Raw genomic sequence first — 288,358 nt, 5'->3', positions numbered from 1 at the left:
GCAGCAAAGGGAGCAGCGGCAGGGGCTCAGGGCCAGGATGAAGAAATTAATAATCCACTTATTATTCAGAACAGCGAATGGCTGCAGGCTATTGGCAAGCGGTTCAGCAATTATCTGATTAACTGCTAATGTTACACCAAGAAACCTCTTCGAGACTGTACTTTTTTTGTGAAGTGACAAAGAATGGCAAGAAGCTGCTATTTTGTGCAAAAAGCTGAGAGCTGCAGCTAGGTGGGCTGTACCGAGACCCTGGTGGGCCGTCACTCTTTCAAAGTTGGAAGCAAATGGCCCTTTTTGCTGCTGTTACAACTCTTCCTGGAAATATCAGCTTCTCTATAGCACCATAACTCAAATTTAATATGAGAGCTGAAGTTGTTTTCCTTTTCAGTTTGAGCTCTTGCTTAGAACAGGAGAGCCAGGTATCTATCTTTTCAGTGAGAACTTAGAAAACAGCCTTGCATATTTCTCCTGATGACACCCACGCCATGCCAGGGCAGGAAGATATCTCCCCTTGCTTTGTAACGTAGGTTCAGAGCTCACCAGCCTCTGCATTCTGGTTGTGGTCACTCTTAAGAAATGCCCTCATTTTAAAGTCAGATGCCACCACTGCAGCATACAGATCCTTTATTCGCCCCCATTCCTGCCTTTCTTTAGGACAATGACTCTTGCAGTAGTCACCAAAAGACTTGGAAAGCCCACACTGTCTTGAGAGAAGAACTTGATTAAGATTCATCAAGACTAGACTGTGTGGGTTGATTGTAAGACACCTTTTCCAAAATTTAAAAATAAACTCTATTCTCAGTTGTATAAAAAGAAATGTGAAAGTACTTATTTCTAACTGGCAGTGATAACCAGAATCATAATCACAACTGACAGCCCCCCCCACTTAGTTTGTGTTCCTGATGATTCAAGAATCTGCAGGAAGTCTGTAATAATGTTCAAAAGCAATTTCCTATTTCTACTGATAATATCCTGAGTATTCTCAGTGAGTCCTACTCTATCCTTCAATTCCCAGCTGCAAATTCCTCCCACTCTCCCCTAGAATCTGTGGGGGAAAAGTGACTTCTCAAATGCAAACATTTGATGTAATTTTTCAGCAGGATAATCATTGAAGCCAGTGTCAGGCAAAAGTTAACCAAGAGAATGTTCACATAAAAACCTTTGGCTTTGTCACAGTTCATGAAACAGAGGTGCTTTGAAAGCAAAGGCGTTTTTGCAGCTGAAAAGGCCTTTAAGTAAGAAAAGTCAAATCTTGTATAGAAGTATTGCAGTACCTTTATTTCCAAAATTGGTTAATGGAAAGTCTTTTATGTGGATATCAATTATACCATGGCTAAAAAGTCAATTATGTAGTAATTGGAGGATAAAATAATGGATTTACCTTAGGTAAATTCAAAGTCATGTTTGAAATGTAGCTCTTCATTATTGCATCCTTGATGTATGAAATTAATTTTATCTATATAATGGTATTCATTAAATGTAAAGGTTTAATGATGAATGTCTTATACAAATGTGAAAACCACAGTATAAAAACAGAGAGGGGGCCGAATTTTTAACTGATTGTTTTTCCAATTATGAACCTCACTGGCTAAGCTACTTCTTCTTGTCAATTACCTAAAATGAGTATGGTTAACAAGTTCTGAATTTATATTTTCTTAACAGAATGCATTAAGGGTGAACTCTTGATTCCCACTGTGTTATTACTCAAGCTTTGTTTCAGTCTTGGTGAGTCTTTGGTAAGAACAACAAGAAGTGATCTTTAGCTGAGAACTCATGTTGTTCTATGCACATCATTTCTGCAGTCTTGCCCTGACACTCCCTTCCCTTCCCTGTGTAAGCACACTGCCTCGTTACAAAGCAGCAATGATCTTGTCAGAAGAATGCAAGGCTCAGTATGGGCTGTGTCCTGCAACATTCCAGAGGGAGGAGAGCCCTGTGGGTCTTCTGAATAACAGATATTTCCAGGAAATCAGGAAGCGATACCATGAATTCTCCAGCATTTTGCACAAACTAAACTGATAGCCAAGCACATCTTCCTCTGAAATGTAATCAACTTGTGTTCCGTCCCTAGTACCTCCTTTCTGTTAATCCCTGAAACCTAGAACTTATTAAAGCTATCCATTCATTGATTATCCTTAAAGTTAAAATCAACTTCCAGGTTTGGAGTTATAATCCCAAATGCTGTTTCATAGTCTACCTAACATGTTTCAGACACGATTACCTTTGGGAAAATAACTTCTTTTTTTTTTTTTTTAAGTTCCCTGACCAGGTATTGAACCTGGGCCCTTGGCAGTGAGAGTGTGGAGTCCTAACCAATGGACCACCAAGGAATGCCCCAATCTCTGCTTTTCTTTTTTTTCTTTTTTTTTTGCGGTACACGGGCCTCTCACTGTTGTGGCTTCTCCCGTTGCGGAGCACAGGCTCCGGATGCGCAGGCTCAGTGGCCATGGCTCACGGGCCCAGCCGCTCCGCGGCATGTGGGATCTTCCAGGACCGGGGTACGAACCCGTGTCCCCTGCATCGGCAGGCGGACTCTCAACCACTGCGCCACCAGGGAAGCCCCCAATCTCTGCTTTTTAATTGAGAGTGTCTTAACCATTTACAGTCAATGTGACTGTTAACATATGGTTGGGATTGAGTGTATCATCTTGTTATTTTTTTTTTCAGTTTTTCCCATCTGTTCTTTATTTCCTTTCCCTCTTCTTGTACCTTCTTTTGGATTAAAACTTCAGTCCATATTTATTATTAGCCCATTCTATCTCCTCTGTTGGCTTATTAGTTGTGGTTATTTGTTTGTTAAAATGGTTTTTTCAGGGTTTACAGTATACAGCTTCAACTTATCACAGTCTACCTCCAAATGGTATCCTCACATAAATTTCACAATACTGTAGTATACTTCCATTTCTCCCCTCAGAGCCTTTTATGTTATTATTGCCAGACATTTTACTTTTATATATGTTTAAAACTTCATAATCAATTGTTGTTATTTTTGTTTAAACAGTCAATTTTCCTTTAAAACTGATTAATAAGAAAAAATTATTGTATTTTTATCCATTTAGTTAACATTTCCAATGATCCTCAACCCTCTGTGTAGATGCAGATTTCCATCTAGTATCATCTTTCTTCTGCCTGAAGAATGTCCTTTAACATTTCCTATAGTATGGATCTGCAGGTGATGAGTCCTTTCAGCTTTTGTATCTCTAAAATTTTATTTCACCCTCATTTTTTTTTGAATTTTTGAATTTTATTTTATTTATTTTTTCATACATCAGGTTCTTATTAGTCATCAATTTTATACACATCAGTGTATACATGTCAATCCCAATCGCCCAATTCAGCACACCACCATGCACATCCCCCCACGGCTTTCCCCCCTTGGTGTCCATACGTTTGTTCTCTACATCTGTGTCTCAACTTCTGCCCTGCAAACTGGTTCATCTGTACTATTTTTCTAGGTTCCGCATACATGCGTTAATATACGATATTTGTTTTCCTCTTTCTGACTTACTTCACTCTGTGTGACACTCTCTAGATCCATCCACGTCTCAACAAATGACTCAATTTCGTTCCTTTTTATGGCTGAGTAATATTCCATTGTATATATGTACCACAATTTCTTCATCCATTCATCTGTTGACGGGCACTTAGGTTGCTTCCGTGACCTGGCTATTGTAAATAGTGCTGCAGTGAACATTGGGGTGCATGTGTCTTTTTGAATTATGGTTTTCTCTGGGTATATGCCCAGTATTGGGATTGCTGGATCATATGGTAATTCTGTTTTTAGTTTTTAAGGAACCTCCATACTGTTCTCCATAGTGACTGTATCAATTTACATTCCCACCAACAGTGCAAGAGGGTTCCCTTTTCTCCACACTCTCTCCAGCATTTGTCGTTTGTAGATTTTTCTGATGATGTCCATTCTAACTGGTGTGAGGTGATACTTCATTGTAGTTTTGATTTGCATTTCTCTAATAATTAGTGACGTTGAGCAGCTTTTCATGTGCTTCTTGGCCATCTGTATGTCTTTGGAGAAATGTCTATTTAGGTTTTCTGCCCATTTTTGGATTGGGTTGTTTGTTTCTTTAATATTGAGCTGCATGAGCTGTTTATATATTTTGGAGATTAATCCTTTGTCCATTGATTCATTTGCAAATCTTTTCTCCCTTTCTGAGGGTTGTCTTTTTGTCTTGTTTATGGTTTCCTTTGCTGTGCAAAAGCTTTTAAGTTTCATTAGGTCCCATTTGGGTTTTTTTTTGTTTTTATTTCCATTACTCTAGGAGGTGGATTAAAAAAGATCTTGCTGTGATATATGTCAAAGAGCATTCTTCCTATGTTTTCCTCTATGAGTTCTATAGTATCTGGCCTTACATTTAGGTCTTTAATCCATTTTGAGTTTATTTTTGTGTATGGTTTTAGGGAGTGTTCTAATTTCATTCTTTCACATGTAGCTGTGCAGTTTTCCCAGCACCACTTATTGAAGAGACTGTCTTTTCTCCATTGTATATCCTTGCCTCCTTTGTCGTAGATTAGTTGACCATAAGTGCGTGGGTTTATCTCTGTGCTTTCTATCTTGTTCCATTGATCTGTGCTTCTGTTTTTTGCCAGTACCATATTGTCTTGATGACTGTAGCTTTGTAGTATAGTCTGAAGTCAGGGAGTCTGATTCCTCCACTCCGTTTTACTCCCTCAAGACTGCTTTGGCTATTCGGGGTCTTTTGTGTCCCATACAAATTTTAAGATTTTTTGTTCTAGTTCTGTAAAAAATGTCATTGGTAATTTGATAGGGATTGCATTGAATCTGTAGATTGCTTTGGGTAGTAGAGTCATTTTCACAATATTGATTCTTGCAGTCCAAGAACATGGTATATCTCTCCATCTGTTGGTATCATCTTTAATTTCTTTCATCAGTGTCTTATAGTTTTCTGCATACAGGTATTTTGTCTCCCTAGGTAGATTTATTCCTAGGTATTTTATTCCTTTTGTTGCAGTGGTAAATAGGAGTGTTTCCTTAATTTCTCTTTCATATTTTTCATCATTATTGTATAGGAATGCAAGAGATTTCTGTGCATTAATTTTGTATCCTGCAACTTTACCAAATTCATTGATTAGCTCTAGTAGTTTTCTGGTGGCATTTTTAGGATCCTCTATGTATAGTATCATGTCATCTGCAAACAGTGACAGTTTTAATTCTTTTTTTCCATTTTGTATTTCTTTTTCTTCTCTGACTGCCATGGCTAGGACTTCCAAAACTATGTTGAATAATAGTGGTAAGAGTGGACATCCTTGTCTCATTTCTGATCTTAGAGGAAATGCTTTCAGTTTTTCACCATTGAGAATGATGTTTGCTGTGGGTTTGTCATACATGGCCTTGATGATGTTGAGGTAGGTTCCCTCTATGCCCACCTTCTGGAGAGTTTTTATCATAAATGTGTGTTGAATTTTGTCAAAATCTTTTTCTGCATCTATTGAGATGATCATATGGTTTTTATTCTTCAATTTGTTAATATGGTGTGTCACATTGATTGATTTGCATATATTGAAGAATCCTTGCATCTCTGGGATAAATCCCACTTGATAATAGTGTATGATCCTTTCAATGTGTTGTTGGATTCTGTTTGCTAGTATTTTGTTGAGGATTTTTGCATCTATATTCATCAGTGATATTGGTCTGTAATTTTCTTTTTTTGTAGGATCAGGATGATAGTTGGCCTCATAGAATGAGTTTGGGAGTGTTCCTTTCTCTGCAGTTTTTTGAAAGAGTTTGAGAAGGATGGGTTTTAGCTCTTTTTAACTGTTTGATAGAATTCACCTGTGAAGCTGTCTGGTCCTTGACTTTTGTTTGTTGGAAGATTTTTAATCACAGTTTCAATTTCATTACTTGTGATTGGTCTGTTCATATTTTCTGTATCTTCCTGGTTCAGTCTTGGAAGGTTATACCTTTCTAAGAATATGTCTATATTGCTTCCAGCTTGTCCATTTTATTGACATAGATTTGCTTGTAGTAGTCTCTTAGGATGCTTTGTATTTCTGCGGTGTCTGTTGTAACTTCTCTTTTTTAATTTCTAATTTTCTTGATTTGATTCCTCTCCCTCTTGATGCGTCTGGCTAATGGTTTATCAATTTTGTTTATCTTCTCAAAGAACCAGCTTTTAGTTTTATTGATCTTTGCTATTGTTTTCTTTGTTACTATTTCATTTATTTCTGCTCTGATTTTTATGATTTCTTTCCTTCTGCTAACTTTGGGTTTTCTTTGTTCTTCTTTCTCTAGTTCCTTTAAGTGTAAGGTTAGATTATTTACTTGAGGTTTTTCTTGTTTCTTTAGGTAGGCTTGTACAGCTATAAACTTCCCTCTTAGAACTGCTTTTGCTGCATCCCATAGGTTTCGGATGGTCGTGTTTTCATTTTCATTTGTCTCTAGATATTTTTTGATTTCCTCTTTGATTTCTTCAGTTATCTCTTGGTTATTTAATAACATATTGTTTAGCCTCCATGTATTTGTTGTTTTTACATTTCTTTCCCTGTAATTCATTTCTAATCTCATAGCATGTTCAGAAAAGATGCTTGATATGATTTCAGTTTTCTTAAATTTACTGAGGCTTGATTTGTGATGCAAGATCTGATCTATCCTGGAGAATGTTCTGTGCACACTTGAGAAGAAAGTGTAATCTGCTCGTTTTGGATGGAATGTCCTGTAAATATGAATTAAATCTATCTGGTCTATTGTGTCATATAAAGCTTCTGTTTCCTTTTTTATCTTCATTTTGGATGATCTGTCCATTGGTGTAAGTGAGGTGTTAAAATCCCCCACTATTATTGTGTTACTGTTGATTTCTTCTTTTATAGCTGTTAGCAGTTGCCTTAGGTATTGTGGTGCTCCTATGTTGGGTGCATATATGTTTATAATTGTTATATCTTCTTCTTGGATTGATTCCTTTATCATTATGTAGTGTTCTTCCGTGTCTCTTGTAACATTCTTTATTTTAAAGTCTATTTTATCTGATATGAATATTGCTACTCCAGCTTTCTTTTGATTTCCATTTGCATGGAATATCTTTTTCCATCCCCTCACTTTCAGTCTGTATGTGTCCCTAGGTCTGAAGTGGGTCTCTTTAGACAGCATATATATAGGTCTTATTTTTGCATCCTTTCAGCAAGCCTGTGTCTTTTGGTTAGAGCATTTAATCCATTCACTTTTAAGGTAATTATCGATATGTATGTTACTATGACCATTTTCTTAATTGTTTTGGGATTGTTTTTGTAGGTCCTTTTCTCCTCTTCTGTTTCCCACTTAGAGAAGTTCCTTTAGCAATTGTTGTAGAGCTGGTTTGGTGGTGGTGAATTGTCTTAGCTTTTGCTTGTCTGTAAAGCTTTTGATTTCTCCATCGAATCTGAATGCGATCCTTGCTGGGTAGAGTAATCTTGGTTGTAGGTTCTTCCCTTTCATCACTTCAAGCATATCATGCCACTCCCTTCTGGCTTGTAGAGTTTCTGCTGAGAAATTAGCTGTTAACCTTATGGGAGTTCCCTTGTATGTTATTTGTCATTTTTCCCTTGCTGCTTTCAATAATTTTTCTTTTCTTTAATTTTTGCCAATTTGATTACTATGTGTCTCAGTGTGTTTCTCCTTGGGTTTATCCTGTACGGGACTTGCTGCGCTTCCTGGACTTGCGTGGCTATTTCCTTTCCCATGTTAGGGAAGTTTTCCACTCTAATCTCTTCAAATATTTTCTCGGGTCCTTTCTGTCTCTCTTCTCCTTCTGGGACCCCTATAATGCGAATGTTGTTGTGTTTAATGTTGTTCCAGAGGTCTCCTAGGCTGTCTTCATTTCTTGTCATTCTTTTTTCTTTATTCTGTTCCACAGCAGTGAATTCCACCATTCTGTCTTCCAGGTCACTTAGCCGTTCTTCTGCCTCAGTCATTCTGCTCTTGATTCCTTCTAGTGTATTTTTCATTTCAGTTATTGTATTGTTCATCTCTGTTTGTTTGTTCTTTAATTCTTCTATGTCTTTGTTAAACATTTCTTGCATCTTCTCCATCTTTGCCTCCATTCTTTTTCCGAGTCCTGGATCATCTTCACTATCATTATTCTGAATTCTTTTTCTGGAAGGTTGCCTATCTCCATTTCATTTAGTTTTTTTTCTGCGGTTTTATCTTGTTCCTTCATCTATTACATAGCCCTCTGCCTTTTCATCTTATCTGTCTTTCTGTGAATGTGGTTTTTGTTCCATAGGCAGGATTGTAGTTCTTCTTGCTTCTGCTGTCTGCCTTCTGGTGGCTGAGGCTATCTAAGAGGCTTGTGTAAGTTTCCTCAGGAAAATAACGTCTTAATGTAGAAGATTAAGATGTAAATATTTGAAATCTTCTCTATTATAGGTATCTGATATCACTTACCAGTCTTAAAAAGAGATTACAAATAGGGAGAAGAAATCCACACTAAACATTTTTAGATATTAACTAGATCCAATTTATAACATCTGAGCTGCAATTCCAGTTACAACACATATTGCAGCCAGTGTCATATTAGAGTTCTTTTCGTCTGTTTCCCCTTCTAGGCTGTAGGTGCCTTCATTCATGTCTGAGACCTTGTTAATTTTTATCGTCATAAGCTTTTCTGTACCTGTGGAAGTACTTTGCACATGGTAGGAAGAATATAATTCTTAGTGAGTTGAGTGGTAAAGATTTTACAGATCTGCCACTGGGCTTTAGTTCCCTTCAGGATGTCCTTTTGTGAGCTTATATGCCAAGAGCCTGCTCAGTGTATCTGTTAAAGAAAAAAAGAGGCAGTAGGAAAGGCTCTATGCATGGGAAATGTGAGCTGGGGTCAATGGGACAAGACACACGGCATGGAATAATTAAAGACACATACTGGTCAACTTGTGAGTAAATGGAGAGAATAGAATGATATCCTGTAATGTTGCCCAAACTTGAAATTTTGTGGATCCTGAGAAGGGTTCTTTGATTGCTTTACATCTGTCAGTTGCCCTGATGTTGCATTATTTTACCAGTTATGAAGACAAAACTTTTTTGTGGTTATTCTAAATGCATAATTTTTAAACACTGTAATATAATAAAACTTCAGATTCTCAAGAGCAAATTTTTAATAATGGAAAACTCACAGACTTGGAGAATATGATTGAGAAATGCTGGGGTGTGGAAAGACTTTACTGGACTGTGTTTTCACTCATTTCTGCTTTTGATTGGCTTCAGAATCTATTGGCCAGATCCCTAACACCTCTGCAGTTTCTCCACCTGTAAAATGAATGTCCCAAATCTGGAGCAAGTCAATCTGTTTTAAATGGACTGCTTCTTCTCACTTGTGTTTTTGGATTGATGATTTATTGAGGCACGCTGAGGCCAATATGGGAAATCATTTATCTATTCTCCAGAATACTCTTCCAAATAATCAATAAAGGATGATATTCCACGCAGGGATAGTGGGTTACCTAAACTGAATATTTAAGGACAGCCAAATACCAAAAGTGTTTTATATGCCTGTGCGAATAATTTGAACTTTTCTTTCCTATGTTATCCTGCCAAACAGAATCAATACCAGATTCAGGGGTGTGTCCCTAAGTGTCTCTGTGTGTATAAATTTACTTGTTTAAAAAAGTGTAAGGAACTCTTTAATGCTGAATGCTAAAGAGCTAAAATGTAGCAAAGTGGCCATGTGAGGTACCCCCAGTTGTGTTATGTAGATCTAAAAAGATCATTGCTTTGTAATCATAGAAGTCATATTTGGTACTGAACAGAATATACTTATCTTCCTTGTCAAGAAATCCCTCCAGTTTTTCAAAATGATATGCATTTGGCTAAAAAGTTGTTGATAGAAAATCAGGAGTTTATTATTACTAATTTTGTGAGCCAGTATTTCAGTAATTGATGACTTATTACATAATTGTTTAATTCAATAAAAATTGGATATATGCTTGAAATTTAAATGTCCAGTACAATTTATCTAATTGGAATACTGAGTTAAAGATAAAATACTCAAACACGAAATACTCGCACAAATACACATAATGTACTTCAATAATAAGAATGCCCAGCTACTATAGAAAATATAGTTGCACATTTGACCTGATTATTTGGTTGGAGACTTAGATATCTCAAAGTATCTTTAATATTCATTCATTTATTCAGCAAATAATGCCTGAGAATCCACTTTATGTCAGACACTGTTCCAGGTGCTGAAGACAGAGTGGTAAAAAACAACACAAAACAACAACAAAACCAGTTAAAATCATAAAACTCATAGAGGGAGGAGAAGAAAAGTAGAAGATATAAAAAGAAATATAGAATGCACCAAAGGGTATTAAGTACTATGGTTTAAAATAAATCAATATAACAGGGGATACTGTAGGGCCATCAGGGAAGGTCTCATGGATGCGATAACATTAGAGACATAAAGACATATGATCCTTGACTTAGAATACAATCTAAATTCTTCATAAACTTTTCAAGTTCTACCTCTGTCTCTTCAATCTAAGTTGTTTCACTCCTCCCCTCGCTATTTTCTCTAGCGGAGTTTTAGTTTAAGTTCTTTGAACATGCCAAGCTACTTGCTGCCTCAGGCCTTCTCTGCCTGGAGAACTCTTCCCATCCCCCTCCTGCCCAGACACACCCCAATTGCCACTATTCCAATGGTGGCACTGGGTGTACCATGTAAAATCAGTGCCCACCACCATGACTATCACCACTTGCCCCCATTGTGCTTAGTATATGGCTTGTTTTCTTTATAGGCTTTTCACTTGTGATTATTTTTATTTATCATTGTGTTCCCTTCACTACAGGATAAGCCTCAGGAAGACAGTGGCTGTTCTGTCACCATGCTTAGTACAGTACCAGGTACACAGCTGACAATAAATGGTTTGCAGATGAAGTGAGTTGATGTCTGGGTGGATTGGTTGTTGGCTGTTGTTGCCTTGTCCTTAGCATAGCTAAATAGGAAGATTACTTCCTGTTAGATATTCTTGATATGCCTTCCTCTTTTCTGGTATTGCCCGAGTCTGAGTTTAAATCCTGATGCCTTCTAGAGGTGCAAAACCCTCTAAACCTAAGCCTACCAGTCACTGTGATCTTTGTATAACTGGTCATAAAGTGAAAAGGCTGTAGATGTTTGAGGATTTTGCTACATTTTATCTTTGTGTTAAGTATCAGTATTTTGTTACTACTCAATGGACAATATTTGTAGTTGTTACAATAAACTAGTCAGTTATTCGTTTGCATATATGCTTTTGAATATTAATAGTTTTTTATGGTATGTTTGTTACTATTATACAAATGATTTAAGTGCCGGGAATTTTGAAGTACAACCACTACCCTTGTAATCTGAGCTCATGAACAGATGCTTAGAGAGAATTCCTTGAAGACCAAATCACAATTTACTCATACTCATTTAGATGGATTCCTCTAGATGATAGCCTAACAATGGAAATAGACAAAGTTGTTTTAAAATATAAGTTAAAATAATTAGAAGTATTATGTATATTAAAAAAATGTCAAGTCTTAGGTGGAACTTCCAAATCTCATCTCTAGTACTGAATGAATTGTATCTATTCTTTCACATGAAATATATATAGTTACCAGTGGCTAAAGTATAGACCATTCTTAAAGAATGTTTTTATTTTAAATACCTAGAGGGAAACATTGATCCCACATTTGTCACTTTATACTCATGAAGCCGATTGATTTCTAAATTGCTTGTCTACAATGATCCAACTTAGGTTTAAAATCCCACAAAGATGAGATTTTCAGGTTATGAGGAAATTGTAATGCTCAGTACCCAAGTCACTTTTTATTATTAAGGTGGCACTTGGGGAGCCCATCAGCTCTCTTCACTGCCGGAAAACCAGTGGTGCATTACAGCTGCACTCAATCTAACTTTGGTCTGACCTCGCTTGAAATTTCAAGAATCCTGGCTTTTGTTATGGAAGCAATATGTTTGTTTATGACTCTGTGAACAAGGCATAGGCCCAGAGGGCCTGTTCTCTCCTATTTTGAACTGTTCAAGGCTTCAGCAGTATTAACACCTACAAGAAGCTGACATCAAAGAAAAAACCCAAATTCCACTGAGCAAGCAGGTTTTTTAAAACTTTTATTGAGGCATAATTTACATATCATAAAATTCACTCAGTTTAAGTGCACAATTCAGTGATTTTTAGTAAATTTACTGAGTTATGTAACATTTTTTTAGCACTCCTGTAAGATCCCTCATGCCCATTTATAGTTAATCCCCATTCCCACCCCAGCCCACGCAGCCGCTAGTCTACTTTATATCTCTATAGGTTTGGCTTTTCTGAACATTTAATATAAATGGGATCATACAGTGTGTCATCTTCTGTGGGTCTGGGTTCCTTTACTCAGCATAACGTTTGTGAGGTTCATCTGTGTTGTACATATCAGAACATATATCAGTGCTTTGTTTCTTTTTATTGTTGAATAGCATTTTATTGCATGGATATGCCACACTTTGGCTGTCTGTTCATTCACAAGCTGATGAGCATTTGGGTTGTTTCCAGTTTTTGGCTCTTAAGAATAATGTTGCTCTGAATACTCACGTGCAACTTTTGTGCACACATATGTCTTCATTTCTCTAGGAGTGAAATTGTGGGATCTAATGCTAGGTCTTACAGTAGTTGAACTCTTTAGAAACTAAAAAAAAAAAGGTTTCGAGTACCTGGCTTAGTGAACTGCGGGATTTACAAAGATAAATGTGAAGAAACAGTTTTTTTTCTTCAAGAAGCTTATGATTCATAAGAAGATAAAACAACTTCATAAATCGATAGATTCCGAGAAGACACTGGACTCTGAGGGAGAGTATGAATACCACAGAAACGGTGTAGGAGTTTCTGAAAAAGAGCTCTCCTCAATTTGTTAGGAGAGAGAGAATGTGGTCTGAAAAGCCCTTTTGAGATATATCTTTGGGAAAGAGTTTAAAGAGTTTAAGTTGATGAGAAAATAATCAAAGAAAGAAGAAAGGAAAATCAAGAATGTGCTGAGCAACCTCCAGGTGGCCTAGTACAGCAGGATATTCAAATGGGACTCTTTGATCTCTTTTGTTGAGACTCAAAAGCCTAGACCACTTCAATAGGGACCAAGTCACCAGCATTCTAAGTGGAGTTGCCATGGACATATACAGGAGGTGCTAAGAAATTAAGAAAGCTATTCTGTCAGGAACCAGTTCTCAAAGAGTGTGATCAGACTTGGAGAAAAAAAATAGTTGAGCGAGGAAGAGTTTTCTCCCTTGTAATTGTCTTTGAGCTTTGCATTTCTCACACCTACTCTATCAGAGAGAAAAGGGGAAATGATCTTTTTCAGATCCAGGTAAGTTAGAGGTGCTTCAGGGAGGCCACGTGATTGCCCTGATGTATGTCTCCCATGGTTTCAGCTTGAGGGAGCAGAGCAAAAATAAAGAGGCCACTTTGGGTGCCAACTGGACTTGTGCTGCCTGTGAATGAGTAATATGGGTGAGATTTCCATGGGCTAAGTAGGTAGGTGAGATGGCCAGTGGTTATTTTAGAAAGGACCTTGGCTAAGAGAATTGTCTGTTGGAGCAAAGGACTATGATAGAGATTCCGGATGGAATGGACTGCCTGAATCCCAGAGTCTGAGGGTTGGGGTCTTAGATAGCCAGCAAGAGAAGGCCTTCTGTCATGGGTTCTCCTCAAATGCCTGTAGAGCTCCTGCAAGGGAAAGAACCAGTCCCTGCGCTTTCATCACCTTCAAAGGGAGCCTGATCAACACCACCCATGTAAGACTGAGCTGAGTTCTCTTCTGTGAACACCTTACCTACTCTCTCAGCCCAGGATAGTAAGAAGCCATGGGTACTTAGCAATGGGAGAAGATAGAGAGGACAGAATGGTCCACACTGCCCTTCCCTCGCTATAGGTTCTGAGCCTGAAGCCCACATGGCCTGGAGAGGGAAGAGAAACTTTAGGTTGAATGGAGGGGCTGGATGGAAGTTTTTATCACTGTGGATGACACTTTTAATTATAAAATACACCTGTTCTTGAGACTGAAGGAAGCTAGAGAATCCTTTATTATCCACAAATGACTAAGTGAGCTATGAGACCTGCCTGAGATTTTTCAACAAGAGTAGAGAAAGAACTGTTGGCTGAATATTTAACGGTGGAGTGGTGGGAAAAAAGTGATGTTCTCTTCTAGCACTATGTCCCTACCACTTCCAGCTCATTCAAGACAATGATATAGGACTTGTGTAGAGTGTTAATGGGAGTTGAGCGCCCGAAGATAAGTTGGGATCAAACTTTGAAAGGTCTTTGGAGGAATTTACATGGACAGAGAGCAGATATATGACAGCAGTTCCGTGTTAACAAGATAAATCTGGAAGTTGTCTGTAGGGTTTTTTGATAAGATAAAATTTAAAATCCCCCAAATTCTGAAGACTGTGTTCTAGTTAGAAACACATGATGAGATTATGGGGGTGGTAATAAAAAAAAGTTTTCTTCTTCTAAAAGAGATATTTACAAGAAAACATTGCCTTTCAAAGTAAGCAGAAAGTTTCACAACCTTTTTTTTCCTCATTGTATTTAACATCTTAGTTCTCCAGAGTATCCCCTGGAGACCTGAAAGAGTTAACGTTCCATCCTAAGCACCTCAGCACAAGGGACTTCTTAAAATGGGTGACAAGGAAGAGAGGATTTGGTCCATTTAATCGCGGAGCTCCCACAGGGCTGTGAATAAACTAAGTGGAAAAAATCCAAGGAGGGGAGAAAGATCAGTGTATATCACCTCACTGCCAAAATTTTAAACCAAACAGCATGTTTCTACACCTGTCTACTCCCCCGAAGACCAAGAGGAAATGGGAAAGTTCAGACTGTAAATGTCAGTGAACTGCTAGATTATAGAGTTAGTAGGAAAATATATTTGCAACCCTTAATGCAGTTAAGCAGAGCTTCTGGGAGAAGCTGGAATTTTCTAATAGAAGTTCTGATTTGCAATCAGTGTGCTCAGGCTATTTTTAGAATAGGCTTGATGTAGCGTGGGGTGGGGCAAGGAGAGTTCAGGTTCCCATTTAAATACAGTGTTCACTTTCATTTTTTAAGGAACATTCAGACCTATTCAGTACCTATTCCACTTTTTGGGAGGGACATTTGGATATTCTGAATGACCAGGCTCATGTGATTTATAGGTCTATGTCTTCTGGGATCCTTTCATTTCACAAATCAACAAACCTCAAACACAGCTATCTCTCCGCTCAGGTTCTTCATTTGAAAAATTAAGTTGTTGTAGTTCCAACATGAGGCTGTTAATAGTAATAGCTACTGTTTATTGAGCACATGACAAAACGACATACACTATCTCATTTAATTGTGGTAGAACCCAGGTTGAGGACTCTGAGACTTGCCTGAAAACACACAAATTAAAGAAATGATGGATTAGGATTAAAACTAGGTCTGTCTTACTCCAAAGTCAGACAGTAAGTCACTGTCAGAAACAAAACCATGAGAACCTCAGGGATGCAGAAGTGGTGCTCACTGCTGGAGAAGGTCATCGCCACACTAGCCTAATACCTGAAGGCTTTATGTCGTGGAGAATAGCCCTCCCATTTGTATAAGCACATTTTATAGACTTTTTCAGGAAACAATCTACATGTCACTTGTTTACATCCTACCTCTGTTTCCAAGAATACGTAATAATATATCAATTTTCTCTCCTTTTTCTAAAATGCTTATCTTTAATTCCCAAGGAATTACTTTGGTCTTCCATGTCCTGAAGTTACTGTCGTATGTACTTATTTCAGGGATGTTTAACTCATGCATATTGAGGTTAAATTTCCCCCTTTTGGTCTTTCCTCATTTATAAATCTTTTTCCGCCTCTTCTACCCCTAGTCCTTTATTTCTGCTTCTTGTGGTTTTGCTTAATTGCCTCCTATGCTATGTTTGTTGAAGCCCTTTACTTTCCCTTCATCTACTTTAATGGCATAACGTCTTCCCTCCTCCCTTCATTTTTCCTTTAAGGACTTCCCATAACCTCACTTTCTTTGAAAGGAGCTCATCCTGTCTCCTTTCTCTTTTCAACTTCTTTGGCTTTCAGAATAAATCAAGCCTGGAGTTAACTAATTACCACTAGAATTGAAATCCTAGTAACTGTAGGATATTGGACAGTTACCTAACATGTTTTGCCAAAGTTGTTCCATGACAAAAATAAGAATATTCACTTCATAATGTTACTGAGAATAATAAAACACATCATATATGTAATGCTTCTGGTTTATAGTAAGTTTTCCTCTTTTCTTCTTTATGCTTTCTTTTTCTCATCCTTATTTTACATTCTTATACCAATATTTTAACTTCTTTCTCTTTCTCCAGGGATAGCTGGCCCTGACCATGGTCTAAGAAATAGTTCTAAGTGTTGGGTTGATGCTCTGAGCCTGACCTGTCTATTATCTCCTATTGCTTTAAAACTAATTTAATATAAAGGTTTAAAACTAATTAAACTAGTTTTTGTTGATTTTTGAAATATGTGACAGGCACTGGGCATACAACTGTGAATAAAACAGGCAAAAATCCTTGTCCTCTTGAAGCTTACATTCTATTGGGATTAGGCGAGGAAAGATGGACAATTTAAAAAGAGTAAAAAAAAAAATGTAGAATGAACTTCTGGATTGAGCACACTGAGGTGCTGAGAAGGTGGTATACGTTAAAGAGGTCCTGGAAGCTCCATACCACATTCCATCCCCATAACTTGTCCTATGCATCTTTTCCATTTGCCTTTGCCTGAGTTACATCCACATGCAAAAAAAATGAATCTCGACAGAGTTTACACCCTTCACAAAAATTAACTCAAAATGGATCATAGACCTAAATGTAAAATGCAATAATATATTAAACTCCTAGAAAATAACATTGGAGAACATCTAGATGACTTTGGGTTTATTGATGGCTTTTTGGATAGAACATCAAAGGCACAATCCATGGAAGAAATAATAATTTGGACTTCATTATAATTAAAAACTTCTGTTATATGAAAGATACTGTCAAGAAATTAATAAGAGAGTCACAGACTGGAAGAAAATACTTGCAAAATCATAACTGGTAAAGAGCTGTTATCTAAAATTTACAAGAACACTTAAAACTCAACAATAAGAGAAGAAATCACCTGATTAAAAAATGGGCAAAGGATCTAAGCAGACACCTCAGCAAAAGAGATGTACAGATGATAAATAAGCATTGGAGAAGCTGCTCAACACCATATGCCTCAGGAAACTGCAAATTAAAGCAGCAATAAGATACCACTACACATCTGTTTGAATGGCAAAATCCAAAACCCTGACAACACCAACTGTTGGTGAACATGTGGAACAGCAAGAACTCTCATTCATTTCTGGTGGGAATACAAAATGGTACAGCCACTTTGGAAGACAGTTTAGCAGTTTCTTACAAAACTAAACGTATTCTTACTATATGATCCGGTGATCTCACTCCTTGGTATTTGCTCAAATGAGTTGAAAACATGTCCACAAAAAAAAGAAAAAAAACCTGCACACAGATGTTTAGAGCAGCTTTATTCATAATGGCCAAAACTTGGAATCAACCAAATGTCCTTCAGTGGATAAATGAACTGAATAAACTGTGTTATATTCATTCAATGGAATATTATTCAGTGCTAAAAAGAAATGAGCTACCCAGGAAGGAAGAGATATAGAGGGAACAATGCATATTGCTTTAGTGAAAGAAGCCAATGAAAAGGCTACGTATTATATAATTCCAGCTATAAGACATTTTTGAAAAGGCAAAACTATGGAGACGGTAAGAAGATCAGTGGTTGCCAGGAGTTATGGGGGAGGGAGAGATGAATAGGCTGAGCACAGAGGATTTTTAGGGCAGCGAAACTACTCTGATGCTTTAATGGTAGATACATGTCTTTATGCATTTGTCCAAACACACAGACTGTACAACACCAAGAATGAACCCTAATGTAAACTGTGGACTGTCAGTGATAATGATGTGTCAATGTAGGCTTATTACTTGTAATAAACATACCACTCTGTTGTGAAATGTTGATGGTGGGGGAGGTTAGGCATCTCGGGGTTGGAGGTGGAGGAGGTGTGGGCGAGTGGTACATGGTGACTTTCTGTATTATCCACTCAATTTTGCTGTGAACCTAAAACTGCTCTAAAAATAAAGTCCAAAACACAGAATGCGTGTTCTTCTGACCATATTCTAATTTCACCTATTTTCTGACCTGTTGTCTTGAGTGATTATGGAGTGTCCACACCCTACTGCGTTTGTTGCAAATAACAGAAATGGCGAACTGTTTTTCTTCTTGGGAAAAATTATTCTCTCAACTAACTCAGTGAGTAAAACGTATTTAGGTTCATGATAAGTCTACAAGGCAGGAAGAACATCTAATATATTTTTGTTTAATAAAAGAGAGAACTGGTTTGCTGGGAAGTTAAGTGACTTGTTACAGGCAACACAGATTATTAATAGCAGAGTCAAATTAGAGCTCTGATCCTTTTATCCCAGTCCTGCATTCTTTCTCTAATTACTACATCTCTATAGCTTGTGATATAATTTATAAATAGTACTTTTACTGCACACCAGAGAGTTGGAATGTTTGAAAACTGCATTCAGAGGGACTGGTTGATAGTAGTATTAAAACCCTTGTGACTTTTATGCAGGAGGTGAGTCTTCTCAGGTCAGATCCAATATGTGTACTGCATTTCTTTGAAAAGCTACTAAAATTTCCCGTTCCTAAAGGGCAACGGAAGTTCTCAGAGTACTGAGAACAGAAAACACAGCAGAAACATATAGAGGACATTCCCATATAACCCTCCATAAGGACACAGATAGCAATTTAAAGACTGAATTTTGGGTATTTGCTGACAAAAGGGTATTTTATGCAACCATCAAATGAAGAAATATTAGGAAGCGGCATTTTAATGCCCAGCTTTTAAACCAATGGCACAACAGAACTACGATTCGATCAAACCAGAAACCAATTCGCTTAGCAATACCTGCTAAGGATCTTCATTTTTTTTCCGTTGGAGCAGAACAGCCATTCTCCCTTAGTAATAGGATATTAGCTGGGCATAGAGTCATCTGATTAAAGACTGCATTTCCCAGCCTTCTTGGAAGGTTTATGTGACCATGTGACTAAGGTCTGGCCAATGGGTTATTATTGGAAGTGATATGTGCTAGTTTCCTGTTGTGTTTGAAAAGGAAGGGGTTTGACTTCCCCTCCCAGACCAGAATGGGTATGTGATAATGGGAGCTGGAGCAGCCATGCTGGACCACGAGATGGAGCCAGGGGCTGAGGATGGCAGAGCAGCAAGATAGAAGTCCAGCTACCTACATTTTAGTGAGAGAGAAATGAACTTCTGTCTTCTTTAAGCCAGTATCATTTTGGTCTTTCCATTCCAGCAGCTGAAGTAGTTCGTAACTAACACAGAAGTCAATGTAAAGGCTGTATTAGATTCAATTTATAATTTGTCACATATTACTGTTCTGAAACTAACAACGGTAACCATGTACATTGTTCTCTCTCCAGAGTATTATTTCATGCATTCTCATTCTTTTTGATGTCCTTGTGAATGTTAGAGTTAATAAAGCCTTCTCTGTGTTAGTATAGGTCATTATTTGATTTGAACGGACGTCCAAATGAGAAAGAGAGTGAGAGTGAATGAGAGAGCATGTTCAAATGATAATAGTAAAAATCTGGTGCCTCAGGTGGGCACATCACTTCCAGTGCTCAATACAGCATGTGATATTACCAAGGCCTCTTTTAGCTAAGTGATCCAAGTGCACCAATTTTGTAAATTTCCTGATTTAATTAAGTCCTTGCTGTGTTAGGCCCATAGTTTCAATCGAAATAACATGTCTAAGACTTTCTTTCCTTATGTTTAAAATGCAGATGATACCTTTCCAAGTTCCCTCAAGCACTGTTTGGTCTATATTTGGTGGTCCAATAATGTTAGTGTCTTGTCATAAGCATACAAAAATTCAGCACCCAGTGATAATCACACACACACACACACACACACACACACACACACACACACACACACACACACACACACACACACACACACACACACACACACACACACACACACACACACACACGGTTTTTTCTTCTATTAAGGAAGAGGTTGATTTACAGAAAAGAAAATGGCAGGAGGAAGGAGAGAGATGCTGGCTGCTAGTGCACAGGTGCATTCACTTTCACACTTCGGTGCTAGAACACTGAGTCAGGCATCCTTACTACAACAGGCTTTAACTTAGGCTGCCAGTTCCATAAAAAGGAACTGTGGAAAGACTTTTCCATTTAACCTGCGTGTATTTTGCATGTGCCAGTTAGAGCTGAAAGGAGCAAGTACTTAAGCTGAGAATCTATTGATTCAAGCAGTACCGTTCTCATACGTTCTCCTTCTTCCCACTGCTTTCGCATTATTCTTGCCTTTTTATATGCTCTTCAGTCCTCTGTTACTTAATGAGTTCACATCTTCATTGAATTCTCCACCAGGGTGCTTATTTTCTGATCCAGGAAAGTTCATTAACATGTACAAATAATAGAGTAGGGTAGAAATGTGCAAAGCAATGGATTGGCTCCTTGTCACAATTTTTTAGCCTTTCCTGTTCCTTGACCTATGGACTTCTTTTGTCTATAGGGAAAGTTCAAGAACTAGGCTGGAAAGAAAAAAGCAGGAAAGAGCTGGAAGGTATTATGTGAAGGTATAGGATTCATTTGAATTTAAGAATAGAATTAACATTGCAGCTTGAAAAACTTGGTATGTGCAACAGTTTTTAAGAAGTATGTTTCCCACACTTTGAGATTTCATGCATTAGTCAAATTTAAAAAGAAATTTGAGGACTGGCACTAATCATAAACTCTTTTTCTCTTTCCCTGAATGACCATAAACTGTGATGAGACTGCAGAATAAACTTTTATCATCTTAAGCACAGAAATTTCAGGTTAGTTATAGTAGAAAGGAGAGAATATTAGAATATACTTACCCTAATATAACCAACCAAAAAAATAAGAAAGATATAATTGTAACATAAGATACAACAGTCCTTTGAAATGAATAAACTCATCTCTATTAAAAACTCCATACGTGGGTCTAATTTTTTCTGAATTTTCACTAGGGACTGGTGAAGCATCCCTACTAACCTATAACCAGATTATGGACACACATGATGGACTGCATATAAAAACAACTCCTTTTATTGAGAGTTATCTGAACCTGCTTTTTGTGGGGGACCTTTTTGCCCAACTACCCACAGTTGCGTTCTTTCTGAGGCCCCATGCTGCTTCTTGATCTGGACCGGATCTTCAATTCGCCCATTTTGCCTTCTTACTTTCCAGGCTCCTTCGCTGTCCTTGGGATATTAATAACGATATTGAACACCATCACACTGTAGTTCAAGTGATCCATCAGTTTAACCTTACATCTCCCGAGAACCTTTCCTGAGATACAGCCCCACTGAGCTGGAGCTTAAAGTCAGTTTTTACAAATCACCGTGATCAGTTACTTGCTAAGGTAGGGGAACCTTCACTGCTGTGACAGAATGCTTCTGTGGATAAAGTGCAGTGAGGGAAATGGCTGAAGCCATCCTTTTAAATAGAATCAATGTTTGTCAGCTGTCTCAACATCCTGTACCAACATTACATTGGTAGCTAGAATATAGGTAACTTATGATAAATACCTCTCCTAGGACCCCCTCCTCAAACAAAATTCGTAAAGTAACATAACAGTACTCCCAAAGAACAATGTTAACCAACAATAAAAATATCATTTTAAAACTCCTTTTTCAATGTTTATCCCTATTAGTTAACTGAAATTCCTTATTGGGGAGCTATAATAAGCAAAATGTAAGAAAATATTTATCAGAATTCTGTTGCTCAATAACTTATGGTCACAGGCTTATAGTTATTATATGATTTCTATACATTTTATGTACAATGCATCTTTTTAAAATTTAAACGAATGGCATTGCACTGTACTCCCTTTCCTTGGGATCCCTTTCTTGATATTAACCATGTGAATACTGTAAAGCCAGAGTATTGGGGGCTTTGTTTCTTTCCATTATAAGAGTTCTGATAATTAAAACAGAAGGATAATTGTGATCATGGCAGACAAGCACAGCAAGAAAAATCTCAAAATGAATTCCAGAAATATTAGGGAACAGCTATATTGTCATACCTGGAAAATTAATTCAGAAATAAGTCCTCCTTCAGTCTCTCCTCTTGAAAGGAAAAGGTGATGAGAATTATGGCTTGGGAAAACCCAGACAAAATTTCCCTTATGTGCCCAACTTAGAATTTTCTCATGCTTTTGCTTGCTGTTTCACATCTAATGGCAAGGAAGTAGTTAACTATCTTATTTCAAAGAAAGGACTTCAAACATTTTTCTTTCCAAACTACTGGCTTACAAAATTGAAGTAGCAATGGCAGCAATGCAGCAAAGGTATTATTTAAGCAGAAGGAGATAGAAGTTAAAACATTTTATATTAATTTAGTTGATAATTATTTATTGAGCAACTCACATGGTAGTTATTTTCATGGTTAATGGAGAGACAGATATGCAAAAAATGCTACCACTGCCCTCAATGAACTCAAATTCTTTAGAGTGAATGATATTTGCTTTATATATGTCAGTTGACACATATTTATTAAATATAGTACCTAAATTCTTTTAGATTTTACAGGAGTAACTGAGCTTGGGTTTTCTTGAAAGCAAAGCTTTAAACAAAAGCTTTTATGCAGGTAGTTTAGCTGGGGGATGATCTCAAAGATCAAGAGTGCATGGAAAAGGGGAGAAGAGAACAGTATAAGGGTGGCTACTGCTACAGGCAACCACTATGGTAGTCAGCATAAAAGATGTAGAGAAAAGAAATGTGGCATTTATAACCCAGTACTGAAGACATAAGATTACCAGTCTAAAACTACATGGGCAACATATAACTGAGGACAAAATTGTTTCCTATAGATCAGTGGCTCTCAACTGAGCTTGACTTATAACCCCTGCAGGTGATATTTGGCAATGTCTGGAGATACTTTTTGTTGTCAAGATGGTGGCAAGGGTGGGTGTAGAGAGATGGGGGATGGCAGTGGGGTGGGATTAGAGGGGAGCTACTGGTAAATAGTGGGTAGAGGCCAGGGATGCTTCTAAACACCCTATAATGCACAGGATAGCCCTCTCCCTCCCAACACAAAAAAATATCTGGCAAAAATGCCAATTATACTGCTGTTGAGAAACCTCCCTCAAACATCACCGGGGCATCTAGTTGAAATGTAGACTCTATTCAGTAGGTCCAAGGTGGACCCTGACATCTTGCTTCTTCTAACATCTCCTAGGACTCTCCTAGATTGATTGCTCTTTACCTGGATTTTTCACAGAATAAGGAAGTAGTAATAGGTATCTACAATCTGTCCTCAATATTTCAAAATGCCTAATGTACACCATATATTTATCCCATGGTAATATGACACTGGTCTACAAAAATATCAAAGTGGTCTTTTTTGTTTGTTTGCTTTTGTTTGTTTGTTTTTTGCATTATGCGGGCCTCTCACTGTTGTGGCCTCTCCCGCTGCGGAGCACAGGCTCCGGACACGCAGGCCCAGCGGCATAGCTCACGGGCCCAGCCGCTCCGCGGCATGCGGGATCTTCCCGGACCGGGGCACGAACCCGTGTCCCCTGCATCGGCAGGCGGACTGTCAACCACTGTGCCACCAGGGAAGCCCAAAGTGGTGTTTTTTAATGGAATTATACAACTCATCATCTTACAATATATATCTCTTACTAATCATAAAGTAATAATAATAAAAATTTCTTATAGAAAGTTTGGGAATCATTGATCTATAATACTGTCCATCCTTGTCAGGACAAGGTGAATCCAATTTACATATAAAATTTTGCTCTATGAAAATCCATACTCTCATCAAACAGAATCTCCAATTTCCTTCCACTTAGGGCCATTTTTGACCCATCTGAGGAAGCCACCTATGTTGACAACCTCTTTGACTCAGATCATTTCAGACTATGTCACACACTCCACGTGCCTTTACCTCCCTTCCTTGGAAATGAGGAGTACATTGGTTTCTTTCAGCAGCAGAGCTTATGCTTGGGCAGAATGTGTCATTGCTGGTTTTCCATTCTTGATATTCTCTGGGGGGGGATGTAGGTGGGAAAAGAACATACCAGGGATTTCTTTTAAATAAAAGTGTCATAAAATCTATTGTGACAGATTTTAAACAAGTCCCTGTAAATGGGCAAAATGAAATGACAGCACTGGGAGACTGGACAGAAACACATCAGCCCCCCAAATTTCTTTATTTCTCTTGCTTTTTCTCTCCTGCTGAGTTGAAACGTTCCTTCCACAGAATCTATGATGCTTGTGGAGTGGAAGGTCTCTGGCACTCCAAAGCAAAAACCCTCCAACAGCCTCCAGTTCCTAAATAAGAGGCAATTACAGCCCCTCTTTCCTGGGAGGTGTCAGTCATAAAGGCAAAGGAGCCTTTGCAGATGGGTTGGAGTGTGTCAGTCATTCAAAGAGTAAACTCTGGCATTGAACAAATGGTGCGTTGCTGAATGCAGTGCCAGCAGGCAGCTTCTGGCTACAAACTCTTTTGCAGGGATAAAAGCCTTCCTAGTGGAGTTCGAGCAGTTCTAAATATTTCATGCCTGTGCTCGAACAAAAAGTTGCCATGGGAAGGCTGGCTTGAAGAAATATTATCAGCTTGGTATTTTCTAAGTTAGTTTCTCATTAGCTCGTCCTTCTCTGCCCCATTCCCACCCAAGTCAGAAACTCCGATTGCAAGCATTCTTTAGAAATTACAATTCCTGTCTTAGGTATCTTCTCTATTGAAACCTGTCACCTCTGCCTTGTGAGTCCTGCTAATGATGTCACACATGCTGATAGGAAAGGAAGCAGAAGCGGTTGTATCTTATGATGTGTTTAGAAGTATTTGCGGTAATCAAGTTGTATTAGTGATCTATTGTGTAATGACCCCCAAACTGGGTAGCTTAAAAAATATTTATTATCTCTCTTGCTTCCTGAGGGTTGGGATTTCAGATAGCGCTCCATGGGGATATCTCTGTTCCACAGTGTTCTAGCCTCAGATGGAATATTTGAAGACTGGGGCTGAAATCACCTGAAAGCCCATTTGATCACATGTCCAGTAGCTGATGTTGGCTTTTGGCTGAGAGACTAGGTAGGCTGAACATGTGAAGTTGGTAAGTCAAGAACTCTTCACCTCCACATTATGAATAAAGGTGCTGAGGCTCAGAGAAGTTTAGATATCTTTAAATCACCCAGGTATTTAATGGTGGATTTGGGACTAGAACACAGCTTCTCTAACTCCTGCACCATTTTTCTTTTCATCAGAATTTATAACATCTGCAAGTTGTAACATCCTCAGCAAATTAACACTTGCTGAGTACTTTCCATAATGGAGGCACCGCGGTAGACATCGAGCTTATATGCTGCTTAATATGACACATTTTCTCCCTTGGAGAACTCATGGTCAAATGGAGAAGGTGAACACATAAACTCAGATATTCAAAAGAGAGGCACAAGTGTAGAGATGAGAGTAGGCAAAGATGCTGTTTGAACATAGAGAGCCACTTAGTTCATTTTGGGACTCAGTAGTGACTTTCGGAGGGGGAATAAAATATTTGAGCTTAAATTTTCATTGCTCAGCTCACTGAACTAAATAGCAGTCTGAAAAAGGGCACACTGGGTACTTAAATTTCAATATACTGTACATATTTTTAAATAATATGTCTTACTTGTTATAAGGCAATTCCCTTTTCCTTTTGTCCTTCAATAAATTTGTACTTTCAGATATCTCGATTGTATGTCTTACTTTTTCTTGCTATTCTGAATAATATTTTTAAATATTGTACTTTGTAATTGGTTGTTGCTGGTATATAAATTTCCAGTGTTTTACTTGTAGGGACCCTGTTGACTTCTTCTACCTATCTGAGTAGGATGCTTAGCTTATTAATGTTCAACTTTCCTTCCTTCCTAATGTATGCATTTAATGCTATGTAGCTCCCTTTTATTATAACTTTATCTCCTTTCTGCAAGAGAGATATTTAGTGATTTTGGTTTTGATCAGTTCTGTATAAGTTTCATTATAAACTCTTCCTGAAACCAGTGTATTTTTTTTTTTTTGGACTAGGCTCTTTTGTAGAATCATTTTTTATTTATTTATATTATTATTATCTTTTTAAGATTAGTGTTTTTTTAACATCTTTATTAGAGTATAATTGCTTTACATTTGTGTATTAGTTTCTGCTGTATAACAGAGTGAATCAGCTATACATATACATATATTCCCATATCTCTTCCCTCTTGCATCTCCCTCCCAGCCTCCCTATCCCACTCCTCTAGGAGGTCACAAAGCACCAAGCTGATCTCCTTGTGCTATGTGGCTGGTTCCCACTAGCTATCTATTTTACTTATGGTAGTATATATATGTCCATGCCACTCTCTCACTTCAGCCCAGCTTACCCTTCCCCTCCACTGTGTCCTCAAGTCCATTCTCTATGTCTGCATCTTTATTCCTGTCCTGCCCCTAGGTTCTTCAGAACTGTTTTTTTTTCTTTTTTTTTAGATTCCATATATATGTGTTAGCATATGGTATTTGTTTTTCTCTTTCTGACTTATTTCACTCTGTATGACAGACTCTATGTCCATCCACCTCACTACAAATAACTCAATTTCGTTTCTTTTTATGGCTGAATAATATTCCATTGTATACATGTGCCACATCTTCTTTATCCATTCATCCGATGATGGACACCTAGGTTGCTTCCATGTCCTGGCTATTGTAAATACAGCTGCAGTGAATATTGTGGTACATGACTCTTTTTGAATTACAGTTTCCTCAGGGTATATGCCCGGTAGTGGGATTGCTAGGTCATATGGTAGTTCTATTTTTAGTTCTTTAAGGAAACTCCATACTATTTTTAGTTTAGTTTTGTTTTGTTTTGCGGTACACGGGCCTCTTACTGTTGTGGCCTCTCCCGTTGCGGAGCACAGGCTCCGGACGCGCAGGCTCAGTGGCCATGGCTCACGGGCCTAGCTGCTCCGCGGCATGTGGGATCTTCCCGGACCAGGGCACGAACCCGTGTCCCCTGCATCGGCAGGCGGACTCTCAACCACTGCGCCACCAGGGAAGCTCTATATTTAGTTTTTTAAGGAGAACCTCTAGTTCTCCATAGTGGCTGTATCAATTTACATTCCCACTAACAGTGCTAGAGGGTTCCCTTTTCTCCACACCCTCTCCAGCATTTATTGTTTCTAGATTTTTTGATGATGGCCATTCTGACTGGTGAGGTGATACCTCATAGTAGTTTTGATTTGCATTTCTCTAATGATTAGTGATGTTGAGTATCCTTTCATGTGTTTGTTGGCAATCTGTATATCTTCTTTGGAGAAATGTCTGTTTATGTCTTCTGCTTATTTTTGGATTGGGTTGTTTGTTTTTTTGATATTGAGCTGCATGAGCTGCTTGTAAATTTTGGAGGTTAATCCTTTGTCATTTGCTTCATTTGCAAATATTTTCTCCCGTTCTGAGGGTTGTCTTTTGGTCTTGTTTATGGTTTCCTTTGCTGTGCAAAGGCTTTGAAGTTTCATTAGGTCCCATTTGTTTATTTTTGTTTTTATTTCCATTTCTCTAGGAGGGGGGGTCAGAAAGGATCTTGCTGTGATTTATGTCAAGGATTGCTCTGCCTATGTTTTCCTCTAAGAGTTTTATAGTATTGGGCCATATATTTAGTTCTTTAATCCATTTTGAGTTTATTTTTGTGTATGGTGTTAGGGAGTGTTCTAATTTCATTCTTTTACATGTAGCTGTCTAGTTTTCCCAGCACCACTTATTGAAGAGGCTGTCTTTTCTCCATTGTATATTCTTGCCTCCTTTATGAAAGATAAGGTGACCATATGTGTGTGGGTGTATCTCTGGGCTTTCTGTCCTGTTCCATTGATCTATATTTCTGTTTTTGTGCCAGTACCATACTGTCTTGATTACTGTAGCTTTTTAGTACAGTCTGAAGTCAGGGATCCTGATTCCTCCAGCTCCGTTTTTCTTTTTCAAGATTGCTTTGGCTATTCAGGGTCTTTTGTGTTCCCTACAAACTGTAAAATTTTTGCTCTAGGTCTGTGAAAAATGCCATTGGTAGTTTGATAGGGATTGCGTTGAATCTGTAGATTGCTTTGGGTAGTATAGTCATTTTCACAATGTTGATTCTTCCAATCCAAGAACGTGAAACCAGTGTATTTTTAAGAACAGTTTCTTTTAATAGATATTCAATAAATCTTAAATATATATTTACATACACACACACTGTTTTACTGTTCGTCCTGTTTATCTGGAGAACCCTGATTAATACACTTGGCGATCATGTTTTATCTTTTTCTATAGCGCTGGATCCAAATTTCTAATATTTTGGTGACAATTATTATGTTTGTGCTCTTGTGGGTTAGTGGTCTGTACATTTTTGTTCTTTTAATATTTTTGTTAGGTTTTGGTATCGAGGTTATACTGGTCTCATAAAATGAATTGGGAAATTTTTCTTCCTTTAGTATTGCCTGAAAATTTTTGTATAAGACTAGTAATTCTTAAAATATTTGATAGCACTCACCAGTAAAGCCACCTGGACATGGAGATTCTCTTGTGAGTGGTTTCTTACCAAGTCTTTGTTTTTTAAAAGCAAGTATAGTGACTGTTAGATTTTTTATTTATTCTTGTGTCAGTTTTGGTAAGTTTAATTTTTCAAGGAGATATTTCCATTTTATCTAAATTCTTCCATACAGGTGTCATAAAGTTGTTCATATTATCCTCTTATTTTCCTTTTAGTGACTGTAGGGTCAGTGCTAATTTATTCTTCATATTGATGATTTGTGTTTTCTCCACCTTCCCCTTGATTATTCTTTCTTAGGGTTTACCAGATTTATTAATCATTTTCAGAGGACCAACTTGTATGATCCTGTTATATCTATTACCCCCTCTTTCTTTTTTCTTTGAGTCAACATTGCACTTCTTTCTCTGCTTGAGATATAAATTTAGATAATCTCCAACTTTTTTCATTTCTAATATAAGCATTTAAAGGCATAAACTTTCCTCTAATAGCTCTAGCTGTATTCCCCAAATTTTGATACATTGTGTTTTCATTATGATTCAGATTGAAATATTTTCTAATTTCCTTTATACATTCTTCTTTCACCTATGGGTATTGCTTACTTTCTAAACACTTGGGGATTTTTAGGCGTTTTATTGTTTTTGGCTTATAATCGAATTAGTGTGATTGAACAATATATTCTGGATGATTTTAATTCTTTGGAAATTTTGGGGTGATTTGTTCTATGGCTACAAATATGGTCTCAGTGAACATTTTTGTTTGCTTGAAAACAGTATATATTCTTCAGTTTCTTGGATGTAATGTTTTATAATTCTCAATTACATCTGATTGGTTAAACAAACATGTTTAAATACTTTATATTATTCTGATTTTTGTCTGTTTGTTTTTTCAGTTACTGAGAGAAGAGTGTTAAAATCTCTAACTATGATTATGAGTCTCTCTGTTTCTCCCTTCCATTCTCTCAATTTTCCTAGTCTAAGTTCCTGTTAGTGTTTTGTCACTGTATAATATGGGCTGCTATGTTTCTTGCCTCTGAAATGAATTTCATTCCTACAACCACCCCGTAGCTAAACACCACATAATCTGTTTCGTTATAAAATTACTACATGTCAATGTGCTGATTTCTCTGTTAGCCTAAGTAGGCGAAACGTTTAAATAGTCCAAAAATTGCAGTGATTTAAGGTTTACTTCATGCTCACGTGATGGTCCAATGTGTGTTGCCAAGAAAAGGGCTCTTGTTCACACAATCACTCCGGATACCAAATCCTTCTTTGAGTGGCTACACACTTCCTTATGACCCCAGAGTCACCACTGGATTCCTTGAATCTGACTAACAAATGAGAGAAAAGTGTGAGTAGTATTGTTTACAAGGTGTTTGGGGACTGGGCCTGGAAAGGAGGTATTTCCCTTTTGCCTATATTCCATTGTCTGGAACGTAGTTTTCCAGCCATTCCTACTAAAGGAGAAAGCTGAGAAATGTAGATTGGCTGTGTGAATAGCAGAAGGGAATGCATTTTGGTGCTGTATTACATTCTGTCTAAAACATACTCCATTTCCATCAAGATCAGCTCAACATTGTGCTTAAGTTATATAACATTTCATTTCATTCTAAGCACTGAAGCAAAAATAAAGTTTAGTGTAGTGGGTTGCATGTAATATATTGAATTCCTGCTCACATAAAATGCCAGTCTTCCATTACCTGGGCTGAAATTAATTATTCTGGCTTCTGTCATTTTATGGCTTTTGCTTTGAAACTTGGTTCAAATATTTACCACAGTCCTTCTTGCATTAAAGGCATTTGTAGATTCATTTTTCTTTTTCCCTCTAGTTCGTGAGCCCCTTGAGGTAAAGAAACTCTGAATTATTAATCTTTGTATCCCTCATGTGCCTAGCACAGGGTTTCAACATTTGGTTCATGGGCAATCAATAGATGTTGGTTGCATTGAGGGAGGACTACAATTCAAGGAGCTGTCAAGCAGTTTTTAGACTTTCCATTTTTACCATTTCATTGTTCCAGAAACTGAGGATCAGAGAAATTACATGCCGTACCCATGCTTATATAGCTAGTTAAATGTTCAAACTGGAACTAAAACCCTGGTGTTCTCATTGGTATTTGGAGTTGTTTTTAACTAACCAATTTGACCATGATTATTGCTTCTCAGTTGAGGTATAACAATAAAAATGACATGTTTAAAAAATTAAAGGTTTGGTTGAAAATACCTCTGTTCAGAGCTATTACAGCATTTTCAGGATAATGTTCATTAATATCACTTGTGTGTCTCCAAAGTATGTTTCCCTACAGCCTTTTGAAGACTGTTTTCATTTTGGCACACTGGCAAATCAGAATGATCTATGTCAAAAAGGAGCAGCATGATATCATCTTGGAAACGAAGCATAAATTGTGTCCATCAGACATAAACCAATGCTTAATTTTTATACTTGAAAAAAACATATTATCATGAATCATTAAAGTAATTTCCTTATCTGGTTATCAGAGTTAGAACTGAATCTCATGTTCTTTTTAAGACAACGAACAATGGAAAGAAATTGTTGAAATAATTTAGCCACTTCACTCTCACTTGATGTGATAGTTGATTTTATGTGTCAACTTGACTGGGCCACAAGGTGCCCAGACATTTGATCAGATATTATTCTGGGTATGTCTGCTGTGAGGGTGTTTCTGGATGACATTAACATGTGAACCAGTAGACCTAGTGAAGCAAATTGCCCTTTCAAGTGTGGGTAGGCTGCATGAAATCAGTTGAAGGCCTGGAAAGAAAGAAGAAAAAGGTTGACCCTCCTGTGAGGAAAAGGGAATTCCTCCTGCCTGACTGTCTTCAAAGTGAGACATCACTTTTTTCCCATTTTGGATTTGAAGTGAAGCATTGGCTCTTCCCGGGTCTTAAGCCTACTGACCTTTGGACTAGCTCTGTACCTTTGGCCCTCCTGTTTCTCAGGCCGTTGGACTTGGACTACACAGACACCGTCAGCTCTCCTGGGTCTCCAGAAGGCCTTGCTAACTGCAGATCATGGGACTTGTCAGCCTCCATAATCACGTGAACCAATTCCTTATAATAAACAAACAAACAAACAAATAAATAACGTATTTTCCTTTATTCTTCAGCATTCTCCAGAGAAACAGAACCAATAGGGTATGTGTGCGTGTGTGTGTACACTTGACAATTACAGCTTTGAACAGTGTGTTCGATAACATTTCTATCCAGCAAACAGTGCTACAAGAGGGACAACATATCTAGGTTTGCCCAGATAACAAAGAGTTAATTGAACCTCTTCAGATAAATACATGAGAAAAAATGATGATTGGGGTGCTTCCAAAAATAGCAAAGCTTACGTTTAAAATTCTAAATAAAAATATAATTACGGAGTAATTCCTTTTGATTAGCACCCCTGTTCTCATGATGAGCTAGGAGTCTGTAATAATGTTAGAAGAATGACACTTAGTCAAAAGTTCAAGTGATATGCCACAGTATAAGCAGTACAATGCAGATCTCTTCAGTTAAGTATGTTTAACAGCAGGTGGGAGGCTATTTTTCTCCACAGAAATAGAATGAAGGCCTTTTCTGATGGTAAAACTGATTTTTTTGTTAACAGTCTATCTAAAACAAAAACGCTGCCTTGAAGGCCCAATGCCCAGTATTTTATTCTTCCATGTATCATCTTGAGGAAGTTATTGACAAATAACCCCTGTCCAACAAGAATACTGGATTGTTCTTGCATATTATGGCAAGGAGTTATGCAATTACTCATGAGCAGCAAATACCCTCCCGCTATTGAGAGGAAATGACCTGGGTTGTTGAGTTTCTGTGTATGCGTGTGTGTGCGTGTGTGTGTGTGTGTGTGTGTGTGTGTGTGTGTGTGTGTTTCTTTCCAACTTCCAGTAACTGTGACTTGGGTTAACACCGACATTTTCATTTGAGCATAGATAGACCTGGCCTTCAAGGAGAGTCTATTGATTAGTACACTGAGGGTATAGCTGGAATTTTCTTCAACGGCTTGTTCAGCCCCAGGTTTATTGTATCATGTTATAGGCAGAATGAGGGTGCTGTTTGAAGGTCAAGGCTCATCTGATTTTGGTACATCTTTACCTCTGACAGATAATAGAATCTTAATACAAGAGAGCTTTTTCTTTTTTTCTCCTTTGCTTGGAAAGATGTGCCTTAGAAAATTTCCTGCTGCAAAATGTGTACCTCCCAAGTTATTAACTACCTTCGGAGACCCAAATTCTGTCGACTCTTCTGAGCTCTCCTGAGACTCAAACACAGTGTTATTTTTCTTATTTCTTCTTGAAAATCTCAAACAATGCGTGTGTAATTATTTATAAATGGCTTATTACACGTTTGAACAAATAACTCTGAACCTAGAAGTAAAAACGAAATATTCAGTCCAACAAACCCTCATTGATCAGCTGCTTTATGGCAGGAAACATCTTTGGCCCTGGAAATACCAAGCTGAATAAGACTCATTTCTTGATTTCAAAAAGATGACAGTGTTTTGGTGGAATATCTGTTGATTACTGCTTTATATAATGGTGGAGTAATTTGGTTAGAAAATCTCTCTCACAGATAAGAATTATAAAATCCATAATAATGCATGTCTATGTCTGTATCTATCTAATTATCTGTCTATCTATCTGTCTATCTAATCTACCAAAGAGCTTGAAGACAGCAGATAATGACCAAAAGCAGGTAAAGATTGCAGGGGATGTTACCCTTGAAAGATGAAGTGTAACAGGTGAGATTTGCTGTTTTGAAGCTCTTTGCTTGAGTGCATACCCAAGTCTACCCAAGGCTCTGAAGGCAGAAAGCCGCTGTCTTACTGGCTTGAGGCATCAGAGAACAGTTTGGGACTAGAAAAATAGCCACAAGGTTAGGGAGAAATCCTAGAAGGAAGAGACACAAAGTGGTTCAGTCCTAAAACCTACATATAAAATTCACTCAAATCCTTAGCCGGGTGCTAAACTGGCCAAACTGGCTGTCATGCTTGGGGAAAATCCTATGGGGCCCAGCAAAAAAACAGTATCTAATCTGGAAGTTGAAAGAACCATGCAGAAGTATCAGACAAATGGTCTCTGCACGGGGAGAAATTTGGAGTTTGAATCCAGCCAAGTTATCTGGTTTTAGAAGAAAAATGTCTCTCATCGCAGTAACATAGCAATATCTAGTTTCTACAACTTGTTATCCATAATATCCAGTATATGAAAACAATTAATATGAAGGAGCAGAAAAACGTGACCCATATTCAAGAAAAAAAGCAACATGTATAAATTTATCTTGCAGTGACCCAGATGTTGAAATTAGCTGAAAAGGACTTTAAAGCAGCTATTATCAACATTTTTAAGGACATAAAGGAAGATATATGCATAATGAATAAAATGATGAAGAATCTCAGCAGAGAAATAGAAACTAAATAAAAAGAGACTAAATATACAATAACTGAAATATACAGTAACTGCACGTTGAAGGTGACAAGAAAAAGACTGTGTCTGAAGATGAATTCGTAGAAATTAGCAGTGTGAAGAACAGAGAGAAAAAGAATTGAGGTAAAACGAAAAGCGCCTTATAGATATGTGAGCAATATTAAGTGTTTTTTAAAAAAATTTATTTATTTTTGACCACGTTGGGTCTTGGTTGCTGTGCGTGGGCTTTCTCTAGTTGCGGCGAGCGGGGGCTATTCTTCGTTGAGGTGCACGGGCTTCTCATTGTGGTGGCTTCTCTTGTTGTGGAGCACGGGCTCTAAGCACGCAGGCTCAGTAGTTGTGGCTCATGGGCTCTAGAGCGCAGGCTCAGTAGCTGTGGCGCACGGGCTTAGTTGCTCTGCGGCATGTGGGATCCTCCAGGACCGGGGTTCAAACCCGTGTCCCCTGCATTGGCAGGCAGATTCCCAACCACTGTGCCACCAGGGAAGTCCCTAAGTGGTTTTAATATACAAAAAATTAGAGTCCCAGAAGGAGAGGAGACAGAGGATGGTGTAGAAAAAATTGAAATCTAAGTTCCACAGCAGACAGCCTGAGTCATCCTTGTTCTCGGTTGTATCCCCAGCACCTAGGATAATATAAATATTGTGCAAGTACATATTTGATGATTATTAAAACTTTGATGAATAAATATTTAGCTTCAAAGACTGAGAAATACATTGTCTTAAGTATTTGCTTTATAAAGTCATGGTGAATATTTGGGTGAGTATATGTAGGGATGCTGGTAAATTGAGGTGGTAGGTGAGGTCCAGGACTGTCTGACTCTTTAGAATATAAAAAGGAAATACTGGGTGCTGTGGAGAATTCTTTCTGTTAATGTCACGGTTTCACAAAATTGCCTTCTCTTATTTTTTTCCTGGTGTTCTAGTGACTAGCTTTATTTTTCTCTCATGTTCTGTTTTTGAGGCCTAAAGTGGGTGCCAAAATAGAAGTGTACCATTCATTATTGAGTAGCATTAGCTCTCTGGTAAATAGAGTGTTGACATACTTGACACTTGGGTGAAAGGCTTACAAAACAAAATGAGTTAAATATGGAGTAGGGACACTATGTCAGAACAGAGGCTGGTAGGAAAAGGGACCAAGTATGATAGCTCACTGCCCCCACAGTGAACACCCAGTATCCTTTCTTGGGTTGATTTCAAGAGTTATTGTTAAGCTCTGGACATTTCAGGGTACATGCATGGGATCCCTGGAAAGATATGGTGAATCTAAGATCTTGGTTCTTCCACTTCCAATTTTGGGTTGAAATAAAGCCACATATTTTGTGGTACATTTTATATGCAGGAAAGAAAATGAGGAAAAGAAAAATTTCACTCATGGTACAATGAAAATAACATTTTACCTAAAACCAAGTGACATAGCCACATACCTGTTTTGCCCCTATCAGTTGTATGATTTGGGTAACCATGTCTTTTCTCTGAACTTAAATTCCTCTTATATAACATATGAGTTTCTTAGTCCCTTTTGGTATTGTGAAAGAGACAAAAGAAGAATGTTTTATAAGTGTTTGTAATTATTTTCCATAATGAAAATCACATAATTGCTCCAAGGACTGCTTCTGCTGTTATGTGCCCACAAGTACCACTATTATTATATTTAAGCAAAAGCATACGAGGCTAAGGTATAGACTTCTTTGGGTAATCTTGTGATTATTTGGTAAACTGAATATTTGAGGGAAGAAGTATAAATAAGTAACAAAAAGCTTTATGAGTTTGAGGAAATACTGGGGAATCTCTTTTCATCTTCACTCTACTGCTGTGGTGTTTCTTTGGAGGAATAAATTCGTATTTATTTATTCAACATATATTCAGTGAGGGTAGGAAGGAGGGTGCTTTTTAGGCACTGTTTTAGGAGCTATAAATAAAACAGAAATCCCTGCCCTCGTGGCACATGTTGTTTGGGGGCTTATTCCTTTTTGTGGCCTGTCCTTGTATATGTCACTTACTTTCTTTAAACAAAAATAAATTTCAGTGTTAACACAAACTGGGGAAAATGTTCAGCATCGAATGAAGAAATGTTCTTCCTGGAAAATAAAATGGCAGCAGACAAATTTGCCTGCAAGGAATCTGAGGGGAAATAATTCTGAAAGCCCTGACTCACATTTTGTGCTTATAGATGGAAGGAACCAACACATTCAAAGCCAGACCCATCCAAAGTCACCTATCTTTACATAAAGCCATCTAGCACAAACGCAGCCATCATATGTTACAGTTTTCCCTGCCAAAAAAGTTAATTGGCTCAGGCTGACTTTGAATTCAACCCAGATTTGCACAAAACTTGCTGAAAGGTTTGTCTACCTCAAGAAAACTTTTGATAAACCCAGTTCCAAGTTTCAGAGTTTTACAGAAACCTGAAACCAAACAAGATTTTCTTGGTTTCCTGTTTGGTGTGGAGGTATTGCACACTCTAATTATGAGGCCTCGAGGGAACACAAGGAAAGGCAGACACACAAAAATCTCAGAAACAGATAATTAAGTAGGAAAAACACATCAGGAAAACAGATAAGAATCAGAAGTTTAGCTGAAATTGTAAAATTATTAATAATATATTTATGTTGAAAAAGTTTATATGACATAATGCCACTTATCAGGTGTGCATTTCTAGATGTATTTTGCTGTTAAAAGTTAGGAATTTTCAGAGTGAATGCCAAACCTGTACAGAGGGTGATCCATAAATAGAAAATGCAGATCAAAGCACTCTCTTTCTTACCCTTGACATTGTAAAGTTTCACATTTTTCCCTCTTATTTGCCTCCATTCAAAGATGAGTTAGCATAAAATAGAAAAATAATTCAATTGGAAATGATATTTGAGTCATATGCAGGGCATACCACACAGTTGGGATTTAAATTATCAAATTAATTTGCCTTTGAAATGACTTAATCAACAAAATCAGTCCCAATATTTCATTTCAATATTTTTATTCAAAATGCTGCCAGATAATGAAATTGCGTTATTGCATTTCCCCATCCATCCTTAGTTTTAGGTCAAGATGTATCAAGAGAGTCAACTCAGATTGCTTTCTTGACTCTGATTTCATAAGAAACTTTAAATTTGGAGACTCTAACTGTTTTAATTTTTGAGTCAGGGAATGTTATTTCCTGTAAGTGTTGTTTGATATGGAAGCTGCTTTGGGGTTCTCACTGAAATGGAAACATCTGTGAATGTGTTGTTATTTCATTAATGGAATAGATTTTTGAACACCTACGATACACTCAATCTTAGGAAGTCTAGAAACTCAAGGATTTGCTCACCTAACACAATAGAGCTGTGCTAGAATATAAAACCAGACGACAAATTATGTTGGACATATACATGGTTTAAACAAATATTAGAGTGGAAAAAAAAGGGTAGCAAAACTGAGGGTATAATTTAGTGGGATAGTTAAGGACACAGAAGTCTTGAAAAGAAGTAATTAAAATATTAAGTCAAGAAAATGGTAGGATTAAAGGTAAGAAATAAGGAGGAAGACTGATTGACTGATAAGGACATATTTACTAAAGTTACTTTTCTTGCTTAGGAAGTGTCTGAATTGCCCAATAGATGACACTTGATGCATCTGGCAAGATACAGGGAGTCATTGTGGGTCTGGAATTCTTTTCTTTACTAGATTTTTGTTTTTGGCTTGTGATTAACTCTCTGTCCTCTTGGATAACGGGATTATTTGTAGCACCCTCACCTCACATCCCATCTTGAAGACAAATCTCATTAGTTTACTCTAGTCAAAGCTGCAAACGGCTGTTGTTGGCGTTGTTGCTGCTATTGTTGTGTTGTTTTTACTTGGCTTTTATTTTCCATGTATAACAATAATACTATAAAATGTTCACATTGTGCTTACTGTGTGTCTGCCACAGTTCTAAGCACCTACATTTACTCATTTACACTTCATAACAACCTTATCATAAAGATACTCTTACTATCCCCAGTTTTCAGCTAAGGGAGGATAATTTGCCTAAGATCACATAGTAATTGGTGGAGCTCAGCTCAGAACCCAGGTAGCCCTGCTGTAGAATCTGTGTTCTTCCTCATTATGGGAATCTGAAGTTTCAGAATCCCAAATCAAGAAGGATGAATCATCATGTATTAATTTACTTACAGGTGCAGTTGGGTAGTATATATGCAGTCAGGACTGTCCTGCCAAATTAGAAATACAGGGTCACTCTAAGTAGGAAGTCTCTTCTTCCTCAAAGCCAAGGCTGGCCAAGTTATGGGTTTCCTCATTCGGCAGAGAGAAATGGTAAAAGATAGATGAAGAGAGTCATTGCTTAGATTTAGCAAAAATTGCTTCAACTTTCTGACCATATTTGGTACACAGAGATTTTGAAAGATAGAACATTTATTTCAAATAAAAGAGATTATCGAGAGATTTTTGAAAGACAGCCAAGAGCACAGGTACTGTTGCTATATGAGAATGATAGGTTTTAGATATGAGGTACTCTCATTTGGAGACTAAGTAATTCAAAGAACTTCCCTCTCTGGTGTTTAATACATGTTTATGCCAATTTGCTAAGCAGAGATGAGCAAATCTTCATTTACATATGATTTGGAGGAGTTAAAATGTCAACAAAATGAAGTATTAAAATTTGGTTCATCCATGATGACACCCTGGAGCTAGGTTTTTATTATCAAAATGCCTACCAGAAAGCCTCAGAGAATTGAAAAGAATGTCTAATATTTACATTTTCTAGTAAACCTATGCAGTATTTTTTTCCTTTTACCAGCAAATAACTTTCTTTCCTCAATACAATTCATGAAAAAAAATTGAGTGATAACCTAGTAAGAGTGTATTGAGGGCATGAGCATTCAAGACAGAGTAAATAGCATAGAAAGAGAGTTGGCTCAGTGTAAGGTGAATATAAGTGAAAGAATAAGCCCATTAGAAGTCACACTTGTTTTCCAAACTAAACTGACTTTTAAGGGATGTTGGTTTGTTTCCTCTCTTCAATGCATGTACAGGCTTAGCGTTATGGACTGAAGGATGTGAAAGCTTTCCAGGTTGTGCCCTTTTTACAATGCTTTGGTCTTCCTTCTTTGCTGGCTCATTTCTACTTGTCCTTTAAATGTTTTCTTCAAGCATCATCTCCAACAAGGCATTCTAGATTCTATTACCTGTTTTGTCACTTTCCTCCAAGCTACGAAGCACCTTGACATCTCTATCTTTGTATTTATCTCATTGACTTGGAATTGTCCATTTATGCATATTGCTTATACTTGACCCTCACTCTTCAAGGACAAAGGTTATGTCTTATTAATCTTTGTAGCACAATGTTTAGTATGACATAGACATTCCATAAGTGTTGAAACAAGTTGAAAAGCTACATTGACATTATTAGTGATGCAGCAATGGTCAAAAGCAAGTTCTACTACTTCTTTTTAGACTTCTTTTTCTTCAACAAATAGTTATTATCAATCAAACTTTTTAGAACATAATTGAACATGTTTAGCCCAGTTCCCTAGTGTGAAGTTCAGAGCTTGTACAATTTAAGCATATCTTTGCAAATACAAGCTTATTTGCATAAGTTTGTAAAACAAATGACAAATGGCCTTGGATGATAAAAGGGACTCACTTCATCTATTTATTTTTAACCCCATCTAGGCATTAAACAAAAGAGTTTAAAAATAAAGATGTATACAAGTATCATCGTACGTGTATTATATGAGTCTATGTGTGTAATATATGTAAATAAGTATTTGTAAAATGTATAGATACATAATTTTAACATAGTGAGGTGAGGAAGTCATTAATTTAGCCAAGAGTAATATGATAGACCCATTTTTTTTTTCTTTTTTAATGCACAGGATTTACATTTAGACAGACATGTATTTGAATTCTGAGCCTGTAACTTATGAATTCTGTGATTTTGGACAAGTTATTTAAGCTGTTTCATTCTCAATATTCCTCACACGTAATGTGGGACCAATAATATGTATCTCGCAGAGTTCGGATTAGGATTAAATGAGGTATTATTTAAAGTGCTTACTATAATTCTTGCCATCTAGCAGATAGTCAATAAATGGTAGACTTGTTTTTGTGGTTATTGTCTCACATAAGAACAAGTAATTTTATACCTTTATTTTCTTCCCCGACTTTCGTTTTCTCATCTGCCCAGTGGCAATCATACTCTTTACCTCATTGATGGTTGCGAAGGTCAAATGGGATAATGTCTCTGAAGGTACTTTCTAAAATGTAAAGTGTTGTTACACAAAATAAAGTAACAGTTAAAACTCTTTGGTTTTTATTTTAAAGGGTGGAATACTGGCTAGAGACAACATACTCTTTTAAAATGTTACTGAACAGTAGTTCTATAAGTTACAAAACAATCTCTCTAAATTTCCTGCTTCGCTTCATTTTCATTTTCTAGTATTTGGTCACCAGGACTTTTTTGGTTTCCTTCACTTCTCAGTGTATGGGAGACCTAATCAGTACTGAAGCAGACTCCACCAATTAACTGGAGGAAGCACTTGTCTCTCTTTCTGACTGTGTACAAACCCCTAGGCTCTGTTTTATCAGTTTAAACAGGTTTGCTACATGACTGCATCTTCAGAAATGTCAATAAGTACATTTAGATTTTGGAAAAAAGGGAGGTTCAAGTGAAAGTTTATTTCTTCCTGTTAAACATTTTTGCCAAGACTACATGTATTACTTTTTTGTCATATTTCTAATGTTTCAGTCAAACTTGGTTTGGTCCTTTAAACCTTTTTCAACTTTATTCTTATTTCTAGTATTGGTATTTATGTAATGACACTAAGTCTGGGCATTTCAACCTGACAAAATTCGGCCCTGAAAAACTACAGCGCTAGTTATTTTTGAGAGCTGTTTTTTTGTTGTTTTATTTTCCTCTTGGAATTCAATAGCACAGTTCAAAACTTTAAAGTTTTGAAAACATTGTATAGCAAAAAGCCAATAGTTGTTATACTTGCTTCTGAGCAAGAATATTATCGGAAACTTGATAGAAGCTTTACAATTATTATTTGTTAGAAATGCCCTTCCAGAAGGCTCAAGATACAGCACCATAGTTTTTATTTTCCAGTTTTCATATGCTTCCCTTTGCCATATGTTTATAAGTGAGGCATAAAATCAACAAGATCTTGACTTTACTTGCTTGACTATTATTGAATACTCCTCTTTAGAATTACCAGGCTGTGTTCTTATGCCCTCACTGTTCAATACCAGGTCTTCCATTGGTCAAAATTTCACACCTTCCCAGAGTACTAAGTCCAAATATGTGGACCATGGAGACTACCAAGTGTGAATTCCAAGCTGTTCAGCAGAAAGTTCAAGAAATATATTTTAATTTTAGGGAGGCCATGGTTAAGAGCATGGACTTTCTAGTTAGATAAAAGTAGGTTCAATGAATACTACTCAGCCATAAAAAAGAAAAAAAAATGCCATTTGCAGCAACATGGATGGACCTAGAGATTATCATACTAAGTGAGTAAGTCAGAAAGACAAATACCATATGATATCACTTATATGTGGAATCTAAAATATGACTTAGATGAACCTATCTATGAAACAGAAACAGACTCATGGACATAGAGAACAGACTTGTGGTTGCCAAGGGGGAGAGGTTTTGGGGAGGGAAGGCGGGGAGGTTGAAGTTAGCAGATGTAAGCTATTATATATAGAATGGACAAATAATAAGGCCCTATTGTATAGCACAGAAAACTATATCCAGTATCCTATGATAAACCATAATGGAAAAGAATATTAAAAAAAGAATGTATATCTATGTATAGCTGAATCACTTTGCTGCACAGCAGAAATTTATACAACACTGTAAATCAACTATACTTCAATTAAAAAAAGCTAGGTTCAAAATCTAGTGTTAGGTTTTAAAATCTGGGTGATCTTGTACAAATTGCTTAACTTCTCTGAGTTTCAGTTTCACTTTCTGTAAAATAAGAATAGTAGTGCCCATTTTATGAGGTAAATTTATTCTGAAATTAAATAAGACAGTGTAGCACTATTACTATAATAATTGTTTGTTCATAACATATACAAATATCAAATCACCATGTTATATACCTGAAGCCAATATAATTTAAAAAACAAACAACAAATAAATAATGCAAAAAAAAAATGTTGACATGAAATGCCCCTACGTTCTTGAGTACTAAAATACACCATTCCCCACATGACATTTGAATCAGTTAGGGATGCTTTTAACTCCAGGTGAAAGGAATCCCAACTGTTCTGGCTTATACAAACGGGTTTATTTATTTCTTTCTTTCACAAAACAGTCCAGAGATAGACAGTTGTTGGCCTTGGTTTCAAAGCTTAATGATGTCAGAATGAGTTATCTCTGAAAACCTCTTGTACTTTACTTCATAATTGCAAGAATGTTGCTGTAGCCCCAGCTATGACATAGGTGCAAAAATCCTTAGCAGAATATTACTAGGATGAATCATGTAATATATAAGAAGGAGAGAACATCATGAGTAAGTGATATTTTTCCCAGCAAGACTTTGATATGATGTATAATAATAATCAATGCAAGTAACCTTATTAAATGTTTTTTAAAACAGTGAAAAACTATGGGATCATCATAATAGGTGCAGGAAAAGCATTTGATAAAATTAAACATTCACCACCCAGGAAATAAAAGGGAACTTCCTTAACCAAATAAATGACATTCATGGAAATCTACAACTGGTATCAGACTTAATGGTAAAACATTTAGTGTTCTTCCCCTAATACTGAGAATGAGGCAAGGATGTTGATTCTTACAGTTCATTATACGTTGTAATGGAAGTCTTAGCCCGTGGAATGATGGAGGAAAAATAAAAAAGCATAATGATTGGAAAGAAGAAATAAACTGTCCCTCTTCACAGTTGATACCATTCTTTATGTAGATAGTCCTAAGAAATTAACCAAAAAGCTGCTAGAATAAGTGAATTTACAAAGATCACAAGATACAGTCATATAAAACAATTAGTTGGATTTCTGTATACTGGTGATGAACAGTTAGAAAAACAGCACCATCTACAATAGCATCAAAACATAAAATACTCAGAGATAAATTTAACAAAACATATGAAATGAAAATATATATCCACACAAAGGCTAGCATATTCATAATAGTCCCAGACTAGAAACACCCCAAATGTTCATCCACAGATGAATAGGTAAACAAATTGTGATATATCCAAATGACGTAATGCTACTTGGCAATTAAAAAAAAATGGACTACTGATATACTCAACATCATGATAAATTTCACAGGTATTATGCTAAGTGAAAGAAGTCATATACAACAGAGCACATATTGTATGGATCCTTGTTTACACAAGGCAGACCAGTAACTGTTCTTTATTTTTTAATTTTAAAATTAATATTTATTAGAGTATAGTTGATCTACAATGTTGTGTTAGTTTCAGGTATACAGCAAAATGAATCAGTTATACATATACATATATCCACTCTTTTTAAGATTCTTTTCCCATATAGATCGTTACAGAGTATTGAGTAGAGTTTCCTGTGCTATACACTGGGTTCTTATTAGTTATCTATTTTATATATAGTAGTGTGACTATGTCAATCCCAATCCCCCAAATGTATCCCTCCCCCCACCCCCCTTTCCCCCTTGGTAACCGTAAGTTTGTTTTCTCCATCTGTGACTCTCTTTCTGTTTTGTAACCAAGTTCATTTGTTTTAGATGAGGGGTATGAAGAGTACTGACTATAACGTGGTATAAGAAAACTTTGGGGGGGCGGTGCTAGAAATGTTCTATATTTTGACTGTGGTTATATTTTGTCAAAATTCACTCAAGAGTTGATTTTGGACACATTTTTTCTGTGTGCAAACCATAACGTCAATAAGATTGATTTATTAAAAAAAGAAATGTTAACCTTTCTAGTCACAGTTATTCTTAGAAAATGTTCTAGGTAGAAAGGGCAGGGACGGTGCTGCATCATTGACTAGAAATGATACCACTGTCCTCAAAAGGTGGGGAGTTAACACTGATGCTTGTATGCTAATCAGAGCCTGTTGAACCTCTTAAGGGGGGAAAAAGCCACTGAGTAGCAAAATTCGAAAGTGAATGAAAATACGTCCAATTTACAATCAAATAAAAATGCTGTGGGCATAGAGCCAAAGAATATTCTTAGATTGGACTTTGTTTAGCAGTCTAAATTTAACCAGCTAGAATTCTTGAAGGACATTTTTTATTCAACATTTTGAAGTGTTTACTTTTCATTTGAAGAAACTATAATTCCTCTGAAAGAAGAAAGTACTTGTTTCTTTGTAATAAAGAATGGGATAGTTTATAGGTTTAGTATACAGTGAGCACAGATTGTAAGCGTTTGCTCCCCTGTACCCCCAACCTTGGGACAAATTTGAGGCAAAGATGGTGAAAAGGTAGAGAATATAAGTTGAGTTGCTCTACTTGTGGAAGTGACATTGTTAACCTGCACCTTGTGAATAGAGGTATATGTAGATCAAATGGACAGAACAAAGAAAGAGCTTTATGATATGTGATATAATATTATAATTGCTGATAATGAACAAATATATATGATGTGGGAAATTCCCCAACATTATAATATTCTACAGTACCTTCACATATTAATAATTAATAAGACCGAAAGGTTCTTTTATTATTTTTTCTATTTTTCAAAAATAAAGCTTTTTTCCAAATGAATGAAATATATATTTTAAAAGTATGAACTTCCTTATTTACTATCTCAACACTCATTCTCTTGTGTGCATTGGTTCATAGATTATCTATGACAATGAAAATGCTTTTCACAGTTGCAGTTGACATAACAAAGCAGAATATTGAAGTAGTTTTAACAAATTTGGGGAAGCATTTTAGTTCCTTTATCAAGAGATGCTGTTTCCTTTAGGGAATTGAAAATTATATCCAAGATACTAATTTCCTCATAAAGAGATTTGGAGGGATTATTTTTCCCATAGAGCCAATATTCCAATTAATTCATCCAAAGAAGGAGATTTCTCATGTTGAGCCAAACTCAAAGCACCAGAGTATGATGTCATGAATTTTAAAAAGGAAACCACCCTGCCAGATACTTGAGTTGCCAGTGCACACACTCAGTGATTCACAATTAGGCTGATTGACTACGTGATTTGTCAAATAGTCTTTCTGCTAGGTAAACATCTTCCAACGCTGAAACCTTATTGTTTTTCTTTTCTTAAAAAAATGTTTACGACAACATTGAATGAAATTCTCATTCTTTAATACATGCAGCCTTTTTGAAAAGTCTTCTAAATATTCTTTGCCTCGAAGGAGTGAAGAGAAATATAAGACAAAATAAAAGCTAGATAATACAGAAGACTCACCTGATTCATATACTTATAAACACTTGCACTAACGTGGATCTGATATTTGGTTGTGTATAGTTCCCATCAATTCAGGCAAACTGATTATTGGTCTGAGTATGGCTCTGTGGTGTAGAAGCCTCCATATAGAGAACCATGAAGCAACAGGGCGTCACATGTCACTGGGTGAAATGGAGCAAGTATCTCTGCGTCTAAATCAGAGGGATAGAAATTAATTAAAAAATGAAGACAATGATATTCCCACTTGATAGGTTGAATATTTTTCCACTTCGTTTTCCAGATAGAAGTTGAAATATGAAACTATCTGGCTCAAAATTTGATGTCTGGGGATACTAAGTGACATCACGTGCCTGGCTGAAAATCTGCTCCATAACTCAAGTGATATTAAACACAAAGAAGTCAAATAATTTATTTCTAAAACAAGAATGAACCGTTCTAATAAGTTTGTGAGCTATGTTTTCAAGAAGCTTTCATGTGACAAGACAAAAGCAGAACCTATGTTTATTTACGAATACTCAGAAGTGTAAGATTTTCCATACTAGAATGCACTGAAGTGAGAAATACATATTGCTGTTGTAGGTGGTTCTCAAAACATATTTCATGGAAAAATTGTAAAGCAACCAACCAACAGAGCTTCCAGCCTAAAGGGAGGTTTGCGTGGCTGTATAGCCTGCCTAAATATTACTATGCTTATAGATGGTGTGTATTGACTTGTTTTGAAGTTAATTAATATACAGTAGGGGTAACAGAGGGCATCTCCCTTTTTTTTTTTGGTGGTACGCGGGCCTCTCACTGCTGTGGCCTCTCCGGTTGCGGAGCACAGGCTCCGGACGCGCAGGCGCAGCAGCCATGGCTCACGGGCCCAGCCGCTCCGCTGTATGTGGGATCCTCCCGGACCGGGGCACGAACCCGTGTCCCCTGCATCGGCAGGCGGACTCCCAACCACTGCGCCACCAGGGAAGCCCCAGAAGGCATCTCTTTAGTGATATATTTGAACGTTAAGGTAATATGCTGAATTTTTAAGAAATTGTGTGGGTGAAAGGAAATGTTATTAGGAACTGAGTATGTAAAATTATTGGTCTGGGTATGTTACGTCGTTGGTCTCATTTAACAGACTCAAAAAACAATGTATAGATATTTAATGATAGTTGCATTTAGGGTATAAACTTGATCCACACTCTTTCATTAAGACAGGCTGTAACTGGAAGAAGTGATTTTTGAGCCAACTGCATGCTTTAAAGAATCATTTCATTTAAATCTGATGATAATTAAACTTGGACATGTTTAATTTGGAACACAAGTATAAGGCTACAGTGCTCATAAAAACTTTTTTAGAAATTTTTGAACTCATTGGGACCTTTGGGTGTTCAATGTAATGGACAAATGGTAGCCCAAACACCAAGAACACTAATAGAATTCTAAGAATTTATCAACCAGAACTGTATCCATGACTGCACAATTTAGTGAGTGAAATAATTAATCAATAATACATTCCTGGTTTCCTCTATCTAGGGGGCATTATTTAATAGTATTAAACAGAAAATATATTTGACTGAAATGACTTGCATAAAGGTTGGGAGAGGGGTACTTTTTATATCAGACTTAACCAAGAAAGTGATCTCTCCTAACAAAATCCAGGGTGGTATAAAATCTCTCTCATAAGAGTGAAATACTTCATAGGACATTCAGAACAGAAAAAGAATGGAAAGTTAGAGAAACACACAGGTAGAGAGATACCCTGAGCAATAAAGTCTGGAATTTTACAAAGTTGATTAGAAGCATAGGGGACTTCCTAAATTATTTACAATTAAGAATAGCTTCAGTTACAGAAAGTGCTATCGAGGATTTGCTTCCTGGTATTTAAATGTGAATTAGTTTCATATGGAGAGAATGAGCATTCTCTCAGTGTTAATGGAATTTACCTGAGAAAGTATGCCTGTACACACACACACACACACACACACACACACACAATATTAACTAACTTGGTTGTGGTAACACATAGCCTCTAAATTTTGCTGGCTTAAAACAGTAAATATTTTTTTGTTGACAAGTCTGCAGATTGGCTGCAATCCTGTTTGGTCATGATCATCTCTATTCTATATGTCTTCTCATTCTTGAACCTAGGGTGACAGAGTAGTTTCTGTCTGGACTGTATTGTTATTGTTCTCACAGCCTAGGGCAGGAATGCAAGAGATCACACACACACACGCAAAAAAAAAAAAACAAGCTCATATGAAGTTTCTGATTGGATATGACATGCATAACGTCTGTCCATTTTCCAACCCAAAGAAAGTTGCAGGAAGGACCAGGCCTAAAAAATGAGGTAGAGGGCTTCCCTGGTGGTGCAGTGGTTAAGAATCCACCTGCCAATGCAAGGGACACGGGTTCGATCCCTGGTCCGGGAAGATCCCACATGCCGTGGAGCAACTAAGCCTGTGCACCACAACTACTGAGCCTGCTCTCTAGAGCCCGCGAGCCACAACTACTGAGCCCGCATGCCACAACTACTGAAGCCCGCATGTCTAGAGCCCATGTTCTGCAACAAGAGAAGCCACCGTAATGAGAAGGCTGCTCACTGCAACGAAGAGCAGCCCCCGCTTGCCGCAACTAGAGAAAGCCCGCGCATAGCCACGAAGGCCCAATGCAGCCAAAATAAATAAATAAATAAAAACTTTAAAATTTACAATGATTAAAAAAAAAAATGAGGTAGAAAAGTATCCTCCACCTACTTTGGAACATAGCAACACGTGGCAAACAACGTGCATATCTCATCCTTAAGGATTAATCAGAGAGTTGGAGAATTTTAACACAATCTACCATAGATACATATGTTATATGTACGTTAACTCTCCAGTAAAGTATATACTTCCCATTATAACATATGATTTTAGTTATTCAAAATAATTTTTTTTGTATAATTCCTCAATTAAAAAACCTGTCATATATTTAGCTATCTGCACTAGGACTTTGGTGAATACAATAAATTTTTTTGCTCAGACTGGGTAGGTTGGACCCCTCTGAGAAAATTGCCTTAAGAAATTCTGGGTATGACAGACCACTCAGAGATTTTTTTTTAAAGGGGAAGTAAAAATGTGTTTACTGAACTATGATACCAAGTTGAAATTTCAGAATCCTGCTGAAAATTTGTTTTAATATAAACAACATATTATAGAATTCATCCATCTAAATTCTAGACATTTTCCACAAATAAATTTCCATAGGCCTGATAATATTTTACTAACCTTTTTAACCTAGAGAATAAGCAGAATGTGAAAGCCCACTGGAAAATTTGGATGTCAAGGACATTATTAAGGCAACAGATATATACTGAAAAGGAAGGAAACAAATAGTAAAACATGAGTTCAATTTTTTTACCCTATTGTTGAAACCACCAACCAACAACTCCAAGGGCAGTCTCTTTAAGGATTTCTATACTGAGAAGGACAATTGTATTCCTATGAAATTTCTATTTTCCCAGGTCAGGCATGTGCCCTTTGGTGGAGATATCAGTCCTTTCATGGCTGGGTGGTATGAATCTCCTTTGCACTCTCTGACCCTTCCTGATGCTTTCACGGTACCTTGGAAGAATGCTGGAGCAGTGTTCATGGAGCTGACCGGCATCGGTGGAAAGAGCAGAGGAAGCACATGGGGGATTACCAGCTTTATAGAGAATCCAGTTGATGTGTGAAATACGCTGTGATGGAGAACATAAAGTGCTGAGATTCACAAATTATATATTGGTTGTAAAGTGTGAAGACAAATAGTGCATATTTGCCCAAAAAGCTGTTTATACATCTTCCATCTGGGTTGCATTTGAAAAATGTTACATCAAAAATATATGTTTAAGAATGTAAGCCAATCAAAGCATACATGTATGAGGTGACTGTTTTTCCTGCAGATTTGGGCTTACATCTGGTATCTTTTCCCCACATCCTGAATAAATTCTCTTATCGCTTTTTGTCTTGTAGGTCTGCTAGAGATGTATTATCTCCATTTTTATCTCTCTGAAAAAATATTCTTTATTTTTTGCCTTCACTTTGAAAGATATTTTTGCCAAAAAACATTTGGTCAGTTTTTTTCTTTCTGTGCTATAAGTTTGTTCTTTCATTGTCTTTTGGCTTCAACTGTTGTGATGAGAAGTCAGCCAGCTATCATTCTTATTGTTGCCATTCTACATAGTATATCTTATTTCCATTTTAGCTTTAAGTTTTCCTCCTTATTTTGATTTTAGCATTTTGGCTATGATGTGACTATGTGTGATTTTAGCTTTAGCCTCTTTATCTTCCTTGGGGTTCATGACATTTTCGGTCTGTGGTTTTGATTTTTTTTTTTGGTAATTTTGGAACTTAGCCATTATCTCTTCAAATATTTCTTCTGCTTTATTCTCTTTCTCTTCTTCTTTGGGGACTATAATAACTAGACCTATGTTTAGACCATTAGATATTGTCTTCCTGCTCTCAGATGTGGTGTTTATTTTCCCACTCTGTCACTTTTTTTTTTAGTTTGTATAATTTTTGTTGAAATGAATTAATGAATTAGTGTTTACTGACCCTTCCTAGTCTTCTCTGAAGTCTATTGAGTGCATTTTTTTCATTCGTGTCATACTTTTCATTTCTAACATTTCCACATGGTTTTATTCTTGGTGCCTCAGTTTTCCTCCTTTGTAAAATTAGGTTGAATTAGATGATTATTTTTAACTTTCTCAACTCATAGTACACTATGATTTAAACTCAACTTTTCATCCAGGCATTTTGGAAGGAGGCACAGTGGGCACAGGCCTAAGTAATTAGCCCCTTCCCTGAAAAGGTGAGTGTACATTTTTCCTGGTTGCCAATCAAAGATTGGATAGTGAAGAGAGCTTCTTTGGATAAACTGATGGAGGGACAGCCTCAGAATTTAAACTAAATTTAAACTAAATTTAAAAAATTTAATTTTTTTTTTTTTTTTTTTTTGCAGTACGCGGGCCTCTCACTGTTGTGGCCTCTCCCCTTGCGGAGCACAGGCTCCGGACGTGCAGGCTCAGCAGCCATGGCTCACGGGCCCAGCCGCTCCGCGGCATAGTGGGATCTTCCCGGACCGGGGCACGAACCCGTGTCCCCTGTGTCGGCAGGCGGACTCTCAACCACTGCGCCACCAGGGAAGCCCGCCATTTACCTTTTGAATGCAAATATTAGGTAAAATTAGTTAGCCTAGGGAAGGAAGAAGTGAAGAATAGTTTAAAGCACAGGAGCAGATTGACAAACTTACTCATGGATACTCTGTGAAATGGATAATTAACCCTTAGACTTTGGGAAGCAGTTTATAAATGGGCAGCTGCCTACATTCCAAAGACTGGAGAGAGAAAACCATATGTGAGCTTTAAAAACTCTTGTTGCTTAACAGAGTGAGTACATATAGACAAAACCACGAATGAATTGTGCATCCGAAATAGAGTAAAAATCATGGAAAGAACCTAAAAAGCTATAGTTGTTTTGCTTTCATCTACTCCTTGGCTGAATTGACTGGTAGGCACGGCCGAATCTCTATAGTTGCTGAATAGTTTTTATGGTAAACAGCCTCTAAGATGGCCCCAGTGGTCCACTTCCTGGCATTCACACTTTTGTGTAACCTGTCTTGAGTGTGGGCTAGACTGAATGACTTGCTTCTAACAAAGGAATGCAGCCAAAGTGCATTCAGAAGGGATGTCCCTTCTGAAATTAGATTATAAGAAAGGTTGTGGTTTTCCCTTGGGTATTCTTTCTTGCTTTCTCTTGGGTACCTCAATCTGGGAGAAGCTAATTGCCATGTAGTGACGCAGCCCTGTAGGGAGGCCCATGCAAATGAACGTGGAAACAAGTCTTCTGAGGCCTGCAGATAGCCACATGAGTGAGGGTGGAAGTGGATCTTCTGCCAACTTCCACGCGAGTGAGCTTGGAAATAGACCCTGCCCTAGTTGAGCCTTGCGATGACTCCCGTTAATACCTTGATTGCAGTCTCCTTGAGGGTTCCAGAGCCAGAGCCATCCAATTAGGCCACTCCCAGATTCCTGATCCCTAGAAAGTGTGAGACAATACATGTTTGTTGTTTCCAGCTGCTAGATTTTAGAATACTTTGTTACATAGCAATAGATAGTGAATAGTTCTTAATATTTCTCTGTATTACTTGTCTTTTTATAGTTTACCCATGCTGGCATCAAGTAATTTGCACAATGGCTCTGTGTTATTGTCACACTTTATGATTAAAGAACTGAGGTTTGGAATCTTGTTTAAGATTTTATAGCTAAAATAAATTGAATCAGTATGTGAATTTATACCTTCTGACTAGATATAATGCTTTTTTTCATCTATGACCCGGTTCTTCACTCCTCTATTCACTAAATTCTGACCAAAAAAGGACAGCCCTGATTCTAATTGATGACTTTCCTGAATATACTAATGGGTTGTGATTTTCTATCCTCAGCATCCAGTGGTTATTATGTTATAAGATCAAATAGTGGCACATATATCATACTAAGCAGTTAAATTCTGGGTTTAGGGGTTACTGTCATGTATGGTGGTGAAATATAGAGTAGAATCCCTAAGTTCCTTGGGAAATATGTGAGCCCCTTGATTTTGTTAACTTAGTATTTTCTTCTCCATTTCAACAAGTTATGTGGCCCCATTTAAAGGACTGTAGTTTGCCTTATTAATATTAAAATAGTGTCTGCATGAAGGTGATACTTTGTGTTGCCTCCGTGGGTTCCTCAGCCATTGACTTCCATCATAACGTCCCCAGTGCTTTTTATCTCTTCATTCTAATTACTATACTTTTGGATGCTGGCCCTGATTGGGACAGGCAGTTGAAATGGCATGCACTGGGTGATTGACACAGCCTGTATAAATACCTATTCTCTTAAGCCCACACCAAGTCATAAGCTGTCAGAGCTGGTCTACTGCTAAGGTCTTTTCAAAATCATGATTAAAGCATGATGCCCACTAGTCAATTATAAGTTCATAAATTAGGCTCTATGAAGAAACTCCACAGAGAAGAGTTGAACACTCTTTACTTCTTCCTCTACTTTTGAATAGACTTGGTATTTGAGTCCATGGTTTCTGGGTAAAATTGTTATTTGAATTCATCATATTTGAGTAGCTGTAAAATCTGCTAGAGTGTCAAGTACTCTGCTCTGTCCCCAGTAAAGATTGTTGATGGATGGACAGGTGTTTTATATAAAGAGGAGGAAGCTTATGTGGCTTAGAAGAGAGTTTTCCTGGGTATGGGGGAGGAGCAAGGATCAGGCGTGACAGATAAATGTGTGAACAATCCTGAAATGATTCTCAGCATTAATCATGATTATTAGATTCCAGGAAGTCAGTGGTAAAAGGAAAGAGAATTTTTTTTTTTTTTTTTTGCGGTACGCGGGCCTCTCACTGTTGTGGCCTCTCCCCTTGCGGAGCACAGGCTCCGGACGCGCAGGCTCAGCAGCCATGGCTCACGGGCCCAGCCGCTCCGCGGCATGTGGGATCCTCCCGGACCGGGGCACGAACCCGCATCCCCTGCATCGGCAGGCGGACTCTCAACCACTGCGCCACCAGGGAAGCCCCGAAAGAGCATATTTCTAAATGCAAAGCAGTCATACACAAGTTAAATTAATTTTTAGATGACTTAATTTTCAGGATCCTTACTCAAAGAGAAATTTCTAGAAAGTCTCGTTACAATTTTATTTTCCTCCTCCCTATTACTTCTTACAGTCTTTCTCCCTTTGCTTTATGGTCTAGCATTAACTAACGAGTCTCAATTTCCTTTTTTTGTGACATTGGTAGTCTCACTACTTTAAGGTTATGATAATTAAAAGAGTTACATGAGTAATACACCTGCCACAGAACCACAGAAAGAGCTTAATAAGTGAGAGTTACAAACACCAGTCCTTTTTCAGAACCTCTATTCTAGCTATGGTTCTTGACATACGTCTGTAAAAAACTGTGGTAGAATTCATGTGCAGCTGTTCACATGAGATCCCTGCCTGCCCCTCCCTTGAGGATGATGAGGGTGCCTCTCACGTGGAAGAAGTAGATTAGGAGTTTCTACTTGCACACTTTGTTTCCTCTATATAGTGTCCTCATGTCTCCCCCAGCAGCACACCTGTGTGGTCCTGGCCCACCTGGTTCCCTCTGCTGATGTCTAGTGGCTTTATTTCTCCATCTTTCTGTCTAAGGCAGGATACAAGGGCCTCAAGTCCTATTCCTTCCCACATTTGATATAGGGTTTAGGTAGTACTGTGGTGTATTTTTGTTTATTTTGTTCTGAAATTAAAGTACAAAAAATGCGGTTTTAAACAAAAAAATTAAAAATGTAACTACCGTACGATCCAACAATCTCATGTCTGGGTATTTATCCAAAAGAACTGAAATCAGGATTTTGAAGAGATATTAAGACTACCATGTTTGTTGCAACATTATTCATAAGAGCCAAGATGTGAAAGCAACCTAAATGTCCATCCACAGATTAATGGATAAAGAAAATGTGGTATATACACACAATGGAATATTATTTAGTCTTAAAAAAAGAAAAGGAGATCTTACCATATGTGACAACCTGGATGAACCTGGGGGACCTTATGCTAAGTGAAATAAGTCAGTCACAGAAGGACAAATACAGCATGATTCCATTTATATGAAGGATCTAAAATAGTTAAACTCATAGAAACAGAGAGTAGAATGGCAGTTGCCAGGGGGAGTGGGAAATGGGTGATTGTTGTTCAACTCGTGTAAATTTCTGGTTATATCGATGAATAAGTTCTAGAGATCTGCTGGACAACTTTGTGGTGTCATAGTTAACAATATTGTATTGAGCATTTAGCAATTTGTTGAGGGTAGATCTCATGTTGTATTCTTACCACACACACACACAAAAACTATTATAGTAACATAGTAATAATTATTTTAATATATATCTTCAAAATTGACCTTCCCAGTAGCCCCCAAGTATATGATAACTCTAAAATAAAAATAATGATTATATTCAAGATAGATACATCATGTATATTAAAAATCTAAGAGTAACTCCTAAAAGCAAATTTCAGAGTTAAGAGAATCTTGATTAGATCAGAATTGTTCTGTAGTTTGGTGAAATTTTTTATTCACATCCGTATCTGAAATTAAGACTTGGATTTTTTTCAGGAAGTGCTTTTCAGATTGATCATCACAATAGAATGTCTATCGAGGATGGGTAAGTTAATGCAAGTAATATTTATGAAGTGCTCACTCAACTAAGCACTCACTTTAGATAACTGCTGAAGATTTTCACAAAAGGTACTATTTACTTTGTACTCACTCTATGCCCAAAATTTACCCATTTTTAAATAATCACAAAATCTTGCAAGAAGGATTTAATTATCACCATTTAACAGTTGAGGAACCGAAGAAGAGTTTTAGTAACTTGCCTAAGGTCACATATCTTGTGAACAAAAAAGGTTTTACCACAAAACCCACACACTTCCCACTATATTTTGCTGACCTCCTAGAGCTCATTTCCTAGTACTGAAAGACTTTCTGTCTTTGGCGGGTAGGATTCGTGAGCCTGAGACAAGGGTTTGGGTGCCCATGATTTATGGAAGGCGTGCTCTAAGGAAAAAGAGAATGAGGGATGCAGGGGAGGAAAGGGGAGGGAGCTAAGGAATGAGGCCATCTGAGCTGGAGTCTAGCTTCAGCTTGCTTCCACCTGGAGCTCAGTAGCAGGAATTGCACCACAGTGTTGACTGTGCCTCAAAGTCACCCTTACGGGGACTCCCTGTATGAGTTAGTCACAAGGGGATGTGGAACTGGGAAAGACCAACGATTCCAGTATGCTGGGGGCTGAGAGATTTTCTGGGAGGCAGAGCTTTCAGTGGTACAACTGGGACAGTCCCAGAAAACCAGGATGGTTATCCCTTGCATGTGGTGGCCCAATTAAGGCTAAGAGAAATTCTCCAGAGAAAGGGCAAGCTGTGAGCCGTTAGCAGCCAACACTCACAGCAGTTGGGGGATGAGTTTGCAGCCTGAGAAAAGGGATCTGGCTTGGGCAGGATCAACAACCCCTACAGTTGCCTTGCTTAACTCGCTGTGATAAGTCAGTGGAGCAAAGAGACTGAAGAAAGCGGTATGGCATGAGTGCATGTACTCTTCAGAGTGGACTAATGAGCTTTGGAATAACTGCCCTTTAAGAGTCTAAGAATTTATTCAGACAGATTTCAGACACTGTAGCACCCAGCAACGAACCATTCAGCTATGGAATGGGTTCTGTAATGAAAAGAACCCTTTTCCCTCAACAAAACCATGGTGTTGTAGGATGAAATAGACCCGGTCAGACTGACAGCATCCTTTCTGCTGCTTCCTTCAGCAACTCTCCCACTCATTCCTTGAGGTATGTCACGCAACAGTGAGGAAGGTAGTTGGGAGCTGGAAGGTGAAATCAGGAATAATAAGTCCCGATGGCCAACAGATGATGATGTAAATGAAATCAGTTGTTTTCTCTGATATGAATCATCAACATCCCTGTTTACGGTTTTTATTTGGGATTGGATTTACAAAATAACCTTGCTGGGCAGAGAGAATCTAATGTAGGGTTGGATGTGATACATATTAAATAATACTCATTATCATCATAATAAACTTGTTATTAGGGTCTTTTAATACAAGATGAGAAGGCCAAAACACTGTATGTTGAAATGATGCAGGCAATAATTTCTAATTGTTTTGCACTGGAACAAAACTATTGTCTCCATGAATCATAATCCAAAATGTGTAAGCATCTGCCTGAGCAACTAAGTGATTTTTTTCCTCCAAAAATCTCAAAGAAAATGATATTTGATTGAAAATTATTCTCTAGGCTACTATAGTTACTGTACTGAATAATAAAAGGTTTAAATCACAGATTAAAATACATGAGTGGAGAAAACAGCATCATTCATAGGAGGGATGCCTTCAAAGTTCAGTCACAGGGATGTCCTGCCCTCTAGTTAATGAGTTTGTTTCCAAAGAATAATCCTCAGGAAAGAATTTCAGGGTACGATCCTCCCCAAATCTCCTGTCCTTCCCAGAGTTCCCCTTGTGGACTTGCTGCTCTCAGTTTCTTGAAGGTACCTGTGTAGAGGTGATTAGCTAGTAGATGGAGAGCCTGTTGTCAAGGGGTCTGTACTTTTCCTCACATGAGCTCTGAGCTTGTTTTGAGAGACCTATCTCTTCAAGTGTGTTCTGCAGTCATGCAGCAGAGCAAAATGTGAGTTAAGTATCACTTTGCTGACTGTCTCAGGAATCCTTTCTATTCTGTTCACATATGGAATAGAAGAAACCGGTTAGAAATATGTTAGAAAGCAGCATTCCCTAGAGTGTGTTCTGTAGGTGACCCACCCCCCAAGTTCCCTGGTCAAAATATTTGAGTAGCACTATTTGATCTTTTAAAGACATCACAATGCACAGAAGCATGTTGAATCCTTTATCTAATCTAGTGTCATCCTAATATATTTAACAACAAAGTCCTTTTTACCTTGAGACTCTCATTCACCCTTGATAGGACACATGAATTTCCTAGAAAAATGTTTTCAGAAATGGGGAAATGGGGAGCAACAGCAAAGAGTCTTTGTCAAAAGGACAAACAGGTAGGATCACCTTTTGGATACCCTGTGATTCTTCCCAAATCACTTGTCTATCCCCTCTGATCCCTATTGCCCCTTGCCCTTGTAGCAACTCCATCCTTTTGAATAAAGAAATAATGTAGGAAAAATTACGGCCTTTTCAGAAATACACTGGGATCCTGTTTTGAGATCCAAATAAAGAGGACGTCTATGTTTCCTATATCTGAGACCCTATTTGTACATCTTCCTTTGCTTTTCACAAGTGAAAAATCTTAGGTACCAACAAGGATAGAGGAAAAGAAAGAAAAATCAGATTTAGCATATTTTCTTTCCTATGGTACCTAAGCATTTAAACAATATACATGCATATATATATATATATATATATATATGAAGCCAAACAACGCTAGCAGAGATGAAGTAGTATATTTAAACATTTGAACATCAAAATCTATTAAATGAAGGCTGCAATGGAGACATACCCAAAACATTCAATAAAGCTTTTCAACCTGAATATAGGGTTACCATGACAACGAAACTCAAAAATCCCTCTTCTTCATATAAAGTTGCTGACAAAATGCCCATGATGGAAGCAGCATGGAGTCCTCGAATTTATAACTACTGAACGGAGGTACGAAGGATCTCCAAAACATTTGATAAAGCTTCAGGGTGAACATTTTAATATCCTCCTTAAAAAAAAAAAATTCAAAAGACCCAAGCCATTTCCACACTACCTCATTTTTCTTTCATCTGAACCATTTTGAGGATTTCATGCTCTTTTAAAATCATTTTCTGTGAAAGAAAACAGTGTCGATTACAGTGGGCTAATGAGGAATATTAATAGCATTGATCTTAAGTAGGTTTGGAGAATACCAAGCATGGCATAGAAGGAGTTTCTGCACAAACCAAGCAGCAATTGGCAGATTGATGCTGACTCAGCACAGTCAACGTAACCTTCTATGTCCTGCATGTTCCCGGGGAAGCCTTCAGATATGCAAAAGACACACTCTGCTAGAGGCAATAGAAGCAAGACACTTGGTTATCTTATTTTCAACCCTCAAAGAGTTTCTTACAAGGACAATATGTAGGCATGTATGTGTGCATTTTCATCTCATGTACTTAACCTACTTGTTTGTATAAATTTTATGTATGCATCTGTGTGCATTCTTTGTGACTATATTCTATTCCGCAGGTCAACACAAAGGAATGGTTGTACACAGGAATGGTGGACTTATTGGTACTTCAAATTTCCTCTCAATGACAGGTGCTGTGAAGGAAATTAAGGTAATGCATTTGCCAATATCTAATAATATATAGTTTCCCCCATTTTTTCCTCTACATGAGAAAAGGTAAAATGTAGAGAGAAAAAATTTCATCTTAATGTTCTCACCAGGAAAGCTTTAGAGTCAGGTAACTGGTGTCTAGATGGTCTGAATGATACACATCAAGGAGAAATGTGTCAGAACTTAGATATCATTTCTCATTTCCTGGAAGTATTTATGACTAAATAGTGTGAGAAGTGTTTTTAAAGTTAATCTGTAGTGCTGTTGGATTGATTTTGTTTATATGTTAGTCTGATTGCTTATGGTTTCCTCAGCTCAAGCCTGTTTTGCAGTGAGTTCATCAAATTGAGGGAAATGGTGCTTCTTTTCAGCCTGCTTTTATTTGGAGTAAGGGAGCAATCCTATAATCTCTTCTTAGAGTTGGTACCAAATTGCATGCCAGGAATGGCAAGCAACGATCCTTTCCTCCAGGTGCCTTGATCTACAAGGTAGGTCAGGCAGAGTTTTCTAAAAAGGCACATGTAAAAACTCCTTAATATCCCTTAGGCAATGTACTTTTGGAGTTAAGTGCCCATTTTTTTTTGCACGCCATGCTAGTATAGTATTCTGATTTTGCTTATGTGAATCCTCTGAGCAGTAGTTTGCCAGGTGTGGGCTAGATCACCATCATCATCATCACCACCTGGGAATTTGTTAGAAATGTAAATTCTCAGGCCTGACACCAGACCTACTGTACCAGACACGCAGGGGATGGGGCTCAGAATCTGGGATTCAGTAAGCCCTGCTGATTGTTTTGATACATACTGAAGTTCGAGAACCATTGTTCTACAGGAGGGATTTTGAGAGGATGACAATGTTGAGGAAATGGATAAGGATAATGAGAATTAGGAGAAGGGGAGGAAGAAAAGAAGGAGAGAAATTTAAATCTTGAAAATTAAAAGAGATGTGGGGAGCATCTGACGGCAACCTTTTATTTCCTTTGTGATCCATGAAGAGATTAAGTGGCTTGCCCAAGGTCAGAAGCACAGCAAGAAAAAGAAATAACATTTGCTGACTCCTGACTCCAAGATGAGTAAAAGTTGAATATTAAATAAGAAATACAGAAAGGACTTTTCCTATCTGTGATGCACATGTCTTCTTTGACAACTCGGTCCTTTCACGTAGTGTGGGTTCAGCTTCCAATCAACATCCAGTGACTCACTGAGATTTTACTCCAAAGGAGCCATTTTCAACCTGCAGCTGTGAGTGATGATGATGCTTTCCTATTTCTGGAGAACTCAAAAGCGATCACTATGGGAGAAACATACACATCTTTAGGTCCGTACTACAAAGGCTGATGTCTCACCATCACAAAGAACATCAAAATTATGTGAGTACCGCCTACAAAACGGATGCTACATATATAAAAATAGGATTAGACCTTTTGGAACGCAGACCTGCAGCAGTGCTTCTCAACATTGGAGGCACATTAGTATCACCGGAGGAGTTTTAAAAATCCTGAGACCCAGCCCAGGCTAATTAAAGTGGAACCTCTGGCAGTGGGACTCATGCATGTGTGTTTTTAAAAACTCTCCAAATGATTTTAAGGTGCAGCCACGTTGGAGAGCAAGCGTCCTATGCCCTTGAGACCCTAAAGTGGGGTCCTTGAATTGGCAACACTGGTAACATTGCCAGTTTGGCAACATCGCCAAAAACCTGGGTTTTTTTTTTAGAAATTCAGAGTCTCAGGTCCCACTCCAGACTAGTAAATCAGATTCTGCATTTTAACAGGATCACAAGTTGATTTATAAGCACATTAAACTTTGAGAAGTACCATCTTCTCCAAAGAAAATGGACTCTCTACTGATACAGATAATTGTTTAATAAACTGAAATTAAGAGTGGAGAATCAAAATTATCTGGAATCTCACCATTGTTATTTTTTACATCTCTCTATAAATATACCATTTATATTATACTTTCATACTTTGTATTTTATATGCATTATTCATACACTTTATACAGTTCATATCTTACATTTTAGCTGTTGCTGCATATGGAACATTACTTTGGGAGAATTTTTCCACAACAAATTGAAAAACTATTTATAGAAAGTCCTATAATGTGTTTATTATTTACACGTAATAAAATTCAATCAGGACTTGAAATTCACTTTTGAAATCACCAATATTAATTTAAAAAAGTCCCCCTCATGTCTGATCGTAGGGGTTCATACTACTGGTCTAAACCTCTTGCCTAAGTGGACAAAAAGTGAGGAAAAGTCTTTTATGATGAATCACGACAAAGTAACCTCAACCTACAAGTAACAGTCATGGAGAAATAATTTCCCTTTCTTATATTTTGTTATTCCCAGGTATCTTCATGTTTCCAAAAATTCTTAAAACAAATCCATGCATTAAATTTGCTTTAAAAATCACTCTTACACTTGTATGGAATGAAAGTGAAGGGGGGTTAATATTGAACGGTTGTGGTAAAAAGAGAGTTTTATAAAACGAAGCTATTTTTATGGGCTGTTGAATTTTATGGGCTTATAATATGCATCCAGCGAATTATGAAATGAAAGAAAATTGTTTGAATAACACTTTAGACTAACTCTCACTGCTTTGCTGTGCTAAGTAGAATGTGGACCCCTGGGCAGTGTGATATAGTGTTAGTGCTGATTAACAGAATAGGGGTCAGACCATGGTAGGACTGGGGGATTTGTAAGGACCGCTAAATCCTGGTTTCCTAAGGACAGTCCAGGCTGTTGCTTGTTGTCATGGAATAATCTTAACAGTGCTCTCTTTCACCTTTAAAAATGTCCTGATTTACATATATTAACACATATATATGGAATCTAGAAAAATGGTACTGATGAACCTATCTGCAGGGCAGGAAAAGAGATGTAGATGTAAAGAATGGACATGTAGACACAGCAGGGGAAGGGGAGGGTAGGATGAACTGAGAGAGTAACATTGACATACATACACTACCACGTGTAAAATAGATAGCTAGTGGGAAGCTGCTGTATAGCACAGGGAGCTCGGCCCAGTGCTCTGTGATGACCTAGATGGGTGTGGTGGGGGGCATGGGTGGGAGGGAGGTCCAAGAGTGGGGGATATGGAGATATATGTATCCATATAGCTGATTCACTTTGTTGTACAGCAGAAACGAATACAACATTGTAAAGCAATTATACTCCAATTAAAAAAAAAAAGCGTCCTGATTTAGAAATAAAATACACAGAGAACACCAAATCCAATTCCATTAATTTATAGGAGAGGAATTTCTGAAGTGCTTGACTGTACTATTTCTTGCTTAAAATCAGCTGCAGCAACCACAAACAAAACTTTTAATGAAAAAAGGAAAATAAAAAAAAAAAAAAAAAAACTTTTAATGGCTCTCTATTGTCCTCTGGATGGAGCCCAAACTCCTTAGCATGATACAGAAGCCTGCATGATTTGAGCCCTGTTTACCTCTCTTCCTCTCTTTCCATCTCTCTCCGTCTTCCCCGTATTCCTCTCTCACTTTTGCTCTTGTCCACCTGTCATTCTTATTTTATGTCATATATTTGTGCATACACACCGAGGTAGTGCTGTTTTCTCTATATTTTCAGCTATGCTCTTTTTATAGATATCTGATAAAGTTGGACCGGCAGGCTTCCAGGTGATACCAGTTGATCACACAGAGTAGCAAGAGGGCAGGTGTTTTCTTTTTGAGTCAGGTGTCAGAAGCTCAGAATAATTACATTTTGGAGGTCATCCATTTTTTTATACACTGTATTTGCTGTAGGTCTAATTTTCTTATTCCCATTTTCCTTTAATTTCAACTGTCTTTATGACTTGCTTTTCAAAACTTAAATTTTCCTTAAATCTTTTTAAAGATGAGGCATAAATAAACATTTGAATGCCAGACATGGTGCTGAACACTGAAGATCCAAGAATCAATAAGACAGGGACCCTGCCCTGAGACACTTCATCATCAGGAGGGAGAGTCATACCAGTCCCGCATACCAGTCCCGACAGTTTTACCACATTGTCGTAGGCATTATAAGGTACTTCCTTCTCCCACTTCTGTAATTTTCATGAGAATGGATTTTCTCTAAACAGGTTCTAACCTTTCTCTTCCCCTTTACTCACTTTGCCTCTGGAGAGATGATTCAACTTATATGATTCATAAATGTGGGAAGAAAACATTGATTATGCTTGGAGGCAGGGGAAACCAGCACTTCTGTACCCAGATGGATAAACCTCTCTAAACTGGGATTCAACAGTAGGAAAACCATCAGGTACTCATGCTAAGCTATATTTTCCATCTTGGCCTTTATCAATAATAAAGGTCATAGCTATTTTGCTCCCCCCCCTTTCATCATTCCTCGGTTTTATTTCCCAATTTGTTCAGAATCTGAGCAAGGAGGACGTGTGCTATTTATCGGAGACCCCTTGGAGACACCAGCATTTGGTGCATGGACTAGAATAGTAAAAACTAAAAATAAAAGACTTGAAATTAGGGGAAGCAAAACACACTCTGGAAAGGCTTTTGGTGAGGCAGGCTGTTGTGACCTTGGCAGTTTGCGGAGGCTTATATTTGGCTAGGGGGAGTTTTATAGTTGTGCTGTTTGCTTTTAACTGCTGTGGCCTGGGCAAGAGGCTTTAAACCAGTCAAGTATTTGGCGGTGGTAAAAGTGTATAGGGGCCCACATGAGTGCTGTGAGAACAGACTGGGCCGAGCCAGACAGCCTCATTGGGGGATGGTGGGCCATGGAGGTCTTAGTGAATACACACAGTGAAGGCAAGGATCCAGTCAAAGTATGCATGTCTTTTTCTTTTTTTTTTTAATTTGCATTTCTGATCACCACGTGCAGGCAAACAAGCAGAGGCATGGGCCTCTGAGCCTCAGTAAGAAAGGATTTCAGGCTGGAGCTACAGCTGGGGCTGAGGCAAAATGTTATTAGAGGAGAAGAGAGCCTCCCAGCCTTCTAGCCATGAGTGAACAGAACAATATTTGCTGCTTTGAGACCATAAGGCACCTGGCTTCTGGAGGGACCTCTGAACACTAAGGTGTTTGTGGATTTCAGTAGTCAGTGGAAGGGCCTAGGGAGGCAGGGCCTTGATGGGCTGCCCCAAATTCCATTCTGTATTTGGGGCCAAAGGTAAAAACGGAGGGACTGCAGTTAGATTGAAGTGGTTTCACCTGGCAAGAGGCCCCGCCCCTACGTGGTATCAAGTTCGCTCTGGGTTGGCTCTTATTTAGAACGCGAGGACTCTTCCTCACATGGCCTGTTTCTGAGGCAGAGAGAGCCACTGCGGAAGAGGTGCTGCAAATGCCCCCTCACACGGGAGCGAGGGTGCTGTATCATGAGGAAGAACCTACGTTCAACTTGAAACTGTGGAGGACGGAAACTGAGAGGTTTTACTAAACTCCATGGGAGAGGAAAACAAGACGAGACCTGGTGAGTAAGACTGCTACAATTGTAGGTTTCTCCATTTTTCTAGCTAACGCGTCTCTCTTTGAGAAGTGATAGGATGCATACATATAGACCCCCTTCCTCAATATTATAAGGGGAATAGTGCCAAAATGAATCTCTAAAAGAGATTTCTGGAGTTAAGTTCACAGGCTAAGAATTCTGAAAAAATTGACGTTGGCTGACTGACAACCAGATGAGGCTGAAGCCAGAACGTTCTCCATTTCTCCTCTTCCCTCTAGATATCATTGAGTCTCCGCTGTGGTCTTTGCAAATAGTACTGAATTCTGGGAACATAATTTTGAAATGATTCATTGAGTTTCTACTGTGGTCTTTGAAAATAGTACTGAAAAATTTTGAAGTTGTTTGGATTCGGTCATAAGATGAATTATCAGATTATATATATAATGTTTAATGTAAATTCTAAATTCTGGTTGTTAACTAAGACTTGTGTGTGGCCTTATTTCGTTTGGAATGACTGAAAGGTACTATAAGTCAGTGGCTAGGAATGCATCACGTCGTCAAAGGCTCTTCTCTTATTTGGAAGTCTGGCTTGCTCTTCTTGAAGTCAAAGCAGTTGAACAAACTGAGAAGACATCCACATTACCATTACAGATACGATATAATAAAAAGCATGCTGTGAGTTTATTTTAAAATTGAGTCTATGACTGCAGTCAGATTGCTCGCTGAGGATTTTAACACAGCTGAAATCCATTCTCTAGGGATATTCCTTTGTGTTTCCCTTGAAGATTCTACAACCGCTTCTTTGAGTATTGGAATAATATCTGTGTGTATTCTATTTTGTTTATGTCTTGCGTTGTGTACCAAATGCCTTCACTCATTAACCTATGCATTAATATTGTCTCTTTACTAGTTGGTTAAATGTTTTTCCATTTGTTTCTGTGTATTTGAAAACATGTGTTTCCACTTGCCCCTGGCGTCGATAACAGGCTGGGGCTGAGACTAAAACTTTCTGGGTCTATGTAGTCTTGCTTGAAAGTAGTAATAGGAATTAAGTGCTTACTGTGATTTTAAAATTGTAATATTTAAGGCACTAGAGTGGCAGAACTAGACAACATTGTGGCAAATATACTGTTCTTTGCTTCTTCTCTTTAATCAGAGGTATTTTAGTCTTTAAAAGCCAACAGCTGAGCAGGATATTTTCAGCGCCTTTGCAAGAAGGAAGTGACGCTTTTCAGTCTTACAGGCAGTGAAGTCCGTGAGCTGCTTCAGCTGCTTTTGGCAATGACAGTAAGCGTTAAAACTACAAACGAAAACGTTTTAAACGAAAGCTTTTTTGGTTTTAACAAAACGTGCTACTTGTTTTTGTTCCCTTAAAAAAAAAAGTTCTCTCCAAAGGATTGCATGTGGGATAGACTTTGTGTAAGACTCTTGTTACTTATTTCTTTTCTTTTGTTCTGATGAGGAGGGATGGGTCCCTGTAAATTTTAGACAGGAAACCTACATTTGCACCTCAGTTAATCCTTAGGTCGTTCTTGTTAGCAGAGCAGAAGTGCACCACTTTTCCAACAGAGGGCAGTGTGTATTTGCTAAACAACAGAGCTTTCAAGGTGTGGAAAACTGTCCTCTGCAAAGAACAGAAAGGACACCAGGAAACAATTTCTTTCTTTCAATTCTGCTTCTTCTGTAGTTTTGACTGCAGATGCCATTTTTTTTTTTTTTTTTGGTGAAAATTGTTAAAAAAAAAAAACAAAAAACAAAAAAAAACAAACCTTTTTCCTCTCACGTGTCCCTGACACCCAAGGAGGAAACGGAGAAAAGAAAGGCAAAATGCATAGAGTCCTCGGTACCATGCCCAACATATTACACATATTTGCCCATTGCTGTACCAGCCCCTCTTGATTCCTTTACCTGAACTTCCAGCCTTGAGATAAGAAAAGAGTCCATGACAGGCTCTATCAATGCTGGGATTCCTTTTGTACATTTCTGTGCATTTTGAATATTTCCTTGACAGAAAAGCAGCTTTGGAATAACTTGTGAAATAAAATTTGTATGTAAGCTTAAGTGTTAGTCACTTAAAAGATGCTCAGTTTGTCCACATAAGATGAGTTGTGAAACTACCTTCTTGGCCGGGAATTCTCATGAAATTGCAGTTGATGAATGTAAGGAAATGGATATTTATTGAATGTTTGTTTTGTGGCCGGAATTACAAACCTTGTACAGTTTATCCCATTTATTTTTTATTTTATTTTATTTTTTTAACATCTTTATTGGAGTATAATTGCTTTACAGTGGTGTGTTAGTTTCTGCTTTATAACAAAATGAATCAGTTATATATATACATATATCCCCACATCTCTTCCCTCTTGCGTCTCCCTCCCTCCCACCCTCCCTATCCCACCCCTCCAGGCGATCACAAAGCACCAAGCTGATCTCCCTGTGCTATGCGGCTGCTTCCCACTAGCTATCTACCTTACGTTTGGTAGTGTATATATGTCCATGCCTCTCTCTCGCTTTGTTACAGCTTACCCTTCCCCCTCCCCATATCCTCAAGTCCATTCTCTAGTAGGTCTGTGTCTATTCCTGTCTTACCCCTAGGTTCTTCATGACATTTTTTTCTCTTAAATTCCATATATATGTGTTAGCATACGGTATTTGATTTTCATGACATCTTTAAGAGGTGGACATTATGAATATTGTTTTATTGGGAAAGAGAGAGAGAGAGAGGTCAGGTGACCTCCTTAAACCACTTGGCCAGCAAATGGCAGAGCTAGGAATTTAACTTGGGGCTCTTTGATGTCAAAGGCGGGGTTCATTCTGAATTCCCCACTTTCTCGTCTTTATTAACCCTCTGCTAAAGGGCTGGTTCTGGGAATTCTTGAGTACTTGTGCTATCGCAATTTGGAATCATAGAAAACCTTGACTCAACATGTTAAACCTACCATACACATGTAGGGTAGTCAATCATTCTCTTCTCAGTGTATTTTTTTAGTTTGCCCTTAAGAAATATGTTCTTTTCATGGCCTCTTTTCTGGTATGCCTGGATGAAAAGGCCATATAGGCAAAAGAAAAAGTTAATATGAGGAAATTGATGTTCAGCACATGGACCGAGAGGTGCTCTGTTCATATACAGGTCTTCCTCGAGTTTTGTAAGCTGACAATATCCAAAATGGAAAATACATTTAAAACACCTAACCTGTTGAATATCAGAGCTTAGCCTAGCCCACCTTAAATGTGCTCATCAGAGCACTTACGTTAGCCTACAGTTGGGCAAAATCGTCTCACACAAAGCCTATTTTGTAATGAAGTGTTGAATATCTCATGTAGTTGACTGAGTACTGTATTGAAAATGAAAAACAGAATGGTCATCTGGGTACAGAATGTTTGTAAAGGTATCAGTCGTTACCCTCATGATCGTGTGGCTGGCTGGGAGCTGCGACTGCCACTGACAAGCATCACGAGAGAGGACCACGGCATAGTCCCTAGCCTGGGAAAAATCTTAAGCTTTTTCTATCCTTTATGGTTCCTGTGTGGTTAGAGAAGCAATGGTATACTAGAGGGAAGGGAAGATATGTCCTGAAGGACTGCTTCTAAAGGAATAGTATCTCGACCACTTGGAAGAAAGAAGCAGCGAAAGAGGAGGCCAGTGGCAGAACCACTGAAAATTCTTGAGCAGGAAGCTGGTGAGCAAGTGAGCACAGACCAGGAGGACTCAAGCTTCAGAAAGAAATCAGTAGGACCTCAGACATCCTCATCAGACGCCAGCCCATCAGACAGAGTGGGTGCAGATTGCATTAGCCTCTCCATGATTTGAATTTCTTTCCCCTAAGCACAGCAGTCTGCCTCTTGAAGGGTATTCCTATTGGCATAGAGAGCCTCTTGCCTTTTCCTTTCCATTTTCCTTTCATAATGAGTAAACACAGAGGTCCAGGCAGTCAGAGGTGGAAGCCAAACACAAGTGTTTTCAGAAAGCCTCTGGAATAAACACTGAAGTGCTGTATTTCATAACCCTACGCAAAACTGACAGTAGCCAGCTGTTGTCTGAGCTAAACACCATCCTACAGAGCCAAGAGCCAAGAGCCACGAGGCAAAAGGGAGAAAGTGAAAATAACTCCTCTTCTACTGAACCACAGATGACAGATTAGCCAAAAAGGACCCTGGAGGAAGCAAAAGTCAATGAGGCAAAAGTCCTTGCAAATGACCCCTGCTTGCTCCCCTTTACCTCTCCAGAAATCAACCACCCAAATGGCCTTTTACTGGTGCAGCATCTGAATGCAGTCTCTTCCATCATGATTCTGCGTAGTTATTTGGAATCTTGCAATAATTGGATCTCATATCACTAAACTTCTCCAAATGTTGGGCTTTTACTTATGGTTTTTTTGTTTTTTTTTTTATGGTTTTTCCCTTACCCGATTTTCTGTATTTCCATCTCTTCACCCCTTTTACTCCCTCACAATATGATAAGTAAGAAGGACTTAACGACCCTTGTCCTCACTCTTATGTAGTCTGCTGTCAGAAAAAAATTTCTCAGGCTCTGGAAGGCTTTCTAGACTAACCCTGTGAGCAGCTCTTCCCAGAAAATAGAAATTGACCATTTTTTAAAATGGGAGTCCTGGTTGGTAATAGAGGGAACTCTGAATGAGAATGTTGTTTGGCCCAAGGTAAAGAACGATGAATTTCAAGGCTCTTTTTTGATCTTAGTTGTAGTAAGAGTAGACGTGTGTCCTAGGCAAGCATTTTATTAAAACACCATAAAGTTTATTTTCTGGGTGTGTGTGTGAGGTGTACGTAAAGGTACATCTGGGAGCTGATGTAGGAAAAAGTTTGAAAGCTAGATTGTCATGTGTAGTAAGGTAGCATCATTTTGAATCCATTCCTGCGAAGAGGAGACAGAGGCTTGTGAGGCCTTGAAATGTAGAGGAGGGACTTCCCTGGTGGCGCAGTGGTTAAGAATCGGCCTGCCAATTCAGGGGACATGGATTCGAATCCTGGTCCGGGAAGATCCCACATGCCACGGAGCAACTAAGCTCATGTGCCACAACTACTGAGCCTGCACTCTAGAGCCTGCGAGCCACAGCTACTGAGCCTGCGTGCCACAACTACTGAAGCACACACACTAGAGCCTGTGCTCCACAATAAGAGAAGCCACCGCAATGAGAAGCCTGCGCACCGCAACAGAGTAGACCCTGCTTGCCGCAACTAGAGAAAGCCTGTGCGCAGCAACAAAGACCCAATGTAGCCAAAGAATAAATACAAACAAACAAACAGAAATGTAAAGGAGAAGGAGCTGTGTCTTTAAAGATGGGGTCTACAATATGGTAAGAGACTGGGACTTAGTAAAAAGTATGTCTCTTAAGCCATAATCCTGTGTTGACTCCGGCCAAGGAATATTCGGAGAGTGTTATCTGATGTTGACTTTCAAGTTGGTTACTATTCTGTGCTCTGGACCAGTCACCCTATGATGTCTTTGAAACCTTCAATACAAGTTCACTGTGTACATCTGCCTTAGAGGGGTGATGCTTTGATGGATGCAAAGAGGGACAATAGACAAGTGTAAGTTACCATGGGTCAGAAAGAGGAAAACAGGCACAGGAGCAGGGACAATGGGAAAGTGCTGAGAAATCATTGAGTGCAGAAATTCATAAAGAGAAGTGATGAGAACAAAGAACCCCACTCTCACCCCAAATCCACAGATACTCCAAGAGAGTATAGACCATACCATAGTACCTGGAATGGGGAGACCAATTCATTTTGTTTAGTTATTAAGGATAAAAAGGACCTCTGAGGGCTGTGGATATCTGATTATATTCGTTTGCCCTTTTATGTTGAATTCAATTGAGTTTTGTGTGATGACATTTTTTTTTTTAGCTTGACATGTAGTTGTTTATCAGCTCCATATTTGCTCTGCTGAATGTTGATCTAAATTAAGTTGGAGCTTAAACTTAAGGTGATTTTTAGTTTGATTATCATTTAATTTTCAGGCAGACATTTAGCCCTTGCTTTGCATTTTAATGGAGAAATGTTGAGATTTTTTTAAAGTCAGGAATATCCACTTAAAATTTTTAATATGCTTCAGTTTATCTTTTAACACCTGGTAGTACAGGAAGTGTGCACATCCTAGAAAAGAAGTGGGTGAGAGGACAAGGATGGAAGTTTATAAATCATCAATATATGACACTTGACAACTCAGTTTTTTTATAAATTTATTTATTGATTTATTTTTGGCTGCGTTGGGTCTTTGATTTATGCGGGCTTTCTCTAGTTGTGGCGAGCGGGGGCTACTCTTCGTTGCGGTGCTCGGGCTTCTTATTGCAGTGGCTTCTTTTGTTGCGGAGCACAGGTTCTAGGTGCGTGGGCTTCAGTAGTTGTGGCACGTGGGCTCAGTAGCTGTGGCTCGTGGGCTCTAGAGCACCGGCTCACTAGCTGAGGTGCACGGGCTTAGTTGCTCCGCGGCATGTGGGATCTTCCTGGACCAGGGCTTGAACCCCCTTTCCTGCATTGGCAGGCAGATTCTTAACCACTGCACCACCAGGGAAGTCCTGACGACTCGTATTTTTTAATTCAGAAAGTATGTAAAAGTAAATTTAAGAGTTAATTTGAGCAAACATTGGTTCAAATTGGGCAGCATCCAATCTAGCAGATAGAAAGGAGTACCATGGAGCTGTACAAAATGAAAGGCCTTTATAGGCAGAAAGGAGCGAGAACAAGGGAGTTACACTAGGAAAGTCAGGTTGGTTATTACAAGATTGCTTTAGGGGGTAGCAGGGGTCCCTCTGGCAGATTACCTAACTAATGCTGGCCAGGCGATTCCTAACTGACTGGTTTAAGATTCCATTTCTGGGGGCCCCAAAACTGTAACTAAATCTCAATTTGGCTATGTGGGGCTTAGCATAAGCAACTCCATTTTAGGCCCATGGTGGTGTTTTTTTCTGTGAATTCATGTGCACACATACGTCATATCCTTTGTAGACATGGGCACTTCCAGGTAAAGGAAGGCTGCTCGAAGGTTTCTCCCCATTCTCCTCCTCTTCCCTCCTCTCTGCTTGAAGGGAATCAGGTTGTCAAGTCAGAGCATCCTAAAATTCAAATTTCTGTTTTACACCTTACTTGCTATGTGACCTTTGGCATATTTCTTCAGTTTTCTCATCTCACAGTTTACTCACTTGTGGAATCAAAGTAAAAACACTGTGCAAAGTTTTTGTAAAGAGTAAATTAGGGAGGAGTTGTGGGTTGTTGAAAAGAATAAATCAAATGAAATATTATATACCATTACTAGAATAATGGCAGAAGCCATATGTTCCCATATCTCCTTTTTGTCTTAATCAGTTTCCTTTTTTTCCTCTGCTTATTACTATTATATTAAGAATGGATCACTTTCTCCTTGAGAAAGCCTTTGGGTCTGTAAGTACTAAAAATTCTCAGGGCAAAGTGGAAAGGGGAGGCTCTAGTCTTTTAACTCATCGAAATTTAAAATTGGACAGATGGGAATAGAAGATCATCTCATCCAAACTCTCTCTCTCTCTCTCTCTTTCTCCTTCCTCTTCTGAGCAGTGAGTTGTTTAAATGAGATCTGACTGGAGCAACTGGTGGGATGTGTGGGGTGCGGACAGAGTAGAGTCTCACTGCTCAGCTTCCACTTTATTTGCTGAAGGGTCTAAGGTAACCCCACCCCCCAAACCTTATATTAATCTGAAAAATGACCCATCTCATCCAAACTCTCTGATTTTTCAGATGAGGCACGTATTGTAGATTTTTCGTTTCCAATTTCGATGATTTCCAGTCCTCAAAATTTAGGGCGTCCAGCCTGATTGGAAATTGTCAACTTTGACCTTTCAACTTGAACATACCACACCTTGAAAAACCTCATCAATAATGGCTGGATCTGCAGGTGTTCGCAATCTCTGGGACTGCAGTCCAGATTCTAGGGCAGCAGAGAGGAGCCAGTGACCTCACCAGTGGTTTATCAAACCACCTCAGTTTTATTCTGGCATTTAATCTGCTACAGAAGCCATTTATTATTTCATCTTCCTGAGTAACGTGGACACTGCCACTTAATTAACTCACCATTTGACTGCATGTTTAAAACTGTCAGGTGGGAAGTAAATTTAGTGCTGTCTTATGATTAATAAAACGCTAAAGTCTCATTTTGTGAGAGCCAAGTAGCTGGCACCTGAACAAAAGCTGCCAGGTTTGTTGATTGATATTTGCCTTATATAATTATATGGACTGGCAGGAAAAATGCTGCATTTATTCTTTTTATATATTTGTTTTTAAAGCAAGTCATTGTGTGTGTGTCAGGGGCTTCGTGTGGTTGGTTAAGCTTAGGAGTATATCTTACCTTAACAGATGAAATGAATGATTGTGCCCTTTAGCAGGTATACTTTGTTGAAAAGAAATATTTCGGGGTCCTGGAATCGATCACTGCGTGTTTATCGAGTGATTATTCATGCTAGGTGCAGACCTAGGCTCATTTACTTATGTTGTTCCAACTAAACTTCCAAGAAATCTGAGAAATAAGCATTGTTCTTCCCATATTACAGATCAGGAAACAAAGCTCTGAGATGTTTAGTTGTTTGCGCAAGGTCACATACCTAATATTGACAAAGAGGAGATTGAAATACAGAGATATTTATGTCTAAAATCAGTACTTCTGTTTATTCCAGTGGGAGAGTTGTTTTGATTAAACCCAGTGAAATTGTTATGCTTTTGCAGCAAATACACTTTGCTTTGTCATTGTTTTTTTCTCCTGCTTCATGGCCCCCCCACAAAGGGATTTGTGTTGGGGATCCCCAAGACCACTTCTATGTTGGGTGATTTGCTAGAAAGACACATAGGACTCGGCATGTAGTTGCACACATGGCTAAGATTTATCACGATGCAAGGATACAAAGCAAGATAAGCGAAGGATTGAAGGATAATGGCGCATGGGCAGAGTCTGGAGAAAACCCGACAGAAGCTTCCAAGAGTCCTCTCCCAGTGGAGGCACTGGGATGCATTCAATTCCTCCAGCAATGAGTTGTGACAGTGTGTGAAGTGTTGTCCACCAGGAAAGCTCATTAAAGACTCAGCACCCAGTGTTTTTTGGGGACTAGTTACAAAGGTGCTCTGACATGTATCAAAATTCCAGGAGAGTGAGTGTTCAGCATAAACCACATTGTTTGCACAACTTAGGCACAGTGAGCTGCTCTTAGTGTTTAAAGAAAGTTTTATATCCGAGTAGGGAACTGTTTGCCAATCAAGTTCCCAATGCGGGTTAAGGGCCAAGTTTATAAGCAGGCCATTCTAAGGACAGCAGTCTCAGGGTTACTATGTTAACTCTTATTTACACAGGATTCAAATAATCTCATTGAATGACCCCCAGTTAAACTATTATGTCATTTGTAATTCTTGAAATTTAATCAGAAAAGGAGTAAGGCTTATGCCTTGGAGTACTGAAAGGGACATGATGTATGTCAGAAATATGCCAAAACAGCATTCATTTAGGGATTTTTTTCCCTTCCTTTATGTATTTACTCTTGAAGTATTTACTGAATACTTAACTGTGTTAGGAAATGGCAGAGCATAGTGATGAGGGCCATAGGCTCTGAATCCAAATTACTGGGTTTAAATTCTAGTTCTGCCATTCAAGAGTTACATGACCTTAGGCAAGGTTCTTAACTTTTCTGTGGTCAGGTTTTCTTATCTGTATAATGGGTGCCTGCCTTGTAAGATTAGGGAAGATAAGTTAATAGGCTGTCTGGTACATGGTAGCTGCTATAATAGAACATGGATGATACAGGCAAACAAGCATGAAATTACCTTACAGAGTGATAGCTGCTTCAGTGGGTAAAATTTTAGATGCTATGAGAGCACACGGGAGAAACTGTATACAGTCTGGAGGAAGATAAGTGGAGATCTGAGAGAAGGGAGACAGATGTTGGAAGTGGAGGGAGATGATACCAGGCCAAAGGAACATCACAGGCAAAAGGCATTGAAATGAGAGTGGAACGAGGAGAGGGAGAATTGTGTATCTGAATAAATGAAGGAATAAATGGTATGTCTGGAAGAGAGATGAACTTGTAGAGATAAGCAGGGACCATATAATGAAGAGCCTTGCAAGTCCCATTAGGGAATTTTTACTTGCTTGAGGGAATTTTTACTTGGCCTGTGACTAACGAGGAGTCCTGGGGGGGACTGAACTTGGGGACAGCACCCTTTGGAAACACAAGTCAGCATGATCTTGCTGGAAATTTCTTCTATATATGTGACTCCCTTACTGAAGATTGCATTGGCAGCTTCCCTCATCAAAAGACAGTGATGACTCCTCTCCCTTGGCACTTCCTCTCTGGATAGAGATCAGGAACATTCTGGGCTGGGTTGAGACAGTTTTAGGGCCTGCCAACAATAGATCAGATCTGTTTTAATCTGCCTTACCCTATGAGAATTCTGGACGTGAGAATTATAAAAGGACAGAATGGGGACATTTGATTTTAGTCACGTCTAGCAAAAGTAGCAAAGGAAACCACCTCTAAACACTAATACTTACGTCAGTGCACACCTAACTGCAGCACAGTCCAGCCTTAGACTGGAGTCTAGTGAAAGGTTATAACCATGATTTAGGGGGATGTTTTGATTCTGTGTTTTCTTGGCCTCCTAAATTTTTTGACTGATGGTTTATTCCATTTTCTTTCCATATGCTTCTCCTTTTACTGGTCATCTCTTTATACTTTGCTATTTGCTTTTAAAGTTTTGCTCACACACAGACACATACAGGAAATGATTTATAATGAGAACACCAGCCATAATAATGGATATGCCATTATTTGTGCAGTAAAGGGAAGTGGAAATAAGTAATTTCCTGCTGCTTTTGCTGATTTTTACTTAGGTAATATTGCCACTTGTCTGTAAGATACATTCTTCCATTTGGTGCTAAGTAAAAATGTCATCTTAAGCTAACTTTATACAACATATAACCGTTAAACTAAAATTTCTAATTGCTTTTTTTTTAACATCTTTATTGGAGTATGATTGCTTTACACTAATTGCTTTTTATGTGAGGCCACTGCAGTACTTCTTAGGCAAAAGTGTTCTCACCCAAGGCTCCACACTTTAGAAGGGTCCTTTATGTTTGTCTCTGTCTCTCTGTCTGTCTGTCTGTCTGTCTGTCTGTCTGTCTCTCTGTCTGTCTCTCTGTCTGTCTCTCTGTCTGTCTCTCTGTCTGTCTCTCTGTCTGTCTCTCTGTCTGTCTCTCTCTCTGTCTCTCTCTCTGTCTCTCTCTCTCTCTGTCTCTCTCTCTCTCTCTCTCTCTCTCACACACACACATTTATTGAGGGATACACAAGTAACTCGGTCAGTTGGCATAGAGAAGCCTACAGTGCCAAGCATTTGATCTCATGTTTAGCACTGGCCAGCCAGGGTAAATCTTCTCCCCATCTTTTGTCCTATGTCTTTGAAATAAAAGGTAACTGAGTAAATACAGTGAATGTGGGTTGGTCTGCTGCTGATGGTGCAGATGGAACTTGCTGCAAAGATTGAAGCAATGGAAGCACTTTAATAGATAAAAGACGAATCAGTATAAGTGTCAGCTTTTCCTCTGTTAGCATGAACATGAAAGATCTTGCATAATGAAGTAACTTTCCCATATAAATGTCCATATTCTTGTTTCTTACTCCAGTGCATGTTTCTCATGACTTAGCACAGTATTGGCAACCATTGCATATGGTGGCTGAAGAACATTTTTGTAAGTCTAGACCTCGCTGTCTGATGTGGTAGCCAATGGCCACGGGTGGCTATTAAAATTAAATAACCTTAAAATTTAGTTCCTCAGTTGTACTAGCCACATTCGAGTGCTCATTCACCACACTTGGCTAGAGGCTAGTGTACTGGATGACACAGATAGGGAGCGTTTCCATCATGGCAGTAAGTTCTGTTGGACCGCACTTGTCTAGATGTAACATGTGATATTTCCATTCTTTATCAGTGCTGTATACTGACTACTAGAATAATGAATAGTTATAATAAATATTTAATTTTAACTTACGTTTTAAATATTTAGACATGTGTTAATATTGGTCTCCGTTTGTGCTTTTTCCCTGAGCCCCACAATAGAAGCTGAGGTTTATGAGGCCCTTGTCCTTTCTTAAGGTGACTGGTGTATTAGGAATACTGATTTTTGTGGGTCTTGCCCTAATTGCGCTATTCTGAAATCCTTGGCTATACGTGAACCAGATCCATGATGATGATGTGTGGAAGCATTTCATAACCACTTGAGAAACTGTAATTTTGTAGTACAGTTCACCTAATATATACTTTCAATGATACAGATAAACTTTCATGAAATGTATCTTAGTAATCGGCATGCGAAGACATTCTGGCATGGCTTAGTAAGGTAGATGTTATGGTAGCGCCTTTTGGGTGTGCGAATCACATTCCATACTATGGCCATCGGAGACAGCAAAACACAATCTCTGCTTGACTTTGATTTTAGGGGCAGTGAGTATTCCATGAACTTAGAAGTGGATTCCGTTTCATTTCATGATTTAGTTCTCTCACTTCCTCTCCAACGCCAAACACACACTGAATTACACCTTTTTCTGTAACGGAAGAAAAGATACTTGGCTTTAGGAACGGCTGACTGACAATGTCATGCTCACTTCTGTGTGTCTGGCACATAATCTTTGCTTGCTTTAACTGATGCTATATGATTTTTACCCTAAGAGAACATCTCTGCATGTGAAATTTATGGAGGGGTTTGTTTAGGGGAAGTATTAATACCAACAGGTATGAAATCTTTACATCAAGTAACGAAACTTTTTCCCTCCCACTGAGACCGTGAGGACCTATAAAACAGGAAAACTTCTGTTGTTGCTGTTGTTATTGTTAGAGCCCTAAACACCCTCCATGTATCTAAGGAAACCTGTAGTATGTGATTCTTCTGTAGATTTTTAAATATTCCTCTGCAAGTATACTTCTAAAATTGGTTTTCTTCCAAAGTGAAAGAGAAGAATGAAAACTCTCCCAATTTTTGGTAAAAAGAGGTCCAGCTCTTTCAGTAGAACCATGGAAAGAACTGGAAGCTGGCAAAAGTGGTCACTATTTTAGGGAAATTGCATTATAGTTTTTACATCTACTGCTCAGATAAGTGGTCTTGTTTACAGAACATTTCCACACAAGGCTCAGTGATTCTCAGACTGCTGAATCGCAAAGGGGCTGCTTCTCTTAGAAGAACTTACTACTTAACTTACTACTGATTGCCTCCTAAGTACATAATTTCTCAGTCTCTGGCATTTCGTTCTTGCTCTTGAGGTCATCTTTAACGGGGCAGAAAAGCTCTTCCCATAACTTGCCCATCCATGTGACAATATTTTGATGTCACTTGTCCCTGTTTATCATCTCTATTAGGAGACTGGTTTTTTAAGAGGGAAGAGATATTTGGTGTGCTAGTTCAAATCATCTCTGGGCCAACATTCTCTTAATGTTTAGAATGGGGAACAACAGAATCAGAACTGCCATAGAATTTGTTTTGATGGTGAAGTGGGGATGGGTTAGGAAACTACTAACAAATTGCTTTGTAAGTGCTTAATGATAACCCTAATGAAAATTTTAACAATATCGCAGACACTCATTAACTAGACAGGGCAACGCTTTTGTAAAGCTATGATTCAGCTCCCTGTTCTGAAGTGATTCACGATGACAATGATTTTGAGTTAATTGTGCATTATGATACAAATTTTGGATCTATGGCTTCATTAATTGTAAGCGTCTGTCTATGTTAGATTGTCTGGCATCATTGTACTAATTTGCATAGACTGCAGAACACCCTCAAAAGGTTTGCTTGCATTTTCTCTAACGTGGCATGTGGGTCATTCCCTATCCCTAAGGAAAGGATGAATGCAAGTGGCACTGCAGTGGCAGAAAACCCTAGAGTGGCTAAGGCACCGTCTGGGGAAGACGGGAGATCTTTGGATAAGAAGGATAGGCTCTGAACAATGAGGGGCTTGAGATGTTAAAACTCATCTACTTTCAGAGAAAATTAAGTGTTACGGAGAACATCAGCTTTGAAACCAGAGTAATCTAGGTTTCAGTCTCAGCTCTGCCATTGAAGAGGCTGTGGATTAGTAGAGTATACAGCATGTGTAAGAAAGCAGTTGGTAGTGGTGTGGTTTTTATTGTTAATTACAGTACTAGCATTTAAATCCTGGAACCATATTTTCTTCCATAATATGCTGTATTCCTTGTGACTTAATCTTTTAAACCTTTTACTTTCTTACTGAAGGACAGTAACACCCACCCAATAGGGTCAAATTAAATGAGAACTGTAATTTGGAGCCTAGTAAGTAACAGTTACTGACTGGACAGCATCGCCTAGATTCAACTGTGTGCTTCTGCGCATTGTCAGTTCTTGACTCCAGCCTGTACTTGTGAGCATTTCATCCCCTAAACTCCTTGATGTATATACATATATAGCCATATGTTGTTCAGCTACAACCTATGGAAACACTGTGAAAAGGTCATTCTTCCTGACGTAAGAATTCAAAGAAGATTCAAAGAATCCTTTGATTCTGGAAAAGTCTTATTCTTTTTTTTTATAATTTGGAGTTATAAATGTAAGCTAGGAGTTGGTAAATATAAGCTAGAGTTTGGTAAATATAAGTTGGAGTTTGGTAAATATAAGCTAGAATTCGAAATATAGAAGAGAAGAGCTAAAAACCTTAACCCTTCAAAATCCATAGATGAAATATATTACACAAAGGCAAAGTGTTTAATGGTTATCAATTATTCATTGATTCTTAAAAGTAATCATAATATACATCCTTGAGGCTGCTGTGCAGCATGAACTCAGGGCTAGTGCAGGGGCAACATAAAGATGTAAGAAATGGAGTTGATACTCACTGATTGTATGTTACTAACAAAACAACCTACATAACTGAGCAGGAAAATGCCTCTTAAAAGGGACTAAAATTACCTTCTTTGGGTTTGAAAAAATGTGTTTCTTCCCATGGAAATTTGCGGTGAACCAAAATAGCACATACTAATAGTTATCATTTACGGAGGGCCCACTATGTAATGATGCTTTTTATTTCTAATCCCTATGGCAACCTTGCAAAGCAGATTTCATTATCCCTATGTTCCTGATGAGGAAATTGAGCTTGGGAAGGGTCAAATAATTGTCAAAAAAATTTTACAAAGCTACTAGGAAAAGTTGTGTTTGGGGTGCCTCTGAAGTCACTCTTACTAGGTCCCTTGCCATTCTGTCCATAACGACACATGAATATCTCCCCTTATTAGTCAAGTCACACAAATTATACTCAAGTACTTATGTATTTTTCTTTAAAGGACCAGAAAAGAATGAGTATGGATTCCTGTGTGTGGAGTTACAGATTAGGATGAGTGGTTCTTGAGGTTTGTGTTTTCAACGAATTTTGAGTCAGCCACTGCGCCAGACACTGAGAATGAAAAAATCACATTTCATTACCTTCCAGGACTCGCAGCCTAGGGCAAGGATGGCAAATAGCTGGTCCAAATACCATTCTTCTCCCTACTTGTTCCAATAGTAGATAGAACTTGAAAGGAGGTCAAGTCAGCTCCTCAAAAATTCTTTCTCAACAGCGATTGCAGGCAATCTCTAACCATTGATTACAATTAGCATACGACAGAAATAAAACTTTTTGTCACTCATGTTTTAGAGACTACATATAATCAGTCATTTGCAATGTACTGTGACAGGCTTGAAGAAGACTTGTAAATAGGTGTCTCTCTAGAGCTACAGATGACTATGGATTCCTAAAGGACAGGAGGATCATCTTTAATTCTGGAGGATGGGAAAGAGAAGGCAGAGAAAGCTTCACACACATTCTCAATCTTAAGGGATAGGTCAGAGTGTGACAAGGGATGAGACTAGTGATTTAGGCAGTGGCCAAAGAATGGAGGAATTTATAGATTACTCTACGGAGTTTTGAATCTATCCTGTAGGCAAAGGATTGTAAGATGCTAGAAGATTTTACAAAAGGAGTAAATCAGGAAAGCCTTGTAGGAGAGGGCAAGACTTCATGGGAATGTGGCTGAGTGATGACACTTGAAATACCGCAATCCATCTTGGAAAGAGAAATTGAGGACCTGGATTAGAACAATAAAGTCAGTAATATAGACTGGAGGCATGATTGGAAAGCAGTCTATAGAGTTTGTATATGCATAGATCTGGTGAACATTAGTGATCAGGCATAGTGAAGGATGGTGTGAATGAGAAATTAATACCTAGGATAACTTTCTGATTTCTGGTTTGGGTTAATGAGTTGATTGGGAGAAGAGTGAGTTTTAGGAGAGAGACTTGGTGATTTCAATGAGGACAAACTACAGAAACATTAATTCATGTTATACAGGAATATTTTGATTTTTTGTTTGTTTGTTTTGAGGACAAGTAATTGTTTCTAAACCAAACTTTAGAATATTCTCATTGAGATATTAGGAATTTAGTTTTGATGGTAATCATAAGTGAATTTTGTATGCAATTCATCTTTACTTTTTATATGCTTTACTTATTGGCAAAAGTTAGAATCAACAGGGACTTGAAGTTTATTGATTCAATCCTGAGTATGGAGCCCCTTAGAGGCAATGATTATTACAGAGTCAACTGTATTCCTCCACATGAATGTCAGTGATGATGTTTTTTCCATTTCCATTCTGGTTTAGATCTCTTTTAGCTTTCCGGTGATCATGATTCCGACTAGACAACTCCAATAAATTTTTCTTACTGGGGAGCATCCATCCATTCCAGATCCACCAAGCAGAGTTTACAGAAATCTTTTATTCTTTGCTTTTATTTGAAAAACATTGAACACTCAAATAGAAATCAACAAACTCTAATCAAAAGTGAAAATATTATGAAATTGGTGATCCTGATTTATTATGTTCTGACCACAGTGGATGCTCCAGGTAGCTCCTAGAAAGCTCCATTATATGGAATATCCTGTGTGTGTAGAGGGGACCTTGGCCAGAACACAGTTTCTGTTTGAGCCATGTGGTAGTAATACTAGGTAATTTTCTTTTTAGTCAAGAACTACCTGGTTTCCTCAAACTGAATCTGAATCTTTTTATCTCTTATGATGGTAAAACTGTGTGTGTGTGTGTGTGTGTGTGTGTGTGTGTGTGCGCGCATGTGTGCGCACGTGTGCATGAGCACACCCAAGGTGGAATTTTATATATTTAGAGAACTTCGTCTGTGTGTTTATGGAGAGGAAGGGTCCGTGAAAATTCCTACTCTGTAGAAAACATTTCCACTATCTTCCTGACTTGAGGATAAAAATGACGTTTGATAGTTTTAGTAATCCTTTGCTTCTGTGAAGACTTGTGTTAGAATTGCTTGCTTTACTTATTTGTATTAATTATGTTTATTTGGGATATATTATACAATACGTAGACAAGGCACTATTTAACTATTGGAGAAAGCCATTAGTTCTTTTGCTCAAACTTGAAGAGAATTACTGAGTACCTGCTTTTTGAATAATACTCTACTTGCCTAGGTGGTCTGAATAAGCTTTTTATTTTTTTTTACTAGCCTGAACTCAAAGAACTTTGGATCCAATTGTTGATACAAGAGACATAGTGTTGCATGTTAAAACACTATAAGAAATCTTTTATTTGGTCTCCTTCAACTTACTCGGTAGATGTAGACAAGTGCTTTTTGTTTTTTTTATCCTCTAAGTTTTATCATCTTCAAAATGAAGCTGTTGGGCTATGTAATTTTGGACTACGTGATCTAAAAGATTTCCCCCATCTTAATAACCATAATTCCTTGACCTTATTGATTGTGAAGTGAATAAAAGAGACAAGTGTGATTTTAGAAACTGAGAACACTATGGTTGGACTTACAAAATCATTGATCAGATTTGGTGTTTTTACTAAAGGAAGAAACCATATGAGTTGATAGAATTCTGTACCAGAGGATGGCTTCTGAGTTCAGGCCTTTGAGTTCCTTCCCTACTCTATTACTCTCACATGGAACTCATGAGTGCAGTACCTGTTTGATGTCGTGCTCTTTTAGACTGAGTATGCTTCAGGGCAGTCTCACCTCTAATGTGACCCTTACCCAGCTTACTTGGTCATGGGGAGGGGAAGTGTCTGGGCCACATTGTAAGAAGTTGTAGAAGTTTTGGAAGAGAGAGAGGAGTGGGATTTTTTCCCTTTATTTAGAGGACAGAACTGGAATTTCATGCAAATTCTGTTATATCATCAACTGCTGATAAACAGTGAAAAGAGATTATATAATGGGGAAAATGACAATAAGGATGAATGAATGAATATGAATTTATCAAAATTTTTGCCGCTTGGGCACGATGATGTTTATCAGCTGGGTTTGGTTTTCTTTCATAATTATTATTTTCTAAATATTTAAATGGTTTCCTTAGAAGGATTGTATAATAAATAGCAACAAACTCATGGTCTAGTACTTGGATCTGTGTAAAAGCTTGTCCCAAATTAGTTGAGTGAGTTACTTATCTATGACCCATTTCTCTGGAGGATGCTTTTAGCTAGTGTTTTCTTCTCTGCCTTATTATGACAGTGGGTGAGAGTGAATTCAAATTCTTAATGTGTGACTCTTTACAGCAGAAGATTATAAGGACCTGTTCTGAATAGAATATGCTTTATTTCCATTAAGTGCATATTTTCTTGGTTTGCAGAGTCCTGTATTTGTGTTTAAACTGCCCTTATAAATCTGGTGTGCATTTCCAGGGGTAAAAAATAAGCTGTTATATGTAGTAAGTCTGGCTAAGATTTAGGGATGAGTTCTGCTCTTTATTTTTTGCTCTTCTCTATCTCAGAAATAACAAAAGTGTACTGCTTTATTCTCTCCAATTCTATCATATTGTTGCACTTAGTAGACAAGACAGTGTTCCTATGTCTTAAATAGAATTGAAATCCACGTGGCTGTGTAATTTTACACAGCCAATCCACTTCATGATGTCGAAACACTTTTATTTCTGCATGGGAGGTTTTCTTGGTCTCATTAATACTGCACCTGTTTCTTCACTGTGGAATCACTGATAGGCTGCTAAGTAGAATTCAGAGAGAGTCTTCATAAGTATAATGAATTTGGTTTGAACTAATTGAGAAATTATGAATTATTTTAAAGATTTGACTTGGAATTAAGGTAACTTTTGCACTATCCACACTAAAATGCTCTATGAAGCACTTTTAAAAAATCAAAAGATTGTAGGCAAGCAAATACTTCTTTTTTTTGGTTTCCTTCATTTATAACTTTAAACTTTTTCTGACTATAAAATAAATCATATAACTTACAAATTTTTAAATATAGAGAAAGCAAGAATAATCATGTATAATTCTATCAAAGAGGAAAAGCCACTCTTAAATGTTTAAACTCAAGTCCTTTTATTTAAAAATAAGGAAAATGATATACTTCATATTATTTTGAAATGCTATATTGTTACATAAAATATTTTATACAACATTTTAAAAATCTACATAATTACATGTATAAAATTTATTGAGTCAGTTTATTATAAGATATGTGAACTGGTTTCTAATTGTTATAATTCTTTAAAATTTTTTTACTGAAGTATGGTTGATTTACAATGTTGTGCCCATCTCTGCTGTACAGCAAAGTGACTCAGTTATACACATATATACATTCTGTTTTTAAATGAAGTATAGTTGATTTACAATGTAATAATTTTAGATGAATGATTATATGTAATAAAAATAATGCTGAGCACTTATTAAAGTCCATACACTATTCTTTATTCCAATAATTTTATCCTCCCAATAATTCCATGAAGTAGATAATATATTTGTCCTCATTTTAAAAAGGAAATGACTGAGGCTTAGAGATTTTCTGTCATTTGACCAGGGGTAGCACAGCTAGTAAGTGTGGATTTAACCCTTGTGCTCCAGACTCTAAAGTCCGTGTTTCAGTTACTGCACCCTATTGACTACGTGCAGGAATGATTTTCCCTAAAGAATAAATTTCTATAAGTGCAAATGCTGATTCAAAAAATAGGCAGAAAAATTTTTATGGTTTGACAAATTACCTTTCAGAAGGACAGTATCAATTTGTAGTCCCAACAAGCAGTCTTAAAAAATATTTTTAATGTAGGTTTTTTTTTTTTTTTTGCTGTACGCAGGCCTCTCACTGTTGTGGCCTCTCCCGTTGCGGAGCACAGGCTCCGGACGCGCAGGCTCAGCGGCCATGGCTCACGGGCCCAGCCGCTCCGCGGCATGTGGGATCCTCCCAGACCAGGGCACGAACCCGTGTCCCCTGCATCAGCAGGTGGACTCTCAACCACTGCACCACCAGGGAAGCCCAAGTTGTTTTTGTTGAAATTGTTCTTACTCTCCTTATTAAAGTAGGCATAAAATAGTTGAAAGAACTTGGTAACCTGGATAATGTTGCTAATAATAATGTCATTAGAGTAGTATGCAGCAGCTATTGTTTACATATAGCCTTTTTGTGCAAGGTGTTATATATTGACCTTTACCTACATTAGCTTACTCAATCCTTACAACAGTTCTGGAAGGCAGGAATTGGTATCTTTGTTTCATAGCTAAAATTTATGGAAGTTATTAAATTTTTAGGCCATATAGTTAGAAAGCAAAGGAGTAGAAATTGGAATGTTGGTCAACTCCAAATCACCCACCTATATACATAACCTATCAAAAAAATACAGGACTTGAGCTCATGTGGATTTTGTTCACTGCTGTATTACTGTCGATAACAGCAGTTGTCAGATACCATGTACAATAGTCACACTTCCTGTATTCTAAGTTCCTTGGGAGCAGGGAACAGATGTTTTTATCAACAGTCTTTTCTCCTCAGAGTTCTCATCATGGTGTCCCTGATGAGGACCTCACTCACTCCTCCTCTGTAGATGGACCCATGGTTCTACCCTGTGTCTCAGAATACCTTTGATCAAAGGTAGGATTACATATCTATTATCCAGTCACAGCACTTTTGAGAATGAAAAGGGGATCCTGTTCATAATAATGCTGTGCAAACAAACATAACCTGGGTTTGTCCTGGGCAAATTTGAACATATGTTTACCTCTCTCAAAATTTCCCTGTCCAATATTCCTCTGTATCCCCAAAAACCTGTTTGTCTTCAACCCTTACTGTGCCCAAAGACATCTCTCTCCGAAGCCCCCAACCCAAGGATAAAATGTCTTATGTCCATAAGAACAAATGACCACAGAAAAATAAAAAGCAGTTCTTGGAAAACTTAAAAAAAAAAGCTCTTGGATAAAGAGACTCTTACCTCTAAAAGATAGTTCTTTTTAAGGATTTCCCTAAATTACAGTCATCTCTCAGTACCCACAGGGGGTTGGTTCCAGCATTCCCCTGCAGATACCGAAATCTGTGGATGCTCAAGTCCACTGTATAGAATGGCGTAGTATTTGTGTCTAACCTATGCACGCTCTCCCATGCACTTTAAATCATCTCTAGATTAAGTATAATACCTAATACAATGTAAATTCTATATACATAGTTATAAATACAATGTAAATGCTATTTGTAAATAGTTGCTGGCATGCAGCAAATTCAAGTTCAATTTTTGGAACTTTTTGGAATTTTTATCCTCCCAATATTTTCTGTACCTGGTTGGTTGAATCCACAGATGGAGAATCTGTGGATGTGGAAGACTTGAGCCACTGAGCTAGTTTTGCAAAGGATAAACAAAAGGATAGTTATGACCTGAAGTTACTGTCGTGGCACCATTCTGAAGTTGGATGAGCCTTCCTCCCCACTCCAAAATTGGGTCCCGATGGCAAAACTGATGACACTATACATATAACAAGAAGATACAAAAGATTTATTACTCACATACTGAAGCTTTCTGAGGAGGGCAGAGCAGGTTTCCCAAATAAGCCCAAAAATGGCTTGAGAGAGCAAGAAATGGAGACTAGCCAGGGGTTTTTTGGGGGTTGGGCAGTGGGGATTGGTGCGTGTTACTTGAACGTCCTGATGGTGCCAAGAGGGTAAAGGAAGGAGTGGGGCTTGAAAGCTGTCAACAGCCAAACATCAAAAGTGGAGTCAGACCCTTTATGACAGTTACCAAAACACCTGGGAGTTGAGTTACTCCGCTGTGCTCTGGGAGTCCTTAGGTATGGCTTTGCCAGCCTGTTGGCTGCACGCCTCCTTAGAGCACAGTTCCTATAGACTACAGCACAAGTGGAACCCCCAGAGGTGCAGCGCGGATGCCCTGTGTGTACTTCCCCCGTTTCTTCTTCCCATGTGCAGACTACAGTAAATGTCCATATCTTGTTTTAAAAATCTGGGTCTGTGGTCCTTAATGCTGAAAAAACTCAAATGGTTATGAATTCAAACCTTTTACCTAGAAATGATCATTATTCTCAATCCAAACTAGTCGTATTTTATTATACTTGTGTTTATATTTTTTAGACCACTGACACTTATGAGCTGTTTACTTGCAAAACAGCTTTCAGTTCACAAAATAAATTTAAGTGTACATGTAACAACAACAATAATAATTGGTGTTTTTCAAACGTGTGTGGCATGCCAGGTACTGTTTTGGATACTTAATGAGTATTATCACATTTAATCCTCACAGCATCTTTATGAGGTTCATACTGTCTCACACCCATCTTACAGATGAAGCAAGTGAGATACTTAGAGGTTATGTAGATCCTTTAAGGTTACCAGGTGGTAGTAGGATTTGAACACAGGTCATCTGACTTCAGAATCTGTACCCTTAACCAGTGAGGAAAATGGGGATAGAAGCTGTTGCTTTATATTTCAGGGCAACTTGTTATTTGGACAAGTGTTATGCAAAGGAAAGAAATCTCAATGTAGAGTTAGAAGTCCGTTTTTTCACTTACTGTGTGATTGTGGACACTTTTAATCTCTGAAATTCAGTGTCTTCGCTTATCATGATGGACTCATGATTCTTGTTTCCTGGTCATTTTGTGAGAATGTCTGTCTTGTTCACTATTTCAGCTCTCAGAGGCTGAGAACAGTGCTAGGTGCTCATGAAGCAATAATGAATACAGATGTACTTGGTGCCGGGATCTACACATGTTAATTATTAGTTTCATATCAGTCCACTTCAAATTTGTCTTCTAAAATTCTGACATCCTTACATATCATCTTTTACCCCTAAACTACTTCAGGAAAATCTTTTTGTGACTTTGGTGTCAGAATCTAGCAATCTTTGCTGTAGAAAAAATCGTTTTGATTGCCCAGGTTCTGGTCCCTTGTCAACATTAGTCGTTGACTTTTGAATTAATTTTCTCTCTATAGTAGCTCAACAAACTCATTGGACTCAATCTGTTCTCTGCTTTAAAAGATTTGAAAATGCCCATCATTGAATCAGTGTGATCTTGCTTATTAATCTTATCATTTCTAAGACAGGAATGTTGACTCAAGGCTAATCTTCATAATTCATAGTCTTAAAACCTCCTGTCCTTTGAGGACATCTGTTCATGTTCTTTTGCAGCTTTAGCAATATCCTTCCCATTTGTATAGTCAGGCTTAGCATGAAGTGATCGGGTCTTAGGAATATTAAGCAGAGAGTGTTAGCTATAGGTGTGCTTTTTTGAACATCTATCTTGAATGTGAAGTCTAGAAAAAATAGAATGTGAATACGAAAGATTGAATAGGGCTTTTCAACAGACAACATATCTGGGCTTGATAACAAAGCATCAAGCAGACTGGAGAAAGATGAATTTGCTTTTAGAGAAAATAACTGTATTATTGAACAAGTTGTCAGTTTTCTATGTGTTTTCCAATCTCAGGAAATAATGATTGTGAAACGTATTCTGCTTAATAACTTTGTGATGTGAACTCGTTGGATTTTATCAACTTCAAAAGATGTTGGATCCAGAAGAAACATAGGATTTAGATTATATGAGGTATTTTTACAGCTATCTTCCACTGCAATAACACCATCCAAAAGTTTGCGTCAAGTTGTTTTAGATGTTGTATAAGACAACTTTCCAGATGCAGTCTCTGTTCTTGGATACTCTACAGTGTGAGAGAGGTAATGCTGATGCAGAATGAGGAAAGGAGATCCAGGTAGAGAGGCAGAAAGGTGGTCATTGGGTGGATTATAGACCTTTTTAAGAGGTAGGAATTGCTGTTGAACTGTGTGTGTGTGTGTCTGTGTGTAAATTGGAATTAGTAACTAATATTTAAGAATAGTCATGTGCTAAACACAGATGTCATCTTATTTATTTCTCACAATAAATCTAGGAAGTAGGTTCTATTTTCCCTACTTTATGAGTAAATAAATAGGTTTGGAGAGTTCAAATACCTTGCCTAAATGCATGCAGACTATTTTTCTAGAGCATGGATTTAAATAGAAGTTTATCTGTCTCCAGAGCCAATGCTATTAGCCAGTCTTCTTTATTACTCTTTAAAGGAAAGTATGTCTCGAAGTAGGGTCCAGGGTTCTCTGGGGGGCCTGCCAGGATTCTCTAATAGTCTATAATAGAATTCTAAAAAGCAAGCACTCTCCTCATTAGTGATGTTGAGCAGCTTTTCAGGTGCCTTTTGGCCATCTGTGTGTCTTCTTTGGAGAAATGTCTATTTACATCTTCTGTCCGTAATTCAGAAAGATACACCTACCCCAGTGTTCACAGCAGCACTATTTACAACAGTCAAGACATGGAAGCAACCTAAATGTCCATCAACAGAGGAATGGATAAAGAAGTTGTGGTACATATATACAATGGAATATTACTCAGCCATATAAAAGAATGAAATAATGCCATTTGCAGCAACATGGATGGACCTAGAGATTATCATACTAAGTGAAGTAAGCCAGACAAAGACAGCTATCATGTGATATTGCTTATATATGGAATCTTAAAAAAAAGATAGAAATGAACTTATACAAAACAGAAATAGACCCACAGACATAGAAAACAAACTTAAGGTTACCAAAGGGTGGCGAAATGGATAACTTAAGAGCTTGGGATTAACATATACCCACGACTATATATAAAATAGAATACCAACAAGGACCTACTGTATAGCACAGGGAACTATTCTCAATATTTTAGAATAACCTATAAGGGAAAAGAATCTGAATAAAATAGATATTTATGTATGTATAACTTAAGTACTTTGTTGTACACCCGAAACTAATGCAATATTGTAAATCAATTATACTTCAATTTAAAAAAGAGGCAAAAAAAATTTGGTGGATTATGCAAAAGATAAAAATCTTCTCTGACTTATTCTACCTTCAAAATAGTGATACTTCACAGACATAATTTTTGTGGACTGCTAAGGATTATAATGTACAAAGTTGTTATAGTTGGTATTTGTGAAATAAAACAAGTATGTTTTTATAGATTGCTGGAGATTCTATTCTGTTAAGAAGATTGGCTGCTTAGATGTAATCATTTTATACGTGGTGGGGTTAGAATTTGAAACAAGTTGCTTGGCTTCTAAGCTTTTCCCTTTAATCATCTTGCTACACGTCCTGATGCTCTCTGATAATGCACTGCATCCTTTCAGTGTTGCCTTACTTGGCCTCATTTGGTCAAGAACCAAGTGAACCTTTCTAGAGCTGACATGCTGCCTTAACTGGCCTAGGCAGGCTGGGGTAAGTTTGAGGCTTTCGTAAATCAGATTCCAGAAGAAAGAGAGGCAAAGGAAGGTTTTTGAATAGAGATGCTCACCTATTTGGACACTGCTAGAAGTCTCAAATTTCTAAATGTAAATAAAAAAATAATTTACCTCCTTGACAATCTCATCATTCAGAAAATAGAGGAAACCATTTCAGGAATGGAGAGTCTGGAATTCATTTTGACCATGAGAGAGAACTAATTAGTTATGTGAAAGTGATAAGACTCTGGGACAAAGTGACCGAGTCATCTGTTTTGTCATGGTTAAGGAAAAACAGATAAGTTACAAGATTTATTCATGTCAATAGTAAACAGGATTGCAAAATCACAATCAAAACAAAGCAAGAACAATGGAGAAAATGTGTGTGTGCATGCCTATGCAATAATCCCCAACTTTGGTTTCTTTCAAAAAGAATAGGTAGCTATTAAAAAAATTTTTTTGATCATACTCAAAAATAAGCCCAGAGAGGAAGGGAAGAATAGATCACCCAAATCAATCAGCACCTATATTTTCTTTGTAAATCAGTGCTGAGGTCACAGTTGATAAGAATGTCAAAAGGTTCTTTCACAGTTCAGAAGCTAATAGGCTAAATAGATTCTTATCAGTTAACCTGGGAATCCAACTTCCCCTTTATAAAATTAAACTGAAGTTGCATCTCTTTTTAACCAAAAAGAACACGTTGAAAAATGAACTTTAGTAGTAAAACATACTCTTTAAGCTGGAATTTGCATTTGAGTAAGTATAAACATATAACTCCGAGCCATATAAGAAAAATGATTACATGGGGCTTCCCTGGTGGCGCAGTGGTTGAGAGTCCGCCTGCCGATGCAGGGGACACGGGTTCGTGCCCCCGTCCGGGAAGATCCCACATGCCGCGGAGCGGCTGGGCCCGTGAGCCATGGCCGCTGAGCCTGCGCGTCCGGAGCCTGTGCTCCGCAACGGGAAAGGCCACAACAGTGAGAGGCCTGCGTACCGAAAAAAAAAGAAAAATGATTACGTGTATTTCATTTATGTAGAATTCCATAAATACTGAGCACAACCCATCTGTCTGACACATGCTAGACTGATGGATTTAAAGATGATTAAGCCATGATTTCTCTGTGTGTTGCTTTGAAATTGCCCGTAGAATATAAAAATAGAGATGTTTCAGAATAAAACTAAAATACATTTTTAAAAAGTAATTGGAGTGTGGAGGCAAAACCCAGCTTCATTCAATTACTTATACAATAATCATGTACTGAGTGCCTACTCTGCGCCAGGCAGTGTTTTAGGAACTAGGGTTATTGCGGGAAATAAAAGAGATGAGGTCTCTTACAGGATTTACATACTGCGAGAAAACAGACAATAAACACATAACTCAGAATGTATCAGATAATTTTAAGACCTGTTGAGAACATAAAATAGGAGATGTGATAGAGAGTATCTTAGGCGGCTCCTCTGGCTTTCAGGCGGATAGGAGGCTTTCAGAGGCAGTGTCCGTGGAGCTAGCTACACTAGTCACGTGAAGATTCGGAAGCAGAGCGTTTCATGCTGAGACGACGGTCAGTTAAAAGGCCTAATCTGACAATTAGCTGCATGTTCCAGGATCACTGTGGCTGAGGTGCTGTGAGTAAAAGGGAATAGGGAGCAGGTGAGGTTGGAGACATGTGCAGGAACATTCTTCTTGTTAGAAATTATATCACCAAGGCCAGGAAAGGAAGTTGAATTTAATTCTAAGTGCTGGTGCAAGACCATTGGAGTAATTGAATCTGGGAAAGGCCATGTTCTAATTTATGCTCTGAGAAGATCAGTCTGGCTGTTGTACGGAGAGTGGATTTGAGGTGGGTGGTGCAGAGTGGAAGCAATTATTACAGGCATTAAGTTGGGGAGCAATAAAAATGCCGTGTCTAAACAGGATAGACTCAGACTTGACTGTTTTCATTCTAAGCAGTCAGGGAGGGCTCTGCAGAAGAGAGAGAAATTCTGATGTTTATTTGTTAATGAAGTTTCATGCACCACTGCTATATTGACAATACTGGGCAACATATTATAGAAACATGAAAAAGGAAAGTGACATGCATTTGTCCTCAAGGAGTTTACAGGACAGCAGGAGACAAATATCATTTGAACAAGTCATTCTATTACAGAGAGAGAAATAGGAAGTGGAAAAGAATTTCCCCTAAGACGGGCAACCGAGCGAATGGCTTTGCTGCTTCTTAAATGATGGAAGAAAGAGGATGTAGGCGAGAGAGGAATGAGACAGTACCTACCCTCAGAGTGGAGTTTAGATCCTTAGAGGGCCTTGATGACTAACATCTAGCAGCTGAAGGAAATGGGGGAGGGAGGCAGGAGTCCTGACCTCCTGATGAGGGACTTTGACATGGAGATCGGAATCTGACCTGATAGGTTAGCACATGAGCAACACGATCCATAATTGCCGTTTTAGAGGATGCATTCTGACCCACGGGCTGAATAGAGGAGGGCTTACCTGTAGTGAGGATCTATCGAGGGGAAGTTTACCCAAATCATTCAGTCCACTTCACTACCAGTAACCAATTGTTTATGTGCTAATGTCATGTTTCCCCGTTCTTGAAAATGTTATTAACGTTTATTTTTTAAAATATCTTCGGCAATGGTATCTGTATTTACTTTTTAGAGAAAAAATGGATGAAACAGTAATAATTCTTAGGTATTTGAAGGTGACTGTTTAGGCTGGTTAGAAACGCATGCATAATCCTTTTACACATTTTCAAAGCACTCATAGGTAACTGTAATCCTCCAAATAGGCCATGAAGAAGGTAGAAAATCATCCCCATTCTAGAGCTGATAAGTGAGCTGTAGAAAGTTTTTCTGCCAATGATTAGTGGTTGACAGAAGAATAGAGTTCGGACTCTTGCTCTATTTCCGAAATGAATTACAGTTCATTACAAATGCAATTAAATTGTGGACAATATATCACATGGTTCCCTGAAATGTGGTGGATTATGTTTATGATTTTCACTGTTATATGCCATTTTGGTAATATACAAAGCTTTTAAGGCTATTTGATAAAAAAAAAAAATTTCTGTCCTTGCTATTTTCTGCTAAAGTGTAACCCATAAATTTTTGCCTCTGTCAGTGACTTTTGCCTTTATAACTAAAATCAGTTCTGTTATTTTTCTTTTATCTCTCTTTATAAAAAGAAGGATTGAATTAAGCTCTATGGAGAGAGCCCACACAGGACTGTTTTAAGTGTTAAAGCATGGGGTAACATTATCCTCATCTCTGTTCTCACTAAGAAAATAGAAGGAGTTTAGGATCTAAACCTTTAGGTACTTTTTCAGGCAGAAACTCTTGTCTGATATTCTGTGCTTCTGAAATGATAAGTTGCTTTCAGTTAAGCCCACAGGATAAGAGAAATTTCTAACCATTTCTAACCCTCAACCCCCAACCGTCTTCTAATTTCTAAGCTTGGTAATCTAAACATAGGTTTGCCTAATATCTTCAAGTGTTTTTGCTTGCATCAACAATTCAAAGATATGCTACTTCAGAAAACTTCTCAATATTTTCAGTCTATTTTTCCTTTACTGTAACAGACTGTGGTTCTAGATGACCATTGTAAAAGCATCTGCTGTTTCCCGTGTGTGTATTTGAAATGTAGCGTGTATCGTCACCCTTCAGTGTGTTTTGGAGAATGAGGAAGGTATTTCAAGCTATTAAAGCTACCATGGCTTTCCAGAAAATGGGATCAGCATGTACAATGGTGCAGAGTAATAAAAGGGCCAGTGATGTTGCGTGCAATTCTATATAACAGGCAGAATGTTCATTACTGTGGATCCTTTCAGACAGGGACCGTGATATTCACCTTTGGTGTTGTAAAATCTTAAAACAACTGTTAAATTATAGGTGCTTAAAAAATCAGTTCAATTTATGAAACAGGAATTAATGTGTTTTACTTATTAAAAGATAATAAAAATGCAAATTTTTTAATATTGTTTGTTGAAACTCAGAGTTACTACAAGAAATATGACCCGTGTAGAAGAGTTGCATAATCCATTTTCTGATCTAGAAATATTCACTCAAATATTTATGACACGTCATCTACATATTAGGGTCTGTGATAAACATGGTGCTTGTTCTCATTGAGTTTCCATTTAAATGGGGCAGATAAACAACAAAGAAAATAAAGAGGTTTTAGAGAGTATAGCCCAAGCCAGATGCTCTAAATTGGTGGCCTTAATATTTGAGTCCTAAAGGATGAGAAGGAGCTAATTATGTGAAGTGTATTCCAGGCTGGGAGTGTGTTATTTTGATTAGGTGGATTTTACAGTTAATAGAAAATGTAAAAACCTATTGATATTTTGATTTCTCTTTCCTTATTTGATTTGCAACTTCTAAAATTTTTAAATTCAAAATACAGCACTAGATCCACTATGTCCTTCTGAAAAATGTTCTTTAAGAGCAAACAAACAATGTCCAGATGCTCTGCAGGATTAGAACTGTGAATGAAAGATTACATTTCCAGTACAAGTCAAAAAACCTACGTGGGGAACAGGTAGGCTTCAGACTAAGCTGGATTTGGTCTAACTTGGAGGGTGGCATTTGATCTGGCTTCTTTATGATACAGAGCAGAAAGCTGTGTTCATTAGATTGTCTAATAGATTGGCAATAAGACACAGTTCTGCTTCCTAAACAGTAGTGGGAGAAGCTTGACCCTAACCAATTTCCCATATGAGCAGATTCACCTTAGACATTTCCCAATGCTCTCCTTATTGAAGTTTTTCTCCCATCTTTGCACTGTGGCTCCTCCTAAGACATAGAAATTCCCTTCTCACCTCTTTTCAGATCCTGTTGCTATGCAGTCATCTTCTCCTGCCTTTACTCCCTTGTTTTTCACAGTCCTTGTATCTCCAGAGAGCAGTTTTCCTGTGGGTTTTAACAGCCTAAGATGCTGTTATGGAAGGACTGTGCTTCCACATCTCATAGAAGTCTAGGGAAAAGTGTGCTCACTCTAGGCATCTATGTGGGTGGATATAGCCATGCTGTTCCTGTGTTTTGCCTTCATGGTAAAGTTGCTTAAAACAATCACAACCATATAGAATTCAAATCTCAAGATGCTCAACTTGACTTCATAAACTGGAAATGCAAAAGCAAAATAATAAACTGCTGGTGGGATCTCTTTAAAACCACACAGTCTCAGTGCTAAAATTTATAGCAGGAGTAATGGGAACGTACTGAAATCACTGAAGTTTTATCCCCCTTATTTACTGCCCTTTTCTTCAGAAGCTATTTTCTTGCTTCCTCAACTTTATTTTAAAAAGACACTACATGGGACCATAACTTTTTCCATTGCCAACTGTAGGGGGAAAGGAAATTCAGGCGCTAGGACCAGGAGAAATCTGCCAGACCCACCGAAGTATGGACTCCTTGAGGTAACGAGGCATTCCCCTTCCTGCCCAAATACTCTTCTGTGCCTTTCCACCTCATCAGTGACGACGTGAAGCACTGGGAAGGGCAAAACTCTAGTGCCCATTCACAGTGGTGTCCCTCCATATCTCATTTTTATGTCCATCCTCTGTGGAGATGATCACAGCAGGAGTTGCAAGTGGTACAGACAGCTGCTATGACTGGGTGACTGAAATGATAGCCAGTGGGTTAAATACAGAAGAATGGGTGTTTCTGGTATTTAAAGTACTCGAACCAGTGCCCAAATGGAAGAGTTAGACTACTTTAGAAAATAGGGCACCCAAGACACTCTGAGACTGACATTTTCCTTATTGTAGGAACAACTAAGACTCTGTTGCAGCATGTTCAGTCCTGGCTAACTCACGATAATGCTTTTACAGGAATTCTGTTCCTTTGCAATGAATCCGTTTCTGTAGACTGCTTTATTTCTCATGTATAGATGACACTTCCTTGTTGATTTGCATGTTGTAATTTTTGTTTGAAAAGTGGATATTTTGGGTGATCTATTGTAGCAACTATGGATTCTGATCTCTTACTCAGGGATGGTAGTTGCTGCTACTGCTGCTGCTGTTTTTTGTTGGATTACTTAATGACTTCATTGGACAAATTCTGTAGAAGAGGTCTCCCATGGAGTCTGTGGCCCCTGATGTCTCTGCTAGTTCTTTTTATTCTTGACTGGCGGCTTCTTAGCTGTTTCTTCCTTCCTAGAACAGCTTAAAGGTCAGCCAGTGGTTGATGAGAGGTTGTACTTAGACCTTTTGAGCCAGGGGCTTTCCAGCTGTTGCTGAGGGGTTCTATGTTTGGGGTGGGGAATGCATTCAAAGTTCAGACAGTTTACAAGTCTTACTCAGCTTTCACTTTTTGCTGGTGTAGGTCTCAGATTCAACTAGGGATGAATATGTAACTGGGACCTTTTCCAGTCTCTCTTGAACTTTCATGCAACTTTTCCAACCTCTTCCCCTGGGAAGCTTATCAAAGCTTATTTGGGAGCGTATCAAAGCCTGCTATGGCTATCTCATTCCCCTAGATAGCCCTGTTAATTTTTTTGGCTGGTTTGTTACTTTCCCCCACCAGCATTAAAGTCTCAGGCAGTGGTAATGTTGCCCCTCCTTGATTGTTTGCCACTGAGATTGAGATCACTATCATTTTCAACAAATCACCCAAGCATAGGGCTTCTGTGTAGATCTCCAAATCAGATCACACCAATACACAGGTGGGGGCGCACTTTTGGAATACTCAAGTAAGGACTTCTGAAAAAACCTCCGCCTTCATAAAAGCAACAAGAACACCAAAAAAATTGTCAAAAAGTCAACTGTTTCAGAGCTCTGAAAATTAATGAAAGGCTTGAAACAGTCTGAGGAGCATTTATTCCAAAAAATGTTCAGTATGCTATTTTGAGATTATGTGATTTTGAAAATATATGAGATCTTTAGGAAAAAAATTAATTTTGCCATTATATTGTCCATCTCTAAGTGAATAATTGAAGTTATATGACAATCCACTCACCTTAGAGGTTCAATTATTCTGTGTTTTAACTACATTTTTAGCTCTAAATCTGTGGTTCTTAAAATTCTCTTGGTCATAGACAACTTTAAAATAGGTGAGAACTATCAAACTATTCCTCAGCAAAATGTAAAATTTACAAAACTTTGTATATAATTTCCTGAAATTCATGGAGTTCTAAAAGTCCATCAATGCCCCCCCCCCCCCCAGGGCTTAAGAAAACCTGTTTTAATGGCAAAGTTCATAATGTATGCTGCTTTCTGTCCCTTTAAAGTTCTGGCATTATCCATTTTAAATGCTCAGTAACTACTGAAGTATTTTTAAAAATTATTTTCAGTGTAGATATCTGAATGTTTGCAGTTAAATATTTACTCAACTGGGATGGGATAAAATGATTTTAATATTAATTAATTGCATAATAATTACTTGCTGTGTGTCCTTGAGAAAACCTCTTAACCTCAGTTGAACCCTGTTCTTGCCTATCTCCCATAATCATTGTTATGAGCACATGAAATGATTTTCTGAAGGAATTTTGAAAATGATACATTATGTACACGTGAGGCAGCTCAACCTTTTCCTGCTTAATTAGGTTTCCTATAAATTGTGAAAGATGTACTGAAGGCTTTCTTTGCTTTAAGCCTGAAAGAATCATATCTGTCCTTGGCTACACAAGTTAAAAAAAAAAATTGTGAGATCTCTGGCATCTGTTTGCCTCTGGATTCTTCTAACCAAAGTTCTCAACTTTAAGAAGCAAGATAAAGAGGAAACGAGTTGATAGAACTAATTTGCATAGTTTGGAAACATTCCTACAACCATCTGGCCAGCAAGTATTTAAGTGTCTGTGATAATGTTTCAAGGAGACAGCAGAGGAAGGACATAGGATGGGGAAGCAGGACACAAGACAGAGAGGAAACGAAACATGATGTGGCAGTGGTAAGGTATGAATAAATGTTTTCAGAAAACAAGAGGAGGGAAGTAGCCCACCCAGACCTGGACTAAATCTCTTTTAGAGATCTATATTACACTTTCTCTTTGTGGAAGGACAACTTAAACTAAGAAGCAGTGTGATAATACAAGAAGAATACAGGTTTTTGAGCCAGACATCAGTTTGAATACAGGTTCAGTGCCTTAATAGCTACATGAACTTGGATAGGTTATTTGACCCTCTGTGCTCAGTTTCCTCATACTTAAACTTATATAAACATATAAACAGATCTTCCTAGATTTCTGTGAGGAAGAACAATGCACTGGCATTGTTCTGGATCCAAGGTTGGTGCTCCATAAATGTAAGGTATTATTTTGTACCAAAGATTGGATAAAGATGGAATTAGAAGATAAAGAGATGTTTAATTACTAGGTAAGGGCAAGAATAGTCTTGGGTGGTTATGTGTTATATGTGCAATTGAGAATGCATTCATAATAATGAGTAAAAATAATTTCTGATGAGTGAATATACCAGGTAATTAGAAGTTGATAAAATGAACCATCTTAATTGTTACATGTTTTCATCCACTTTGAAAGTATATGTTGATTATATTACTATAATTACTTTGAAGCTTGAGAGAACCTTGGGGTCATTCACTTCATGGGACTCATTTAGCCATACTCAATTATCCAGGAATGAATTTGAGCAATGGCATGCCACTAGCTATCTGCTATCCCACGAGATCTTAGTGTGGCCTTTAATTAAGCAATAGCACTGGGCTAAAACTGGTGTCTTGGTGAAATTTTTCACGTCGGAAGAAAGACCTATATCATGGATGAATTGGGTAGTTGCACTTAGGTTATAACATGGCATTTAAATACTGTAGAAAAGGATTTAGTTGGGTCACAGAGTTTCCAAGAATTAGGAGAATGTTCAGGAAAATGACCGTTGGAGAATTTAGGGTCATACATCATAGGGATTATAAACTGATTTTCAAGTAGATGTTAAAAATATCTATATACTTCTTTCCTAGGCCTTACTAACCATACATATGCTCAGGAAAGCAACCTTCATGAGTCCAGCATGTTCAGGAATGTTCCTGCAGCTTCCCTCTGGATGCAGACTAGCATGGCTCCCTGTCAAGTCATCCTTTCATTCTCCTGTGGGTTTCTAAGATTGATGCTCTTGCCCACGTTTTGGTGTTGTGAGATTTGACTCTCTTAAATGAGAATCTTATCCTTTCTCCATTTGTGTCCCTTTCTGCTCTAGAGACCACAAAGCCAGGCTTTCTTGGACTTTTAATATCTTTAGACTCACCTCTTTTTTTTTTTTTTTTTCTTCCTGTTTTCTTTGCCTGGCTTTTGACAAAAGTTTCCAGCAGAAAAGTTCAGGCCAGAGAACAGGTGAAACACAATGCTATCACCCAGATCACTTCTCCTCTTTTTTGTGGACTTATTCCCTGACCAGGTTTGGTCTTCTCCCTCTCAGTCTTTTAAGGTGATTTCCCTTGCAGGGAACATTTTGCTCTCTCTTGGAAAAAACACAAACAAACAAACAAAAATCCTTGTTGAAGGTTTCTCCTCCAGAAAACCTGATGGACCTATACATTTAAATTCTAAGATGATCACATATTGGGCCATTTCCGTTTGGTGATGTTTTAACAGTTTTGAGTTAAAATATGTCTTTGCCAAATGCCATACGCTAACAATAATTTTATATCAAATAAAGGTTTGAGAAATCCCTTTACTAAAAAAAAATTATTCTTTGTTTTAACAAATATTTTCAACTTTGAGACATATATCCCAAGTAATATTTAATGGAACCTGAGTGAGAAAGAGGAGGATCTTTCTGAAGATGCAGAAAGTAAATTAAATCTACAAATTAAAAACAAAATGGAATAACGGCATGTTTATAAAAGTTCTTAACATATAATAAGCCAAATGTTTAGCTGTGAGGTTAAGTTTGAATTACAAATTGCTTACCTTCAAACAGCAATTTCTGCATTGTGTTTTGGAAAGCTCTGGTTTGCTGCTGGCCACTTCATTAATAAATGCAATTCAGTTTTCCCTTCAGTGAGAAAGGAAGACATTAAACATCTGTGGCATGCAGAGCAGTGAACATGTCTCCAGATATTAATGGGAGCAATGCCATTTTTATAGAATCATTCATTCCTTATCTTGTGGATGCACGCCTGCTAAGTAGGCCTTTGTATTTACTTCAAATTCATCAGTTTGAGACACTGCAGTATTCCATTCTTACACATGGAAAAACAAATGGACTCTTTACTGAGAGGAAAAACACATATTTTTAGTTTTACACAATACCACATCATTGTTGAGTAGATTTTATGTTCAGTGCTTCAATTCTTGTAAGGTAGATGATCAATTTGAAGTTTACTCAGAAATCATTGAGATGATTATGAACCCATAAAGAACAGAGAGCTTGCTTTGTATTTTAAGCACTGAAATTTCACATTAAAACTGGGCTATGATGGATGGCATCTTTTTCACAGTTTCCTCAATGTGTCTCCCAAATGGATTGGGCCAGAGGTCCCTACTTTACTAGACAGCCTTACCACTTTAGAGATATGCTGATTAGTAATGTTAATGAAATGGGCATCAGGTTTTTTTGAGATACGTGTCTAGGAGAGAGTGGTACTTTCTTACATTGTGTACAGTTAGAGCTGAAACAAAGATGTGTTCTCTCCTCTTCTTTAGTTTTCACCTACTCCTATCCTCTCATTTACAAAGGGATAAACAAGGCTTGGAGACTTGCCCAGGATCACATGACAACGTCGTGTCAGAGCCAGGCCTAGGACCAGATTTTCTGGCTCCCAGTTGAGGGCCATTTCATCAAGAATTCCGAAATAACTGGTTTAATACAGCCCCAGGGTAGATTAAACAATATTTAATACACTTGATGTAAAATTTAAAAAAGAATGCTTACTAGTAATATGAACTAAGGTAAATAACATAATGGTGTTGAGGAGCCCAATCTTGAGATAGGTAAGCTCTTGGAATAGATAAACTAGTATTTCCAATTAAGGGTATTTATACCACTACAGTGTATTTACAGAAGCAGCAGTTCTTGAAAGTATCCATGTGTTGAAAATGGATACTTATGCAAAATATTACTTCTCAACAACTGTGGTGATTTTGATTAATCCAAAGTCTAGATTTACATATCAAGATTCTTACATCTAATGGGCACTGGCATGGCTATGCTCTAATGCTGTGGCGTGAGAGTTGAAGTCTTTTCTTGAGTTCTCCCAGTTGTATATCACAATCAGTTTTGGTTTTTTTTGGTAATCCTAAAGTCCACCAGTTGACCCAGAGCTCCTTCTTTTGTAGATATTTTGCCTGTTTGGAAAGGTAACATAAGTCCCTTCTATCTATGATCCTGCCAGCCCATATGGCTTTTGGGGAGTCAACACAAAAGAACAGTTTTAAAAAGGAAGCCTACTACTCCATAGTACTTGGTCCATCACATACTTTATAGACTTCATGACATGACAGATGTAAGGTTTGTCCACCAACTCAGCCACCTGTGATCTCCTCCCTCAACACTTTGCAGAAAACAATGAAACAGCCTGAAGGATGGCCACAATTTTGTTTCCCTTGCTGTGTAACCTAGGATGATATGTCCATACTGAAGAGGCAACACATGAAAAAGGTTGGGTTGAAGAGTGGGCTGTAATAGTCAAAACCAAACTATTTCTCAAGTAATGTTCTTAATGTTTATGCCAAATTTTCATTTTCTTTTCATTTATCATATTTGCTTTTTATGCATAGATTTTTTTTTTTTTTACTGGGGTATAGTTGCTTTACAATGTTGTGTTGATTTCTGCTGCACAACAAAGTGATTCGGCTATGGGTATACATATATCCTCTCCCTCTTGGACCTCCCTCCCACTCACCCACCCCCACCCCGCCGCCACGACATCCCACCCATCTAGATCACCACAGAGCACTGAGCTGATCTCCCTGCGCTATACAGCAGGTTCCCACTAGCTATATGCATAGATTTTTAGATTCAACACTTACGTTTTTAATAGTCAAATAGTTTATTGTCTATATTTTAATTGAGATTGAGGGGGCCAAGTCTGCCTTAGATAGCAGTAGTGATTCAGTCCAGGGCATGCAATTCTTATTCTCCATAAGGCTGTGACTACAATTATTAACGTTTTTTAGGTTTCAGACTCGCTAAGTATGTAACTGATATTATGTCTATAAAATGAGGTAAATAATATTACCTATTTACACAAATGATGTAAAAATCAAGTGAGATGCTGCACATCAAAGCCTTATTGCAGTGCCTGGCACATAGTAAGCATTCAATGAATTTAACTATAATAATATTAATAGTAGTAATAATAATGGCAATGTCTTTTGCAGTTAGAAGAGGATTGAGGTAATCTTGTCACTAAGCAAATCTGTGTGTAACTAGGAGGTAAAATTCAGTCTGTAGAGTATTTTTAATACTGCTAAGCTATTCTTTATCATTTTAAATGCTGTTTCAAACTTATGTGATAAAATCATGCTCTCTTGACAAAGAATTTAAGGAGGATTATAATGAAAACAAGAGATCTTGTATACAATAGGAAATCAGGACTAAGAAATAGAAAAATACGATATACCCAGCACAGGGTACTTTGCTGTTGCTCTGGTGAACTTCAGATTGGTTTTGGAACCTGATGCAGCTAGGACAAAAGGGCCATTTAGTTCAGGCCTCATATCCATGAAAGGCCTCAAGTTTAGACTTGTAACATTATCTACTAACAGGGTACGTATGAAGCACCATCTCCATTACAGAACTTTAGTTCTGTGTCATTTTGCTGAACCCACCGCCTTAAATGTACTAATTAATTAATTAAATTTTATAAATCCTGCAATTATCTTGGAATAGCATAATTGAGTTTTATTGTATCTCTGTGTGTGTGCCCGAGACAAATCATTAATTTTTAAAATATAAGCATTTTAGATATGCTGCCATTTTTGTGACTCTGCTTTATTGTTTCATTTTTTGTTTTTTTCTTTAATATAAATGGGGCCTCTGAAAGTGGATATGGGCCAGGCTTCTCCTGACCTTTGGGATTGCTTAGCCAAGAGATCCAAATGGGATTGTACTTAACAGGAGAAGAAGGAGAAAGAAACCAGAGAAATTGTGGGGTAACCATAAAGGCTCATTAACAATTGCTGTAGAAACGAAGATGGTTAGTTCTGCTCTGGATGAAGAAAACAGAGAGGGTTCTCCAGAATGTAGCAGTAAATACTGCATCCCTCACCGAAAATTATTGAAGACCCTTTCCCTATAGTTTAAAGTCATTAAACCAAACATTTAACCTTCTGTCTCAATGTGCCTAGTTGAAATACACTGCTAAGAGAAAAAAATACATAAAGAGAAAAGTGTAAAAATATCAAAGTGCTAGATTTGCCATTGAGATGTATAAATAACTTGAGTTATTCCAGTTTGCAACACAGTCAAACAGCCCATTACCTGACTTGAGTATGACCAGATAGGATGCATAAATAGCAGCAAAATTTATGTTAATTTTAAATATGTAAATTCTCTTTCTGAATACATTGCACTGAATGTGAAATGTGTGCTCCACCACTACAGACCCTTAATAAAAAAAGAGCAACAGAAAACCCATCTTTTATATGATGGACATAAAAATACAAATTAAAAATCTAATAGTAGGGGAAATGGAAAATTGTTAGATGCTGAAAATGAATATATTTATTCAAATATATTTGTCCTTTAGCACTGATAAATTTTGTATCTGCATCAAAGAACAGAAAATATTGTTATTATTTTGCTTTGGGTTAACATAGTCATATCTAGGGCTTGAACAAATTTATTGCTAGAAATTACATTCAAATTGATTCCAGTATATTGATATGAAGTTACAAGAAAGAGATATTACTTAAAACTTGAATTTTTATTGCATTGTTTTCCTAATCTCATGCAAGTTCATTTTAGTAATCTAGAAGTAAAACTCTAATTTATAAAGCTTTAATTTTAATAGGGGCTTATTGAAAGAACTCTTCTAGTTTAGAAGAGTGTGTGTGTATATGCATATGTGTATGTATATATAAATGCTGACTATTAAAATATGGGAAGTTGGTATATTGCTATTTAAACAAAGGTGACATAATCAAATGTCTTATGATAGGTGGAGACAGAAATGTACTTTGTTATAACAAATACTCAATAATTACTCCTTGAATGCATGCATGCATGAAGGGAAGGATTAGAAAACTGAAGAGGCATGGTAGTACTCAGCATATGTATTGATAAGGTACTATATGTAAAGGCACTATCATGGGTAAGTAAAAAAGAGAAGTAGTTGCCCAGGTTATAAGGAACCTGTGGATTCTGCTTCACTATTACTATAAAAATAACACAAAGGCAAACAGTATAATGATGCTTAATTTCAACTTTCCAAATAATTGCTAGAACTTTATTTTTCTAAAATCAATGCATTGGGTAAAGTTATGACTTGTCTCCGCAACAGTTTTATCTCTTAGTAAGTAAAGAAAGCAATGACATCTTAGAAGGCACATGGACTGTATTTGAATCCTGATTCCATTATTACAACTGTGAATTCTAATCCTAGATCCCCCATCTTTAAAAGGAACCATAGTGGTGTACAATCTAGATGAATTTTATGTCAATTAAACAACAATGCTTTCTTCCAGCCAGCTCATAACATGACATATAAAATTAAAGTAAATGTCAACTATTTTTCTTCCTAAATCAGAAAAAGAAAACCAGTGTGTGCTATGAATAACAGAAACCTTAGGAAAAGTGAAAATGTGACAGTATCATTTGAGATTCTGTTATGGATATATTTATACATGTACCATAGATTTTAGGAGAGTCAATAAAAATGTGCAAATGTCAGTATAATTTCATGGCAAGTGTCACTAAAATAATTGATTCTTTTGTTCTTCATCTTTGCTCTCTTTTATCTTGACAGATGGGCCCAGTCAGTGCACACCTGTTGGTTTAGCTTAGAGCCAGTTCTATCTCTGTGTGTCTGAATCATTGGACTCCTTTGTTGCATTGCAGTTCTATGTTTTTTTCTCCAGTGGCTTCTACTTTGACTTTTATGAATCCTGGTAACTGCGTTTTCCATAATCTATTTTAAGTCTTCAAGTTACTGAACATTAGTTCACTTGGTCTCTACCCATTTTTAGATGTTGAGACAGTCATGTTTCTTTTCCTCACCCGACATACATTTCTGGTATTTGTCCAACTAACTTGATTTCCTCATTGCAGATCGGCTTTCTTTACTCTTGTCCCAGAATAATGGTGCCTTGAGCCCTTTGCCAAACATTCTTGGCATGATTTGAGTTTGCATGGACTTGACAGCTCATGTGTTGTAATCTGGAATTAACATTGTTGCCTGAATCCAGTTATGACAGGAAGCCGAGACACCTAAGGCTTCAGATTTAGAACCAATAGCCTGAATGTGGCAGGAAGTCAGTATACCAGATTTGTAGAGAGAGATCTGTAGTCAGTTTTAGATGGTGGGCATCTTTACCTTCTTTGGCTCCTTTGCCTGAGATAGGATTTTCTCTGGTGACTTCCCCATATTATTATAGGAAATGGTACTTCCTTCCTATTCCTTCCAGTACTTTGTTTACTACCAAGAAATTGCTTCCTTTCCACCCTCCTTTAACCCAAGAATTTGGAAATAAAGAACAATTTTCTTTTAGAACTAAACTGAAATATTAATACAGTAATATGTCATGGGTCACAGTAGAAATATATAATACTACCTTGTAGCGTTCAGGACTCATTATTTAATAATGAAAAAAATGTAAGCCCCAATTCTAAGTAATGACATAAAGAGGAATTATTCACTCTTTAGGCATTCCAGGGGTTGGATTGTATATTCTACTTCTAATGGTGTTTAACAAATTAGGCCAAAATTTAGCAGATTAAAACAAACATTTTTTTCCACAGTTTCTGTGGGTCAGGGACTAGGGAATGATTTTGCTGGGTGGTTCTAGATGAGTTTCTCATGTGGTGCCAGTAAAGACGTTGGCTAAGGATGCTGTTATCTCAGTGCCTGCCTGGGCTTGGAAATGCTCCTTCTAAGGTAGCTCACTCACGTCATGGTTGGTAGAAGGCATCAGCTCCTTCCTCATTCTTAGCAGGAGGCCTCAGTTCCATGCCATGTGGGCCGTTCTATAGGCAACTTTGAGTGTCCAGTAGGCATGGCAGCTGCCTTCCCCAAGAACCAGGAGAGAGAGGGAGGGAGAGAGAGAAGGAATGAGAGAGAGAACAAGGAAGATGCTGCCGTGCTGTCCATGGCCTAGTCTTGAAAGTCACTGTTACTTTTGCCACACTGATGGTTAGAGGTGAGTCACTAAGTTCAGTCAAGGTGAAAGGAGTTAACTCTAGCTATTAAAGGAAGATGTGTCAGATATTTTAATGGACATATTTTAAATCTTCCACAGTTTGATACGCTTAATCAAATCAACCCTGAAGACAGTGATGTTACCTTAGACCAATTTCTACCTCTGGGTTCTGCCTTTTGCAGGACAAGTATCGTCCATGGATGGTTCCCTATGTGGTATTAAAATGACCCTAGTCTTAGTATTTGCACATTACACTTTCCAGAAAGAGAATGTTCTCGTAGTTTTCTGAAAGGAACAAGGCACCATCTTTTGCAAAGGATACCAGCACACCACACTTCACTTTTCATTTGCTTAATTTGTTCATATGCTCTTTTATAAATCAGCTCTATGGGAATGAGGCAATTTTTTTAAACATCTTTATTGGAGTATAATTGCTTTACAATGTTGTGTTAGTTTCTGCTGTATAACAAAGTGAATCAGCTATACATATACCTATATGCCCATATCTCTTCCTTCTTGCATCTCCCTCCCTCCCTCCCTATCCCACCCCTCTAGGAGGACACAAAGCACTGAGTTGATCTCCCTGTGCTATGTGGCTGCTTCCCACTAGCTATCTGTTTTACATTTGGTAGTGTGTATATGTCCATGCCACTCTCTCACTTTGTCCCATTTGTCCCAGCTTACCCTTCCCCCTCCCCATGTCCTCAAGTCCATTCTCTATGCCTGCGTCTTTATTCCTGTCCTGCCCCTAGGTTCTTCAGAACCTTTTTTTTTTTAGATTCCATATATATGTGTTAGCATACAGTTTTTGTTTTTCTCTTTCTGACTTACTTCACTCTGTATGACAGACTCTAGGTCCATCCACCTCATTTCGTTTCTTTCTATGGCTGAGTAATATTCCATTGTATATATGTACCACATCTTCTTTATCCATTCATCTGTCGATGGACACTTAGGTTGCTTCCATGTCCTGACTATTGTAAATAGAGCTGCAATGAACATTGTGATACATGACTCTTTTTGAATTATGGTTTTCTCAGGGTATGTGCCCAGTAGTGGGATTGCTGGGTCGTACAGTAGTTCTATTTTTAGTTTTTTGAGGAACCTCCATGCTGTTCTCCATAGTGGCTGTATCAATTTACATTCCCACCAGCAGTGAAAGAGGGTTCCTTTTTCTCCACACCCTCTCCAGCATTTATTGTTTGTAGATTTTTTTGATGATGGCCATTCTGACCGGTGTGAGGTGATACCTCATTGTAGTTTTGATTTGCATTTCTCTAACGATTAGTGATGTTGAGCATCCTTTCATGTGTTTGTTGGCAGTCTGTATATCTTCTTTAGAGAAATATCTATTTAGATCTTCTGCCTATTTTTGGATTGGGTTGTTTGTTTTTTTGATATCGAGCTGCATGAGCTGCTTGTATAGTTTGGAGATTAATCCTTTGTCAGTTGCTTCATTTGCAAATATTTTCTCCCATTCTGAGGGTTGTCTTTTGGTCTTGTTTATGGTTTCCTTTGCTGTGCAAAAGCTTTGAAGTTTCATTAGGTCCCATTTGTTTATTTTTGTTTTTATTTCCATTTCTCCAGGAGGTGGGTCAAAAAGGATCTTGCTGTGATTTATGTCATGGAGTTTTCTGCCTATGTTGAGAATGAGGCATTTTGATCACTGCCTTTGGGATGGGTTATCCACACCAATCAATATGGCAGAGGAGATGAGAGTATCCTGATTGTTTTAGACATACTGGGATCCAACCCAGAACTGGAGTGGGGTAATCTCTGTCTCCCCCTGCCGTATTCCTACCCAAACTACATGGCTGCTCTACTGGGGGGGAAAGAATTGAACAGATGCTAATTGAGCAGAAAATTAAAAATCTCTGTCTAATGTTATAAAGAGATCAGATTCTGGGCTGGTGAGAATAGATTGAATAAAAGAAATAGAACACTAAGAAAGAAAATAAGATAGGAGATATACTGAGGCTAGGCATGAGCATGTAAGTTAAGAGATCTAGCCAATGGCAATTAATCTATTATCAAGACTAAATTAGCAATACCATCCCTACTGGGGAGATAGACATAGAAAGCCCTATCCAAAAGGTTTTTAATATTATAATGGGAGAGACTTCTTCTATGAGGGAATAGCCTGAGAACAATAAAATTCAATTAATTTAAATCCTGTTCTGAGTCCATGCTTACCAAACACCTATCAGATGATTACTTGGCTCCGAGAATAGAGGTTAAGAATTTACTAGTCTGTATTACCTTTATATTTTTCATCATACCTTAGCAAACTGGAATTCTGGTTTACAGGTCAGATTTATGAACTAAACTAGTTAACATAAGTCTACAGGATTTTACATTCTCTTGGTGTACTGTCAAAATCTGAGCCTAAAAGGCAAATTGGCTTGAGATAAATTTGGCTATCGAACATCATGCTTATTGATAATATTTCTGTGGTGGTTAAATACTAACCTTTAAAACAATCTTAATATCTGCATTGACCATACAACTTTACTCATACTAATAAGGATCTAGAACCTCTAGCTAATACTTATTGCCCAAATGCTATATCTATCTGTTAGTAAAGAAAAATAACTGTAAGCACTTCTCATGGTTTCTCTGACATACGATGTCAAGAAATCATTTTTTTTTCTCTCTTTCACAGTAACTTTATCCATGATTTCTCATGACTTGTGGGGATTATATTTTTCTTCTTTTCCACTGGCTCCTTCACGTTCAATAGTGGAAGCAAGCAGTTTGACACTATGCGAAAAAAATAAAATGACTCTATCACATCTCAGAGCTGAAATATTAAATGATTTTTACTTTCTAATGAACAGCACATAATATCATACTCAGTAATATTAGATGTCAAATTCTGTCCTCTTCAGATTACTGAATAATGCTAGAGAATAAATAAGTTAATATCTTGATGAAATAAATGGAATCCATTTTTGGTTGTTATTTGACCAATGCCATATGATTTTGAGAAGAGGACCTGGATGATGAATTTTGTTACATGAATGACTGATTTGTTCCTAATGTGGGCTACTCTTCATGTTCAGATCTAACAGAAGGCTGTTTATGTTACTAAGGAAGTAGTATTTTAACTACTATTGTTGCTACATTTCCCTTACAAAACTATAGTGTCTAACGTTCTGCCTGAATGAAGTCCTAATGTTTTAAGAGACATCTGATACCTGTACATAGTACCAGGAATATCAAATATGATAAATTTATATATTTTTGTATGTGTGTATGTATGTTTTGATTTTACCTATTTATACTTAGTTTTCTATACTTAAATACCCCTAAATCCTGGATATCTCCAACCAATAAACATAGATTTCAAGATTTCTGGTTTACTGTAAGTACTTTAGTTAAAATTTTTTCTTGTCTGTAAGCCCATGCCTATGGAGGCAACATACAGTTGTATTGCTATATTGATAATATTCATTGAATCAAGTAAAGAGAAAATAATTTTAATTAGTATTGTTCTTAGCTAAATATTCTGCATAAACTCACCTTTTACCCACTTCACCCTTGATCTGTGTAGACAGAATAAAACAGTCAATGGCAAAGGTCATGTGTACAAAAAAAGTGGATTAATCCTCTTCCCTCCACACAATACAGTTAAATGGACTAGATGAAAGATTAAACTCTGTTCTCAACCATAGAGGAGGAGAAAAATTGAAACTAATTTAGAAAAGTAAAAATTAATCAAAATATCCAGAATATTGAAGAGCAAGTACAAAAGAATTGAAAATATAGCTCTACATATGAATGGAAATACTCTGCTTAAAGAGGGGAAGAATCAAAATTCAAAAACTACTTGCCTTATTTTTGAACATACATATTGGGATTTATCTTTTATGCCCCTCCCCATACACATAAATAGTATTGGAAAGAAAGCACTAAATTTAAATTGAACAGCTATTACTTATTGGGCACATACTCTTCGCTAGACACTGGAGTAAGCACTATTATATGCATTATAGTATTATATTCTTATCTACATAGGAATGTATCATTGAAATGCATACTGTTTTGACACCATTTTCCTAAATAGCAAGCTCATGTTTAGAGAGGGTAGTAAATTGGTGTAAGGTTGAAAGCTAGTAATTGTTAGATCTGAGGTCTGGACTCCAGCTTAATGAGGTTTTAGTGCCAGAGCTCTTTACTCTGACCCTGTATCCATTGCATTTGGGTTGAATATTTTAAAATTCTTTTAAATTAAGACTTTATTTTTAAGAGCAGTTTTAGGGTTACAGCAAACTTGAAGGGAAGGTACAGAGATTTCTTTTTTCTTCGGTAAGCGGGCCTCTCACTGTCGTGGCCTCTCCCGTTGCGGAGCACAGGCTCCGGACGCGCAGGCTCAGTGGCCATGGCTCATGGGCCCAGCTGCTCCGCGGCATGTGGGATCTTCCCGGACCGGGTCACGAACCCATGTCCCCTGCATCGGCAGGTGGACTCGCAACCACTGCGCCACCAGGGAAGCCCCAGAGATTTCTTTTATACCTCCTGTCCTTACCTATGCATAGCTTCCCCTGTTACGAACATCCCCCGCCAGAGTTGAACACTTGCTACAACTGATAAACCTACTTTGACACACCATAATCACCCGAAGTCCAGAGGTTATATTATTAGTTCACTCTTGGTGTTGTATATTCTATGGATTTGGACAAATGTATAATGGTGATGTGTCCATCATTATAGTATCATACAGAGGATATTCACTGCACTGAAAAGCCTCTGTGCTCCGCCTATTCATCCCTCCCCCCACCCTTAACCTCTGGCAACCACTGACCTTTTTGCTGTCCTCACAGTTGAGCCTTCGCCAGGATGTCATTTAGGTGGCATCATATAGTATGTAGTCTTTTCAGACTGACTTCTTATACTTTTGAAAAAGCAGTAAAATTTTTAATAGTTTCGAACATTTTTAAAAAAGCATTAAACTTGATTCTAGAGTTCGAATACTACAGAAGAAGACATGTTATAGGTGATTACCTGCATCTGGCAGACCTGCTGAGCATGGGCTGTATGCACCAAAGCAGCTGGTCGATAAAAACATGTCTGCTTCCTCTTACTTCTGTACATCAGATAAATTTCTTTGACCAGTGCAATGAAGTCTTGTATTAGAAATGCCTTTGAACCTGTATGGCTGGCTGCAAAGGAGGAGAAGCAGTTGTTTGGTTCTTAACATTGTTACTGGGTTGGAATTCAGATGTCTTTGTTCTGCTATTTTCCCCTTTATTTTTATTTATTCCTCATTTTTTTACCCCTTTTTACAAACAGTATTTATTACTATAGGCCCGGAGATTCTGGTTAAAGAGCTGGCTAGCCTAGGTGGGGGGCTGAGGATGGGCTTCCTTGTGGCACAGCTCAGGTCAGTGTCCAAGCTGCAGCAGAACTGGGATGAGGTCCTGCTCAAAGCTAGCCCCGATTCCTCTGCAGGCGCCCGCACGTGATGGTGCTTCTCGGCACCTCCTATTCCTTGCGGGTGGCAGAGATGTCATAGGCGGCCAGGAGGCTGGACCCATCTGCCTGGGCTGTTGCCTTTTCCCCACCCCCCTTGGCACTTTAGCTTCTGGGCAACACCTCCTGCACAGACCGGGCCTTATTTATTTATTTATTTTTTTTTGCGGTACGCGGGCCTCTCACTGTTGCGGCCTCTCCCGTTGCGGAGCACAGGCTCCGGGCGCGCAGGCTCAGCGGCCATGGCTCACGAGCCTAGCCGCTCCGCGGCATGTGGGATCCTCTCAGACCGGGGCACGAACCCTTGTCCTCTGCATCGGCAGGCGGACTCTCAACCACTGCGCCAACAGGGGAAGCCCTGGGCCTTGTTTCTGATATAGCTCCCGCACTGAGGGTGAAGAGTGAGCAGAGAGGGCCCGGTGGTCCCTGATTCAGGGTCCCCTGGGATTCTCCGGGGGCGACTGCGTAGGGCGTGGCCCTGGTAGAGTCCCTGCAGGCCTCGCATCAAGAGGGCCAGGTGGGCAGCCGACTCCTTAATATCCTGTGTCCTTCACAGCAAGGAAGCCGTGGACGACCTGCGTGTTGGTGGCAGCCGAGGCGGTGCTTCGAGCTGGGCTCCGCCCCCGGTGCACTCAGTGGCCAGGCCGCGGCGCTGCAGCTGGAATCATGCTCCCGGAAGTGGCCATCGGTGCCGCTGCTGCGCAGGTCACCCCGTCGCCTGCGCTCCGCCGTGTGGGCCTGGACCAGCTCCCTAGGCCTCCCTGCTGGGTCTCTGGGCCTGGTCTCCTGCGGCACCCACATGAAGTCCCCACGTGCTGTTTGTGCAGCCTGTGGGTCCCGTGCAGCCCATGCGGCTCCTGGAGCAGCCAGGGCCTCTGCCTAGCGGCCTTGGTCTCGCTGAGGTCCAGTACGCACACGACAGCACCTGTGCTTCCGGCCTAGCCCCGTGGTGAGCTTTTTGTCCTAAATATAGTATGGCTTTGATTATGCATTATTTCATAACCTAGTTATATCACATAGAGACGAATGATCTTTGAAAGGTTTTTCACAAATGAGGACTTTAAATATATATATAGTCATACATTGTGAACAAAATAACTAAAATAGCATATTATTTAAGGGTCAGTGTCATTGGTTGTTTTGTAATTTATCCTGTAGAAGGAGGGCAAAGAACCTAGGAATTAATTAGTGTTTTCTCACCAGAGCATATGATTACTACACCCAGTTAACACTGAGGTAAACTTGACTTTCTTTTCTAGATAACATTAAGTAGAAGGTGTATTTTTCCCCCTTCGAGCATGACATTTCATTGAAAGTTTATCATCAATTTTGGACTCTATAGCCAATATCGAATACATCTGGTTGTCTAATAGATGACTCATAATTGTTGGCTCAGGATAATCTATATATTTAATTCTACTTAGTCTGAATAACTGCTTTTTGTGATGAGTGTCCATAGTCAGATATGGATTAACTGAACTCTGGGAAGATTACCTGTGCATCTTTTGTGCTTTTTGCGTCATTTAGATGTCACTGATATAGTCTCTGTAGAGGAAAAAAATGATAACATTTTGAGATGATTTCTTGTGATTTAGGACTTATGATGTTTTAGTGTAACTTGAATTTATTTCAATAATGAAGTGTAGAGAATATGATTAGCCAGGAGAAACTTGAGACCAAAATGATCTTTCTTTTTTGGACCTGATGATCAAAAGTCTGAGCAAGAAGGTTACAGAAGTCCTAGGAATTATTTCTGATAAAAGTATTCCTGTTCATTCCGGTAGAATTGCAAGTAAGGGCATCTCTCACTAGGCACACATGCTCCCAATGATTATTACAATACAAGGAAATTTCTGTAACATGCAAAAAGCTTACTTCCTAGGTTTTGGTGACTTTCTAAAACAATATGAACCAAAAAGTAGCTCCAAAAAATATTTCAGTTATTCCCTAGGTGTTTTCTGTATTGAAGTACAATCTGTATGTCCTTAACATATATTTTATTCTACAAAAGAAATGTATATATATGTGTATATCCTTCCTTAAACTAAACTAGATGGCAAGAATCCAGAAAACCGTGAAAAACATTATAAATTTGCAATAGGAACTCAAGATTTCTTCTTTTAAATTTGGAATGGAATATATGAAGCAAGTATACAGTTTATTCATACTAGAACTCAAACACTGGGAATTTTTGTTCTGATTTATAGACTCTGTGGTTATTGTTACTTTTTTGCACATTTCTGTAATTACCTTAGCAAAATCCCAGGAAACTTTAGTTTGGAAGTTGGTGTGATACAGTGGAATTAACTTTAGTGTTACATGGATTTAACTTTAGAGTTTAACTTGGACTATACTACTCAGTAGCTTAGGGTTTTCTGGCTATACTTAACTTCTGAATATCAGATTTCCAATTGTAAAATGGGAATTGTAAATTCTACCTTGTTGAGTTGGAGGATCAAATGAAATCTTGTAGGTGAAACACTTACCAAACACTTGGCAATATATAAATGTTAGTTGTCCTCCTTGCTCCCGCAATCCTATAAAGTCATTAAAATCAATGTGGACTATTTGTGATACTAGCATATAATGAACATGTTCATGCAGAGCTAAGGAAAAACCAGAAACCATACACATCTTAATATATATTTTAAATGGAAGCATTTTTACTCTAAGAAGTTGAGGAATCTTGGTATTAGTAACAGCAAATGCCTTTTCTCAAAATGGCCTTTCTAGCGCATAGGATAAGCACCAGATTTTTGCAAATCATCTCCCAAGCCTCTGTCAGATAAATTTTATTCGTTGTCCTTTTGGAAAACGCCAAAGGGCTACAACTTGTTCATAAATATGTTCAAAGAAAGCGCTCTTTGTTGCTTTCAAAACTTCTACATTTTTTGCCCTTAGATATATCTCACAGGTATTTCATTTCTATTTTTTATTTCCTTTTATTGTGATTTAGTTCTTATCTGGCAAAAGTCTAGTTTACATTTTCTTTTTGGTAAGTTTTTATTTAACTAAGTGAAGCTAGTGTTAGCGCATTATATCTGAATCAGATGATTTTTTAAACTTACTGATTGTCCTTAAGGATATATTTGAAAGTTTTGCCTTGAAAAGGAAAATGAGCAATACGTCTACAGATTGTACTAAAATGAGTTGACTTCTGATGAAAAAAAAAATAAGGTGGTAGTTTTGAACTTTCAGAGTTCAAAGTACAGCATTTCCCTCAATAATTAACTAGAATTTAAGAAAAATTTTTAAAGGAATCAACTTGCTCAAAGTATATTTTAAGGATTTTCCCCCAACTGGTATTTTTTTTCCTTTATGTAACAGAAGCTTGAAAATCTTTGAGACAGTCTACCTCAATCATCAAATTGGTGAGAGTTCTTATCTCCAAGGCATACTGACATTGGATAAATGCTTTTTGATGAAGTTGGTATCTTAAATTTTAGGAGCAAGACACTTCTAGAATTTTCTATTATTCCTCTGCTGGGCTTTTTACATGGTAGATGATGAAGAAACTGAAAGTGAGAGAGGGAAATGGAAGTATGATGGCTACCAGGTCTAATGAATACCCCAAAGCCCAACAAAAAGAAGACAGAGCTGTAGTTCTAATATAATTTAACTGAACAATATGTCTCCAAAGTGAAGGTAGATTTTAATCTGAATAAACAGTGTCAGATATATATATGTAAGTATATGTACACTATTTTTGGTTCAAAAGAACTCTAGGGATGGAGAGACTTTATATCTTTTACTCAAGGACAGAAAAAAGAGGACTTAACATTTAATATAAAAATGGTTTATCTTAAATCTTTCTGGATTTAATATTACTCCATATGTTTTCTCCAGAAATGGAAAGAGATGGCTTAGCTCTCTTTGTAAAATCTCATATGCCTCAGTTATGAGGCCCATGGAATTCCTGCACATCCATACAGTAGATGTCAAAGGTATCTTTTACTTAGCTGAAGTCTCCATATTAGGAAAGAGAGAGGAGCTTGAGTCATACTCTGCATTTAAAAAGTTCTGATAGAAATTTTACTGTTCCTTATGATGAGTTAGCCCTGGCTAAAGAAAATGTCAAGTTACTTTCCTTTTAGCTAGAAGGATATGAACTCAGTGTTGAAATGGTGCTTATTATTAATCTAACGATTAGAGGGCCCAATTGGCAGAACCCTATTAAAAAAGAGATGGACTATCTTTAATAAATAAAATGTGAAAGTGAATTTATTTAATACATAAAATTACTGAATGAAATTCATGCAGGATGGACCTGTACCTTGCACCTGATGAAGGTGGGTCTTAAAAGAATTTTGTGGGGAATAATCTGGGCTACTGACGTAGAGAAGATCCTGGAGTCATGGAATTTTTTGGAGGAAGTGAAGTATTTTACGAGTTAGTCTTCAGCTTCATGAAAGTGAAACCCCCAGTGATGTGTGGATTCAAAACTCAATTGAGGAAGAGTTTAAAGAAGGGATGGAGTCTAGAAGGAGGTATGGGAAGATGGAGCATTTGATGGGGAGGGAGTAGTGGTAGGGTGTGAGGTCTATTATGACACACACTGGAGGAATGAACAGGAGAAATTCAGGAAGTCCTCCTGCATCATAACATTGCTCATCATTTATTCATATTGTATCTGAAGGTGGCAAAACCATTAGGTGCTTTGGGAGCCTAGGGAGAATCGACGCCAAGAAGAGTTGCCATTAAGAGAAATCAGTCTTTGTGATCAAGTCAGTAAGAACACAATTGGCACTAGTGGTTAAGGACTTACATGGAGTCTAGGAGAGTCAGATCAGGGACCCTAGTTGCAAGTAAGGACTTGGAGTTTTATGGAAGCATTGGTGATGGTGGGAAAGTAGAGTGTACAAGTTTTTGGTAAACATAACCCCAGTGGGATCTCTCAGTAAATACACATATTGATAACAGATAGTGGGTATTTTATACTTGTTAATGGGCATGAATATTTTCTTTTAAGAAACAGGATTGGCAGGACAGCCTCATTTCTCACAATTGTTCACTGTCTTCTCTCACACCCTATATTCTGGCCATGTTAATCTATTTAACTTGCCTTGTTCTCTCACCACACTTGGTAATGTGAAACTGCCGTACCTCTTGCCAAAAACTCTTTCCTTCTCTTCTTTGCTTCTTTCTCTTAGATCACGACGAAGACTCCTCTGATGCAGGCCTTCCTTGAATCATCCTGGCCAAGCCCCTTCTTCATACTCTCTTGATTCTCTGTGCTTCCATTCATCATAACATTGAACACATTGTCTTGTTTTAATGAACTGTGAGTGCTTTCAGATCAGAGGCTGTTTCAGTTCTGTTATTCACATTATGTTGCTTGGTCCTGAGTATGTGTCCTCAGTAAGTATTTGTTAAGTAAATGAATGAGTGAATGAAAATAAGGAAAACCAAGTACTTTCTGGCACTATATGTACTCATAATAGAATTCCATAGCCTTTGAACCATGAAACTAAAATTGTCGCAGATAGAATTTTTTCTGAATTCCATTGTGCAAGGGCTTTTATTCTGACTGAGCATGGGAAAGGCTCCTCTTGACTTCATGCAAATTACACGGAGATAGAACTGGTTATCTGACAGATGAATCAGTGTATCAAATGTCCCAAATTGCTGCATTTGCTTTGCTTTTCTCCCAAGTTAAACAACTTTAAGTCTCTAACCTAATTAGAGTCTAAGGATTTGTGGGTTTTAATAAACTGAGAGTGAATTTAGACACATTATTTTAGTGTTCTATAGCCATGCCCACATTAAGATAATCATATTTCTTTTTTTGTATGCTGCCTCAGTCTTTTTAGAAAGAAGGATATAAATAAATTCAGTACAACTACAACATGAACGTTATTCTCTAGGGATAGTTTGGGGGAATTGTGTTTCAGTCTAACCATCTGAGGAATAAAATCCTGCCTTTGGAGCCTTCTGAAGGGAAAAAAAAACCCTGATAGATGCGTGAATTATCCAGGTTTCACTGGCGAATACTGACCCATCTAGAGTGAGCCTAGTTGAGTTGTGTCTCCAGCTGTCAGTGTCTTCCTCTTCTCCAGGACTCGTCCTCCTGTCTGTCATTCACTTGATTACAAGAATAGCACTTTGGGGGCTTCCCTGGTGGCGCAGTGGTTGGGAGTCCGCCTGCCGATGCAGGGGACGCGGGTTCGTGCCCCGGTCCGGGAAGACCCCACATGCCGCGGAGCGGCTGGGCCCGTGAGCCATGGCCGCTGAGCCTGCGCGTCCGGAGCCTGTGCTCCGCCACGGGAGAGGGCACAACAGTGAGAGGCCCGCGTACCGCAAAAAAAAAAAAAAAAAAGAATAGCACTTTGCCTCCTCAATATGATCTTGACCCGAAAGGGGCTAATGATATGGAATTGAGTCTAAGAGATTCTGTTGTCTAAATACATTCTAGTGACTTTGGTATGGAGGAGTTGTATGTACACTAAAGTACTGTTGACAGTAGTGGTTTTCCCTATATAAACCAGAAAACAATAGAGTACAGTCTTACCTGAGGGAGAAGAATGAAACAGAAATGAATGAACATAGCGAAGAGGCATACAGAGGGCTTCCTGGGTTATCTATAGCCATAAGGTGTTGGTTCCTTTTTTCCTGAGGCTTTCCCCAGACATTCCGTATTCCTATAATAATTAAACCCCGATTTTGAGTTCCAGCTCAAGGACATTTCTGTTACTTGCAGCCTAAATAATCTAATTCTCAGACCATTCTTGACTCACTGATCACAGAGACACACAACTCTGCTTCCTGTCAGTGCTGTAGACACAGTCCAGAGTGGTAATGAATGTTGAGACTTGAGCCCTACAATCAGGGCAGTGTGGATAATGTGTCATCCTTTTCAAAATTTGCTCTTAGGAAAGAGTTGGAAATTAATTCACTATAAGTGAACATGACTGATAGTATTGTCGAACCCAATCTGCCCCAACTGAACATTTAAAGTTTTTAAGGAATTCAAAATTTGATCTAAAGAAATGGCACTTGGTGAGAAAATTTAGGAATCATGTGTTGTTCCTTTCCTCCCTTCTTCCCTCTCTTCTAACCTTCCTCCTCTTTTCGTTGAAAGAATTGGTGGAGAGAGAATATTGGACCTGTGAACTCATGGCAATACGTAGCTTTCTGTCTTGTCTGAGGGTAGAACACACTTGCGAATTCTGAGTCCCTAACTGGCAAAGCAGCTTCAATCCCTGTTTCTCCGCATCTGTGAGTTGGTAGGCTGCAGCGTGGTATAGTGGTTAAGACAGAAACTCAGGGGTCAAGCCAGTGACCCATTGCATGACATTTTGCAAGTTACATTTCTGATTCTCAGAATCTTCCTCAGCAAAACACACAATTTTACCTATATTTAGGACTACTGTGAAATTAAATGTGATAAAGCATGTAACACGGGAAATAATTGCTCTCATGAACAGCATTGCTTCATCCAGCATTCCTTCATCCTGGTATTACTTGCTCACAGTGCCTCTCCATTCACCTTCCACTTCCAGTTTGAGACCAAAGGTCTTCATTTTTGCCTCAAGCAGGATAAAAGAGGTACCTCTTCCAGAAGCTCTGCATTCCCTACTGCTGCCCATACAGAACATAGATTGGGGTTGAACCTTAGAAGTCTAGCCTGATCACCCTGTTTCTCTGTTGAGGAATATGAGTGTCAGGGTGAAAAGCTGGCCTAACAGCTACTAGTGCAAGGTGTCTTATAAGTAATACTTTCCTGTTGGTGTACCTGGGGAACAGAGAGTGCCAAGATAAAAACTGCCTGTCTTCTGGGGTTTCTCAAGAACCCTTTAGGCCAGTGCTTCCCCATCGTTTGCCCTGGGACACTTCTGAAGGCGATGAGAGAGAAATCATCCTTAGGGGCCTGGCAGAAGAAATATCCCAACCCCTTTTCAAAAACAAATTTTATTTTATATTGGAGTATAGTTGATTAACAGTGTTAATGTTAGTTTCAGGTGCACAGCAAAGTGATTTGGTGATAGGTATACGTGTATCTATTCTTTTTCAGATTCTTTTCCCATTTAGGTTGTTACAGAATATTGAGCAGAGTTCCCTGTGCTATATAGTAGGTCCTTGTTTGTTATCCATTTTCAATATTTTTTGAAGTCATGTTTTATCTTTAAGATTCATATACATTTTGCATTTTTCTGCAGAATATAGCCATGTCTGTTTCAATATAAAAGAGAAGCTTTAAGTGTCATACTATTGAATTGCATTGTTCCATGTAGTGCTAAAATTATCCTGTGGCTTCTATGCTCCCAGGACACTACTGCTACTTACATTTCTGCAACTTGAAAAATAAGGCATTTAGATGTCATGTTTTAATAAGATGGTTATTTTCTCCACTTCCCTCCATGTATTCAGAAGACTAGAAAGGCTGACTCTAATAGTAGCTTACCTTACAGGAGTAACAGCAGTAAAACAGTTATAAATAGATGGCTGTTTATGTGGTATTTATATTTCGCAATGCTAGTGCTATAATCTCTCATTTCTTGACTCTGGTGCTTTAGAAATATCATTGCACTAAATGACTTACTTCCTGGCTCTAATTTATTCCTATTTTAATACCTTTAATATTTATCTATATTATAAACATAATACAGCAGAGGTTTAAAAGTGGAAACTAAATTCATAGTTATTGAACCATGGAGTTAATATGTTGGGTATTGAAAAAATTGGGGGATATTGGTTCCATAACCAGACAGAAAAGGAATAAATTTATTTATAAACTCAGTGAATTGCAAAGGGAACTTTCAGGTAGTCGTTACGGGCTTCTATGCATGGATTCTTCGTTACACAGAGAGTGAACGTAATTAGCAGAATATTTTTTTAAAGTGCACATCAACCCCAAGGATGAAATGCAGCCATGAAATAGGCTTCTCAAGTTATGGAAGCCATAAATTACCAATGCTTTAACTTAATCTTCTGGATATCCTCCAGATAGCAACCCTGAGTTCCCCGGAGTGATATGCTCTTATTTTCTCCCCACGTGCATTTAACTCTACTCTTTATTGAATTAAAAAAAAAAAAGGATTTAAAAAAACAGGCTTGGTTTATTGCCCCTAATAAAATAAGTGTAATCTGAATACTCAAGGATATAATCAGATCATAGCACTTCAACTGTATTACTAACAAGGCCGTAAAATAAGTTGTACACTGAAAAAAGCCCACCACGCAAGCTCATCTTGTCACGGTGCCCCATCCATATTTTCTTGCCATTTTCAGTCTGTCAGCACTTTTTCCCTACTCTTTGGGTTGCACCGAGTGATTTTTCACTTACGTCTTGTTACCTTCTAGTTTAATATACAGAGACAGGAAGAACTGTTTTACCCCATTTATGCATCCTTAGGCTTTGGACTCTAAATCTGTCACCTGACTACTCTTGACTGTTCATTTCTATCTATGCTCATTAAATCAGATGCTAATGCAGGAAAATGGGTATTTTTCATGTTGATCTTCCTCAACAATTAATCTTTAAACTCTTTGAGCCTTGCAAGGTGAGGTTTGTTCCTGATGATGATCTCTAATAGAAAGATGAAGCAATAGCAAATGTTTTTTAACTCCCTAAGTAAAGTGTGAAATCATAGACAAAAGGTAAGAATTTCTTTACAAAGATTTTAACTAAGTCTTTATATGAACTAATTTAACTGGTACTTTAATTTTTAGAGGACACAGGCTAAGTAATATTTTTCTTGTAGCTTTGGAAGGTTTTTATTTATCTGGAGCAGTTTATTTAAAAATATTACAATCTTATTAGAGCATCAAAATTTTGACCATTATTAAACTCAGTTCTCAGATTTAGTGCAGCACAATTAATTTGAATTTATAGATCTTTACTAAGTAAAAATGTGAGGATTGTTATATAAATTCTATTAAAAGAAAGATTAAGTTCAAAAATGATCACAGCATTCACTGATGGTCATTCCTATTGCTCAAGTGAGAAATCTTATTTAATATTATTCAATAAAGAAATCAATATTTTAGAAAAATACATACTTTATTTTTATACTCAATTCTGGAATGATTTTTCTCTTCTCCTTCTTCCTGCCTTGTGGACACTAGAAGGGAGCCATTTGACAACATAGTTGAGTTATTGACCCCTGGGAGCAAATGAGATGCACCTGGAGTTGACTGAATCATATGAAAGTCTTCCCAGCCAGAAAGATTTAGGACAAATCTTTCTTTCCTCTGTTTTAGTTGAAAACCCACCAAGTTACAATAATGTCTCTAATATACCACATCATTGAGATCTTATTCTTTGAAGCAGCCTCTTTGTAATGTTCTTTTGTTCAAAAAGCTTTGTGTTTCCCCTGGAATTGAGGGTGTTCTTTAGTTAAAAAAAAAAAAAAACAAAAAACAAACAACCCATGTCTGCTAAGGGCCATGGATAGAACTCTTGTTACTAAAGTATTCAATTCAGTCCAATAAATCATTGAACTGATCCCTCCTCCCCACATTAGGATTGATTTGTAGTTTGCCTGATTTGAAAAGATAGTTGTTATGGCATTATGTGGGCAAAGCCATTGCCATCATAGTGAGTACCCTTAGGAGATACGGCTGTGGTAGTCAAAAGACAAATGAGCATCTCGTATGCACAGACCTGCTTTAAATCTCACAGTGTTAACTATTCACAAATAGCTCAAATGAGCTTAAAGTGGTAGAAGGTCTGAAATAGCTCACCAAAGCCGTCTTTTCAGTGTTCTGAATAGCATGTACATGATAGATGCTTAGTTGGAGAGAGAAATGTTAACTGTCCCACAGATACTTACTCTTGTGGATTCCCTGACTCTTCAGGTTTCCAGACTCCTCACTCTTGCCCCAGCTTCTCTCCTGAACAGCCATAATTCTCTTTGCTCAGGATTACGTGCTCCTTTAGTGATTATATTATTATGATGATTATATTGTTTAGACCAGAGAGTCTCTACAAAAGATAGGTGCTTTAAATGTGGGTATAACTGACCTTTGAGAAAGAAAAAAATAAAAGTAAACAAAAACAATAAGCAAAAGGAAATTTCCTAGGAAGGAGGAAAAATGGACAGAAAAAGATGCTGTTAAGTAGTATTAAAAAATCAAAGTAAGTGAATAAAGACATTGCAACATAAGTTGAGAAGGTGGACACAGGAGTAAAAAGAGAACTAGAAGGGCTATTCATATTCTGGACTCTTTATCTGGTACTTTAGCTTGGGCATGACCTTGATCAAGATGACTTGGAAAATTAGTTGATGGGGAGGGAACCAGTAGGAAAATACATTGAGCACTAGTGAGCTTGAAACTGAGTTTTGAAATTCCTTTACATGAGAGCATAGCCAACAGGCACATAAAAAGATGCTCAACATTGCTAATCAGAGAAATGCAAATCAAAAGCACAATGAGATACTACCTCACAGCAATCAGAATGGCTATCATCAAGAAGACCACAAATAACAAATGTTGGAGAGATGTGGAGAAAAGGGAACCCTTGTACATTTTGGGTGGGAATGTAAACTGGTGCAGCCACTATGGAAAACAGTACAGAGGTGCCTCATAAAACTGAAAATAGAACTACCATATAATCCAGCATTTCCACTCCTGGGTATGTATCTGAAGAAGACGAAAACACTAATTCGAGAAAAAACATGTCGTGGTGTATGATTCCTCTTATAAATTGTTGGATTCAGTTTGCTAATATTTTGTTGAGGAAATTTGCATCTGTGTTCAACAGAGATATTGGCCTGCAATTTTCTTTTTTCCTTTTTTTTTTGTAGTGTCTTTGTATGGTTTTGGTATTGGTATAATTTTGGCGTAATAGAATGAATTCTGGAGTATTCCCTACTCTTCAATTTTTTGGCATAGTTTGAGAGGATAGGTATTAGTTCAGCCAAACTTTCCTAGCTCTTGGCTTCATTGATCCTGTCTATGGTTTCTTTTTTTGGTCTCTATTTCCTTTCTGATCTTTATTATTTCCTTCCTTCTGCTGATTTTGGCCTTTGTTTGGTCTTCCTTTTGTAATTCCTTTAGATGGTAGGTTAGGTTGGTTGTTTGAGTTCTTTTTTTTTTTTTTTTTAATTGAAGCAGGCCTGTTTTGCATATACTTCCCTCTTGGACCTGTGTTTGCTGTGTCCTATAGATGTTGGAAAGTTGTATTTTTATTTTCATTTATCTCAAGGTATTTTCTGATTTTCTCTTTGATTTCTTCATTGACTCAGTGGTTTTTTAGTGGAATGTTGTTAATTCCCTGACTGTCTGTGGTTTTCCCATTTTCTTCCTGTAGTTAATTTTTATTTTCATATCATTGTGGTTGGAAAAGATGCCTGAAATAATTTATACCCTCTTAAATATGTTGAGACTTATTTTGTGGCCTAGCATGTGATCTATCCCAGAGAACGTTCTGTGTGCACTTGAAAAGAATGTGTGTTCTGTTTTTGAATAAAATGTTCTATAGATAGCCATTAAGCCAGCTGGTCTAATGTGTCATATAAGATCATTGTTTCCTTAGTGGTTTTCTGTCCAGATGATCTGTCCATTGACAGTGGGGTGTTAAACTCCCCTACTATTATTGTCTTATTGTCAATTTCTCCCTTTTTGTTAAGTTGCTTTTTATATCTAAGTGCTCCTATATTGGGGGCATATATGTTAATGAATGTTATATCCCTTTCTTGTATTGATCTCTTTATCATTATATAATGTCCTTCTTGGTCTTTTGTTATAGACTTTGTTTTATAGTCTGTTATACTTTGTCTGATTTGAGTATTGCTCCCTTAGATTTCTTATTGTTTCCTTTTGCATGGAATATCATTTTCAACCCCTCATGCTCAGTTTGTGTGTGCCTTGAGCTCTGAAATGAGTTTCTTTTAAGCAGCTTATAAATGGCTCTTTATTTAATCCAATCGGCCAGTCCATGTCTTGACTGGAGCATTTAGTCCGTTGATGTTAAAAGTTACTATATTATATATGAAAGTATTGCCATTTTCTTACTGGGTTGGCCAAAAAGTTCATTTGGGTTTTTCTGTAAGATTTTATGGAAAAACCCAAATGAACTTTTTGGCCAACCCAATACGTCTTTTCTGGTTGTTTTTGTAGTTCTTCTCTGTTCTTCTATTAGTGTCTTCTCTTGTAGTTTGATGATTTTCTTTAGAGGTATGCTTGTGTTGCTCTCTCTCTAGTTTTTGTGTGTCTACTGTAGGTTTTTGATTTGTGGTTACCATGGGGTTCATATATTTTGCCCTATAACTATATCTACTTGTTTTAAACTGGTAGATTTAAGTTCAAACACATTCTAAAAAATCTACATTTTTTTACTCCCCTCCCCCATGTTTTGTGTTTTTGATTTCATACTTTACATCTTCATGTTTATCCCTTAACTGTTTGTTGTAGTTCTAATTGACTTGACAATTTTTTGTGTTTTATCATCATACCAACTTATATAAGTGGTTGATCCATAGTCTTTTCTATATTTTTGTCTATAATAGTGGGATATTTTCTTTCCTATAGCTATTTACTTATATTCTTTTCTACTTAGAGAAGACATTTAACATTTGTTTTAGGGTTGGTTTAGTATTGATTGATTCAATGGCTGCCCTTGCCCTGTTTGTACGCTGTGTCATGTCTGATCTGGCTCCAGCCCCTATTATTGCACACTTTCTTTGGCCAGCAAAGCCTTTGCCCTATTTTGGATATGCACCATGGAGCAAGAGGGGCCAGAGCAAGAATTCGGCTCAGCCTGAGGGGCTCACTGGGGTGTTCATGGTAGCTGGTTCAGAGTTCGCAGCAGTCTCGGTCTGCTTCCTTTGCATTGTTTCGGTAGTAAGCAAGCATGTGCATGCTCATCATGGGTGGAGTCTAAGCTTCTTACACCCCTGCTGTCATGCCCACTGGTTTTCCAGCCAGTTAAGGGCACTCATCCTCCCGGTGTGGGACTCCACAGTTTGGGCATTCAATATGTGGTTCAAACTGCTCACTCCCCAGGGAGGATCTCTGAGCAGGTTGTAATCCCCCTCCTCTTCTGTGTCCCCTCCTAACTGTGCAGGTTCTGAACTGATCTCTTCTCTTCCATTCCTACTAAATTCTGGGTGGGTATTTCTTACAGCCTTGGTTGTATGGGAGTTTTTCTGCCAGTCTCCAGTTTGTTTTCAGTGAGAATTGCTCCACATGTAGATGTATTTTTGATGTGTTCATATGGGGGGTGTGGGGAAGTGAGCTCTGCGTCCTCTTACTCTGCCATTTTGATTTCCTCCCCTGTAATTCTTGAACTAAAAAATTCAGTGCATATTGTTTGAGCACCTAGTATGTGATAGTCTTATATTAATCCATTTATGTACCCAACAAAGTAGTGAAGATCTTAAAGGTTTGTGTGAAATTCGAGTAAGCAATAATATAAAATTCTTATTTGAGTTAAAATCTTCGACCATACTCATATTTACTGGTCCCTTTGTCTTTGAAAAGTACTGTAATAAATATTTAGTTCATTTAGCTTATTTTTTGAATAAGAAGATACAGCCAATGAGACTTATTGAATGTTTTTAGGAAGTGATTTTATAAACAGAGGCTTTAGAGGTGGGAAACCAAGAAACACTCAATTTTCTAAATAAATGACAATTCAATGGTGTAATTAATTACTGTCAGCTACTGAATCCATATCATAGGATGGTACTGATTTCCTGTTAAGATAGACAGACATTTGTAGCATGCACACTGTGGCTGTAGAATTTGATTGGAAACTCTTCAGACAAGAGTTCCTGTTAGATTCTCTCAGAATTGACCCTGAGTCCCAAGGCTATTCTGAACAAAGTGTATCTGACTTCTTTAATCCTGAATGGTTTCTTGTGACTGAGTGTGACCAAGTCTCCTGGCCAAATCACTCTAAACTCTGAATGCCCTAATTCTTGAATATTTCTGTAGTGATGCAAGGAGACCATTCCTGAGGTCAGTTGGCTTATACAAGATGTCCATAAACCAGAGTACAGCATGCCAAGACATCTGCTCAGTGTTTCACCTCTAAGTGTGTGTATGCCAAGGCAGAATTGAATTCAAAAGAGAGGGACAGCAACTCTTGGAATATTTTGAGAAAAAAAAGTACTGGTACTTTGGCATTCATCTCAGGTAACAACTGTTCTCCAAAACAGGCGCTGTTCCAAATCACAGACTTTGGAGGAGAAGCAGTACCTTTTTTTGTTTCCTGCCATATAACTGTATCTTATTTTTCTAGACCACATCATCAGTATCGTAAATAAGTAATTTAAATGAGTTAGCTATTTTATATTGATCTCATAAAGAGTAATTTTCCAGTATTAATATATTATTCATGGTGCTAGTGCTTTATTTTTTTGCCTAAACTGGATTCAGTTATATTTTTCATAAATTACGGGTGATAACTCTTGAGGTTCAATTGCTCATGAGCAGGTAGGAGCATCTTGTGTATCAGAGACCATCTGGTTTCCTCACAGATCAGTAATGGCTTTGTGTTTTTTCATCTCAATGTCAGAATTCTAGCAGTGGCTAGCAGTTGAAGACTTGTCAACTTTCCTGCTCATTTTCAATCCCAGTAATAGCTCAGCAATTACACAGCAGGTATGTTGGTATTTTTCTTTCAGATGGTAGTCTCCTCCAAAGGAAAGGTGTCATTTTCAGAAGAGCTAAACACACGAGCTTCAGGATGAAAGACATTAAATATACAAATATTTTCTTCATGCGTACTTTTACCCCTTCCCCTGAATGAAAATGGCCTGAAGAGAAATGCTGAGACAGATGATTCAGGAAAAACACAAAAACTAAAAAAACTGAAAACATATATATATGACGTTCATAACATTTCAGTTGCTTTGAAATTAAAATGAGCTATGTGAAAGAAAAACCATGTTTGTAGCTTGGCAGGAAATGGAGAAGACAAAAGAAAGGACACAGAAATAAGAGAATGGGAGAAAAGATTGTCCTAAGTGAAGGGGAGAAAAGGAGAATGAAAATATGCACCCCACACCTGTTCCTCTAACATATTTGCTATCCTGAAGCCTCTAGAATATATTAAGAAGTTTTTGCAAGTCAAGAACTAAAGCTGGCCATGATTTTAGATACCATTTAGTCCAACCACCTCATCTTACAGAGAAAGTGGACAATGAGGACAGAGTAAAAAAAAGTTGAAAATGAGAAGTGGTAAAAAAAAAAAAATAATAGAGAAGAAAGGAAGAAAAAAAGAAAGAGTCTGATAGACAATCTTCCAGTATGCTTTTCTGGAACTTCTTCTTCTTCTTCTTTTTTTTTTTTTGGCTATACGCGGGCCTCTCACCGCTGCGGCCCCTCCCGCTGCAGAGCACAGGCTCCGGACATGCAGGCCCAGCGGCCATGGCCCACGGGCCCAGCCACTCCGCAGCATGTGGGACCCTCCCAGACCGGGGCATGAACCCGTGTCCCCTGCATCGGCAGGCGGACCCCCAACCACTGCGCCACCAGGGAAACCCTGGAACTTCTTATTTTTTAATTCTAAAACTCAATATATAAAATTACAAGGGGTGGAAGAGAAGGAAGTTTATATTCATTTTTTTCTCTGCCAGTACATAACATTTTGGTTTCCAGCTGTTTATTATCCAAATCATTTCCTGCACTAGATAAAGCACTACCAGCAGGACTCTAAGATGCTTTACGCTAATGAGGGGAAAACATCTTGGACAAGTTGCAAAGCATAGATTTTTGAGTGACATGACAAAATAATCAGAATCTAAATGAAAAGAAACCTTGGGTAACAGCCATTATACTTAATATGCCAAAATAAATGATTGACCTTTTAATTAGATGAGAAAATATAATTATATTTTTAACTCCTAAAGGACCCCTTGCAAGAAAGATGGACATTAAATAATAAAAAAAAAATTTGCCAGAACACAAAGGAGTACAAAGAATATAAAGATGCACTCAATTTTCAGTGTTCATGACATTAGTTATTAATTCCATGGATCATGAAGCAAAACTTTTAAAAAAGTTAACTTGCATTTACCCTTTTGACAACAGTTTGCATAATAGTGATTGAATTTTATTAAGAGAATTGTTTGCTAGAGCTATTTGTCTTCGTTTTGGCAGCTCTGGCATAAATATTTAATTTATGTTCCAAATTTTAAAAAGGCTCATAAAAACTGAGTGCCTTCTCAGTACCTGCTCACTATAAAAAAAATGATGCTTTCATATTGCTGCACATGATATAAAGTACTCTACTTGAAAGGCGGTTTTGTCTGACTTGAGGACATTAACCATTTCTAAGGTATGTGGAAAAGAAGAGCTGGTAAAGACCAAATACAATCGGGTGATGTTTTGAGCTACAAGTCATGACTTCTCCAGACTAATCTTGCTTTAAAATTTTTCCTCTTGTCAGGTGCTTCTGATTACTACTTAACACAGATGCTATCCTGAAAATAGTTTAGAAAAATTAGATATAGGAAAATGATAATGATTATACATCTTCTCAAAACAATGAACTTGCTTGCATTTTAAAACTTCTTTTCATTTTCAGTTACCTGTTTATTTGCATTTTCCCTTAGTCTGCATGGCAGTTGTAATTTGGATCCTCAAAGTGGGAATATGTAGAAAATACTTACGTGAGCCTTGAAGATTTTAGATGCTAATGCTGTATGTTCACTTCTAGAGTATAGGTTGTAGTTTCCATTTACAGGAAGGGGATATTGCAGCCATACAACGATTTGGTTCATTGTGCAACAGAATTCATAAGGGAGAATCTAGACAGTGAGATATAGAAATACATAAGGGACCTGATTGTAAGATGTTACCGTAGCCTTGTGTTCAAGTACTGATATGTGTATATCTTTATATGCATATGCACTTTGTAAATCATGGGAGGGTCGTGGCGGATTGTATTTCCAAAGATGGACACCACAGTACCTCCCACCTCCCATGCTCCTGTGCAATGTGATCTCCACCAAGAAGTGGAGTCTAATTCTCTTTCCTTTGAATTTAGGTTGGTCTTTGTGACTCACTTGTTGTGATTAAGATATGGTGATGGGATACTGGGTGACTTTTGGAGCATGATGGTTTCTCCTTGTACTTTTAGAATGCTTGCTCTTGGGACACTCTCTCTCAGGACTCAGGTACCAGGCTGTGAAAAGCCCAAGCCACCTGGAGAGGCTCAAGGATGTCAAGGCTGCACTTAAAATTTTCAGTCTTAAAATAAAACCACTCACTTTAATTATGACCAATTCAATGTGCAGTGTTAAGTTGGCAGTGAGAGAATTTTTAACTTCTAACCAGTTGTGTACATTTGGAGTTGTAGAGTTCACATCATTGCCTCAGGCATTGCCTCTGGAGGATGAGATAAGGAGCTTAACAAGAATCACATGTGGGGATCAGAACCTCTCTTCCACAGGAACAGAAAGCCTGAAGTGGCTTGGTGAAAATAAGCTGCAGAGTGGTAATGAGCAAAGGGCTAGAACAAAGTCTCCAAGGCTGTGGGCAGTGTTGGAATTGGTAATGATTTAAGAACCAGTGTTCCATGAAGCTAAGGAAAATGTTTTCTTACCACATACACATAGTAAGTGGACCTACTATCCACTGTCAAGCCTGGAGGATGTGAGTGGCAGGAAGAGAGATCTACAGATAGGAACACAAACACATACCCACACACACTATTGATGACAGAGTAGAAAGAAAGGAAGTTTTGCATTTACAGTAGGAGTGTACCAGAGCAAATCTGTTGTATATGTGCTCATTATTGACAAGTCTTACTTAGACCAGAAAGATCATGGGCTTTAGAGGCAAGAGCAGTGACTGCACCTCTTTATGTCTTAGTTTTCTCCTGTGCAGCATAGTGATTGATGCTGCTATCAACCTCATAGGGTTGTCCTGAGGAGTGAATAAAATAGCACATGTAGACTTCTCTACAAGAATGGTTCACAGTAGGCATTCAGTAAAGGGGAGACTTAGACAATGAGACCCAATGGCAAAGTGACACTGATTCTTGGATTTTAAGTTGCATCCAAAGTTTCAGGAACATTTCTATTCTGAATGTAGAGGTCACAACCATAAAGCTTTTGCAAATAACCCTCTAAAAAGACTCGAATTAATGTCAAGAAGCCAACAAATATATCTGTATATATAAAACTCCTCAGATGCTCATTCCAACATGTGAAATGTGCACAGGGTAATTCAAAACATTTTAGGGTGTTTCAGCCTATAAATTCCCCTAGCCTAGATTAATGACTCCACTCCACTGCTGCTTTTTTTCACTTTAAACTGGGTTTTGCTAAAGAGGAGTTTTTAAAAAATAGAACAGAGCATCCTGACTTATTTTGGAATCAACTTCACACATATTTTAATAATTAAATTATCAACAGGCATTTTGGTGTCACACTCATTTTCTGTAGGTACGGGAGGGCAATGTCTACTTGGCTGTCACAGTTACACAAAATTGGTGTGAGTCATAGATTTGTTCTAATGTACCCAGAAAGATTTCAAGTTAGGGTTTAAATTTTATGGCATACGTCCAGAAGACATTATGAATCACGTTAGTTCCCCAAACCATATTTCAAATTATTTATCTGTATGTGTCAAAAAGAGTTGGATGAAAAGGTAAAAAGAAATGGTGATTTTAATTAAAAAATAGCCTTTAAGAAACAACTGCACGCTATCATTGTGAAGTTAGTTACTATCCCGAGAAGGTATTTACTCTTTTACACATAATTGCAAAAGGGTCAAGAATCTATAGGCTGAAGAATGTAAAAACTGAAATGTAGAGACTGGGCATGTTTGGATCACCTTGCTTAGGAGAGAGGAAGGGGAACTCACCTGATGCTAAGTGCCAGTCACTATATTAAACTGCAATAAGATTTTTCCAGTCATTAATTTATTTTACCCCTCAATAGCTCTTTAAAGTAGGTTTTTGTATTAGTTAGGGTAGGCTTACTGCTGTATAAATGCTCACAACATATTAGTGGCCCAACACAGTAAAATATATTCTCATATCACAGTCCAGTATGGGTCAGTGATGGTTGGAATGTGGACACCTGAACAACCAAGTTCTGTTCATTAGAATTACTCAGAATCCAGGATTCCTCCATCTTATGGTTCTGCCACCCTCTGTGACCTTGAAGTCATACATTGGGAGACTGATTCGCAGGTGAAAGAAGGATGAGAAAGAATGAAAGATTATATAGGAGCTTTTAAGGAATAGGAGCGGGCTGGTAAATGGCTTATTTACCTCCCACCAACACTTCATTGACCAGTTGAGCCACATACCCCAAACTTACTATAAAGGAGGCTGGGAAATGTAGTCAGCCAGTCTTCCCAAGATAAAAATGACTCTGGTTTTGGTGAACACATTGCCTTGTTTTTTGCTGCAGTGTAATTAAGGCAATATTATGTACTGAGAAAACTGAACCTTGGAGAAATTAATTTACCCAAGGTAACATGTGGTAAGACTGGTTTGTCTGTCTTGAAAGCTAGCATAGTATCATTACATCTGAAATTCTCTTCAGAAAAATTTGAGGAAGGTAAATTTTCAAACTTAGTAACTTTAATAAAACTGTCAGGATGTCTTGACAGCAGGAAAAAATCGGACATTTTAGCTTTTAGTAGACAATTCTAATTTAGTGCTTGAGTTTAAAGAATGAAATATGTATGATACATATATATCTTAAGTTATATATATCTTTATCTGGCACTCATTATTTCCCTAAATCATTGTATGGCTTTTTAGAGACATTATGAATTAGGTTATGAAGGTGTTCAGCCAACTTTCTTACAGTGTTTCCATTTTTGTAGCAATTGGATGGATATATTATCACCATACTTTCTTCCTAATGTCTCGTGATAACTCAGGCTAGGTTGTGGTTTTTATGCTGGTATGAAATTCAGCTATTATAAATCTGAGCTATTCACTCAGTAACCTTAATGCATAGGCAAAGATGCTGACTGATCGCTTGTGTAATGATCTACTGCATTCATTCTCCATAATCCATTTGTTTCACTTCTAAAACTAAAATCTTAAAAAAAAAAATACAGGAATCATTTGACACTAGCTATTGTAGAATTTCAGCTATGCATTTTTCTGTGCCCTAAGATTATATAAAATATAGGATGAGGACATATCAATACTAAGAATAACTCTGTCATCTTAATCTGGAATACCATTTTTTCCCTTTACATCCTAACAATATGAACAGTATATTCAGACATTTACATCTGTTTTGATATTTAATTTGGATAAATGGAAAGCATTGTGCAGTTGGTTTGAGAAGTCATGAGTTTAGGTTCTGGCTCTATAAGCATTAGCTGTACATTTTTATGGATTGATTGATTCATTCATTCATGCAATGTGTTTCATGCATTAATTCATTCAACACATGCCTACATGTATCAGGAGCTGTGATGTGCTGCCAGTATACAAAGAACGTAGAAACAAAGGGAAAAGAGTATTCTGTTACAGTAAATACCTTAAGACATACAAATACATGAAGGATCAGAGTAGAGCTACATACAGTTACCTTGTAGAGACAAATGAGTCCTCAAGTATATCGACTAATAGTAAGAATAAAGGATATAAATAATAAAAGGCTGTAATACAAGATTTTATATATTTATTCTTACTTAAATGATAATGGAAGACTTACAGGGACATAATAAGCAGTTATACTAAAGCCCAAGGCTATAAAAACATATCCTGAAGATGGAGGGAATTAGAAGGTGGGGGCAGCATGGACAGATCACCTGTACCACCTCTATTGAGGTCTAGATGTATTTGGACTGTCCAAAGTTGTATGGGAAGGCCTAAAGGGGCAGTGGAGGTGCATGAGAATGATACACACCAACTTCTGAAGAGTGTCTCCTGCTAATTTAGGCTGGTTTAAAGGGATAATGAGTTGAACTTTAGCTGTATCTTTTATTGAAAAAGGATACCTCAGTGAAAGACAGCAAATTTTTATCATCTGTTCAATATCAGTGGAGAGGACATATGTGGTTTATTGTTTTTTTGGAACTTCTGTGAACATCTGAAATTTTTCTTAAATTAGGAGAAGTCTTTAGTAAAGTTTCATCATAAAAGGGACTAAATTATTAACTCTTTTTACTATCTGTGTTAGATTTCATAATGGGTCAAAAGCATGTCTTTGCATTTAGCCAGCCTAAAACTTATTTTAGGGCATAAAACAAGGGCATAACATGAACAGTGTGCAGAATAAATGGTGTACAGTTGACCCTTGAACAACACAGGTTTAAACTGTGTGGGGTCACTTATATGTGGATTATTTTCCGATAAATATGTAACAGTACTGTAGGATCTGCGGTTGGTTGAATCTGTGCATGCGAGACTAATTACAGAGGGCTGACTGTACAGTTAATTTCCAGTATGCATGGGTTAGGGGCACTGACACCCGCATTGTTCAAGGGTCAACTGTATTTTGAAATAACATATAAGGATTGACATTTAATGAAAACTCATAGTATTAGATTATTCAAAGATGCCAAGTATATTTTGTTAAAATCTAGTGTTGTTTTCCTTTGTCTTGTGCTTTCTTTACCTCTCTTTCTTCTTCCAACCTGTTTCTCTTTCTATCCCATATTTGTTTTCTTCCTCGTGCACCCTGTCCTTTCTTTTTTTGTTCTTTAACATCTTTATTGGAGTATAATTGCTTTACAATGGTGTGTTAGTTTCTGCTTTATAACAAAGTGAATCAGTTATACATACACATATGTTCCCATATCTCTTCCCTCTTGCGTCTCCCTCCCTCCCACCCTCCCTGTCCCACCCCTCTAGGTGGTCACAAACCACCGAGCTGATCTCCCTGTGCTATGTGGCTGCTTCCCACTAGCTATCTATTTTACATTTGGTAGTGTATATATGTCCATGCCACTCTCTCACTTTGTCACAGCTTACCCTTCCCCCTCCTCATATCCTCAAGTCCATTCTCTAGTAGGTCTGTGTCTTTATTCCCATCTTACCCCTAGGTTCTTCATGACATTTTTTTTCCCCTTAGATTCCATATATATGTGTTAGCATATGGTATTTGTCCTTCTCTTTCTGACTTACTTCACTCTGTGTGACAGACTCTAGGTCCATCCACCTCACTACAAATAACTCAATTTCATTTCATTTTATGGCTGAGTAATATTCCATTATATATATGTGTCACATCTTCTTTATCCGTTCATCCGATGATGGACACTTAGGTTGCTTCCATGTCCTGGCTATTGTAAATAGAGCTGCAATGAACATTTTGGTACATGACTCTTTTTGAATTATGGTTTTCTCAGGGTGTATGCACAGTAGTGGGATTGCTGAGTTATATGGTAGTTCTATTTTTAGTTTTTTAAGGAACCTCCATACTGTTCTCCATAGTGGCTGTGCCAATTCAGATTCCCACCAGCAGTGCAAGAGGGTTCCCTTTTCTCCACACCCTCTCCAGCATTTATTGTTTCTAGATTTTTTGATGATGGCCATTCTGACCGGTGTCATTGTAGTTTTAATTTGAATTTCTCTAATGATTAATGATGTTGAGCATTCTTTCATGTGTTTGTTGGCAATCTGTATATCTTCTTTGGAGAAATGTCTATTTAGGTCTTCTGCCCATTTTTGGATTGGGTTGTTTGGTTTTTTGTTATTGAGCTGCGTGAGCTGCTTGTAAATTTTGGAGATTAATCCTTTGTCAGTTGCTTCCTTTGCAAATATTTTCTCCCATTCTGAGGGTTGTCTTTTGGTCTTGTTTATGGTTTCCTTTGCTGTGCAACAGCTTTGAAGTCTCATTAGGTCCCATTTGTTTATTTCTGGTTTTATTTCCATTTCTCTAGGAGGTGGGTCAAAAAGGATCTTGCTGTGATTTATGTCATAGAGTGTTCTGCCTATGTTTTCCTCTAAGAGTTTGATAGTTTCTGGCCTTACATTTAGGTCTTTAATCCAGTTTGAGCTTATTTTTATGTATGGTGTTAGAGAGTGTTCTAATCTCACAATTTGTATGGAAACACAAAAGACCCCGAATAGCCAAAGCAATCTTGAGAACAAAAAACGGAGCTGGAGGAATCAGGCTCCCTGACTTCAGACTATACTACAAAGCTACAGTAATCAAGACAGTATGGTACTGGCACAAAAACAGAAATATAGATCAATGGAACAGGATAGAAAGCCCAGAGATAAACCCACACACATATGGTCACCTTATCTTTGATAAAGGTGGCAGGAATGTACAGTGGAGAAAGGACAACCTCTTTAATAAGTGGTGCTGGGAAAACTGGACAGGTACCTGTAAAAGTATGAGATTAGAACACTCCCTAACACCATACACCCTCTCCTCTTTTGCCTTACCCTTTTCTCGCTTTCTATAACTGTTCTTGCCCTCATCTTCACTCTCCAAGGTCCTGAAACCTATATTGACTCTACTTTTAATACTGGACTTTAGTTTGTACCTATATTCTATGGCAGCTACAAAATATAGGCATACATTGTTTTATTGCACTTTGCAGTTTTTTTTTTTTTTTTTAAGAAATTGATGGTTCGTGGCAACCTTGTGTCAAGCAAGTCTGTTGGCACCATTTTTTCCAATAGCATTTGCTCACTTATATCTGTGTGTCACACTTCGGTAATTCTTGCAATATTTCAAACATTTTCATTATTATATTGATCTGTTGTCAATGAAATTTGATGTTACTGTTGCAAAAAAATTATGACTCTGAAGACTCAGGTGATGGTTAGCATTTTTTGTTTAGCAGTAAAGTATTTATAAATTAAGGTATGTACATTTTCTTTAGACATAACACAACTGCACCCTTAATAGACTACAGTATAGTGTAAGTGTAACTCTTATACGCATTGGAAAACCAAAAAATTTTTGTGGCTCACTTTACTGCAATATTCACTTTATTGCTGTGAGCTGAAACCAAACCTGCAATATCTCCGAGGTATGCCTGTACTGTAGACTGTGCTATGAGAACAGAAGTCAGTATTTTCACTGAGAAAGAAAAAAATCATGATACAGCTTTTACCCGTGAAACATTCAGACACTTTTCATTTTTCTTAAATTTCAAATCAGAGAGAAACTGTTATTTCTCTTCCCCACATTAAGCCATCCTAGGAGAATGAAGTGTGGGTGTCAAAGAAATGTTATCTAAATAACTTTCCATGTAGGCTGTATTCAGTGCTAAGCCCTATTAAAACTCCAGGTAGGAAAAGAGTTTCTTAAGGCAGCTGTGTCATAAATGCACCCCAGTGCAGTATGTGAAAACTGGTTTAGTTCTGTAATGATTTTTTTTGGAAGATTTAAAGATTATGTCCATTGTGACCTTCTAAAGAAACAATGTAAATTCTTTCTTTAGAATTTCAAACTTCCCCCTTCCCCCCCACTCCACAGTCAAGTACAGTCCCTCAGTATCTAAGGGGGTATTGATTCCAGGACCTGCCACCAATACCACAGTCCATGAATGTTCACGTCCCACAGTTGGTCCTCTGTACCCATGGGTTCCACGTTCTTGGATTCAGCCAACCCCGATCATAAACATAGCATGTGATCAAAGGTTGCTTGAATCCTTGGATATGGAAACTGTGGATACAGAGGGCTGGCTGTAAATGGATTTTTATACTATACTTTATTAAAATTAAGAACTTTTCATCAGACACTTGAGTAAAAATGTACTTTTAGAGTCAGATACAATGTTTGAGGTGCACATAACCAATAAAATACTGATATTCAGAATGTTTACAGTTTCTGTGAATCAGTAAGAAAAAATGATACCCCCTTTTTTAGTGGGCAAAATATTGAACAAGACTTTCAGAAAAGAGGAAGTTCAGTTGCCTGATTAGCTTATGCAAAGGTGCTCAATCTCATTAATATTATGAAAAGTCCAGTATAGTTCAACACACACTAGAGTGTCTTAAGTGAAAATGACTTAGAACATTATTTCAAGCTGAGGTTGATCCTCCTTATCGCACAGGAGGAAGAAGCTAGCAGGTGTAGAAGGAGAACAACTGAGGAAAGGAGAGCATATTTGACTCTCACCCACTGCTGCAAATGTGGAGCAACTAGAAAGCCCATACAGTACTGGCAGGAGTATAAATTGGTACAGCCACTCTGAAAAACTATTTGTCGGGGTCTAGCACAATGGAACATATGTATTCTCCCATCTAATATTTGCTGTGTAACAAACCACCACAAAGCGTAGTGAGGTGAGATTCTTGTCTTTTTGTGACTGGCTCATTCCACTTAAGAAAAGGGGAGTTGTTGTCTAATGGTTATAGAGTTTGAGATTTGCAAGATGAAAAAATTCTGGAGACCTGTTTCACAATAATGTAAATATACTTAACACTACTGAACTGTACACTTAAAATGATTAAGATGGTAAATTTTATGTTATGTGTATTTTACCGCAATAAAAAATATTTCTTGCTGTGTGTCACCGGTTTGCCTTAGGGTTGGCTGGTCTAAGCTGAGTTCAGCATGACTCTGCTCTAAGCAACATGTCTCTTGGGTTTGGCGCCTTTGAGTAGGTTGGGATCAGGTCTGTACTAGCTATTTTCATTCTAGAGCCCAAGTTTAAAAGGATGTTAGCTACTTAGGGAGAGCTCATTTCACGGTGATAGCAGAAAATCTGCAATGCTTCTGTGGCCAGGGCTCGAAAACTGGCAAACTATCACTTCTGCCCACATTTCATTCACAAACGTAAATTCCAATGCCAAACTCAAAGCTTAAGTGTGGGGAATTACATTCTGCCTTTAATGTGAGTGACTACAAAGTCTCAGGCAGAGGAGACAGAAAGGGATAAAGAGCTTTGGCTGAAAATTCAATCTACAACAGTAAGCTGTGACCAAGCAATTCCACTGCTAGTGTAGACCAGATAAAAAGTCTATGTTACTAGAAGGCATGTACAAGTTTGTTCTTAGCATGACTTTTCATTATAGCCCAAACCTGGAAATAACCTAAATATCCAACAGTAGTAGAACAAACAAATAAATTGAAGTGTATCCATATAACTTAATGTAAAAGAGCAATGAAAATTTACCACTACAATTAACACCGTGGGTACATCTCATAAACATAACTTGAGTGAAAGAAGCCCAAACAAAAACAATATACACTCTATAATTCCATTCATACATTTTAAAAACTGGCCAAGTTAATACATGGTGACCGAAGTTACAATAATGGCTCCTCACACAAGGAGGTGAACGATGTTTCCCTTCTAAATATGGTTGTGGATACATGGGTGTGTCACATTTTAAATTCAGGTATATGTATTCACTTGCTTAATAGTATATCTTTTGCAATTTTGGCCTTTGCTCATCTTGGCAAGAGGTAGGAAATAGAAGGAAAAGAGAAGTGCAGAAAAGGAAATGTAAGATGATCTTTCCACCTAGAAAGCTATTTGATATAGTGAGAGAAGCGTGGTGACTAGAGTCAGAAAACTTGGATTCAAACCTCTTCTCCAGCCATTTGAGATTGTACAAGTTGCTTATTGTTCCTTATCTTATTTTCTTTATATCCTTATGTAGAGGTAGTTAATAATCCCCATCTCTTGCATTACAGTGAAAATTAAATAAGAAGATATATAAAGCACGTATCATAGGTATTGGTTCATTGTAGTGGTTAAACTTTGCTGGTGTTTTTTCCTCCTTTTCCTTCTCAAAATTCTCAATTTAGCCCAGGTATTGTTATTGTCAATGGAGGTTTGCAAAAAAATTCGTATTTTAGAAACTCATTTTTAGACTGTGTGTTGTATTGTCTTCAGTCGCATTTTTTTCATAGGACCAGTAATGGTTTTGGTACTTATTCATTTGACCACTTATTGTAGTAAGCAATAAGAATTGTACATGGATTTCTGATTTACAAAGCCCCCAGTAATAAGAAATATTAGACATCATCCATTCAACCATCTCATCTTGAAATTGAAAAAGTCCTAAAACTTATAATTCACACTTAAGGTAACACAGCTAGTTAGGAAAGAGTTGAGGTATGAAGTCAGTTCTGAATTCGGTTACGCTGGCTTTCCATCACATCATACTACCTGCTTGAGCATCAAATCCTTTTGATGCTTCTCCATGAGAGTATGGATCCTTGTTGTACTTCCAGTGCCTAATATGGTGAATGACACTCTGTAGACATTAAATGAATTTAGAATAAGTGAAAAATTTAATGGTATAAAGTTATATACCTTGACTGGATAGAATATTACAAGTCATGTTTTTATTATGCTGGATAAGATATGAATATAGATTCCAGTAGATAATATCTCCAGTTCCATCCCTATGGTCAATCTCATCTCTGACTCTTACTCCCATAAATGATCTGGGTTTTCACTTTCTCTGAAGATCTAGATCAAATTAGGTTACATAGCTCCCATCAATTCCATGGTTTAGAAAGGTACAAAGCCCTGTAAAATATTTCTGCAAATTCAAGGGGACATTTTCATGGCTACCTTGGTCTCTTGGCTCCTGTTTCTATTCATGCAAACTTTACTCTTCATTCTACCGATCCTGATGGAAAATTTCAAGGTTGCTTTGATTTATACACAAACACACAAACCTTAATCATAAAAAATTATACATGAAGTATACATTTATACATGTATACGTGAAATAGCCTTATTTAAAATTTGGAAAGAAAGAAATATCTCAATATTGCAAATAACTTGAAAAATTTTGGCCTCATCATTCTTAAAAATCTTTTATTCACCCTATACCATGGAATTTCACTGGCCCTCCTTCCCAATCTGTTTAGCCGCTGTTCATCTTGGTGAGCTTACCTGTCACTTCTGGCTTTTCTGTCCTCTCTCTACTTTGTTTCTAGAGTCAAAAATATCACTGCTCTTCTTGTCTCATGCAAAGCAGAACTTTTCTTTCAGTTGACATCTTGAGTAGACTACAGTCCCAATCCTGGGGGTGTAGAAAGGGCTAAGAAAGTTGAGGTGTGGAGGTACTACGTCTGTCTTCCACCTCAAGTCTTAGACTTTTCCCCTTGTCATGTTTGTTTATGAAATAACTTTTCTGGAGTAGCACCTCCAGCCTCTGTGTCACCCCTATTCATTTTACTTTTTTGAAAAGGAGTGACTTACCTGATTGATAAAATATCTGTGTGAAAAATAAACTGAATGTGATTGGCTCAGTTTATTTCTTCGGAATGTCTTAGACCTGTCTGCAAGAGAGCACATATTTAAACGTAATTATGAGTATATCTCACACTGCTTAATATCCTACTTTTGCTACTTAACATTGGATGGAGGACATTTTAAAAATAGTTCCTTTACACGTTGAGCTTTTTAAAAGCAACAAAGCATGAATTGTGAGGAACCAATAGTACATCAAACATCACCGTATCTGCTAAATGTTCTGTTAGCTTCTCTATAGGATTTAGCAAGTTTTCTTTCCTATTCTATGTTGATGACAGAATCATATGTATAAATTGATACACACTCATTTCCTTCTTTGAAAAGGAAATAAATATATTTACTATATATCTATTGATATCTTTTTAAATGTCTACCATTTCTAATCTTATTTCTCTTATTTTTGCCTTCTTCCTCTAATGTGATGTTTCTGTGAAGTCAGACAAAGAATGCACAAAGATAGACAGGTGTTTGCCTTGGGTTGGGGAAAAGTATCCAACCTTGAAATGATTGACATACCAAGGATCTGGAACCAAGCAAAACCAAGAGATAGGGTATCAGATAATCTAGTGTATCCTGACCTAGACAAGCTTTGCCCACAGACACATTGGGGAGCTCAGCAAGGAATAAGCAATGGGAGTGGCAGGCAAGAGTACCTGCAAAGCCAGCTCTGTACATAAGACCAAGGCCAGAGAACTTATTGGATTATAGAGCTGGCCACAGGCAGGATAGTCAGCAGTTCAGACTACACTGTAGGGAGAAAGTGGGGAGCTCAAAACTGATCTAGATCTGTCTCTTATCCAGAGGTGTCCAATAGGAAGAGTCATAGTTAGGAGTCTCCAGATGGTGATAACTGAAGCCAGAAGGTGATAAGGGTCTTTGTGGTCTACGAGGATTGAGACTACTTGCTGGCTAGTGAAGGGGAATATGGGATCAAGATCTAGTTCTAAGGATTCCAGGCTGAGACAGGTTAAGAGGGTTGTCAGAATTCCTTTTGAGAGGTCTAAGCTCCGTTTAGCCAGGGCACAAATCAAACACTGAGGTTGAGATCTGGGTGCCTCCTGTGAGCACCTAGTTTACCCCATGAGGTGTAAGGGCGAGGCTAAGGCCCAGAGACCTTGACATACACACCTAGGATTCACCCCAGGCACGTGACATTTTGTGATTGAAGAAATATTTTGCTTCGAAGTTTAACTTGTTTGCTTATCTCCATACATATTAGTATTTCTGTCTGTTTCATTCCTCCTTAATTTGTCTGGGATATTGACTACTTTTCTTTCAGCTTAAATTTTTAAAAGTTAGGTGTGAAGGTATAAATAAGACCTTCGGGTATGTTAAAGGTAAAAATTCAAATGTACCCAGCCAAAGATAAGCCATCTTCAAAGAAAAGCACCCAAGGTCCAAAGAACCAGGTTGTATAACAATGAAATGGACTCTTGTTCTGATCACATTAGTAGAAAGGGGCCTACAGTCAAGTAGCTTTTTGTGTTAGTCTTAGCTACAGACGTCATGTTCAAACTGTAAATAGTCTGAACACTATTTGAGGAAAAAAACACATATTGGGCTAATTTTTAAATGTTTCGTGCCCATCAGAATAAATATTCATTAATTTTTTCCTACATCTTTGAGGAATATGCCATTTGACCGTTGCAACCATCTGTAGATCTTTTGGCTATTGCTACTCATTCCTTGAGAATTTTAACAACTGGCTCGCTGTCTCTCACCAACATTTCTCCTGTCATAAATCTTGAACATTTCAGTATTCACAGAAAAGATGCTTCCAATAAGCTATTCTCTGAGCTTTTGGAGCAGCTCATTTCCTAGGGTTTTCTCTTGCACTCCACCCTAGCTACCCAACTCCACCTCTTCCATAACCCCTATTTCAAACACACTTTCCAGCTACAATCCCCAGCTTTCCATCTTACTTCCTCTAATGTCCTCATAGTCAACAATTCTTCAAGCCCTCTGCTTTTTCCAACCCATTGACTATTTTCATCTTTTACTCTCTTGACCACTCGTTAGCCTCACTTCCCTCCTAGCCTGGCTAACATCATAAGGCCCATCATTACGATCACTTTCTTGCATACACTCTCAATTCCTCAGTCCCTCACTCTCTCCCTCTGTTATCCTCACCTGGCTATATTTAAATTCCAGTCTTTTTTCGGCTGTACTGACACAGATAATATGAAAAAATAAATCACACAACCACGCTGTCTGGTCTCACTTTAAATTCATGGCAGATGTATGTTGTCCAGTTATCCAATTACATTTCCCTAGCTTCATCCTCTCTTAGGCAAATATTTTGAAACTTCTTCTATGTCTTCAAATCACCAGTACCTCCTTCTCCCTCCTCATTCTTTTTCTTGATTATTTAATGTTTGACTAAGAATATAGAGACATATCCAAGAAAACTTAAATATTTCTACAACCAATATACCAATTTATCTGAATATGAATCTGTGTTTTGCCTTTCTTTTTGTAACATTGTTTGTATTCTTTTTCATGGCCGATGCTTCTCTTTGCACTGGTGTCCATCCTGTCTTCTAAAGTTATGACAACTGCTTTTTCCCTCTTTCCCATGTTATCAAATTTTCTTTTTCCTGGACCATTTCCTTTAATATCCATGTGCAATAATATCTCATTAAAATATTTTCTTGGCCTTATATCTGCATGCCCTCCCCCTTTCTCGGGTCTCTTGTTTAGCAGAACATCCTTTCTTCACTTCACATCACTCAAAAAGGCATTTGCTTTGATAGTTCCCTGGCACATGATCTTAATAAGGCATTAATGGCATTACCTTTGCCAAATTTCATCAAGTCTCAGTCTTCGTCTTACTCTTCCTGTGAGCAGCAATGAGCAGAGCTGAAGACAATTTTTCTTGAAATACTTCTTTACTTGATCTCTTAATACTTCTAATACTTCTCCTCTAAGTTCACTGATCTTTAAAGTTTCATTTTCTGATTCTTCGTCTTTGGGACTTCTGAGCATGGGAATGCTCCAGGCTCCAACTTTCTTCTTCTCAGTTTTCACTCACTCTGTGGTTGATCACATCCAATATCAGGGCTATAAATACTTTAAGTACTTTACCATTATATCTTCTGACTCAACCTTTCCTCTGAATTCTAGACTCATATATACAATTGTCTATTTATATCCCCAGATGGCTATCTAATGGACAGACTTAAAAACATCTGGAAATGGACTCTTGATTCTCATCCATTTCCTAAAATACCTGTTCCTTCTATAATCTATTTATCTCTGCAAGTAGGAACTCAAATCTCTTGGTTTCTTAGGACAAAAAAAAAATGAGTCATCTTCTCTCTCATTCCCTACATCTGATGCTCAACCAAGTAGCAAATGCTATTGGCTCTAGATTTGAAATAAATCTGAAACCTGGCTTCTTGCATTACCTTTATTAATATTACCCTAAGACAAATTCCTAATAAACACAGATATACTCACACACATATTCTCTATCTCTCTATGTACACAACTTGAACTTACACACACTTTCAGTGGCTTCAAAATATACAGCTAATTTTAAGAAAATAACTTATTGGGTGGTTAGAATCTATACAGTATAAGTTAATAATCATAGATTGCCCATTATTCATACTTAAAGAATAGGTATTTTTCCCCCCTTGGGCTTACACATTGCACTATTAGGTCAAAAATAGAAGATTTCCCAGACTGGGAATCAGAATAATTATCTGAAGCAATGCTATTCAGAAGTTGTGTAATACAGATACATTTGCTTTACTCCTTTGCTTCAGTTTCCTCAGCCACAAAGTGGGGCCTGAAATACATTCATCTTTTGCCTTTAAAAAATTTTGGCTCCTTGTAATAACAAGAGGAAAATATTTTGAGAAACTAAAAGAAAAAGAAAATCAAGATACAGTATAAAATATTATACAACCGCTGGGGATCTTAAAGGAATGCAATTCCATTTCTCACCTCTTTTACCCCAGCTCTGCTTCCCTGTGATTGCACAATTTAACACCACGATCTGATGCCCAGGAAGTAAACTAGTACAGTATCTATTCATCCTGCCAATCAAAAGCAGAGTAATATGCAATCCTACCCAGTAAATGAGACCAAAAAAAAGAAAAAAAAAGACTTGGGTTGGAGAATTGGGGGAGGCAGAGAACTATTTGAAGATTATTAATATCAAAGACTTAATTTTGTCATTTTACAGAGTTGAGTTAATGGATTGAACTTGTGGCTGTTTAATGTAGTTTTGTCAGAAAATGATGCGTCAGAATTTTTACATCTGAAATACTTGCTCTTTTAAGCTGACTGGAAGCATCAATCATAGGTAACATTTTCCTGCTGATAGTTCTTTTTTCTCTCCTTATCAGAAAAAGGAATTTATATGCGATTTTTCAACGGAAATAGAAGAAAGTCAGTTTGTTTCAAAGACACTTTAAAGCCCCCTGAATTTCTGTTTAACTTTGAAAACAAACTTAAACTGATATTATGAATTCTATTAGCAGTCATGACCACACAAGTCCCCATTATCATTCCTTACACCTTGACTTAGGTATTCTAGCAGGAAGCCTTCAAAGTAGGATGCTATACTTACTTTGGGGTTTGAGTCTGCAGACTCTGGGAGAGAGAAAGGAAGTTAACCTTTTTATGGACTTAGTAGGTTCTGACCACTCTTCTAATCTGGCTCTTTGCATTCAGAGTTTATCTCATATATAATCATCATGGTAATTATTTGAGATGGGTGTTACATTTCCCGTTTAACAAATGAGGTTACAAAGGCTCCGAGAAATTGAATGACTTGCCCAAGGTTATTCAGCTAATAAATAACAGATTCAAGAATCAAGCTCAGATCTTTTTCTTTCAAAGTCTGAACTCTTTGGCGTAATCTATGTGTAGTCAGGATTCCTTTCTGAAAATTATTAAGTGAATTTAGCCCAAATTTAGATATACATTTACAGTCATTTGCAAACAGAAAAATAGAAGTCTACGCAAATTAGTGTGATTTAATACAAAATGGCTTAATGTGGGAATCACAAGACATTCTTTTTGGTCTCAGCTGTCACACTAACTAGCTTTGTGACCTGGGGCACCACTTGGGGCCTTAGGTTTCTCATCTCTAAATGAGGGTGTTGAACTCAATGATCTTTACATCCTCTCCAGCATAAAAATATTCTGTGTTTCTGAGTGGGAGCTAGTTGAAGTGCATTTTCCTCTTTTCAAACTCATATTAGTAAAACAACCGAAGGGAAACAAATGAAAAGGGGAACAAAACCACCTGCCATACTTCTATGCCATGCCATAATCTCATTAAATTCCCACCACCAACCTGTGTGTCAGGTGTTACTAACCACCCCCCCTGTTTTTTTTTGGTTTGTTTGTTGTTGTTTTTTTTTGCGGTATGCGGGCCTCTCACTGTTGTGGCCTCTCCCGTTGTGGAGCACAGGCTCCGGACGCGCAGGCTCAGTGGCCATGGCTCACGGGCCCAGCCGCTCCGCGGCACGTGGGATCTTCCTGAACCGGGGCTCGGACCCATGTCCCCTGCATCGGCGGACGGACTCTCAACCACTGCGCCACCAGGGAAGCCCTATTAACCCCCTTTTAACTGAAGGGAAAAGACTCAGAAGTGAAGCAGTTCACCCAAGTTCACTAGCAAGATACAACATTGACGGAGTGTTGGAAAAGTTTAGCTGGAGGAAAAAAACCACTATTATCATTCTGTAAAACAAAGTGCTTTGAAAGTCTTATTTACTTGAACTAGACTCATATGATCATACAAAGTTAAGTAAATATGGGCTCTAACACACATAGCACCTCTTTATAGTTTCCACATGAATAGAGCATGTTCATGGTATACTCATGCAATGAGGGAAAGAAGTTTTGATCTAGCATGTTTTCCAATGTTGATGAGTGCCCAAGTCTTAGTTCTTAATCTGGTGAACTATATTTATTATTTTGAATATTTCTTTAAAATATGTACCTTAATTAGCTCTTTGCAAAGTAATATAGAGGAGAGAACCTATTGTACAGTACAGTTTAAGCATCCGTTCTCGTTGACATCAGTACAGAAAGGTAGGAGAATAAAGTCCAGTGGAGTTTGGAGAGGTAGGGAGATAGGCAGGGAGAGGACCTTGCAGGGCCTGTTGGCCAGGCTGAGGATGTTTGCTTTTCCCTCAGGGAAGTAGGACATGCTTAAAGGTCACATCATCCAGATGGAAATCCGAAAAGATAATCTGAGCTGCACCAAGAAAAATGGATTATTACAGACTCTCTAGAGAGGGGCAGATGAACTAGTTATGATGGTATTGCTATAAACCAGGTAAGAGAAAAGGTGACAGACGTTCAGGTTGTAGGTATGGAGATAGAGTGAGATGGATTGACTTGACTGATGTATAGGAGATGAAACTGACAGAACTTGAATATTGATGGTGAGGCAAGAAAGATGTGAGGAGTAACTCCTACGTTTCTCTCACAAGCAACTGGGTGGTAGTTTTGGAAATGCACCAGGTTGGGAGGTTGATAGTAGTGGGAAGGGGATATTCCAATAAATATATTACAGAGTGTGGTGCTTTGCAGCTGAAGTTTCTTCTAAAGAATGCTTTCTGATATATCCTCTTGTTAATGCCACTCTCCTCCTTAGAACACAGAATTCTCAAAAAGAATGAGTATAATAAACATAATGATGTATGTTTGAGAGAAAAAGTCTTGATAACTTATTATTCTCTATTTCAGACCAGCATTTGTACTTTCCCCTTAATAAGCTTGTCACAAAATGTGAAATCCCATTTATTGTGGATAACTAACAGCTGGCGTTTTCTGAGGACTGAGAGATACAGGTGCCTTTGGCTTGATGAGAAACATTAAACATACATGATTATCAACTAGGTTTTTTGATCAAAGTAGTTAGGTATTTGGGGGCTTAAAGGTATTCAGGGTTATTGACTCTTTAGTTTCTAAATGGCCAAGAAGATGTGTCCTCTTCAGCGTGTCTATATTGCTTAACCAATGATGTCTTTTGAATGGAATGCTCATCTAACACTTTTGCAGTGGGCCTTAGAGGGTATTCCTTTAATTCTGGCATGGTCCTGCATTGTCTCTCAGCAATTTCCTTTTGAAATCGGAACTCCAAGGAATTGACCTAAACTTTTGGAAGCTCCTATTGGAAACACGTCCAAACGCATTTTACACGTCCTAAGTGCATTATTAGCACAGCGAATATTTTCTAAGTTCTATTACGTATCAGATCTTACGCTATGTGCCTTTCAAGCGTTTATCCTTTTTAGTTCCTACGTGAATGCTCTGAGGCAGGTAATATTTTTCTAGCCATTTGACGCAAGAAACAAAAATGATAACTCTGGATCTCTATTTTTGTACCGTGTTACAGCCAAAGCATCTGTGTAAGTGAGAAAAATAAAAGAGATGGAGGAAAGAGAGAAAAGGGGAAAAGAAGGGAGTTTCCTCAATTATTTCAGAATATGGAGGTACTTGCTCTTATAAACACCTGCCAAGAATCATAGCTCTTTATATATTTGGTCATGTTTCATGACAGCTATTTAAGATGTTCATTCTGCTCTTCTGTGGCTATTAGAATCATGTACTCCATGAGTGACCTGAGAAAGCCAAAGAACAGAGAACCCAGGAATCTGTCTGTTAAAGGTGGTCCAGTCAAATGAATCTGCAGAGGAACCCACTTAACTAAGAAACTCTATCCCATACAATCATAGAAATAAGTCATTCTTCTGGGGACACAAAAGTATGGCTGAAGTATCACCTAAATACTAGAGTTCTCCCTAAAGTCATGAGAACATTTTTTTTTTTAATTGGAGTATAGTTGATTTACAGTGTTGTGTTAGTTTCAGGTGTACAGCAGAGTGAATCAGTTATACATATATTAATACATATATCCACTCTTTTTTATTTAGATTCTTTTCCCATATAGGCCATTTCAGAGTACTGAGTAGTGTTCCCTGTACTATACAGTAGGTCCTTTTACTAGTATCTCAGTCTCCTTTCAAAGTGCCACTCCTCTGGCCTGTTAACCATTCAGATACTTAGTTAACACTGGTGGGCTGCCTACTTCATTCTCAATCCTGTGCTGCGTATAAGGGATACCAGATGAAAGGCATATTCAAGCTAAAATTAAATGTAAACCTTGTGGAAGCAGACAAGGAGCAAAAGAAACACTAGGTAGAAAGGGGCAGGGATAGGGTAGTGGGGGGGTAGGGAAGACTTTTACCCATGGCTTAGATTTGTCTAACTTTGCCAGTCTGTGATGTTTTGACTCAGCAAACTAAAATATTTTATTTTATATTTATATCACCCCTTGTTGCGTTTTGGAGATTAGATTTCACGTATTTCTTGCAATACTGCGAACATTCCGATTTGGGAAATATGGAACAGGGCCCAGGGCCCACGGATCTGCGTTTTAAACAAAACCTCCCAAGTAATTCAGATACATACTGAAGTCTGAGAATCAGTTGTCAACAGAAGTCACTTTTTGTCTGCTATGCATTTTCCTTTAGGAACAACAGTCAGCCGAGCCTCAAATATACAAGGGATTTAAGTAGAAGAAAGTATACTTGGCAAGATGAGTAGTCATTGGGGGTGTAAACTCCCAGTGAGTTGCACTTGAGAGTTGACCTCCTTCATATTTTTAGTTAGGCTGAGACACTTCATGCAAAAAAAGAACTGCCCCGGTCCTTTTGCTGTTCTAGCTGTTAGAATCCGAAGCATATTCTGTCCCTTGGAAGTTAACATTTACAAGTAGACCAGAAAATGGGGATGGGGAGTAACATGGGAAACGAAAGCACTTTTGTAAAGCAGCTCTAGATTTTAAATGTGAGAAGTTCATTCACTCAGGTACAACATTCTATTTTTATCTCCTCCCTGGAATACTTAGATCTGACCATTGTGCCTGCCGGCTTCTATCCCAGTGCTGCCGTGGACTGCCTTAAAAGGAAAATGCTTATGTAAAAAAGACAAGTGTAGGAAGGCAGGCATCAGCTTGTCAGACCAAGGAGCTCAGCAATTCCACCCACTGCTTCTTTCCCAGCGCAAACTCCCGAGAGATGCTCCTCTTGTGAGATGTCTGGTGCTTTACAATGCTTCCCCAGCCCTTTCTGATATGATGATTTCCTCCTGATAGCTTAATTTTATTAGATCATAGGAGCACAGTCTGTAAATGTGAAAACACTTAAAGGGAAAGAGAAACTTTCAAAGCAGCTGTTTAATGTAGGGTTTAGGAAAAAACACCAGAATCTGGGAGGTGAGGGAAAAAAAAACAAAAAAACCCTAAATCTGAAACCTTACAAAATAAAAGCTAAAAAGCTATTTAGGCAGGCTCCTTTTCCCTGTATAAGTAAAATATTCATGAATTCCACTGCTATGGTATTGTATGCTAGATGCAATCACAGACTCTTACGCAGAGCAGAAATCATTGAAAAGTGTACTGTTACCTTACATGCTTCACGGAAAATGCATAAAATCTGCATTGCAAGGCCCTGTCTCTTACTGCAGCAATATTGCTTCACAAGTTTCCAGGAGAATGAGCAGTGATCTTCACTTTCTGTAATGCCATTCCTAACAAGATGCCTGGAGGAGAGATAGCTGGCTGCTGTAAGGGCTGCTCTGTAGCCCTGATGGGGATAGAAAACATAGAAAAGGGGCAAATGATCTCACACAGGGCCTAGTCACTATCAGTGCCCTGTAAGTCAATCCAGGGAAACACCTGATGAACTGGAAAGCAGATATGCCTCTTCATGAGTTAGAAAGACAACTCCAAAGAGAGACTCCTTCAAAAGACAGCTCACCCCTCCATAGGTGATAGAGATCACACAATCTCTTTTAGCCGCAAAGAGATTGTCCTCTTTCATGTGTCTATCCACTTACCCATCCATCCATCTATGCTTGATCTATCTGTTCATTTTGTGAATATTTTAAAGTGGCTGCCACATTCTGTGCACCATACACTAGAAACACAAGGATGGATAAGATTCCTGCATCCCACTGTTGATTTAAAAAACCACGTGACCTAAAAGTTGTGAGTTATGTTTTTCTCGGGACCTTACTGAGGACTATAGCCTGGGAGACAACCTCTCCACTCTGAGACACTGTTCCAAAGAGGTAAGGGAAGAGCCAGGACATATAGGAATTTTTGCTGGGAAAAGAACTCACGTAATAGAACATTAAAAGATAGCTGCTAATCACAAAACACAGACATCTCAAGTAAATGATTTTAGTGTTTTTCTATGTATGAGAAGATGCAAGAGTCTGGGCTCATTGAAATTATTCCTTTGATAGGCCTCTCAGTGATGTAGGGCTAGACTCCTGTTTTCCTCCATCCCTTCAAGGTGAACTGCCCACGTGGGCTGCTGTGACTGACCGCTCGATGGCAGGCAGTGTTCTTTGTCCACATCACTAAAACCCCTCACATTTAAGTAGAAAGACATTGACATATTTCTGGTTAAAAATAATAGATTGAACACATTGTTACCTCAGCTCGACCTCATAAGAAGATGAACAGAATAGGGGAGGATGAGTGGTAACTAATTTAGAAGTCCCCAGAGAGCAGACTAATACGTCGATAGTAGGGAGGTCTGAGAACCTACCCAGTTTGTATGAAGGGACCCTTGAGGGGCTCAGGCAAGGCTTCAATCATAAGAAATGGTTGAAAGGGACTTCCCTGGTGGTTCAGTGGTTATGACTCCACACTTCCAATGCAGGGGGCGTGGGTTTGATTAGGGAACTAAGATCCCATGTGCCACATGGTGCAGCCAAAAAAAAAGGAAAAAAAGGAAGTGGTTGAAAGTTTAAGAATCATGTGGAATACCAGAAGCCCCTCCATCACAGGCTGCAGACAGGGAATGGCCTTTCTACTTCTGCCTAGAATATATAGGGGTTTATTCTCTGGCAAGGGATACCAGAAGATCTCTGTACCGTAAAACACAAGCAGCAGTGAAGAGCAGGGTTCCCTACTGAAAACAGGCCCAGTTGGCACTAAATGATATGCTGAAGGTTGAGACCTCCCCTCTCCTACTGTTTTTCTCTGTCAGCTCTTCGGACACCTATAGCTGGGTATACACAGTCCAGCCAGATCTTAGGAAATGTTTTCTATTGCATCTAACAACCTGAATGAGTTGACATGGGGGGGTTGCTAACTTTAAAAATAAACAAGCAAACACTATTTCAGTCAATTCCATGTGCAATAAAGACCACCATCCACAAGACCTATCCACAAGCACATACTTCCATTGAGTTTTAATTTCCACACATTTATATGTTGAGGGGGGAGCTAAAGATCAGATTAGACGGAAATCTCTAATACAAAAAAGACCAAAGTAAACAAACAAAAATAGAAAAAGCATCTTGGAGAAAGTAGAGTCTGTATGGGAGAAAAAGAATACTAAAACTAAAGCTATTCTTTAACAAAGCTGAGATTAGAAGAGAAGATACTGAAGCCATTGGAAAAATAAAAGTTCAGGGTTTCTCAGGTGGTGCTGGAAGCAGCCAGGAGAGTTATTCGAAATCTCTGCAGTGTGGCCTCACTCTACAGTAACCACTGGACACGTGTAGCTATTTAAATGCGATAAAATTAAAAATGTCTAAATATTTGATGAATATGATGTCAGCATTAACAAAGTGATGGAGGAATACTGAAGAGGGTGTTAGGACCTTTGGTTCAGGAAGCTAAGGAGGAGCCATTTCACCTGAGTCATGTTTTGACAAATGGGAAATGGGGTAGAGAATGTCCTGAGTTTGAGACCAGGCAGGTCTTATGTGCTATCAGGCTTTGGTCCTATCTGTGCCCTTTCCTGTGACTTGAGAGTTTGAAGAGGCTGTGAAAGCAGAAGTGAGTGCTCCAGGGAGAGATGCAGGCCTAGGAAATCTGAGAAGACAAGAGGACATAATGTTAAAAAAAGAATCTCTCAGTTGTTGGTTCAGTGGATGCAGAAATGAAATATTGTCAGATGAACGTTGGGTAAGAGTATAAAGACCACAAGAGAATGTGGCTAGTGTGATCAATGTTGAAAAGGTAGAATAAAATGCCTTTGGTTTAGTTACTCTTCATAGAATCATATTCCCTCTGGTTCTGTCCATTATATGTTTAGAATTCCATTAAAGTATAAGCTGCACACCTGCATGATAGAAAATAGTTCTAAAATACAGACAAAAAGCAAGAAAATGTTGCTCCCTCTCATTACATTCAAAACCATCTATAAAATCTCATGTGTGTTTTGTCGAGACGCTGTTTTCTGGCCAGTGATCCGCAAAAAAAGAACATGGGTCCGGAAGGGCAGTTGTCGGATGGAATTCAAATAATTAACTTTAAGGGAGGGAAGGGATGAGAAGATGAGACACATGAGTCAGGAACAAGTTTCAGAAATAGAACAAACAAAAATTGGGGTCTTTCTGAAGTCTTGCTTATCATAGGTAGGTGTCATTTATTATTTGTGACTGTTATGAATAAGAGCAAGTTAAAAAAATGAAAGCAGAAAGGCATTCACAATCTTTTTTTTTTTTGAGTCACGATCTTATTTCTAATGTAACAGAAATGTTACTGATAACAGGAGTTTAATTTTAAGACTGCTTATTTATGATATTAATAAATTTAGCACATTTGCAATTCATGTTAGCACATTTCAGGATATAGGCATTGTATTAACTATAAAAGGTGTCACTAGTCCTATTAGAGAATGTCTGTTGCAGGATTCATTAATTTATGAAGCACGCTTTCAGTACGTATCAAGAGTTATGTTTCTATACTTTAAAGACACATGTGCCTAAGACAAGGTATTTGTTCATCACTGCAGATAAATAAGGAGGTATTTTACCATTAAAGTGTGTGTGTGTGTGATAGGGGAGAATTCAACTACTCCTGGTAAAGATAAACAAAATTTACTAAACAACTTTTCCGTTGCAAACACTATATGCTATGTTATTTAATCATCCAAACTACCTTGAGAAGGAGCTGTGGTTTTTCCTTTGGGCATCAGATGAAGTTGAGGTTTCATCCATTTAGCGGGCACCATATTCTGCAAAGTGAAATGTAAAGGTATTTGAAATACATCTTGAACAACTAGTAAATTATTTAATTCATTTATCTAGAAATACTACATGTATTCAACAGTTATTCATGCTCTTTTGCCAAGTGTCCAGCTCCATTCTAGAAGCTACAAAAAAAAACCCAGACTGAATAGGTATTCTCATGGGAGAAATAAAATAAACGGATACCGTGGCAGGTGGCGATAAGTATGGTGGTGAAAAATAAAGCAGGCCTGGGCACTTTCTAAGCGAGTTAGAAAAAAAAAAAAATGAAGAGTGAACCTCCACCCTCTTTTTTCTGCATTTTCAAGCTGATGAGAGTATCTAGAAGGAAAGAGCATCCAGAGGAAAGGGTTACTGGCTTTCCTGCAACATCCCTGTGCTGCGGGACAGCACAGCATTACTCCCCACCTGCCTCTAGAGGGCAATTCAGGCAGTGTGGTAGATGCTTCTCTGAAAATGAGTCTTCTTGGAATAAACTTATGGTTACACATGATGAGTCGTTCCAGAGATGTGCTGCACATCATAGCGCCTATAGCTAACAGTAAGGTGTTGTGCCCTTAAAAAGTTATTCAGAAGGTAAATCTCAGGTTAAGCGCTCTACACACACACACATAGAAAACAAAAAACCAACAGAGGAGCACAAGGAAACTTTTGGAGGTGATATATTTATTACCTTGATTGTGGTGATGGTAACTTGAGTGTACACATATGTCCAGACACACCAAATTATATACATTAATTATATGCATTTTGGGGGCATAGTGATTATAGTTCAGTGCAGCTGGAAAAATAAAAATTTAAAAAAGGAATCTTCTTGAGCTGGAGTGACAGAACTGCTGGGTAATAGTCAACAGTATCACACTTCTGGTTGCCCCCTCAGTTGTCTTCTGCCGTGTCTGGCGTAGGGGCTTCTCCTAAAGCAGGGGACCCTGATTCACCCCAGTAAAGCCTGCTGGGACTAAGTCCCTGGCTCTGATTCCATCAGTTCCTGGATCTTCACGTTCCACCCATAGATGCAGAGTGTCTGTATACACTGGGTCAAAGGACTGCACAGAGGTAGCTTATATTTCCCTGAGGTAAAAATGTGAATTTGTGTCAGATATGTACCCTTGTTATTTTTCATGTGGGTTTAGTGTCTCCAGAGGTAAGAGTGAGTCCCTCGGGGAGTGGGACAATGTTTTTTGCTTACTTTTTATTAACTCCATTCCCTTTTCTCCCTATCTTGTGCTTTGAGTGCAGCCTGTTGCCACAAAGAGGTCCACTTAATTATTCAACAAAGCTTTCTGAGTATGTCTGAAATAACCCCCATAGTTCAGTGGCTTTAGAGTCACAAAGATGTGGACAAATTGATTGTTGCCTTTGAAATGCTCATAAAGTATTTGTGAGCATAAAAGCAATAAGCGCATGGATAGCTAGCTATAAGATATCTAAAGGCAGCATATGGACAGGAAAATAATTGTGGTGAAAACTGAAAAGGTCAGTGTGAGCTTAGGCTCAGGGAAATTAGGCCAAAGTTAATTTGTGAATCATGAACTATGATAATGAAACAAAGAACTGTAATTGCGGAGGCTGTTCCCAATGTGCGGAATGTCATAAACAAAGGCATAACTTCTGGAAAGAGTTAAACATATGTGGAACATAGAATGTGCATCGGCCTGGCTAAGTCACAGTTGTAGGAGTGAGGAGAGACAAGGTCAGATAGGCTAATTGGGATTTGTTACTAGAGGGCGTGGAAGCCAAAACGAAGGATATAGTTTTATGCTAACAGGTCACAGGAGCTGCTGTCCGTTTGCAAACTGGAGACTCATTTAGGTAAATGAGAACATAAAAACATCTTAGAAAGCATCTACGACTGGGTGGTCATTTATATGCCGTTCCAAAATAATAGTAATAAACTCTTTAGCATATATAACTAAAAAACTAACTGTGACCAACCTGCAACTTAATCCCTAGTAAGGATGGCTCAGGCACCTAGTCCACATCTGGAATAAGTCCGTTTAATACCTCCCACCCCCGTGTGTGTGTGTGTGGATACACACACCCACACACACTTGTTTCTTCTTTATGTGAAGGAGATCTCTTTCAAATTTGAGGAGATAGAGAGCCTTAGTTCGTAGACATATGAACAACACCACTGAATGTTAATATCTTGCTTAAAAATTCTTGTTTAGTGATCCTCTTTTATTCCCTCTCTTCCTGCTACCCTTCTTTGCTCTCTCCTTGGAAACAAAAATTGTCTAGAAGTAAAACATTTGCACAAAACTGTCAGAACGCTCCCACCTTATGAACAGTGATACTCAGCGTCTCCTAGCCTGTCTTCTCGCCCCATTGAGAACTGTGGGTCCCCCTGCAGTGGGGGGACCACTTTGCCGGGAGACATGGGAAGAAGATTGTGAGGTCTGTGCATTGCTATCTCCCTGACCCTGCAGCTTTCCAGGTTTTCCTACCGAATTGCTGTATCTAGTAAATACGATAAGTGGAGGCATGTCTGTCCCACAAATTACTCCCTGGAAAGCTCTGTCTGAAGTCAGATTTGCAGGAATAAAGAGCCTGTCGTACATTCAGCTCTGGAGGCCACCAGGTAAAAGCAGATTCTGTATTTCATCCCTTTTGTTGGCAAAGTCATCTCTTCATCTCTTTCCCCTTACACAGACTTCCGTTCATCTTTAAGGGTAGCATTTGCCCATGTTTTTATTTTTGCATGTCACAGTAATAAATTGAAAACCCTTTAATGAAGTGGATGATTCAAACAAATTATTTCAGAATCACAAATTCTGCCTCATGGTTCAGGAAATTTCTAAACTTATCTCTGGGCACTCTACAGTGCTTAATTTCAGTAACCGAGTATCTTTGTAGAAGAGCTTTTGTGTGCTTCCAGAGCCATTCCTGCGGCTGTTTGATTTCAGTTTCACAGCTTGCGCATTTTCTCCATCTCTGATTTGTAGAACTCAGCATTCTCAGGAAGACAGATGTTGGCAGAGGGCTTGAGGCTAGTCGGTCCTGTCTGGACTGTGGTTGGGCTGACTCCCTGTGTAAGGAGGGCCGGGGGAGAGTTCTTTTCTCTCCGACTGAGGGGTGGGTCTTCGTGTTCACTGCTGCCGATGCAGAACTCAGCCTAAATAAATGATACGGGACGTGAGGGGCGGCAGCAAGTACAAAGCCGTGAAATAAATTACCATATATATCATGTTCCGGTGGCTAAGATAGAAACGACGTGTGTAATGAATCAAAGCCGGAAGGGGTTGTGGTGCGTGGTGATAGGGAGCCCGAGCTCTCGGTGGCCCAGCCTCAGCTCCAGAGGGCTGTGTGTGAGGAGCCTGTGAGCAAGCGGAAAGCGCTCGCCCCGTAATGTGATGAGGCAGGGCATTCGTGAGGGCACAGGAGGCCTCTCATTCCTGTACCGGGTATCTGTTATTTCTCCAGCCCAGCGCTCTGATTCTCCTGTGGGGGACGTCTCCTCCCCGGCCGCACGCAGCCTCGCTTGGGCTCTATCGCTGAGCCTTCCTCTCCCCTGCCGAGGCCCAGGCGGGCACGTGACCTGGGTGGGCACGTGACCCGGGTGGGCCCGCGGTCTCCCTCTCTTGCCGAGCCTGCATCTTGAGCAGAGTTATCTCCTGATGGAAGTAGTCCGCGGCTGATTCATCCTGACAGTAGAGCCTTGACGACGTGGCCCATTTGCTTCTGCTCCCCAGAGTTAACCTGGTTGCTCTCTTTCCTTAGCTGGGGCTGTTCCAGGTCCTTTTGATTATGTAAGCTCCCATGTATGCCTAGAAGAAATTTTGTTTTGTGCTCAAGTCAGCCAGGGTCCGTTTCTTTTGTTTGCAGTGAACTCTCCCAGTTGTTGAAATATTCAGAATATTAGGGTCTTTAATCTCTTAGTGGTGTGTCTTGCCAGCATGTAGGCTGTTTGCTGAAAGCCTATCTGCATGCGTCTCTTGTAGTTAGGCTGGAAAAGAGATATGGGAAGATAAGAGTTAGGGTTATGGTTAGACTTAGGGTATTGTTTTATCGATTTCCGGAAATAAAAGGGAGAAAACGTAGCCTCCAGTGGAAAATGTCACAGGAGTCTTTCAAAGGCTAGTTATGGGACAAGTTTATAAACTGAATTCTACTTCTTCTGATTTTGTCTGTGACAGAGTGATCATTAATCCTTCTAGCTGAAGTGAGAGTTACATGATATTGCTGAATGCCTGGCACAGGTCTTGGTACGTTGAAGGTGCTTAATTAATGTTTAATACTTAGTCTCCCAATCTCCCTTGGAAGATTCTACTGAGGCTGGCATATTAAACAATGCGTTGAAATCAGGTATGTTTTGTTTCAAGCTTCTTCACTAGTTGCTTTCCATAGTGGGCAATGATGGGGAGTGTCCAGGTACAGTATGTGTGTCTTCTTTCAGAAAATTTTCGTTAGTATGAAATATTTTATTGGCAAGAGTCACAAGAAAAGTCTTAAGAAACTAGATGGTTTAAAGATGATGTAGGTACAACACAATATATAAATTCCATGGCCAAGGCCTGACTGGATAGTAGGTATGAATTATATCTCATTAACATGATTATCTTCAATTCATTACTGCTAAAATCCATTTGCTAATGAACAAGTAATCCCCCACTCATGTCTTCTCCAGGGCCCAGTGAGAGATCTGCCTTGGGTCTGCCACTCGGTTACATTAAGTGAGCACTGCTGCTGTTGTGTTCCTATTTTGCAGTCATGATTTGATTTTGCTGCTCTCTTTGGTCCTGACATGAGGAGGCTGTCTGCCTCTTCCCGCTGCCCAACACCCATCCTATCCTGAACTCATGTTTTACTTTGTCCTTGTGCTCCAAGGCAGTCCTGATTGTCATGAGTCAGCCTCTTCATTTTTGGACGGTCTTCCTCCTCTTTGAGGCTCAAAACTAGTCCATTAGGCCAAACTGAGGATGGGAGTATGGATGGACAGAGGCTACGTCATGATGGCAACCGATGGCAGTATTACCATATTCTCATATCCGTGAGTCCTTTGCTTAATTCTTTCATTCTTTGTGTGTGTGTGTGTGTGTGTGTGTGTGTGTATATATATATATATATATATATATGGAAAATTGAGCAAGCCGATACATAAGAGGATGGTGTCATCTAACTCCACACTCTACATTCTAGACCTATTACCCAGTTTCAAACCTGGACTGGTGAGGATACCATGCTACATCTCTTAGGAAAAGCTAAATCAGGAGATACTGTTTCAGTGACTAAACTGTTTTTGTGCTCAACCATGATTTGATTGAAATTCTATACTATGAAAAAAGAGGACTATTTTAACTATTGAATATAATCTTTTAAAGAGTAAAATAAGTATTGATGGTGCATCTTCCCATCTTTTGCAAAGAGGTTATGTTAGTGATTAACAAACTCACAATCTTCAGGTACTGAAAAGAGAACAGTATATTAGCAAAAGAAGTGGCATTCTTTAGAGAAAGGTAATGAAGCCCTAGTTGCTATGACTAACTTCTCTCCAACATAAATTATGTAATTTGATATTTCCATAAAAGTTTTTTCTTTAAAAAATTAAAAACCAAGTTTCGCTGCTATATTGAGATGAATCATTCATTATAAATTTTAGCATTTCACCTTTTCTTTTGCTAATATACAGCGAACATCTGATGATCATTGCTAAATCTCAGGAAGACAAATTGAGTTTAGGGAAGTGCAATTTATGAAATTATCATCAATTCATTAAAATTTAAGCTGGCTGGGAGGATTTTTTTCTCTCAGATTAAATTATGGCAAATAAAACTGGCTATTTTGCACATCAGTAGGACTTTACCTTGTTTCCTTTCTCTGTTTATTGAGTCTAGATTCTGAAATTCTGTACAAATTCTTTTTCAAATCTGTTGCCATCTGTTGCCATCTACTAGTTCAGTTACAAGTTCTTGAGTTTTATACAGCAGCCTTTTCTTCTAGTGATTATGAAGTTACAATTAATTTGCGTACAGGTACTTTTCAAGACAAGGAGCAGAAATTAGCCTATGGTTACTGCATCGTCCTATCATGCAGAGAACAGGAATTTTGAAATCTGACAGTGATGAGTTTGAATTTTGGATTTGCCACTTGTTTGCTGTATGACCACCCCCCCCCCAGCACCTCATTTTCTTTAGGCATAAAATGGCAGTCTACCTACTTCAAAAGGAAGAAAAAATTATTTTGGAAAAATTAAAAACAAGTCTTGACTCAGCATCACCTCTAAAGTAGAAAAATAAAATATTTTACTCTGTTTTCTTCTTGAAGACCCACTCACTTTTCCAAGCCACCCAACTGCCATTGGGAAAATGACTTATTCCCATTATCAGAAGAGCTATTGACCATTAAAATTTGAGGCTCTTGGGCTTATTACAGAAGCAGCAGCTCTAAGAGTCAGGAGATGGGGCGTAAATGCTCCATATTTGCATGGATTGAACAGTTGGCCGGTTTATGGATGTTCTTAAGGAGCTCATCCTGAACTTGGGATTTTGATAGTTAGGATCTGAACATTACCTTTTCTAAGCATTTGATGCGTTGCTGAGTTTATGCAGCTGGTTACTGGATATACTTGCTGTATGCGTTTTAAATTATCAGAAGTGCACTAACTGTATGTGTGTGTGTCTCCAAGGCATGCATGTGTTTGTTTTTGAATGCAATATTTACTGTTTTTTCTCTTTGTCCCAAAGAGAACACCGTCATATTTCATGTGGTCTTTGAAAGTAAATAAAAGTGCTTGAAAACTTTATTCATAAGAATGTACATTGCAAAACTATTTAAAATAGGAGTATTTAAAAATTAATTAGTGAAGGATACTTAGCTAAATTACTCTCTACCTTTATGACAGGAAATGAAAATATGTTTAAAATTTTGTGTATGTTGTAAGAGCAAATACAAATTAAAATGTTTGTACCTTGCTCCATGTTGCAGAAGTGCCTCCTGTCATAAAGATAGGAGAAGTTCGTTTCTCCTTCGGATAAAGCTCATTAGCTAACAGATGGTCACCTCAATTGCCAGGTAAAGTTGGGAGGAACTGTTTGTGACAAATGGTGCTGTCGAGTAGTCTTATTTGAGGACTAGTCATTATTTATTTTGAAAACGTGTATGTGATGGGTTGTATCTGCTTGGCTGTATAAAAGGGTGAGATGTCTTTCTGTCTTTGCAGTCCCTTGGCAGATTGCTTGTAATGAAGATTACATTTTGGTGTAATGCTTATTCAATAAAAAAAAAAAAGTGTCTTCTTTCTCTTCTGTCTTTCTGGAGAGGATTTTTGGGTTGGGAGAAGATTTCGTTCTTAATTATATTTCCCCAACAAATGTCAAGGCCTCAGTAATGTAGAAAATATGTATGAAATGGTAAGTAAAAAATCCATACAAAACTACATATACATGTATATTTCAGTATATAGCACACACATTTTCAAATATATAAAATGACTAGAAAGGTGTACACACATTTTTAAAAAGATGGTATCATGGGTGCTTTTTATTTTTATCTCTTTGTAATTGTTTTCAATATTTTTCTGTAATTGCATGTAGTACCTCTAAGGCTAGGAAGTAAATTATTATTATTTTTTAAAGATTTGAGCTGTTTAAATGATATACTAGAACTTGAGGGTAATCACCAAATTAGTGAGAATAAATTGCAACTCTATTCTTTCTTCTAAACATTGGGCATGTTTCAGAAAGTTGTTATTCATGTGTTGTGGAGGAGGACTTGTCTTCAGAACTGAGGAAAAGAAGTTGTCAGTGGGAAGCGTCAGTAAGCCATAGACAAATGGTCTCATCTGTTGGTTTAGCATGTAAAAGAGACGTCTTCCATACACCCTGGCAAAGGAGAATGCTTGAAGACAAAAGGTGTAAGGAAGTAGGCAGAAAACGTCTCGGCTATTAGGTGTCATGTTACCTCAGCCTTCTCTAGTTCAGCTTCTCTCCTAGTGACCACATCTAAATTTAAAATGATGGATGATTAAAAATAGGGGACTCATATGACTGTGTCAATGACAGCAATGAGTTAAAAGCAGAAAAGAGAACATGGATTCTGGCACAAGAGAAAATCCAGTAGCAATTCTCCACAGGCAGCAAATAATTTGTTTGAGTGCATAATTAATAGATTTGTCAGAAAGTACTTAGATTGTGAAATATTGTGCGTAGCCCTCTTTCCAGATGGATTAAGATGAATGGGTCCTCCAGCAGCGTATGAAACCTCATTGCTCAGCGGCTGGAGAATTGCTGCATCGAGAGTTGTTTGAGTCTCTGCCTCTTTGCGCTCTTCTTTCTCTTTCCCTGGCTGCAGGGGGAGAAATGAATAGAATGCTTCTAATTCCGATATTGAATGGTGTCCTTTACCTAAAGGGCATCCAAGCAGACAAAATTAAATCAGATGCTCAATGGGGAAACTTTCCACTAAGCAGGAATTTAAAATAGGGAAATGTATTAACATGTTGAAAAATGGTTAAATTGAGACGATTTGTGGATCAGAGGTGTGACTTTTCAGCAACAAGCCACAGAGGTATTTCATGTGCAATTGCCTGCACATTGAGAGGTGATACATGCCTTCTTTACCTGTGGAAATATCCGTGTAATACGTACCTGGGGGACTCATATAAATTGGCTGGCTTAAAACAGTAGGATGAGAATCCAGATACTGTTTCTTTTTAGACTACAGTTGATGTGATGGAATTACCTATCAGTGTTTTCCATCTGAAAATTCTTCCTAAGGATGAGGATTAAGGGCCTTAACGAGCGGAGGAAGAGCACAGTGAGACCCGGGCAATGCCCTCCATTATTTTGGGTGCCCAGGACAGTTAAACTAAGAGTAAATGAAATTGTTTCATTTTCCAAGTTTTCTTTTATGGTAAAAACTTATGCTGTGTTTTAAGGAAAATGGATGATTTAAAAAATTCTTTTGGTTTCATTTTTCTATTTTACTAAATGTAGAGATGAGATGGAAACAAGACTCAGCAACTCTCCAGGGACCCAATGCCATGCTCTCACATACTCTTTAGTCCTTCCTGAGCAGGTACTTAGCAGAGCTAAGGTCAAAGCTACTTCTGGCCTCAAGGGGAGGGGGTTTTAAAAATGGTTGGTCATTAGTGGCTTGTACAGATTATTTGCCAGGGCAAGCAACTGTGAAAGGTACTAGTAAGCACTTAATAAATAGCTGCTGTTATTTTATCTTCCAGTAGATAACATTCGCCTATCCCCATAAACCAAAGCAGTGGAACCTCGACAGGGCCAGCCTTCATCAAGTTTTATTCATTCCATCAACATTTATCAAAGGTCCATTTTATTGTTTTTCACAATGAGATTCCAAGTCTGTCTGAATCTCCAGATCACTTTGAGATATTTAAAAATGTAGATTTTAATTTCCTATCCTAAACAACTAAATCAGAGTCTTTGGGTGGCCTGAGAATCAGCATTTACCAGGTTTGTCTGGGAGTACTTTTATATACTAAGAGCTTAGAATCTTTGGTTGGATGCTGGGTGGAATGTTTTATTCTGTCAGCCATTACTGAGCCACTCCTTAGAACTTCAACCAGGAGATCTCTGAGAAAAGGAAAGGAGAGGGATTGAGATGGTTTTAGGATTTAGAGAGACGTTTCAGTTATGCATAGTTTGCTACTTTAATTTTTATTTATGTACTCATTTACTTATTTTTTCCTGTTTCAACAAATATTTATTGAGAACCTGTTCTGTATCAGATCATTGGTAAATTCTGGGGACATGAAGGAAATATAGCATGATGTTCCTTTCACCCTTTGCTCTGGAATCCATCCAGTTACAAGTTCTCTAGCCTCAGAAAGCATACTTGGATCTCAAATCTGATGGGGTTCCTGTCTCAGGACTCCTGCTTCCTGTCCTACTTGTTTTAGAAACTTCTCCACATTGATCTTCTGAAGCTCCTGATCCTCAGCTCTCCTGTAGGTTTTTACTTCTTTTTTTCATTTTGATTGCTCCAGAATCTCAGAGGGTGGGGAGTTGGGAATTGACAGCAGGGAGGAGAAGAAACTATATAATATTATCAGAAAACTCAATAAATGGAACCAAACCAAACGTTCATGTAAGAAAATTTGTTTTAGGTCAGAGACGCCTCAATAACTTGGGATAAGTTTTAAGAGCAAGTGAGTACTAAAATTAAAAATGGACACCTGTGATATTTTGAGCTCTCTTCAGTGTAAGGAAAAATGCAGGAACTTACTTCATGATAAATTAGAGTTGTTAAATGTTACCATTTTCTGTTTTCTCATACTTTGCTGGTTAGAATGAGGTGGAACTCTGGATTAATTCAAATAAATATAACCATGATGCTGAAATCCTAAAAGTCTAGTCAAATAAATTACCTTGACACAAGTGTTTCTGATAGATGAAATAAAAATATTCTGGAAATAGAAGAATTGTGGGCATTAGATGACCTTTTTAAGTCACTTTGGGAGAAAAATTAAATGGCAAATGAATTCTAATTCTTATCTCTCTCAATATATCACAGCAAACTATATGGAAATATATTCCCATGGTAAGCTAGAGGGAATGGCTTAATGATTTAAAACATCAGGTTTGCAATGATTAGAAACCATGGAACAGTCGGTTTGAATATCAAAACACCTAGCTTAATCTTCCCTCCTTCCGAAACATATCAGTAGAATATCTAATTCAGGCTGTGTGTGTGTATGTTATAAATGAAGTGATACCTTGAAAGATCAAAACAGGATTTTTAGAAAAGCAAAAGTTTCATATCATTATTTATTTTCTTTAGAAACAATTGGTCTCACCATATCCTTTTATGATTTCTATAAAGCACTTGACAAAGCTGGGAAAATTTGTTGTTTGTTTCTCCATTCCAGGAAGGGAAGCTTAGACTTCTTTGCCTAATGTTACAGTGTCCATTTTTAATTAACCTCAAGGAATCTTGAGACTATGCCATCAGCCTAAAGGGTTTTCTTGCTGCCTAAGCCCACTGCACATGATAAAATCATATATTCTCAGTCTAGGGAAAGAGATGCTGAGTGTGACAGTTCCTCTTAAAAACATCAAGGTTTTGAAAGACCTTGAAAAAAATCAATAATCATCCAGTGGTATATTGAATGCCTGTGCAGCAAATGTAATTTTTGGATATAACTATTGCCAAAAAGTCTTAAAATATAACTAATTTAGGTGTAAATTGTGTCAAATAAGCATGACTGGGTGCTAGAGAAGATATGGGTGCACAGCTATGCTTTCTCCTGATCAGAAATCCATTTTCTCCTTCGACCTGTTAAGTTTGGTGTTGTATTCAGTATGAAAATCTTACCTTTTAAAAAAAAATCAGAATATGTTAATTTAAGAGCCTCGTATCATCAGGAACAGTTATGAAAGTACTCCCTGTAAATCCAGGCAAACAAGTATCAGTCACAACCAGGCAGGAGACATTGATCTTATTTTAGCAAAGCAAACTGCCTCAACTATATAGTCCAAGTAATCCTTAGAAATATAGAGAGAAGAATAGTGCACTCAGTTTTATCGTTTGCATTTTGGGATGAAGTTTTCCTCCTCAGGAACCTAAATTTCAGTGCCAAGAATAAGTCACTCTGCCCCGCTGATTCTGGTGATAATTAAATCTTAGCATCCATGTCCTCAGTTAACAAAGGCAGCTTTTTAAATGGGATTGAAAGGAATCCAAAATAAACTTCTGTTAACTCTTCAAAGAGATGATACCTTCTCTAGCCATATCACCTTCAGTGTGACAGCAGCTTAGTTTCAGAAGAAATCTTCGGAGGAGAGCCCTAGATATGCTTTTTTTAAAACAAAGATGAATTTTATTCTGATAATAAAAGTGAAATATTCTTATTGAAGAAAAATTAGAAAAAGTTAGATGTAGAAAGAAGTATACAACAAAAGTCTGCAATTCCTTCACCTGGAAACAACCACTAATAACATTTTGGTGTACATCCTTTTACCCAAGGGCATCTTTCTTAAAATTGTGGATTATTTCTAACTTGCAAAACACTATACATAATAACACCAAAAACACTATGTATTCACAACTCAGATTTACGAAACATGGACAGTTTGCCATAACTGTTTCAGGTATTATTTTTAATTTCAAAATTTCAACTCTTTTATTGAAACAAACTACACCCCTCTTTTTGCCATAACTCTCCTCGGAGATGTAGCCACTGCCTTGAGGTTTGTGTGTATAATTTTACCACAGACACATGTATCTATGACCAAATGATATAGAATTCTGATTTGCATGTATTTACATTTTACATAAATATATCGCACATGTTTCTGCATCTTTTTTTCACTCAACATTGTTTCCCATATTCATCTGTTCAATCAGGTAACACAGTTTATTCATTTGAACTGTTTTAAACTATTACGCTGTATAAATACTACTCACTTAGCCATTCCCCTACTAATGAGTACTTAGGTGATTTCTTTTACTTTTTTTATATATTATAAAGAATCTTTTAATGCACATTGTTGTGCAAACATGCACACACTGCCTAAATTTAATAATACCAAATTGTTCTCAATAGTGGTTATAAAAATACATAATTCTTCTGTCTGTGGAAGTTGTGGTTCATTCTCTACATCCTTGTCAGAAGGTGGTATATTCAGATTTTATTTATTTCCTTATGGCTATCTGCAGTGCTATGTTACCTTATTGTTATTGTAATTTTTGTATCTCAGACTACTAGTGAGGTCAAGTGTCTCTTCATAAATATAATGACCATTTTTATTTCCTCTTTTGTTGCCTGTCTGTCCATATTCTTGCAATTTTCTTCTACAGTAGTCTTTGATTTCTATATTGATTTCAATGTACATATAAATCAATTAATTTTGACAATTTTATGCCTTGAAAATATCTCCCAGTCTTCTATTGATTTTTAAGCTTGACATATAGTGTCTTTTTCGTACATTAAAAATAATATAATCAAATTTATAAATCTTTTAATTTATGAGTTGCACTTTTTATGTCTTAAAGAAATCTAGCTCTGTCCCATTGTTATAAAGATTTTCTCCAATATTTTCTTCCAAGAATTTAAAAGTTGTACTTTTTCTTTACACACTGATTAATATATTTTGAACTTATTCCTTTATTTGTTGTGAGGTAGAGACTTATGTTTTACCATATATATTATATATTTTTATATATATATATATGGACATTAGCCTAAAACCACTTGGTGATTAGACTATTACTGTATGTATGTTTTTAAGCCAGCAACTTTTGCTATAAGTACATACTTAATTACTAGATACATGGAGTTTTCGTTATTTTAAATAGGTCATGATTTCAATTGTGAATTCTGTAACACATTAACTCCTTGAAAGTATTCTTTAATTTCTAAGTTTTTTGTTAACCCTCCAATTCTTTTTGTTAATTTCTAATTTATAACGTGATCATCAAATAACCTGTAAGACAGTTTTTTAGTATTGTTAAGACTCCCTTTGTTGCATAGTTCATACTCAATTTTTTTAGGAATGATTTTTGTATACTTAAGAAGAATGAAACTGCTTTCAATGATGTGTAAGTTTCTGTACATACGTATTAAATCAAGCTTAACATTTTATAAAAATTTGATCCTATCAACCAAATCATACTCTGACTGAGAACAGCTATCTCCTAGAAACTAATAGAAGTAGCAGATTACAGAATTAGTAATAGTATAGATTTTTTGAGTGTCAGTATAACAGACCTGATCCTATGGATGTATCTGAAATCCTCTAATTGACCTTTAGATTCATTCTCATCAAGACATAAGTGACATTCACAAAATGGGTCCATATACAAGGCCAAAACAAAGATATTGTGTATTCTGAGTAGCAGATTTCATACAATTTTAGACGTGATGCAGAAGTTCAGTAGTTACAGGAGGGAGGAGAATAACATGGAATAAATATTGTGCCTTTGCAATGAGAAGGGAAGGCTGTTGCTTCGTCCCATAAGGCTTGGTCTAATCAAGTGGGAGATTGGGAGGAGATAAGCAGTTAGCATCGCTCACAAAATTAAATCTCACCAAATAACACCTGGATCAGGGATAGAGCAGGCTATGGAACTGGAAAGGGAAGGCGGAAGATTTCAGTAGCCATGTTGCTCTGTGGATATTCTCAAACCAGTAGAGAGGAGAGAGAAGTCCACAGAGCAGAGGCAGGGAAGATCAGCAAAAAGGAGACTTAGGTAGGCACATCTCCTGTGCAGGGACAGCTATTCACTAATCTATGGCTGAGAGGGTACAGATATTGCAAAATTAGAACTATATCTTGTGTTGCCCTTAGTTTGATTCATAGTTAAGCTGCCATTATCATTGGTTCCTCCTGGAACCTCGTTTGTGAATCATACATTAACTCCATTCTTTCTGTACTTAATAAAGCATGCCAAAGAAAATAGTTTTCACCTTTACCTATAACAATGCTCATTTTACAATTACATCTTCCTACTTAATACATAACACATTTCTTAATATCTATAGTTTTATATATGAAACTGAGAACCAAGTAGGAGAGGCTGAGCCTCTCAAAAGGGATTTCCTGTAATATTACTAGTTATGATATTATAATGATGTTATATTGATTGCCATTGTTGATTTTTTTCGATCAAAAATATTTATTGAGTAATAACTGTCATCCAACAATAAATAATTGAGAAGAGTTGTACTTATGTTCAAGGACTTTACAAAATAGTTGTGAAATTTTACTTTGTAAAATAATAAAACCAACAATTAAAAAAGCATAACTTAAAAAATTAAATGACGGTAACATAAATAAACATTAAATGATGATGCTGAGTATAGCTCAAATTCAGAGATTCAGTGTTGACTAGATGGTAGAAGGGAGGTGAGGGAGTCTCCAAGTTTAATCATGCAATGTCATTCCTGGTGGGGACTGAGATTCATTTAATACCTCTTTGGGCTGATAGCTGCAACTGATAGAAATGTTAAATGGAAGTACCAAATATTTATTCTTCACAATATAAAAATAAGATGACAGTGTTTGATCGACCTACTTTGTGTATGCATGCATTTGTCTTGTTTTCAAATATTTTTGGTCAAAATGATTGAAACATTAACAGCATTAAAAATTATATTTTCTCTTCATTCTAGTATAATACTCTTAAGGCTATAATGAAATATATACAAACTTATCTACACAGAACCTTTTTTTGAAAATAGTATTATAATATTATTTTGCATAGGAAACTCAGCTATTTTTTTAAAACTCAAACTGCCCTTCTATCATGGAACAAGACCTCTCTGAATACTAGAGAGGCACAGTTAAATGACTGATGGCCACAGAATTTTAGTAATTTTATTTTAGTAAATTCCAAAATTTAGTAAATTTTAAAATTTAAATTCTAAAATTTTAGTAAATTCTAAAATTTACTAAATTTACTAAAATCTACTAATTTTTTTACACAGAATTTTAGTAAAAATTCTTTTGGCTCGTTTTTTTAGACATGAATCAGAAAGCTAAATTCACTTCTTGGAGTCTAGTGCTAAGGTCAGGAAAAATGAAACTTAAAACGGGAGAGCATGTGCGGTGTAATGTTAATGTTCATTGCTGGGGTGGGAAAAACAACCCCTGAACATTAAAAGACATTTAAAATTCACTCAACATTTGGAAGGTACAGAGTCCAAAAGGCAGTCCCTTAGGGAAAAGGAAGCAGCTGTTTTGTTGATTTTTGATGGTATGTTTTTTGTGTCCCTCTTAGTTTAGGATTATGATACCTTCATGGTGAATTGTTCCTTTAATGATTATGAAACATTTTATTTTTCCCCTAATATGAGTTTTGCCTTAAATTCTTGTTCATTTTCCATCCATTATTTTCTATCTTTGTTATTATGCCTAAGGTGGGTATCTTGATATTTATATTCAAGGCAAATATAGATTTATCCACAGATTTATCAGGTTCTGTGTACCTATTACTTCTTTCATCCCACATCTTTCTTAAAGGTTTAATTTCCTCTTTCTATTGTATATGTTATAGTGATTAATGGGTTTTTTCAGTCATTTTTTTCCTGAAAATGGTTTTATTTTGCTCTTACTCTTGAATGATAGTTTATCTAGTCATAGGCTTTTAGGTTTGTGTTTCTTTCCTCTTAGTTCTTTGAAAATATGAACTTCCTGCCTCATGGCTTCTGAGTTTGATTTGAGATATCTTTTGTCTCCAGTTGTCCTTCAATTGTAGGTAATTTGTCTTTTCTCATTGACAGTATTGAGATGTTTGTCTTCTGTGATATTCTGAATGCAAAATATGACATATATGACCCAGAATGATTTTTTTCTATCAGTTATTCTTGGGAATTCAATTCAAAGTTTATATTTTTATTTCATTATTTCTTAATATATTAAGTGTATTGACATATTTTCTCATCCATATTTTCCTGTTTTCTCTTTTTGGAGATACCATTTAGATTATTTTGAACCTTCTAATTTAATACTCCATACCTGTTAACAACTTCAGGATATATTTTCCATCTTGTCTTTCTAGGCTGCATTCTAGGTGATTTCCTTAAATCTGCCCCAAAGCCCACTAATTATATCCCTTGTTTAACCCTTTTATAAATCTTCTAAAATTTCTATTTGTACCTTTCCAAATCTGCTCATTATATTTTTAAGAGTATTGTTTTGTTTCATTATGGCTTTTAGATTTCTTTTAATCCTTTTAGTAACTTTAAATATACTACTTTTACTGTCTTGTTATTTCTTGTACTTTGAGTGTCACTTCAGTTTCTTGTATTTGAGGACTCTCCTTTATGGATTTGTTTGTTTTGTGTTTTGTTTGTAACCTTTTATTGTAGACTCAGCTTCAGCTGGGGTTATCTTCTCTCTACAAGTCCTGTGTACCATAAGCAGTAGATGACTACCTACATGGCTTTGTGTTGTTCCCTTCTGCTGGGGACAAAAGATAAACCAAAGTGTATCTTTGGTTATAGACCACACTTCCCAGGTTATATACATTTGTATTCCACATATGAGCATGACAAAGGTTTGAGGGAAATACCCTTCACCTTCCTCTACCCACCCAGAGCCCAGAGCAGTCACCAAGTTTCTTTCCTGTTTCTATGGGACTGTATACAGCTCTTTAATCCTCGTCATATTGGGGATTTTTAGAGTCCTAGCTTTATGAAGCATCCAAGTTTCATCTCCACGGTTTGAATAGACCTGCAGCTGTGTACATGTGCCTACCATACTTTCACGAGCATTAAAGCCTTAGCTCCCTATTGCAGGAGCTACACAGGGGTACTCATCTGGGTTTATTAGCATCAACTAGAGCTGATTACACTGGCTTTGAGTTCCCTCTTTATTTTAGCACCTGGGAATTTTCCTTTTTTTATTTTTCATTAAATTTTAATCTTGATTAAATTACCTATCTTTGGCATATATTTTTATCCCTCCTTCCTAAGTGTAGCAGACAAGGTGGTCTATATTAAAATATTCCCCCACTTTGTTGGCAATGCTCTACCATTTTTTTCTATTCAGTTTTCCCCATAGTTGAAATCATATTTTGTATGCAACTAAGGCCTTGGTTTTCCACTTAATATTGTAATAGTAAGATTTTGTATGTTATTACAAACTATGAATACAGCTTAATTGGTTACCCAGTATTTCCTTGCATGCGTGTACTATAAGTTATTAACCATTTTAGTATGTTTAGTTGTTTATAAGTTATGTACTCCCATAAATAAATCTACAGTGAACATTTTTGTGCTCCCATTTTTTTTCCAGATTATTTCCTGAGGATTTCATAGAGAACTAAAACTTCTAAATATTTTATAGCAATTTTTAAAAAGTAGTATTGATGGGGTGGTTCAGGCATGTGTTTATATAAATATGCTTAAACTGCACCTTTTAAAATCACTGAAATTTCAGCTAACCTGAAGAGGGTCGTCTGGATAAATAGCCACAGATTATAACCAGAAGATGTAATTAGCTCTAAACCTTTATTTGCCAGCAGGTGGCTGTTTCTGTCTTGAATACCTCTAGTGACAGTCATTATGCAACCTTTCTTTGCGGCTTGTTCCATTACTTAATTTTCTAATATTACTGTTATAAAGATTTTCATAATATTTAATCTAAATTACCCCAAGCTTTCATTTGAGCTATAAATGTGTATCTGTGCCCTCTCTCACCCACACGTTTAATAATTAACAGCTAATTGGTATCTATGTAAAAATGTGTAGCTCAGAGTCAAAAAAAAAAAAAAGATCATGTGTTCAAACTTCTTCACATAAAGAAATGAAAGCTTCAAGACCTAAAACAGAAAATGGAGCTCAAAAATAGTATCAGAGAACCTCAAAGAGAAATAAATTATCTCACTGCCCAGCTACAGGCCAAAGCTGGCCAAAGATCAATAGTAGTTACAAAACATTAAGTCTTCTGCCTTCAGGGAAGCAACTAAAATCTCTACCAGCAATTAAATAGCCCAAAGCAAGAATGTGAACCAGTTGATCAAAGTTATAGGAAGGCAGATTTTGGCTTAGTGTAAGACAAACATTCCAGAAGTTGAAGCTTTACAAGCACGTAATGAGGTGGTGAATTCTTAGTGTTTAAGGTCCTCCTGCAGAAGTTGGATTGTTTCTTATCAGCATGTTATAGAGGAGACTCTCACATCAGAGGCCTTCGAACATTTTTTAGAATCATTTCTTCAGAGAAAAACTTATGGGGAAAACTATATAAAAAAGAGCTGCTCTCGCTGAAGCATGAGCTAATTTTATCCATATGGCTGCCTTCTTATATACCCCAGCTGGATGCTAAGGCAACATAGAACACAGTTTTTTTTTTAATTGAAATATAGTTGATGTACACTCTTATGTAAGTTACTTGGATAGAGAATTAAACCAGGTGACCTCCAGAGTTTCTCCATAGCTGAGATGCTGTGAAGTTCTATTTGTCTCTTTCTCTGGTGTGTGTGTGTGCGCTCTTTGGAGTGGAGTGAGGGATCTTTGTGGTGAAAACCTCATCATATTTTGGAAATCATAATCTGTATTATCTGGGATTTGTGGTTTCAGGGGTTGACTCAAAACGACAATAAGACCAATGGCATGAGCTTTATTCCTGCATGAACTAACCAACTTTACCATATTCCATGTTCAGTATTCTTGTACCCTAGCCGTGATAAGAGGCATTTAAAGAAAAATATTTTAGTGACTATTTACCTTTAGTAGAAAATTCATCTACATAGTACAACAGTCACCACATACAGATGTAAATGAACTAAAAGTTAATTCTATATCCAACCCCATTGTGAGCTATCTAGTGCTCCCCCATAGTCAACCACTCCTACCAGTTTCTTATACATACTGTTGACCCTTGAACAATGAGGGAGGTCAGGGGCACTGACCCTTCACACAGTTGGAAATCCCCCTATAACTCATAGTCAGCCCTACATACCCTGCGTGGTCAGTCAGTCCCTCCGTATCTGTGCTTCTGCATCTGTGGATTCAATCAACCATGGATCACGTAGTACTGTAGTAGTTACTATGAAAAAACAAAACAAAACTGCACATAAATGGAGCCATCAATTCAAACCCATTGTCCAAGAGTCAGCTGTATACTTACATAGGTGTTCTGTGCCTTAGCAAACATATATACATTTTTTTATTTTCATATAATCACTATACACATTGTTTTGTCATGGAATTGTGAAAATAGCATTCTTCAGTGAATTGTCACTGAGGACACCATGATCTCAACAACAGCTCTCTAGTCAGCCCATTGCACAGAAACATGAAATGGTGAGATGTTCAAAATAATGATTGTTGAATCATCCTTAGAGCAGAGCCCCCAGCTGATCCAGGATGGACATGTAGAATGAATGAATGATAAATCATTGTTTTAGAAGTTACTGAGATTTGGGGATTATTATTATAGCATAATCTAGTATATCTTGACTGTACTGTGTCTCTAAAATCACCCTACCCATGAAGGAAGTTACCAAAAATTAAAATCATCACCAGTTATACAACTTTTTAAAAAATTTCAGTGAATTTATTTCAGTAAAGCTTTCCAATGAGCAGAAAGGAAAGATAGATAAGACCCTCCTTATTCCATCAACTGTAAATACAATATACTGGCTTCTACAATTTTAATGTGATTTCTGATTAATAATAAATAATGGGCAAATTAAATATTCTTTTCTCTGAATGGATTATATGAAAATTTGTACGAAGAATGATAATTTTCTTGGCTTTTGGGTTTATCTCTTTCAACTCTCAAATTTTAAAGAAATAGGCTACTAACTGTCCTTAATAAGAGACAAGTATTTCTATATTTCTATTGCAATTTGAGAATTTTATAAAAGCTTTTGCTATGACTAAATTCAGACTGTTGAAGAGGATATTCAAGATAGCTCTTATCAAGAAGTTTCTCTCTGCGAGCTCTGCTCATTTCAGCTGAGGGTTCCCAGTTGTCTCCTTCTGCAAGCCTCAGGCCAGTTACACTTGGGGGTTTATGGGTCCTTCAGAGAAAATGGGTAAGAACTAGGATATGATAATCCTTGGTTTCAGTTCCTAAAGTGCTGTCTCTTTACCATTGTCTCAGTTATGTTCTTCCAGACATTTCTGTTTTTTTTTCTTCATTATCTAATACCGTTTTGATGTTCCCATTTGTTTGTGCCAAAGATTTCTGACATCTGTACATTCAACTAGATAAAGCCTTAATACAGTGATTTCTGCCCCGCCTCCCCCAACCAAACCTTGACTGAAAGTGACACGTCCTCCCGCAGAGCCCCAGAAGATACTCAGTACTCTGTCTCCCCTTGTGGGGTCATTTCGTTGTAAGATAAATTCCGATTCTGAAATTGAAACATAGAAACACCTGAAATTGAAATGCAGAGCTTAATATGAAAAAACATGTTGGGCTAAAAAAAGCTAGCAAGAATTTTGGATAGAGAAGGAATTCTATGTAAGCCAGTATAGAAAGAAGAGAATGAAGCAGACTCAGAAAGAAAAATAGAGATGAGAGAGGTAGAGCGGGAGGAGGAGGGAGTGACGGGAGACCACGCAGACAAGGAAAATGAAAGGACCGATGTTTCAACTGAGTGTAGGGAAAACAGGAAAGATGTAGAAGAAAGCCAAGAAAGCAACCTCTGTCTAACCAGGTATTTGAAACTTTGGGTAAGGGATAAAGGGTTCTCTGAAAAGGACATAAATGATACCAGAAACTAATTTTGTGTGCTTTGTAGTTCTGTCTGCTAAGAAGAGTGGTTGAGAGTTAAAATACTTGAAATATTTTTATAACACGGTGATTCCTTCACTTCTTAGGTGTGTTGATATTTTTGGTACCCTCACTCACTTGGAGAAAAATACAAAAAGGAGCAAAGTGTCAAATAAGAGATTTTGATGAAATAATAGGAAGCATGACTAGAGGAGACACCCACAGGGTAGCGAGTGGTCACAGCAGGTACTTTGGCACCATGCTAAAACTGCGGTGTCCATGACTCCAAGGATGTTGGGAGGATGAAGCAGAATCACAACTGTGAATGCACAGGGCCTGTTGTGTAGTAAGAGCTCAGTATCTTTTCCCAAAGAGGCCAGTCATCATGTTAAGCCAGAAGAACGGTGCAGGGACAAACAGAAACTTCATCAGGCTTGGTCACTTAACAAGCTAATCAAGTCTGTAAGCAGTTCCTGCATCTGAAACATTTGAGGGAAGAGCTGCATTATTGTACAGCAACGGGAAACTTATATTTAGTGATGTCTACCAATGCTACTTGGCATTTCAGTCCTCAAACATTTCCACCAGTTAGATACTATCCCTATTGCATAGTATATATGTAAATGTACTGTATATATAGAAATATACACTAGGCTTCAGAGAGTTTAGGTAACTTCCCCAAGATCTCTTCCAATAAATTTCCAGATGGACCTGATAAAGCCAGGTGTGTGTCTGAAGTTCCAACCACTTTTTATCACACTATTCTTCCATTTTATGTGAAATTGTGGTAACAGTGACAGAATTATCAAAAGAAGCAATATTTTGTTCCATGTATTTACTAAGTCACTGGTAAGGAATTATATTTTCATCCCGAAGTTTGTATCCTGAAATACTTTTATAAGCTCTATAGAACTTTTGGAAAATTTGTATCAAGTGTAGAATGGGAATGGCCCCTGGGCTTGCATAAACCTACTTCTTTCAGATCAATATGTTTTTTATGGAGATAGTTTTTTTTCTTTTTAACTATCAAATTTTGCTTCTGATCTAACATTTGTAAGAATTACTTTTTGATTAGAAGCTGTCTACTTTGAACATTTCCACACAGGTTTTAGAAAAACATAGACAAAAACATTTATAAATCAGACTTCTACAAGGGAAATCTACCCTGAGATACCCTGTTTCAGCAACCTGAATCCAGCTCCTTCTCCATTGCCACCAAAGTGTTGAAGGCCTGGCTTCACCACATTTTAGATCTGTGCAGTTTATGATGTGATTTCACTCCGTAATCTCAGAGATAGTTAGATCTTAAAGGGACTTGAGAGGAGTTATTCTCATCTAAACACAGGGAAAGTAGAGTCAGAGATGAACGTTCTTGCCCAAGGCTAGGCAGCTAGTTATTCATAGAATCAAATGAACTATATTGTTACTGTATACATTTGTAGAATCTCCTTTCCCTCAAAAGAAAAAGTGAAAATACAAAGAGAGGGGGAGAGATGTTCTGAACTACAATTCCCTTGAAGTAATTTAACTCTTTAACTCTGGTATGGTCAATTACTGCTACTGTGTTTCCATTTTGAGGGAGGGGGCTAAGGATTCAGTGACTCATGGTGAGCAAAGGCATGCTTTCAAAATGCCACCATGTGTTCACAAGGTGCATGACTCAGGAAGGCCTTCTTCTGGGGGTCTCTGAATCACAGGCTTGTGATGACAAGAGTCCACGAGAGTGAAACCAAATATTCAGGTCAAGACATGCAAAAATCTGAATTCACAAACAAAATGAAGGGATCCACTATGTATTTTCCTTTAGATTATGTTTGTCTCTAGTAAGTGCAAAATGGTACAAATGAACCTATTTACAAAACAGAAATAGAGTCACAGATGTGGAAAAAAAAACTTATGGTTACCAAGTGGGGAAGGGGTGGGGAGGGATAAATTGGGAGATTAGGATTGACATATACACACTACTGTACGTAAAATTGATAACTGATAAGAATCTATTGTATAGCACAGGGAACTCTATTCGTAATACTCTGTAATGACCTATGTGGGAAAAGAATCTAAAAAAGAGTGAATATATGTATGTGTATAACTGATTCACTTTGCTGTACACTGGAAACTAAGACAACATTGTAAGTCAACTATACTCCAATAAGAATTTTTTTTAATGTGTTTTTTTTTTTTTTTTTTTTTTAGCTATTTCCCTCAGTTTTTAGAAATAGCACTGTGTCACTCGTTCCATGAGTATATACTGCCTGGAACATAGGGATGATTGTAGTGGAAGGAGCACAAGGCTGAGAGTCAGAATCCCTGGGTTCCAATAGTAGGTGTATCCACTTACTACCCTGGGGCAATCTCTTTACTTCATGAGGACCTCTGCTCTCTCTGTCTTTAAAATTGACTTGGGGTATGAGGCATGATTCTTAGTTCAGAAAACAAAACAACAGAAAACAAAAACGGGTATTTGTTTATTTGTCATATACCTAAATCTCCAGGGGCAGTGATGGCTTACATATGGCAGAACACAGGAGCTCTTTCTCCTGGGTTGGACATGCTTCTCCGGAAGGTGTTTTCCAGCAGTTCCAGGCTCAATTCCATCCTCTCAGCAATCCTAATGGATGAAGCTACCTCTAACCTGCCAGCTCTCATAAAAGCCCTGAGCTGGGTCTTTTGGACTCTGATCTGCTTTGAGTCATACACTCTTTTTCTAACCAGTTACCGTGGCCAGATGGATTGAATAAAATAAACTAGCCAGATAGCTTTGCTACTGTAGCCAGGGATAAGGTCAGTTCTTCCTGAATCACAGACAGTGGGGGAATTGTGCCTTCAGGCAGCTCAGGGACCCAAAGAGGCAAAAATAAATCCTGGAAAAGCAAGCCAACAGATTTCCGTCTTAAATGACTAATCATTTTCTTAAAAGGCCTTCATGTTTTACTGTTGGTGGACTTAACATAAGGTGAGATTAAAAAAAAATACAATATATGAGATAAAGTAGAGCTGCTCCATTTAAAGCTGGAGAGGGTGCTGGGAACTTTTCTGCTGAACTAGTCTTCTTCCTCTCCTGTAGTAGGACTTAAAGGAGGAGAATTTGAAGGCCACCAGACCAGATGATCTCTTAGGAGACTTTGAAGTAGCATATTCTGTTATTACATCTCTTCTTGACTCAGTCACAAGCCCTTTGCCCTTGAGCTCTCATTTGCTCTTGTCCTCTGGTCTGAGTATGTATTCATAAAAATATAAGCTGTTTTGATGGGGATATACCCGTTCTTCCACTATCTAAGCCTCTAAATACTTTCCCCAGTCTACTCTGCCGGTTTTTGTCCTTCAGTACCCAGAGTGCTTATAAAGCTGTAAGATAGGCGGAATTGTACCCCCATCCCCCAAAGACAGACATTGCTCCTTGCTGCGGAGGTAAATGCTACTTACCAGTTTGCTCTTACAGAGGTGATTTTTTTTTTCCCCTCCAAATGGTAAAGACATTAAATCTCCTGGCCTAGATGCTCCATTCCATTTTAGCACAATGTGGAGTGAAGACTAGGGAGAGTTTTAGTCAGATCTGGCCCTTGAGATAGCAATAAAAGTCAGCTGCCTAAACATTAAACGGCCTTGTGAAACTGTCTGCAAACCTCCACCAGATTCGTGCAGTGATTTCTTTCTCCCATCTCAGAACTCGGATTCAGTACTGCCGTTGTGCTACTAATGATGCCTATTTTTAATGGTGCTGGTGTCTTGAGTTTTTCCAGACCTTTAGGGATAGTTTAATATTTAATCAGCATCAACCACTTGTTCTCCTTCAGTATTCTAGTAAGCGAGGCTCTGATTTAGTTCTGTATGAGCTACAGGCTATAAACATTTCACACTGCAGTGCATTGTGAAAAGGAAAGAAAAGTGCGTCCATATAACTCCCATAGTACTGTTAGCTTTTTGTTTGCCAGAATTCCATATAGGAGCACATGTTTTTATGTATTATTATGCATTCTAACAGCATAAACAAATCACATCGTCATTCTTCTGAGTCTGAACTGTGAAAGGAAAAGACTTTTGTTTCTGTATATAATACGGACCATGCTCTCAGAAAACAGAAGTATGGCATATCTGTGTGATACCTTGTGCCACGTGTGTGCGGTACTAGATATTGAGAAGAAAAATAAGCTGTTTCTTTTTTAACCTTCAAGAGTTCATACTCTAGTAGAGGAGGGGAAAAAAATAGAGGTGGGTCTTTGGACAGGTTATTTTGGCCTTATATGTGTCTGTGACTGAGACGAGTTTTGGAATTATGTTCTGATTCATTGAGAAAAGGTTGAAGAAACATATTAATAGAAATGTGGTTTTGTGTGAGGCTAACTGTAGAGATATTGTTGAAATCATGGTGCCCTTAGTGTCAGTTCTCTGAGGAATCTTTTCAGAATTCTATGACATGAATAACTTTGTTTCTCCTTTGCAATGAAAATATTCTCACTTTCTCTGAGAAGCATGCAACAGATATTTCCTTTTGCTGTTTAGTTGTCTGGAAGCTCAGAATCAAATTCAGCTTTTTAACTATTTACCATTAATTTGACTCTTCATAATTTGTTTCTTTTATTCTACTTAGATTTCCTCTGCTGGACTTTTATGTATATGTTTTAATTTTTTATAGAGTGTTAACTCTCTTGCTTGTGAACCACTTTAAATACTTCATGGAATGAGGAAGTTTATCTATAAAGAAATGCATAGTGTTGGATTGTGTCTTCAACATTTAACATTTACTCAAAACTTTGCGTCAGGAGTGTTCTTTGTGTGAATGCTTTCTATTTGAAAGGATATAATGAAGTCATGTCTTAGGTCAAATTAAGGTTCTGAAGTCCATGCCTAAGATAAGAAGGTTATCCTTGAAAATCCCTTAGGGAGATACCACGTTAAAAACAAAAATTCCGGTTCTCAATGATTACAACACAATGAGATTTTCTCTGAGAATTAAACAGCTTCTTCTTTGCTCAAACATCACATAAAGTCGTTGGTTTGTGTTAGCGACCATGATGTTACCGTACATACAACCTTTAAACACTTGAATAACAGTGAGCAGGTGAAGTGCTCAAGCATTAAAAGGCAGACTTATATCACGCATTTTATTCTCATTCCAGAATGTTCACGGTTTCAAATGTTTTTCTTCCCTCGTTCCCTTACTACCTTTTTCCCTGTTCCAGTTATTCACTGCTGTGTAATAAATGCTGTGGAACGCTAGTCCAGATTCAAGTGTAGGGAAATTCAATTTCAGCTCTCTGTTGGAAGAGAGTCAAGGATTTGTCGTCATCCTTCATCTATCACACTTCCCTTTCCTATTCTCCTACCTCCTTTCTTCCCTTCTCTATCCCTAAACTTAGTGGCTTGAAATATCATTTGTTTTGCTGATTTTTGCATTAGTCAGAAATTCAAGAAAGATTTTGCTGGGCTGGTTTTGGTGATTTACAGATTATGTCTAGAAATCTCTTTAGGCAAATCCAAGGGTTCATGAGGCAAACTTCATTTACCGTGCTATGGCAGGCAACCGGGTTGCCAACTTTTTGGCCAGTATTTAACAATGACTTCCTCTTCTTTGGAATCTGATGATTTTTTTCCTGATTGTCCTTCAAGCCTTCACCAGCAGGCTCCTCAAAGCCCTTCCAGTTTCTGCCTCCTGCCTGGCCCAGAGCCAAGGCTATATGTTTTTTGTTTGTTTGTTTGTTTTTGTTTTTTAATGTAACCAACTTTCAGGTACTGAATTTGGTTCCATTTATTTATGACCATGTCACCGTTTACCATGAAACTTAGTAGCTTGAAACAGAAATTTAATTTTGCTCACAATTTTGTGGATCAGGAATTCTAGAAAGGGCTGCTTAGGCAGATTATCTCAAATCCACAGGGTGACAGCTTCCAAGATGACTTCTTCACCTGCAACCTGTTGCTTCAGCTGGGACATCCGGCAGTTGATTCTGCCTATTGACTGGAAGCTCAGCTAGAGCTGCGGATGCATGTCCACATGTAGTCTGTCCACGTGGCCTGTGATTCTCAGAGTGTGCGAGGAGTGTGGGTTCTCGGAGCACCCCAAGGCCAAATGTTATTTGTTTCCTGGGGGTGACGTAACAAATTTCCACCAACGAAGTGGCTTAAAACGATCGAAATTTCTTATCTCACAGCTTTGGAGGCTAGAAGTCCAAAATCAGACGGCTGTGGGGAGCAGGGGGCCGTGCTCCCTCTGAAGCTTCTAGGGAAGAATCCTTTCTTGCCTCTTCCTAACTTCTGGTGGTTGCTGGCAATGCTTGGTATTCCTTGGCTTGTAGCTCCATCAATAGCCTTTGTCTTCACATGGCTATCTTCCCTCTGTGTCTTTGTGTCTCCTAATATCTCTCTCCATTTAAGGGTATCAGTCATTTCATTTAGGGTCCACACTACTGGTGTAATCTCCGCTTGATTACAACCACAAAAACCCTATTTCCAAATAAGGTCACTTTCACAGTCACTGGGGGCTAAGACTTTAACAAATTTGGTGGGAAACCCAATTCAGTCCACAATACTGAATGTTGCAAACAGCCTGGGCTGAAGCTGCAAGGCTTAAAAATATAGTCCTAGAGTGTCACTGCTCCTGCATTCTTCTGATCAAGCAAGTCACTGGTGCCAGTTAAAAGTCAAGGGTAGGAAAATTAGACTTCATGTCTCAGTGGGAGGAGAGTCAAGGATTTGTCACTATCTTTAGTCTATCATGCTCCGCTTTACTCTTTTTCCTACCCTCCTTCCTTCCATTTCTCTGTCCCTCTCTTTTCCTCCCAAGGATACTTGAAGTTGAATGTATGTATTATATAGCTCCACTAAATGATCTTCAAAATGTTTGAAAAAAAGAACATTTTGTTTTATAATGAGTTTTGTGATTTTTATAATCTTAAGTTTTCCTTAGAGTATGTGGGGTATATTAGTGTGTGTGAGTGAGAGAGAGAGAGAGAAAGAGAGATGACAAAAAGAGGGTGAGGGTGAGAGAGAAGGGGGATGAGAGTGAGAGTTGGAGGTAAGAGGCAGGGGTGGCAGAGGGGAAAGGGGAGAGGAGGTTTGTGTGCTGAAAGCATTACAACGAATAGCTTGTGACGTATCCTCTCAGAGACATCCATGATTGATGCAATGTTTTCTCACCAAATACCAAACACAAGCCTTCTTAACTGTTCTCAGAAGTTTATCTGCTCCTTGCTCAGAATAGCCTAGAAATCAGGTAGAAGTTGAATAGCTTTTAGAGATGATTTAAGAGACGATGGAACAGATTCAGAGAAAAGGAAAGAAATTTGTTGAGTCTCTCAAAGAAAGGCGTCAAAAAAGGATCAAAAGATGGCATTTGTCTTATGATATCTCTGGTATCTTACTGTTTTGAGGTTCTAAAATGTGGATTGTGACACAGTTCCATATCTGGCATTTGGCTGCCACATCAGGATTACTTTCTCCAGCAGAAGCCTCCAGGAAACATACAGATATGGGCATTTTGAATACAAAGCAAGTTGTTTTTCTAGACGACACTGTGTCTTTTCACCTTTCAATGTAGTTGTATGAAGTTTGTATTATTTTTCAAAACTGTTTATTGTCTTTATTACTAAGATGCTGCTCACCTGGCCTCTCCCTAATGCTCTTCCCCCTCCCTCGAGGGAGAGGTATACTTTCCTGCCCGCTGACTTTATACTTGGCCACCTGTCTTGCTTTAACCATAGAAACTGTATGGAAGTGATCTGTGTCATTTCTGAGCAGAAACATTAAGTGCCTCCAAGGTGATAAACTGTTATCACCTTGCCAGAGACTGGCCTGTCCTCCACAGGTCCTCATCCCTGACCTGCATCCTGGGGTGATGGAGCAAAGTCATTGGACAAAGTCATTGTCCATGCCACATGACAATGGTAGTATAACAGGAGCCAGAAACAAACTTCTGGTGTTCTAAGCCACTAAAATTTTCATATTTCTTGTGGCTGCAGCATAACTCAAAATGACTCATACGTTATATATGAGAATAAAAATTTTGCAGGGAACTGGTACGTTCCCCTTCCCGAAGGAGTCTCTCCATTTCAGTATGGCTGGGAAGATGTCTGTGGATACACAGAACTTGATTTTATGTTCATCTGGGTCCTTGAGTGAGGTGGTATCATCTAATGATTAAATTATGGGGCTCTGCCGTTGATTGGATTTCCACTTTCTGTCTGTGTGACCTTGGGCAAATTGCTAAACTCCTTAAGCTTCTGTCATCTCATCTAGAAAATGGAGATAATAATATATACCTCATGGGATTATTGAGGGAATTAAATTAACTAAAGTAGTGGTTCTCAACAGGGGTAATTTTGCCACCCAGGAGACATGTGGCAATGTCTGGAGGCATTTCTGTTTGCAGCTCCTGGCATCTAGAAGGTCAAGGCTAGGGATGGTGCAAAACATCCTATAATGCACAGGACTGCTCCCTATGACAAATAATTTTCCACCCCCAATGTCAAGAGCGCTGCAATTGTGAGAAACCCTGAGCTAAATTTATTATTTAACACAATTCTTGGCACACGGTGAGAAAAAAAATGAATGTTTGTTATGTAAGATATTATTAAGTGGGCTTAAATAATAACCTGGGAATACTTGCAATGATTTGTTATAAATCAATCCTAATTTTGCAAGTTAACTATAAAGATCTGTGTTCAACTGTAAATATATAGCTAGAGAAAAATCATCGTTCTTTCAGGTGGTTTGGCAATGACATTCTATAAATCCCACAGTGGTTATATCAGTAGTAAAAATGGAAGAGGCTAGAAATTCTCTGAAGTTTCTTACAGTTTTTCATGATATGCTTCAATTTCTGATAATTATTGTCAGCATACAATGTACATTACACAGGGTTTATAAAACTATATGCATTTAAAATGTTATATAAATATGTAACGCATGAAAGTAAACTGCCTGAATGATAAATATATTTACCCCAAAAGTAAATAAAACAGCTCATAAGAAGCTGTTCCAATTATTCAGGTGAACACTACCCTCTATGCTTGATTTTCTTTCCTTGCTTTGAGTCATGGGAAAGAATATTTTCATTTGCAATGAAATTGGGAAGTGACATCATCTAAGGCGTCCCCAAAATCTAATATAAACTGTCCTCTTTCGTCAGTGTTCAAGGGCAATCCAGAATGGCTTTGGGAATCCACTCTTCTTAACAAGAAACTTTGCTGATAATATTAAGGCCAGGAATGACTTGCATGGAAAACTGTTGGTCTTGGTGGAAAGGCTGGCAGATACTTGGCTTCTAGTGTTAGTGACTAGTGTTGGTAACCTTGGGAGACACATTTTCTAGGCATGAATTTATTCACCTTTAAGATGGGTATACAGTTAGATCTCTGCATTCCTCTCCAGCTTATAAATTATATAAATTTGTGTCTCCACATGCCCATTTTATATACATAAACTCTCAGGTCCATGGAAGCACTGCCCTTGTTTTGAGTGTCATTTAAATGGGAAGAAACCTGAATAAAGTGTCTTGAAATCATTGCTGATTCACTGTTTTCTTCTACATTTGACTACTGTTTTGCTTTTAGGCTGTGGCTGGGTTTTGTTTTTATTTTTTTATTTTTTTTAATATAAAAATCTAGCAGGAGGCTAACATCTAGCATTGAATACGAAAGCATGGTAAAATGTCCTCCTAGATACTTTAATAGTAAATAATGATAGTAATGATAGCTATCTCATTCCGGTACAGTGCTATGTGCTGTGCTCTATGCTGTATTTTACATACATTATCTCAGTTAATTGTAACAACAACCCTGAGATGGAGACATTACTAGCTGTTTTTCCATGTGTGTAAAGGGAGACTTAATGAATGTTCAAAGCCACGTAGCATGTGTGAGTCTAACCAAGGCTGTCAATGCATGTCTTAACCACCATGCCTTATAGCTAAATGCCACTACTTGATTCCTTTCACAGCAAGTGATAACAATATGGGCTTCTTAGAAAGTGAGGACACATTTCTCTTTTCAGAATATGGGGTTTACTTTTGCTTCTCTGGGGATGTTAAATGCTCTTTCCATGTGTCTTCTCACATTTATCTCTATATTCTCATTGCTAACTTTGCAGTCGTAATTGCCCTTTCTCTCAGGCCAGCTAAGTGGCGTTGAAGGAGAGACCATAGACTAGCTTGAAGATTGTGGCAGGACAGAAAGTTAATGAAACACTAGCTATTTACCAGTCATGTAGCTCATGTCTTTGGGAATCCTATTCCTCAACATGGAAGAAGAGAAGCATTTTTTGAGAATTTTTTATGAAAGATAAGACTGTGGTCTCAAGATGACATCACTGTGGGCTTCAAGTGCCAAGACCTTTGATTCCCATTCAGGAAGATGGCCCAAAATAAGAGAATGCATATTTATTCTTTTCAGATAATATTAACTGTCTCTACCACTATCAACTTCTTCTTGGGGGAAAAACATAAATAGTATTTTATTTCTGTTAGTTATTTGATATTAAAAATCTCTAAAGTTCTCTGGACCATTGAAAATATATTCTAAGATTTTCTACTTCTACCTTTATAGACTTCTTACTGTGTGTCACTTTCTCATGTATTATGTTGTTTAATCAACATAACTCTCTGGGTTAAGTGCTGTTACTGTCACCATTTTACAGATGAGAAGACCGAGGCTTAGAGAGTTAACTTTCTGAGTGATCCACAGCTAAGAGATGGTACTTCCAGGACTCAAACCCCGGCCTCATAACTATAGTGTCTGTGCCCTTAACCATTATATCACTCTACTGGGCAGAAAGAAATCAGATTCAACCAACACCCAAATTCTTCTATCCTAAATTTTTAAAAGTCTTGCTGAGGAGATATTTGGTATTCAAAAAGTAAAATATTTTTTCAGAGTTCAAATCTGAGCAACTTACAGAAAATTACCTGAGGAATTGACAATTGTAAGTCCATAGCTTCTTGTTATAAATGGATTCATGAAAATGTTTGTATTATTTCCTGTAGGATCTCTTTGACTTCTATGAACTCTTTTTTACTGTAGGAGGAAACGTATTCTAGTTAACTGCATTGGTGGCACTATTATTTTGGGCCTGAAAATCAAGCTGTGATCTTTCATTGTTATGTTACAACAATTCTGCAGTTAGAACAGGTAGACTGTGCCCGTTAGACTAACAAAAGATGAGTCACGTGTTTATAGGCTGGCAAGGAGCTAGAACAGGCTATAATCCTGGCACAGCTCAACTTAGATGTCAGAAGTTCTATTTGTGTGTACATTGCTCTTACCTACGTTTTTTAAAAAATAAATTTATTTATTTATATATTGCTGGCTGCATTGGGTCTTCGTTGCGGTGCGCGGGCTTCTCATTGCAGTGGCTTCTCTTGTTGCGGAGCATGGTCTCTAGGTGTGCGGGCTTCAGTAGTTGTGGCTCATGGGCTCAGTAGTTGTGGCATGTGGGCTCTAGCGCTCAGGTTCAGTAGTTGTGGTGCATGGGCTTAGTTGCTCCGCAGCATGTGGGATCTTCCCAGACCAGGGATCGAACCCATGTCCCCTGCATTGGCAGGCAGATTCTTAACCACTGCACCACCAGGGAAGCCCTTATCTACTATCTTAAATTGCATCAAGAAAGAATTAGTTACACAATTCTTAAAAAAAAAAAAAAAGTTAAATAAGAAACAAACCAACAATTGTGCTAAAAATCTCATGGAGCAAAATGAAATCTGTTACTCCACAGTAGTTCAGCAGGTTAAATTTCGTAATCTGTATGTCTATCTGTTATTGAATTTATAGCTGAGTTCTTGGATTTTTTCTTATGATGTCAGCATTTGTTTCTTTGTATAATGAATATAAAATGTTTTCTTTTGGCTTCTGTTATTTAATTTAACAAAGTTCTCTGAGATATGGTTTTATCCTTCAAAAGTGGGGAAATTTCTGTTTAATCTTAGTAAATTCTGACTTGCTTCCATTCCTGTGAAAAAAAGGAGCATTTACCAAAGTAGCAATTCAATTTTGTAAACTTGGAGAACATTTCTTTCTGCCATGCTCCATTCCTTTTAACTCTTACTCAGTTTTGCTATTTCCTTTTCATCAGGTCATTCCTGGAATCAGCATGTTCCTGGAATTTTCATAAGAGAAGATTTGTTTATAAAACGTGGGAAGGGGTTGCTCCTCAGGATTTTCCTAAAATCGAATATAGGAACATTCTCTGAACACAGCTAGAAAGGAGAGCACTAAAATGTAAAGTCTGTCTTATTTTGAAGTACTCTGTTTATGATTAAGACCTATCCTGAGAAAAATCTAAAAGTAATGAAAACATTGTCTTTGGGATTCCCAGACTTTTCTGTCTGTGCTTTACCCACTTCTATTTCCCATCCTTTTTCAGTCCGTCACCCGCCACATACCCTGACAGGTTCTCAGAATCCACCCGAAGTCTTATTCATGCTTAATAGGGAACTCACTTTTAGGAAATGGTACCACTCCATATATTTATTCTTTTAAACAACTAGTGAATAAACAGGTTCTGGATCCAGGTATTGAGATGTGAATTATGGAATAGACTACGGATAAAGTATAGTCCCAGAGTTTAGGATATTAACAAGACAGTTGAGTGGGAGAGACAGATCAGTCTGCTACTTTACCTGTGTGTGGTATGCTCAAGCTAGAAGTAAACATTTCTACATTTCTGCAATATACGTTATATATAAAAATCTTCTCCTTCCCAGCAATATATAAAATATATTCTATAATCAAGGCATCAGTGCTTTTTAAGTTAGTCTTTAACAATTTGATCAGTCCCTGAGAGCTTAACAAAAATCTGCTATGACTAAACAGAGTAAACTAAAACTACCCTTCAAGTTTTATGCTGTAATTCCCAGTAGTGAGACAGATTTTCAAAGAACTAGGAGAAAAGTGTTGATCAGATGGTGGCTTGAACAGGTTCACAAGCAGATTTTTTTGTTGCAAGTGGGGACACATGAGGTTAGTTATCTTATCCTGAAGGCATTACGTATGTAAATCATCCAGGCAACTCTCTTGTCTTTTGACTCCCTATTCTCCAAGACAACTAAATGGTTACGGTTTAGCCTCCAATGAACGTCTGTTCAAGAGATACAGAATATTCTGGTCGTACATTCTGCCTGATCGTTACACTTTTCTTTTTGATTAATGAAGTGATAGTTTGTTTTACATGACATTCTCTTGTAAGTTTGCTTAATGTGGAAATCACCTCTCCAGATCTGATAAATTAGGTTTCTGAGCCTATATAAACTGAAGGGCAGACCTTGGACTAGGGTGAATTCGGTAAAAGAAATGTCCTCTTACAGCATCTTGGAAGTCAGCCTGCTTACTTCTCTGGAGACATTGTCACTTTACTGTGTTCCTTTATTTTGAAATTCTACTTTTATAATTAGAAGAGGGAGCTTAAGACATACAGTGTGTTTTGTTGCAGGGCATTTGTCTCCTTCCAGCTAAGTCTGTAGAGAGAGGTTTTTTCCTTCCTTTCTCCTCCTTTCATTGTTCTAAATTTTAGGTGGATCTTGCCTGTAGAATTAACCGAGGTTAAGAAATGTTTATACCAATACCTTGAAAACCCTAAGAAGAATCTGCAGGGCTCAGTTGATGGTGGGAAGAGTAGGAGGAGAAAGAAGTCGCAGCATCATATTTTCATATTTTATGAAATAACTCTTTTCTGTGTAGTTGAAAGATGTGTAATGTGTATTGTAGCTGTTCATGCTGATGTCAAAGAGGGCAAAGACAACTTAAATACTCTGTTAATGTGTAAGTATGTTTGATGCAAAGGACAAAAAAGCATAACTTCGTGAATATGTAATGTTGCTGATGGCGGCTGAAATGATTTCTGGCCATCATTACGGCTTTTCTCCAAGGTCAATACTGCCTGTTTGCTGGTAAAATTGTTGAATGGTTTTGTTATTGTACTTGAACCGTGTCAGAGCAGCCACTTGATTTCTGAATCACTTATTTGGGATTCCATGCTTTGAGTTACTTCATTTCCTGGTGTCTCAAAGGATTCCAGGACTTGGAAGGACTGACTGGGAAACAGTGTGTCTTGTCCTTCTCATGTCTTTAGACTAGATCCTCTGTCAAATTTCAAGCTAGAGGTGGCTTGATTTCCATATTAAAATGGAGCTTTCGTTGTGGTACCTTGGAGACATTTCTCAGGGCACTGATCAGTTTTATGAAAAAAATATAGGAAGGTGGGTTAATTCATAGAGACAATAGAATATAGTAGACACTAATGGCATGGTCACAGTAATCTAAATAGCATGCTCTTTTTTTTTCATTTTAAATCAATGTTTTTTTGCCCTCACTATAAATGCAAACCCATACACCCTAGAGAAAATTTGAAAATATTTTTGTCCAGTATTTTTTTTAGACATAACAATAGTTTTCTCACAGAGTTCATAGTATATATTTTGAATTAGTCCTTAAAGGAAACATAAATGCATACTTCCAAGGTAAACATTCCCAATTTCAAGATTACTATTGACAAAACCCCCTGGCTTTTTGTAACATTTTATGGTTTATCAAACATTTTCACATATTAATAGCAGGGAAAGGTAACATTTTTCTTTCAAGGTTCAAATGAAGAAACTAAGATTGATTAAATGTCTAATGGCCGAGACCAAAATCACGTATCTTGTGAATACTAGTAGTCAGTGTAGTCTTTGGTTATATAGAATAACACAGGGAAAAAAAGGCCCCAGAAGTCTTCTCATTTGGCTCATAATATTTTCATTATACTGCACTCCTTTATATTAATGTAAGAACACAAAAATATAAGCTAAAGTGAGAAAAGCATAGAGTCATTATACTCTTACTTGAAATGTCAACATGAATTAGCCTGTAACAGTAGCCAATAGAACATGGGGGAGGTATGAAAACAGACAACAATATCCAACAGTTATATTACATTCATTCATTCATTCATCCAACCATTCAACAAGTACACAAGTTGTATTTGCCAGTTGTTATTATGCTAGGTCCCAAGATATCATGATAAACAAATTAGACATGATCCTAGCTCTCATTCAGTGTTTAGTCTGGGAGAGGTAGACATTAATTACATGAGTACACGGTTACTATCACAAAAGCAAAGGAAGGAAATCAGTGGGGAGCTATGAAAGTGAAGAGCAGAGGCACCTGATTTGGTCAGAGCTCTCAAGGTAGTCTTCCCAGAGGAAGTGGCATTGAATATGACATGTAAAATAGAAATTGGAAGTTGTAAGCTGAGGGAATTCAGGAGACATTCATGTGTTACTGGCAGAGGGACATGCATACAAAATGTCCGGACTTAGTGGCATGCTGCTTTAAAGAATTGAAAGAAAGTTAGTGCATGGAATGTAGAGATCAGGAAACAGGTCATTATTTGCCGAGGAAGAGAGAGCAGGAGACACAGAGGATGTTGTTGATCATACTGTATCATTTGGATTTTGGCCTAAGAACAATAGAAAACTACTGAATGAGTCAAATCTGAGGCATAAATTGATCAAGTATATGTTCTTCGAAAGATCACTCTCAAGGTCTAGTTCTAGTAAAGCAGAGTGCTTATATCAAACTAACCCTACTGCATATAGCAATAATAAATCAGAATAGCCCTTATATCTCTTAAAGAAATTTAGTAAGTAATTTAAACCCTCCCCTTAAGAAAACTCCAGGCTCAGATGGTCTTATTGGTAAATTCTATCAAAATTTAAACTTGTAGTGAGGTGGATGGACCTAGAGTCTTTCATACAGAGTGAAGTAAGTCAGAAAGAGAAAAACAAATACCGTATGCTAACACATATATATGGAATCTAAAAAAAAAAAAATGCTTATGAAGAACCTAGGGGCAGGACAGGAACAGAGATGCAGACGTAGAGAATGGACTTAAGGACATGGGGAGGGGGAAGGGGAAGCTGGGACTAAGTTAGAGAGTGGCATGGACATAATATACACTACCATAGCACAAGCATAGCACAGGGAGATCAACTCAGTGCCTTGTGACCACCTAGAGGGGTGGGATAGGGAGGGTGGGAGGGAGGGAGATGTAAGAGGGAAGAGATATGGAGATATATGTACATGTATAGCTGATTCACTTTGTTATAAAGCAGAAACTAACAGACCATTGTAAAGCAATTATACTCCAATAAAGATGTTAAAAAAAATTTTAAACGAAGAAAAATTACCACTCTTTGACAAATGGTTTCAGACAAAAGAGGAAGAGGAAACATTTTACACTTTGTTTTTTGAAGCCGGCATAATTTCTGTATCAATATGTTCATTACAAGAAAACTACAGACCAGTATCTCTCAAAAATATAGATATAAAATTCTTTAACAAAAAGTAAGCAAGTAAAATAAAGGCATGTATAAAGAGTAGTGCATCATGACAAGTAAGAATTATCCCAGGAATGCAAGGTTGTTTTAATATTTTAAACACAATCTAATAAATCATACAAGGTAAGGGAGAAAAAGTCATGATTATCTTAATTCAGAAGCATTAGACAAAATTCAACACCCATTCATAAATAAGACCTATCAAAATCTAGAAATAAAGGGGGGAAATTCCTTAACCTGATAAAGGGTATTTCAAAAATCCACAAGTTGCATTATATGTACTCTTAAATTTAACACTACCATCACTGCAAAGAGCCAGAAGATCCGAATGCTCTTTCTAAGTCTGCTACTCATTAGTGTGACAATTTTATCAGTCACTCGTCAAACCTCTGGAAACCCTTTAGTTCATATATAAAATGGGGACACTAAAAATAGTTCAGTTTTTGGGAGGCTCCAATATTTAAGTATTTGGAATTGCTTTAAATGTTATAAAGTGCTAAATAAACTTGATTTGTTGGTGATAATGATTATGAACCTAGAGAATTAAAATTCTTAAACTTTCTCTAACCAGTACCCTGAAAGCCCTAGAACAGGATTTACCTACTGTATATTACCTCAAAGTAGTTCCATTCTTTAGAGACTAGAAAGCAGTTTAGATATTTAAAATTCCTTCCTTGTTCAGTGTCTCCTTTTGAGTTATCTGACTTCTTATGAGCTCTTTCATCATAGTCAGATGGACAGTTTCTGAATATGAAGGTCAATCAGATAATGGGGCCACTTCCTTGAACCCCTTGTGGAGGAGCTATAAAAGGAAATAGGGAAATAACATTTATTATTTGTTAATTTGTTGGTAGATTTTAATTTTTTAGACTTTCCCTAGCCTCCACCAGCAAGGACAATTTGTAGTCACTCCATCTCTTTTTCTTGCAAAATAAGTCATGTTCTTCTTATTCTGAATTTATGGGGGGGGGAGGCGAGAGAGAGAGAGCTCCTAAAGAGGTCTGCAAGATACAGAAAATGATCCTAATGCTTTCTAATATTCCTCACTCCTTGCACTATACTAACTGCAAAAGCATGCCCTTGTTACTTGATAAAAGCTTATAGCAGGGGAAACTGGAAAGTACATGATATTTATGCAGAAATTAGCAAGGTCATTATTTTTTAAACCTATTTCTATTATTGATAACATAAATATTAATGAGATTTCACCCCTTAGGGCTCAGGTACTTCTAATTCAGATGTCAAAATGTAAGAAATTATAATTCCATAACAATAATGAAACAATAATTCTTTTTTCACATGGCTCAAAGAAATTCACAAATCTTAAGTTAATCCATTGGTTGTCACAAGTCCTGCATTGTAATTCAGACACATATCTCTGTTCCTGTTATCGTCTGGTCTGAGTCAGCCAAAGTGGGGTCTAGATCTGAGACTGTAATAATGAAACAGATGTTCCATAGACCCAAATTTGCAAGAAAAGTCAATGGTTGTCTGGATAAGGCATTGGTATCTGGCAAAGTAATAGGCTTTGGGATTTGCAAGGGCTTTAGGAATCACTTCAATCTCAGACTGTAGACATGACAAAAGGGTATTCATCTGGAAGTAGGGCCTCAGAGGTCAGTGGCTTGACTTTTGGACCCCAGAAGAATTTAAGGGTTAGGTTGGGAGGAGCCTAAGATTCAGAGACAATGTCATACGAGGTAAGAATGATTAAGCTTGGGCTCAACTGGCCTAAACTATAACCTAGGAACTGGAGGTAGGTTTTAAAGCAAGATGTGAGCCTCATCTAACCAGGCTAGAACACAAGTGCTGGGATTAGGTATTTAATCTCAAAGAACTCACAGCAAGATTGGCCTCAGGTGAGTTAGAATGTGATGGACTGACAGTTCCTTTTCCTTCTCCTTTCTCGCGAAGAGATGCTCCCAGATTCTGACCGCACACTGGAACTTTAGTCTTCTGAAGGGAAGATTTGAAGCCTGGGGGTCAGTTTCTAAGGAGGGGGCTTCTGAGTGTAGCTGGTTGGCAAAGAATGAAGAAGGCTCTGGCTGTTCTTTTCCTGCCTATACCCCACCTCAACCCCCTATGCTTCTACTTAGCCCTTGTTCCACTAATCCCATTAATACCTCAAGGGCCGTTCCTCTGGAATAACATCACCTTGGTTATACTACGATCCACTGAGATAACTCACAGTGTGGACTGATTCGTTAGACCAGAAGAACTGAACAAATCTCTAATATCACATGATTGTCACAATGGTGACTTCTCTGTTCTGGGTAATCACAAGGACTGAATATTAGCTAGGGCCCCGGGCAGATCTAATTTCTTGTATTGTCACATTCAAAGTGCAGTCCAATAACTAATAGCAAAGTGTTTCCAAACTTTAATTGTATCTCTTAAAGCATAGAAAAGATCTGAGTTATAACCCATCGCACCAATTCTTACAGTCTATGGTTTCTCCTTCTCCATTCTGTTATACTCTAAAGCCTCCCCAGAGGTGCTCATCCTCTGAATACTGAATATCTCACTCTCGACACTGTAGAAACTTCTCTCCAGCTCACTTATCCTTTCTCCACACTACACCAAAGCCCTGGCTTCTCACCTGGGAGAGGCTGCCAGGATTTCGTAATGAGTAACTACGGACAATATTGAATGGCTCTAGAATGACAAAAGGACAGAGGAAATTCATTTGTTCCCCTAACCATAGTACGCAAAACTCTTAGGTACAGTTATTTTCAGTCTGACTCTTTTTCTCACAAAATGTTTGGAAAGTACTTCCAGATAATTAACATTCTCCACTTTATTAATAACAAAATGAAAGTCAAGGACTGTGAGAAAAGTTCTAAATTTGAAATTGAGTAGGTGGACACAGAATGGAAAATTATATGTAAGTTTAAATTTGAAATATCAAGGAATAATTCCATAAGTCCTGCTTTAACTCATCAAAACTAGCAGATACCATCACTGGGTGATTCTATTCTAAGAATGTTCTAGACTTAATTCTTGCTAAACTAAGTAAATCCATGGCCTCCAGCAAGTTACTTAAACTCTGGTCTGCATTTTTATCATAAGTAAATGTAGGGAATTAGCCTACTACGTTAATTTCTGAATTTCCTATGAGGTATAAAAATGTATGAAAAATAACCGGGGATGGGATAAATTCCTAAGATAGCTACTGTTTGTTTTTTTTTTGGTGGTCAGCAATATAATTTTTTATTGGGAAGCTGAAAGACACCATTGCCAAACAGAGCATCTGCAGTGTTAACATCTATATTTGAGCATCTTTCGTTTTCCCAAGGGGTGCAGATGAGAAGAAGGAAGGCAGAGAAATGCACTTGAATATTCAAGCTTTTCAAGATGGATAGAACAGAGAGCATTCGCAGAGGCAGGTCAAGTTCAACCCAAGAACAGCTCTCTCAGTGCTTTCACAACTAGTTAAAATACAAGACCAGTAGTAACTCAGCTCTCAAATCAGTGCTGAAATCAAGCAGAAGGTTGTTAATATGGATACGGTTAACATACATCAAATAGGATTACTGAATTTTCTGAATCCAAAAGTTCTCCACAGTGTTGACATTTCCTTACTGAACTCCCAGGATTGTTTGGTTTCAAAGGCTGTTGGGCTCAAGATCCATTTGTTTGTTTGTTTTAACATCTTTATTGGAGTATAATTGCTTTACAATGGTGTGTTAGTTTCTGCTTTATAACAAAGTGAATCAGTTATACATATACATATGTTCCCATATCTCTTCCCTCTTGCGTCTCCCTCCCTCCCACCCTCCCTGTCCCACCCCAGGTGGTCACAAAGCCCCGAGCTGATCTCCCTATGCCATGCGGCTGCTTCCCACTAGCTATCTCTTTTACATTTGGTAGTGTATATATGTCCATGCCACTCTCTCACTTTGTCACAGCTTACCCTTCCCCCTCCCATGTCCTCAAGTTCATGCTCTAGTAGGTCTGTGCCTTTATTCTCGTCTTACCCCTAGGTTCTTCATGACCGTTTTCTTTTTTTTTTCCTTAGATTCCATATATATGTGTTAGCATACGGTATTCGTTTTTCTCTTTCTGACTTACTTCACTCTGTATGAAAGACTCTAGGTCCATCCACCTCACTACAAATAACTCAATTTTGTTTCTTTTTATGGCTGAGTAATATTCCATTGTATATACGTGCCACATCTTCTTTATCCATTCACGTGATGATGGACACTTAGGTTGTTTCCATCTCTGGGCTATTGTAAATAGAGCTGCAATGAACATTTTGGTACATGACTCTTTGAATTATGGTTTTCTCAGGATATATGCCCAGTAGTGGGATTGCTGAGTTATATGGTAGTTATACTTGTAGTTTTTACAGAAACCTCCATACTGTTCTCCATAGTGGCTGTACCAATTCACATTCCCACCAGCAGTGCAAGAGTGTTCCCTTTTCTCCACACCTTCTCCAGCATTTGTTGTTTCTAGATTTTTTGATGATGGCCATTCTGACCAGTGTGAGATGATATCTCATTGTAGTTTTGATTTGCATTTCTCTAATGATTAATGATGTTGAGCATTCTTTCATGTGTTTGTTGGCAATCTGTATATCTTCTTTGGAAAAATGACTATTTAGGTCTTCTGCCCATTTTTGGATTGGGTTGTTTGTTTTTATGTTATTGAGCTGCATGAGGTGCTTGTATATTTCGGAGATTAATCCTTTGTCAGTTGCTTCATTTGCAAATATTTTCTCCCATTCTGAGGGTTGTCTTTTGGTCTTGTTTATGGTTTCCTTTGCTGTGCAAAAGCTTTGGAGTTTCATTAGGTCCCATTTGTTTATTTTTGTTTTTATTTCCATTTCTCTAGGAGGTGGGTCAAAAAGGATCTTGCTGTGATTTATGTCATAGAGCGTTCTGCCTATGTTTTCCTCTAAGAGTTTGATAGTTTCTGGACTTACATTTAGGTCTTTAATCCATTTCGAGCTTATTTCTGTGTATGGTGTTAGGGAGTGTTCTAATTTCATACTTGTACATGTACCTGTTCAGTTTTCCCTGCACCACTTATTGAAGAGGCTGTGTTTTCTCCATTGTATATTATTGCCTTCTTTATCAAAGATAAGGTGACCACATGTACGTGGGTTTATCTCTGGGCTTTCTATCCTGTTCCATGGATCTATATTTCTGTTTTTGTGCCAGTACCATACTGTGTTGATTACTGTAGCTTTGTAGTATAGTCTGAAGTCAGGGAGCCTGATTCCTCCAGCTCCATTTTTCATTCTCAATATTGCTTTGGCTCTTCGGGGTCTTTTATGTTTCCATACAAATTGTGAAATTTTTTGTTCTAGTTCTGTGAAAAATGCCAGTAGTAGTTTGATAGGGATTGCATTGAATCTGTAGATTGCTTTCGGTAGTAGAGTTATTTTCACAATGTTGTTTCTCCAATTCAAGAACATGGTATATCTCTCCAGCTATTTGTATCATCTTTAATTTCTTTCATCAGTGTCTTATAATTTTCTGCATACAGGTCTTTTGTCTCCTTAGGTAGGTTTAGTCCTAGATATTTTATTCTTTTTATTGCAGTGGTTAATGGGAGTGTTTTCTTAATTTCACTTTCAGATTTTTCATCACTAGTGTATAGGAATGCCAGAGATTTATGTGCATTAATTTTGTATCCTGCTACTTTACCAAATTCATTGATTAGCTCTAGCACTTTTCTGGTAGCATCTTTAGGATTCTCTATGTCTAGTATCATGTCATCTGCAAACAGTGACAGCTTTACTTCTTCTTTTCCGATTTGGATTCCTTTTATTTCTTTTTCTTCTCTGATTGCAGTGGCTAAAAATTCCAAAACTATGTTGAATAAGAGTAGTGAGAGTGGGCAACCTTGTCTTGTTCCTGATCTTAGTGGAAATGGTTTCAGTTCTTCACCATTGAGGACAATGTTGGCTGTGGGTTTTTCATATATGGCCTTTATTATGTTGAGGAATTTCCCTCTATGCCTACTTTCTGCAGGGTTTTTATCATAAATGGGTGTTGAATTTTGTCGAAAGCTTTCTCTGCATCTATTGAGATGATCATACGGTTTTTCTCCTTCAGTTTGTTAATATGGTGTATCACGTTGACTGATTTGCGTATTTTGAAGAATCCTTGTATTCCTAGAATAAACCCCACTTGATCATGGTGTATGATCCTTTTAATGTGTTGTTGGATTATGTTTGCTAGTATTTTGTTGAGGATTTTTGCATCTGTGTTCATCAGTGATATTGGCCTGTGGTTTTCTTTCTTTGTGACATCTTTGTCTGTTTTGGTATCAGGGTGATGGTGGCCTCGTAGAATGAGTTTGGGAGTGTTCCTCCCTCTGCTATATTTTAAGAGTTTGAGAAGGATAGGTGTTACCTCTTCTCTAAATGTTTGATAGAATTTGCCTGTGAAGCCTTCTGGTCCTGGGCTTTTGTTTGTTTTTGTTTGCACAGTTTCAATTTCAGTGCTTGTGATTGGTCTGTTCATATTTTCTATTTCTTCCTGGTTCAGTCTTGGAAGGTTGTGCTTTTCTAAGAATTTGTCCATTTCTTCCAGGTTGTCCATTTTATTGCCATAGAGTTGCTTGTAGTAATCTCTCATGATCTTTTGTATTTCTGCAGTGTCAGTTGTTACTTCTCCTTTTTCATTTCTAATTCTGTTGATTTGAGTCTTCTCCCTTTTTTTCTTGATGAGTCTGGCCAATGGTTTACCAATTTTGTTTATCTTCTCAACGAAACAACTTTTAGTTTTATTGATCTTTGCGATCATTTCCTTCATTTCTTTTTCATTTATTTCTGATCTGATCTTTATGATTTCTTTCCTTCTGCTATCTTTGGGGGATTTTTGTTCCTCTTTGTCTAATTGCTTTAGGTGCAAGGTTAGGTTGTTTATTTGCAATGTTTCCTATTTCTTAAGGTAGGATTGTATTGCTATAAACTTCCCTCTTAGAACTGCTTTTCTGCATCCCATAGGTTTTGGGTCATCGTGTCCCCATTGGCATTTGTTTCTAGGTATTTTTTGATTTCCTCTTTAATTTCTTCAGTGATCACTTCAGTATTAAGTAGTGTATTGTTTAGCCTCCATGTGTTTGTATTTTTTACAGATCTTTTCCTGTAATTGATATCTAGTCTCATGGCATTGTGGTCAGAAAAGATACTTGATACAATTTCAATTTTCTTAAATTTACCAAGGCTTGATTTGTGACCCAAGATATAATCTATCCTGGAGAATGTTCCATGAGCACTTGAGACAAATGTGTATTCTGTTGTTTTTGATGGAATGTCCTATAAATATCAATTAAGTCCATCTTGTTTAAAGTATCATTTAAAGCTTGTGCTTCCTTATTTATTTTCATTTTGGATGATCTGTCCATTGGTGAAAGTGGGGTGTTAAAGTCCCCTACTATGAATGTGTTACTGTAAATTTCGCCATTAATGGCTGTTAGTATTTGCCTTATATATTGAGGTGCTCCTATGTTGGGTGCATAAATATTTACAATTGTTATATCTTCTTGGATCGATCCCTTGATCATTATGTAGTGTCCTTTTTTGTCTCTTGTAATAGTCTTTATTTTAAAGTCTATTTTGTCTGATATGAGAATTGCTACTCCAGCTTTCTTTTGATTTCCATTTGCATGGAATATCTTTTTCCATCCCCTCACTTTCAGTCTGTATGTGTCTTGAGGTCTGAAGTGGGTCTTTTGTAGACAGTGTATATATGGGTCTTGTTTTTGTATCTATTCAACCAGTCTGTGTCTTTTGGTGGGAGCATTTAATCCATTTACATTTAAGGTAATTATTGATATGTATGTTCCTATTACCATTTTCTTAATTGTTTTGGGTTTGTTATTGTAGGTCTTTTCCTTCTTGTGTTTCTTGCCTAGAGAAGTTCCTTTCACATGTTGTAAAGCTGGTTTGGTGGTGCTGAACTCTCTCAGCTTTTGCTTGTCTGTAAAAGTTTTAATTTCTCCATCAAATCTGAATGAGATCCTTGCTGGGTAGAGTAATCTTGGTTGTAGGTTTTTCTCCTTCATCACTTTAATATGTCCTGCCAGTCCCTTCTGGCTTGCAGAGTTTGCTGAAAGATCAGCTGTTAACCTTATGGGGATTCCTTTGTGTATTATTTTTCCCTTGCTGCTTTTAATATGTTTTCTTTGTATTTAATTTGTGATAGTTTGATTAATATGTGTCTTGGCATGTTACTCCTTGGATTTATCCTGTATGGGACTCTCTGTGCTTCCTGGACTTGAATAACTATTTCCTTTCCCATATTAGGGAAGTTTTCAACTATAATCTCTTCAAATATTTTCTCAGTCCCTTTCTTTTTCTCTTCTTCTTCTGGAACCCCTATAATTCAAATGTTGGTGTGTTTAATGTTGTCCCAGAGGTCTCTGAGACTGTCCTCAGTTCTTTTCATTCTTTTTTCTTTATTCTGCTCTGCAGTAGTTATTTCCACTATTTTATCTTCCGGGTCACTTATCCGTTCTTCTGCCTCAGTTATTCTGCTATTGATCCCTTCTAGAGTATTTTTAATTTCGTTTATTGTGTTGTTCATCATTGCTTGTTTCCTCTTTAGTTCTTCTAGGTCCTTGTTAAATGTTTATTGCATTTTCTCTATTCTATTTCCAAGATTTTGGATCATCTTTACTATGATTATTCTGAATTCTTTTTCAGGTAGACTGCCTATTTCCTCTTCATTTGTTAGGTCTGGTGGGTTTTTACCTTGTTCCTTCATCTCCTGTGTGTTTTTCTGTCTTCTCATTTTTATTATCATACTGTGTCTGGGGTCTCCTTTTTGCAAGCTGCAGGTTAGTAGTTCCTGTTGTTTTTGGTGTCTGTCCCCAGTGGCTAAAGTTGGTTCAGTGGGTTGTGTAGGCTTCCTGGTGGAGGGGACTGGTGCCTGTGTTCTGGTGGATAAGACTGGAGCTTGTCTTTCTGGTGGGCAGGTCCACATCTGGTGGGCAGGTCCACATCTGGTGGTGTGTTTTGGGTTGTCTGTGGCCTTATTATGATTTTAGGCAGCCTCTCTGCTAATGGGTGGGGTTGTGTTCCTGTCTTGCTAGTTGTTTGGCATAGCATGTCCAGCACTGGAGCTTGCTGGTCGTTGAGTGAAGCTGGGTCTTGGTGTTGAGATGAAGTTCTCTGGGAGATTTTCGCCGTTTGATACTACGTGGAGCTGGGAGGTCTCTTGTGGACCAGTGTCCTGAAGTTGGCTCTCCCACCTCAGAGGCACAGCACTGGCTCCTGGCTGCAGCACCAAGAGCCTTTCATCCACACGGCTCAGAGTAAAAGGGAGAAAAAGTAGAAGGAAAGAAAGAAGATAAAATAAAGTAAGATAAAATAAAATAGTTATTAAAAAATATTAAGAAAAAAAAAATTTTTAAAGTAAAAAAAAAACGGACGGACCGAACCCTAGGACAAATGGTGAAAGCAGACCTATACAGGCAAAATCTCACACAGAAGCATACACATACGCACTCACAAAAAGAGGAAAAGGGGTAAAAATAATATATCTTGCTCTCAAAGTCAACCTCTTCAATTTGGGATGATTCCTTGTCTATTCACGTATTCCACAGATGCAGGGTACATCAAGTTGATTGTGGAGCTTTAATCCGCTGCTTCTGAGGCTGCTGGGAGAAATTTCCCTTTCTCTTCTTTGTTCTCACAGCTCCCAGGGGCTCAGCTTTGGATTTGGCCCCACCTCTGCGTGTAGGTCGCCGGACGGTGTCTGTTCTTCACGCAGACAAGACGGGGTTAAAGGAGCAGCCGATTCGGGGGCTCTGGCTCACTCAGGCCGGGGGGAGGGAGGGGCGCGGGGAGAGCCTGTGGCGGCAGAGGCCGGCGTGACGTTGCACCAGCCTGAGACGCGCCATGCGTTCTCCCGGGGAAGTTGTCCCTGGATCCCGGTACCCTGGCAGTGGCGGGTGGCACAGGCTTCCCGGATAGGGGGTGTGGATAGTGACCTGTGCTCGCACGCAGGCTTCTTGGTGGCGGCAGCAGCAGCCTTAGCGTCTCCTGCCCGTTTCTGGGGTCCGTGCTTTTAGCTGCGGCTCTTGCCCATCTCTGGAGCTCCTTTCAGCAGCGTTCTTAATCCCCTCTCCTCGCGCACCAGAAAACAAAGACGGAAGAAAAAGTCTCTTGCCTCTTCTGCAACTTCAGACTTTTTCCGGACTCCTTCCCGGCTAGCCGTGGCGCACTAACCCCTTCAGGCTGTGTTCATGCCACCAACCCCAGTCCTCTCCCTGGGATCTAAGCTCTGAAGCCCAAGCCTCAGCTCCCAGCCCCGCCCACCCCGGCGGGTGAGCAGACAAGCCTCTCGGGCTGGTGAGTGCCGGTCGGCACCGATCCTCTGTGCGGGAATCTCCCCGCTTTGCCCTCCGCACCCCTGTTGCTGTGCTCTCCTCCGCGGCTCCAAAGCTCCCTCCCTCCGCCACCCACAGTCTCTGCCCGCAAAGGGGTTTCCTAGTGTGTGGAAACCTTTCCTCCTTCACAGCTACCCCCCACTGGTGCAGGTCCCGTCCCTATTCTTTTGTCTCTGTTTTTTCTTTTTTCTTTTGCCCTACCCAGGTACGTGGGGACTTTCTTGCCTTTTGGGAGGTCTGAGGTCTTCTGCCAGCGTTCAGTAGGTGTTCTGTAGGAGTTGTTCCACGTGTAGATGTATTTCTGATGTATCTGTGGGGAGGAAGGTGATCTCCGCGTCTTACTCTTCCACCTATACTTAGCATTTACTGTTTGACTTTCCTATAACTTCATTCACCATTCATCACTGTTTATTTGCCATCATTCGTATTTCATTGAAGTAAGCTCTCGAATTTTCTTTTAAATGCTTTTAAAACACAAAATGCTTTTAAAATATCTTTTTTGGTAATGGTTATCAAATTTGGGAATTATCGTTAAATTGCTTTTAGGTAATTAGTTAAAATGAATGAATTATGTACACCTTTCCCCTTAAAATTGCAAGGAAATATGTACCCCCCTTTTTTGAGTCTTGATGATATTCCTTTTAGTTGTAATGCATTATTTTTAGAAACGTGGTCTTATTTTCCTTTTTATTTTACATGGAAATGAGCCTCATCTGACATGTTGGCTTTTAATAACGCAACTTAAGTGTTTTGCATAAAATAAGGTTCTTTTTGATTTATTTTTTTCAATTTAAGGCCTAAAGTACTAATACAAAAGTAACGTCTTCCAAGTGATACTAGTTATTAGGGCTAGAATAAAAAGGAAAGGAACTAGCTAAGTTTTGAACTAGAATTTGCTGTTACCTCCAGGAGGGTTTATTTCCTAAGGAGTAGAAAAGTAGACCTTTGGAATTTCCTGTTTACAACAAAGAAAGATCATACATAGGAGACTGTTTAAAGTGTCAAGTTCAGTTACTAGGTATATGATCTTAGGAAAATTACTTAAGCTCTCTAGTTTCTTTAAATAGTAAAATATGAAATATATTGGCTGTCTCAAAGGATAATTTAAGGGGAAAAATAATACATATAAAGTGTTAGAACCTGGTGAATGCTTAATAACTAATAATGCTGTTTCTTTAAAGGGTTTTCTTATGGGTTATTAAGAATAAGAATAAAGATAGAATGATTCTCAGAAATAGGGATGACAGATGGGGCTTGTGTAAGGTAATATGGGAATCATTTCTATTGTATTATCAGTATTTGAATTACACTTGTTTTTTTTCCCCACACTACAGATAAAGAAAACTGAGTTAATGTAGGCATAATTCATTGTTCTATAAACGAAGTGGTTTAAAAGGCGTTCAGTCGGTGTGAATTGTCTTACTCTGTAAAAATTGATGCGTGAACTAGGTCCAATTATCCAGACTGATGTACACTTACTATTTTATGGCCTATTTTTTAGAGGCTAATTTGCTATCTCTGTAGAGGAAAGGACATTGGAGTTTACTGAGGTATTGGGTAGAGGGGGGAGCATTTGCCTAGAAGTTAGCCAGCTTGATTTCTGCTCCCATCTTCAGCCAAACTCTATTCATTCTTTCCTTTATTCAAGGGCTTGCCATGTTCAAGGCACATAATGAAGTGCTTTCAGATAGTTTATCATCTAATATGAAGCCTAGCACAGAATGCATGTTCATTCTGTGTTAGGTAAATCATGTCATAAGGAAGATAATATGGACAATTATAAATCAAAGGAAAATATGATTCTTAAAAAGTACCAAGGTGGTTCAGAGGAATGAGAGAGCGAATCTTGCTGTTGTACTTGTGAAGACTCATTAAAGAGATGATATTGAGGGACACAGGTATGAGAGGAATCAAAAGGGGGAGATGGAAGCAAAGAGACACTGGATTCTAGAAGAGAGGATCTGAAATGGTTTGCCTAAAGGGTCACTGTGTCACTGTGTAGTCACTGGACAGAGTTATATGGACCCACACTAGTTACCAGCAGATGGGCCTGACTCTGTTTCTCTGTCACTGCATCTGGAGTCATGTTGCCCCAGAGGGAGGATCAGTGTCACTGGCAATTTCCACTGGGCTTTTCACTCCAGATCTTCAGACAGTGACTTTACCTTATTCTCTGCCACAAAGTTCTTTTCTTTCCGGATTTCAAGCACTAAACACTTTGTCTGAGTCACCATCACCTTCTCTATCTAGAACACTGCAGTAGCCTCATTAATGAGCTGGTATCCCTACATCCGGTCTTGGCCACTTTCCCCTGCTTAGTATCAACCTAGCAACCAGAGTAATTCTGTTCAAATTTAAGTTGTAATATCTCTCTCTGTTGTTCAGCCCTCCAGTAGATAAGGTACATTTCAGGATCTTACAAAGCCCTATGGATCTGGCTTTCTATCACCTCTTTGAGTATTAAAACAATTTCACCTGAAGGACCTCATATCATCAAGACTGGTCGTATCCATCAAGACTGGTGACTATTTGTAAATTTACTTGATCTCTCTCTTTAAATTTTTATTAAATTAGTATCAGTGTACGTGTTACTAGAACTTCTCAAGGAAGGTGGAGTTTGCCATTGGCATTGAGTTGTGTATTGTGAATCTCTAGTAGGGATTAGCTGAGTGGAAAAGTCAGTTAAGAGTGGGTGATGGGGTGGGGGGAAACACTTTAGAGTGGGTGTGGGTAACGGGGAGAGGAAGCATAAGTGTGTAGTTGGCCTCCAGAGATTCCCTCATTTTGATGTCACATTTGGTTATGCAATTAACTACTATGAATGTGCTCAACTGTATTTGACAAGGTAAGAAAAAGAAGCATTATTCAAGAAGTGATGAAAATTCAAATATTGGGGCAAAGAATAATGGTCTTTAGATGACAGCTCTTCCTTCTGTAAAAGAAAAGCAGAGAACTGCTTTTTTTGACCCAAGGCATATGCAAGAGTCATTCTCAGCCACTAAAAGCATGATATAATTTAAGTCTGGAGAAGTATCAGAAATCAGATACCTCAAAGTCAAATGTATTAGGAATTCATGCCTCATTCGTTGTTTCTGACTCACATACCTTAACTAAACATAACATCTGAATTTTACGTCTCTGACTTCCAAAGCAGTCTGTCTGCTTTTTCCTCTGACTCCTGGAGATCTTTGCCTGCTCTCTGGACTTCACATGCAGCTCTTTAGGTTCATGTGGAGGTCGCCCTTGGCTGTCAGTCCTAAACGACTTGTTTCCCCCTCATGCTCGCCACGTATCCACTGCTGAAGTGAATTCCAATATCTAAAATAAGATCAGAAACAAATACAGTAGATTTTGTCTCCTTCCCTAAAATCTACCTCTGTCACCATCAACTTTAACCAAAATATTTATCACAAATGTGCTAATCTATTTTACTTCATTTCCTCATTTCCTCCATAGAGTAGGTAATGTTGTGTAGTAGGTGGAAAGAGAAAGATGGATTCAGACACACCCATTATAAAGAATATGGGCTTATTTACTAAAGGTTTTTTACTGGCTGACTTATATACTGTTCCATCCCTCTTCTAAGCAAGATACTTCTTTTTTTCTGCATTAGACTGTTTCTAGGAAGAGCATTGCCCCTGCCCTGAAGGCAGGGGTGCAGTGTTGGGGAGCAACAGGCTTCTTCACTCTCTCCACTAAAACCGTGAACAGGAAATAGAAAACTGATAAATCCTTTTTATGAACTTTAGCTGATTCTTTTTCTAGGAAACTTCACATTTAGGTATGTTGTTTCACTTGGTCCATTCTCCAAATCGATAATTCATTTTTTTTCCCCAGAAAACTCTCCTTAAAGCTTTATATAGAGTTTTTTTCTTTTACCACTTCTGCACTATTGTCTTCCAAGTTAGAAAGTCTTCAGTCTGGTTCAGTGATTTCTTGCTGAAAAAATGTGCAAATTTCAGCAATATCCTGTGACATTTTGCCCAGAATGTGTAAAATTATTTTTTATAGAGAATTTAGAGCTAGAAAGAGTGTGTTAGAAACAGTGCTTTATAAAGAACATACAGGATAAAAAGCCTAACCCCAAAGAACTTATGTCACAAAACAGAATTCTAAACCATAGTGTGAAATGGTATTATTGAAAAGCATTGTAAATTACTAATTATTCCACTGGCACTGATGTGTGCAGTACTGTGTTACGCACGTGGTTAACTTCTTGAATAGGAGAACAGTAGGTGCTCTCAAGTTTAAAAATGGTTAAGGACTTGCAGATTTGTGCTAGGCAACAGTCATTTCTTATTATTGAATAATCTGACTTTTTATAATATAAAACTTAGAATTCTCTCAGAAGAATTTTCCTAGAAAATGGATCTGAAATATGAATCTTGCAGAATCGCTTGATTGTGAAAATGGAGGATGTTGATAAGTACATTAAAGCTATTATCTTTTAGCATATTTATTACTTAGTAAATAGTTATTAATTGCCTACTCTATATAAAGTACTAGACAATGTGGACTAAAAAAATGACCAAGATGTTGTCCCTATTTTCAGGAGGCTTATAGATTAGTGGAGATATATATGCAAATAAAGAGTGCAGTAATTTATGGTAGAGGCTAAGATAGATGTCTTTTTAGGCTACAAACAAATACACAAAGGAAGAGGGGAATCCACGTTGACTGCCCCTCAGTAATCCACGCTGAAATGAAAAATAATTAAGATAAATTAATGCCAGTTATTAAATGCTGTTAAAATTCAGGAACATTGATGAAGATATTCTGTAGCTTGAGATAATCTTTAACCCATATGATGGTATTTTAAAAATAAAGAAAAATTTGAGGATAGCTCCAGGCAGCTGAAATTTCAGTCCCCAAATCTCTTTGTTTCCAGTCGGTAGGAGGCAGAAATTGTCAATTAGAGTGTCTATAAATTCCTTGGAAAGACAGACCACAGCGTGCGTATGAGCTCAAGTGCATTTTTGCGGGTAAAGGATCTGTAGCTTACATCAGAGTCCCGAAGGGGTTTATATTTCAAAAATTAAGAACTTTTTTGGATTATTTTTTAACATCTTTATTGGAGTATAATTGCTTTACAATGGTGTGTTAGTTTCTGCTTTATAACAGAGTGAATCAGCTATACGTATACATATATCCCTATATCCCCTCCCTCTTGCATCTCTCTCCCAACCTCCCCATCCCACCCCTCTAGGTGGTCACAAGCCCCTTGCTGATCTCCCTGTGCTATGCGGCTGCTTCCCACTAGCTATCTGTTTTATATGTGGTAGTGTATGTATGTCCATGCCACTCTCTCACTTCATCCCAGCTTACCCTTCCCCCTCCCCGTGTCCTCAAGTCCATTTTCTACGTCTGTGTCTTTATTCCTGTCCTGCCCCTAGGTTCTTCAGAACCATTTTTTGTTTGTTTTTTAGATTCCATATATATGTGTTAGCATACAGTATTTGTTTTTCTCTTTCTGACTTACTTCACTCTGTATGACAGACTCTAGGTCCATCCACCTCAGTACAAATAACTCAATTTTGTTTTTTTTTTTATGGCTGAGTAATGTTCCATTGTATATATGTGCCACATCTTCTTTATCCATTCATCTGTCAATGGACACTTAGGTTGCTTCCATATCCTGGCTACTGTAAATAGAGCTGCAATGAACATTGTGATACATGACTCTTTTTGAATTATGGTTTTCTCAGGGTATATGCCCAGTAGTGGGATTGCTGGGTCGTATGGTAGTTCTATTTTTAGTTTTTTAAGGAACCTTCATACTGTTCTCCATAGTGGCTGTATCAATAAGAGAATTTGGTAACTCAGGTTTCACCAATGGAAGTTAAGTATTAATCTCAAAAAATAATTTTAAATTTAAAGAACAAAGGCTCTAGAGTGCAGAGTTCATGGAGTTATAGTAATTGATACATTTTCTAATAGGTAAACGTGTCTGCTATTCGTAAACTGTTTTCTTTAAATCCCTAAAGAGAGCAGAATAAGGCCTTTTTATTTTTATATTTTTGACTTCTATACTTTTAGTTAAAAATAAGACAAAGGGCTTCCCTGGTGGCGCAGTGGTTGAGAGTCCACCTGCCGATGCAGGGGACACAGGTTTGTGCCCCGGTCCGGGAAGGTCCCACATGCCGCAGAGCGGCTGGGCCCGTGAGCCATGGCCGCTGAACCTGCGCGTCCAGAGCCTGTGCTCCGCAACGGGAGAGGCCACAACAGTGAGAGGCCGGCGTACCAAAAAGAAAAAAAAAAAAAAAAAAAAAAAAAAGACAGAAATCTATGGCCTGATTTACTGTCTAGCAGATGTGGGACTAAAAACCATTTTCCTTCTATTGATGGTTCAAGACTTAAGAAAATAGTCTTTCTATGTCTACCTTGAGAATACCATTACTGTATTATAGTAATAAATTAATTCCAATATTGCGTTAACTTATGGTTGGACGTTATATGTACTGTTTTCTTCTCTGCTTTATGTGATTACAGGTTATTTAAATTTGTTTTTTACTAACCTTTGTATAAAGTTACGATAGAAGAATTTTTACAGTTGTGTTAATGTACATCTTTATAATGAAATTAAACCCCAGCCATAAGACATTAGGAAATCAGAGAATAAATTTATTGTTTTGAGAAACATTTGTAAACTACAGCACACCTGGAGTTTTCAAAACAAAACAAAACAAACTTCTAGTTTGAATAGGGTCCTCTTAATTTGGTTCACCATTTAAAAATAACAATAATATTAGTCATGGAAACAGTACAGCAGTATGTTGAAGCAAATGATAATTTCACTCACTTCTGTGACTAAACCTGAGTTCATGTTATGAAAAACTTGACAGGTACAGGGTTTTTTTTCCTCTTCTAAATTATGTCTGGGTCAGATGATACGGCCAATCTCAGTGGGGCTCAGAATAGCACAGCACAACTGTACAGGCTTTGGCAGTCTTGTCCTGCCATTTATTAGCTATGTGGCTTTGGGGAGTTTACTTATCTCTCTGACAGTCAGACTCTTCATATATAAAAATAACACTGGGACCGTTACGGTAATTAATAATGCACATGTTTTACCCATGTAGGTGATTAGTAATATTATCATTATTAATTGTCAAGCAGAAAGAAACAAAGTCAGATGATTAAAAAGAATAGAATGGCATGTACTGTAAAATGCACGTTATGCATTCTTCTCTAAACTTCAGTTTTATCATCTACAAGATGAAATTGTTGGAGTATTCTAACATCCCATCCAATGCGAATTTCCCTACATTTATGAAAAAGAACTGAATGTGTGTCTGTATCAGAAATAAATCTATTCACTGATTTTAGCTTAGTGATTTGGGCCGATGGAGTAGATCTGATCAGAGAGTAAGAAGGTGCATTGTTCACATAGATTAAAATAGATGGTATGACCCCAGAAATCATTGTTACCTGACTGAATGTGCTTTTAAAAATAAATTGTTTAGAAATGTCTTAATACAATTTTCTGGTAGAGCCCATAGAAAAATAGTATCATTTCTTCATTGTGCCACTTTCTAAAAATGTTTTCAGTGTTTAGGCTGTTCCATGTCTTACAATGTAGCTTGGGAGCATTATCTTGACAAAATATGATAGGGATTATATGTCAGAAGCCACAAGAGAGAAGTCTTACTTTAAGCAACTATGCAATATTAGACATGTTAGATTTTTGCCATTATTCTTTATTCTGTCCTCCACAACATAATTATTCTAGGTTGCTTTATTTAGCACGACTCCCTAAAGGAAATGAGCTGAGCCTCATTTAATGTTTGGTTGTATAGGTGGGTGAGTAGTAACTTTATCAAACCAACTTGACGGGGTGGTGTTTCTCATCTCAAGGGACTTCCAGGTGAAGAGAAATCTATAAATATATGGGGAGCAAAATAGTGCACTCATTTCAATTAGTGTGACTGACAGAAACAAAAGTTTATTAGTGATTATTTTGTAACTAATTTGCTTACTGAATTTATTAATACAAGGTGAAATAACATTACATTTCCTGAACAGAAAGAAAACTGTTGCAGAAAAAGTTTCTTTTTCTTTCCTAATCATAATTCTGATTTATTTCTTTATGTATTTATAACTCCATTTCACTTCAAAATAGACGCTCAATTTTCTTAAGTGAATGGTTTAAATGGGAATAACTATGGAAAAGTTAAAAACTAATAAATGTAAAGTGAATCTGTGTTTGCCGAGGGAAATTTTGGGGGCAGAGAAACTAATCAATAAATGAGTGTTTATCATTGTAGTCTATACTGATTTATTTCTTGATTTAAAGACATTTTTAAAATATATCAATAAGAGGATTTTCATTTGAGGAAAGGGTGATTAGATGTTTGCTACATTATCAGTAAAATTGAACTGAACTGACTTATTTCAACTTATCAGTGTAATACATGTCTAGGGTTTTGACCTATAAGGCAGATAAGGAAAACTATTAGAAACCTGATCAAATCCATAGGATAACTGTCGCTCTTTGCCCTTTTTGTTCTTTTTTAAATTGACGACATCTCTCTCGGAGTTCTCTGCCCCCTTGCTCCGATCTTGTTTTACTGGTTTTTAGGCCCTCTGCCCAGCTGTCTTCCAGGAACACCCATTTACTGATCCTGGGAATTCCTTTCACCTCTCACTACTGTGTTAATCCATCTTCTTCTTTTTTTCTGAGTCTGATACCTTTTCTTTTTTGGTTTGCTCTCTTGATCAGGTGATTCACGTACCCAGTAGTTTCCTAAGATAGTGCTCTGATGTTAAATGTTAAGTTTACCCTACTACGTGATTGCTACTTTGGCTGGGGATAGAATTCTGGTTTAAAAATCATTTTCATGTAATTTAAATGGCATGCTACACTGATTTCTAACCTCTAGAGCTGCAGTTGAAAGACTGATAGTGGGGTATTTTTGGTGTTTTTTTTTTGAATTTTAGAATTTTTCTTTTATACAGCATGTTCTTATTAGTTACACATTTTATAAATATTAGTGTACATATGTCAATCCCAATCTCCCAATTCATCACACCACCACCACCACCCCCCTACCACTTCCCCCGCTTGGTGTCCATAAGTTTGTTCTCTACGTCTGTGTCTCAATTTCTGCCCTGCAAACCGGTTCATCTGTACCATTTTTCTAGGTTTGTTTTTCTCTTTCTGACTTACTTCACTATGTATGACAGTCTCTAGATCCATCCACATCTCTAGAAATGACCCAATTTCATTCCTTTTTATGGCTGAGTGATATTCCAATGTATATATGTACGACATGTTCTTAATCCATTCGTCTGTCGATGGGCATTTAGGTTGTTTCCATGACCTGGCTATTGTAAATAGTGCTGCAGTGAACATTGGGGTGCATGTGTCTTTTTGAATTATGGTTTTCTCTGGGTATATGCCCAGTAGTGGGATTGCTGGGTCATATGGTAATTCTATTTTTAGCTTTTTAAGGAACCTCCATACCGTTTTCCATAGTGGCTGTATCAATTTACATTCCACACCCTCTCCAGCATTTGTTGTTTGTAGATTTTCTGATGATGCCCATTCTAACTGGTATGAGGTGATACCTCATTGTAGTTTTGATTTGCATTTCTCGAATAATTAGTGATGTTGAGCAGCTTTTCATGTGCTTCTTGGCCATCTGTATGTCTTCTTTGGAGAAATGTCTATTTAGGTCTTCTGCCCATTTTTAGATTGGGTTGTTTGTTTTTTCAATATTGAGCTACATGAGCTGTTTCCATATTTTGCAGACTAAACCTTTTTCTGTTGATTCATTTGCAAATATTTTCTCCCATTCTTAGGGTTGTCTTTTTGTCTTGTTTGTAGTTTCCTTTGCTTTGCAAAAGCTTTTAAGTTTCATTAGGTCCCATTTGTTTATTTTTGTTTTTATTTCCATTACTCTAGGAGGCGAATCAAAAAAGATCTTGCTGTGATTTATGTCAAAGAGTGTTCTTCCTATGTTTTCCTCTAAGATTTTTATAGTGTCAGGCCTTACATTTAGGTCTCTAATCCATTTTGAGTTTATCTTCCTGTATGGTGTTAGGGAGTGTTCTAATTTCATTCTTTTACATGTAGCTGTCCAGTTTTCCCAGCACCCCTTATTGAAGAGACTGTCTTTTCTCCATTGTATATTCTTGCCTCCTTTGTCATAGATTAATTGACCATTGGTGCATGGTTTTATCTCTGAGGTTTGTATCCTGTTCCATTGATCGATATTTCTGTTTTTGTGCCAGGACCATATTGTCTTGATTACTGTAGCTTTGTAGTATAGTCTGAAGTCAGGGAGTCTGCTTCCTCCAGCTCCATTTTTTTCCCTCAAGACTGCTTTGGCTATTCAGGGTCTTTTGTGTCTCCATACAAATTTTAAGATTTTTTTGTTCTAGTTCTGTAAAAAATGCCATTGGTAATTTGATAGGGATTGCATTGAATCTGTAGATTGCTTTCTTCCAATCCAAGAACATGGTATATCTCTCCATCTGTTTGTGGCATCTTTAATTTCTTTCATCAGTGTCTTATTGTTCTCTGCATACAGATCTTTTGTCTCCCTAGGTAGGTTTATTCCTAGGTATTTTATTCTTTTTGTTGCAATGGTAAATGGAAGTGTTTCCTTAATTTCTCTTTCAGATTTTTCATCATCAGTGTATAGGAATGCAAGAGATTTCTGTGCATTAATTTTGTATCCTGCAACTTTACCAAATTCATTGATTAGCTCTAGTAGTTTTCTGGTGGCATTTTTAGGATTCTCTATGTGTAGTATCATGTCATCTGCAAACAGTGACAGTTTTACTTCTGTCCCAATTTGGATTCCTTTTATTTCTTTGTCTTCTCTGATTGCCATGGCTAGGACTTCCAAAACTATGTTGAATAACAGTGGTAAGAGTGGGCATCCTTGTCTTGTTCCTGATATTAGTAACTGAAATACTTTCAGTTATTCACCATAGAGAATGATGTTTGCTGTGGGTTTGTCATATATGGCCTTCAGTATGTTGAAGTAGGTTCCCTCTATGCCCACTTTCTGGAGAGTTTTTATCATAAATGGGTGTTGAATTTTGTCAGAAGCTTTTTCTGCATCTATTGAGATGATCATATGGTTTTTATTCTTCAATTTGATAATATGGTGCATCACATTGATTGATTCGCATATATTGAAGAATCCTTGCATCCTGAGATAAATCCCACTTGATCATGGTATATGATCCTTTTAATGTGTTGTTGGATTCTGTTTGCTAGTATTTTGTTGAGGGTTTTTGCATCTATATTCATCAGTGATATTGGTCTATAATTTTCTTTTTTTGTAGTATCTTTGTCTGGTTTTGGTATCAGGCTGATGGTGGCCTCATAGAATGAGTTTGGGAGTGTTCCTTCCTCTGCATATTTTTGGAAGAGTTTGAGAAGGATAGGTGTTAGCTCTTCTCTAAATGTTTGATAGAATTCACCTGTGAAGCCATGTGGACCTGGACTTTTGTTTGTTGGAAGATTTTTAATCACAGTTTCAATTACATTACTTGTGATTGGTCTGTTCATATTTTCTGTTTCTTCCTGGTTCAGTCTTGGAAGGTTATACCTTTCTAAGAATTTGTCCATTTCTTCCAGGTTGTCCGTTTTATTGGCATACAGTTGTTTATAGTAGTCTCTTAGGATGCTTTGTATTTCCGTGGCGTCTGTTGTAACTTCTCCTTTTTCATTTCTAATTTTATTGATTTGATTCCTCTCCCTCTTGATGAGTCTGGCTAATGGTTTATCAATTTTATCTTCTCAAAGAACCAGCTATTACTTTTATTGATCTTTGCTATTGTTTTGTTTCTATTTAATTTATTTCTGCTCTGATCTTTATGATTTCTTTCCTTCTGCTAACTTTGGGTTTTGTTTGTTCTTCTTCCTCTGATTCCTTTAGGTGTAAGGTTAGATTGTTTACTTGAGATTTTTCTTGTTTCTTGAGGTAAGCTTTTATAGCTATAAACTTCCCTCTTAGAACTTCTTTTGCTGCATCCCATAGGTTTTGGATCATGGTGTTCTTATTGTCATTTGTCTCTGGTATTTTTTGATTTCCTGTTTGAGTTCTTCAGTGATCTCTTGGTTATTTATTAACGTATTGTTTAGCCTCCATGTGTTCATGTTTTTTACGTTTTTTTTCCCCTGTAACTCACTTCTAATCTCATAGCGTTGTGTTCAGAAAATATGCTTGATATGATTTCAATTTTCTTAAATTTACTGAGGCTTGACTTGTGACCCAAGATGTGATCTATCCTGGAGAATGTTCCATGCGCACTTGAGAAGACATGTAATCTGCTGTTTTTGGATGGAATGTCCTGTAAATATCAGTTGAATCTATCTGGTCTATTGTGTCATTTAAAGCTTCTGTTTCCTTATTTATTTTCATTTTGTATGATCTGTCCATTGGTGTAATTAAGGTGTTAAAATCCCCCACTATTACTGAGTTACTGTTGATTTCCTCTTTTATAGCTGTTAGCAGTTGCCTTATGTATTGAGGTCCTCCTATTTTGGGTGCATATATATTTATAATTGTTATATCTTCTTCTTGGATTGATCCCTTGATCATTATGTAGTGTCCTTCCTTGTCTCTTGTAACATTCTTTATTTTAAAGTCTATTTTTTCTGATGTGAGTATAGCTACTGAAGCTTTCTTTTGCTTTCCATTTGCATGGAATATCTTTTTCCATCCCCTCACTTTCAGTCTGTATGTGTCCCTAGGTCTGAAGTGGGTCTCTTGTAGACAGCATATAGATGGGTCTTGTTTTTGTATCCATTCAGCAAGCCTGTGTCTTTTGGTTGGAGCATTTAATCCATTCACGTTTAAGGTAATTATCGATATGTATGTTCCTGTGACTATTTTCTTAATTGTTTTGGGTTTGTTTTTGTAGATCCTTTTCTTCTCTTGTGTTTCCTACTTAGAGAAGTTCCTTTAGTTTGTTGTAGAGCTGGTTTGGTGGTGCTGAATTCTCTTAGCTTTTGCTTGTCTGTAAAGGTTTTGATTTCTCCATCAAATCTGAATGAAATCCCTGCCGGGTAGAGTAATCTTGGTTGTATGTTCTTCCCTTTCATCATTTAAGTATATTATGCCACTCCCTTCTGGCTTGTAGAGTTTCTGCTGAGAAATCAGCTGTTAACCTTATGGGAGTTCACTTGTATGTTGTTTTTCATTTTTCCCTTGTTGCTTTTTTCTTTGTCTTTAATTTTTGCCAATTTGATTACTATGTTTCTTGGCGTGTTTCTCCTTGGGTTTGTCCTGTGACTTGCTGCTCTTCCTGGACTTGGGTGGCTATTTCCTTTCCCACGTTAGGGAAGTTTTCGATAATAATCTCTTCAAATATTTTCTCAGGTCCTTTCTTTCTCTCTTCTCCTTCTGGGACCCCTATAATGTGAATGTTGTTGCTTTAATGTTGTACCAGAGGTGTCTTAGGCTGTCTTCATTTCTTGTCATTCTTTTTTCTTTATTCTGTTCCACAGCAGTGAATTCCACCATTCTCTCTTCCAGGTCACTTATCCATTCTTCTGCCTCAATTATTCTGCTGTCGATTCCTTCTAGTGTAGTTTTCATTTCAGTTATTGTATTGTTATCTCTGTTTGTTTGTTCTTTAATTCTTCTAGGTATTTGTTAAACATTTCTTGCATCTTCTCGATCTTTGCCTCCATTGTTTTTCTGGGGTCCTGGATCATCTTCACTCTCATTATTCTGAATTCTTTTTCTGGAAGGTTGCCTATCTCCACTTCATTTAGTTGTTTTTCTGGGGTTTTATTTTGTTCCTTCATCTGGTACATAACCCTCTGCCTTTTCATCTTGTGTGTCTTTCTTTGAATGTAGTTTTTGTTCCACAGCCTGCAGAATTGTAGTCCTTTTTGCTTCTGCTGTCTGCCCTCTGGTGGATGAGGCTATCTAAGAGACTTGATGGGAGGGACTGGTGCTGGGTAGAGCTGACTGTTGCTGTGGTGGGCAGAGCTCAGTAAAACTTTAATCCACTTGACTGTTGATGGGTGGGGCTGGGTTCTCTCCCTGTTGATTGTTTGGCCTGAGGCAACCCAACACTGGAGCCTACCTGGGCTCTTTGGTGCAGCTAATGACAGACTGTGGGAGGGCTCACGCCAAGGAGTATTTCTCAGAACTTCTGCTGTCAGTGTCCTTGTCCCCAGGGTGAGCCACAGGCCCCGCCCGCACCTCTGCAGGAGACCCTCTAACACTAGCAGGTAGGTCTGTTTCAGTCTCCCCTGGGGTCACTGCTCATTCCCCTGGGTCCCGATGCGCACACTACTTTGTGTGTGCCCTCCAAGAGTGGAGTCTCTGTTTCCCCCCAGTCCTGTCGAAGTCATGCAATCAGTTCCCACTCAGCTTCAAAGTCTGATTCTCTAGGAATTGCTCCTCCCGTTGCCAGACCCCCAGGTTGGGAAGCCTGACATGGGGCTCAGAACCTTCACTCCAGTGGGCGGACTTCTGTGGTGTAAGTGTTCTCCAGTCTGTGAGTCAGCCAACCAGCAGTTATGGGATTTGATTTTACTGTGATTGCACCGCTCCTACCGTCTCATTGTGGCTTCTCCTTTGTCTTTGGATGTGAGGTATCTTTTTTGGTGAGTTCCAGTGTCTTCCTGTCGATGATCGTCCAGCAGCTAGTTGTGATTCTGGTGTTCTCGCAAGAGGAAGTGAGAGCACGTCCGTCTACTCCGCCGTCTTGGTTCCTCTCGTCTAACTTTGCTTTTTTAACTTTTAGTTATCTTGGTGTTGTTCATGCATTTGTAGGATTGAGGTTCCCATTCCATTGCTGTTTGTCAACTTAAGGCCATCTTGGCTTCTAAAGGCCACTCTCTTGTGCGTGACTGTGGTCCCTATATCTCAGAACCCACAATGTACACTGAACTGTCCTCACACTCGGAATCTCTCTGATTGACCTTTCTGCTACTGCTCTCCTGTTTTCCTCTTCTCCCTCCTCTCTGATTGATTCTTATGCTTTTAAAGGCTCATGTAGTTACACTGGGTTTACGTAAGTAATCCAGGATAATTTCCTTGTTTTTAGGTCAGCAGATTAGTAATCTTAATTCTGCCTCCATAATAGTACCGTTCGTAATAGTACCCAGATAAGTATTTTATTGAATGACCAGACAATGAGAATTTTGGAGAGGGATGTGTATCTTTGGAATTTTGCTTCCCACAGGGCCTATAGACACATCTCATCTATATTCATTATCTGGAAAATGGAAACTTCCAGGCCTCCTAAAGTAGGATTTCTCTAGACCAGCTTCTCTCAAGTTTTAGTGTGTTTATCAGAAACACCCACAGAACTACCTGTGGAGTTCAGAAGCCCTGCATCCTAAAGTAGCGTAGGCCCTTGGCCTTCATATTTTTACCAAGTTCCTTGGTGATTCCAGTACCCACCAAAGTTTACTTAATTTTGGTTACATAATAAAATCAGTTTGGGAGCTTTTTAAAATCAAAAGCACAGGCTGCACCCCAGACCACTTAAGACAGAATTTCTGAGGGTGGTGATCCATGTATCAGTATCTTTTTTCTTCTCATTTTTATAAATTTAAGTATAATTGACATGCAGTGTTATTAGTTTCAGGTGTGCAAATACTGTTTCAGTGTTGTGACATTATCATCACAATAAGTCTAGTTAACATTCATCACCATACATAGTAACAGAATTTTTTCTTGTGGTAAGAACATTTAAGATTCACTCTTTTAGTAGCTTTCAAATATGCAATAAAGTATTTTTAACTATAGTCACCATGCTGTACATTACATCTTCATGACTTATTTTAAAACTGGAAATGTGTACCTTTTCACTCCCTTCATCCATTTTGCCCACCTCCACTCTGCCACCTCTGTCAACCACCATCTGTTCTTTGTATCGATGAGCTTTAGTTTTCTGTTTTTTGTTTTACAATTCCACATATGAGTGAGTTCATATAGTATCTGTTTTACTCTGTCTGACTTATTTCACTTAGCATAATGCCCTAAAAGTCCATCCATGTTATTGCACATGGCAAGATTTCACTCTTTTTAAGGCTAAATAATCCATTGCATATATATAAACCATATCTTCTTTATCATTTCATCTATCAGTGGACATTTAGGTTGTTTCCCTATCTTGGCTACTGTAAATAATACTGCAGGGAGCAAGGGGATGCATGTACCTTTTTGAACTAGTTCTTTGAATAAAAACCCAGAATTGGAATTGCTAGATCATATGGTAATTCTATTTAAAAATTTTTAAGGAACCCCATACTTTTTCATAGTGACTATACCAATTCACATTGCCACTAACAGTGCACAAGGGTCCCCTCTTCTCCACATCCTTGCGGACACTTGTTATTTCTTCTCTTTTTGATAATAACCATACCAGCAGATGGAAGGCGATATCTCATTGTGGTTTTGATTTGCATTTCCCAAATGATTAGTGATGTTCAGTATCTTTCATGTATCTGTTGCCCATCTGTATGTCTTCTTTGGGAAAATATCTATTCAGGTTCTCTGCCCATTTTTAATTAGATTGTTTATTTATTTTCTCTAAGGTTTTCTAGAGCAGTGCTTCTCAAATGTTAATCCGTATATGAATGACATGGGGATCTTGTTAAAGTACAGATTCTGATTCGGTAGGACTGTGGTGGGGACTGAGATACTACATTTCTAACAAGTTCATTGGCTGTGGCATGCTGCTGGTCCATGAACCACACATTGATTAGCAAGACTCTAGAACATTTTCAGTCATCTCATCCAGGAAGTATATCAGAAACAGTGCCAAGGTTTCCACATATACTTCCCTTTTAGCTAGATTGGAATTTTCATGTGCCAAATTACAGCCCAAGCATTAAGATAGCTAAGTAGAATTGGTTTAAAATTCAGGTAAGACTTAGTGGTGGCAGTAAATTTAAGAGTGTGTGAGTGTGTGTGTGTGTGTGTGTGTGTGCGTGCATGCGTGTGTGTGCATGTGCACATTTTTTATTTTGTTTTGCTTTTGTTTTTTTCCGTTCAAATGCTTTCTAACATCTGGACAGCACAGTATGGTATTTGGCGTCAAAACAACCATATACTCTAACACCTACTCTAAGTAAAAACACAGAGATTGTTCTATTGCTCTGTACTCCTTTGACTATAGCATTACTCAGTGTAATACCTCAAGCTTAACTGTTTCAGCTGTTACAAAATATGCCATTATACAAAGGCAGAAAGGACAATATAAAGAAATTGTGCTATGCTGCTAAAGTTATAAATACATGTGGATTAAAATGATTTTATAAATTCTTCATTAGAATCCATTATTAAACAAAGACTTACTGAATCCCTACTACGTTGCGGGACCCTAAGTCTGAGGGGATATGAAGATGAGAAAGACGTGTCCCACAGAGTGCTGAATAATCGTTGCAGAATGAATTGCGTGCGGGGAAAGAATTTTTAAAAGGCCACGGGAAGGCTGAAGAGAGACTTGTCAGTAGTGCCTGAAAATACCGGGAAAGGCAAATAGAGGAAATAGCATTTGAGCTAGACTTTGATACAGGTGTATGATTTAGACCAATGACTGTGTATGAACAAAGGAAATGCAACAATGTATAAGAAAGAGTAGTGCAATTAAACAGAAGAGGGTGGAGTGGAATAGAAGCAGGAAGGAATGTTTGCAGCCAGATCATTGGGAAGCTTCAAATGGCAACATTCAAAGAGCTTGGACTTTATTTGCCAGGCAGTTGAGAACAGAAACGTTAGAGCAGAGAGGTGATATGATCTGAGTTGTACTTTAAAAAAAATCACTCTCACATTGCACCTTGATTTAAAACAAAATCACTGTGACAGTGATGGAGAAGATAGATCAGAGCAGTGCCATAGGGCCGACTTCATGAATTTGACATAGAACCCCTTCCTACTGGGCCCAGATGTGTTCTTTGAATCTTTCTCAAGGCGGCACTCTGGGCTTCCATTGCCGACTGACTGAAATTGGCACAGGGGACAAAAACAATTTGCCATTCTGGGGTAGGAGACAGGCAAGACACATTGGGAGATTATGATGAGAGGAAGGATGTGAGTAGGGCACGAAATAGCTATTAATAGTGAGAGGATATTATATAAGAGAAATGGATTCTAGGGGCCTTTATGTAATAGGTTTGGCAGGACTTGGTGACTACTTTTAAGTGGTGCTGTGGGAGAAGAAGTCTGGACTGTTTCTTTCAGGGGAGAGTAAAACTACAGTTACATTTTGGTTGCCAGTAAATAGAGATGATATTTGAAGAAACAAGACAAGCTTACAATGTTAGGTACAGAGAGAAAAGAGAACAGTAGAGACAGAATCCCTGGAGAAATCTAGACTACGGAGGTAGAAGCAGATATAGAAGTTAAAGTAACAGAGATACAGAGAATTAGTAAGTGAACTAGTATGTGATAGATACGCACTGAGAAGACAGTTTGAGAATGAATAAATGATCACACACTATCAAATGGCCAGATGGCTGAGGAGGATGCTGGCTGAATAAATACCATCGATAAAAGTAAAAGACAATTATAGTACCAAAATCAAAAACAAGAGTGGTTTTATAAGAATGTTCTTAGACATTAAGACCTATAATTTGAACAATACTGCCTTGATGAAAGATTTTTTAAATCAGGATTCTGTTGTGTTTGCTATTTGAACTAAACTAAAAACAATGATCAAAGAAATGGTCTGACCAATCACAAGTACTGAAATTGAAGAAGTGATTTAAAAACTTCCAACAAACAAAAGTCCAGGACCAGATGGCTTCACAGGCGAATTCTATCAAACATTTAGAGAAGAGCCAACAGCTATCCTTCTCAAACTCTTCCAAAAAATTGCAGAGGGGGGAACACTCCCAAGCTCATTCTATGAAGCCACTGTCACCCTGATACCAAAACCAGACAAGGATACCACAAAAAAAGAAATGTACAGGCCAATATCACTGATGAATGTAGGCGAAAAGTCCTCAACAAAAACTTGCAAACCAAATCCAACCTCGCATTAAAAGGATCACACACCATGATTAAGTGGGATTTATCCCAGGGATGCAAGGATTCTTCAATATATGCAAATCAATCGGTGTGATATACCACATTGACAAACTGAAGAATAAAAGCCATATAATCATCCCAATAGATGCAGAGAAAGCTTTTGTCAAAATTCAACACCCATTTATGATTAAGAACTCTCCAGAAAGTGGGCATAGAGGGAACCTACCTCAACATAATAAAGACCATATATGACAAACCTACGGCTAACATCATTCTCAATGGTGAAAAACTGAAAGCGTTTTCTCTTATATCAGGAAAAAGACAAGGATGTCCACTCTCGCCAATTTTATTCAACATAGTTTTGGAAGTTCTAGCCATGATAATCCGAGAAGAAAAAGAAATAAAAGGAATCCAGATTGGAAAAGAAGAAGTAAAACTGTCACTATTTGCAGATGACATGATACTATACATAGAAAATCCTAAAGACATTATCAGAAAACTACTAGAGCTCACCAATGAATTTGGTAAAGTTGCAGGATACAAAATTAATACACAGAAATCTCTTGCATTCCTATACACTAACAATGAAAGATCAGAAAGAGAATTTAAGGAAACAATCCCATTTACCACTGCATCAAAAAGAATAAAATACCTAGGAATAAACCTCCCTTAAGAGACAGAAGACCTGTACTCAGAAAACTATAAGGTGCTGATGATAGAAATCAAAGATGACACAAACGGATGGAGAGATATACCATGTTCTTGGATTGGAAAAATCAATATTGTGAAAATGACTCTACTACCCAAAGCAATCTACAGATTCAGTGCAATCCCTATTAAATTACTAATGGCATTCTGCACAGAATTAGAAGAAAAAAGTTTACAATCTGTATGGAAACACAAAAGACCCCAAATAGCCAAAGAAATCTTGAGAAAGAAAAATAGAGCTGGAAGAATCAGACTCCCTGAATTCAAACTATATTACAAAGCTACAGTCATCAAGACAGTATGGTACTGGAGCAAAAACAGAAATATAGATCAATGGAACAGGATAGAAAGTCCAGAGATAAACCTACACACCTATGGTCACCTAATCTATGATAAAGGAGACAAGAATATACAATGGAGAAAAGACAGTCTCTTCAATAAGGGGTGCTGGGAAAACTGGACAGCTACATGTAAAAGAATGAAATTAGAACACTCTCTAACAACATACACAAAAATAAACTCAAAATGGATTAAAAACCTAAATGTAAGGCCAGATACTATAGAACTCTTAGAGGAAAACACAGACAGAACACTCTCTGACATATATCACAGCAAGACTTTTTTTTTTTTTTTTTGCGGTACGCGGGCCTCTCACCGTTGTGGCCTCTCCCGTTGTGGAGCACAGGCTCTGGACACGCAGGCTTAGCGGCCATGGCTCATGGGCCCAGCCGCTCTGCGGCATGTGGGATCTTCCCGGACCGGGGCACGAACCTGCATCCCCTGCATCGGCAGGCGGACTCTCAACCACTGCGCCACCAGGGAAGCCCGCAGCAAGACTTTTTGATCCATCTCCTAGAGTAATGAAAACAAAAACAAAAATAAACAGGTGGGACCTAACTTAAAAGCTTTAGCACAGCAAAGGAAACCATAAACAAAACAAAAAGACAACCCACACAGTGGGAGAATATATTTGCAAATGAAGTGACTAACAAGGGATTAATCTCCAAAATATACAAACAGCGCATGCAGCTCGGTATCAAAAGAACAACCAAATCAAAAATGGGTAGAAGATCTAAATAGACATTTTTCCAAAGAAGACATACTGATGGACAAAAAGCACATGAAAGGATGCTCAACATCACTAATTATTAGAAAAATGCAAGTGAAAACTACAGTGAGGTATCTTCTCACACCAGTCAGAATGGCCATCATCAAAACATCTACAAACAATAAATGCTGGATAGGGTGTGGAGAAAATGGAACCCTCTTGCACTGTTGGTGGGAATGTAAATTGATAAAGCCACTGTGGAGAACAGTATGGAGGTTCCTTAAAAAGCTAAACATAGAACTACCACATGAACCAGCAATCCCACTACTGGGCATATACCCTGAGAAACCCATAATTCTAAAAGATACATGTACCCCAATGTTCATTGCAGCACTGTTTACAATAGCCAGGACATGGAAGCAACCTAAATGTCCATCGACAGATGAATGGATAAAGAAGATGTGGTACATATATACAATGGAATATTACTCAGCCATAGAAAGGAACAAAATTGGGTCATATTGAGTGATGTGGATGAACCTAGAGTCTTTCATACAGAGTGAAGTTAAGTCAGAAAGAGAAAAACAAATATCATATGATACCGCTTGCCTGTGGAATCTAAAAATAATGGTACAGATGAACTTACTTACAAAACAGAAGTAGAGTCACAGAGGTAGAAAACAAACTTATGGTTACTGTGGGGAACGGCAGGGGTAGGGATAAATTGGGAGACTGGGATTGACGTATACACGCTACCTTGTATCACATAGGTAATTAATAAGGACCTACTGTATAGCACAGGGAGCTCTACTCAACACTGTTATAACCTATATGGGAAAAAGATCTAAAAAAGAGTGAATATATGTATAACTGATTTGCTTTGATATACACCTGAAACTAAGACAACATTGTAAATCAACTATATGCCAATAAAAATTAAATAAAAAAGAATGAACACTGAGAAACAGCAACTCTCCTTAAATTTTCTCTGCAAAATTAGGTCAGTAATAAAGGAAATATTCCTAGATAGACAGGAATCTTTAAGTGAAATCATAGAAGCTTCTTCTTGAGGAGGCCTTTAATTTTAATCTGTTTGAGATTATTTGAATAAAGTGTGTCCAAGTGTGGGGAAAAAAAAAAAGAAAAAAGGTCTGAAAGTGTATTAAGAAATGTAAAGAACTAAGGGAACTGTATGAGGTTTTCATATTCATTTCTATGTTGTTTGAGTCTTTGCAGGAGTATGTAGTTCTCTAGTTAATAAAACCATATGAGAACTGTAGTTGAGGAGTAAGAAAAAGGTATTAATAATATTTGACAAACTCTGGAAAAGATTATGGTGCAGATTTTATGTTCTAGGGGATAGTAAAGAATAGACTGAAGAGCCATCTTTTATGTGGTATAGCTTATATATTGGCCAAAAGCCATAGGGTACTTACAGCTCCATAACTTGTTTTATGCAGTACATAGCAAATGCTTGATTCCTAAATGAGGCATTTTTAGGAACCAGGTCTTCTCTGAACTGTACCCCTGACTGGTAAAACATCTTAGGTCAATTCAGTTGTACTTGTTTGAATTGAATATAATTTAGACTTCAAAATTTAAATTTATCAACAGAGCTATAATTGAAAGTCCTTAGAGACTATAGGAGGGAGTTGACTATTGTTAAGACTCATGGGATTTTATAGCTTCATATAAATTATTAACAGAGGTCAAGCAAATTGAGGTAGAGATATTGAAATAACTATAATTTAGGTTTTGCTATAATATTTATCCCAAAATGTTTTTTGTTGTTAAATATGATAATATCAAAAACTTGAGTTGAATATATTAACCGTATCTAAAATACATGTGTGAAATGGCTAACCACTCTTAGATTTTCCTTCCAGACTCTATACCATTTTATCCTATTATTGATTAAAGATTAAGGTAATGATTTTTACTGAAAACTCATCTTTGAAAGTGACTCAATAAAATATTTCAGTGTAGTCAATACTTCTGATAAATTTTGATTTGAGTATGATGCTGCTCTTTGCACTTTCCCAATTTTTATCAAATTTTAAAATATCTGTGGACAGCTTTACCAAGCATATATAACTTACTAAATGAGGCTTCTCTAAAAAAAATAGTGTTTACCCCAGAAATAATTTTGTCCGCTTTCAGGAAGCACTCAGGAGAGATTACTTGTTGTGTGTTGGTACTGTATAAATTCAACTCAGACATATAATTGAAACAAAAGATGTTACCACTTTTAGGTTTTAAGTGACAGACAGAAAGAGATTCTGTTGTTTCATAACATAATTTAAATTGATCTTTTAATATCATGGTGAGTTTGATTCCTCTAGTCTGATGTGGCACTGCCCTAGACGAAATATCTTTTACTCACTATTGGAAACAAACTATTTTGCTCTGTGAGTTTAGTTGAATTTTTTTAAACTAAAGTTTAGTTTTCTCAGGCACACTCAGCTCAACTAGGAACTCCTGTAACACAGAGGGAAGTGATAATATCATCTTTTCTATTGAACTGAAGCCACTGTAGAAAAATGAAAACATTCAATAGAATATGCTTTGAAAACTCATATTTTACCTTAAAACTTTCTTTCAACCACAAAAAAGTAAAAAAATATGCACTAAAAAATAATAATGACCTAGGCTTGACCTAAGCTTTCATTTAGATATTTGTTAATTATGAATGAAGAAAACAGAAATTTATTGAAATTAAGGTGCAGGACTTCCCTGGTGGCGCAGTGGTTAAGAATCTGCCTGCGAACGCAGGGCGCACGGGTTTGAGCCCTGGTCTGGGAAGATCCCATAGGCTGCGGAGCAACTAAGTCTGTGCGCCACAACTACTGAGCCTACGCTCTAGAGCCCACAAGCCACAACTACTGAGCCCGTATGCCACAACTACTGAAGCCCGTGCGCCTAGAGCCTGTGCTCTGCAACAAGAGAAGCCACTGCAGTGAGAAGCCTGCACACTGCAAGGAAGAGTAGCCCCCGCTTGCTGCTACTAGGGAAAGCCCACGCACAGCAATGAAGACCCAACACAGCCAAAAATAAATTTAAAAAATTAAAAAGCTTATTAAAAAAAATAAATTAAGGTGCAGCTGTTAGAAGTCTACTCAAAGTGCTGCTCTTGATATGGAAATAATTAATGTCCATAGCAAAACACTTGTTTTTTTTTGTTTTTTTTTTTTTGCGGTAGGCGGGCCTCTCACCGTTGTGGCCTCTCCCGTTGCAGAGCACAGGCTGCGGACGCGCAGGCTCAGCGGCCATGGCTCATGGGCCCAGCCGCTCCGCGGCATGTGGGATCTTCCCGGACCAGGGCACAAACCCATGTCCCCTGCATCGGCAGGCGGACTCTCAACGACTGCGCCACCAGGGAAGCCCCAACACTTGTAGTTTTAATATCTAAACTTCAAATAATAAGAATAAAGATAATAATAATTACTACTACTAAACCAACTACAATAATAGCATACTTCTTTAAGCCAGAGTCCCAGTATGTAATCTCAAAAATAACTCAAAAATGAAGAAACATTTGCTAATCAAAAATTTAACTTAATGTAGTTAGTAAGATTCACGTTGTTCACTGCACCACTGATCCAGAAATTATTCATGGTTTAGAATTACTAAGACCAGCATATCTTTAAGCATCATAACCCTTATTCTTCATTTCCCATTCCATATGAATGTTTGACACTGCCCATGATAACTGCATGGGGCAAAAGGCATTGCACAAACAAATGTGAAAAGGATATGTTTCTGTTTTTAATTTATTATTACAGTCTGAATGGATACATGGACATTTTCTGTTCTCTGTATACATATTGGTAATAGCCAATTATATTACCATAACACTTTGAAGAGATAAAGGATTCCCTAGTCAAAGGAATCAAATATACTTGTAAGAAAATGATATTTATATATTTGGGGCACAAACTCTTCTAGATATAAAAACTGAATATGTAACATTATATATCAATATAAATTATATTTCATATCTCCAGAGTGTCAAAAATGCTATCAGTAAATATTTCTGAATCTTTTGGGGATCTTGCAAAAACTATTTACATCATTTTTATTTTATATTATACAGTTATTCTCTTTTGTACTAATAAGTTGGTTCAACAGTCCTGTCATTCCACCAGAAGGACAAAAGAGAGGATGATTTATTTAGTAAAAGTTAAAAAGAAATTATTGAGCTCACTTTTCACTCTTTTTATGCTTAAATTATTTCTTTGAAATAGAGAAAAGTTGGATGATTTAATGAGAATAAAATAAGTGTGATTATTTCTGTTTAGTCTTGAAATTTCAGTCCCTGTGTTGTTAGAAGAAAAGTTTATCTTGATTTCAATATAAAATGGTAAAAGAGAAATAGAAAAACACTTAAAGTGAGTAGTCTTCTTAAGTGTTCAAGCATATAGTTGAATTTTCTTGTAATATCACCTAAGAAAGATAGGCGGGAAATTTCAACACTGTTTTAAGGTCTGAAAAATGTGGTTAATAACAAAAGTGCTAACCTACTCTTAAACTATGCAGTAAAAGCTTACATGGAAACATAGCTGAAGTAGGGATAGAGGGCTTCTTTTTGTTGTTGGTATATTTTCTAGAATGCCAGATATTTGTGATGAGTTGCTCATATAAAAAATAGACTTTCTTCAGAACAGTGCCATTTATTTTTAGCTACTTAGTTTTATTTTAGGCATGAGATCTTCATTGCTGGTTTGCTTATCCCTCTTCTTGGCCTCCTTCCTTCCGAGTCTGCTCTGGAGGGAAAATGACCCGTCTGATTAGGAAGAAGATAGGCATTAATTGGCCCCATTTAATGTTGGGTGAGATTACTGTGTCTTAAATGACAGACCGAAGTTCAAACCCATAAGGGAATGTTTCTTTTCTTTTTGGAGTGAGTACACAGGGATCCTTGCGCCTAATCCATATTCTCCAGTACAGCTTTTATTTAAGCCATTTGTATTGTCCGCTACGGTGGGGGGCTTGGTGTTAGGGATGTCTTAACATATATTATCGATGAGCTACTTCCGAGTAGGCACTTTCTTCTCACGTTTTCAGTGAGATGGTGAATGATGAGATTCAGGCACCAAAAGCCCACCAGAAACATTTTAAATGACTCACAAATGTAAGTGCACCTGTTCCCCAAGCTCTTAGAGTTAAGGCGCATTTTTGAGGGGTGTCATGTACAGTGTCAGAAATGGAGAGAGAACCCTTTGTATTCTCTATCCTTCAAATACATTATAGATGACATTAGACATACAAATTAAGAAGAGTGAGCCCCCCCTTTTTTTTAATAAGACTAATACTGCTAACAATATATAGCCCTTTAAAACATCTTTAATATCAAAAAATAGCTGGGCAAACATTTGAGAAAATTAGCAAGGCACAGCTAGAAATAAGGTCAGCACATTCAAAGATTATGGTATTCCATTAAGACTTAAAAGGTAAATTGAAATTCTTTGAATGGAAATAATACTGTGAAATTAAGTTATTATGAGCTATTACCATGTAATATATTACATAATAATACATAATAATATATAGTTATTACCACTAGATATAAATATGTATGCATATACATGAAATCTTGTTGGTTTATAAAGACACATTAATAAAAAATAATTTTTTCTTGACACTGTATTCTGGGAGAAATTAGTTCATAGCTTGTGTGCAAAAATTAGTATGATAAGTGGTTTTTCCAACTTTGCACAAACTTTTAGAAGAAGCCTAATTCAAGCTTGTTTATTTATAATTGAATGAAGGATATTGGGACTTCTGTCTATAGTTTAAGTATTTCACTCAGTAACTCTTCACTGAGTAAGAGACCTTGCGCTGGCGATAGAATAGAGAAGAAAATTGATCCAGTTTGTGTCTTCATGATATGTTTCATGATATGAAAACAAGGCCTAGAAAAGTGCCACAGGACAAGTATTAAAGTCATTTTTTTCCTAATGTAAAATTACAGCAGGAATTAATGAGGGGAATAATTCAGTGATGAAATCCGAGACTGAAAAAAATCCGAGTGGGGTGATGTTATCAAGATGGTGATATAGGTCATTCCTAACTTCAGCCTCCCTCACAAGAAAACCAGCTAGCAACTGTAGACAAGATACCGTGGTGAAAATCCCAGAACCCAGGGGTGAGGCTGACGCACCCGCTGTATCACAGAGACTGAGAAGGACCGCATAGAAGGGTAGGAGGAGTAGCTACACTCTGACTCATTGCCCCTTCCCCAGGCTGGCACAGTCCTCTCCAAGAGGACCTTTCTGGACCTACACTTTCTCCAGTGGGAAAGAGAGCCCAAGGTGGACCTCCAACTCCATCAGTGTTGTAGGCCACTTTCCAGGAAGCACACTAGGTTCTTCCCCAACAGGGACCACTGGGGGAATGTGTGGGGCTCGAACAGTGGGAATCACGTAGAGACAGAGAAGGGGGCAGGGCTTACAGAAAGCAGCACTCAAATGTCAGCAGACCGAATATCTGCTCGTAGTGGCACTGAGCACAGATCCTAACCCATAGCTCTGCCCATCTTCAAAGCCGAGCTAGTGGCCCCATCTGGCCAGGGAACTCAGTTGGCAGTTCTGTCTGATTTGGGTCACAGCACTGTGCTGGCCATGGAGCCCATTCTATACCCCTGCCTGGGCAGGGAAGCAAATTTGCAGCCCTGCCCAACTATTGAGTCTGGCCTCCAGTCCAGCTTGACCAGGAAGCCTGGCCAGAAAACCTGGGTAGCTGTGCAGCCCATCCTATAGCCTTCCTTGGCAAGCGAGCAAAGCCAGCAGCCTAGGCCAACTGTTAAGTATAACCTCTGACTCTGCAAAACCAGGGAGCCTGAACAGTGACATTGGGCAGCCTGGGAGCCTAGCCTATGATACCACCCAGCTGCTGCGTCCAGCCTTTAGCCCCAACCTGCAGCAGAGCCCAAACTATCTATGGCCCTGCCCAATTACTAAACACAGCCTGCAGCCTCATATATATGTATCTCATATATATATATATATATATATGTGAGTGTGTGTGTGTGTGTGTGTGTGTGTGTGTGTGTGTAGCAATAACGTCCCTATAGTAATAACAGGAACGTTATTGTCATAATAAAGAAGGAAATCCTGCCATTTGCAACAACATGGATGAATCTTGAGAGTATTTTGTTAAGTGAAATAAGTCAGAGAAAGACAAATATTGTGACTTGTTTATGTGTGGAACCTAAAAACAAACTCATAGAAATGGAAGAGATTGGTGGTGGTTATGGGCAGGGGGTAGGCAAGGTGGTATGGGGAAAATGGGTGAACGTGGTCATAGGATACAAACTCCCATTTATAAAATAGGTAAATTCTAGAGATGTAATTTATAACATGGTGACTGTAGTTAACAATACCGTATTGTATATTTGAAAGTTGCTGAGTAGAGCTTAAAAGTTCTGACCACGCACACACAAAATTGTAACTATGTGAGGTGATGGATGTGTTAACCTTACTGTGTAATCAATTTGCAATATATTAAATCATTACATTATACACCTTAAACTTACACAATGTTATATGCCAATTATAGCTGAATAAAACTGGAAAAAAATGAAGCTTGTGTTTTACTGCAAAAAAATGAAGTCCTACAAGTTAGCGAAAAGAACTAAGCAGGGAGTTGTTTGAGATACTTTGTAAAAGTGAAATAGTTAATCCCATTTTACTTAAAATTGTAAGTCATGCCCTGTGAGATTTAAAGAGAGGTACATTTTAAACATATGTGAGCTTCTTTAAGAAGAGTGATTTCTTAAACAGGATCCCTAAGAGGTACTTGCATTTGCTTATCTCTTGGAAACAGACACTAATCTATGAATTTAAAGCAATTATTTCTCCAAGAATGTTGTCAAAATCAGCAGCATTCTAACTTGTCATTTTCTGCTGGGGAAGTAGGTGGTTAAAGACAACAGAACTCTGAAGTGGTAGGTGTCATGTTCTATGATGTTCTTCCTACAGAAATCACAGGCACCTGAAAGTTTAAAACGTTCACTTCCTAAATGGTAGTCTCTTGTACTGCCCACAAATCTATGGTACCAGAAAAACATGGGAGCATAAATTTATATTATTGTCTAGTTATGCAAATAGCTTTCAGAAAAATGAAGTCTAGGTATTCCAGTACAATTTTGGTGCTACTGCGTAAACTTAAGCAATGGGTTTTATCTCTTTGAATCAGTTTTCCCTTCAGACTACATTGAGAAACTTGACTATATCACCTCCTAGGTCACTTTATTTTATTTTATTTTTTTTTGCGATACGCGGGCCTCTCACCGCTGCGGCCTCTCCCGTTGCGGAGCACAGGCTCCGGACGCGCAGGCTCAACGGCCATGGCTCACGGGCCCAGCCGCTCCGCGGCATGTGGGATCTTCCCGGACCGGGGCACGAACCCGTGTCCCCTGCATCGGCAGGCGGACTCGCAACCACTGCGCCACCAGGGAAGCCCCCTAGGTCACTTTATATTTAGGCTATTGTTATTGTTCTGTGACTTCGCAAATAGTAATAAAATTATTCTTACTTCTTCCTCTCAAAGCTATATTGATCCAAAGCATATTGTTTAGTGATACACTATCCTCCTTTGAGCTTGACAGGGAGTTAAATGTAAGAATGTTTCTCGATTAAAAAAATGGGTTTGTGTATGCCTGACAGCAGGAAAGAAAGAAACAGTTGAAGAAATTTGGATAAAAGGAAATAAAAATAGGAAAATAACAAAGCCAGCAGTAAAGTTAGTAGAAATTAATGTCATACAGTCATATATTGTCACAGGTGGGAGCAAATTCGGCTCTAATCTTTCTAGCAGCCAGAGAGATAGAGAAAAACAATAATTTAAAAGATTTATTGAATAAAAAAAGTATGACTTTTCCTGAGAAAATTTTTTTTTTCCTTTTCTCAAAGGGAACAGTGCTTAGTGTGGTAGATAACATCTTCAATATCTCAAAATTCTATAACAGCTGAGTCTTATAATATTTTCAATAGCTTGAGAGTGAACTTCAAAGCACACATTCAGAGTAACTTTAATGCCACCGAGCTAGGCAGGATTTCTAAACATTGGCTGTGATGACATTTTGGGCTGGATGATTTTTTTGTTCTGAGGGGTTTTCCTATGCATTGTAGGATGTTTGGCAGCACCCCTGACCCCTCCCCACTAAATGCCAATAGCAACCCTCCCTCTACTCTAGCTGTGACCACCAAATGCCCCCTGGGGGAGCAAAATCACCCACAGCTGAGAACCACTGAGCAGCAGTAACTAATTACCAGTTATTCAACTACAGTGGTGGAAAGTGCTGTAATAGACAGGTTTGGGGCTTAAGAAATGCTTTCTGGAGGAAGTAAGACCTAATAGGAAACCTAAAGGTTAAGGCATGTTTAGCCTTAACCTATTTGAAACACAAAATGTGGGGTGAGGAGTATTTCAAATAGCAGGATAGTGTGTGTGCTGGCCATGAAGTGGTAAGGCGGGCATAACATGTCACTGAATCCATACCAGTGGCCAAGATGACAAAATCAACTTCTTGTCATCGTCCAACCAAGAAATGTTGACTGAGTAGTGCTCTTCTGGCACTCTGGGAAAGTGAGCTCTAGATTTTTCAGCTCGTAGCTTGCAATCTGGTAAAGAAAGCTGAAATAACAGACAAAACAAAACTGGGTAATAATTAAAGCTGCTTTGGGAAGTTCTTACTCTAAGTGAAACAGGATAACAGAAAAGAAAGAAGCTAGTATGAGCTGGAGAAATTCCAAAGAGCTGTGATGGGAATTGCCATTTTGAAGGAGGGGTCTGATTGTGAGAACTAGATAGTGGAATAAGGCACTTATTAGGAAGGGAATAGCATAAAAATGGCTGGAGATGGAAATGAATTTGCATACTAGTCAAGGGCATAATGAGTTTCACGGTCCTTGGTCAGGGATTCAGGAAATTTTGGACTCCCGAAGCCAGCCCTACGTTTTCCAGGGCTAGGAGAATCAGGCCTGGTTTGCTTCATTATTTTAGGAGCAAGGTAAAACTGACATGAAGGTTAACAGTGAATGGGAAAAAGGAACCTGAAAATAGCTGCTAAGATAGAGGTAGAATCCCTGCAAAACTGTCTGGGTGATTTTGATAGGTTACTGTGCTGAATTAACGTATAAAAATTTTTACTTTTGGGGGCCATGATCCTAACACTGAAATAGCCTCAGAAGTTTGGGGTCCAGAGCAATTGCCACAGTTATTTTTCTTCTCTCCTTGAGATTAAACTAAAGAGGATTGACCCTTATCGGAGAAGAGATTAGAAGTTGACATCACACAGGTAAACTTTCACAAGCCGTCAAACCTCCCATCTATTCTAAGTGCCCATTCATCTTTCCCCAAAACCATTTACTCTCTCCTAGGAGGCCTACTTCCCACTCCCCTTTTCCTATTGAGATGGTTTTTATTCCTGAATTCTAAGCTACCTTGAGGAGTTACTTATTTTTCCTGGGTATCTCTCATGTATACATGAGGTATACATGCTAATAAACTTTTGTTTTTCTCTTGCAAATCTGCCTTTTATTACAGGGATCTCAGCTATGAACTCAAAAGGGTAGAAAAGTTATTATTCCTCCCCTACAAAGAAATAGGTGATGGAAGTACCAGCGGGGAGGTGAGTTTTGGAAGTGATTTGATGGGCAAGAAGAAGAAATTTATGTTTTCTAGCTGAACTGATGAATATAATGTTAGGATGAGGTAAGCTTTGCAGTGATGCTCAGGAAGAGAGGAGGAATGGGGACAGGACAACCTGCAAGTAGGTGCTTGAAATAGTAAGTTGTGGATTTGTGGATGTCAGGATCACTGGAAGAGCTGGGAATGAGTTGCAACAGTTTGAATTGCTGCATCAATACAAATACCTTCCTACTCTACATTTCCTGGTCTGATTTCTTGAATTCCATTTTTGTTTAATCAGTGGTTTGCTAGATACAGTTTCTTTATGTTGTACCTTTTCTTCCAGCTCGCTGTATCTTAATCAAAGCTAATCGGATTCTTTCGGTTTGTAAGTGATAGAAACCAGTTCTGGCTGGCTTGCTCAGGAAAAGGATATCCAAAGACTTTATTGAATAGTCAAGCCTCAAGAAGTAGGAAACCAGGGCAGCTCTGGGATGCTAGTCAATTTTCTAGCATACTTCTATTCCAAACACTTAGCTGTCAAGAATCTCCTTTTTCTGTATAACAGATCCCCAAATTCAGGGAGAGAGAATCTTACCAACCCAGTGCAGTTCATACAAGTACATTACATTATTGACATGTGACTGCTGAATGTCTGTACCCTGTTGGGAAGGGAAAGAAATTCTCAGAGAAGGAATGATTTTGAGCTGTGAAGATGAGGGTCACATCCTAGAGATGATGGGGTGGTAAGCGGGGAGAAAAAACACCACAGCAGCCTGCTCCAGATATATATTCCATCTGGGCTTAAGATAGCAGCATGGAAGAAAGAATACAGAAGTGCCAAAGAGCACATACCAGCTACATTTAAAGATTTCCCAAAAGTTATCATATATTTCTGCTTACATATCACACTGTGATATCTACAAGGGGGGCTGGTAAATGAAGGCTTTATTCCAGGCTGCAGTCTGCCCAGCTAAAAACTAGAATTCGTTACCAAGGAAGAAGTGTAGAATGGATATCGAGATAAACAGCTAATGGCTTTTTGCCACACTTGGAGAAGTGTATTTTACACGTACATGCATAGATACATAAATGCTCATGTGGGTATGCATATGTATTTAGGTGTGTATATATGTATGTACATACACACACACACACACACACACACACATATGTAATCTTTAACATTTTACCTGGTGTTTCCAGGAAACATAAACACTGAAAAAAGTTACTTCGTGATTTGTAATTAAGTCAGTATTTACCCATGTTCCTGTAAATTGTAGTCTGGAATGATGCTTCATAAAAACAGGTGACTTATGATTAACTATTCTTAGGAAATGCTTTACACCAGCGGTCCCCAACCTTTTCGGCACCAGGGACCTGTTTTCATGGGAGACAGTTTTTCCACGGGGGGTGGAGTTTTGGGGATGTTTCGGGCGATGATGTGAGCGATGGGGAGCGGCACATGAAGCTTCGCTTGCTCACCCGCCTGCTGTTAGCCGGGTTCCTAACAGGCCGCAGACCACTACTGGTCCACAGCCCAGGGGTTGGGGACCCCTGCCTTATGCAGTGCTGGTGGATGCAGATTCATGATGCACGTCAGCCTGTTAAAAGTCATAGAAAGGTCCTGCAGTAAACAAGCTTATTAATGTTAATCCAGAGTGCTCTGAACTTAAAGGAAACACATTTTTCTTTTTGTAAATTTCTATCAATAGGACATGTTTACATTTTGAGAAAACTTGAGCTAGCACAACCATACTAGAAATTAAAGAACAGAAGATTAAATTAATAAATTAAGAAAACCCATAGATAGTAGCCATGTTTTTGTGTTTAATTTAATGAATAATATTGATCTAGTATTTTGTTGAAAGTACAGAGAATTATAAAACAGAAAATAACTGCTTTAGTTTTTTATCAAGTTTTAAATTTTATTTTAAAAAATTAATAATTTTGGAATGAATACTTAAAAATAATTTATTTTCCAATTATTTCAAAATTAAGTTTTAAAACATCAAATCTGCACTTTTATTTACAGTGAGTTGGAATATTCAGACATAGTTTTGTATGACCTATACAAATTATCTGAAAAATAGTCGTAATGGTGTTTATAGAGACAGCTCTACGAATTCAAAGACTGTCACTTTTATGCATCATCCTTTGTGCAAATCATTTGTCTTTAGTGGTAGTCCATCATTTTAAATGTAAAAGTCTCATTGAGGAAGTTGTCCTTTAATTTTCTTTAACAAGATGGAAGCGTCACTAAGTTTAATAGGTCTTAAATGTGCCTGTACCTCACACCTTTGCAACTGACAAGGGAAACTAGTTTAACTGTCTGAAAATTCCAAAGGCAGTATCCCGTTAAATGTATGCTCTGTAATTGCTTGTGGCAAATTATCCTATTGGTAGAGAAATATGTACTCAAGTTCCATGTGGATATTATTTCTTTGAACATCAGAAATGATTTTAAGTGAACGTCTTCAAAGTGATCTTTTGAAATGAGTTAGCTGTCTTTAGTTTGTAAATTACACAATATGTACTATTTTCAAACAGTGACCATTAGAAATCAAAGAATTTGTATATTAGAAGGATGACTTTCAAAGCTCACTGCTTGAAAACTCACCTAGAAATTACTTTTATTTTATCTTCCCAGATGCAGAGGTTTTAAGACTCATGATGCTATTGAAATTGTTTCAGTTTTTCAAATCAGGTTTTCATTTTCTTTAACTCTTGTAGCAGACTTGAGAACAGACTTTACTAAAGCTTGAAATTTCCCCCCAAATGCTTTGTTAATAAAGTCGTAGATTAAAATTTTGAGGAAACATTATATTTTTGGTTAAGTAAACATTTAAAAAACTTTTTTTGTTATAACTCCTATTTCCAGAAGTGTCCATTGGCAAGCTCAGAGTAAGATATGTGTAAATTTTGTGTCTTATCTGAGAAGATTTTCTTGCTTCAGTACATGTAATTTTATAAGCACAGTCAAATCTTTTCCTTGATAATATTGAATTTATAGTGTTTCAGAGACATCATTCAGGAATTCATTGATAGTGTATAAGAAGTGTTGCTAACTTGAAGTTGAGTCTAATATTTGAGTTTGGGATAGATCACTTGATCTCTTTGATCCTCCGCTTGTTTATCTTTAAAGTTAGATTATTCATCTCTGAAGCCCTTTCTAGGTCTCAGATTTCTTTAGGTCTAAAAACTATGACTCTTCATACTGTGAATTTGGCCAAAGATTAGAAAGATGATCATTTAGTCTTGGATATCCTATAGAAAACTCTTTTCTAAATAAATACTCAGTATTAACTGATTTTGATCTATAAGCATAATGCCACAATGTATAGCACATTTTTGAGTAATTGAGGCTTCTGTATTTGTTGTTTTAAGTGCTGGTTTTATTGTAGCTTTTTTATTATACATTATATTAGAAGTGAGTTCCTAATAGTACAAATTCAAATTAAAAGAGAGTAGACCTACACATGGTTGTAAAATAAGCAAAATGCATCTTTTGTCAACGAAAAAATTAATCTAAGAAAGAAATGGAAATTTTTCTTTCAGCCGAATTGAGGATTATAACCCGGTAACAGCCTCTCAACAAGCTCTGAGAACTGTTGCACACACTAGAGGTCAAAGCACAGTTATATAACTTTTTGGACAGAGGGCTGTACATTAAATGACGTAGATAGTTTACACAATCGAGATCTACGTGTACAAAGTGAGTAGTGAGTCATGGGTCATCATGACCCCTTCCAAGATTAAGAAGGAAGTTTACCTCCTAAGGAGTTATCTTGGTGGTGCTAGGAGAATATTGGCTCTTTATGGCTGAGCAGGTATTTCTGCTGATGGGGGAGGTCTGATCGATGCATAATGCAGATACACATTGAAAGTAGAGGGGAGGGCTTCCCTGGTGGTGCAGTGGTTGAGAGGCCGCCTGCCGATGCAGGGGAAACGGGTTCGTGTCCCGGTCCGGGAGGATCCCACGTGCCGCGGAGGCCTGTGCATCTGGAGCCTGTGCTCCGCAACGGGAGAGGCCACAACAGTGAGAGGCCTGCGTACCGCCAAAAAAAAAAAAAGAAAGTAGAGGGGAGAGAGGAGGCCAAAGGGCAGAGAAAAATTTTTATATTTAAATTTTCCTTGACTTGGCTTAGAATACAAATTTTTATTTCATCACCTTGGTATTCCTTCTTCTGACCTTTAGTGTTTTCCCACTTTCCGTTCAACTTAAGGACTCTAATTTCCCTTATCAAAGTCAGCTCTCAGAAAAATATCAGCTGTACCTGACTGACAAGAGTTTGAAGTATTCCTTTTTGGAAATTAAGAAGATGAATTTGATGTAGATTTTCAGATATTAGTTAATGGATGGGAATGACATGTTTGGGGCAGTATAGTTTCTTTCCTTTTATTGAATAAACAAATTGCATATTACTACTTACAATGTGCATACCATTGTGAAAATGCAGGAGATAATCACTAAATGAGACACATCTACTCCTTGCCCCCAAAGAGCCTCACAAACCTTGTACTCTAATAAAGGAGGCAGTTAACTAAGTCATGATCACAAAGCATGAATGACTTCTATGATAAGTCTATGACTTCTATGATGACCTGATACATGAACACACAATGGTACTTAACATACCTATTTCTGGTAACTAATGTTTTGTGTAACAAGAGCAGTCTCAAGCCTATCCTCTCACTTCTCTTTAATTGTTAAAAATAAAACAACAGCAAAGAAGACTTCTGTCAGGAAAATACCCATAATTTGACCATTCTACATCAACAACCTTTCGTGTGTATGCATTCTTTTATGGTAGCTATACATGGTCATATGTATTTTATAAGTTATTAACATAGCATAATTGGGGAGTTTGTATGCTACTGCTGTTACCAGATGTTTTGTAAATTTGCAATAATGTCTTTACAGTTATTTCTTTTAAGGTAGACGTAGTATCACTTTATAAGATGCCATAATCTACTCGAATAATTCTGTGTTGTTAAATATTTACACTTTTCAAATAATAATATTGCCCAGCACAAAACATCATCATGGATAGAGCTTTATTTTTCTGTTGAATTATTTCCTAGGAGTAAATTACAGGATCCTAGAGTATGATCATTTTAATATCTCCTGTTATATAGTCTCCATTGTTTTCCACAGATGCAATAACAGTATCCTGTGCCATCATAATTACATATTTATCTTATTTCAAATAAATTTCTTTTATTCAACAAACATTTACTGGATACTTAGTGTGTCCAAAGTTTGGAGGTGAACAGATTAGTGAGATTTAAAGCTAATCATATCGTTAGGATTATCTGGAGGGGGTGGGACAAGATACAGACCTTTTGGTGCCATAAAAGAATCCCAGGGGATGCAGAAGGAGGAGTTCGTGAGTGTTTTAGAAAGGACATTTCACGAACTCTATCACAGTGAAGCACTGAAACATGATCTCTTTCAAGTCTTGTTCCAGCCAACATTGCCCTCTATGCAGCATCCTGGTGATCCAACCAGCACACTCTGCTTCTCCCTGCAGACTGCTCAGGGCACAGTCAGCTTTTCAAAGTGGTCTGCCTGTTTATTGATGTCCTGTCTAAAAAATTCAACAGGTAAACACAATCCTGGGTGTGATAACAAGCTAGCACAGCTCTGGCTTAGCCAGAAGATTATTTTAAAATAGTCTGGTGTTATTAAGGCTTCCTATTTTCATCTGTACTTGAGGAAGAATTCACCAAGTAAACAGAGCATCTTTCATATCCATCAACAGCTGTCACAGGCCAGCCTACAGACAAATGCTGCACTAATTTAACCCTTTCATGTTTTCCTCTCCTATGTATTAAATTTCAGAGCTTTACATACGTTATTTCCCTTAATCCTCACCACCTCTGGGTCATGTGTTATTAGCTCCATTTTAGAGATAACGAAAGGGAGGCTCAGAGAAATTAATAAGTATGTTTAATTTCACACAGCTTGTAAACTGTGAGTCTGGGAATCAGACCCAGAACTGATTGATTCTGAAAACTCTTTCCACTGGGTGTCGCTGCTCAATGTTTACTTTGACGTTCTCTTAGATAAGGACACATTCTACAAATTGGCCTTCTCTTTTTTCTATTTCTCATTTATTTTCCCTCTTCTTGGTGACACAATTGATATCTCATGTTTTTTGAGCATCAGTTATCGTCTTTGTCCTAACCGATTATCTCATTTAATCCTCACAGCAACCGTAAGAAGTAAATACTACCGTTATTACTTTTTTGTAGTTGAGGAACTTAAAACTCTAGAGAAGCATAATAAAATGCCAGGGTTCCTCAGTAATTAGGTGGAAGGACTGGGAATAAATTATCTCAAAAGGTGTTCAAACCTACTGTTGCAGAATCAAATAATGATGTTGATCACCCTTTAGATCAATAGATTTAGGATTTTAAGCTTGAATATGTCTTTGGCTCCTGACTAGGGTTGAACTGGAGAGCCTGGCCAGCCAGGCAGCAGCCTTAGACCTAAATCTGCAAGCAACAATAAAACATCACTGAGATAAATCAAAAAAATAACTATTGCCAATCAACTCAGGTTTCCACCTTTGGCTGCTAGAAGCTGCACCACCAAACTTATAGCAGATACATAAGAGTCCCTTGATAACTGTGTGAGATCAAATTTTGTAACTGAATAATGCAGGCTATGATGCTATCTACGTAGAACGAAATCTTAAAATTTAATTCCTATAGTTACCTTTATCCTGAATGAGAGTTGGCTAATGATATATAATTAGGAGTTAATAAATACTGAAATAAAAGACAACTTCCAATAATTAAAGTGTTACGTCGAGTGTTAATAATGCATCAGTCATATTTTAAACATAACGAGATTCAACCTTTTATTGAAACAGTTAATTGCTTTGTACCTCAACAAGTAAATTTTGAATAAATAATTTCAAACGATTATTTTGTAGGACATTACAGTATCATCTTGTCCACTGTGCCTTGATATTTTCTTCAGATCCTGCCCCTGCTAACAGTAGGCTTGTTCTACCCTCTCTAATTCCTTAGTCACGTTCAGTGTTTCGGCTACTGCCTGCAAGATACATGGAGTCCAGTTCACATTCTCTTTGTTCAAAGGGAACTTAGAATTTTTCTGTGTTTGGTTTGGAAATGTTCAGAAGGTATGATATATTAGGCTCACATAATTTAAATTATAAGTGGAATCAGAATAGATCTCTGTAAATATAACAAGTTAAAAACCTTCAGAAGGCTATACTATCCACTGGCTTAAATATTTTAGTCCTGGGGATTCACTTTAGTCCTACCACAAAATTCTTAATGGCCTAAAGTGCAAGTCCCTGAGCCAGGCGTCACAATGGATAGAGGTAATAGAATGTAGTTCCTGGCCTCTGGGATTTTATATTCTAGAGGGTTTGACAGAAACAAATAACTCATGGATCAAGAAGAGCTTTTTCTTTTTTTTTTTTTTTTTTTGCGGTATGCGAGCCTCTCACTGTTGTGGCCTCTCCCGTTGTGGAGCACAGGCTCCGGACGTGCAGGCTCAGCGGCCATGGCTCACGGGCGCAGCCGCTCCACGGCGTGTGAGATCTTCCCGGACCGGGGCACGAACCTGTGTCTCCTGCATTGGCAGGCGAACTCTCAACCACTGCGCCCCCAGGGAAGCCCCAAGAAGAGCTTTTTATTTATTATTTATTTTATTTTATTTTTTTTGCGGTACGCGGGCCTCTCACTGTTGTGGCCTCTCCTGTTGCGGAGCACAGGCTCCGGACGCGCAGGCTCAGCGGCCATGGCTCACGGGCCCAGCCGCTCCGCGGCATGTGGGATCTTCCTGGACCAGGGCACGAACCCGTGTCCCCTGCATCAGCAGGTGGACTCTCAACCACTGCGCCACCAGGGAAGCCCTCCAGGAAGAGCTTTTTAATTGTCATTTGGAACCACAAGCGATGTGCTGTTTGAGGATAGAACTTCTAGAGATCATTTACATTAGTCTGATTAGGGTAGACAGTAGAAGCAGCCTTTAGATGATATTTTAAAGAGCATGGGATTTACCAAGGCTCAGATTGGGGTGGGGGTGGAGGAGTGGGAGAGAAAGAGAAGGAATACTTCAGTTGAAACACTTTGGATGAGTAGTGGAAAGGGCTTTCCCTAGGGTTGGCTAGGAAAAGACTTGTAGACGGATGTAGTTGGGGGTGGAGCCAGTGCTTAGTAGAGGGAGGGAAGGCTTAAAACCAGTGGGGGTAGTGGCTTCTCAGATGATATTTTTTTGCGGTACGTGGGCCTCTCACAGTTGTGGCCTCTACCATTGCGGAACACAGGCTCCGGACGCGCAGGCTCAGCGGCCATGGCCCACGGGCCCAGCCGCTCCACAGCATGTGGTATCCTCCTGGACTGGGGCACGAACCTGCGTCCCCTACATCGTCAGGCAGACTCCCAACCACTGCGCCACCAGGGAAAGCCCTCGGATGATACTTGTCATGGGAGGCTATGGAGACGTACCACGCTAGGGGTATTTGCTCTTGTATGTTCCTCCAGCAGTGCAGCACGTTATGGACTGTTTACCAGGTGGCTGACCAAAGCCAGAGAAGCAACCACCCATAATGGAATATGAAGACAGATGTTATACTCTCTGTTCTTTTCCTTATTGTTATACTTTTATCCATTGAATCATGGACTTTTTTTTTTCTATTGTACTCAAACTCCAAAGATGTCAAGGGCTGAATCATAAATACCATCCCCCCTCCTTCCATCCCTCCAGCAGATCTTGAGCATCTGCTGTGTTCTACATTCTGTGCTAGACGTTGGGGTTACAAAGAATTAGAAAAGCTCTGACCTCAAGAAGTTCATGGTAGTCTCATGGGGCAAGAAGATACACTACCAAGTAATTAAAGTGTGCCTGATATTCTATGGGAAAATAGAGGGGGAAGTGCATAGCTATGGCTTCATAAAAAAAGGTGATTTTTAACTTGAGTTACAAAGGATAGATAGGTGTTGTTCATGTGGAGGAGGAGAAAGAATGACAGCCATTGATTGAACTCTGCTATGCAGCAGGCACCAGATCGGGTTTTATTCTATATTAAGTAACATTCAGTTAACCCTGGGAGCGGTTGTCTTATCTCTATTTTACAGATAAAAAACACAGGATCAGAGAGATGAAGTGACTCTCAAGATTACATGCTCAGTGCTGTAAGCGCTGAAGCATAAGCCCAAATCTGCAGAATCAAAAGACTCATGGTAGTTCCACTGTGACATCGCAAAAGAGTGAAAATGTTAATTGCTTAACATTAAGAGAGAGGGAGAAATAGGGACAAGAATAACCTCCAGCTGTGAAGCAAGCAGAGTTCATCTAATCCATGTCACTATCTACTATGGCTCAACATGGCAGCCCTCTTTCAAACTAAGGCAATGTTCCTTGATCTGGACTTTTTGAGTCATCTTCTCAAAAGCAACATTCACCTGTCATATTTTCCATATTCTCAAAGCCTCTTGTTATACCAATATTGTAATGAAACTAACGGTTTTAAATAGGTTGATCTGTAAACAAATCAGTAAAATTTCCCAGCCCACTGTCTTTAGCACATCAAAATTATTTTCCTAGCATAGCAATTTTTAATAAAAATATTAAGCGAGTCACATATATAAATTTCTGTAAACTACAATAAAAAGTAAACACAAGTGAAATTACTTTTATTAATATATTTTTCCATCCATAGTCAAAATATCATTTCAATAAGTAATCAACATTAAAATTATTTACCGTGTTTTTTGCGTTCTTTATCTCCTATTAAGTCTTTGAAATCTGGTGTCCATTTTACTCTTAGCATCTCAATTTGGACTGCCTGCATTTCAAGCACTCAGTAGCTCATGTGGCTGACGGCTATTGTATTTATTGGACAGTGCAGCCCATGGGAGATGCACAATGAGTTGTTTTAATAGTGGACTATCATGTACTGCAGCAAGCTAGTAGAAAGGGTGTTTTTGGTCTGGGGTGGTTTTCTTCTCACACCACAGCAAATAAGTAGGCTAGGGTTCTCAACCTTAGCTGAACTTTAGAATTACTTAGGAAACTTAATAGCTCAGTGTTCCACCAGAGTTTTGATTTGGTTGGCCCACTGCGGGCTGTAAACATCAGTGTTTGTTTGTTTGTTTGTTTAAAGCATCCTAGATGATTCTAGTATGTAGTCAGGGCTGGGAATCACTAAGGTAGATAGAGCCAAGTTTTCCTCTTGCTTTGACTAGTCCCAGGAAAGGGTCAGGACAAATGGAAGAACAGCAAGCACCTTCTCGTTCTCTGCCTTAGTGAGAAATAGACCATTAGAGTTTCCTTGGAAATTTCTACTAACTAGTAGTGTCTGCTTTGCTTTGATTTGAAGATATTGAATCCCCCGTAGGGCTCATATACTTCAGTGGTCCCATCCTTATCAATCGTTTATTGATTTGGGCTTTTTTGTGAAAATCTAAATAGAATTGACTCATCTTTAAATAAGACTTGTTTTAAGCATCTGATAAACTACTGAACTAAAAAGCTCTAGTTAGATAATCTTAAAAAGAGATATATATATATATATATGTATATTTTTAGTGAAAAGTTAGGCGTATATAGACTTCTGTAGGAACTGATTTCTAATGAGGAAAAAAATAATGCCTTAGACCTTTGCACTTGATGTGAAACAATTCAGATCTCTGTATTTGCATTTCTCTTCATGGTCTTCATGGTCTGGGGCTTGTGATGTGAGGAGTATCAGCAAAAAAGGCAGGATGTAAATATCTGCTGTCTGTGCCCCAGGCCTGATCCTTTGTCAGCCATAATAGAACATAAAAATGCATGAATGTCCTCCACTCCATCCTTAGCTAATGTCCCATTTGTATCTAATGTTATAGATGCCATTGTAAATTACCCTTAAATTAAGAATTGCATTCTCTCAATAACAAGGTCAGGTTAATAACTCGAGTTTAAAAGGAAGACATCAAGCTTTCCTAATGCTGAAGCAAATACCATTCAAATGAGTAGATCAATATGACTTTAAGTCTTCATTAATATAGTAAAATTATTAGCACCTGGTTACCCAGAGTATCTAATACCAGTATGCAATTGCTTTTTTTATGATTATTACAACTGTGACTTATTCTCTTTTTAACTCCTAAGCATTCTCTTTGGAGAGTACTTTTTTCTAATGTGCACAGAGAAGCCTTAGGCTCATGGCAACGATATTTACTACTCTCAATATTAGGATATTTCTCCATTTTGTACCCATTTACAACATTCATGAAACATCTGCCAAAGTGCTGAAATCAGCTTTGGGAAAGTAAACTAACGGTGCCCTGTGAAATGAGGAGGTTTGAGAGCCTAGGATTTGGAAGGCTGTAATTACTCCAGTTCTTGCACTGTAATCTGTATCTTTAGCATTGGGACACATGGTGAGTCATGAAACAAAACACTGATGCCCATGTAAGGCTCCTATAAATGAAGCTTCTGTGCTAAATGTAAGCAAGGCCTGAACCTATGCACACACACATGCACACAGTCACCAACTCCAGAAGCAGAATTGGAATATGCTTCCAAGAAAACTTACTAACTTTAACACTTCACAACCTATAGCCATTATTTAAATAGCCAAGTCACGTGTCATTAGTGATAGCCTCTATTTCCACTTTGGCACCCTAAAGGTATTTGCTAGTGATGGCCATATCCTCAAACTTTGAAATTAGAATTCACAACTTTAAGAAAAGAGCTAACTTGCCTGAACTCAGAGAACCAAATGTAGAATCATGCTGTGACAAATAGTCTATAGTCTATAGTATTATGATGTAGCCAGTCAGATTAGGGACAATTTAATATAGCAAGAGAACAGTCAGCTGCATTGAGTCAATCCCCTAGGGTTCTATTAAAATCAGATGAATCAGAGCATCATGGCTGCTAATCTTGTGCTCATCCAAATCGTATGTGAATAGGCTGAGCCTGCAGATTTGGGTTGAGAAAACCCTAAATGCAGTCTCTCCTTAGATATTTAACACACAAGCTGATTGGCACATTTCTAAATGGGCTTCAGTTAGATTCACTGAACAGATTTTACCAAGAACTTCCCAGTTCCTCTCAGACACACATTTAGGGATCCATCTGTCATTTTTAAGTTTTTTGGTTTTGATCACTTAGTAGGAAGGTTGATGTAAAGAATTTACAAAGATTGAGTCTGTTTCTTCGGTCTGTTTTATCTGTAGCAGTAGGCCTGAGTTCATCAAAGGTGAAGCACAACTCCAAAATGTTTGGCTTTGGTTAAATACTTCTTACCCATGTTTTTTGGCATAGATGTCATCAAGTCTCTCTGGATTAAACTTCTCTCAGCTAACAACTGTAAATCATGGCAGTATGATCATTAAAAAGATTTTTTTTCCTGGTTGAGATGCATACCTATTTGAAGATGCTGCAGTGTGTAATGGGAAGCCTTCTTACCAGCAAGGATGATGGAAGATTTCTTTATAAATCATTTCATGGGAGACAAGCAGAGTTTAGCTTTATTAAGAGCTGGTGGAATTGAATCGGCACTTAGCAAAGAGTATCTAAGGCACATGGGATGCTTAAGAACATAAATATACCATTGAGTCATTAGATACCTGTTCTTGTTAAAATTGCTCATGCAAAATTCCTATTAGTTTCAAACCGTCTGATGTAATTAGTGCATAGAATTACATTTGACCTAGGTCTGCAGCTGGCATTTTTGACCACTCAGAAGTGATACTATTGATAAAAGAAAAAACAAATCAGGAGATTGCCAGGCAAACATACTTGTGAATCTCACAATGGAAAATTTAAAAGTACCTTTGCAGTCAAATGTGCAACAAAATATTTTCATTTTACCAATAATGTGTCAGTGGTATTTTATTTAAAGGGGAAAGACATTTGATGTATATTAATTTTATGAAAAATCAGGTTTTCAATGTTTCAAACAGTCTTGCGTTCCAGCATTGTAGAAGCAAATTAATATCTTGGGTTCCATATCTAATTTAGAGTTTATCAACACTGCAATGTGAAAGAGGCAGAGGACAGTGATTCTGGGAGAAAAATAGCATTTTGTTGATTACCTATTTTGAACAAAAGTTATGATAAATATTTTCATATACTTATTCCAGTTGAGCTGATGAAGGATCTGATGCCCATTGAAATTAAGAAACACATGTAAATTTCCCCAATTATATGGTATAATAGAGCCAGAGTTTGTCCAGAACCAAGTTCCGGTTAACAGGCACTGCCGAAGAGCACTGAAGTTGAATTTCTAGAGCAACAGTTTGATTTTTGACCCATCCAAATTAAACCAGCATTTACTGGGCAGATACACTGTGCAAAGTGCTATGTTCTCATGGTTTACAGCTGAGCAGGTGACAGGGAAATAAATTGTGCACGCTTATGCAATATACAAGGAAACATTTCCTGCCCCCAACACTTGGATTAGGCATGCTTTCTGTATGCCCCACATAGCATCCACAGAAATCTGGATAATTTAGGTTATGATGTAGTAACAAACAAAACCCCAGATCTTAGAGATTGAACACATTTAAACACCACAGTGTTTGGGGTATTCACTGTTTGTTGGATGAATGGCAGTATTGTTCTGTTTGCGCGTTCACAATAATTAGTTTTAGAGTCTATGGTCAGGTGGAAAATTTAGAAAATCCTTCAGTTTCTGGATTGAAATCTCAGGAGTAAAAAAGCCGTGGGCTATTCCCACATATAGTGCCACAAGGGATATTTCAGAAAAAACGAAATTAACTGAAGATTCTGATGCTATATAGACCCTGAGTTTAACCTCAGAAAATGATTGGAAAGTGTCCACCCATCTTTCATGAAATGAGGGCTTATTTTTCCTGCCTGTCTAGTTTTGGTACACCAATCACATATAAACAGTCACATCCAAGAGACATTTTCATCAATTATAGAGTGCCTTCACAACATTCTATCTCAGGAAACTTCATAGCTTTTTCCTAGTGTGATTCTTTTCGCCTTTTCATTTTGAGATGAAATACCGATCAGTATAGCCTATATCAATGCTTTCACTTGGCGTAAAACCATTTGTTATCTTGTCCTTATCCTAAAAAAGCATCCCATTGTTGTATGAATTTGGGGATTTATCATTTTTGAGACTTCAGTCTCTGAAGACAGTATTTGGGGTAGATTTTAGTACTACATAACCACTTCAATATATTTAAAAACTTAAAAAAATGAGCACATTTACTTGAGATAAAGTTAAACATGCTAATAAAAGGACCAAGTTCCTTTGCTTTGAGTCATATTAACAACCTCACAAACCTCATTATTTAGTCAGAAGCTCTGATTAGAAGTTATAAATGTGAGTAAGTAAGATTTAATAAAAATTAAATTCTATAGATCTCAGATTGTTTGGAAGACATATGTTTTTAAAAATTGGGCTTGGTGGTAGTTGTATATATGATAGATGGGTAACTGCTACACAGAGGCTACTTTTTTGTTTTGTTTTGTTTTTTTGTTTTTTGCGGTACGCGGGCCTCTCACTGTTGTGGCCTCTCCCGTTGCAGAGCAAAAGGCTCCGGATGCGCAGCCTCAGCGACCATGGCTCACGGGCGCAGCCGCTCCGCGGCATGTGGGATCTTCCCGGACCAGGGCACGAACCCGTGTCCCCTGCATCGGCAGGTGGACTGTCAACCACTGCGCCACCAGGGAAGCCCACAGAGGCTACTTTTGATGTATTTACAGGGACAAGAGTGCTTGCCAGGAAAAGAATGGAATGCTTTAGGATTCCTGTCTCATTTGAAGTCCTTCTTGGACGCTGTCCCCTGCCAGCCATCTTTGTTGAGTGGGAAATGGGCTGTGTAACCCAATGTCCTTGACCATAGATTATTGAAAAGTGAGTGGGAGAAAGAGAGAGAGGAGGACAAGAACAGAAGAACGGAGAAGGTAGAGGCTCAGGGGAGGAGAAAGAAGATGGTCAGAGAGAAGGAGAGTTGTGGTCTCTGGAGCTGCCCAAATCCTATTCTCCTAGAGCTAGGATTCTTTAGTTTTTTTAATAAGCATTTTTCCATAAGCAGTTTGTTTTTCCTTGGTAACTTGAGGAGGACTGTGGTTTTTGCAAACAATGACCAAAAATAGCCTTATTAGAGTAATCACCTATAAGCAATGAGCTCTCATAGGGCATCTAAAAAAGAACTGATGTGCACTGAACTTTTTAGGAAACATATCTTGTAGACAGTTGTTTCTGGACTGGAATTTTGTTTTCTCACCTTCTGGCATGCCCCTTTGGTGGTCCTTTTTTTACTCATGAGGCAGTGAGAATTGTTATAAACTGCCCCTTCTTTTGATATATTCAAGTGCTCTAAAAAGAAAATGATACTAAAGCACAAAAATCAAAAACTTCGACACACTTCTCCCCCACCATAAACAACTGCTTTTGCTTGACTTGACCTGAATAGCAATATCTTCAGTTCTTCATTTTCTTTATGCAATTTTAATTTTTATTAGTAAAGTTTTAGAAACTTTTAATCACTTAAAATAAGCAAAACACTAATAATAGCTAGCATTTGGAGTACTTTCTCTGTATCGGATATTGTGCTCCCAGAACTCTAATTCAGGAAACTGAGGCTAAGTCACATGAAGGATGTGCAGCTAGTGAATTCGGAGCTTGGATTAGAAGCCAGGCAGTCTGATTTCAGAGCCACTTCACCCATCAAGCAACTATGGTTACCAGGGTCTTTGATCATGTCTGGCTCCAAGGGTTATTAGAGAAGGCTAGGACTCAAACTTTGAAATTTTGTGTGCATATTTTAACCCTTAGTGTATCATTATTAGGAGGTTAACATGTGTATTTTATTCTTTCAAGAATAGCCTTCTTGCTTTCCATTTCTTTTCTACAAAAAGCGTAGGCTTTTCACATACTGCTTGCAGAATATGAATCCTGATTTTCAAGATAAGAGAAGCTCAGCTAGTGTTAATAGAAACATATTGTTTGTTTTCCCTATTTAATCCATTTTTCCAGGAACCACATATTGCCCCATTGAATTCCCACTGTAGCACCCTGGATGGAAAAATAATTCAGAGTATACTGTACTTGGAGAGAAGCTTGGATGAATATAGTTACCAGGCAACCATACCCTCTTCTTCACAACTGACTTTCTCCTCAAGGTTTACCTCTATCCGTGCTTTTTTCCCCCCTTTTTTTTTCAAGCTGGATCTAATATTTATTCTACACTACTAGTAAGAAATGTCACTTATTCATAATATGGATCAAATGTAAGAATTTGTAATTATTAGGAAAGGTTTAAAACTGTTGCTTTCCCCTCTTCTGGAGTAGAGCAGAAAGTGAAGGTTATTTTTATTTTACATATTTAAGGTGTACAACACAATGATTTGATATGTATACATTGTGAAATGGTTGCCACAATCAAGCTAGTTAACAAATCCATTGCCCCACATGGTCACCACCCCTTTTGTGTGTTGAGTGTGTTGAGAACTTTGAAGATCCACTCTGTCTGCAGACTTCAAGTACACAATATAGTATTATTAACAGAAAGTAAAGCTTAATTGCTTGAGGAACTGGTCCTACTACCCAAAGGAAGTGCCAGAATTCTCCCTTCACTTTATAAATGCAAGGCCAAAGCTTTCATAACGCGCTAAGTCTAAGTAACTGGCGGGTTGCAGGTCACTGAGAATAAACTTGAATGCTCTCAGCAGTACCCAAGATGTATTATGTTTGCATCACTGGGTTATTCAAAGGATAAAAAAATATTTAAGTTTTGGTCATTGTTTGCTCTTTTTATGTAAGGACTTTCTTAGTCTTTTTAAAAAATATGATCACTTGCCTATTTCTCATCTTAGAGTTGGAGAACAGGAAAACAAAACATAGTCCCTGAATTTTATCTGTTTATTCATAGAGCGGGTATTTACTGAGTGCCTGCAGTGGTGCTGGTTAATATAGTGGTCAACAGCATGAGCTCCGGAGTAAGAAGAACTGAGTAGTAAGACATTACCATTATAGGATCTCAGGTCCATGGTTCACAATCTCTAAGCCTCAGCTTCCTAACTTATAAAATGTGTGTCATATTGCGACCTACTCAGGGTAGTTTTAAGAACTGAAGGAGATAATGTCCCTAAAACCTTGATAAAGAGATCTGTGATTTGAGTCTTGAGATTTGTGGCAAAAGGAAAACACTCAATACAACATAACTGATTATTATGTTCGTGTCTAGAACACATCAAATGCTTAATACTTAGGTGGGGAAGAGTTTATGCATGTCTAGGAGCCTGTGTTAAGATCTGTGTAGAATTTAGATGCATAAAAAGATAGCCCTTGCCCTTTAGAATCTCCTGTGGTAAAAGTGACAGAGGTAGAGGTAGAGATAAAGATTAGAATCAGTCAAAAGTAATGAAATACTATATATGAGTTTAGAAAAGCAGAACCAGTTTACACGTGGGTGAAGCATCAGGGAAGATTTTATGGAGGAGGTGACTTTGAATAGAAGCATGAAAAATTGAACATTTATATTTGTGGAGATACTATGATATTGGAGATAAAGCTCTGAGAGAATAAAGGTATATTTTCCCCCAGGATTCTGTCCTCAGCAGAAGGTGTGTATAGTAATGATATCATATTTGGAAAGAGAAAATACCATTTCTTTCTAAGAATTGGCATGAATTCCTCTCCTAAATGAATAGTTGTGGTAATTGCATAGGACCTAGGGAGTTGGCTAGGACTCCTTTTGGACTGGTTAGGAAAACTAAAACCAAGCTGGTTTTAAAATTTTAAACGTTCTTTTCTTTCAAGTTCTCTAGCTTGTCAAATGATTTTATAAAATTGTTGGTGCATTATAATTTTATAATATAGTCTTGGAAGAGTATATGGACCCTGTTCACATGTACTGAGGTACTAAGGTCTTTGCTATATTTAAACTTCTTCATCTTCTTTCCACTTTGTTGTACTTATAAAACATAAGCCTTTCCTTGCGGCGGAGAGAGGAACTGTAACAAGCACCTGGCACCTGAGATGCAATTAAATCGGAGGTGCAGTTTAATCATGCAGCCTATGTGGTGATGTATCTGCATCAGACTTAATCCTGAGAACCTCTTTAAAAACCAGCGCTCTGTTGGAGGTCAATCCCCATGCTTGTCACAGGGTCTAAAGTGACCATTAGTGCCTTACTCTGTATTTCCAAATGGCATTTGGGACGGAAAGAATTTATTGAGCACATTTTCTATGTTAGCCACTGTGCTAACGGGATTATTTCAGTGCTCTTCTCAGTGATTCTGTGAGGAAGGTAATAGCATCAGCCCTTTCTCACTGATGAGACCATGAGGCTTAGGCTAAGGAACCTGGGCAAATCTCATACCCAGGCACTGGTGAGGGCAGCCTGGAAATTCAGTTCTGATTTTAAAGACTGTGTTCTCAATTACTATGTCTCCCAGGTTGCCTGAGGAGAAATTACTCTTTAAAAAGTTACACGTACATGCATAAATACATTTCCACATGGTATATAATGTTTTCTTTCTTTATATTCCATTGTAATCTAGCCAGCTACTTTTTTTTTTTTTTTTTTTTTTTTTTTTTTTTTGTGGTACGCGGGCCTCTCACTGTTTTGGCCTCTCCCGCTGCGGAGCACAGACACGCTCCGGACGCGCAGGCTCAACGGCCATGGCTCACGGGCCCAGCCGCTCCGCGGCATGTGGGATCCTCCCGGACCGGGGTGTCCCCTGCATCGGCAGGCGGACTCCCAACCACTGCGCCAGCAGGGAAGCCCGCTACTTCTTAAAGGATCAAAAAAACAAGACCTTTGCCATCTTGCACTGAGTTTTAAGACTCGTACATTTTTTCTAATGTTCAAGTCAGAAGGCATTGGGAGAGATTTGGAAATAAAAGGAAACTTCCTCTTCATTTTCGGAGGAATGCAACTAGATGTAACCAGTTGTGACGTAGCTTGTGAGTATAATCAGCGAAACCATTGGGCCATTGATGCTATTTATCAAAATTTTTTCAGCAATTATGTTTTGCTTTCTCTTCATGTATTGTTCAGTTCGCTGGCAGCTCAGCTTCCCTTGGGGAACCACATAGTGTGACAGGAAGAGTATGTCTCCAACAACTAGGATTGAGCCCCTGTAGTTGTGTTAACTTCAGCCTATCATTAAACCTCTTAATGCTCCAGTTTTCTCATCTTCTAAGATGGAGTAAAAATATTTGCCTTTCAAGGTTATTTAAAAATGGAAGCAGATGATGCAGTTGAAGTACTTAGCAATAGATCTGGTATATAATAATCTACCTGAAAAGTGGAAATACTGGTTTTTTAAACCTCAAACTTCTGTTCCATTTTTTGTAACATGAATAATACCTACTTTCCAGGTGTGTGTGCATGTGTATGAGATGACTAAATATAAATACTATATGTAGACAGCATAGCACCTGGTAGAATCTCATTGAACATTGGATCCTCTCTTCCCATTAATTCACATTAAAAACACATTCTTGTCATCTTTATTTTCTTTTCCTTATTGATGTTCCTATCTCTTTATTGTCCACCACAACATGCTTGGCTTCTATGAAACTTACTGTTTCCTAGTTTTAACTTTAATAGTCAAGGAAGAGAAAAGCCCGCACAAAATGCAATTTCACCAGGAAGAGAATAAGCCACTTTTCAGGCAAAGAGATGAAGAACTTAAAATGTAGGCTCCTTTTCAATATTTCAGGAAAACACTTTACATACAGTTCTGGGAATGTAGCCAAAATGAGAAAGCCGAGAGTTATATCCGGCAGATATTATGAGAGGGTAAGAGGAGTCACAGATATCCAATTACTTCTATAATAAAAGTACAACATCCCATACCTTTCTATCCACATCTTTGTTTTAGAAGGAAAGGCGAGGGGTGGAGGTTATGAAGTAAATCTTTAAAGCTTATTTGGAAAGCTTCTCTCTTTTCCTCTCACTGTCTTCTGTTTTATAGTGCAGGTTTAAGCTAAAAGCCAGGCGAGCTCCTGCTCAGAGCATTACTCTTAGAAAATTCTTTGGAATCAGATTTAATAATGTACATCCATCCATTTAGTAAATTTTCTGAACACCTACCACATGCCAGGCACTGTGAATGATGCTAAGAATTCAATCAAGGAATTGGAGGAAACTTTCTGTATGCTCACACACCCACATCTACCAATGTTCATGCATCTGCACCCAAACACTCTCTCTTTTTTCCTGTTGCAGTGAAAATAAACCTCCTCACCCCCAGCTGCTTTCCATGGTCTGTTCCTTCTGTTGGATAAGGTGTCCCGTGGTTGCTCTTCTGCTCAAGGACTTCACTCTTGCAATTGCCCCCCATCAGTTTTCTTTCTCTTTCTGTAAGCAAGCTTATCCCTTTTGATAAAGTGGGATCCCACTTACAAAATCTATCCCCATGACTCACATCACTCTCCAAAGACAGCCCCATTTCTCTAATCCCTCTTTTGGCAAAATCCCTTGAAAGAGTTGTCTATACTCCATTTCCTTTCCTTCCAGGCTTTCTTGAAACTGCTTCATTTTAGCATTCATCCCCATTACTCCCCAAGACTGCTCATGTCAAGGTTGTCAGGCACTGGCTGTATTGCTGAACCCAGCACTCCATTCTCAGTTCTCATGCTACTAACCCAGCAGCAGCAACAGACCCTTGGTTTCCAGGATGCCACATTCTCCTGGTTTTCCTTCTACCTCACAGGGAATCCCTCTCAGTCTCCTTTGCTCTTTCCTTTTCATCTTTCCAAGTACTAAATGCTGGAGTGCCCTGAAAGTTCTCAGACCTTTACTTTGTTTTCCTCATAAGTGAATCCGTCTATTCCAACGATTTCAAATGCCAATAACTCCCAAATGTGTATCTCCAGTCTCAAAACTCCTTCCTTAACTGCACAATTGTACAGCCAACTGTTTACTTGACATTTCTACAGCTGAAACTTCACCCATCTCAAACTGAACTCTTAATTTCTACCTTTCAGACTTCTCTCCAAGTATTTCATTTTTGATCAGTGTAACTCTAATCTTTAAACCAGGGGTCCCCAACCCCGAGGCCATGGACGGGTAGCCATCTGTGGCCTGTTAGGAAGTGGGCCACACAGCAGGAGGTGAACGAGCGCCGGCAAGCAAAGCTTCATCTGTATTTACAGCCATTCCCCATCACTTGCATCACCGCCTGAGCTCCGCCTCCTGTCAGATCAGCGGCGGCGTTAGGTTCTCATAGGAGCTCGAACCCTACCGTGAACTGCGCATGCGAGGGATCTAGGTTGCGCGCTCCTTATGAGAATCTAATGCCTGATGATCTGAGGTGGAGCTGAGGGGTGATGCTAGCGCTGGGGAGTACATTTTAAAGTGTCAGGTCTTGGATTAAAATCAGATCAGTCAGCTTGTTAACATGTATTTGTGTACTGTCTTTCCCTTCCTTACATAATGATCTTATTGCTCCATCTTTCCTTTTCTTACCCGATGATTTAATATAATTGATACCAAATGAACTAAACCAGGCTCCCTTTCTGGACCATGCTAACTGGCTAAGTCTTTTTAAATCAATCAAGGCTGACATGTTTCTCTTCATTCCTTCTAGCCTTCCATTTTGCTTGATTGCGTTATTGCCCTGCATCTGTTTCCAGTCCCCGTGTCCACATATCAACCTTCCTTGCACATGTTAGAAATTATTATTCAGTGCCCTCCATGAGAGCTCATCTCCATCCTTTTGCAGGGCACTACTTTTTCCAGCTGCCACACTGTCTTGCAACTTGTTTCCCCCTTGGTCTCAGTACATAAGTGCCAATCTCCACTGGCAGCTCTTTCAGCAGCATTGGTGCCAGCCTCCTTCTGATGCAGGTGGAACTCCTGGGAGTAGCCATGAACTATTCCCAGCTGCCTCCTCTGCTCCTGGGTCTTGCCAAAGTTTTCTTTAGACCAGCCAAGTCTCTAATCTTCAGAAAATTACTTGATGACTGCAGACGGAGCTTCATCCCTCATGAGTTCTGTCCTTTCTGAACCACCCCCAGGCCCACACATGTGGAGAAATTAGGATGTAAAATGCCTATGAAAAATCTAGTTAGTGTTTCAAAATTGTAATTGCAGCTATAAAAGGCAAGTGCAAATGTTTTTGACCTATATTGATTAGTAGGGTTTACTTTTGTGACCAAAACCCCCAAAATCTCTTTTCACGTTGTACTAACATGAGGGAGCAAGAGTACATTCCGAGTTCATATTTCCTTTAAGAAGAATCAGTAGTGTACTTGGCCAAAACTGAATTTTGCCCAGGCTGCCCAACCTCATGGTACAGGTACTATAGAAAGAAGATGAGATGGCTTTGGCGTCAGAAAGCCTTAGGGCTAAAGCCCAGCACCATCCTAAACCAGCTGTGCTATCTTGAGAAGCTACTTAAATTTCTCTATCTAGGTCTTCTCACGTATGGCAAGGGAAAGAGTAATTCCTAATTTATAATGCTGTAATAGGGATTCATTGAGGCATGAAATATGTAGTGTGAATTAATCTAGACCCATAAATCCAGGGGTGGAAGAAAACAAGCTTTCTTCATTTTCTTTAACTGGTAATTTCTGACTCTGAACCCTTCTTCTGTTGGGCTAGTAGAGATACAAAGATAACTCAATTCCATTTGTACCTGAAATTTTATTCTCACTTTCTTTAGGGAGCAATATCCACTGTTTAAGAGTATCATACAGTGGTAAGATTTTTGGCTGTTTGGTCTTGGTGGGAGAGTTAGCTGTTGTCTGAGGTCATAGGTTAACCCAGATGGCCTTGGAGACGTCCAGTGCCTCAGTGTGCATGGCCCTTTCAGACCCCGGGGCTCTCTAATTCTCTCTTCATTGCCCAGCTTGAGTGTAGAGTATTTGGTGACATTCTCTAGAGGCCCGTATCCCAGGTGTCCTTTCCTCTAGCCCTGTTGTCTTTTGTTGCTGAAAACCAGGGAATAGGTGTTCTTTGCTCTCAGGATTCATGGAGTTTTCCTCTTCCTTTGCTTCTCACTCAAGCCAAAGAAAATGTTTTACTGACAAAGGTATGGAGAGTACCCTGCTTCTCCTAGATGTTTAGTCTATATGTACAAATACCCTTTGCCCATGTTTCTCTCAGGAGCATCCAGCATTATTTGTTTAGTGGGTGAGGAAATTCAGAATACAAGTCACTCTTCCCCAAACTTTTTGAAGAAAGCAAAGAAAAATTCTGTCCTCATCCCTTGAATGAAGATTGGAAGAAGTGAGCATTAAAAGGGGCAAAATGCAGGGAAAGAAACACCTAAATTAATACTTTAAATTATTATCCTGCCTCATGTGTAATATCACAGTGACTGGCCCACCGAAGGTGCTCAAGAAGTTGGAGTTATTATTGACATAGAAAATTGATTCTCTAATACTGTTTTTTCCTCACAGAAACTGAATTTTTCAACGCCTCTCTGTGGAATATCTTTTGATTCTGGGCAATCACTTTGAGATAGCTGGCTGGGGGTCAGAAGAGACGTCTGTGGCTGTGGAACTGATCGAGGGGCAGAGAAGGATCCAACTCAACCTTTAGGTTTCCTGTGTACCATGGCGTCCAGCCAGCAACAAGACACTGTATCTCAGAAGCCACCAGAGACAAGATCACTTTCCAAGAGAAACATAAGCCTCTCATATAATCACCTACTGGTATATTTTGGCTTGTGAAGCCTAACTAGTTTGTGAAGGCGTGCCAATGAGGATGACATTTGCTTGTGTGGACAGACTAAGGATAAAGTGGTCAAAGGATAAGAAGGTGATGACTAGAAGAACAAAGATGTCATCGGAGCCAGACTGTTTGATAATAACAGCAGGAGTTCTGTAGGACACAGAAAATATGACTGTCTCCTCAGGTAAGTAATAACAGCTTATATTCGTGCAGTGCTTTTCAGTTTTATAGCACTTTTATATACCTTACTTTTCTCTTACACCTTCACGACATTGGTCTAAAAATATGTTAGTGGTTCTTATAATTTCTGCCTTTTGGATGAAAAAAACCCTGAAGCTCAGAGGAGCTTACCTGAGCTGAAACAACTAAAAAACAGTCCAGAGCTCTAGAGAACAGTGCTTTTTCCATGAAACTCCATAGTCTCCTGAAATACCTGGAAAACCTCCCCCTGCCTCTAGTTTTTGATCTATAATCTTAAGGTTGACAGGAGCTTTATATGCAATGCTGGCTACTTAAAATTACTCCTTTATGAGACTTCTCGGTTTCTGATACAGGACAATTACTGCTTTAAGGAATTCTAAACATTCAGATGAAAGGCTTTGTTTGATTTTTTAATGTTATTTGATATTTGGATCAATTTCTGTGCTTGACCATAGCTGTCTCTTTTTTTTACAGTTTGATCTCTTATCATGTATAGACTAGTATCTTAACCTTGTTATGTTTTATTATTTTCTATTTTGCATAATACTTTTGAATGAGAATCAGAAAGCATGGAGAATAAAATGGTGTGGTTTTAAGTGTAAGCCTTGTCACAGCAAGAGTAACTGACTAAATTCTGATTTTACTATCTATGTTCCTTTCATTAAGTTCATTAAGGAATCTCAGAGCAGATTTTCCATTCGATTCCCACTAAATATCTTGATCCTAAGTTGAGTCAGCTAGAACACCCTGGTATTTCAACTTTAAAAAAATATATGAGTCACTGAAGATGGTATGCCAGGTTAACCACAGACATCATTTTTAATTCTAAAAGATGCTCTGGGAAAGCAATGAAGACTCTGCTTTCTAGAGTGTAGACGACTGATTAGTGAGTGACCTTATGATCAAGCTTCTTTCCAACCCTGGGAGAATACTATAGCTAACAAGTTGTCTTTAAACTGGACTCAGAAAATTTAGTTTGTTCTTCGACCTCTAACTGATACCTATAATTCCTAAGGGGTGATAGAGTGAAATGATAAAGTCAGTCTGTTAAAGAAAGTACCCAATATCTTCACTTTCTTACACTTCAGATTCTGCCTTTGACCTCGGCACTTGGTGTTTGAAACTTTGACCTCTCCCTAGATGACTTGGACATGTCCCTCCATCTCCTACTACTCCAGGAGTACATAAGCAGCATAACTTAGGCTAGCATTAGTGCCTTGGGATTCTGTTCTGATTCTGGCTGTTTGGCTGGTACTCAGTCTGCCTGCTCTGTGGGAAGAGCCGTGAGAAAGACCTCACTCACAGGTCAACCTTACTATGAGCTGAAGTAGCAGGTTTGAAATGCTTCACCTCCAGCTGGTACTATCTTTAGACAAACAGCCTAATGGGAATCGCTATGGTGGATCATTTCTATAAGGTGAAAGATAAAACAGCCCTAGCTAACATAGTGTTGCAATCAAAGCATTCCCTAAAACAGTGGTATGAGCAAAGTGAGGTTGTGTTAAAAGAATACACTGCTTTTCTTCAATTAAATTGTATGCTTTGAGCTGCGAGTCTTCTCAATCTTATATTAAGAGATATCGGCCTTATTTTATTTCTCCCTACTTTGGTTTCTTTTGCTCAGTTGTAACTGTGATTTAATCACATATACTGCAGAATTATTGAGATTATACATTGTTATAATCTACTCCAGTGTGCTTAATGCTTCTTCATTTTCCACTGAGTCCCAAAGTTACAGCAGATTTCTCTCTGCTATTGAGAAGCAAGGTAGGCAATGCAGGAGGCAATGCTGGTTAAGCTTATATTCTTTAACAGCAGAACCAGTTCCACTGGAGGAGCCACAAAATAAAAGACATTTATCTAAGTACCTACTCGATATATTTTTTAAAGAATAGTCCATACAACAAAAACTGTATGTTGATTTGTTTACGCGCTCTGTCATCATAAGTCAGGCTGTTTGGTTTTTGTAATTGATGAAATCCTACCACTCAATCTGTAGAACTATAATTATTACTTGTTCTTCAGCTAAAAAAGGATGGTTTCTTATATTACACTATGAAGCATTTTTGCTTTTCAGTTGAAAGGGTAAAACAACAGAATTTGAACTGTCTTACAGGATAATCGCTACCATTACGAAAATCCTGACATAGAAAGAAACTTGAGAGGCCGTCGGTCTGTCCTTTTTCTTGTCTTATATTTACACCAAAACCTTCAGGAATGCCTTGATTATACAACATGTTATTTTTGTTTTCGGCTCACATGTAATTTAATTGCTAATCTGTTATCCTTGGAGGTACCGTATCTTTCTATTTGCTGTCTTGGATCAAGATATAGTGTATCCCCTTATAATGGCACACTTAATATTAACCTCTTGTGTAGGCTGAAGGATACTTGTAGCCAAATAATATAGGGTGCTTGTTAAAATATAGAGTCCCTGAACCTAGAAATTTGCATTTTAATAAGCACACCAGAAAATTGTAATGTGACTTTGAAGATTCGCTCGTAAAACTATTTGTATATGACCCCAAAGGTGCATGACATATGGTTATATATAATTTGTCACTTCACTGAGTCACTAATTAGAGTCATGGGCCCTAGATTTAGAGCGTGTGTCCTTAGTGAATGAAGGAGGGAATGTGGCTACTCTTTGCATCTCAGAGTGGCATTCGCTCTTTACACATGAACTCCAGAGAAGCCTTGTTCTACTGCATTTTATGAGAAAGTTAGGCGCTTTTCGAATGTTTGAGATGTTCTCAGGACCCTCACCAGTATCAAGATTCTGCTGTTTTGTAACTTAAAATGCCTTAAAAAATTATGTTTTGGCTAACTTTTTCTGCTGGATTCTTCCTCACAGTCTGCGCACTCCCTCTAGAGATTGCAGCATGTATGGCATGGTTACCTGCACATACACTAAGGGTTCACGTCTATGATTCCATGATGAGTTGTTATTCCATATATTAGCCAGTGGTACCTTTCCATTATTTGCTAATATCACCTTATTCTCATTCAATTCACTGTCCATTTGATGCCTAATTTAAAACATTCCTCTCTACCTCTTCATGCAGATCATTATTAACTGCTTAAAAATAAGGACAGATAAATTTTGCTTCCATTATTTTTCCAGCCACTTAACATTTTGCAAGTCATTGCTACTCTAGGTTTCTTGTTCTTCTTATGGTTTATTCTATGAAGCGTATTTGGTGTACAAAATGTGTTTAATTTCCCAAGCTAGAACTGACTGGTAAAATTGGGTCCAGCATGTTCCATCAGCCTTTCAGTTTGATATATATTTAAGGAAATCAGTTTAGCTTGCTCAGATTATTATTGTTTTTCTTAGGATTACAAACGTTCTTTAATAACAACGGTAAACCTATAGTTTAAATACATACATACATACATAGATGGAAATACATACGTGTAATGTGGAAATTAAACTGCTAGCAAATTACTGCTGTCATGGCTGGAATTCCTTTTTTTTTTTTTAACATCTTTATTGGCGTATAATTGCTTTACAATGGTGTGTTAGTTTCTGCTTTATAACAAAGTGAATCAGTTATACATATACATATGTTCCCATATCTCTTCCCTCTTGCGTCTCGCTCCCTTCCACCCTCCCTATCCCACCCCTCTAGGTGGTCACAAAGCACTGAGTTGATCTCCCTGTGCTATGTGGCTACTTCCCACTAGCTATCTATTTTACGTTTGGTAGTGTATATATGTCCATGCCACTCTCTCACTTTGTCACAGCTTACCCTTCCCCATCCCCATATCCTCAAGTCCATGCTCTAGTAGGTCTGTGTCTTTATTCCCATCTTACCCCTAGGTACTTCATGACCTTTTTTTTTTTTTCTTAAATTCCGTATGTACGTGTTAGCATACGGTATTTGTTTTTCTCTTTCTGACTTACTTCACTCTGTATGACAGACTCTAGGTCCATCCACCTCACTACAGATAACTCAATTTCGTTTCTTTTTATGGCTGAGTAATATTCCATCGTATATATGTGCCACATTTTCTTTATCCATTCATCTGTTTATGGACACTTAGGTTGCTTCCATGTCCTGGCTACTGTAAATAGAGCTGCAATGAACATTTTGGTACATGACGCTTTGTGAATTATGGTTTTCTCAGGGTATATGCCCAGTAGTGGGATTGCTGGGTTGTACGGTAGTTCTATTTGTAGTTTTTTAAGGAACCTCCATACTGTTCTCCATAGTGGCTGTATCAATTTACATTCCCACCAACAGTGCAAGAGGGTTCCCTTTTCTCCACACCCTCTCCAGCATTTATTGTTTGTAGATTTTTTGATGATGGCCATTCTGACCGGTGTGAGATGATATCTCATTGTAGTTTTGATTTGCATTTCTCTAATGATTAATGATGTTGAGCATTCTTTCATGTGTTTGTTGGCAATCGGTATATCTTCTTTGGAGAAATGTCTATTTAGGTCTTCTGCCCATTTTTGGATTGGGTTGTTTGTTTTTCTGATATTGAGCTGCATGAGCTGCTTGTATATTTTGGAGATTAATCCTTTGTCAGTTGCTTCATTTGCAAATATATTCTCCCATTCTGAGAGTTGTCTTTTGGTCTTGTTTATGGTTTCCTTTGCTGTGCATAAGCTCTTAAGGTTCATTAGGACCCATTTGTTTATTTTTGTTTTTGTTTCCATTTCTCTAGGAGGTGGGTCAAAAAGGATCTTGCTGTGATTTATGTCATAGAGCGTTCTGCCTACGTTTTCCTCTAAGAGTTTGATAGTTTCTGGCCTTACATTTAGGTCTTTAATCCATTTTGAGCTTATTTTTGTGTATGGTGTTAGGGAGTGATCTAATCTCATACTTTTACATGTACCTGTCCAGTTTTCCCAGCACCACTTACTGAAGAGGCTGTCTTTTCTCCACTGTATATTCTTGCCTCCTTTATCAAAGATAAGGTGACCATGTGTGTGTGGGTTTATCTCTGGGCTTTCTGTCCTGTTCCATTGATCTATCTTTCTGTTTTTGTGCCAGTACCATACTGTCTTGATTACTGTAGCTTTGTAGCTTGCTCAGATTTACCTATGTAGAATATTTATGGTTTATTTGTTAATGCAATCTTTTAGTGAGATTTTAAAAGCCGTGTGTGTGTGTGTGTGTGTGTGTGTGTGAGAGAGAGAGAGAGAGAGAGAGAGAGAGAGAGAGAGAGATACCTTTATTGATTCCCCTACTCGATGCTAATTGCCATCATCATTCTTGTCCTTTTTCAGAAAAGGTCATGTCAACAAATAATAGTCCTTGGAAAACAAACATAATGCTTGATAGGGGTGATCTGTGCTCAAATATGAACAAATACTTGACTAGTTCCAAACTAACTGCTGTTCTAAGGTGCTGTTATCAACCTGAGATAAGAGGTACAGGCTGGCTTGCATTTATTCTATTTAGGTGTGAAATAGTTATGGCTTCATTGGCCATAAGTGAATGAAGTGCAGTATGCAAAGCCAGGTATTCAATGTAGAACAGAATCGTCCTGTTTTTAGTCCTATTTTGATTGTTATAAATACAGAAAAGTCTCTATTGTTAAATCAATCCAATACAACATTTACAGTACCTACTAAGTTCAGAGCATTATGCTGGATGTGGACTACAAATATTATTTGTATTAAAGATCACATAGAATTTTACAGTTTTCCTCAGCAATGTATACCTTCATTATAATTGTCACATAATAAAATATGAAATGTTACTGTTTCTTCTTCTACACTTCCTGACTTCTACACTTCCTGAGTATTTCACGATTGATTCCTAAGGGCTTTTAAGAGTGCCTGGTACATACTGTATGTTCAATAAATATTAGTTGAAGAAACACATCACTTCCACCATATTCTGTTGGTCACATGGGTGCCAGCCCTCTGTGAGTGTGGGAGGGACTATATGACCATGTTATAAAAGGGAGTGAGGGTCTTTGGGGGAAATCGTGGAGGGAAGCTACCATAAACTGCATCCACATACTCACAGAATTATCCACAGCATCAAATTTTCCACACATATGACCTTTCCATCTAGTGGAAGAAAACGCTGAAGGGCAGTCTACTAGGGCCGTGCCTTGCTTGTTTACGTGTACTTTCTTTTACTCCCTCTCAGTAAGGATTTCTTGGAAGAACCAGGACATGTGGAAGGAAGTCAGAGTGTGATGTCAACTTACAGTGGTACTATCATACTTAGGGTTACTTTTTCTTTCTTCCTTCTTCTGACCCCAGTCAATGCTTAGCTGTCCTCACCATCTCTTGTTCCCCATATCTAGTCCACCAACAAATTTAAGCAAATAAACCTGTCTTATAACTCTTGAATCCATTTACTTCTTTCCATTTTCATTATCAGCCTAGTTTAAGCTACCACATCTCTTTACTGAGCCAACTACAAGAGCCTCACCATTCTTCTCCAGGCAACGACTTCTCTCGCCCTCCAGTTAATTGTTTAGGAGTAGTCAGAGTTAGCATTTAAAAATGCAATTTCAGTAATGTCTCTCCTATGTAAAGCCCTTCAAGAATTAATGTAAGAAACAAAATCTTTGCCAGGACCTCCATGCTTTAAATTATCTGGCTTCTTTCTTCATTCCCTAGATTGTATTTTGCCTCTGCGCTCTTCTTTTTCTGTGTTCCAGCTCAGTGGTCTCATGTGATTCCTCACATGTCCCATGTTCTCTGTTAACTTAAGCCCCCAATACAGGAGTTCTCTCCCCACCCTTTGACCTAGTTAACCCCTCTCCATGTCTCACATGTCGGCCAATTTGTCTTTTCCTCATGGGAGTCATTCTGATCTTTGGACTTACTCAGATTCTCCAGATGTATTCTGTCAACATTTACTATACTTTTTCCTGGTAGGACTCATTACAGTTTATATATTTGTGTGATTTTATTTGATTATTTCTCTACACTAGACTATAAGCTTCATAAGTCAGGTATGTGTCTATTTTATTTTTGGCTTTTGTTAGATCTCCAGAATACATAGTAGTGCTTCAAAATATTATATAAAAGAATGAATGGATAAAACTCAATTCATTTTCTTCTCTTGGGAGGAAAGTAAATCTATCACTGGAGAACTGTATGGTTTTTTTTTTTTCTCTCATTTATAAATTCTCATGATGTGAGTCATGAAAATGCCCTTTCTTTTCATTGTAGAGGAAATACACCACCTATAATTTAAGCTTTTCCCCAATAAAATGACTTCCCAAGGTTTCCAAAAAAAAAAAAGAAAAAGAAAAAGAAAATGCCCTTTCTTTGGTTTGACTTCATGCATCAGATAAGAACTATACCCTTAGGGAAGCAATAAGGAACAAATCAAAGCTAATTGATGTGCAAAGTATTACCATGGTGAATCTCCACTACAGTCTTCATCTTATCTCCTTCCTTTTCTGATAATACTTTTTCATCTGTTCTTTTCATAATGAGAGCTATTTATGATTTCTCCCATTTTTTGTCTAAACAAGAGAATAGATGGTATACTAAAAGATTGAACTATGTTGAACATTAGAAAGCAAAATACCTGCATACTTATCTTTTGAGTCAGATCAAAACAAACTTCTTCAGCAGTGTTGGTGTGTCAAATTTCTATACTATTCCAGCCACTGATTTAGGGATTTCATCTCAAATTTCTCAATAAATATCATAGGAAATCTTTGAAAACCTTAATCAAATATTTCAATTGTAAAGAGAAAGAGAGAAAGACTCAGAGAAATTAGGTAACTTCCTTAAAGTCACCTTAGTTTAATGTAGGATCTGGGATTGAAACTTAGCTCTCTCTAATTAAAAACAAGAGCAAGGAAAGATACTCTTTAAGTATGGCTTAATTCAGAACATCAGTAGAACAGATGGACTCCCCTTGTAGAGATCATCACTCTAGCTCAGAAAGAGGACTCGCAGTGGGCTTCTGCTTCCTTCTTTGGTCCATTTTTAGCCTATTATAACTTATTTATGACATAAGCTTAGTATGTGTTTGTTTATGCCAGATAACTATCATCTCAGTAACGGAAGAATTTTATTCCATGTCTACTCAAACACTACTTGGAAATGCAAAGAAGAAATATTAAGCAACTTCATTCTACTGGTTGATATAGCACTGAATAGTTAAAGTAACTTCTAGGAGCAAAACTTCACCTTATCTCTTTTCATGAAGATCTCACATCAAGATATACAGAACCTATCAAAAGATTCTACTCTGACCCCATCCATCTCTTCACAACATTCTCAGCCTCTTTTTCATGTACCAGACTTCCATACCAAGATGCTGGTGTGAATTTCCTTTGCTTCTGTTACCAAACTCAGGTTTGGCTGCTCATGGCTTGAAAGCTAGTACTCAAGAGACAAATGTTGGTTGGAAAAGAAGATTGCTTTATTTAGGAGGCTGGCAACCTGGGGAGAAGGTGGACTCATGTCCAAGAACCAGCTCTAAAGATTCTGCTCCACCATGACAGTCTTTAAGGAAAAAAGGGGGAACATAACAGCAGCTAATCATTTGGGGAAAGGGTCAGAGTCTTCATCATTTTTCCACTGTGTGCAAACTAGCTGGCTCCACTCTTCTCCTTTTCTGATGCTATCTTGGTCACGTGGCCTAGTCATAAGACTGATGGAGAAAAGGTCTTTATCCTTTAATCACATACTCACCATTTCCCTTCCCTTAAACTAAGAAAAGAATCAGTGTGGTAAGCAAGGCTGAGCAAAGATCTTGGAAAATATGCAGAAGCCTAAGGGTCTTGGAATTTAGTGTAAAGGTTAGGGGTTAAAATATAACGAGGCTCTAAGGTCAAGAGGCTGCTTACATTTCCACGGCTTTCCCCAAACTGCCAAAATGTTATCCTGTAATCTCAACCCAGTTGAATTCTCCAGTTGAAAAGATTAACCTTGAATTTCTATTTCCAACTCAAATTCTCTGGTTCAGGTCATCCCCTTTAAGTAGTGAGATCCCTGGCCATTGCTTCCTAGGTCCCAAGTAATTTCTAAACTTTATCTCATTACTGAAGTCTCTAAGCATTATTAAATGTTTTGCACTAGCTCATTCAATTGTTTTTCTGTTGCAAAGAACTGAATATATTTAACTTATATGATATTGTGGAAAGGGCTTATATCTGTAGTCACACTCCCAAGACATCATAGATTTTTCTCCCCTAACAGACTTATAATAGGAGACTGAGATAAATCAGCTTCTCCAGTGTCACAGTTTCTTTATGAGTAAATAAAATGGTTGGAATCATTAAAGATTCCTTTCAGCCCTAATGAACTCTGCTTTCTTTTCCGAGAGACTTAGTTCATACATCTACTAGGCATTCACCAGAAAGAGCTGAGGTTTTCAAATGACAAAAGCAAACAGAACCCTCAAATTCATGGATAGAGCACAAAAGAGAATATTCGTAGCCCCTAGCAATGCTTCTTGGTGAAGTTGAAATTCTGGCACCATGTTTTTTCAGGGAATCATATGAAAGGATAAAATAAAAAGTTTTTCCTAAACCACTGATCAACAGGATAATTGTGTAGTTAGCCACAAGTGCAAGAAAGCAGAATCTAATGTGGCTGTACCCATGTAGAGTGTAAGAACTTTGATAAGACTAATGAAAATGAATTTTCCCTTGGCATGGATATCCACGTAAGATATTTATTTTCCATTTTGGAGGAAGCTAAAAAAAGTCAAATCAAATAACTTACTGCTTAGTTTTTCCTTATGTGAGCTTGCAGAACTTGGCAGTAGCAACAGATAAGCTGCCACTCCATACTTCTCTCACCTAGCAAGAAGAGCGGTGTCCTGAGGAAAGACATGAGTCTCAGAGGCCTACGGCTCTAGATTCAGATCTTGTCTGTGCCACTTGGTATCTACGACCCTGGAAAAATTGAATGACTTCTTTATCCTTCGTTTCCTTTTCTGACTCTCTTTCAAGGTGGCTACATGACTTAAGTTAGATAGATACACATGTTATCATAATCACACAGTTATTTGCCCATTTTTCTTTCAAGTCTGAATTCCATGAAAGAATGGATAATGCCTATCTTTTCACCATTGCACTTGAAGGGTCTTTGCAGTGGCTGGAAATGTGCCCAATAATTACTTGTTGAATGATTCATATTTTAGAACTTAAAATGGTATCTGGTGCTTGGTAGATATTTGAAAAATCAGAGTTCTTTTTCCTTCCCTTGCACCTAAACTGTGTTCAAAAAAACTCAAATTCTGACCAAATCAGTTATACCAATTGCTTTCCTATTGCCTTAAAATCCACACCTGCATTTCTAGACCCTGATTTGTGACGCTGGGACTGGGACCCTACAAACTACATTTCTTAGACTTCTTGCCAAATGGCTTGTGGTCGGTTCGCTCAATAGGAGACACCAGATAGAGATTGAAAGGCAGGAGAAGGGCAGAAGGACCTTCTCCCTGTTCTTTTCCTCTTGTCAGCAATGCTTTGGCAGAAGTAGTTATCTTCAGGCTCTTACAGGGCTCCGAGAGATAACACTAGCATACCCTCCCAAAGGTAGTACCTCCACCTCAGAGGTCTAAGCAGGAGTTGTCTCTAGAGTTTGTTCTTTGAGCTTCTAAATGTCAGCAATTTCCCCTCTTCCTTTTTGTTTCCCAAGCAATGTAGATGATAGTTACTTTCTGCAATTGCTATCTTTGGTTTTACTCAGTGTTTCTTTTGTGCTATCTTTAGTTTTACTCAGTGCTCTTTTATGCAAATTTCTATATTAAATTTCTTTCTGCTGAAATGTCTGCTAAGACTTCAGTTCCCCTGAATAGATCCTGGTTGATATAATGTACTATTTGTATATATATGTACAATTTAGCAATGTTCATAAAATGAGTGCTTGTGTATTGAATTCTGCCTATATGTCTGACAACTGTGCTATACTTGGAAAATCTAAAGATGAGTAGGTGTAGCCTGTGTCCACAAGGAAGTGAGAGGCTAGTTGGGAGAACAAGAAAAAATCTGATCAAACCACTTTATCACAAGGGTTCACAGATGTATGTACAAAGTGCTAAGGACAAACAGAACACTGAAAATGAGCAGAATCGTGGTGGATGAGAAAGTCACTTATTAAAAATTTTGATGGAGTAGATGGAAAGTGGTTAAAGGATCTTGAATGGAATTTACAGAAAATATTGATGTATATACATGAGAGTATAGATGGATTTTGTAAATAATATTTTTATTATTTTGCCATGGGAAATAAAGAAATAATCATCAAAAAGTTAAAATGTTGAGACTTAGAATTTTCCCTTTAAATAAAGAAAGCAGATAAACTCTCATTCTCTTTAGTAAATGCTTCCATATTTTGCTTCAGATCTTACAAACTCTACTTCACTAAATAAGATTTAGGTATTTTTAAATAATAAACTAGTCTTAGGAGTGGATAAACTAATTTTAAATGAATTATGACTTATGCACAATCTTTAGATAAGAAGGATCAATGGTAAGAATAGCCTCTTTATGAAGACAGAAACACAACAAAAGCTGTATGAAGCAACTGAGCAATAATCATAGACTTGGCTTGAAGGAAGTATGTCCTATGTTTTAATTCATGCCCTGAAGGTCAACTCCTTGGACTCATCCCCTTCACCAATGTACAAGAGGTAGAGAGGCTAAGCTGTTGTTCTCTTGGGCAAGATATTGTCCAAGAGAAGTCACTAATACCCTTTGCCAAGTGGAGTCTCCCACAGTATAAAAGTATCTTGCTTTTGGAACTAAAGTAGGAGATTAGATAATATGAGTGATGGATGCTATTACTTTCTACTTTCCCATTGAATTTCCTAATAAATAAGCCTCTACTTTTAAACATCTAAATATGATGAATAACAAATTTAGCTAACCCACACTAAATGGTTAAAGATACAGAAACAAGTTTATTTCCACTGCTGAAATCATGAAGTCACATGAGCTCAGCTTTTGGTCTGAAGATACACGCCATGACATAATTTGGAGAGGCTGAAGTTTGATGTCATAAGCCTAGCAAAAGCAAGTGACAATGAATTAACGCTGTAACACTTCTCCCACCTTCACCAATACTTAAGATTCAGTTCCACGATTAGCACTGAAACTTGGAAAAAGTGACAGTCAGAAAGCCTTCCTAAGCATCTTAGGACTAGTACAGGATCTCTCAGAGATAGTGGATCATGCTCAAATATCTCTGTTAATCTTTCAATTAATTTGGTGCAATTCAGAAAAGAAACTGCTTATTAGAGAAACTGCACGTAGGTCATTCTAATGAATAGAGTGTGTATGAATGAGTGAAGGCAATGTAATGAAGAAGGAAGTAGGTACAAATCTTTAACGACATTGTGTACTGAGCTAAGGATTATTTATTTTATCCACAGATTATAGGTAGAACGGCCAAACATTTCAGTTTGACTAGAGCAGCTCTTCTGCACAGACTAATTTATAATACCATCACCTTTCACTCTCAAAAGTGTATTTGTTTGGAGGACTCTGGGGATGTGGTGGCAGTAACAACACAGATTTTAAATCTCTCCAAATTCCCGTGTAAAAATATTAAGACTAACAACGCATGGACAACATTGCAACCAAAGTATGTGACATGCTATCCCCACGCCGTATTACACATTACAAGCAGCTGAAGATAGTTCCGTGACCTAGGTGATGATATTAGAATCTGTGCAGGACTTGAGAACAGGAGATCTGAAAAATAGGTAATAGATAATTCAATGGAAATCGTAGTAGGTGAATTTTGGGTCCGAAAGTAAAAGAATGAGATTTGCTCATCCATAATGAGTGATTGCATAGGACACTGGTGAGATTTAAAGGGGCTGAAGCATCCTGGTGTCTCTGATTCCTGAAAACCGACTTCCAGTTTCTAGTTCCACATGTATGGAATTTGGAAGTGCCACTCTGTCCGAATAACAAGTGTAAAGCTGAACAGACTGAAAAAATCAACTCTTCCTGGATCTATGAGAGGAGAGATCACAGGGCAAGTTGCTATCGTGAAGATTAGGGTCCGACAGGTGAATACAGGTAGCCATGGCTTACCGGACAGAGACGCATGAGCACTAACTACCCAGAGAACAAGTGCTAGGGTAGGAAAACCTGCACTGTAATTGACGAATTGCTGGAGTCTCTGTGCGGACAACTCTGAGAGTGAAAAACTTCAGGGGAACCCAGTCCTGGGGACCCCAGAATATTGTGAGATTGATCTCTAAGAGCCTGACCAAATTCCCATAGTAAATATCAGAGAAGAATCCCTTCCTCTTACTGGCTGGAGGAAGGAAAAAGGAATCAATTGTGGAGTGCGTCACTTCCCTGGTGGCACAGTGCTTGGAAATCGGCCTGCCGATGCAGGGGACATGGGTTCGAGCCCTGGTCCGGGAAGATCCCACATGCTGCGGAGCGGCGGAAGCCCGTGCGCCACAACTACTGAGCCTGTGCTCTACATCCCGCGAGCCACAACTACTGAAGCCCGTGTGCCATCATCTCATACAGATACAAAATAAAAGAAAAACAAAGTATTTTTTCCTTGTGATGAGGACTTTTAGGATTTACTCTCTTAACAGCTTTCATATCTAACATACAGCAATGTTAGTTATATTAATCATGTTGTACATTACATCCCTAGTACTTATTTATCTTAAACTGAAAAGCCGTTCCTTTTAATTACCTTCATCTAATACCCCCTTCCCCACAACCCCTTGTACCTACAAATCTGATCTCTTTTTCTGTGACTTTGTTTGTTTGTTTGCAGGATAATTGACCTACAACACTGTGTTAGTTCCTGATGTACAATATAGTGATTCAGTATGTATGTGTTATAAAATAATCACCATGATAAGTCTAATTTGCCATCTCTCACCATACAAAGATATTACATTATTAATGACTGTATTTCCCATACCATACATTTTCATCTCTGTGATTCACTTATTTTACAACTGGAAGTTCGTACCTCTTATTAATTTTCCTGACCTATTTCACTCATACTTCCACCTCCTCTCCCCACTGGCAACCACCTGTTAGTTCACTGTACCTATGATTCTGTTTCTGTTTTGTTATGTTTGTTCATTTGTTTTGTTTTCTAGATTGCACATATAAGTGAAATCACACAGTATTCATCTTTCTCTGTCTTATTTCACTTAGCATAATATGCTGTAGGTCCATCCATGTTGTCCCAAGTAGCAAGATATCATTCTTTTATATGGTTGAGTAATATTCCATTGTATATATTTACACTGAATCTTCTTGATTTTTTATTGAAATATAGTTGATTTACAATGTTGTTTCAGATATATAGCAAAGTTAGTTATACATATATATAAATATATTCTTTTTTATATTCTCTTCCATTATAGGTTATTACAAGATATTGAGTATATTTCCCCATGCTGTACAGTAGGTCCTTGTTGGTTATCTATTTTATATATGGTAGTATGTATATTTTCCCAAACTTCTAATCTATCCCTCCCCCACCTTCCCCCTTTGGTAACAATAAATTTGTTTTCTATGTATATGAGTATATTTCTGTTTTGTAAATAAGTTCATTTGTCTAATTTTTTTAGATTCCACATATAAGTGATATCATATAATATTTGTCTTTCTCTGTCTGGCTTTCTTCACTTAATATGATAATCTCTAGGTCCATCCATAATTCTTTTTTATGGCTGAGTAATAGTCCATCGTGTGTATATACCACATCTTCTTTATCCATCCATCTATTGATAGACACTTAGGTTGCTTTTTTGTTTTGCTTATGGTTTCCTTTGTTGGAAATTAAATAATTAAAAAGTTAATTTATCAAGATCACAGGATACAGGTCAATACAGAAAATTCAGTTAGATTTCTTTATGCTAGCAATAGTTGGTGTTAAAATTTTAAGAGATCAATTCCAGTAGAATAAAAACTAAAGTAATTAGGAATAAATTTAGTAAATTATTTACAAGACCTGAAAACTACAAAATTTTGCTCAGAGAAATCGAAGAATGTCTAAATAACTGAAGAGTTATCATATTCATGAGTCAAAATTGTTAAAAGTGTCATTCAGCTCCAGATTGTTCTTCAAATTCAACACAATTGCAATAAATATCCGAGGAGGCTTTTTTATAGATACAGATGAGCTTATTTGGAAATGTGTTGGAAAAGTAAGATAACTAAAACACCCAAAATACCTCTGAAAAAGGGGAACAAAGTTGCCAACTTGCCATAACTGATTTTAAAGCTTACTGTAAAGATACAAAAATCAAGACAGTTTGTATTGGATCAAGGATACAAGAGCAGATAGACTTCAAGTAGACTCACACGTATAAGGTCAATTGATTTATTTTTTGACAAATAGGCAAAGGTTAGAGAAAATGGAAAATATTGAAGATAGTCTAAGAAGGTCTATCATAAACATAATAGGAATATTAGAAGAACTCTAAAGCAAGGAACTATAACCAAAACTAAATAGTTTCCTTTATGAATATTTTCCCAAAACATATAAATATGTATAAATATACACACACACACGTTAGAAAAAAGCATGCCACATACTTGAGAATATTGACCCAGAATGATCAACATCAAGAGATGTCCTAGTAAATAACCAGTAAAATAAATGGAGTTTAAAGTCATAGAAAAAAAAAATCCTTTGGACACCTGGGCAAAAAGAGAAAGTAACTTATGAAGGAAAAAAGTTAGATAACATTCAGGCTTGTCGACAGCAACACTTTATGCCAGAAGAAATGAGGTTCAAGGAAAGAAAATTTGAGCCAAGGATTTCATATCCAGCAAAACCTGTTTTTAAGTGCAAGGGGATCAAAGAATTATCTAAATCAAATGAATTAAGAAATATTTTCCTAATAATCTCTTCCTAAAGAATCTACTAGATAATAAGCTTCAGACAACTAAAATGATAGACAAATACTTAAGTATAGGTCATGAATATCAAACATATAATTATAAAACTAAGACTGAATGAAAATCGGGAGAGAGTATAGTATGTATGGTCATGTGTTTGTTATGATGTAGAAATCATGAGCCATTATGAAGTGGGGGTAGAATAGGCATAGTGTGTACAAAAATTGTAACCATTTCAGGAATCATAAGGGTGATAGTCATCTTAATATAGAAATTTCAAATCCGTTGTGGTTTTTTGTATTGTGGGATGTATTAGTTTTCTAGAGCTGCCATTACAAAGTACCACAAACTGGGTGTCTTAAATGACAAAAATTTATTGTCTCACATTTCTGGAGACTAGAAGTCTGAAATCAAGATGTCAGCATGGTAGGTTTCTTCTGAGGGCTGTGAAGGAGACTGTTTTCTGACTCTGGTAGCCTCGGGCATTCATTGACTTGTAGGTAGGGTTCTCCTTGTGGCTTCACATCATCTTCCTTCTTTGTGTGTCTCTCTCTGTATCTAAATTTCAATGTTTTTTTAAGGACACAGTCATATTGGATTAGGCCCACCCTGATGATCTCATCTTAACTTGATCATCTGCAAAGACTTATTTCAGAATAAAGTCACATTCATAGGTACTGGAAGTTAGGACTTCAACATCTTTTGGGAGACAAATTCAACACACAACAGGGGATAGATACATCAAATGAATAATCACAAAAATTTAATTATATTGTACTTTTTAACCTAGAAAAGAGAATTCTCAGTATGGAAAACTGTATGTAAGATCTAACATAATGTATTGCTCCAAGTCTGTATCAGTTTATTCTCACCTGTGTGTTGGTGGGCAGGGGGTGGGGTGCATACACACTCTGACTTTTTTCACTGAGAAGGCCTCGAACCAATATAAATCCGTAGTCCAAGTATATACAGCATGTTTAGCATATTATATTTACCTCCCAAAGCGTATGTACGTCTGAAAATGAGCCAGTTATCAAACAAAACATAAGGATGAACAGTGTGGTTCAAGTGCAGAAGACTCTCTAATAGTTGCCATCTATCTTTATTTTTCAAACTCATTTGACTGGGCTCCTTAACTTTATAGTACTTTTCTCATTTAGTACTTAACATCAGTCCTGTTTAAATACCTTAATTCAGCGAAGTCTGGAAAAAGATTTAAATGGATGCAAAGATCAGAATCAGGGACAGAACAGAAAACTTTCAGGGCCTAAAGCATGCATTGCACTGGGTTATGGTAAGGAATTCACAAGTATAGATCATAAAGTGTTAGTTTTATCATTATTTAAAAGCTTCCCTCCCCAAGTGCTATCTGGATAATAATAGAAAATATGGGGGAAATAATTTATCTTTCAAAAAGTGAACATATCTTAGAGTAGATTTGCAAAATATTGCCTGGATTTTTCTTGACAGAGTAACCCTTAAGAATAAATGGGTGTAAACTTTGAACCCTGGTGAGTCATTCAATCCAAGCAGCTTCAAGAAAATGTCTGACTTTGGTTTCATCTATACGCATAGTTTGATAATAAATTATTTGTTACTTGCAACAGTCTTTGCCACAATTGACCACTAATAAGTAGAAAAATTCATGAATGACAAAATAGAATACATTTTAATAAGCTGCTGAGGGAAGATAATGGTGCTGGAATAGACATAGTTCTTTATTGCAATGATGAATGTCATAACTTATTTTACAAAGAATAGCAAATGTTGCTGGCCAGTGACTTGGCCTACCCCAGGATGCTTCAGTAAAAGAGCTGAAGAAGATACTTTGAGAAATGTATTCAAGAGGGAAATAGTCTTTTAATATTAACTAATGCTAATTACAGGTAGCTCACATTATATGCAGCGATAGAACCTTTACTGATTAGTACAGTCTTTGCTCATGTTTGAATCCTCATTGTAATTCCTTTGTACTTTTCTTTTTGTACATTTAATATTTTCCCTTAAAGATATTTATGCATTGATTTTATGAGTATATTATTAATACCAAACATTTATTGAGCACCCATTATGTATTAGGCCTTCTTTGAAACGATTTACGTATATTCTTAAGTGGTGTCGAAAACAATCCTCTACAATAGGTATTATATTTACAATAGGTATTATAGTATTTTACTCACCTTCTAAAGTGAGGATGCTGAAGTATGGAAAATATAAGTAACTTGCTGAAGCTCACCCAAACTCAGGCAGTGTGAGGTGATCTTCTTAGGAGCAAGAGTGGAGTTTCACCAACCTTTGAATACCTTGTACATATTACCTACAGCACTTGCTGGTCCAAACTTGTTACTTCAGGATCATGACCCAGAAAATGTGATGGATGAGCTGATTCTTGACAAACAAGGAGATATTTTCCAGGTTGACAGTATGGGTGAAGGCTTTTCAGGCAGAAGTAATCAAAGGGTCCAAGCAGGAGGAAACTGACAACTGTTTTATTTTACTGATGTAAATACATAAGATATACATGCCTATTAAGTATGAAAGTTTTTATATGAAATGGTAATATCATAACTGTATATAAATTTGTGTTCACTGTCTACTGAGAAAAGACGAAAAGGAGAGTTTTAACCTCTTTCAGTTTATGAACTGACCCTTCAACAACGTGGGTTTGAACAGTGCTGGCCCACTTACATATTTACTTTTTTTCAAAAGTAAATTCTACGGTACTATACAGTCTGCGGTTGGTTGAATTTGAGGATGTGGAACCGCAGATACTGAGGGCTGGCTATAAATAATAGGCGGATTTTCCACTGTTCAAGAGTCAGCGCCCCAAACCTCATGTTGTTCAATGGTCAGCTATATACTGAATTTAGAATATTTGATTACAGTTTATTTGGAATAGAATCGGAGTTACATTATGATTTTGATGATCATGGTTGTTATGTATTGTGACAGCTGATTCGTTGAAGAGGGCTTAGACTTGGGGAACTCCTAAAGCTTTGGAATTAATTCAGTGATATTTTTATGAGACCTTTGCCCTTACATTGCTCAATTCCTAAACTAACCAAACCAGTAGATTATTATAAGATGCAGTCAGTAGTGCTTGGACTGCTATAAATGCATAGGCCAGAGGCCAGGATTCATTTGGGTGATTGAAAGAAATAATTGACAATCTAAAACATAGAAAATACATTGACTTTAACACTATGCTGAAATGAATCTGGGTGATTACAGGGGGTAAAAAGCCAAAACTAATTGCTGTTGATCAAATTGTCTACTTTTACTACGAGGACTAATCAGCATGGTGATCAATATTAACACTGGCTTTATCATCTAAAACAACTTATTTCTGGTTTTTCGGGCTAATTAGGGCTAATATGTTTGGTGTAGTTACTAGTTATTGGTGTCCAGTAAATTTCTGATCATTATTAAAACCACTGTAAAAAAAAAAGAAAGCCATTACTTGAGGAAAGAAAAAATGAAGAAGGAACTTTTCTGCGTCATGAGGTCCAAAAAACAGTCATAATCATATTATGTTAAAATGCTTTGGGAGAAATGTGAAAATGTTGACAATTGATTAATCAGAAACATGTCTACATATCCTCTAGACTGTCATGCAATTAATACAATGATTGCATTATCATAACAACAGAGTAAATATAGAATACTTTTAGTGTGCATTTAATAGAGAAAATATTAGTTTAACTCAAAAAAGTCTGCTAATATTTTAATTGGTAACATAATTAAGAAACAGTTATTCAAACATGATGATTTCCAATCTTTTCAAGTATTCTCAAATAGAAATATAATACGCCAAGGACTTTAAAGGCAATTTGGAGAACTATCATCTTTTTTTCTGAGTAGTCAAACACACATACACATTCATTGTTCATATTCAAGAAGGGGAATTGGCATGTCTGAGCTTACCAGTCATCCAGTGAAGAGCAATAAAGTAAAGTAAATTTATCTTATGGGGCTATAATCAAGTCTTAAACCTGGATCACATTCTTTCCATAGATGGAACATCATGGGAATTATTGAAGGACCCCAAACTTACAGCCATTCTAGTAAGACTCATGAAACGACAGCAATGCATAATTTCATCCTCTTTAAATATTGTGCTATAGTAATTGAAATGGTACTGAACATTGATTTCCCCAAAAGCACCAAGAAATATATGAGGATAAGACTCAGAGTAAATGTTCTTCACAAATAAAGGGTAAGTGAGAAGGCTAGAAGTGGTAATGGGTATTTCAGAAATTAAGAAAAATTTAAAGCACTGGTTTGAGGGCGGTGTGAAGTTACAGAGTAATTACAGGTTTGATTCTATGTGTATAAAATCTTACATAATAATCATACTGGTGTTGGGGGGATTTTCTACACAGGTTTTTCGCATGTAACTATGGTGTTCAAACTATTTTAACTATTTTACTCGTATATTTTAATAGACACCTATGCCTTAGTGAGGTAATGAGATAGCATCCTATTTGGTAATTTTGGTCTTAATTTACTAAACAACACCCAAGCAGATTAAAAGAGTTAATATTGCTCCATTCTTCTGAAATATAGTCTAAAATTCCTTAAATTGGGTCCAGTAGTGAGAGCAAAAGAGGGCAATAAGAAAAAAATTCCTAATTTCCCTTTCGTATGCTGTTCTTACTCTTCATCTTATCCAAGCACTCTGTAAATACTTTCGTGTTTCTTGTGTCATTTTGTTTTTTCCTTTTCCCAAATCCTCCCTAAAACCTGGCTTCAAGAATGAATCTGATATTAATGATTTAAAGCAATGTCTGTATGAGGACAATACTGGGTACATTGTAGAAAGATTTAAGTGTCATGTTGGAATCCATCCAAATAGCATATGTATATTTATACACTAAATATTGTAGACAATTAAGTCCTAGAGTTATCTTCGGAGGAATATTTGCATTTTAATACTGCATTATGCCTGCTAAGTGAAAAATTTGGTCCTTTGTAAAAAGAAAATTTTAAGTTATTGATCAAGGCACTCCAGGCTTTGCTTCCTGTTGTCCATAAAATCAGACCAAATGTTGGACCTCTTGATTTGTGCTTTTGTAAAGCCCAAGTTGTTTCTTCTACCTGCAAAGTACATGTAGAAGACCTTCTCTTCTTTTCTTGTTTCATCAACTGTGGGAGAAAAGCTGAAATACTCTCATTTCCTACTATACTCCATTACAGACTTCTGAAGAGAGATATTTGCTTACTTTTTTAAAATTTATTTTTTTAATTGTAGTATGGTTGATTTACAATATTGTTTTCAGGTATGCAACGTAGTGGTTCAGTATTTTTATAGACTATACTCCATTTAAAGTTATTGTAAAATATTGGCTGTTTCCCTGTGCTGTACAATATATCCTCGTAGCTAATTTTTTTATACATAGTAGTTTGTACCTCTCAGTCCCTTCATGCCCGTCCACCTTCCCTCTCCCCACTGGTAACCACTAGTTTGTTCTCTATATCTGTGAGTCTCTTTCTGTTTGTTATATTCATTCGTTTGTTTTACTTTTAAGATTCCACATATAACTGATAGAGTATTTGCCTTTCTGTGGCTGACTTATTTCAATAAGCATAATGCCCTATAAGTCCATCCATGTTTTTGAAAATGAAAGAATTTCATTTTTTGATGGCTGAGTAATATTCTGTGTGTGTCTTCTTTACTCAGTCATCTGTTGATGGACACTTAGACTGCTTCCATATTTTAGCTATTTTAAATAATGATGCTGTGAACATTAGAGTGCATATATATCTTTTGAAATTTGTGCTTTCATTTTATTCATGTGTATACCCAGGAGCAGAATTGCTGGATCATACGGTAGTTCTATTTTCAGTTTTTTGAGGAACCATGATATTTTTCATAGTGGTTGCCACAATTTACATTCCCACCAACAGTGTACTAGGGTTCCCTTTTATCCACATCCTCACTAACACTTGTTATTTGTAAATTTTTTGATGATAGCCATTCTGATAGGCATGAGGTGATATCTCATTGTTGTTTTGATTTGCATTTGTCTGATGATTAGTGATGTTGAAAATCTTTTCATGTGCCTGTTGGACATCTATATATCTTCTTTGCAAAAAAAAGTCTATTCCCGTCTTCTCATTTTTTAATTTGGTTGTTTGTTTTTAAGACATTGAGTTATATGTGTTTTTTGTACATTTTGAATATTAACTCCATATCAGGCATATTATTTGTAAATACCTTCTCCTGCTTGTTAGGTTTCCTTTTCATTTTGTTAATGGTTTCCTTTGCTATGCAAAAGCTTTTATGTTTGTGATTTTTCTTGTTTCTTGAGGTAGGCCTGTTTCACTATAAACTTCTCTCTTAGAACTCCTTCTGATATGTCCCATAGATTTTGGAAAGTTATGTTTTAATTTTCATTTGTATTGAGGTGTTTTCTGATTTCCTCTTTGATTTCTTCATTGACCCATTGTTTTTTTCATAACATGTTGTTTACTCTCTCCGTATTTGTGTTTTTCCCTTTGCCTTCCTGTAATTGATTTCTAGTTTCATACAATTGTGGGTGGAAAAAAATCCTTGATGAAATTTCTGTTCTCTTAAATTTGTTGAGACTTGTTTTGTGACCTAGCATGTGGTCTATCCTGGATATCATTCCATGTGCACTTGAAAATAATGTGTGTTCTGCTGTTTTTGGATGGAATATCCTATAGGTATCTATTAAGTCCAATTGGTCTAATGTGTCATTTATGCCTACTATTTCCTTATTGATTTTCTGTCTGGATGATCTGTCCATCGATGTAAATAGATTTTACTGCTTTTTCTCTTGCCGCTTTCAGAATTATTTTTTTACCTTTAACTTTCGCCATTTTAACTAAGATACATCTTAGTGTAGGCTTCTTTGGGTTGACTTTGTTTGGGCCTTGTGCTTCCTGTACTTGGATATCTATTTCCTTCCACAGTTTTGGGAAGTTTTCTGACATAAGTTCATCAAATACATTTTTGACATTTTCTCTCTTTTCCTTCTGGGGCTCCTTAATGTGCATGTTGGTATGTTTGATGTTGTCCCAGAGGTCCCTTAAACTGTTTTATTTCTTAAATTTGTTTTTCTTTTTGCGTTTCTGATTGGGTGATTTCTCTTATTCTGTCTTTCAGATCACTTATGCATTCTTCTGTATCACCTAGTCTGCTGTACATTCCTTCTAATGTGTTTTTTATTTCAGTTACATAATTTACCAGATAAATTTTTCAGTGTTTTTTTCCCCAAGGTTTTTTTCTTGTTCTTTTGTTTGAAACCAATTTCTCTGTCTTCTCATTTTGCTTACCCTTCTCTGTCTCTATGAAATTAGGTCAAACAGTTACTTATCCCAGTCTTGAAGGGGTGTCCTTGCATGGGAGTGTTCCTATACAATCTGTCTGTGTCCAGTGGCTTTGGTGGGAGGGCAGGATCTGAAGTGATCCTGAGTAATGTCCCCCCCAGGGTGGGCTGGCACCTATCACCATGGTGTTAGGTAGGACTGGAGGTGGATTGGGTAGAGCCAGAGCCAGCTATGAGCCAGGGCTTCTCCTTTGCTCAGTGGCCTACACCCCACTATTTGGGATGGGGTCAGGTCCCAAGTCACTGGAGCAGAAGCCCTGAGGGTCAGGTCTGAGCTGGTCACTTCTCTTCCCTCCTATCCAACTCATTGTGGGTCTTTCTTACAGTCTTGGTTGTATAGGAGACTTTCAGCCTGTGTCCAGTGTGTTTTCTGAGAGAATTTCTCCACATGTAGCTGTATTTTTGATATGTTAGTGGTGGGAGGTAGGGCTGCATCCTCCTACTCTGCCATCTTAATCTCCTCTGGCTCAGTCCTATATCACATGTTTTTTGTGCATTCATCCATTGATGGACACTTATGTTGTTTTGATATCTTGACTATTGTAAATAATGCTGCAGTGAACATAGGCGTGTATATATCTTTTCAAATTAGTGTTTTTGTTTTCTTTGGAAACAAATACCCAGAAGTAGAATAGCTGAATCATATGGTAGTTCTATTTTTAATTTTTTGAGGCAACTCCATACTATTTTTATAGTGACTGCACCAGTTTACATTTCTATGAACACTGTACCAGCGTTCCCTTTTTCTTTTAAATCTGAGCTACTGAGCAGTATTAGAGAAAGTGACACCACAAAGCAGATTGATATCACTATAAATTCGTGATCACCAGCTTCAGGTAGGTCCAAAACATTGCCTCACAGTTCCACTATATTTCTGTTTTCAACTCGTTCTCATTTTTATGACTTTCAAACTTTGTCATGCTTCTCAGATTTCTGGCAACCTCTCCTCGTCAAGCCCACTATCCCACCACTATTAGCATATGACCTCCCTTCTTACTGTATAAGGAATAATAAAGCCATCAGAAGGAAATGCTTTCAACCTTTTGTTATCAAGCCTACAGGCTACCTATATCCCCATCTAATGTGTAAAGTGATTGGAATAGTGACTGGCACATAGTAAGCACTAAACAGTAGCAATAATCATCATCATCACCATCATCTCATCATTATTATTACAGTAGTCAGCATTTTGTCATGTATATATTACTGTTTTTTATCTTGTTATATAAGAAGTTTTCCTCAATCACTTCACTTGTCGTTCCCACCATATTCTTTACTGAATTCTCAAAAATCTTATGTTATTGTTTGACCCCTGTCCTCTTTCTCCTTTTCAATTGGATTGTTAAATAAAATTCTGTACTGAAGCTCAATCTATTGATCTATCTCTATCTATTTTTAAATAAGGTTTATTCTATCAAAAAACAGGAATAGAGACACAGACTTACTAGAGAATGGACTTGAGGCTATGGGGAGGGGGAAGGGTAAACGGTGACAAAGCGATAAAGAGGCATGGACATATATACACTACCAAAAGTAAGGTAGTTAGCTAGTGGGAAGCAGCCGCATAGCACAGGGAGCTTTGTGCTCGGTGCTTTGTGACCGCCTGGAGGGGTGGGATAGGGAGGGTGGGAGGGAGGGAGACGCAAGCGGGAAGAGATATGGGAATATATGTATATATATAACTGATTCATTTTGTTGTGAAGCTGAAACTAACATACCATTGTAAAGCAATTATACTCCAATAAAGATGTTAAAAAAAAAAAAACAAAAAACTTTCTTCTCTCCATACCATACATTTCTTCAAATTTCACCCATCTTTCTCCTCTCTGTTTCCCCATGAAATTTCCTCAGTGAATTATCTATACTTAAAATCTCTATTTTCTCATAACTTACTTCATCCATAACCCAATTATTTAGATTGACTAAATTAAAATAGCTCTCTCTATGCTGACACATGACCTAAATGAACCGTATTCAATAACTTTTATAATCCTCATCTAACTTGATTTCACTGCAAAATTTGACATAAATGACCACTCTACCCTCTGAAAACTTAGTTTTCTTTAAGCTTCTAAGGCATCAGACTCCTCTATTCTTTCACGTTTATCTGTGAGTGCTGGTGCTTTGCCCATCTCATGCACAATATATTCTTCAGTTGTCATGTACTTCATAATGACCCCCACCCCCACATACATCTATATATCTATATCTGTATCTATCTCAGACCTTAACTCTCATTTTCTGATATGGTTATCCAACTGCATACTCAACATTTCCATTTAAATGTCTGAAATGAAACTCAAACTTTTCATGTCCAAAACTGATTTTATATTTTCCAAATAACATTTTCCAGTCACATCTGACTTCTTTCTTATCCTTAATGTCCAGAGTTAATCCATTGTTATCTTCTGTCAAATGTGTAACCTAAATACTTCTCAAGTCTATCACCACCACTGCCATTCACCAATCTCCATCACTACCGTTACTATCATCGTAGTTAATGCCACTTCATTTTTCACAGTAACTATTACAGTAGTCCAGTTAACTGGATTTTCACATTGCTTACTCTCGACTATCATATATCCTGCAGACAGAGTGATATAATAAAAATGCACATATAATTAAGACATCCACTTGCTATAAAACTTTTAAAACCTTCCCATCACTCTTAAGATTAACTATGGCTTAGAAGACCCCAGATAGTCTGGTCTCTGCATACCTTTCTTATCAGAGATCCTTCAGTCATACTGACTTTCTCTCACTTTCTCACATGTACTATTTTCTTTCCCATTACGTTGTATACATTGTTCACTGTCGAAAATTGATTGTATGGGGCTCCCCTGGTGGCACAGTAGTTGAGAGTCCACCTGCCGATGCAGGGGACACGGGTTCGTGCCCCGGTCCGGGAGGATCCCACATGCCGCAGAGCGGCTGGGCCCGTGAGCCATGGCCGCTGGGCCTGCGCGTCCAGAGCCTGTGTTCCGCAACGGGAGAGGCCACAACAGTGAGAGGCCCGCGTACCGCAAAAAAAAAAAAAAAAAAAAAGATTGTATGGAGCTAAACTTGAAGTAGTATCTAGTGGCTCAATTTTTATAAACAGAAGTATTATTGCAGTATGTATTAAGTCTGATTCATTTAATTTATCCTTAAATTTTCAACTTAAGAGTCACTTTCCCAGGGAAGCCATAACTGGCCCTCTCAATTGTATGATTGATTCTTTTATTATGCATTCTCCTAACACAGTATTCCTTTTTCTCATGTACAATTCTATATGTAATTGTGATTATTTTATTAATGTCTGTCTATCTAAGTAGGCTAAAACCTACATTAGAACATGAGCCATGTTTGGTTTTGTTCAAAATTGTATCCCTAGAGCCTAGAACAGTCCCTGTTTCAAATATGTTCAACAAATATTTTTCAAATGACTGATTCACTGAATAAAAGAACAAAACTTAATTGACGCATAGTCCTAGAATAGGATTAAAGTAGAAATCAGGGCTTACGTGGAAGAAAAAAGGAAAGCTGAGAATTGAATAACATACTTTCATCAATATTGAAATCTGTCCCAGTTAAATGAAGAGTTAGAAATTAGGTCTATAATTGGCATTTGCTCTGTAAGTTGAAGATTTTTATCTTTGTTCATTTTTTAACTACAAAAAGTCAATTTTATATGATTCAACCTAATAAAATTCACTGGCTCATTCATTTATTAAGTGATACTATAAATAGTTATTAATAACTATCTCCAGACATTATACTGAATACTGGCATAAGCATAAATAAATCACGGGCCCTGGCTTCACGTTGCTGAAACTTAGAAAAAGATGGATATGGACAGACAACAGAAGTGTGATAATGGCCGTATTGATTCAGTAGGAACAGAAAAGAACGTTTGTATAAGAAGACAATGATGACTTCAGAGTACAGGTTGACTGGGAGTCTTGCACTCTGTGTGTCTAAAAACGAAATGAAGAAACAACAGTGGCACTCATTAATTGCTGAATTTGAGCTTACAGGGAAACTGTGACATCCTGACAGAACTAGAAGTGGTAACTAAATGATTAGCTTGAAACTCTAATTTTGCTTTTAATAACAAAGAAGGATAATACTCTATGTTTAGAAGTAGGTATCAAGGCCAGTGAATCAAGGATTGTGGAAAATGTGAATGAATAGTAGGAAATCCTTTGTAAGTCACTTGGCTGGTCAGGTCCTTATTTCTTTACCTATTCTTGGGTTTGGCTGGATATGAGATAATTGTTAAAGTCTTGTAGAGCTAGAAAATGGTACAGTTCTAAGGCAGCTGTGTCTCATCAACTGTCTATGCCTATAACAATATAATTTCAGACTCGGACATGGCATTATAGGCCATCCAGTAGCCAATCTAGTCATGTTACATATGCAGGATTGGAAGTTCAGTTGAGAAATCCAAGATTATATAATTAGAGAATTCTAAAACTGAGACAAAAATACAACTCTCTTATTTCAGTTGTCATTTTAAAGACAGCACTTAATTTGGATGAGCAAAAACAATGAATGAAAATAATAACAAACACTTATTAGATGCCTGCTGTGTGCCTGTCACTGGGATGAGTGCTACACGCGTGTTATCTCATTTAAACCTCCTGACTATATGAGGTTAGTACTATTATTATGGCCATTTGGCACCTCAGGACACCACGGTTTGTGAATATTAAGTGACTTGCCCCAAATCAATCAGTTAGTAAGAGCTGAGACTTGCACATAAATTTATTATATATAAAGCTATTTCTCTTATTTTCTAGCCTCCATATCAGCAAACCTATTGTGGTTTTATCTACTTCATGTTTCAGGTAAATAAATCCACTTACAAACATGGTATCTTTTTTTTTTTTAAATCACTTATATAGTGTTCACAATTTCATGGAGTGTGAGCTGTGTGTGTACAATGAATCTGCCTTTAGAAACTATACCCTGATCAGTGTAGTGCAAATGATCTTTCCTTACCGAAATAAAAATGATAGATACTGCCAGAGTAAAAGCAACCAGGTTTGATTATAGTTCTTACCTCTATGCTACATACTTTAGAGTCTACAGGATTCCTGCAAAATTACAGTTCTCCATGTTTCCGTGTTTCACTCTAATATGTTTTTTATTTTTACATTGGCAGCATGTCCTATGAAAGACAGTTTCTGTATTGCTATATTCTTGCCCAGTGCACCTCAGAGAGTTTTTCCACTTTATTATACAGGTAACACATATAAATCTCAGATCCCAAATGAAGAGTGCCATGAAATGGTGCTTTCTTTGAAGACATGACAATTTTTTCTTGAGCCTCTCATTTCTTCTAGTGTGAAAATATTTAATTGTTGTCGATCTGAGGTAAATTCATTCATTCAATTCAGTGGTTTTCAGTCAATTCAGGGTTTTTCCAGTTTATCTCCAGGGTACATCAAAGATCTACTTTCAGAAGGTCTCAAGTAGCGTCAAGGCGTCAATGGAAGTAGAGTAGGACATTGTAATTCTTAGTCATCTATCCCTCTTGATATCCTCTTAAATTTATGTCACCCCATCTGCTCATGGGCTTCATTATCTATACCCTTCCAACTGCTGAGAAATTCATGTCCTAAAATGGTGTCTGGGCACATAAAATGTGGTACGTTATCCCGATGATGAATCCTCCATATTTCCAGACTCTTTCTCACCACTTCCATATTACTCTTTGCGGGTATGAAAATAATTGGTTGGTTTCAAGTTCCCCTCCGGGCTACTAAAAGCTCTCTGCAGTTGTCTAAGAACTTTCATTTAAACATATCAGGCAACAATTTTTATTCTATGGCCCTTTATGGGTTGATTTGTGTCCCCCCACAAAAGATGTGTTGAAGTCCCAAACTCTCCTGTCTGTGAATGTGATCTTATTTAGAAATAGGACCTTTGTAGGTCTAATTAAGTTGAGTTCATTAGTGTGGGCCCTAATCCAATATGACTGATGTCTTTATAAGAAGACAATGTGAAAAAAGACACAGACAGGGAGGCAACAGCCATATTACTACAGAGGCAGATGTTGGAATGATGTATCTACAAAGTCAGGGCACATTAAAGATTGCTGGCCACCACCAGACACTAGAAAGAGGAAGTGAAGGATTCTACTCAGAATCTCAGAGAGGGAAAAGCCCTGCCGACACCTTGATTTGGGATTTCTAGCCTCCAAAACTGTGACATAATAAATTACTGTTATTTCAGGTTACTAAGTTTGTGGTGGTATTACAGCACCCCTAAGGAAACTTATATAGGTCCTTATGCCATATTGGCAAAAGATATTTATCTACTTCACAAGTCCCAGGAATTTGCGCAAGGTGAGGTATACAAGTTCCTTGTATTTTTGCATCCTAAAATTCATTTAAGAATCTCATTATATACCTGACCCTGGAAATTAGTTTGAGGAAGAAGTTATTAGAAGAATGTGGTATAGGTTCCTTTCCTGGGGCATATACCAAGTTCTAATTCTCTTGCCTTTGGCTGTATCTCAATTCTAATTTCAGGTCTTCATTTAGTATGGGTTTTTGGGGAAAAAAAAAAAATTAAACTGATCACTTATTCTTCTGTGTCTATTGTTTTGTATAGGGTTCATTTCTTGAACTGTCAGGATTCTGGTCTTGTTATTCAAAGCCAAGTTTCTTACAACTTAAGAGTTTTTTCCCCTAAAAAATTTGTCTCTGTCATATATTTCAAAAACATATTTTGAAGCTTAATGGCTGAGAATTTACCTTTTCATTCTGCGCTCTTCTATTTAATCATCCCTCTCCCAAGTGGCATGGATTGAATGGAGGAAGACAAAGAGTAACAGAAACTGCCAGCAAAAGGATCACTTGATTAATCTTGTGAAACATTATATCGTCGTTTGGAAAATCTTTTGGAGTTAGATCATTAGATTTGATAATTTGGTTTATTAACAGTGTACATGGTTTCACAACCTTCTATCTTTGGTGCTGTTATAACTGAGAATATCCACCCAGCCAGTAGTGGAATTGCACTTGGCTCAGTAAAAAATGTTAAAGGGAATTAAAATGTATCACTTTCTTCCTTATGAAGAGAACTGAGCAATCTTAAGGGAAGGTGTGGGTTTAGGAGTGAATTTTAGATTGCACTTTACATTTCACAGGGGGATTTTGTATATGCTTGTTCTGTTTAGGACTTTTAAGTTGGTATTAACCCTAGGATCAAGGATTACCTGATTCTTGATATTGACCCATTTCTACATGGGCCCCAAAGGAAAGATATGCACATAAGAAAGAAATCAAGACAAATGAATATTATTCCTCAAAGCTTTTGACCTCAAACCACAAGCGGAATTCTAAGGAGCTAGACTGAACCATGCGTAGAAGTCTGTGTGTATGACTTACATTATTTGCCATTTATGCGAGACTTTCTGTTGGCATCGTGGCACAATTCCATGATATTTTCTATACTATAGAGGATGGAGCTGTAGATTCTATATTTCAGACTTCTTGACAGTTTAGCTTTTACCAAGGAGGAATATTGCTGGCTCAGGCAGCCTATCCTGAACATTTATTTTTGGGTGGCCAAGGGAGGTTCAAGTCCATCTTCCTTTTCTGTACTTGGAAGAATGTATTTGACTTTCAAAATGTCAAGTGGTATGTATGTGATAGGGCTGTAATCTTAGAGGAAAGAGATAGAGAATTCAGTCTTAGCCTTCTTATTTTTGTTAATTTGGGTATGTCTGGGCCTCATTGTCTTTTTCTGTAAAATGGAAGAGTCAAGACAGTTGACTTAGAATTTACTCAAGTTACTCTGGGAGGCTTAAACTCTCCCAGAAGTTCTCATATAGTGAGAAAAAGATACTTGGTATAGACAGCTTCTTATTTTAATAGAGAGACTCCATACTTCGAGTGCTCAGATCCTGATTAGAAGCTGAATTAATCTTATAAATTTATGGGCATTAATCTTATAAATCCTTGGGAAGTGCCACCTGCTGAGATTGAGCCTGAATTGACTTCCTGGTATTGATCACTTCAGACAAGCGTTCCTCATTGCAGGAAGAGTTGGCAAGAAAAGGGGGAACCATGAGTTCCCTATCACTACTCCATCATGTCAAACATACGTATTCCCATTTATTCATTTCCACAATGCTAGAAAGTGATTGCTGTTATTTCCAACTCATAGATGGTGTAGATAATGTAAGCAACCGACCCCAAATCTGGTCTTTATGAGTTGGAAAACACTTACCTTTAAGCTTTCTAGTTTTAAATCCAACTTTCTATCTACCATACTCCAGCCAATTTGTCTGTTTATTGCTATCTACATGCAAAGAAGAAGGCACTCTCTACTCATCACCTTCTGCATTTGCTCTTTTAAGTGTTACTGATTTGATTATACACTTAAACTGCCTCACCTCTCAGACACTGTGTTCTTTTATTCACAAAATGGGGATAATTACTGCTGGCTCCTGGACACTTCACAAGAATAGTTTCAGGTTTAATTAGAAAATGAGCAATAGTTTTAGAAACCTCAGTGCATCCTTGGTTATTAACGGACTGAACTATTTTCAGCCAATTAATAAGACAGTCTTTTTCTATTCCAATTTAAATCTTCAATCATGTCTCTAATTGTAAACTTGCATCACTCCCTTTTCAGGAAACCTATGTAGACTCTTCTCTTTTTCTTATATAAACTTATTCTTTGTAAGAAAACTGAACTCAATCATTTCTACCTTTATTTGAATTTCTCAGTGAGCTGCCTCCTCCAGAATAGTCTCTATTTCTTGTAAAAGTATATGACTATTGAATGTACCCATTAAAAGGAGTTTAGATGTTAGTAAGAAAACACATGGAGAAGTAGAATCGAATTCTTTATGCCCTTGAAATTAGGTACGTTTCTACAAATAACCATCTATACTTTTTTTTCCCATTTACCATGTAAAAGAGAGAAAAGCATTCAGTAACAAACACAAAGATTCTATATCCATGCTTCACCCCAATTATAATTTTCCAAGTTATAATAAGGAGATAGCAGAGTATGGTTCCTATAAGTAAATCAGTTATTTGATTCAAGTTAAGCTTATTTTCCCTTCAGTCCACAGCTAGGATTGCAATTAGTCACTTCTAGCATATACAAGAACACCTGACAGTTTTGTTTGTACAGCACAGTTTACCCTGCCTGTTATGGTAACAGACTCAACAGTAAAAAAATAAAACAA

The 288,358-nt window shown here is 37.8% G+C and overlaps 1 long non-coding RNA gene across 1 annotated transcript; it reads left to right on the top strand.

Annotated features, from left to right (window-relative positions):
* Positions 1-62,425: 62,425 nt before the first annotated feature.
* LOC132522943 (uncharacterized) lies at positions 62,426-255,973 on the top strand. Its single transcript, XR_009541384.1, has 3 exons — positions 62,426-62,532; positions 63,498-63,696; positions 255,547-255,973. It is a non-coding gene; the product is annotated as an uncharacterized LOC132522943 (long non-coding RNA).
* The last annotated feature ends 32,385 nt before the right edge of the window (positions 255,974-288,358 follow it).

Source organism: Lagenorhynchus albirostris, chromosome 7 (genome assembly GCF_949774975.1).
Source record: "Lagenorhynchus albirostris chromosome 7, mLagAlb1.1, whole genome shotgun sequence".
Taxonomy (NCBI): Eukaryota; Metazoa; Chordata; class Mammalia; order Artiodactyla; family Delphinidae; genus Lagenorhynchus; species Lagenorhynchus albirostris.
The sequence above is the reverse complement of the archived record's forward strand: the minus strand, read 5'-3'. Positions and strand labels throughout refer to the sequence as shown.